Here is a 288,358-nt window from a genome sequence, read left to right on the forward strand (position 1 = left end):
ATAATTTGGAAATAACTAACTAAATAAAAATATAACAAAACATGGGTAACATTACATTTGAAAACTGAATCAGTTTGCTGCAGCAGGAATTCTTATATATGGCTTAGCAGCCCCTGTTTCCATGTGAATTTGACATCACTGATACACAGCAAAGAAAACAGCATCAATGATCTGTTCTACAACTCTATTAAAAAAAAAAATAAAACTTCACAAGTATGTAGAAGAAAGGGAAACAGCAAAAATTTTCTTTTACAAAAGTGTGAGTAAATTTTATTTTGTTTGGTTTCTTAGTTCTCATTTTGTTTAATTATATTTGGTGACAGTTACATTTATCGGAAGTTATCTTAAAACTTCAAAATAATATGAAGAGGGACAGCTAGGTGGCGCAGTGGATCGACCACAGGCTGTGGAGTCAGGAGGACCTGAGTTCAAATTCGGCCTCAGACACTTAACACTTACTAGCTGTGTGACCCTGGGCAAGTCACTTAACCCCAATTGCCTCGCATATATATATATATATATATATGAAGAACTGAAAACCACATGCAGCAAGAAGTGTATGGGAACAGATGCCATTACTGACCAGAAGAGACAGCATTTGAGGCTGCTTTAAATCTTTAGGTGGAAGGGAGCATTCCAGGTGAAAGGAGTAAGGTGGCCAGGGCCTCAGATGCAGGAAAGTATAGGACAAGTATGGAGGACAGCAGGTCATCACCTTTGACTACTACACAGAGTACAAGAGAGAAGCAGTATGACATAAGGCCATATTGATAGAATGGTGACAGGTTTTAGAGATGTTTTCTTACAATTCTCTTTTATCTTCCATATGAGAGTTTTGAACTCAACCAGGAAGACCCAAATTTTATTTCTGAGACAATTACTAGCTGTGTTACCCTGGGCGAGACATCTAACTGCTCTCTGCCTCAGTTTCCTCATCTGTGCAATAAAGGTATTAGAGACAACGTCCTCTAAGAATCTACAGTCTCATGTACTTCTCTGGGCTCTGGTGTAGCGCAGTCATAAGCTATAAAAACAAAGGGTATGGTAATATACTGGGCTGCTCTGAGAAAGGAGCCCAAGCATTCTCACCTTACTAGTCCTGAGCCAATAGACACACACAGCTACTGTTTGGTTATATAACCTTTTAAAGTATACATTTCATGCTAAGGCTTTCATGACCTCACTTGTTCAACTACACTATTATAAACTATTGCTTGTAATGTTATTGATGCATTATGTAGAACTGAGTGGAAAATACAGCCAGAGAAGCATTAGCAATCTCTGTGAGGCTTAACTTACAGCCAGCAGAGAACAAAGGGAAATTCAGAAAAGTCCCTATTGTGTCCTTTGTCCCTTTGGTATTATGACTTAACTGCAGGTGTTTTTAAAAACAGCTTAAGTGTTCCAAGCCAGAGCCTACGTAACTATAGCAGGGCTCTTAATTCTTATCAACTTTAGGGGTGTATTTTTTTTAAACTGCCTGTCTAGATTGAGAGTCTTTTAAAAAATATTTTCTTTAGAAACAAACTTTCAATTGGTCACAGTCTTGCCAGAACTATACTCCAGTATCTTCAGGAGTGAGGGGGGGGGGATTTTAGTTTTGTTTAGTTTAGTTTAGTTTTTTTTTTAATTCTGGTTTTTTCAGTCTATAGAGAACTACTCTCCTGCCCAATAGGAGAAATAGAATATAATTCTGCCCAAGTTAAGATGACAATCTTTAGATACCCTTTATCTTTAGCATTTATCTTTGGCCCTCACTTCAGTAGAGGGTAAAACTATGGGGGTGGGGTACCCTTTAATTTTGATTATTTAAACTTTGGTAAATAAACATAGCTTAAGCTAATTTAATGGCTAGCAGAAAAACTCCATAATTATCTTTGAGCCTATGGCTACATCTGTTATTTGACATGAATTTTTAAGCACGGTGCTTATGTTAGTATATAAAACATTCTGTTTCAAAAATCTACATTTATGTTGAAAGTCTGTTCCAATCTTTAGTACTTTAAGAAATGTTTTGAAGAAATTTATACAATGTGCCTCGGGGCAAAAAGTACAAATTAGACACAAAAGTATGTGGTTAGTCTACGTGTCTAGTTGAGAAGCTATGGGGATGAAGAGGTGGCCTTGCAGCCTGGAAGACCTGAGTTCAAGCCTGCCTACGACATAGATGGCTATTTATTCACTCACATTGTGTGACATGAGTCTTGTGCCATCAAATAAGTTATTCTAAAATAGCAAAAGAATGCAACAGTGTGTAAGAGGGCTGAAAAATATGTTCAGTAGGAGATCTGTAGAGGCAGCTATCTATCACTGGTGGGCAATAACGTCGCCTCTCAGTGCTCTGGTCAACTCGATGGGAATGTAAGTCACTGCGTTGGTAGAAGGAATTTCCCCCCTTCCTATATCTATGGAATCACAGGCCCAATCCCTATTTCTCTAGTTGTCCTGCCTTCAAGGAGCTTACAATCTAATGGTGGATTCACAGCATTTAATAATTACTTCATGATGGATTGATTATGTCATATAGGACTGGCATATGAGGGTCCAGTCCTGTGTGTTTAGTGAGCCTACCTCTGAAATGTCTGGTGACGTGGAATAAAGGGCCTGGTTCCCTATTTCAGAACACGCCCAGTTACCCCAAGACTATTTTCCATCCATTTAACTCTGTGTTTTGGTTGGCTGCTGAGACATAATTGCCTCAAAGGGTTCTAATGACCTATCCTTGACCTTGGTCTTTTTTCTTTCCTGTGTTTGAGTGAGGATGAAAGAACTGCTGTAAACCTCCTTGTGAAGAAAGCGCTTATTTCTCCATTCTGGTCAACATGAAGCCAGGAGCACATGGCTGTACTTTTCCTTCTGTTCCTGTTGCATCTACACTTTACTGTTCTTAGCTAAAGGACTATCATAGACGAAATGGACTAGACCACAGCCTTGGAAGCTTTGAAGATTAGGAGAACCACTGGAAGTCTAGGAGCTGGAGTCTGTGCCAGTGACTGGGCAGCCAAGCACAGTTCAACAGCACAGTCCAAGTCAAGATGCTGGATCTTATAAACAAGGGAACAACTCTGTTCATTTCACTATTCCAGAATTGGAAACGGACTTGATGGAATGAATGCTGGGTAGCAACAGCTTTTAAGGTTGAGACCACTGTCCCTAGGGACTGAGGGTGGTCTGGGTGAGAGTATGTCCCTGGTTTAAGGGGATGTTTTATACTTCTGTTCTTTCTGGATTGGTAAATATCCTTTTGTAAAAGCTATTGACATTAATTAGTTAAATGTTACTAGGGTGTTAATCACTGGAGTATTTCAGTGATGTAAGGGAGATATGAACTGTAACTAGTTATTGATATTGAGGAAAACACACCATGATGGGCACTCAAGAATATAGCATTAAAAAGATATTTCACAATTTGGAATTATGCCCAAAGGGCTATAAAGCTATGCATACCCTTTGACACAGCAATACCCCTTTTGGGTCTTTTTCCCAAGGAGATCATAGAAAAGGGAAAAGGACCCATGTTCAAAAATATTTATAGCTGCTCTTTTTGTGGTGGCAAGGAATTGGAAATTGAGGGGATGCCCATCAATTGCAGAATGGCTGAACAAGTTGTGGTATATGAATGTAATGGAATTCTATTGTGCTGTAAGAAATGATGAGCAGGAGGAGTTCAGAGAAAATTGGAAGGACTTGCATGAATTGATGATGAGTGAGATGAGCAGAACCAGAAGAACATTATACACAGTATCATCAACATTATGTGTTGATCAACTGTGATAGACTGTATTCTTCTCACCAATACAATGGTACAAGAAAGTTCCAGGGGACTCATGATGGAAAAGGCTCTCCAAATCCAGGAAAAAAAAAAAAAAGAACTGTGGAATATGGATGCTGATTGAACCATACTATTTCTTTTGGTTTTGTTGCTGTTGTTTTTCCATTTTGAGGTTTTTCCTTATTGCTCTGATTCTTCTCTTATAGCATGACTGATGCAGAAATATGTTTAATGTTGTTATGTATATGTATATATATATGTGTGTGTGTGTGTGCATATATGTATGTATGTATGTATAAAACCTATATCAGATTGCCTGCTGTCTAGGGGAGGGGGGGAGGGAGGGGAGGGGGAGAGAAAAATTTGAAATTGGAAATCTTATATAAACAAATGCTGAAAACTATCTCTACATGTAACTGGAAAATAATAAAATACTTTTATTAAAAAAAAAAAAAAGATATTCCAGGGGCACCTAGGTAGTGCAGTGGATAAAGCACCAGCCCCGGATTCAGGAGGACCTGAGTTCAAATCTGGCCTCAGACACTTGATGCTAGCTTTGTGACCTTGGGCAAGTCACAACCCTCATTGCTCTCCAAAAAACAAACAAACAGACAAAAAGATATTCCATCTCCTTAGGGTTACCATTAAAAGCCTGAGAAGAGAGAGCTGGTGTAGCTCTAGGGACCCCACTCATCAGTATAAGCAGAATTCAAATAAGGACCCCTCCAGAGTATACATGGGCTACATTTGATTGGAAAGAACATTGGAATTCAAGTTAGGAATGACCAACTCTTGTTAGCTGTGAATACTGGGTTACAATAACCATAGCTGGTGTGTGTGTGTGTAAAACACACATGTATACATATATGTGTGTTTGTATATATACATATACAAACACGTGTATGTCTATGTGTTTAAGACACACTTTTACCTTCATTATTTCATTATCTCACAGCCCTATAAATTAGGTTGGTTGGTTGTTTTTTACTTGATCTGTTTTTCAATCTGTTTTAAGAGCCTCTAGTAAGGAAACAACTCCAGAAGCTGCTCTGTCCTTTATCATCTTAGAAAATCACCTGAGAGGCAGAGAGGTTAAGTGACCTTCCTGGGAATATCACAGATAGGGATCTAAAGTCATCTCTTCCTGTCTCTGAGGCCAGGTCTCTCTCCTTACTATCCTACTCCAGGACTGCTTTGGGTAATGTAGATATTAAAAGTCTTATCCCCATTTTCCAGATGAAGAAACAGGGTGGTCGAAATGAAGAGAAGTAAGTGGCTATTTGGGCCTCTCTCTCCTAATTCTAAGTCAAGTATACTTTCTACTGTACCACAATGTCATTTTATAAAGGAGAAAGGATGTCATACATGTTCTCACTGGTGTTTGTAGACAGCTAGATAGCACACTGGATAGGGTACTGGGTCTGGAGTCGTGAAGACTCATCTTCCTAAGTTCAAATCTGGCCTCAGACACTTGCTAGCTGTGACCTTGAGAAAGTCACTTAACCCTGTTTGCTTCAGTTCTTCATCTGTAAAATGAACTGGAAAAGGAAATGGCAAACCACTCCAGTATGTCTGTCAAGAAATCCCTAAATGGAGTCACAAAGAATCAGACCAAAAACTGATGGGGGCGGGGAGGAGTGGGGAGTGGGGAGAGGGGAGATGGGGAGGGAAGGAACATCTTTTCCTCACGTTTTATCCTCATAACTCCCTCTCATTTCCACTAGCAAGTTTCAGATAGATGTGATACCCACTCCCACCCTTGAATTAGGTTGTAATGTTCCAGAAGCCAGAGGTTATATCTTTTTCATCTCTTTCTTCCCAAAGCTTAGGCTATTTCATAAATATGCAAGGTGGTACTATAATAGAGTATTGGCTTTAGATACAAAAGACAATGTTGTTTATTATGTATAAAATCTAGTGGATTCCCATTCAGGAAGACCTTTGGTATCCTGCTTCAGGCACTTAGCAACTATGCAAAATCACAGTTCAGGTCCACAAAAATCAATATCAGTATCAAAGTGTCAACATTAGCTGCATCAAATGCATAGAAGATAATTTAATTTGTCTAGGCTTACACTACTGAGATGATACCACAGTGAAACACAATAGAATGCCCAAATATTTTGGTAACCTTTAAAATTTCATAACCAAAAGGGCTTCAGTGGGAAGTAGATTCTGAAATCTGTTGAGTCATCTATATTTCATGTCAAGGCTGTAAAATTTTTCTTTGAAAGGCATATTTGGCATCCTTGCACAGAGAAAGCCTGAAACTATTCAATCTCTCTTTTACCACTCTTTCCAAGAGGTTTTTTTTTTTTTGGTTTTTTTTGGTGGTTGTTTTTGTTTTGGGTTCTTTTTTTTTTTTTTTTGCATCTAGTCCAATACCTCCTTAACTTCTATTATTTGTGCCTGACCTGTGGTAGAGCATTCTGAGCTCATATTGACCATAGTCAGACACACAGTACCTTGACCCCAACATATAATGATGTCACTTTGGTCCTCTTCAAGAATGGACACCGGGCAGCTAGATGGCGTAGTGGTTAAAGCACCGGCCCTGGATTCAGGAGGACCTGAGTTCAAATCCAGCCTCAGACACTTAACACTTACTAGCTGTGTGACCCTGGGCAAGTCACTTAACCCTCATTGGCCCGGAAAAAAAAAAAAAGAATGGACACCAACAGGGGCAGCTAGGTGGTGCAGTGGATAAAGCACTGGCCCTGGATTCAGGAGTACCTGAGTTCAAATCCGGCCTCTGACACTTGACACTTACTAGCTGTGTGACCCTAGGCAAGTCACTTAACCCCAATTGCCCGCCAAAAATAAAAAGAAAGAAAGAAAAGAATGGACACCAACCAACTTCTATTAACAGAAGTAATCAAAGAGACTCATTTTTCTCTTAGGTGGTTGTTACCCTAATCCCTTTAAAGCTTGGGGAAAGAGGTTACCACTTTTAGGAATTCAAGAACCCCTTGGTCACTGCCTGAACTACTTCAAGAAAGGGATCCTGCTAGGACTGATCAGAAAGAGGGGAATGGGACATTGTTTCAGAAATAATAGTGAAAGAAATACTGATAAGGGTTTTTCTTTTAGATTAATCCAAAAGACTTCAGACTAAGATAATTTTAAAATGTTTTTAAATATTTCTTAAATGGGGAGGAGGGTACTGTCTTCCACATCCCTAAGATTACAAAGAATAAGCAGGTTATATATAGTTTAGAGCAGTGATATAGAAATGGGGGTAGTGCCATGGATAAAGCATTTGCATTTGGAATCAGGAAGACTATTCTTCATGAGTTCAAATCCATCTTCAGATACTTACTACTTCACATACTGTGACAACTGCCCAAGTCACTTCACCCTGTTTGCCTCAGTTTCCTCATCTGTAAAATGAGCTGGGGGCAGCTAGGTGACATAGTGCCTAAAGCACTGGCCCTGAATTCAGGAGGACCCGAGTTCAAATGCGGCCTCAGACACTTGACAATTACTAGCTGTGTGACCCTGGGCAAGTCATTTAACCCTCATTGCCCCCCCCAAAAGAGCTGGAGAAGGAAAATGGCAAACCACGCCAGTATCTTTGCCAAGAAAACTCCAAATGGGGTCACAAAGAGTTGGACATGGCTGAACAATAAACCATGCATAAAGAGCCCTGGTGGCTCAATATTGACTTAGAAAACCAAATATTAATTAACATTGTGTTATGTTGTATTTTTATTTTGTTAAAATATCTCCCAATTACATTTTGTTTTTTGTTTTTGGGGGGGTTTTTTGCGGGGCAATGCCCAGGGTCACACACCTAGTTAAGTGTCAATTGTTTGAGGTAGGATTTGAACTCAGGTCCTCCTGAATCCAGGGCTGGTGCTCTATCCACTGTACCACCTAGCTGCCCTCCCAATTACATTTTAATCTGGTTTGGGCTGCTAGGGAGTGGGTCTGACACCTCTATTTTAAAGGTTTAAAAATGGAACTTCACCAAAAATTAACTAAAATAAATAGTAAAAAGACAGTTTGATGGTTTTTTAAATCATGAAATAGCATTTTAAAGCATGTTTGTAGAACATGTGTTCAAAGCTATGTTATCTGTTTGTAAATTAGTCCTTCTCTTGCCACTGAAAAACCAGGTTCAGCCAGAAAGTAATCTCTGTAGCTAATGTTTGGCCCACTCCAGATTCAAGCCCTGGGAACATCTGAATTGGGCTTATTTCTGCTTCTGTTCTAGAAAGAGGTAATTGAAATGTAATAGCCCTTGGAATAACAAGGCTTGGGATTGCAGCAAAGACCCAGCGAGTTGTATCTCTTCTCAGTTTAGGAAGAAAAGAAGCTAATGTGATCAGGACTGGAAGGCAGGCCTTTTCCCTTAGGAATGAATTCAGGAATTTTGAGGATCTCTTAGATAAAAGAGGGAGAAGGAAGTGGCCAGGCTTCTTTTTTTTTTTTAATTTTTTGTTTGTTTGTTTGTTTTTGTAGGCAATGGGGGTTAAGTGACTTGCCCAGGGTCACACAGCTAGTAAGTGTCAAGTGTCTGAGGCTGGATTTGAACTCAGGCACTCCTGAATCCAGGGCCGGTGCTTTGACCATTGTGCCATCTAGCTGCCCCTGGCCAGGCTTCTCTTGATGCAAGAGCAGCAACCCAACCATGCAATATCAATATTGCATCAATATCAATATCAATATGCAATATCTGCTATTCCCTTCCTCAAACCTAGGTCTTCATGGGCATTCTCTAAGCAGACAAGTGGAGAACTTTATGATTGTAGGTAAGTTTTCTTTCATTTTATATCATGGGCACTTACTCTGGCAGTTAAAGCTCTGAGAGAGAAAGTGGTAGTCTTTTTAAAAAAAATCTTGTGTACTTTATTTTATGTGTATTTTTTTTAAGTTTTAAAGTTTTTTAAAATTAAACTGTCCTTCCCACTATTGTCATTGAACATTTTTTTCTAAAAGCCCCCAAATAAATCATTCAGTACATATCTACAAATCCAGAAAACAAGTTCCTTCATTAGCCATGCCCTGACATGTATGACTCTTTCTGCATCTAAAATCCATCACCTCTCTGTTAGGCAGTGAGTGGTATGTTTCATTTTCATTCTTTTGGACTCATAGTTTATTGATAAAAGTTCCAAAATTTTTTAAAGTTGTTTTTCTCCATAATGTTATTATTGTATAAATTGTTCTTATTTCTGTTTGCTCTGCATCGATTTATAAAGGTCTTCTCAGTTTTCTCTGAAAATTACATAATTTTTAATTGTATAATAACATTATATTACATTAATATGCCATAATTGTTTAGCAATTCCCCAATGAGGACACCCCCTTAATCTCCAATTTTGGAATTACCACAAAAAGAACATATATATATGTATGTATGTGTGTGTGCATACATACATATATATGTGTGTGTATGTACACACACATATACACACAGAGATTGTTTTCTTCTTTGATTTCTTTGGGGTAGAGGCCTAGTAATGGTATATAGTTAGGTTAATCAGTATACACTTTTCTGGGAAAAGTTCCAAATTGTTTTCCAGAATGATTCTGACTAATTCATAGCTCCATTCATTAGTGTACCTGTTTTTCCATAGCCTCTCCAACACCTGTCATATTTCTCTTTTGTTATCTTTTCCAGAATTGTCAGTATTTACTCCTACCCCTTGCCTTACTTCAGCTCATGAGATAGGTACCCACTTCTAATTCAGTCCTTTTAAAAAATATTATTTTTAAAACTGCATTTGATGTATCTAATCTTATTTCTCACAAAGGTCTGTGGTTGACCATTTCCTTAATATTTCCTGGTGTCCTTTTGTTTGGAACATAACAGTATGGGACAGCTATGGGAATTAGTGGAAAAGGACAAGAAGCAGAAGCACAGGGCTGGATCTCAATTCCCCTCCTTCTTCCCACAATCTAATAGAGAGTTTTTGCTCTCTCACCAGAAGACTAATCATAGTCATTTGATAACTATACCTCCAAGGACAAAATTACCATGATCTTGGGCTATTTAAAAAATCCTTTTCACCCTAACGTAGTGACTTAGGGTTACATAGGCTTGGAACATGCAATTAATACTTAATTAATTAATACTTATACCTGAGCCTATGGACAAGTCAACAAAATTTGACCCTGACCCCCTTCCAATTATAGGATCCCACTTCTTTAGACCTCTAAACAGTCACTTACTACTTATTAGCACCTCCCTAGGGTTGAGGGTCTTCTCCCATTGTCCCTAAATGCAGAAAAAACTCAGGGTCAGCAGACATTCAATGACCATCACCCCTTCTCTGGACCTGCAGTTTACCAGATACCAAAGAAGGGCATTTACATCCTCATGCTGTAGCTCTGCCCCTCACAATTCCAGTCCCTTCTCTGGTATTTGGGTCTGGAGTTCCCTTTTACACTGACCTCTCTGCCTTCTCTGTTGCTCATCAGGTGCTCTGTCTCTGATGCCTCCACTTCCACCTGCTCCACCTGAGAGAGAGTATTGGCAGTCTCACTTTACTACTGCCCTGAAACTGTGTCTATCACTGCTCTTGCTGTTTCCTTCCCCATTTTCAGGAAAGTGTTATAGTGACCACATCTCCAGCTTCTTTATTTAGGTGTACTGGTGATTACACAAAAGACTGCTGGGAAGACTCCTTGACTTGTCCTTCTCACCAGACAATCATCACCCTTCACCCTTGTTGCTGAGTTAGGTTGACTGCAATTCCTTTCATTTCAGTGCTTTCCTTTCTCAGAGGGCAGGCAATGCTTTCCCACAACCCCCAGTGTCAGCTCTAAGTCTTTTAGGGGGCCAGGGGTATGTGTGTGGGGAGGGGGAACATGCCACCTCTTTCTATTAGAAATCAAGAGGAACACCACATAGGGAGGATCAAAATTGTTGGCCATTGCCAGCAGCACAGGCTCACAGTTCCCATTATAGCTACAGATGGAACAAAGAAAAAGCTAGGTAATGCTTTATGAAAACTAAGTGAAATAAATTAATTTTAAGTTATGTTTCAATGTGAGCAAGAAACAGAAAAATCCAAATATCGATATTCAATAAACATTAGAACCTTTCCTAATAGAGTCAGGAGTAATACAAGGAAGCCCTCTTCTCCATTATTATTTGACATACATCCCAAAAAGCTTGAGGTTGAAATAAGATAAGAGAAAGAAACCAAAGGCATAAATATCTGCCAAGAGAAGACAAAATTATCCCTATTTGCAGGTGTCATGATTCTTTACTTACAAAAATCCTGGAATAGCCAAGAAAGTAACTGAAATAATAGCTTCAATAAGTAGCAAGATACAAAACAAGCCCACAGTAGCATTTCAACATAACAGTAACAGACATCCATAGGCATCCAGGCCAGAACAACAATAGAATTAAAATGTGTATTTATTTTGTATCCCTTCTCAACTCTGGCCACAGAGAAAATTATAACATTTCATTACAGGCAAAACTTTTTAAAAAGGAAAAGAATAATCTTGTTGCCTTTTGTATATACACTTCAGATATTTTTCCTCTAAGTCCCTTACCTCCCTACTGAATAAAGGGAGCTGTGTTTCTTTATCAACTGATGAATTTTGATATAGGAGCAAGATTGTTCTTCATAATTCATGAAAGTTTGCCTTTTAATAAGTTATTCTAAAAGAAGCTACTTAGTAAGGAAAAGCATTGATGAAACAAGAGTCCCTCTTCACCCAACACTCACCTCCCCCAAGTTTACACTTTTCACTACTCTCCTTTTTATTGGACACCTTGTGTTAAGAATGCACAAATGACCTTTTCCCTTACCTTTGCATGTATTACCACTAGGTGTTGCTAAAGTGCTGTGTTTTTCAGTCTTCTAGTTGTTTCTGCCATCAACTATCTCTTTAAAACCTTTTATTTTACAAAGTTCCAACTCTATTTTAAAGAATTTTAAATTGATTAAAAGTAAGGACACCAATCTTTCCATCCTTCCCCTTTCCCAACTTCACCCTATCAATATATTACATACATTTCCCAAGATAAATTTTGTTTTCTCTTGGTCTTTCCATTCAGTTCACTAAACATTTATGAAACACCAGTTATGTGGAACACACTCTGTGCTTGATTCTGAGAACATGAAAATAAAATAGGATTCTGTATCTACTGTTAAAGAGCTTATGAGCCGAATTTTTAGGAACATGCTTAGCTGTACCTATCTATGTACAAGGAGCCAAGGAGCCTAGTGGGTAGAGTGCTACACTTGGAAAAAGGAAGTTCAAATTCTGCCTCAGATACTTGCTAGTTGTATAACTATGGGAAAGTGACTGAACCTTTTCCAGCCTCAGTTTCCTCATCTGTAAAGTAGAGATAATAATGGCACAAGTAAAAAAATACATGTGAAAACCTTTGAAATTCTTAAAGTGCTAAACAGTGGCTGTTATTATGTTGTGTTTTGTTCCCTTTTCCAACCTGAGGATCAGCTATTGGGTGATGTTGAGCCAGGTTTTTTGGCCATAGCAACTTATTAAACTTTATACTCAGACACAGAGGAGTCCTGAATTGCACAAAGTATTTGTGATAATGAGAAAGCACGTGACTGAATCAGGCATTTAGACACTATTTTACAAAGGCCAGAAAATTAAATTGAAGTCTCAGTGAGGACCAGAACCAGGAATTAGTGTGTGTGTGTGTGTGTGTGTGTGTGTATATATATATATATATATATATATATATATATATATATATATATATATATATGGTGTGGTCCAACATATATATATAGTGCCTTGTTAAGAGTAAGTATAGGGGGCAGCTAGGTGGTGCAGTGGATAGAACACCGGCCCTGGAGTCAGGAGGACCTGAGTTCAAATCCGGCCTCAGACACTTAACACTTACTAGCTGTGTGACCCTGGGCAAGTCACTTAACCCCAATTGCCTCACTAAAAAAAAAAAAAAAGAGTAAGTATAGACTCTGTAAATAGAGGTGGTTTGCTTGATGGCGTTGATACTCTCTTGGTATATTTCACATTTTCCTTCCCAAGGCTATGGGGCCTTTTGAATCCAGAATCAGTTCTTTAAAAGACCGGTCCATGATGCAAGATAATGAAAGGTGGTTTAGGACTAGCTTTCTATGCTCCCACAGGGAATAAACATTAAGGATTTTAGAATTACTTTAATATTGCTGCAAATCCTCAATGAAACACAAGCTTTATATGCAACCAATCAATCAGTATTAAGTGCCTATGAGGTGTCAGGCACTGGGCTAAGTGCTGGGGAAACAAAAAAAGGCAAAAAGCAGTCGCTGCCCTTGAGGAATTAACAATCTAATGGTGGGGACAACACACAAATAAACACATTCAAACAAGTGCTATACAGGATAAATAGGAACTGATTAAGAGAGAGAAAGCACTAGAATTAAGAGGGGTTGGGAAAGGCTTCCTGCAAAAGATGGGGTATTAGCTGGGACTTAAAGGAAGCCCACAAGGTCAGTCATTGGAGTAGAGGAGAGAGAACACTCCAGGCATGGAAGATAGCCAGAGAAAATGCCAGGAGCCAGGAGGAGTGTCCTGTTTGGTGGAACAGCCGGGAGCCCAGTGTCATTGGATGGAAGAGTAAGCAGCTCAGGTACATAGACTTACAGAATTCATATAACTTGAGATCTGGAAAGGAATTCAGAAACCACATCATCCAACCGCTTTGCTATACAGATGGAGGAGGCAAGTCACATGATATCTCTGGGCCTTGGTTTCCTTGTCCGTCAATAAGAAGTAATAATAATTGGAGGAGAAGCTTTACATAAAGGACAGAGAGCCAGTCTTTTGGTCAGCAAGACCTGGGTTCATGTCTAGCCTGTGACACATCCTGGCTATGACCCCTGTATTAACCTCTCAGTGGCCCCAGGACATTTTCTAAAATTAAAAACTGTAGAGAAAGTGCTGATTTGTATGGGTGGAGGAAGTTGCTGCACTGATGAAATCCCTGGTGAAGTCCACAAAGAAAAATACTTTATAAATATGTTAGAGCAGCTAGATGGTGCAGTGGAGAGAGCACTGGGCCTGGAGTCAGGAAGACTCATCTTCCCAAGTTCAAATCTGGCCTCAGACACTTAGAGCTGTGTGACCCTGGGCAAGTCACTTAACCCTGCTTGCCTCAGTTTCCTCATCTGTAAAATGAGTTGGAGAAGGAAATGGCAAACCACTCCAGTATCTTTGCAAAGAAAACCCCAAATGAGTCAGAAAGATAGGAAACAGCTGAACAACAAACAAACAATAAATGTTAAAAATGCAAATACTTTATAAATAGAAACTATCTACTTCCATATAACCTGTAAATCAGGCACCATAGAACTTGAGCCAGAAAGAATTTCCAAGGCCATCTAGTCTGAACCCCTGATTTTTTTACAGATGAGAAAACAGGCTCTGGAAGGTAAGGATAGATAGTCTCTGCCCTCAAGCTTACACTCTAAAGGAAGAAGACAGCACAGAAAAGGGAACTGAAGTCGGGGTGGGGTAAGAGAAAGTACCAATGGAAAGAGAAGGCTGTAGGGTTGTAGGGATCTTCCAGGGTGAGAAGATAGTTGAGGAACAGTGGTGAAGTCATAAACAGTCATAAACAGAGCTGGAGAAGGTATGAAAGTTTATCAGGAAGTTTTTTCTTATGTCAAAACTGAATTTGCCTCTGTACCTTCCACACGTTGTTCATAGTTTTTGCCCCTTGGGACCAAGCAGAAGACTAACTTTCTTCCCAAGAAGCCTTTCCTGATTCCCCTCAGTTGCTAGGTCTCCCCCCTCCCCGAGTCTCATCCCCACTCCTGGGTGTATGGGATATTCAAGAAGGACTAGCACCTCTGGTGATCTTTTCAGAGCTGTTCATCCACCTTTGGTGTTCACCTGGCACTCAACTGTCACCTGTGGCTCCAAGAAACTGTAGCATGAGCAACAGTCATACCAAGGTAAACCGTCTTGGCAGACAGGCTAAACCAGGTTGGGGGTAACCAACAGGCCTCAAACCCTTTGATGAGTTAGCTGGGTATCTACTCCAAACATGTGAAAACTTCCCCCACCCATCATGGAATGGGAGGATAGGAATAATTTGTTCCAAAGGCCATGAAGGGGTCTGAAGCAGGCTCTGTGGAGTGTTTAGAGCGTCATCAGACATCAGAGACACCAAGCTCATCCACTGCATCCTGGATCTTCACCAATCTTCCTTACTTTTGTCTTGTTACTGAACTTTGATGACTCTGAAAGAGACTGAGGCTGAAGACTTTGCCCAACTCTGCCTCACTTAAATTCAGTTAGAGCATGAGTCAAGACTTCACCCCTTGATGTCATTGGTCCCCTTTGAAAAATGAAGGACAAACAATAGTGTCTCCCTACCCTCCTCCCAAATCTTAGCACAGCTTTTGAGTCAGTGATGCTAGGTTTAAGTCTAACCTCTGATGCTTACTAGGTGTGTGACTGAGCAAATGCAGTGCTAGCCATCCTTCCCTTTCCTCCCAGCTCTGCTCCTGACTCTTTAGACTTTGCCACTATGGTCCCCAGATGGTACTTTCTCTTGTCCCTCCCCATCCCCTGTCCCTTTCAGCTTCCTTTTATTAGAATAATTAGAATTAGAATGTAAATTCTTCCATTAGAGTGTAAGTTCCTTGAGGGCAGGGTGCTGGGGACATAGTATGCCCTTAACAAATCATAGTTGTTGAATTGTTGAATGAGTTATCCCAAAGTGGAATGGACAGTCTCCAGAGATAGTGGATCAACCCCTCCGTGAAGGGATTTAAGCAAAGGCTGGATGATGGCTTATCAGGTATATTGTTAGAGGGGGTCAAGTACAGAATGCCCTTCTGACTCTGAGATTCTCTAAGTCTATGCTTGATTTTTTTTCCCTTTGCCTATCTTCCAAGGTGACCTTGGAATTTTCAGATGCATTGGTGACTTTGGGGGGGGGCGGCAGTGAGAGTTAAGTGACTTGCCCAGGGTCACACAGCTACTAAGTGTCAAGTGTCTGAGGTTGCATTTGAACTCAGGTCCTCCTGAATCCTGGGCCAATGCTTTATCCACTGTACTACCTAGCTGCCCTGCATTGGTCACTTTTTTGTGTGTGAGGCAGTTGGGGTTAAGTGACATGCCCAGGCTCACATAGCTAGTAAGTGTCAAGTGTCTGAGGCTGGATTTGAACTCAGGTCCTCTTAAATCCAGGGCCAGTGCTCTATCCACTGCACCACCTAGCTACCCCAGCATTGGTGACTTTTTAAAGATGCATTTTATAATCCTAAATATCTCAGAATGTGTTGAACCTAAAGCCATTCCCCAGAACCTTAGGATAAAGAACACTGAGGTAAATGTACGTGTAGTTCAAGTCTGGCTTTGGACACTTACTAGTTGAGTGACCTCCATTAAGTCGCTTAACACTTCTTTGCTTCTGTTTCTTCATCTGTAAAAATTTGGATAATAATAACACCTACCTCCCAGGATTGTTTAGAAGATCATATGAGATAACAAATCATCCCTTTGCAAACTCTAAAGTACAATCTGTCTAAATGTTGGCAATTAATATTACCTTCAAAATTTAGTACATATCCAGAGGGCATTAGTTTAATGTGATAGCCATTAGATGTCATATTGCAGGGCAGCTAGGTGGTGCAGGGATATAGCACTGACCCTGATTCAGGAGGACCTGAATTCAAATCTGGCCTCAGATACTTGACATTTACTAGCTGTGTGATCCCGGGCAAGTCACTTAACCCTCATTGCCCTGAAAAAACAAAACAAAAACAAAAGATGTCATATATTGCTTGCTGGAAGTTTTTTCTGTATTGAAATATACCACAGTGGTATACCAATGGCAGATCATTGTACAAGTTTTGGAATATCCCAAAAGGTGATTTTGTAGGTTTGTTTGTTTGTTTTCCTGTGAAAATGTTAGGGGGAAGCTAGGTGGCGCAGTGGATAGAGCACTGGTCCTGGAGTCAGGAGTACCTGAGTTCAAATCCGGCCTCAGACATTTGACACTTACTAGCTGTGTGACCCTGGGCAAGTCGCTTAACCCCAATTACCTCACCAAAAAAAAAGAAAGAGAGAGAGAGAGAGAGAGAGAGAGAGAGAGAGAGGGAAAATGTTAGGAAGCCTGTAAGGGAAGAAAAATCCATCATTTATTAATCACCTACTAAGTGCCAGATACTGTGTGTTAAGCACCGAGGATACAAAAAGAAGAAAAAGACAGTCCCTGTTCCCAAAGAGCTCACAGTCTAAACAAACAGAAGAAACATCATGGACTCATTCTAACCAGTCTATCTTAAGGTCCCACAAGGTCTCCTTGGATCAAAGAATTACTCTCATTCTTCCTAGCCTTGTCTCTAGGATTTTCATGAAAACAAAAATGCCCAGAGGAGCTCCGTAGGCTATGCCAAATTCTTGGCTAGACAAATTGTTGCCTTATGGTTGGCTCTGCCTTTAAATGGATATAATTAATTAATACAGACTTTTAGCACTTTGGGTAATGTTGTTACTCACATACTCTAGGACTGATTGATTACTCACATTCTTCTTACTCCTCTTTCCCACGTCTCTTTTGGATTTGGGATTCTGTCTCTAAAATTTATTGAAGACTGACACAACTCCAAGACTTTCCTTTGGTTGAAAAAAATGTTTTACTGAATGTTCTTTTCTTTTGTTTATTGTCACTTCCCAATGATGCCTCCTCAGCCCCAACTATTAGAACGTTTCCTTCTAATGAAATGTAGTCAAGTAAAGCAAATGAACATATTAGTCATGTCTACAAATGTATGCCTAATTCTACGCCCATAGCCCACCACTTGTTTCTGCCCAGAAGCAGGAGAAAATATTTTACAATCTGTCATCTGAAGCCATGACTGGGACTTGCATGATTCAGCATTGGTTTTTTATGTTATGGTCATTCTGTAAATTTTTTTCTTGGCTCTGCCTACTTTGCTCTCCACAAATTCACACAAGTCTTCCTCAAGTTTCTCTGAATTCTTCCTATTCATTATTTCTTTCATTGCAACAATATTGCCTTTTATTTATTATATACCACAACTTGCTAAGCTATTTTCCAACTGGTGGTTATTCATTTTCCTTCCAGGTCTTTGATATTACAAAAAAATGCTGCCATAAAGGTTTTTTTTTAATATAAATGGAATGTTTTACAGTTTTTGACCTCCTTGAGGGTTAATGTTTAGCAGTGATATCAAATCTGTTCTCAGACGATTATTAGCCGTTTTACCCTGGGCACATCATTTAACTCTGTTTGCCTCAGTATCCTTATCTGTAAAATGAGCTGGAGAAGGAAATGGCAAACAACTCCAGTATCTTTGCCCCCCAAGATCCCCAATATGGGGTCACAAAAAGTCAGACATGACTAAAAAGAAAATGAACAACAACAACAAAGTAATATCACTGGATCAAAGGGTATGTATAGTCTTGTAGCTTTTTTTTTAAAAAGCATAATTCTAAACTGTTTCCCAAAAGAGTTGAACCAATTGATAGCTTTGCCAATGGGGCAGCAATATGCCTGTCTAGCATATAGCACCTCTAGTATTTACCATTTTTCACAAGGCTAACTTTTTCTTTGATAATTTGGTTCAAGTGAATTCCCCAGGGATCCAGCCTTTCTCCTGGGACCCTGTCCCCTATTTTTTCCTGACTCTTGATTATAACCTGTTTCCATATGAAATGACCTCTGGATTCCTAAAAACGTTGGGTTTTTTTTAGTTAGTTTTCTTACCCTGTTCCTAAAATGGAGTTTTTAAAGTAAGTTTTTAGTAGAGAGACATAGCTAGTGTGCCTTGTGGTCTTTTATAAATCCTGATTACCAAAAGTGGGAAGACTTAGCTTTTGTTAAAAGTGAAAAGAAATGGGACAGCTAGGTGGCACAGTGGATAAAGCACCGGCCCCGGAGTCAGGAGGACCTGAGTTCAAATCCAGCCTCAGACACTTGACACTTACTAGCTGTGTGACCCTGGGCAAGTCAATTAACCCCAATTGCCTCACCAAAAAAAAAAAAAGCAAAAAGAAATAACAGGCATAAAATAATAATAATAATAATAATAATAATAATAATAATAATAATAATAATAATGACAGCAATAATAATATAAGTTTAGAAAAAAATAATAAAGAAACCCACTTCTGAACGATAGCTTTGCCCCAGGTGGATCTCAACCTCTGGTCATAACCCAGGTTGGGGTCACTAAGGGTTGTAAAAGATCTACAGAAAAATACAAGTTTTCCAACCTCCTCCCCAAACATGGAGCTTGTGGGGGCTGGGGAGCCCTTTTCTTTTTGTTTGTTAGGCTTAGCTCAGGAAGGATTGCCACAGCAGTGACATGAGGTCATTCCGGTTCCTACAAGCAATAAATGAACTATCCATCAGCTAATTACTGGTTCTGAAGAGGAGTTTACTAATTGATTCCATCTTCACATTCTGCCCATATTCCTGGGGAAGAGTGAAGTGAGCAGTTTCGGACAGACTGTAGTATGTCCTTTAAAGGTGAAATGATGTTTTTAGTGTGTTGGGAGTAGTCACTACTTGATGTGATATGGATTAGATTTGTGATTTCAGAGACAGAGAGAATTCCCAGATGAGAAACCTCCTTTGACCACTGCAGGTTGGCACCTTCTTTGTAACCCAGTCTTAGAGAGTTGCCTAGATGACTGAAAGGTCGAGACTTGTCCAGGGTCACATAGGGATTTATACAGTGTCTGGCTCATAGTAGGTGCTTAATAAAAGCTTGTTCACTTGACTTGAAACAACTAGTATACAGATTAAAATAAAGTAAACCTTTAGAGACAGATATCTCAGATTTTCTAAATTGAGGTTCACAATGCTTTATGGACTGGAAGTTCACCAAGTGTGGGGGCATCAGAGAAGACTATCTTCATTGCCTGTTGGTGTCCGTAGAAGCACTTACTTTGGGAGGGCAGGTAATAATCATCAAAGTTAACTGTACATTGGTTACAAATTAAAAGTCTGTGGGTGTGAGAATGAGGCCTGATACTAACTCCCTTTCAGTTCTCCTCAATGTCATTCGCAACATCATCGTTATAATCCTGATTACATCTTCAGGTAACAGGTCTGGGGACTAATATTCTACTACTAACCTCTATCTCCATTTCTCACAGTCCCTATAGAAGCAACAGGCATAGAAACAGTTCTAGAGTACAAATAGAGAAATCTAATCACCTAAGGGGGGCGGGGCGGGTCTGCACTTAAATAGTTGAGTTGACCCTAGCTGTGCCATCCAGCCAAGTATTAAAGGATTGAAGATTATAATAGCTTTGATTATCTAATGGTGTCACACTTAAATAGAAACACTATTGGGGCACAAAACCATAAAGGATTTGCAGGCTGCATATTGATTTAGAAAACCATATACTGACATTATCTATGTTCTGCATATTTTAATTTATTTTGTTAACTATTTTCCAATTACATTTTTTTTTTAGTGAGGCAATTGGGGTTAAGTGACTTGCCCAGGGTCACACAGCTAGTAAGTGTCAAGTGTCTGAGGCTGGATTTGAACTCAGGTACTCTTGAATCCAGGGCTGGTGCTTTAACCACTTCGTCATCTAGCTGCCCCCCTCCAATTACATTTTAATGTGGTTCAGATGGTAACTCAGGCCACCTATTTGTCACCTCTGTTCTAACATGCTGTGCACCTTGCAAGTAAAGAAATTCCTCAAGTCTTTCAAGTGGCTTAGTATGTACTAGGTAGTGTATCTACCTTGCCTCAGGTACCAAAATTTAGAGAGTACTGTACAGGTGCTCACTCCTTCAGCAGTTAGAAGCAAATGAACTTAGTACCTAAATTAGAAAGAATAATCAAGTAAGGAGGCAGCTAAGGGCCCTGAATTTCCTCTCCCTCTCCCTTGCACCTCACTCAAGACAGCTTCTCACTGGCCCAGCCGCAGCGTGCTCCTTGCCATGGCTCTCCATTTCTTCCCCTTTCCATTTTCCTAAGGTTTGGGGGTTGCTCTATTAGTGCTACAAATGATTTTCAAAAGTCACTAAGCCCTACAAACATTTCCTCTAACTTAAAAAGAAAAATGAATGTTAGTCTAACCCTTATGTAAGACTAATCCTCAATCTTTCCTCTCTTTCAGAGTAATTTTTTAAAAAAATTAGGGCCCCCAAAAGATGTTACTAGAATACAAGCAACTGTATGTAGATCCCCCTGCAGACTTCCATGAAAACCTAAAAAGAAGATACCATAAAGGTGGCTACCAGTTTTTTGTTTGGTTTTTTGTTTGTTCGTTTTTGTTTGTGTATTTTTTTTAAAGACTTACCCTGATTAATTTCAGTCAGTTATTTCTCTCAGGCCTCGAACTTATTTTCCTGGCTGGACCCTGATAATCAGAACTCTGTAATTCTCACTGTTCATAGGGCACCTTAACCAAAACTTGTATCTCATTTGTCAAATCTACCTTTAATGCAAGGGAAGAGTAAAGACACATAAACAATGGAACAATTATGAGAAACAGTACAAGTTTAGCACAGAGAACGGCTTGTGGCTTTGCAATCTGAAACATGTGTTTGTAGTCCTTCACTGGACTGCTGAGATGGCAAAGGATTTGGCTTGATCTCATGGGCTTGGTGGTTTCTGGGTCATATTTAAGTCTACGAATTTTTTTAAGACCTAGTTACAAGTGTGAATCCTTTGTTCTCATTTATGTTCTCATCTTATGATCTATCAACCTAAATCTATTTTCAGGACTTCCTATCCCAGGAGTTCTCAACTTTTTGTGTGTGTGGTGGATGCCTTTGGTAATCTGATGAAACCTATGGACCCCTTCTCAGAATAATGTTTTTGTTTTTTTGTTTTTGTTTTTTAGTGAGGCAATTGGGGTCAAGTGACTTGCCTAAGGTCACACAGCTAGTAAGTGTTAAGTGTCTGAGGCCAGATTTGAACTCAGGTACTCCTGACTCCAGGGCCGGTGCTCTATCCACTGTGCCACCTAGCTGCCCCCAGAATAATGTTTTAAATGAATAAAATGAAATATAAAGGATACAAAGGAAATCAATTATATTGAGAAATTTATCAACATTAAAGAAATTTACAGACCCTAGGTTTAGAACCCCTATTCCATAACCAGTCAATTTAGCAAGTCTGAGTAATCAATCATTTCTTTAAAGAATGACAAACTACAGGCAGCTAGATGGCACAGTGGATAAAGCACCAGACCTGGGTTCAGGAGGACCTGAGTTCAAATTCTGCATCAGACACTTGACACTTACTAGCTGTGTGACCCTGGGCTAGTCACTTAATCCTCATTGCCCCATACCCCCCATTAAAATAAAATAAAAGTAAAAAATGATGAGACTGAGCCTCAGAAAGGTTAAGAGACTTGCTCAAGGTTACACATATAATAAATAACAGAGCTAGGATTTCAGCCCAGGTTCTCTTGAACTAAATCCGGTGTTCTCCATATGCAATACCATGCTTCTGGTGGGGGGGGGAGGGGCATGGATAGTATCCTCCTTCCCTTGGGGGATAGGGGATACTGTATAAATTATATTGGTCAGGAAATTTTGTCAATTATAGATAAAAGATGAAGTGTTAAAAATTGTTTGATTAATCAACATGCATCTATTAAAGAACCTACTTTATTCCAAGCACTGTTCTAGGTACTGGGGATCTAAAGACAAAAATGAAACAGTCCTGACATCCAGGAATCTCTGTTTTGTAGATAGCTAGACCATACGAAAATATTCCCAGCCTGACATTGTTTATTAGTTTTGAATAAGTCATGTGAATACAAGGTTGAAGGGCAGATTGCCACTTTAGGTCTCCAGATCTTTCCCCATCTTCCCCACCAGTTTAATGTTTTCTTAAGATTAAATTAGTCTACTATGGAAAATTCAATTCACTCGAGTTCCTCAAGCATTTATTGAGTGCCTATTATGTGCCAGGTACTCTTCTGGGATTCAAATTTTTTTAATTTTAAATTTAAATTTATTTATAATTTTCTCCAAGTTTCATGTAAAAACAAATTTTCACATTGGTTTTTTAAAACTTTGTGTTCCAAATTCTCTTTCTTCCTCCCTCCCCAGCCCTCCTTAAGAACCCAAGCAATTTAATATAAGTTATACATGTGCAGTTGTGCAAAACAGTTCCACATTAGAACTAACAAAAAATATTATGCTTCAATCTGTATTCAGATACCATTAGTTTTTTCTCAGTAGATGTATTACATTTTTCATAAGCCCTTCTGATAGCATCCTGCTCATCATTTCTTAATAAGGCAAAAGATTTATGCTGCTGTTCATCATTTCTTACAGCACAATAGTGTTCCAGCCTAATCTCATCCCATTTGTTCAGCTATTCCCCAATTGATGGGCATCACCCCAGTTTCAAATTCAGCTTTTTTAAAAAAAATCTCTTTTAGGGTACCAACCTAATAATGGTATTGCTAGATCAAAAAATATGCATGGTTTTATAGTCCTTTGGCCATAGGTCCAAATTGCTCTACCGAATGTTTGAATCATTTTACAACTTTACAAAGAGTGTATTAATGCCTCATTTCCCCCATATCCCCCACAACATTTGTCATTTTCCTCTGCTGTCCTATTATCAAATCTAATAGGCGTGAGGTAATACCTAGAATTGTTTTGACCTGAATCTCTCCAATGATATTCTGCAGAAACATTTGTATTCTGATTTTAATAATGTCCTGACTTCACAAAGGGTCAGAACTATTAGGAATAAGGTCACTTTGAATTTCAGTATCTCTTCCTGTTACAGGGTAGTGTCCCTGGGAGAAGACAACTCCAAGATAGGCAATGCAATTAAACTGAAGTTGGCTCTCTCCTCCTCAACTCCAATTAAAGGTAAGGAATATGTTGAATTTAGCATCAAAAAGAAAATATTAAACCATGGACCACAAAACTGAGATAACTAAACTGGAATCCTGGGGGCATGTAGAATTTAAGTTTCACCAGGACAAAGGCTGCTTCATTTTTTTTTTCTTTGAATCAGCAACCCCTAGCATAATGCCTGACACATAGTAAGGGCTTAATAAATGCTTGGATGATTTGAATGATTTTGCAACTATTCCTCTCCCCTCCTACTAAAATTTACTCTTCCTGTGTCCCTTGCCCTCAAGGTTCCTCTATATTAAGATTATAAAAAGGAAATGGGGGTAGTTCATTCAGATTATAAGCAAAGTATCTGGCACATAGTAGGTACTTAATAAATGCTTCTTAATTGGTTGGTCTATAGCTTAAAAAAGAAATAGTATATGATGTTGTAATATAGCATAGATTAAGAGGGACTTGGATGTGTTCTAATCCACCCCTAGAATTGTTCTAATCTTTAGAAGGGCCTTCAGGTGTGTTCTAATCCACACTTCCCCACCAACATTTTACAGAGGGGGAAACTGAGGCCCAGGGAAGTTAAGGTATTTGCTCAAGGTTACCGAAGTGGTCTTCAGTAGAAATGGAATTCAGACCAAGTTCTCTGATTCCAAAAGCATTCCAGAATGTTATAGGGCCTAGTACCCCAGAAGTTCTCTGGGGTACATCAAAGAACTTTCTCCTTGAGAAACTAAACCAGAGAACAGACACACCTAAAGAGATAAGTGAAACCTGATCGGGACTGAGCTGACTCCGGGACCACCACCCTTCATTTCACTCTCCCTCACCCCTGGGGAGATAAGATTAGGTGTGGCTGCTGCCTTTGTGCAGGGAGGAGGAGAGAGATGGCTTGAGAGATCCGCAGCCACCCCTCACCCAACTCCCCCAGCCACTACCAGTGGGGGATAGTCCTCCCTTACTAAGAGAACTTTCTACAGTCAGATGATCACCCCCATCAGTCCTTTATAAAAGTATCTGTCTGTCTCCTGCTCCAGGAGATTGGTATCCCAGAGCCACACTCTGTGTCATGCCTTCTCCCCATGAGAAGAAGTCCAAGGATTTCTCTCTTGGTTTCCTTTCCCCAGCCCCTAAATAAAATATTTATTATCTTATTCTATCGGTTTTGTCTGCAAGAGGGTGTAATTCTTTAAAGAGGAATTCCTAAGGACCCCAAACCCCTACCCCTATCCCAAACCCCCTACCCTATTTCCCCATAACAAGATGAAGGGAGAGATTGGTGTGTTAGTGTGACATCAAGATTAAATGTGGCTTAGGTATTTATTTATACTCTTCCTGAGGGCCAAAAGTTTCTTGTAGATTAAAAAGGGAAAAAAAATTGGACTTCTGAGCCACTTGGAAATTTCTTTGTCAAGTCTCAGCCACCTTAAGTTCCTTTGCCCTTTTGCACCCCCCCCCTTTTTTTTAATACAACCTGAGGGCAGAAGGGACAGGTTTTTAACTTTCAATCACTCAATTCAGTCGTTTCCAATTTCAGTGGAGTGTCGGAGCAGAAAGAAGAAAGCAATGGGACAGGGAAGGGAGATCTTTAAAAGCCTCGTCCTGGTATTTCGTCCACCAGCTTAGCAGCCTCTCAACCTGCCCAACAAATCCAGCCAAGTCAGGGATTTCTGCCTCCTCCCCGCCCCCCGCCACTACCTTGTCACTCACACCCAAGAGACACGCCCCCCAATCCCCTGCCCGCCTCCTCCTCCATGCAGCCAATGGAGGCTCGCCTCGGTCCATATTAATGAGCTCCAGTCGTCGCCGCGCCTATAGCGCTCGGGGACGAGGGCTCGTTTTGCATGTACCTAAGTGATTTGCATAACTTGGCGGTCGGGGGCTCGGGAGACCGAGCGTGCAACCCTAGAAGGGAAAAGGAGGCCCGCGGCGGCTACAGCGCGCCTCCGAGTGGGGGCTGTTCGTGCGAGAACTGCGAGCAGGGGCTAGGACGGGGGTGGGGCGGCCCGGGCGCGGGCGGAATGGTTGAGCGGCCCGCTCCGCAGCCCTGAGGGGCGGCGGCGCCGAGCGAGGAGGGCCGAGGGAGCCGCCGAGTGCCATGGCCGAGCCCCGGCCGGGCTGCGTGTCGCCACTGCCGGCTCGGCGGGGTCCCTGCTGAGCCGGGGGAGGCAGCGGTGTGGGGCGAGCCGCCTCTGCCCATCCATGGAGCAGCAGCCGCCGCGGGCGGCGAGAGACAGCGCCAGCGCCGCGGGCGCAGCCGCCCGGGGCTAGGAGTGCGTGGAGAGACCCCGGCCGGCCCGGCCCGGCCCGGCCCAACCGCGGAGCGAGCGCAGAGCGGCGCAGCGCGACGCGAAGGCGGAGAAGGCGGACGACGAGCGGGAGCCGCAGCCTCAGCCGGGGCTGCCCCGGCGCCCGCAGCGGGGCCGCAGAGCGGGGCGCTGCGCTCGTGCGCGCCGCGGCGGCGATGCCGTGCCTCGGCTTGCTCTGCTTCTTGGCTCTGGGCTGGGGCGGCTCGGCCGGGCCCAGCGGCGCGTCCCCGCCGCCCTGCCCGGCTCCCTGCCGCTGCGACGGGGACCGGGGAGTGGACTGCACCGGCCGAGGGCTGACGGCCGTGCCCGACGGACTGAGCGCCTTCACCCACTCCTTGTGAGTCCCCCGCCCTGCCCGGGAGGGAGGGGAGGGGAGCCGAGCGGACTGGAGGGGAGGCGGCGAGGGGAGCGCAGCGCAGCGCAGCCCCTGCCCCTGCGCTCCGTGGGGGCCCAGGCGCCCCAAACTTTCCCTCGGCCTGCCAAGGGATTCCCGGGGGAAGAGCTAGGAGCGGATCCGGGGCCAGGAAGGAGGGGAGGAAAGAGGGAAGGGAGGAGAGAGGGAAGAGAGGAAGGGAGAGAGGGCAGGCAGGAAGGAAAGAAGAGCGAAGGAGAAGCAAGGAAGAAGGAAAGGAGAGAAGAGAGGAGAGAAGGAAGGAAGAAAAGAGGGAAGGAAAGAGAGAAGGAAAAGGAAGGAGAGAAGGAAGGAAGAAAAGAGGAAGGAAGAAAGGGGAGAGAAAAGGAAAGAGGAAGGAGGAGGGAAGAAAGGAAGGAGAGAAAAGGAAGGAAGGAAAGAGTGGAGGTATGGAAAGAGGGAATAGAAGGAGGAGGAGGGAAGGAAGGAAAACAGGGAGGGAGGGAGGATGGAAAGAAGGAACAGAAAAGGAAGGAAGGAAGGAGAGAAGAAAGAACAGAAGGAGACAGGAAAGAAAGAAAAACGGAGGAAGAATAGACCAAGGGGGAAAAGATCTAGCTATCCTGGACCTCAGCTTTAAGGGGTTCTCTTAGTGCCACGCCAAGGTATGCTGTGTGTGTGTGTGTGTGTGTGTGTGTGTGTGTGTGTGTGTGTGTGTGTGTGTGAGAGAGAGAGAGAGAGAGAGAGAGAGAGAGAGAGAGAGAGAGAGAGAGAGAGAGAGAGAGAGAGACAGAAAGAGACAGAGACAGAGAGACAGACTTGGATTTTCCTGTGTCTCAGCACGTGGAGGGAGGAAACACCTGTGATATCCGCCCCCCCCCCCCAATAAGTTGGCAGTGTGGTTAGATCCAGGTAGAAGACCGATCCCTCCCCTCCAGGCCTCTTGTAAAACTTAAGAACAAGGAGCTTTCTGAGGAAGGGAAGAGGAAGTGGAAGGTTGCTTTTGCATCAGAAGAAGATTGTCCATCCAAACGTTAGTTAGCCTTTTAAAGAGGGAGGTGCAGATGTCAGAAAAGTGGAACCTAACCAAGCCTACCCTCAACATCAGACTTAGGTGATACATGATAAGATAGATTGTATCTTCTTTTCCCTACCCTACATTTCAGTACTTATTTTGATCTGACTTTGCTGATCCATGGACTTGAGTTACTCACTGGGTCCTAATTGTATATCCTATTATGTGTCTACTGAGTCAGCTGTGGAGTGGTGACTTGAGGTCAGGAAAATCTGGGGTCAGATCATGCCTCTGACCCTACAGCTGTGTGTCTCTGGGGAAGTCACTCTTCTGAACCTCAAGTAACTCCCTAGGACCCATTTACTAAAATGAGTTATAATCTGTTGTAACGTTGATGGAGGGAATTCCCACACGGAAAGAGCTGATTAATCAAACAACAAACTTTTATCAAGTGCTTACTATGAACCAGGTACTCGCTCAATTTAAATCCATCAATGAAGTTGTTGGAGTTTAAATCCCAGATCCTTCTCTTGTCTTCTGTCCATTGTAGTGTGTGTCTAATAAACAATTAAGTGAAGAGCATTAGAAGGTATCATCATGTTTAGGATGCTTCGAAACCCTGATGGGAGGCTCTTGTCTCTAAGAGGGCTGATAGATATTTTGTCAGACAAGTGATGGGATGCTCATATCCTAGTGACAGGACTCCTAAGGAGTAGAATAATCTAGTTATCAGTGTGGTCCACACCATTGGACTCTGCTGTTACTGTTGGTTGTTTTTTTTCCTTACTCTGACAACGTCCACTATCGGTAATTGTGCCTTTGTAGATATTTTAATTTATATTATTGGTGCAGTACAGCTTCTACCATGAACCCAAGGCATGCTGTCTTTGGATCTAGTGTTGACCAGTTTTATTTTCCAATAAAAGACCCCAAGGTAGTAAACTTCAGATCAGAGTGAAGAAATCATAGATTTATAGCTGCAAAGGATTTATTTGGAGGTGATCTAGGTCTCACCTCTCATTTTACAGATGGGGAAACCTAGGCTTGGAGAGGTGAAGGGATTTGCTTAACAAGGTGTATGTAATATAGGTGGATTTGCCCACTGGTCCCAGATGGCTCTGGATGAGAAAATGAGGCTGGTGACTTTGCACAGCCCTCCCTCACTTAAATCCAATTCACTGGAAGCCATTCCAATGTCTAGTCCTCTTCAAGAATGAAGGACAAACAGCAACAACAAATACAGATAGAAAGGGACTGAAATAGGATTTGGACCCAGGTTATCCATCTTTCATTTCAGCCTAGTTTTGACTGTGTCAGGGTGCTGCTTATTATTATTTTTGTTGTTTTTGTTGTTATCCTAACCTTCAAAAGTCTACTGATGGGAAAAAAATGTACTGCTAATATGGGGAAAAGAAGAAAACACTTCACCAGTGGGAGATAATGAGAAAGTACCTTGAATCTGAGCTTTAGCTTTCTCATCTGCAAAATGAAGAGGTTGGAATAAATATTCTCTGAGGTCCCTTTCAGTTCTGTAGCTGGGGTCCTTTGGTTTTTTGTTTATGCATAGACTTCACATTAAGGAGAAAGTAATAGATGTGCCCTGGCAGCTTTTTAGATGAATACAAACAAAGGGCATCTGGTTTGGTTTGCTATTCCTGCTGTACAGATCCAATGGTAGACATTTCTTCTAAAGACAACTCCTCTCATTTCTTACCATGAAAAATAATGATGTTAAAGGGGCAAACCAAGAATAGAAACGTACATTTTAAAGCTGATTCTGAGTATGAACAATTCTGCAGAATTGAGGTTATTTTTACTTAACACATTTGCTTAAAAGACTGAATTTGGGGGTTTTCTTTGGAGAAGGTCTAGACCTCTGATTTTTTTGGTCAGGGGAAGTGGCATTGTGGACAACCCCCTCTATCACTGAAGATAAGATAATTATAATTTGTCGTCTCAAAGCATTGCTTAGGGCCTAAATGATTTCTATATAGTGACACATTTCCCATGGGCTAGAAGCGGGACTTGAACCCAGGTCTTCGGGTTAGCCCTTTATTCACAATTCTACATGAGAGGAACTGATATTGTTTCTGTGTCATACCTTTTAACATGAAGACCTGTCCTTATGATGTTCCTCATAACTGTGTCATACATATTAATCAAGAGTCTTCCCCCTGAGATAAGTGAAGTGGCTGGAAACACCTGTAAAATATTTGCAGATTTTGAAGCATAACTAAAGCCCTCATCAACATTTTCCTTTTCTTTTTTCTCTGTCTTCCCCTCTCCCCAAAATAGTAAGATCAGTTTCAGGCGATAATAACAATAATAAATGGTACTTGAACATTTCTCTAATCTCTTTAAGCCTTAAGTGCTCAAATACATAATTGTAATTTATGGGTTCCATGGGCTCATCTGCTAAATAGATCTTGAAGGAAGAAATAGAACTGGGAAGAAGCTCAGGGTCTGTGTATTCAGTCATAGGATCATGGGTTTATAGCTGGAAGGGCAGTATGGGGCAGCGATAGAGAGCACGACCTGGAATTCAGATCTGGCTGAAGACACTAGATGTGTGACCCTGGGCAAGTTACTTCAGCACTTCACCATTGAGTGCCTCAGTTTCCCCATCTGTAAAATGGGAATAATAATATCACTTATCTCCCTGGGTTGTTGTGAAGATCAAGTGAGATCATGTGTGTAAAGTGCCCTTGGTTTTTAATGTCCGGGTTATGGAAAATTGAGAGGGAGCTAGGGTTTCCATGAAGTGGGGGAAAAAGATTTGAAGAGTGAGTGTTTTTAGCCTGGGGACAGCTCTCGTGCTCAGGGCTCATGGGAAGAAGATGGAACCAGTCCTATTCAGAGCAGGAAATAGGGTGGTTCAACTGGAGCCTAGAGTGTGTGACAGGGCAGGAAGATGAAGTCCATCTCAGTCAGCTTGGTTACCATGTAAAATGTGACCTGACTAGTTGCTTCTGAATGTGGAAGATGCTTTCCTTTTGGTTCAATAATTAGGAAATTTGCCATGGAAAACGTGTCGAAGAGTGTTTGAAGAACCAGCAGGCTATTGCTTCATTTAGATTTGTGTTCTATAGGCATGATTTTATAACTGGAAAATAAAGTTCCTGTTGATTTGTTGGTCCAAATACCATACAGACAATTTTTCTAATTGCCTTCATTTTACAAATCTTAGAAGCAGGTATAACCTGTACCCTAAATCTCTCCTACCACTTTTCTTTCCTTGGCCCCCACACCTCCCAAATGAAATCCTTTAAGAATGTGTTAGTGGCCTTTGCTGATAAAGTCACTTTCTCCCTGTGTGGCCCTGGGCAAATAAAATTGACTTCTTTGGGCTTCTTCTGTAAAATGATGGGTTTGGACCAGATCAGGAGTTTTTGTGGCAGTTCTTGTGAAGACTATGAATCCCTCAGAATAAGATTTCTCAATGCAGAAAATAAAATACAGAGGAATACCAAGGACAGCAATTATATGTGAATGCAGCTATTAAATTATTTTTTTTAAATTTAGGAACTTATTCAGGTTGAGAACCTTTTAATTGGTTGATCTCTAAGGGCCTTTTTGTCCCTAAGTCTGTGATCTTTGATTCCTGTTTCCGATTTCCCTCTCACAATCTTTCTTAAGGTGTGTGTGGGGGTGGGGGTGGGGCATTCAACACCTTTTCTCTTCTGACCGGACCATTTGAAAGTCTTTTGTCTTCCTAGTATCACCTGTTCCCCTGTAGATGGTGATAATTAACTTTATGCTCTGTGCCTTTTTGTTTGTATTGATTTTTATAGCCAATCAATCAACAAGCAAATATTTTAAAGGCTTATTATATGTCAGGCACTGTGCCAAGTTTCCTAGATACAAAGTCAAAAAAGGCAAGTTCCTAAGGAGCACACATTCTAATGGGGTCTCTATGTATAATTTTGGGAATTGCAACATTAACTTAGTACTGTGGCCTCTACTTGTTTCCTTTGTCTTGCTGACAAAATTTACCATTTTCCCTATGCAGATGTACTTTCCTCCAGGCAAACAGATTATGTGAAAATCCAGATTTATGCAAAAAAAAAGTATATGGGGGTGCTCATTCTTTTCCAAAAAGATATATCCTTTAAATAGATGATTGATAAATATTTAGTAAACAGTTCAGTTTACAAAGTTAAAAGTGCCTCTTTTTTCAGGCTCATTTTCTGATTGGTAAAGTGAAGTCCATATAGAAAGTTTTCCGTCCATGCTGTCAACACTTAAATATCAATAAGTGGCTCCCTGTCCATTCAATGTTTTTTGTGGATGTTCTCTCCCATAATGCCTTTCTTATTTGCCTTTTCCCATGTTTGCCTCTAGGGGTCTACCCAAAGGCTTGGTAAACTTTTTCAATTTTGGACCAGGCCATTACAGGGGATATCCTTCATTTTTACCACATGACCAGAGGTAAATGACTTGGCCATGGTCATACAGCTCATATGGGACAAAGACAGGATTAGATCCAAGTCTTCCTGACTATCTATGCCACACTGTCTCTTCTGAGTGCTGCTTTCTTTTATTTTTTAAGCTTTTTATTGGTTATCGAGATGCAGTTTTTTGTTCTTTCCTGAGGATGGACAAGTAATCTCATTGGAAAACCTGGCTTGTCAATGACAGATAAATATTGGTGTGCAAATCATGGACCTTCCTTTCAAGGAGAAGTTTGGAGCCACTGAAGGAACTCAATGGTATTCTAAAGGCTCCTGTATCCAGCCTGATGTCCAAGAAATTTTGAGCTTCGGGTGAGAACAATCTCCCCTCCCAGGAGAACACAAAGATCTGCTTTCACAGACAAGCTGAGTCTAGTGTAGACATTTGATTGGCTTTATTTCTCTGGCTTAATGAGGCAGCATGATGTAATGGGAAAGACACCAGAGATCTGTCTTATAGTTCCCCCCCACCCCCATGTCACTGGGTGACCTTGGTGGAGTCATTTCCCATTGAATGTCTAAAAGAGCCGGTTGAATTCCAGAGACTTCGAAGGTCCTTCCCCAACTCTGAAACCTTATACTTCTGCTAGGATGGAGTAATAAACAAGAGCAGCCCCACATTCTCTGTGGTTAAGAGACTGCCATAGTCACTGAAAACTTTTTCAATGACTTTTGTTTTTTGCAGTGTTTACTATGGGGGAAATGACCTATTTCCTCTCTTCATTTGTCAGCTGTGGAAGTGTGTATTTCAACTAACTACTCATTTGTGTGCCTTAATATCCAGTGACTAACTCTAGTTCGGGAAAGTAGCCTAAAATCTGCTGGTGCGCCTTTGTTAAAGATTAAACTGCCAGATGTGCCCTTGGCTCTGGAATATATATAACTTGCAGCCCTCTTGATAAGAGGGTTTTGTTTTTTTCTAAAGAAGCTGGATTATTTTTTTTTTTTAAACACAGACCTGTAATTTCACAGGGCTTGCTGGGCAGGACTTTCTCAATGCAGATGAGTATCTGGCATTGTATCTTACAGTTTTTGAGAGCTGCCAAGTACTTCAAGAGATCAAGTGACTTGTCCAGGATGGTATTGGAGGAGGGAGCTGGATCTTTAAAAAATGCCTTGGGTTTAGCCACCTTCCAGTCCCCCTCCTCAAATTGAAGAGTGTTGGTGTCTGAGATTCAGTTCTTGGTAGTTCAAAAACCTACTTTTCTGAAATAAAAAGCTAGCCAACCTTATTGCTGCTTTGTCTCACTTTTAAGTTGTTGTTGTTGTTGTTTTGGGATGGACAAGTGTTGTCAATTAAAGAAGAAACAATGGGGAATAACATTTAGCAAATTCGTGCCCATCAGAAAAGCTACTGCGTCAGGTCTGTTCTAACGGCTTTTTGGGCTCTCAACACCTGATTGTCAGACTGTTGGCCATGTGTGAACTGTGTCCCATGCAGAGCGGACTTAGAAAAATGTGGGGTGGGGGAGGGGGAGGAGAGAGATTTTTGTAGCTCTGGTTAAGTGTGGAGAATCCTCAGCTTTCTAGAAACTTTAATAAGATTCATGGTCTATTCAATAAATAACTATTTAAATGGCAAGATGTAATTATATAGTGTGCTTCATTGGTTCTATTCAGGCACAGGAAAAAAAGATTCTCATTGAAACCCTGCTAGAAATTGATGACAAAGCCGAGAATTTTATTTATTAAGATACTTTTGTGGTATGAGGCCAATTGGATTTCTGCTTATGAGTTACTGGCTTTCAGTCTCTAGAAAGAACCCAAATCTTAGGCAGTTGTGAGTGTTCAGTTGTGGTATAACACAGACTAACCAGAGGCATCTAGGTCTTGAAAAGTGGATAAAATTCTGGACCAGGAGTTATGAAGACCTGAGTTCAGATTCTGCCTTGGACACTTAGTAGTTTTGTGACCTGGACAAATTACTTACCTGCCATCTACCTCTGTTTCCCAATTGTAAAATGAGGACAAAAATAGCACCTACCCTGTAGGTTTTTGATAATCAAATGAAATACTGTTTGTTATGTGCTTGGTACTTTTCCCAGCACCTGGTAGGTGCTTAATAAATGATGGTAGGTGTTTAATAAGTGCTTATTTCCTTCCCCTGTCCTCCTTTTTGAGCAGATAACCCTATCAGGTAGGGCTAATATCCTCCACATTTTAGAGATACTAAAACTGAGCCTCACTGAAAAAAAAAAAGAGACTTGAGGGCAGCTAGGTGGCGCAGTAGATAAAGCACCGGCCCTGGATTCAGGAGGACATGCATTCAAATCTGGTCTCAGACACTTGACACTTACTAGCTTTGTGACCCTGGGCAAGTCACTTAACTCTCATTGCCCCACCAAATACACACACACACACACACACACACATACATACAATTTCTTTTTGCAGGGCAATGAGGGTTAAGTGACTTGCCGCCCAGGGTCACAGAGCTAGTGTCAAGTGTTTGAGGCCAGATTTGAACTCAGGTCCTCCTGAATCCAGGGCCGGTGCTTTATCCACTGCACCACCTAGCTGCCTCCTATACCAGTATATTTATATTTGTATCTCCAACACTTAGCACAGTACCTAGCACATAATATGTGCTTAATAGATGTTTACCTGCTGATAGACTGAGAGAAGAAATTAAATATGTCTAACTAGGCTGTCAGTGGGAGTTCTTATTTAAAAAAAAATAAACTGAGCAATTCAGTGTAACTTGAAAAGGAAACTTTTAAAACATTGAATTAAAAAAAAAACTATAACCTTGGTCAAATGTTTGAACTTGATGCACAGAAAATGAGTTAGCTGCTTATGGTTAGCTGCCCCAGACCCTGCTTCCTCATTTAAAACTTTTTCTACTTGGGGAAATTTACTTTAACAAGAGCATCTGAAGAGTGACATAAATTTGGCCAGGAGACAGCTGCTTTACCTTGGAGCGGTATTAGACACTGCTAAAGAATGTGGCCAGCTCTGCTTCAGAACTTCCTTCCCCCTTTCCTCCCCCCTGCTCTGCTGGAACGTTCCAATGGTTAACTTCCAGCATAAACCACTGTGTAATTTAGAACAAGTGACAACATCTATAACCAAACTGGGAAGCCTGCTTAGAATTTCTTTAATGTGTAGCTAGATGGATTTTATAATTCTCATTTTTAATAGTTGGGCGGGCAGGTCCGTGCATTTCCAGATGGCATTTTCTTCTCTGAAGCCTGGAAGATACTTGCTATGCATTGTCATTTTACCCATCTCTCCCTTCTCAAGAGGTGCTTGAAGGAACAACCAGTATAGGTTAAATGTGCATCACATGGAGCCTGGATTACCATGTCATCCTGGATTTTTCTTTTAAAACATTATAAGAATCATAGAATTGAAAGAGACTTTAAGGTTATAGGTTCATAAATCTCAGAGGTTATGTAGTCTAACCCTATCATTTGTTGTTTTTTTCAGGGCAATGAGGGTTAAGTGACTTGCCCAGGGTCACACAGCTAATAAGTGTCAAGTGTCTGAGGCCAAATTTGAACTCAGGTCCTCCTGAATCCAGAGCCAGTGCTTTATCCACTATGCCACCTAGCTGCCCCCTAACCCTATCATTTTTAAAAATCTCCTTCCAGTTGTTGAGGGAGGTCTAATGACTTATTCAAGGTCACATAAGTAGTAAGTAAGAGTCTGGATTTGAACCCAGGACCTTTAACTCTAAAGTCGTTTTTCTTTATACACACTAAGGCCAACCTTACCCCTACATGCAGATATACAATTACTGTAGACCCAGAGGTGAAAGAGATCTTAGAAATCATTTAGAATGCGCACCTGATTTTATAGATAAGGAGATTGAGCCCCAGAAAATTCAAGTGACTTGTCTGCTTAGTAAATGTGTGTTGAATTGAATGGCCCAAGGTCACCTAAGTGTTATAAATACCAGAGCTGGAATTGAACTTGGAGTCCCAGTCTAGCACATCTTAGGAAAGGAATCCACATTTATATAACACCTACTATGTGCTAGGCACTGTGCTCAAAGACTGACAAACATGGTCTCATTTGGTCTTCACAACAACCTCACAAGGTAGGTCATGTTAGTTCTTCCCATTTTGCAATTGAGGAAACCAAGACAAACAGAGCTTAAGTGATTTGCCTGCAGTCCCATAGGTAATCAGTGTCTGAGGCTGTATTGGAACTCAGGCCTTTCCTATCCACTGCACCACCTGGGTGCCTTAGGAAATAACTGCAGAAAATGTGACACTGCTATCTCTTGGTCCTGTGAAATCCTTCCTAATGGATGAGCTTCATTCATAGTGGTTCATTTTAAACCTGTTTCCTCTCCTCCTTGGGGAAAGAGAGCAACTACTATTACAGCATGCTGTAATATCCTTGAATGTACTTGAAGACCGTTACATTGTGCTCCATTGTGCTTTAGTCATCTTCTCTAAACTTTATAATCTGATTTCTGACTTTTTTCTTGCTCTGTGGAGCCTCTCCTCATTCCTATAGCTATTAGTATACCTTTCCTCTCTTTGTTACCTTGCATTTACCTTGTGTATATGTTATGTGCTTGTATGTTTGCATATTTTCTCCTAATAGAATGTAAATTCCTTGAGGGTAAGAATGGTTTCATTTTTGTCTCTGAATCTCATATTGTATGTGCATGCATGCATGTATGTATATGTAGATGGGTGTGTATCCTTCCATATAAGTACCTGATTCATAGCAATCCCTAAATAAGTGTTTATTAATTGTTTTTTAAATTTGCTAATTTTCATTGCTGCCTTTTGGGTCCTCTTCAGATTCTCCATATTCTGTTTTTTAGACAAGACCCCAAACTGAACCTGGTATTATGTAGGAATGTTACTATGCCCTTAAATCAGAGACTACAAGGATGAATCTAGATGAGGGGGGTCAACCTACTTTGTTGTCTCTTTTTGTGTGGCTTGAGAGGCAAGGGTGGGTTTTTTGTTTTGGGTTTTTTTTTTTTTAGTTTTTTTTTAGTGAGGCAATTAGGGTTAAGTGACTTGCCCAGGGTCACACAGCTTGTAAGTGTTAAGTGTCTGAGGCCAGCTTTGAACTCAGGTACTCCTGACTCCAGGGCCGGTGCTCTATCCACTGCGCCACCTAGCTGCCCCGGCAAGGGTGGTTTTTACATGTTTAGATAAAGTTTGTATTTAAACATGTAAAAACTTACTTAGCTTGCAGGTGTTGAAAAGCAAACAGAGGCCAGCAGGCCATGGTTTGCTGACCTAGGTTGTGGAATTTTTTTTTTTTTTGTGGGGCAATGAGGGTTAAGTGACTTGCCCAGGGTCACACAGCTAGTAAGTGTCAAGTGTCTGAGGCCAAATTTGAACTCAGGTCCTCCTGAACCCAGGGCTGGTTCTTTTTCCACTGTGCCACCTAGCTGCTCAGTTATAGAATTTTTATCTGACATTTAGAGGTCTAGTCCAGCCTCCATTTTGATAAATGAGGAAACAGAGGCCAAGAGAAGTTATATATAGCTTGCTAAAGATCAGACTGTTAGTAGTAGAATTGAGATTCAAATCTGTAGCATCTGACCCTATACCTCAGACACTAGCTGTGTGCCCCCTGGGCAAGTCACTTAATCCTGTTTGCCTCAGTTTACTCATCTGTAAAATGGGCATCATAATAGCCCCTACCCCTTAGGTTGGTTGTGAGGATCAAATAAGATAATAATTGTAAAGGATTTTGCCCAGCTCCTTGCCACAGAGTAAGCTCTATATCAATGTTATCTGTTATTTCTATTAGTGTTCTCTTGTGAAGTAGCCATCAAAGAAAGTCATATTTTTCCAGTTGCTATATGAGTGTGTCAGGATCAAAGTGAAGGCCCAATTTGGTCTAACAACTCAGTGAGAAAATTTAGATTAGTCTGACAGCTGTCATTTTGAAAAGCATATGAAGGCCCTTCTTTTAAAACCAGCTGGGAAAGCATGGTTTCTGTATCCCATTTTGTATCCATGGCCTTTGTATTCATTGATGATGTCGTATTATCCACAAAGAGCAAGAATACAAAACCCAGTTCCTGGGGCCAGCGAGGCTGTCTGCAAGGTGTCAGGCCAGGTACACAGGGGCCAATCTGAGCTTTGGCATGTCTCTTTAGCATCATAGTTTCAGGATGATATCTCTATAATCTTTAGATCTGTTTGATTTTTTATTTTCTGGCCCTAACTTTGAGTGTATTTGGTGTTTGAGGACTTAAAGGATGGTTAACTCTTTCTTCTTTTAGGAACCTTTCCCCAGAGTAGTATAATGATGTAGTTCAGTCATTTTCAGGCATGCCTGACTTTTCATGACCCCATTTAGGGTTTCCTTGGCAGACACTGGACTGGTTTGCCATTTCCTTTTCCAGATCATTTCCAGATGAGGAAACTGAGGCAAATGGGATTAAATGATTGACCCAGGGTCCCACACCTAGTAAGTGTCTGAGGCCAGATTTAAATTTAGGAAGATGAGCCTTCCTGACTCCAGGTTCGGTACTCTATCCACTGGAACACCTAATGCTCTGTGTCATTACTTCCAGTTTCTTTTTAGTGATGAAAGGAGGCACTCAGATTTGTAAATTCATTGAAGTTCTTAGATTCCTTCCCACAGCTTTGACTCTAGAAATTTTTATTTGCTAGAGCACTTTTAGTTGCTGCTTTAGCAGTAATAATAAGGGCTCTAAATGTTTTTCTAATACATTTTATTGGGTATTTGATATCTAGATTTCCATTCTGTTTTGAGGCATTATACTTTAAAAAATCACTTTAGAGAAGAAAACTTTACTGGCAAAATCACTTTTAAAACCCCACTCCCCACTCGTCACCCCCAAAATGGTGTGGTATCTTCGGTAGGCACATGAAATGCTTCCCAGAAAGTTGTGAAAGTCTGAGTTTGGATACAGATATGAGTTTAAAATACCCCATAAACTCAGCACAGCCGGTAACAAATGCAGCAGTGTTTAGAACCTGTTTAGACTGGCCGAGTGTTTCAAATACAGTTGTGCATTTTTATGTCCTTGTTCTGTTTTTAAAAAAATGTTTTGAAATTTTTTTCCTCATTACCATCTTGACATCTGCCTGGTTACACATGAATAGCTTGACCCAGTCCCTCAGCGGGGAAACTGCTGTAGCCTTGCTTTCAATGGCTGTGTTGCTGACAAAGAAAACATATGGAATATTTCATTCCTGTCTTTCGCAAACAGAGTGTGAGGCAGTAAGGGCAGACGGCAGAAGGCTCCGTCCATTTGGCATGCTTGATTGGCGAAGTTCGTCTTGCAAAAATCCCATGACATGATGTTGCATGTTTGTGTCCATGCGAGAAACCCTGGATTTTGAACAAATCAATTTCAAATATCAGTTTCAATTGTTTTATAGATCGAAGTTCCTTTCCACGGTCCTGGTTCTTGGTTAATAATAGATTTGACCAAAGGGAATTCTCCCCTTGCAATCTTCCGTGTTTGAAGTTGGTACTTGTCTGGCAGCTGCACAAGATGGGAACACAGATGTTTGGTTCCCAGTGGAACATGCCTAGGGGACTGTACGCCTTTATGTTTATCTTCTCCTTGTCAGTCCACAGAAGGAGACTAATTGATCATCTTCATATCCCAGCAAGGCACCCACGGCTTTGGCCTTCTAAAGTTTCTGTTGGGGGGTGGGGGGGGGTCTATCTATCAGTGTTAAGCTCTGCTTCTCTTCCCATTTACTTAGCAGAATTGCTTATGGATGGGCATTTGGTTTGTGTCCAGGAAAAGTAGACATTGGAGCCAATAGCCTAGGGAGCAGGGAGCAGACATATTGGAAAAGGCAAGACTCTTGTGGGGCATCATAATGGATAGCAAACTGTGTGCTGCTCTCTCTTTGCTTTCTGTCTCTCAGAGGGTTGTTATGAAGAAAAGCATGTTTTAAACTGTGAATTGCCATATTAGCGTATTATTTATTTTCTCTTCTTCCACTGGTTTTTGAATAATTTGGATTTTTGAGCTTTTTTTCATTTTTTCAAGGTAAGTAGCTTTGCCTTCCATTCATCCTTCCATCCCTCTGTCCCTTTTAAAAGGCCACCTTAGCAAAGTAGAACTTGGAGAAACAAAGGAGAGAGACTGAACTTTTAAGAGGAAGCAGCAGTGATGGGAATTTCTCAAGCACCTCTCTTCTCCCTAGGTCATTTTGGCCTAAGCTTCTAGTTGTGTGTATATGAGAGCTGGTGAACCAAGAATCTATGGAAAGAGGCCTAGAATTAGAGTCAAATGACTTAAGTTCAAAATTCAGTTTGTCCATTTAATATAATACTCATGGGACCCAAGACAAGTCTTTTGAGCTCTCTTTCTGGGCCTTGGTTTAAAATGGGGTTAGATAGAATAGTGGATCTCTTAAGGTCCTTTTTAAAAAAGCTTTAAATCTTAAATCCAATAAGTATACTCTGATTTGTATTTCCAGGTATATTTCCATTTCCATACACATCTTGTGTGTATATATCAGATACACACACACACATTTACTTTGTATATAGTTGGCATTGGCTCTTCATAGAAACCTCTTTGTTTAAGATGTAGGTCAAGCAGCATCATTGGAAGGAGGCCTTTTTCCATCCCCCTAACTGCAAGCGGAGTCCATCTCTCCCAAACCACTTTGTATTGAACTCCTGTGTATATATTAGCATTTATTAACTTTATGGTATTTTTTTAAGTAAATATTTGTCTTCTCCATTAAGAGTGTAAGCTCACTGTGAATAGGAATCATTTCTGTTTTCTTATTCTCTATCCAACACCTAGTACAGTAACTGGCACATAAGTAGCACTTTAATAACTATTTGTTCATTGATTGCCTTATCACTGTAGCTGTCCCGGTAGAGCCCAGTAGAATGTAAGTTCCTTAAGGGCAGAGAACTATTTGCAGTGGTAGTGGTTGTTGGGTTTTTGTTGTTGTTTTGTTTTATGGCATTCATGAAATGCCTGTGGATGTATCCTAGACTTACCTAAGGGAATTTATTGTTGACTACTCTTTGTGATTCCACTTGGGGTTTTCTTGGCAAAGATATTGGAGTGGTTTGCCATTTCCTTCTGCTCATTTTACAGATGAGGAAACTGAGGCAAATGGGGTTGAGTGACTCACACAGGACAGCTAGTAAGTGTCTGCGGCTGGATTTCAACTCAGGAAGATGAGTCTTCTTGACTTCAGGCTGGGCACTCTCCATCCACCTAGCTGCCCCATCTAAGGGAATGGGCTGATTTCAAATTTAGGAAAAATGTTCACAGGATTTACAAATTAGAGACTTCCTGTAGACAATTGTAGTTTTGCTTCCCTGTTTGGTTTGATTTATGCTTCATTGATGTGAGATCCTGTATCATGACTTATTTTGTGATTGTATTCCTAACAGGAACTTATACAGGAGCCTTTTGCTTCATTAAATTGGGTTTGTCAGTTGCTGTGGTCATTATACCTCAATATTTCTTAAGGTTGGATCTTTTCTATTTAGAAAGTTGTTATATGCCCTTGTTACACAAAGAATCCCATTTGTGCTATCCCCTTAACTTGCTTTCTTATTTTTTTTCTGAGTCCTAACCCAGCTTTCATATTTGAAATAAAAGTAAGTAGATTTCAAGTCTATTGAATAAATGTTCAGTGTACTAGACTAGGCAGGGTATATAAAGACCAAATGTAAAAGGACTCTTGAATTCCTCAAGAAATTCTATTGGGGGATCCAAAATATACATAGATAAGTATAGAAAATAATTGGGGGAGAGAGAGAATGAATATGAATATGAATATGAACCCACAGTAGTGAAGGTTTCCTGGATTACCTGCATTTCAGTTGAAACCTGGAAAGAACTCAAGGTTTTTAAGAATTGAAAGGGGAGGAGGGTTATAGCATATACAGAGTTTCAACTTTCCTATTCTAGGTCCAGAAGAATCTCCTTTATGTTGAACATTTAAAGGTCTTTAGGTGACCATTAAAAAGAGAAACATCCAGTCATTTCTGGATCTACCTACAGCCCAGTCATCCTGGAAATTGAACTTACCCTTGGAATCCATTAAATAGTTAAGCAAAGACAGTTAAGTGGCTAGATCTGATAGTTACCATCTTTCTGCTGAAAGGAGGCACCTTGAGTCTTATCTATTTCTGGGAACTTACTTATGTGTCGGTTTCTTAGAGTGTGGCTTCCTTTTTAAAATCCATCTTTTCCTTTACATTGTTCTACCTGGTGTGCATATTTTTCTGGCTCTGTTTTTTCACTCTTCACCCATCCATTCCTTCCAGTCTTTTGTTTTTCTGAATTTCTCACATTTTCTTACAACACAAGAATATTCCATTAAATTCACCTACTGCTATTTGTTTAACCATTTCCCAATTAGGGGGTACACACTTTGTTCCCAGTTCTTTGCTACCATAGAAAGTGTAGTTATGGGTAATTATTTATTTTTATTTTTTATCATAAAAATACTTTATTATTTTCTAATTACATGTAGAGATAGTTTTCAACATTTGTTTTTATAAGATTTCTAGTTGCAAATTTTTCTCCCTCCCTCCCCTCCCCAAGACAGCAAGCAATCTGATATAGGTTATATGTGTACAATCACATTAAACATATTTCTGCATTAGTCATACTGTGAAAGAAGAATCAGAACAAAAGGGGAAAACCTCAAAAAAGAAAAACAAAAAATGTAGAAACAGTATGGTTCAATCTGCATCTAGATTCCATAGTTCTTTTTTCTGGATTTGGAGAGCATTTTCCATCATGACTCCTTTGGAATTATCTTGGATCATTGTATTGCTGAGAAGAGTTAAGTCTATCACAGTTGATCATTACACCATCTTGTTGATACTGTGTACAACGTTCTCCTGATTCTGCTCATCTCACTCAGCATCAATTCATGTAAGTCCTTCCAGGTTTCTCTGAAATCCACCTGCTCATTGTTTCTTACAGCACAATAGTATTACATCACATTTATATACCACAACTTGTTTAGCTATTCCCCAATTGATGGACATCCCCTCAATTTCCAATTCTTTGCCACCACAAAAAGAGCAACTATAAATATTTTTGTACATGTAGGTCCTTTTCCCTTTTCTGTGATTTCTTTGGGATCAAGACCTAATAGTGGTATTGCTGAGTTGAAGGGTATGCACAGTTCTATAGCCCTTTGGGCATAGTTCCAAACTGATCTCCAGAATCGTTGGATCAGTTCACAGCTCCACCAACAATGCATCAGTATTCCAATTTTTCCACAGCTTCTCCAACATTTATTATTTTCCTTTTTTGTCATATTAGCCAATCTGGTAGGTGTAAGGTGGTAGTTATGGGAATTTCAACATAAATTGAACCTTTTTTTCCCTGTGTTTGACCTTCTTTGATATATGTCCAGAAGTGTGCTCAGTGGGTCAAAGGGTATGAACAATTTAGTCACTTTTCTCACACAATTCCAAATTGTTTTTCCAAAATAGTTGGGACAATTTACAGCTCTACCAATGGTGGGGGTTTTTTTGGGGGGAGGGGAAGGGGCAATGAGGGTTAAGTGACTTGCCCAGGGTCACACAGCTATTAAGTGTCAAGTATCTGAGGCTGGATTTGAACTCAGGTCCTCCTGAATCCAGGGCTGGTGCTTTATCTACTGTGCCACCTAGCTGCCCCCCCACCAATGCTGTTTTTGTGTGTCTATCTTCCCACAGTCCCTTCAACCAGCACTAACATTCCTTTATTCCCAATTTTTTCTCTAATCTTTGCAGTTTTCAGGTGTGAAACGAAACCTCAAAATGATATGTTTGCATTTCTGTCACTATTGGTGATTTGGTGGAGTAGGTTTTCATCAGGGAACATTGATAATTGGCAGTTCTCTTGACCATTCCTTTTTACTGAATATTTCAGGAAGACCACCACTTTTTTTTAATTTTTTTTTTTTTTTGCGGGGCAATGGGGTTTAAGTGACTTGCCCAGGGTCACACAGCTAGTAAGTGTCAAGTGTCTGAGGTCGGATTTGAACTCAGGTACTCCTGAATGCAGGGCCAGTGCTTTATCCACTGCGCCACCTAGCCGCCCCCAAGACCACCACTTTTGAAGCTCGGATTTTTCCCAGGCTGGAGTTATTTCGAGATCTGGCTTGGCTTCATGGACCTAGAGTCTAGGAACTTCAGAGGTCATCCAGACCTACTTAACCTACACAATCACCTTTCCCAAGCTGTTAGTCCAGTTAGTAGTTCAAACGAGATTTGTCCAAGTGGAATAAGCTTTGGAGTATGGTTGCTTTGTTTTTCCTTTCATATCTTAGGACCCAGCCTGTGCTACTGATCTGTCAGAGATTGGTCCAAAAAAAGGCAAACTTTCAAGTGTAGGACAAAGGAAGTGGGGCTAAATAGGGGCTTTGGTCTACTAGGTCCTAGATATAGAGGGCAGGGAAATGGTGCTGAAATTGGCATCAGAGGACTTGAGTTCAAATCCCAACTCCACTAGTTATTATTGTGTGATCTTGGGCAAGTCACTTCTCTCTGGGTCAGGGTTTCATTACCTGTAAAATGAGAGAGTTGGGCTAGAACAGTGGTGTTAGGCTCAACTAGAATTGGATCCCTGGGGGCCATGGATTTACTTAGAAAACTACAAGGTAACATTACCTAGGTTGTATTGTATTTTTTATTCATTTTTTTTTTGGTAGGGCAATGGGGGTTAAGTGACTTGCCCAGGGTCACACAGCTAGTAAGTGCCAAGTGTCTGAGGCAGGATTTAAACTCAGATACTCCTGAATCCAGGACCCGTGCTTTATCCACTGCACCATCTAGCTGCCCCCGGTTGTATTGTATTTTTATCTATTTTGTTAAATACTTCGTAGTTATGAAGATTTAATCAGGGAGTCGGTCTCTAAGGACATTGCCAGGTCAGTATCTACGGTCTCAGGATAATTCCCTTGAATTTCTTTTCTATGTAAGAAGATGAGTATTGAGGATCAGAGCTGGAAAGAATGGTTATGGTCATCTTATGGTTCTTCCCACCCCCTTATACAGATGAGGAAACTGAGGGCCCAAGAAGCTAAATAGAGGTTTACTTTGACTTGACAAATCACTTAACCTCTCTGGGCCTCAGTTTCTTCATCAGTAAAATGAAAAGCCTGAAGTAGAGAGCCTCTAACATTTCCTCCCCTTCCTCCCTCCCCTAGTTAATAAATTTATAATCCCATTCCCCTGATTCACTTGCATGAGAGGTGAGATATCAGACAGGTGGACTCACCTACCTTCTGTTTGTTAAGAGCTGAGGTTTGAGAAAGTGTTTCTCTTAAGCTAAACCTTTGAACAGGAAAGTGTGTAGTACAGCCATTTCCATATAGCTTCTCCCTTTCCACTCCCTGAAATTTCATGCTGCTCCTTCTGAAGATGTTTTCATAAGGAAGTCAACATAGAAACGAATTGCTAATGAGTGTTCCACATTCCTGTTTAGCTTTCTTAGGTGTTTCATTTAATCAACTTTGTGTTAACTTAGTAGGGCTTTATAGGGAGTTTGAGCACTTGTTTGAGCCCATGGGCTAATGGTAAATAAATTGTTAATATTTTACAGACTCAGTATGGTTCTGTAGCAGGGGGTGGTGGAAGGGTCAGGGTTCTTTCTGTCTGAGCGAACTTTGGGGGAAAGAAAAGTCATGTCCCTCTCAAGGACAAATGTACTGGCTGAATAGTATTGGTGTTAAATATACAAGTAATATCAAACCTCCAGCTTGACAATCATTGACTTGGTGATTTTTTTTTTACTGTCAGTAAATTCCCAGAAGCATTTCAGTTTTTAATTTTCAACCTTGTGAAGCTTTCAATTGTTGTTAACACTGTGGTTAAAGAGACAGCCTGGCCCAGTGGCTAGAATGCCAGACTTGGAGACAAGAAAACCCAGATTCGAATCCAGTCTCCAACACTTTTTAGCCAGCTGTGTGCTCATGGACAAATCACTTGATGTTTCTGAGTCTCTGATTCTTATTATATGAAGTGGCGATATTAATGTTTGGAGTACAGCCCTCACAGGGTGGGTTGTGAGGCTGAAATGAGATACTGTCTCTAAAGCACTTTGCAAATCTCTAAGGACTGTGGAAATGCCAGTTACTATTGTTAAAGGGTCAGAATGGTCCAACTTCTCAGGAAGAGGTTTGTGGATGTGGTGTTAGCATTTTGTGTCAAAAGTAAGTGCCTGGGTTGAGGGGGGTGAGGGGTGGGCGTGGGGGTGGATGGATGGCTGGAAGCTCCTCTTCAGTTGGTGTAATAGAAAAGGAGGCTGAATTTGGAGCTGCAAGGGCTTTCAGCAAGTCCATTGAGCATCTGTAGGCCTCAGCTTCTTTCATTGTCAACTAGGAGGTTGGGGTTAGATCAGATGACCCAAAGCACCTTCAAGTCTAGGATCCTATGGTCCCAGAGCATGCTGAACACATCCTGTGATGGGCATTAAATAAGTACATCTTAGCTGCACCCATCTATCTCCCTTGACCTGTGCAAATCACTTCTAATCACCTCGTTTAATTCTTTCCTTGGGGGGAGAGTAATCTTGATCTATTCGTTCTTGGTATCCAAAGGCGGCAGCAGCAGCAGAGCTAATGATTAGTTATTATTTTAAATTTTGCAAAGTGCTTTACAAATATTCTCTCATTTGAGATTCTCCCCTCAACCATGCGTAGATGCTATTACCACCCCTATTTTGCTGGTGAGAAAACGGAGACAGAGTTTTAAATGACTTGCCCAGAATTACACAGCTAGTAAATGTCTGGAGTCAGATTTGCATTTGGCTTTTCCCGAATATTTACTTATTTCAACCTAGCTGGAGTGGTGGGGGAAGGAATATTTTCAACTAAGCTTCAATACTAACCTTAGAGCTGGGTAACTTTAAAAGTACTCATGTTTATAGCACTTTCTATACCGCACAGCATCCCCATAAAGGAGTGCAAATATTTTCGTCCCCCTTTAAACCCTGCCCCATCTTTCTTTATGCATCAGTGCATTGCCCACCCCTGCCCCAAACAAGCTCTCCCAAGTTACAAAGAAATACATTTAAGCAAAGACGCAAGTTCTCCCTCTTCCTGTATATAACCCCATTCTTGCTGAGAAGAGGAAGGTGCTTGTGGCATCATAGATTTTAAGGTGAAAAGGAATTTTTTAAAAGCCATCTAGTCTCACCCCCTTATTTTATAAGTGAGGAAGCTGAGGCTAAGAGAAATTGAATGACTTTGAAGTAAGTGGCCTTTAAAGATTTGAACTGTTTTTCTGACATAAAGCCCAGTGCTTTCTCTATCATCCTCTGTGACCATTAAGTCTGCTCCACTACACCTGTTTATATTGATAGGGTATGTATCCCCAGGATACAAAAGCACTTTACAAATATGATCTTATTTGATCCTCTCCACAACCATAGGCAGGTGCTTTTATTATCCCTACTTAGCACAGTGCCTGGCACATAGTAGGAATTTACTAAATGCTTGTTTGAGTATTATTATTATTGTTATTTTTTTTTTGCAGGGCAATGAGGGTTAAGTGACTTGCCCAGGGTCACACAGCTAGTAAGTGGCAAGTGTCTGAGGTTGGATTTGAACTCAGGTCCTCCTGAATCCAGGGCCAGTGCTTTATCTACTGCACCACCTAGCTGCCCCCAGATATTATTATTTTTAACAGATTCAGATACTGAGACTCCTGCCACTACCTTCTGTCTGTCAATTATCTCCAGTTTTATCCTGTAGGTTAGTACATACTTGTTTGCAAGTTGTCTCCTAGACTGTGAGCTTCTTGAGAGCAGGGATTGTCTTTTGCCTTTCTTTATACCTCCAGTGCTTAAGTAAATTTCCTGGCTGTGCTAGTTGGTGCTTAATAAATGCTTTTTGATTGAGGCTCCAGCAAAGCTGAGCTTTGCCCACTCTCAGAAGCCAATTAAGTGGCAGAGGTTTCCTGACTCCCATTTTGTGTGCTGTTTGCTGGACCTCACCCCTCTTCTTCTGACAATTCATGTCTTAAAATTGGAGATCTCAATCTAATCCTTTTGGGCTCTCTCCTCTGAAAAGCCAAGGGGGCTTTTTATTTCATCCTTCTACTGGCTCTCCTGAAGTTTGATAGCTCAGGCCGAAATAATAAATACTTCTCAAAAACTCCCAAAGCTTCAGAATGTAAATCCTTTTCGTCTCCGGTTTGGATCTTCACTGAGTACTTTGGAACTTAACTTTGGAAAATTTCCATCTAATTAGAGTCATCGTTTGGATGCTGGGTACTCTCTATGGCTTGGGGAGGCTGAGGAATGTGTGACCTCCTATGAATGTTTAGCCAGCTGACTAGTGTTTCTACCTTTCATGGTTTCAGTATATTTCCCCTAATTACTGTTTTAACCTGTCTCTAGCCTCCTGCCCAAAGTACTCACCTTTGTATGAGGCCTGGGGCTGAGTAAATGAAGTTTTGGGGGTCTCCTTTTTTTCTGGCTTTTGGGCAACAATGCTCTTGATGGCCCACAACCTTAATTTCCTTTCAGGAATCCTATAGATTTAGCCTACCACCATTTACACTCGACTGCTTCCCTGTTAACCTCAGCTGCTGCGATTGAGCATGCACAGACTTTATTATTCCTTTCTGACCTAGTGAGAGATTTCCTTCCAATAATTGCCTTCATAGCCCTTTCCCCTCTTAAAGGTGGAGTTTGTTTGGAGAGACCTCCTCCCCTGCCTAGTAAGAGACTCCCTCCCAACCAGGCAGTGCCTGAAGCTGTCTCCCTGCTGAAACATAATTTGTACCTTTGGACAAAGGGTGCAGGGAAGCCGCTGTGCTGTAAGACCTATTCTTGGATGACCTAGAATTATCTGCAGCTTTCAGGAAGAAAAGTCACTTGGACTAGAGAAAGACTTGGTGAAGAAAGTTATGTTGCATCTGTGTGATCTGTGTGATCGAAGCTGCTTGCGTAGCTTTAGAGCAGGGATTATTCACCAGGGGTCCATGGACCCCTCCAAATTCTATGGATAGACTTCAGGGGCTTATGAGCTTGGATGAGGAAAAATATATCTTTATTTTCACTCACCTCTAAGTGAAATTTAACATTTCCATCAATTATGAATTTTAAAAATTCTTCTAAGAAGGGCTTCATTGTTTTCATCAGACTTGACAAAGGCGTCCACAAAAATGGTGAAGAAGCCCTGCTTTAAAGGCTTGAAGGGAGCAGAGAGGTCACTCAGTCCCATATCCCCTCATTTTACAGATAAGGAATCGGAGGCCCAGGCAGATAACTTGCTCATCGTCACCCTTGGCTAACTCGGTATCCTCAGAGTTCTTAGCTCCTAAAACACTCCTGGGCCTCTGTGATATGGCTTTGAAAACATGTGTTATCCCAAGGAAATCTGACATAAGTTCAATTTCAAGAGTAACCGGTCCCTGCTACGTTAAACAATGTAGTCCTATAAAAAAATTCCTTCCTACAACGAGAGGTTTACCCAGTGTTTGTGGGCCAGGAGAGAGGTTTTGTTGTCCTCTTCTTAACATGGATTTAGTTATGTCTAGGCCCTTCAGAGAATGCCTTTAGAGGCCAGGGCAGGGATAACAAAACCTGGATTTCAAAGAAAAATGCCCACTTTTTTTTTTTAGTATCTGCTTATATTTAGAAAAATTCTGGTCCCAAAGTTCAAGAGTACGGAATTAAGTTTTCTGCAGGAGCCTGGTACTAGTAGAGATTGCCGAAGAGGATTTTGTTTCCGGCTCAGTGACCTACCTGCCTGTGAACTCTGAACAATCTCCTCAAGTATTTGTCACTTGAATCTTTCAGAAGATCTGTGACGTTAAAATGTGGCTCCTCTTTCTGGCCCCCTTCATATCTTATGAGACTGTTCTCTTGAATTGCTTTGCTTCCACAGAAAAGAGTCCAAGCCCAAATCCAACTTCATTCCAGCTGATCAGCCTTCTGGTGCTGCCCCTTTTTGGATTTAACTAGGCTGGTCATTGAATAAAAGGCACACAGTCCAGAGGCATGGTGGGCTTGCCCCTCCTGGAAACCCTTGTAGCATGGTCGGACCCAGCAGCCCTTCTGGCCTCAGCATATAGCCTTGGAGGGCACCGGGTGACCACAAAACCATCATGAAGGCACCAAAGGAAGACTTCAGCTTAAAAAATAGAAGTAAGAAATCCCCGGTGTTTGCCCCTTGTACTTTTGTTACCCTCTAAGATTCAAATAACAGACTCACCCTTACTCTTTTTTTTTTTTTTTTTGCGGGGCAATGGGGGTTAAGTGACTTGGACAGGGTCACACAGCTAGTAAGTGTCAAGTGTCTGAGGCCGGATTTGAACTCAGGTACTCCTGAATCCAGGGCCGGTGCTTAATCCACTGTGCCACCTAGCCGCCCCCCATCACCCTTACTCTTATTGTACGTTGAGTTAGAGGAGGACTTTATGCGAAGGGTGTCAAGAAGATGTAGGCTAAAACCCTCCCTCAGACATGTGATGTCTATGTCTCAGAAGGAAGTTGGATACATTGGCCAAGAAGATCCCTTCCAGATTGATCTACATCTCTGATCCTAAGATTCCCTATTTTAATAAGCATAGGAAATTCTGAGATAAAAATTAACAGGTGCCTCTTTTTTCCCATGGGCCTATGATTGGTCAGGCTGGTCCTCAGAAAACCCATCTGTCACCTGCCAATTCTCCCAACAGGTAAGGAGCATTCAATAAGGGAAAGGATCAACTAATACCATGTTCAGGGTATTGTTCTAGCGCCATATTCTGTGCTGGGCATAGAGAAAAGGAAACCTTCCAACCCCAAACCAAGGAGCTTCCATGCTTTTTTGAAACCATGGTAAAACTTGTCAGTTTCCCAGGACCCCCTCAGATCACCTTTAAGACCCACTGAGGTGTGAGAGAGGAGCACTTTGGGGAGGCTGTTTTTCAATATCCAAGTTTTTTTTTCTAAATTTGGATCGATTATGAATTGAATGGAATTTAATTTCTGCAAAATAATCACTTTTAGGAAATGAATTAAAACAATTAAATTTAGGGCACTACCGCCCCAAAGCTGCTGGTAACAAAACAGTTTCCTTTGTTAAAGGTTTGGCCTTAATAAGCAGCTGAGATACCTGGGCTCTCAAGTGTTACATTCCCTGGTGCATTTTAAGGGACCTAAAATAGTCAAATGGGATTTTCACCATCCTTACCTCAGTCTCAGATGACTTTTACCTTGATGGTGGTCATTTGACAATATGTGTATAGGTTGCCAGGAGTTTCAAGAAACAAGATTTCAGCTAAAATTCAAGTTACTCTGATGCCTCTGCTAAACACAAAAGCCCTGCTTTTTACTACCAATGAGACCTTAAAGATCAGTGGATTTAGGGAAGTACTAATTATTTTATATCCATCCCATAAATATTAGCACTGTCGACATTGAAAGACCATGCTTTCTTTTAAATGAAGGTCATAAAATGTTTCTTTGACGTAGTTTTGATTTATTATTCTATAAGTTTGTAATAGTTAGATTTTATGTTGACTTAAGGGACATTCTTACTTGTAGACATTCGAAAATGCAGAAAACTATGCAGAATGTTAAAAGCAGAGGTGGGTTTTTTTCTGCTTTAGTATCTTTAAAAAATACAAGCATGGTTTTGTTTTTTTTTGTTTGTTTGTTTTTTTTAGTGAGGCAATTGGGGTTAAGTGACTTGCCCAGGGTCACACAACTAGTAAGTGTTAAGTGTCTGAGACCGGATTTGAACCCAGGTACTCCTGACTCCAGGGCCTGTGCTCTATCCACTGTGCCACCTAGCTGCCCCTACAAGCATGTTTTTACCATTACAGAGGGTGCCATTGGGAAATAGAGATACACAAAGGGATAATGTTATCTGTGTGCACTATAGGAAATCACAGGTGATGGTCAACCAACATATCAACGTCTCTGAATTAGTGGTTGCTTTCAGGAGATGATCTGCCTAATACTGCCCAGATCTGGGTTCAAGTTTCTCCTTCACTTCTCTGGAAGCCTTAACTTCCTTACCTGTAAAAGTAGACATAATGATGCAGTGCCCACCTCTCACAGTGAGTAAAGCACTCTGAACTACAGGGAGGCATGAGATGAGGTTCTCGGGCTGATTTCAGAGCTGCATTTACAGGAACTGAAGCAATTTGTAGGTAAAAATGGAACTAATGTAACAAAACATGTTTAACATCAGCCTCCCCTTAACCCCCTCCACAATTTCCTCTTTTGATTTAGTGTCTTGGAACAGAGCCAGACACATCTATGTTAAAACTTTTAAATACTTGGGATTCGAAGCAACTGCAAAGGTCACATTGTCCATTCTTAATGTTTTACAGTTGAGAAAGTTGGAGCCTTTAAAGGAGATGTGAGTTGATGCTGTCTTTTTTTTGTTTGTTTGTTTTTTGTTGTTTTTTTGTTTTTCTGCGGGGCAATTGGGGTTAAGTGACTTGCCCAGGGTCACACAGCTAGTGTTAAGTGTCTGAGGCCGGATTTGAACTCAGGTACTCCTGAATCCAGGGCCAGTGCTCTATCCACTGTTCCATCTAGCTGCCCCCTGATGCTGTCTTTTAGCAGTGACTCAGTGGACAGAGTTCTGGGCTGAGTTCAGATGTGGCTTCAGTTACTAGTTGTGTGACCCTGGACAAGTCATTTAACTTGTTTGCCTCAGTTCCATTTTACAGATGAGGAAATAATAATAGCACCTACCTTGCAGTGTTGTTGTTAGGATCAAATGAGATCAATGTAAAGTGCTTAGCCCAGTTCCTGGCACATAGATGCTATATAAATGTTAGCTAGTAGTAGCAACAGCAACAGTAGTAGTAGAACCTGAGTTCAAGTGGGCCTGAGAGGCCATTTAGTCAAACTGTAGGAAACAGATTTATTCTTTTAAGCAAAGGAGAGACTTTGTCTTATGGTCATATACAAGCAAATACAAAATAAACTATCAAAGCAAATGTAATGATTTTGTGGGAAGAGAGAAAGAGCCCCACAAGTGGGAGTGAAAGATTAGGATGAGACTCCTCCAGGGAGTCTGCCTGGTTATTTTTAGGGATTGACCTATTCAGTTGTGGAAGGGATTCCTGGTCAGTTATAGGGAGGATTCGAACATGGGGTTCCTAACCTTGTTTTATATCATGAACCACTTTGGCAATCTTTGTAGAAAGACTTTAGATAGACCTTACCAAAATGGTGTTTTAGGTGCACAAAATGCATAGGGCTAGAAAGGAAACCAATTCTACTGAAGTACAGATATCAGAAAATTATAGAACAAGCTCATCGATCCCCTGGACTAGCTCAGTCAATTAATGAGCATTTATTAAGCACCCACTATGTGACATACCAAGATACAAAGAAATAGACTCAAGGAACTGACATTCTCTGGGGAAAACAACCTGTACACATATAAGTAAATATATAAATACATACAAAGTAAATACAGTCATTTCTAAGGATAGTTACCAATGGCAAGATGGGCCAGAAAAAGCTTATATAGAAGGTGACCTGTGAGCCAAAAACTTGGAAGGAAGCCGGAGATTTTGAGAGCTGGAAATGAGAAGGGGATGCATTCTAGACATTGGGAATGTAGGTATGAATGATCATTTATTGAATGCTAGGCACTGTGCAAATACAATCAAGCAAGTTAGACCTTGCCCTAAAGCAGCTTACAATCTGACTGGGGAAGGCAGCACTTAAAAGTGGAGGGAGGTGGATAACATTCTAGTATGTCATGAAGTATTAGAAATAGAATTTCCCTCGGATGGGGAACAGCAAGTGGGCCAGTTTGACTCCTAGAGTCCGTGAAGGGAAGTCTAGGAATAAGTTTAGGAAAGTAGTTGGCAGTTCAGACTGGGAGATGGTTTAAATGCCAAACAGCATTTGTAGAAGATCTTTGAGGGCCTTCCAACTTGGAAATTCTGGAATTCCAGGCCCAGGGTCACACAATTATGGGGGAGAGGTCTCGATTCCCTGTCACTGCTGGTTTTTTTTTTCATCAAACCAATGCTTTTTTGGTGCATAATACTCTGTTGGGAGTATCTAATTATATTTTAAAACAAAACAAACAAAAAGAAACCTATTGTGAAAGTCTAACTTTGACAATGATTTTCCCCCCCCTTCAAAACACAGTGTGTCAAATGATTACAAACACCTTGAGGTCAGGGACTGGAGCAGTTCATCTTTGTATTGCAGACAGACCCTTGACATGCAGCTGGATAAATATTTGGTATGTAAGTGACCTGAAGGTTGTCTGGAAATTATGATGGTGGTATTTTGACTGCAGTGTCCTGTCTCTTAGTCCTATGTATAGAGACTGCCCATGTGTCCCCATGCAGAGAATAGGCGCATTTCCAAGAGAATAGAGGACCACATTCTGCTTGATGGATTGGATTGACAGATTGGAAGTAACTCCCCAGAATGATGGCTTTGTTAGATGTGTGTTCTCAGAGCACCCTACCTGACCCTCCTCTTTGGTGGATTGTGGCCACATTAAGCTGTCACTCAGAGTATTTTTGAGAAAGAAGGGGAAGGAGAAGCTTTGTTCAAGTTTAGGTATTTCTAGATGGGCCTGAAGATTATATTTCAGTGCATTTAAAAAAAATAATCAATTGATTTTGATGTACTAATTAGAAATCAAACCTTCAAAAGAAAATAAAGACTGTTTTTTAAGTAGAAAGTCCTCTTCAAAACAAAAACTTCTCTTCTTAAAAGTATAGTAAATGAGAGGCAGAATCTTTTGAGCCAGGGACTGGGGAAAAAAATCCCACAAATACCATGAAATTTATGCAAAATTGCATGTGGGAAATGGTTCAGTCTGTTTGGGTCACAGGGAAGTTTTACCTTTAGACACTAACAATGGGATTGAAACCATATTTTAGAAACGTGTTCTAAGTCAGACTGCCTCATTTCTTTCTCTCTTCATTTAGGATGCGGCCTGACAGCGGATCTATTTTCCATGCCCTTTGCTTCCAGTCTGGCAATGTTAAGATTTACCGAAATTTCGGGATACCCTACTTGTTCTTTTCACTTCGGGGGCTGCAGACATTGTTGTGCAGAGGCAAATGTCTGAAGGGTGCCTCTCCCAGTTGCTGCTGCCTGCATCCCCAGGCCTCCTGCCCTCTCCTCTCCCCTCCTCCACCCCTCCAGCCTCCACTTCTCCTAGGCTGCATTAGAAAGACTCCCCCTCCCCCTTTGTTACTGATGATAATATTTAAGCTCTAAAATTTTAACAGTATTTCAGTGGTAAATAATGGAAATTGTGTATTCTGCTTAATGGGTTTCAGAAAATCCCTGGCTACTTTTTCCCCCTTTAAATACAAGAAAACAGGCGTGTAATGCCCCATTGAGAAAAGCCTGTGGGGGTGCTTTGTACAGGTCTTAATTAAGGGCTTTGAAAGCCCAAACAAAAGGCGAAAGGAAAATGCTACAGCGTTATTGTTATTCCAGCCCATTGGCTCTGCTGAGCTGGTCTGGCCATTGGTGCCCCTCTGGCCATTTTGAAACTGAATGACACTTTTGTTCGTGGTTAACAGAGGTGAAAGAAACCAATTATGGGCCTGTCTCTCTCCAAGGAGCAGCTGCAGTTGGGTTTAACTGCAGGCAAATATGGCCTTTTCTACCCCAAGGATGTTGGGAGGACAGTTTATTTTTGTCCAAGCTATATGTGGAAAACCCAAATCTGCCTGGCTGCAGTTCGGAATGTGGGCTGAGACTTATTGGGCAAAGAAGGGGCTTTAATAACCTGCCTGGACGCCCCACATTTGTGTCTACTGTTTGAAGCCATTTGTACAGATTCTGAAAAGGTTTTCATCAGTCAATTAACAAGCATTTATTAGGCACATCCTGCTTTCCAGGCATTCTGGGAATACAAGTGAAAACAAGCCCTGCTCTTAAGGAGCTTACCAGCTAGTGAGGGACGACCCATAGATATGTTATATAGGAGAACACAAAATAGATACAAGGTGATCGTGTTGGGGTAAGGGAGAGATGCTAGTCCCAGAGAGATCAGAAAAGGGAGACATTTTTTTTCTTTTTACCTAGAATATCCTGTCTTTAAGTCTAGGTATCAAAGACAAGGTATTCTAAAGACTAGCCTTGAAGATGAGGTGGCATAGGTGAAGAGAGAGTGCATTCTGGGCATGCAGGACAGCCAGGGCAAAGGCATGGAGGTAGGACCCAAGAGATGGAGGGTTGTATGTGAGAAACAGTAAGAAAGCCAGTTTAGCTGGACTAGCATCTATGTGTAGGAAAGGTGGAAAGGTAGGTCTGGGCCAGGTTGGGAAGGGCTTTCTATGCTCAACAGAGGAGTTTTTATTTGATCCAGCTGTAAAAGAAAACCATTGGAGCTTATTGAGCTGGACAATGACATAGGTGTACCTGCTTTGTGGAGGGTGAATTGGAGTGGGGTGATTGGGACTTGAGGCAGTTGTCATGTTCCAGGCCAAAGGGGACAAGAGAACCTTGACTAGGGTTAAGAGGAAAGGAGAGAAAGAGACACATTGGTCAAGATTTACCTTTAAAGCTTCACCTTTAAAAAAAAAAAACAAGCCCACAACATTATTTGTTCTGCAAAGCATCTCTCAAGTGCCTGCCATCTCCAGATTTGTTTTCTGTTCATCATTTTCCTTCTGACAACTTTGAAAAGGCCTCCTCTTTCACTTTTTCAGAATTGCTAGAATGATCTTGAATGCCAGCTCCCATTTACATAGTGCTTTACAGCTTACAAAGCACATTGGAATTTATTCTTGGGACTCCAAGTGGTTGAGTGCAGTGGTTCACAAACTTTTACTGGTATGTGAGACTCCCCTCCTCCTGTCAGACCACCTACCCACTTGTTTTCATTTGCCACAGCAAAGAAGGGTTGGGATAATGCTACAACTGAATGAATGGGCCAGTGTCCGAGTCTGAACTGTGACCTGGCTGCCCTTGCTGGTGAGTGATTGAGTATATGCTTGGGGAATAATATAGAGGCCAGGATGCCCACCAGTTTCACCTGGGCAGCTGCCACACTGGGTGCAGTTATTTTATCCCACCCTTGGCTCCTTGTCACTTCATACAGCAAGGAACTGAGGCAAAAGCTGATCTGTCCAGGAAACTTGTGAGAATTAATAACAATAATAATAATAACAGACATTTATTTTATTGTTGTTGGGACTTGTGATTTCATCGCTTGAGGAAACTGATTGTACCAGTAGAGATCAGCTGCTGCGCCAAAATCTAGAGTCTTAGTGAATTCACCTGGAGGTACCAAGAGTTCAAATTGCCTGTGTGGGATTAGAGGCAGTATTTGAACCCAAGACTTGGGGGCCAGCTTTAATCACTAGAATCAGGCCGCTTCTCCAAAGTTTAGGTAGCAGTTTAAATTTTACAAAGCACGGTGTCCATGTAGCATTTGAATCTTATGTCCATTTGGCCAGTTATATAGTGCAGCTGTTGTACCCACTTTACAGATAAGGTGAATGAAACTCAGAGAGGTTGGTTTGGCTGTGGTGAGTCAACTACTAAGTATTTGGAAGTGGGATTTGAGCCTATGTTTTGCAGCACTCTATTAGGACAGGTTGGCTCTGCCTGAGAGAAGAGGAGAGGAGGGAGGGGGGAGGAGGATAAGATAAGAGATGCTTTTCTATTTTTTCTTCCCCTCCTTTACTGGGTGCTGAGTTAGAGTTAGAAAGCAGGGCTAGATACCAAGTTTTAGGATAATGTGCGGTAAGTGTCAAATCTTTTGGGCTACGAATGATGACTTGCCATCATTACTTAATAAAGCTCTTCAGCATTAGAGACCTTGTTTCTGCAGTTCGTGTTATGGGACCTGGGTTTGAATTATGACTTTACATGTAAAATGAGCACATTGGATGGCCTCAGAAACCTCTTTAATTACCAAATCTGTGATGTTGATGAACCCAAATACTATAAATATGCCATAACAACAGGTAGGATTTCTCGGATTAACCCTTTCACATTTCATCCTACTTCCCTCCTCAATTTTCCAACCTCTCATTCAGATTAAATAGAAAAGGTAACTGGGAATGAAAATCTCACATAGTGAGAATTACTGAATAGATTATCAGAAATTTACCAGAGGAATGTGTCAAGGGTGCATGGCTTTTGTGTGCCAAGAGAGATGGCTCAGTCACCTACCTACAACACAGAGGAATTTCTTGGTGACTTAGAGAAATGAGAGCAAATCCAAATTATCCCCTTAAAGATGCCAACAGCTTTGTCTTGAAGCTCTGTACATCGACCCCTTCGTTTCTCCCTCCCTTCTCTAACACATTCTCTTTCCACTTTAAACAATTTCTGCTACAAATTCAAGTGCTCCTCAAATGTCTGCATCGTCCCATGCTCCATTGTTCCCATGCTTTTGTTCCACGTTTTCAGTGGAACTGATAGATTGCAAAAGCAACAAGTCATGGGGTCATGGGACCCCTTTCTCACTCATCTCTAAGAGGTATTCTTCAGTAGAGGCAAGCAAGTGGGCCCTACCCTCCACCCCCTTTCCTTGGAGAGGTGGGTGACCGGCTTCAAATTGTTGTCTGTGCTATAAGAGCTGGCTATTCTGTTGGTTGATTTTCTTTAGCTTTTATTGTCATGAAAGAAGGTTAAATGGCTAGATTGGGGGAGTACATGAGTGTGCATGTGTATATACACACATGTATGTATGTATGTATAACTATATATGTGTGTATACACATATATACATACACATACACATACACATACACACATACCCCCATTGTATCTCCTGTAAAAACCAGAAAATTTGGCACCGATGCAACGTATTATCTGGAAATGACTGATGGAAAAAAAAAAGACATGACACCAATCTAAGTCATGACCAAATGAACCTCATTTATGTGATGGAAAAAGGAGATTATTAGCTGGGGTGGATGTTAAAATTTTAATAGTGTGTTGGAATCTAGAGATGAAATTTGAAGACAGAAACCAAACATCTCTTGTGGTGTCTCTAATTAGCTGTGTGACTTTAACCTCTATGGGTCTCAGTTCCTGCATTCATCTGTAAAATAATTTTATGTAGTGTTTTAAGGCTTGCAAAATGCATTACAAATGTTACCTTATTTTATTAGAGTAACCATGGCAGATAGATATTGTCATTACCCCCATTTTCCAGATGAAGAAATTGAGGCAGACAGAAGTTAAGTGGCTTGCCTGGGAGTAATGCATCTTGTGGGTCAGAGGTTACATTTGAACTCAAATCTTGCTGAATCCCAAGTATAGTCCTCTATCTACTACACCATTTAGCTGCCTCTGTATTTGGTTGATATATTGCAAAGACCCTTGGCTTTGGAGTCAGAAAACATGAATTTAAATTCCTGCTTTTCTCCTTTCTACATGCTGATCTCAGGCAAGTCACTAAAGGAAATTGAGGTCCAGAGAGCTTCACAAAAAGAACTCCTGTTTATATAGCTCTTTTAGGTTTGCAGAGTGCTTTCCCCTGTGAGGTAAGTGGAGAAGTGGGCGGGAGATTATTTTCTGTTATAAAGGTATGATCCTTCTGTAATGGGGGAAATGGGGCATGGGTTTGGGTTAGGGGTTGGGGTTCTTAGGAATTCCTCTTTAAAGAATTACACCCTCTTGCACACAAAAGCAGTTAGAATAAGATGGTAGTTTATTTAGGGGCAAGGGGAGGGAAGGGAAACCATGAAAGAAGTCCTTGGACTTCTCATGGGGAGATAGGCACAAAAGCACGTGGCTCAGAGGTGCCTATCTCCTTGAGCAGGAGACTGGCAGGTACTTTTATGGAAGGGTGACCATTTGACTGTGGAAAGTTCCTTTAGTGAGGGAGGACCATCCCCCACTGGTGGTAGCTAGGGGAATTGGGTGAGGGGTGGCTATGGGTCCCTCTTCAGGACACAAAGGCCACAGCCACACCCAAATTTATCTCCCCAGGGGTAAGGGAGACCGGAATGAAGGGTGGAGGTCTGAAGCTAGCTCAGTCAGATTTGGTTCTGCTTATCTCTGTAGGCATATCTGTCCTCTGGTTTAGCCTCTCAAGGACAAGATTCCTTGAAGTGCCCCAGAGAACTTCTGGGGTGCTCTGCACCCCATGACACATCCATCTCTCTTGAAAATTTTTACAGGACTCAAGTTACCTGTTCTGTTTTTGAGATTGTTTTGTGACAGACTTAAAATTTTCTGTTGGATTTAGTTGATCATACAGAAAATTCTTGTTGAGCAATTTTTGAGCCCATATTAAACTGCTAAGAAAGGAAAATGTTAGTAAATAACCTTCATATCAAGCAATAAGTTATAGAATGGGAAGAAGGCATTGACAATTTTCCCATCAGTTCCCATCATTCATCAGGCTTTCTTCCTACAAGGTATGTGATGACTAATGGTCCCCTCAAGTCTCAAGACTCTCTTCTCCAAGAATCCTAACAGGTGCATGTTAGAGAGTTTGATGATGTGGGATTATTCCTATCCAGTTTCACATAATGGGAGGAGGGAAATTTCAGAAAAGAATTGGAGTGGGGGGGAAAGGCAATTGGCTGTGGCGTACAGGTGTGTTGCATTCATCTCTAAGAAAACACTGTTGGAAGTCTTTGAAAAAGGCCATTCAGAAGCTATTCACATTAAAAAGAGCTCATTCCATCTCATTTAAAAGTGAGTGCACTAGCAAATTAAGAGGTGTTGGTTTAACTAATTGTTTAAAAAAAAAAAAAGGAAGAACTTCAAGCATTAGGTGCAACTTCCAACTGAAGATTGGTCTGAAATAAAAATAAAGTTTCAGGATCTTTGGTCTAGATCTGGAAGGCACCTTAGAGGTCATCTAGTTTAACCTCCTCAATATAGAAAGTTGGTTATATTGAATAATGATCATAACAAAAGAATTGTTCTATTTCATTAGACCTTTAGAAGGTGAGACTGACACTAAGATTTCCAGGTCATACCCCTGGCAATCCTCTCGGGCACCCTCACTTGAACCTTCTATTCCTGATAACTCTTCTGCCTCTTTTAGCTAAACTCCTTGAAGCTACTAATGATCTCTTAGATCCGGTGGCCTTTTCTCTCTCCTCATTCCCTTTGGCCTCTCTGTACCTTTTGACACTGTTGATCACTTTTGCCTCCTTAAGTCTCTTCTCTCTAGGTTTTTAGTTCTCTCCTGGTTCTCCTACCTATCTGATACCTCCTGCTCTGTCTCCTTGGCTGGATCCTCTTCCAAATCACACCTACTAACTGCAGGTGACCCTCAGGGTAATATCCTGCACCCTCTTCTCTTCTATACTGTTATGCTTGGTGGTCTATCAGCTCCCATGGGTTTAATTACTATCTCTATCCTGAGGACCGAATTCTACCTATTTTGCCCCATCTCTCTGCTAACCTCCAATCTTGCATCTCTGACTACCTTTCAGGCATCTCAAACTGGATGTCCACCTGTAGATACCTTAAACTCAACGTATCCCAAACTAAACTCACTATTCCCCTCCCACACACCCTACCTTCCTCCTACTTTCCCTATAACTGTAGAGGACTATAATATCCTCCAGATCCCTTAGGGTCAGAACTCAAGTCATCCTGGACTTGTCACGAGCCATATCCAAGCCATTGCCGAGGCTCCCTGATTTCACTTTTGCAACATCTTTCAAATACGCTGCTTCCTCTCCTTTGACTGCCTGCATCAAGTCTCTCCCTACTCCACTCCATCTTCCATTCAGCCACTAATGTGATTTTCCTAAAGTGAAAATCTAGCAATGTCTCCCCTCACTTAATAAACTCTGGTGGGTCCCTTTTGCCTCCAGGATCAAATACAAAATGCTCTGTTTGGCATTCAAAGCTCTTCATAACCTAGCTTCCTTCTATCTTTCCAGCCCTCTTACACCTTACTCCCCAACACATACTATTCAGTCCAGTGACATTAGCCTGGTCATTTCATGAACAAGATACTCCCATCTCTTCAGTTATATTCTCTGGCTGTCCCCATTCTGGGAATGTTCTCCCTCTTTATCTCCACCTAGTGACCTCCCTAGCTTCCCTAATTCCCAACTAAAAGCCTTCCCTAACCCTTCTTCTTCTTCTTCTTTCTTCTTCTTCTTTCTTCTTCTTCCTTTTTTTTTTTGTAAGGCAATTGGGGTTAAGTGATTTGCCCAGGGTCACACAGCTAGTAAGTGTCCAGTGTCTGAGGTCAGATTTGAACTCAGGTCCTCCTGAATCCAGGGCCAGTGCTCTATCCACTGCACCACCTAGCTGCCCCCTTCCCTAACCCTTCTTAATTCTAGTGTCTTCCTTCTGTTAAAGTATTTATCTATTATATAGCTTACTTTCTGTATGCTTGCTTGCATGTTGTCTCCCCCATTAGATTGTCAGCTCCTTGGGAACGGGGATTGTCTTTTGCCTCTTTTTGTATTCCCAGCACTTAGCCCAGTGCCTCCACATAGTAAGCACTTAATAAATGTTTATTCATCGATTAACATTACCTTGAAATTCTTTCAAATAGTACAAGCTGACACCACTGTTTCTCTCTCCAGTCTAGAAAGGATGGTTGATGGATTCTGCATTTTAAAACTTTTTAGAGGGAGTATTGGAACCTAGTGTTTGTCTATAAAAATAACCCCCTTATCCTAAATTTAACTCAACTTGTTTTTAAAACATTTTTGAAAAAGCACTGTGGAGGAGCACATTATGTGTGTGCGTGCGCGTGTGTGCGCGCGTGCATGCGCACACGAGAGCACATGCACACATGCACATGTGCACATGTGCATACACAATCATTGCCAAGAGTTCCTTTGTAATTTATTTTAACACTGAAATAGTAGTCTGCCTTTGGTTTACCCACCATACATGGATAATTATGATTCTTCTTGAAAATAGGAATTTGTTATTTTAAAAAAATTGCCCCAAAAAGTAGGCTTCTTGGGTATTTTTAAGACAGTGATTACCAAGATACAGAATGGGCTTTCAAATAAAAAGTGACTGGGTATATTTGGGTTGACTGACATGTTTACATTGGCTGTTCTGGTGGAGCTGCATAAAGGACTGTTGGCATTATGGGGCTGGGTTTTTCTGTTTTCTCCTCCCTCCCCTAAATCTCAGGCTGATCCTGATGGGTGATCTCATGTTGCCTTCTAAATATTGGGTGGGGCCAACTAGCAGACTGAAATAAAATGGACGAAAATGATTGAAATGCAAAGTAGCCAGTGAACCCAGCCACGCAAACATGGGAACTGGTTTTTCTATGTATAGCTGAATGCTGGGTGCTCTCACTTCTAAAACTGAGGTCCTTAAAATACACTGAATTTGGAGGCTTGGGCCCCTTACTTTAATGTTATTGGAACTATATCGACACCTTTGAGCAGGTACAGGGCTAAATCACAGTTTTACCATAATCAGGTAGTTAAATTCTTATTATTGAAGTCCTAATGATCTTCAAAAAATGTTTCTCTTATTCACATTTTCCTTATTTTCATTAGATCATAGGTTCAGGGCAAATGGAGGTCATCTAATCCAACCCCATCATTCTACAGATGAGGAAACTGGGTCCCAGAGATGTGCTGAAGGTCATAGTAGCACATTGTGCAGCAGCTGCTCTGAGGTTCAACTTGCATGGATAGGTCTTCCACAGAAAGGGCCTGATTATTCCTCTTCTCGGTGTTGCAGGGGTAATCTGAAGGGGCCAGGGATTTCTAGTACTGCTACTCACAAAGTCCCATCCACTCTGTGCCCTAGAATCAGTTAACCAATTGAGATGAATTCCCTTTTACAAAGGGATCTTTACTGAGAAGGTCCAGCCAAGACCTGGAGTTAGAAACATTCCCCCAAAACAGGGCTCTACTCTCCCCTTCTACATGTAGAACAAGGGCTCTGTGGGGAGTGGGCTCATGTGGCCAAAGGTAAATGATTATTAATAAATGTCTATTAATGCTTATCAATGATGTTCTGCTGTTCCTAAGTTTGTCCTAGTTATTTACTTATATGTCTTATATATGTTAGCACCAGGGTATAATGGAAAGAACATTGAATTTAGACTTGGAGAACCTGGGTTCGAATTCCAGCTCTTTCACTTACTACTTGAGGTGAATTGCTTTCCCTCTTTGGGCCTTGGTTTTCTTTTCCTTTTTTTTTTTTTTTTGGCAAGGCAATGAGGATTAAGTGACTTGTCCAGGGTCACACAGCTAGTAAGTGTCAAGTATCTGAGGCTGAATTTCAACTCAGGTCCTCCTGATTCCAGGGCCAGTGCTCTATCCACTGTGCCACCTAGCTGCCCCCAGGCCTCAGTTTTCTTAACTGTAAAAACCCAAAGATTTTGGACTAGATGGTGCTCTAAGGTCCTGTTTAACTACATCCTGGGAGTCTCCTACAAGAAAAAATTTTCTTCTGAGATTTTCACAACTTCTGATTATTGGAAATACTTTCCTCCCTTTGTGGAGTCTTCAAGAAGTTCTTTTTTAGCTCAGCTCTCTGCTGGGCTCTGAGGATCAGTCTTCTATCTAATCCAATCAACAAATTATTAAATAGCTACTATGTGCCAGGCTTTCCCTGTCTTCCTCCCTCCCTTCCTTCCTTTCCTCTCTCCTCCTGTGATTGACACATGGAACTCCTAGTGATGAAATTAACACTAACAAAGTATATTGGCCCCTGGGCACATTTCTCTCATCTATAACAGGAGAGAATTGGATAAGGCTTTTGAGTGACCTTTCCTGTGATCTGTGAAAAGGTGTGATTTTGCCAAGGTCATTCTGGCTAGTAATTGACAAATCTGGTCTTTGGTCTTCTTTGGTCTTCTGATTGATTCCAAATTCAATGGGAAGGGCAGAATTAGAAGCCATGAGTAGGTTTGGGGTAAGTAAACATTTCTAAAGCTTAAAGCCATCCCAAAGTGGAGTGGACTGCCTCAGGAGGCAGTGGGTTTTTCTTCAAACAGGGACTGGATACCTTGTCAGGAGTGTTGTAGAGGTGATCCTCATGCAGGTTCTGATGGAACTGGATGGTGTCTGCATTCCCTTCCAGCTCTGAGATTTTGTGAGTCTATGAAGTTAGTTAATCAAGTGGGAGGATTTCCTAATGTACTTATTATTCTCCTGCCCTGAAATCTTCATTGAGTCCCCATTGCCTGCTGCATGAAGTACCACCTTCTTGGTCTGACATTCATGGCTCAACCCAATCTAGTTTCCAGGGTCTCTTTCTGCCTCATTTTCCAGCAATCCCTGAATGTTCTCTGGAGCCAGACTACTACACCCTGTGTCTTTTATCTCATACCATCCCCCATGGCTAGAATGGATGGGTTTCTGCCTTCTTATTACCTGCACATTTTTGCTTCCCTTCTCTCAGTTCACCTATTGAAATCTTTCTTTCAGTTTAGGAGCCACTTCTTACCTGAAGCCTTTCTTAATGCCACCAGATGCAACAGCTTGCTTACATTTCTCATATGTCTCTCTCATTTTCTATTTATCGTAATGATAAAAGCTGATATCTTTATTGTGTATTAAGGTTTACAAATCCCATGGTAGGTCTGTGAACTTGGCACTACTGGTATTAGTCTCATTTTATAGAAGAGAAAACTGAGGTAAAGAGAGGTTATATGACTTGTTTGTAGTCACATAGTCATTGAGTGTATCATAAGTTTCAGACAAAATCTTCCTGACACCCAAGTCCAGCATGCTCATCAATGATTTTCTGCTGCCCCTAAATTTGTCCTAGTTATTTGTTTACATGTCTCATATACATGAACACCATAGTATAATGGAAAGAGCATTGAATGTAGACTTGGAGGACCTGGGTTTGAATTCTGGCTCTTTCACTTCCTACTTGAGATAAATTGCTTCCCCTCTCTGGGACTTAGTTTTCTCATCTGTAAAAACCCAAAGATTTCAGACTAGATGGTGCTTTAAGGTCCTATCTAATTAAATGCTGTGAGACACATACAAGATAGCAGTTTCCTCTGAGATTACAATTATTTTATCTCTTTATCTCTATCCCTCCCTTCCCCCGCCCCCCACCTACTGCCTTGCACACAGTAGGCAGTCCCTAAATGTCTGATTTGAATTGTTTTGATTCTTTGGTTCTAAGAAGGAGGCTGCCTAGGCTGAAGCTCCTTTCCCAGGCTTTTTCTTTCATGTCCCTACTCCAGTGTAACTGACCCTTCCTTCTGTTTTTCCTTCTGGAACCCCTGTTCTATTATTCACCTGCCCTTATAATTAGTTCTGTGCTCACCCCTTAGAAATGATTTGGTATTTAGTTTTCAGTGAAGAATGGTTTCATTTTTGTCTTCATATCCCCCTGCACTTAGCATAGTGCCTGTCACATAGTTGGTACTTAATATTTGCTTGATGAATTGGGGGTGAAAAATAGGTCATCGACCATGGATCACAATTGTAGGTTCATAATTAAAAGAAAAGTGAAGTTGTGTTTAATATAGTTTGTCTAAGAAGGCAGGGAAATAGCATATGGTAGAAAGATTTCAGTACAAAACAATTAATATAATCCTCTCAATCTCACCGGGCAACTTTTCTTTCTTCTCATGTGGTCCTTTTTTGGATACATTGTGTGTTGGTTTTGAGGACAAAAACCATCTTGTTAGCCTGTCTTCCCCCACCTATCCTTCACCACCCCTAGGAGAGTACATTGCACACAGCCTACTCTTAGCAAATGTTGATTTCTTCCAATGAATGAATGGACCTTTAGCTATCTAGAAAACTCCACTGGCTGGAATGATTCATTTCTCAAGGGTTCTAGATAGCTGAGGTTTATTATATTCATTCTGACTACAGCCTACCTGTGTGTCATGGCTTAATTGCTGGCATGTTGTGGCCCATGCTAATTTAAAGTAATAGGCTTTACATATAATCATGATATTGTTCTCCTTAGATCTTGGCGATGCTTTGACTAACAGTTGATTATTAATGGTGCATTAGAGTTAATTGCTGTATCTGAAGAAGAGCTAGGAAAACATGTTAGATTAAAAACCAAAATATGTGACACAGAATTGAATCTAGTTGAAAGAGAATTTACAGGGTTATTGGCACTAACTGGCTTACAAACTGTGCCCTGCACTGTCTCAGTGGCTGACTGTGTACTGTTTTCTGCTCCACTCACCTGGAGGGGATTCATCCCTCTCTCCCCATCCCTCTTTCAGCATAAACAGCCAAGGCTGATAGCCCTAACCTGATTGTCTGAGCAGTTTATTAAGCACACTTAATATGTTCCAGGCCCTATGTTAAATGCAGAGGATAGGAAAAAACCCAATCCTGCCCCTCAAGTAGACCCCATTCTAATGGAGAAGACAACATGCAACATGTCCATGCAAGCTATAGGTGATTTGTATATAGATGTCTGTAGAGCTGTATAGTGAATGGAAGGCAATCTCAGAAGAATGGCAGTTATGATGGGAAGACCCCAAAAGGCCTCCTGTAAAAGGCAGGATTTAAGGAAGAAGCTAGGAGGCAGAAGGGAAGAGCGAGTGAGAGCCTAGCTGGGACAGAGGCAGAGTTTCGTGTGTGATGAACAATGAAGTTGGGGGAACGGGATCGTAGGGTGCCCTGAGGGGAGTGAAGGGTAAAAAGACTGAAAAAGTGGGGAGGGGCTGGATGATTTGATATTTGATATGCTGTACCATGCTAGAAAGGAACATAGAGCCGCTAGAGTTTTTTGATTATTTATTGGGTGCGGTAGGTGTGTCAGGTACGGAGATTAGTGGGAGCGCGTATGTGGTCAGGCATTGGCAGCTGAAAGGGGAAAGACTGCAGGAAGCAGAAAGACCGATTTAATTGGCTGCTGCCATAGTTCAGCTGGGAGATGACAAGAGTCTTTCCTAAAGTGGCTATGTGAATGGAGAGAAGGGAATGCAAGAGGGAGGCTGGGAAAGGAGAAATAAGAATTCCAACAGATCAGATACTTTTGGTGAGTGCTATGAGGACTATGACATCAGGTTATAAGAGTGGGGTCAGGGAGAATGGTTTTGCCTTCAGCTAATAGGAAACTGAGAAAGAGAGGGAAGATTTTGGGAGGAAAATAGTGATTTATTTTTTGTCCATGCTGAGTTTGAGATGTCCAAAAGGCAGTTGGTGGAAAGAGTGGTAGGACTTGTAATCCCTAAGACACAGTTAAAATGTGGCCCCAGGGGGCAGCTAGGTGGCCCAGTGGATAAAGCACAGGCCCTGGATTCAGGAGGATCTGAGTTCAAATTTGGCCTCAGACAGTTGACACTAGCTGTGTGACCTTGGGCAAGTCACTTAACCCTCATTACCCCACAAACAAACAAACAAACAAAAATAAATAAATGTGGCCTCAGACACTTTATACATGACCTAGGCAAGTCACTTGACTTCTGTTAGCCTCAGTTTACTTCACCGTAAAATGGAAATCATAATAGTATCTACCTCCCAGGGTTATTGTGAGAATCAGATGAAATAACTTATGTTTGGCACTCTGTTTTTATTTTAGAACTGATAGCAGGGGCAGCTAGGTGGCACAGTGGATAAAGCACCAGCCCTGGAGTCAGGAGTACCTGAGTTCAAATCCGGCCTCAGACACTTAACAGCTGTGTGACCCTGGGCAAGTCACTTAACCCCAATTGCCTTACCGAAAAGAAAAGAAAAGAAAACAAAAAAGAACTGATAGCATCAGAGAATGCTATTCTACTATTAGTAGGAGTAGTCAATCAGTATTTACTTAGTGCTAGCTATGCTTCAGGCAAGACCCCTTTTCCTGTTACAGAGATTTTGTCCACTGTAGATCAGAGTTCATGAATGGGCTTTAGGGATCATCTGGACCAAACCCCTTATTTTCTAGAAGAGTCATAGAGCCAGGGCTATGTTGGAGCCACCTTGAACTGGCTTTGGAGAGCTGATTGCTAAATTTTCAGTGGGGGCATTAGCACCTTGGAAATCAGCAAGCTACAAGTCAGAGCTTGATTTATTATTTTGTTGATTGTTAAAAGTGTGCTCTGGGTACATTTGTTTCCTGTAGAGCCACTTGTTGAACATTTGCAGACACAGAGAGATTGTTACATGCCCAGAGTCACACCGGTAGCAGGTGGCAGAACAATTCGGTCAGAATAGAATGAGCCAGTTGGAATCATTAATTGTCCAAAGGGAGTAGCTTCTTCCATTGATTTTGGTTGTTGTGCTATCCGATCTTCCTGGCCTCACTACCACAATTGGCTGTATGACCTATGTTGCTTTTTTCAAGGGACTAAAGATAATTGTTTTGAGGACTTTTATGTAATAAATTTTCTATAGTCTTTTGAGATAATTGGGGATATTTTGGGTTTCACAAGACTAAGTTTGGGGAAACTCTACTTAAAAAGAGTTAGGTCTGAGTTTTACTGTAACTATATACACACACATATATTGTTCTGATTACTAGCATCTATGGTAACTTGACTTGGGAGAAGCTATGGTGAGTTGGGACTCATTCCAAAAAAGAACACGCTGTTGTGAGTGTTTAAAATGGAACAGAAATGATCTCAAATCCCTGTGTAACGGTTTTGATTTATTATTTGAAGGATACAGAGTGATTTTTAAATCCTCCCAATGGTTTTTGCATATTTGGGGGTTTATTTCATGGAGTGTTTCAAAGTCTGCTGTTAGCCAAAACCTTCGTGCCACATGACCCTTGTAGCACTGAGTGCTTGCAGAAGCCTGCATGGGTGACTGTTTTAAATCCCAGGAAGTACACTTCCCAGAAAGGCATTACCTGCTGGTGTCAGGCCTGGGGGTATATATTGCCTCATTGTCTAGAATTGTCTTCTTTCTCTACCCATGAGAAAGTGCCAGAGCTTTTGTATCTTGTAAATCAAAGTTGCCTTTGCCCACTGATTTATTGAATGTGTAAATAATACTTTACTCTGACATGCGTTTTGGACATTTGGCACTGGAGGAGATTGACTGGAGTTAAGGAAGTTTGTTACTGGGTTGCAATTTTTAAAAAATCATTATACTTCTTGAAAAGGAGTGTTGGTTTTGGCAGGGTTATTTATAGAAAAGAGTGCTTGCTCCTTTGAGTCACACATGTCATGATCTTATCACAAACAGATTTGGAAAAAATTTAGGGCTCACTCAGCAGTCTCACATCCCTAGAGGTGGTTATGGCCAGTGGGAACAATGAGTAGAAGCGGTGATGATGGTCATTTCAGCCTTGTCCATCCCCCAGCAAACTTTCTTAGCCTCCATTTGCCTACACAGACTTGTCATGTGCTTGGTCTTGAAGCACAACCAAGCTATTTCCCAAGTATGAAAGGGCATCACAGAGCTCAGCCTCCTGCCCTTGTTCTTCTACTTGGACCAGGGTTTGGGCTTCTAAAGAAATTACCATTGGTGATTGATCAAGAAGGAGCACAAGGGTTATTATCTCCACTTTACAAAGGAGGAAACCGAAGCTAAGAAAAAAGTTGAAATCATTCAAGCATTTATTGAGTGCTTCCTGTGTGCCAAGCACTATGCTAAATGCTGGGGATAGAGAGGCAAAAGCATTGGTCTTTCCCTCCAGAAGTTCACGTTCCAATGTGGGAGCCAACATGCCAAGAGCTATGTACGTGTAAGATATTAGAGTACAAATTGGAGGTCATCTCAGGCCTGGGGATGTGGGGAGAGTGGACAGAGAGGAGACAAGGACAGACCTTCTGCTGAACATAGAATCTGAGCTGAGTTGTAAAGGAAGCCAGAGAAACTGAAGAGGAGGAGGAGATGAGGAGGGAGACCATCTGGATCTGGAATAGGGATCAGTCAGTATCAAAAGCATGTGCTAGCTAGATATCATGTGCACAGAGGGGAGTAAAATGGAAGAAGACTGAGAAGGTAGGAAGGGGACCGGCTGTGAAGGGCTTTAAAAGCCACCCAGGGGATTTTATATTTGATCCTCACAGTTTATTGAGTGGGTGGGAGGGGATGGGTTACATATATGGTCAGGTCTGCACTTTTGGAAGATGACTCTGGTATCTGAGTGGAGGATGGATTGAAGTAGGGATAGATGAGGTGAAATGACTTGCTCATCATTTCTTAGTCACCAAGCTAAGGAGTAAGAACTGGAAACAGGACTTCTGTGTAACTCCGTCCTTCACACTGATTGGTAAAAGTTGCCGTTGTTCCCTCTGTGTCATATTGGTTGTTCAACAGCCCAAGCAAATATTTCCTGTTATTTGTGCAAGAGGCAAGAAGAGCCTGAAGCATTACTTTTTTACACTCAAAATTGTGGCCACAACAGAACATCAGCCTTTTAGCTCACTGGAGTCAGTTTGCCATGTTAAATGTGTCTGGCTGGATTTCTTTATGAATGCTGTATTTTGTCCATTTGAATGAAGTAGGAGAGTGTTTTGAATCTACAGATGACAGTTCAACAATGCTTGTTGATTTCCAACTGACCGTTGAAAGAGGGCTTCTTCTGGTCCCTTGACTAGAAATGAAGATCCTTTTTGTGCCTCCTTAGGGTGCCACAACAGTGCTTGAGAACATTCCCCATGCAGAAAGAGGGAAACACAGAAATGTTGTGATTTCATCTCTCCCAGTCTATTCTAGATAACATCTGATGCTATTTGATTAGACTGGAAGAGGCCCAGCAAGGCCTCCATTATCTTCTATATGTCCTTTTCTTTGTCCTTTAGCTTTGCTTCAGGAAATCTCAGATGTACCTTTGCTTCTTCACTTTTAGAATATGCATGGATATAGAAGAGTGCTCTGGCAGAGCTGTCCCATTTTTATTTTATCTTTTAGTGATTTATCTCAGAATATAAGCTCCCTGAGGGCAGCAGTTGCTTCCTTTTTGTTTTTGTATCCCCAGTGCCTACCACAGAGTAGCTGTTTGATAAATGCTTTTTGATGGATTGTGAGTTATATCTCCTCCCTTGGTTCATAAATTCCTTCAGTTCAGAGTTCAAGGATTTGGAGTTAGAGGATCTGAGTTCAAGTTCTAACTACTATCTGTGGGACCTTGGACAAATCTGTTCATTTCTGGGACCCAGATTTCCTAATTTCTAAAACAAGAGGATTGGATGGTTTCTGCAGTACCTTCTTGTTCTAAAAAAAAGTGTGTGTGTGTGTGTGTGTGTGTGTGTGTGTGTGAGAGAGAGAGAGAGAGAGAGAATGAGAGCATATATGTATTCATGTGTGTATGTGAGAAAAATCGTCTTAAATAAATGCCTAGCACAATTCTTTAAACAGAATTTAAGGGTTGGCAGGGACTTGACATGGTAGATATTTGAAGTGAATTACCGAAAGGGTCATTTAACATGTTCCTCACCTTATCAGGGAACTTTGTAAAAAGATTTCCATCTCTCTGCAAGGGTTAAATTTGCATTGTTAGAAAATCTTTGGCTTTCCTTTATTTCTAGAAAACGTTGGATTTTCTAAAAATATGCAAGAAGTTGCCATTTTAGAAAGGTGTTGATGTGACATTTTTTTCCCATTTACATCCCCCCCCATTCTGTTAACTTGCTGGTGAAGGGCACACCCTTAAATGTTTTCTAGGCTGGTTTACTTCACCCAGAGCACAGACAATTACAGTGTAAAATACTACCTTTGGAAATGAAGTCATGCATCTTTCTTAATTGGTGAACTCTTGTAATTCTGAAGGTGGTATGTTTAGTCTCTGTGTAGCCATACGCTTATTAAGTCTGGTAAATGTGCCTACACTCACAAGAAAACTGCCAATCTCAGTATGGAATTTCTCAAATAGCTATATAGTATGGGTTGGGAGCTGGATTGCTAACTCCTTGGCTGTTGGGGAAGAATCTACTGCTCTATTTCAGGATAGTTAATTTATCTATGAAAAATATGCATTTTGGTCTTCAGTTTAATTTTGTCTGGCCTACATGGTTATTATTACAAAATCCATGATTTTGAAAACTGGAAATGGCCTATATCCCTATGCCATAGATAGACTAGACCTGTCATTCTAATTGATAAAAGGAACTTCTGCATGAGACCACTTTCTCTTTTCATGTAGATTGCCACCTTTTCTGTAACTTAATCCTAGAGTCCTCTAGGATTGAGAAGTTAAGTGACTAAGTGAATTTGAACTCAGTTCTTCCTTGCTCTGGAGATGAGCTTTTTATCCACTAATCCATAATGTGTTGGCTATTCATACATATGCATGCATGCATGCATCCATCCATGTATGTATATGTGTGTATGCCCAGAAAAGCAAGAAACAGGTTCCTAAAGTAACTTTGTTTGTTTGTTTTTTTAAGTGAGGTAATTGGGGTTAAGTTACTTGCCCAAAGTCACACAGCTAGTAAGTGTCAAGTGTCTGAGGTCGGATTTGAACTCAGGTCCTCCTAACTCCAGGGCCGGTGCTCTATCCACTGTGCCACCTAGCTGCCCCCCTAAGGTAACTTTAAATGGTTCAACTTCATAGAAAAATAAAGACAAGAATGGCCATTCATTCTTGGAAGTAAATGCCCTTTTTTTTTTTGGTCTATAAAATGAGGTACATTTTCCTCTACTCTCTAGAACCTAGCCTCTTAAACTGTGGGTTGCGACCCCATATAGGGTCATTTTACTGAATGGGGAGGGTTGCAAAAAATTTGGCAATAGTAAAGGGTTATGTATACCTATTTTATATACCTACACCAAGAGTCATGTAAAAATTTCTTGGGCGAAAAGGGGTAGTGATTGCAAAGAGTTTAAGAAGCCCTGCTCTATAACAGAAAAAATTGTTTGTTTGCTTTCTCCTCTGTGGAAATGAAGGAGAAAAAAAGGGGGGGGGGATTTCAAGAATGCCTGAGCTTCCAGCATAAAAAAGGAAATCAGACCTTTCCCCCCACAAGCTAGTTCTTTAGGTACTTGGAGAGAGGGTACATCTTCCTCCTTACCCTCTCCCTTCTTCTCCCCCACCCCCTCCAGATTCTGAATTAATTCTTCTCAGGCCTTGTGTGGATGGTCTCCGGGTTATCTATGGTGGCCAGAACCAAAGTGAATACTGCAGATCTGTCAGGGCATAGGAGAATGAGACTATCACTTTTTATCTTCAACTGTTCTTCCCTTAATGTAGCCTAATTCACATTAGGTTTTTTTGGGAGGAGGTGGATGGGGTGCTGGCATATCCCACTGATAACCTCCTTTTGAACCAACAAAACACTGCATCTTCCTTTTCAGACCATTTGCTGTTCAGCCATATTTAGTTTGTATGGCTTAATTTCCTCCCCTCCACCAAAAAAGAAAAAAAAAAAGAACTTAACTGATCTTAAACTTTGCCCCTCAAGACTTTAGGAATTATTGAAGTTGCATGTTCACAATAATAGTTATATACAGTCTGGTGTACCTTGATCTAAGGCTTTTCTCAGTTCTTCAGCAGACCCATAAGATGGAATTTACAGGTTGAGATCGCTGAAAACGATTTCTTAGCTGGTTCTAGTCTATTTTTCATTTTAAAAAAAATCTAAAGTTACTTAATGTCTTTCTTATTTTTCTGGGCATTTTGTTTACTTTAGAAAGGCAGGTTTTGGCTTAAGATCAGGAGCAACTGTGACTGCTTGAAACACAAAGTAATGGTAACCAAGGGGTGTTGCCAGCTAGCATGAGAGTAATTATCTAGTTAAACAGATCCAAAACTTGGACATCAGGGGCATTATTTTTTAAAAATCTTTGCCCAGTTAAAATATGTAGGAAGAAAAATTAATTTTAAATAATTACATACATAGGAACAAAAAATAACTTTAAAAAATTTAAAAAATAATTTTAAATGTTAAAAAGGCAGTCATACTCTTGATAGGAATCAAGTCTTTTAGATTTAAAGTCTTAGTTATTTGAGTCTCAGAGCAGTTAAATGGCTTGTCCACAGTAATATAAGAAATAAATGTTTCAGAGAGAGAATTTGGTCCCAAGTCTTCCTGATTCCAAATCCAACACTGTCACATTGCCATCCAAAATGGGATATTATTGGCTAAATCAATGTTTTTCAAACTTAATGGTGTCAGGACTGCTTTACGACCTTAAAAAATATTGGGGATCTTCCAGAGAACTTTGGTTTATATGGATTTTATCTTATCTATATTTACCGTACTGGGGCAGGTAGGTGGTGCACTGGATAGAGTGCCAGGTCTAAAGTCAGGAACATTCATCTTTCTGAGTTCAAATATGGTCTCAGACCCTTACTGTGTGACCCTGGACAAGTCAATTTCCCAAGTTTGCCTCAGTTTCCTCATCTGTAAAATGAGCTGGAGAAGGAAATGGCAAACCATTTTAGTATCTCTGCCAGGAAAACTCCAAATGGGATCACGAAGAGTCAGACATGACTGAAAAATGACTGAACAACAAAAAAATTTACCATATTGGAAATTAAAATGTCTCTTTGTAATTATGAAAATTGGTTTGGCCCTAAGAGGATCTCTGGCTAAAAGAATAACTTCTTTCCTATTTGGTAGCTGGGATCATCCTATACAGAGCTGAACAAAGGTTGATAGATTATCACTGAGAAGCTGTAAATAAAGGATTTCAAAGTAGACCAGTAGTGGAACATTTCCTATCTTTCTTCATCCTTGCCAAGTGTTAACTTCCTTATTATTTCAATATGTCTTCCAGCCAAATTTACTTTTCCTGAAGGTTGATGGTCTTAGAACTTAGTCTTTCAAAAAGACCCTCTCTTTGAAAGGAAAGGTCCTCACTGAAAAAGTTGTCCACATTCCACAGAGCAAGAATCTTAGGGTTCAGGGGGTCACTTGCCAGAAGACAGGTAATAAAGCCCAACAAAACACCTGATTGAAGTGTTGCTAGAAGTCTGGTGAAAAGTCCTATCACAAAACTAATAAGTGTGAGAAGATAGAACCAAGAAACAGAAGCTTCTCTGACAGTGACTGGATTCTAAGCAACTGGTCCACATGGGATCCTAGATATAAGACTAGAAGGAATCTTATAAGTCTCCTGATCCAGCAGTTCTCAAAATGCAGTCCAGATGCCCCTGGGGATTCCACTGAGACCTTTTTTGTGAGGTCTACAAGATCAAAACTATTCCCATAAAAATAACAAGACATTTTTATTGCAAATATTGATAGCTATAACCCACATAAACAAAAGCCTTTTGGGGTCCTCAGTAATGTTAAGAGTATTCAGGGGTCCTGAAGATTGAAGTTCATTCCCGGTATTGGAAACAGGTGTAAGTGGCTTGCCTCAAACCACATAGGTCTAAGTTAGTCAATAAGCATTGATATTGTAACGATTGGAATAACGCCACCTGCTGGATACTTACTGTAGAAGAGTTCTGCCCATGAAGGGAAGGTCTTTGAGGGCAAGACCAGGAGTCAGGAAGTGACGCGAGCGAGTGGGAGGAGGAAGGAAGAGACTGGCGCTGACTCTGGGGCTCTTTTCCTGGGGACGCTGGCGGAGAAGGGAGCTAGAAATGTGCTCTCCCTTTAATAGATAGGAATCTAGGCCTTTCTCTCTCTCTTTACCAAATTCTTATTCTCCTTAATAAATGCTTAAAAGTCTAACTCTTGCTAAAGCTTATAATTTATTGGCGACCACTCATTAGATATTTTAGACAGACTAGCTAGAATTTTAGCCCTTAACAATATTAAGCTTGTTACAAGTACTGGGTGCTGAGGATACAAAGACAAAACCAAAACCAGAAATGGTCCTGCCCTCAAGGAGCTTATGATTTATCAGCAACAAGTAACTGAACTATCTGGGTCCAAATCCAGTTCCCTTTCTGTTAAATTCAGTCAGTCAACATTTATGTTACAGGCAGTGGTTGGAGCTTTGATCCTTGTCTCTTAGATTGAGTTTTCTTGGCTGCCATATTGTGGACACCAATGTCCGTTGACAACTGGTCTGCACCTGTTGTCGGTTGATTACATTTGGCCCTGGAGAAAGCCTCTAAGACAGTAACAACTCTTGATTCTTATCGATATATCTTTGCTTCAAAACCGGGCAGTTTTGGATATTAGGGCCTGATCCTCATTTTCAGTGCCAATTCTCTAGTGCCTGTATAACTCAATGCCTTTTTTAAAAAAAACAAACCTGCCAAATGATATTAAAGATGTAATCAACAATATGGCTGCAGCAATATTATTTTATCTAATACAATTAGGGGAACTTTATTCAAGTGCAGATAACATGGCCTAAATCACTGTATAGTTAAAATTGAATAATTCCATGGCAGAGGGCCCAGGCCTAGCAAGGGATTGAATGGAGCCCATGGTATTATATGCTATTATCTATCGGCAAACAGGTTAAGCTTGCTTAGGGAGCATTTTACAGGGATTTTTAAAAGGTGCTTTGTTGAAACATGATGTTCTTCTTTACTCTGTAGACATTTTAGCTTTTGTGAAGTTTGTGTGTTGTTTTTTTTAAAGGCAAGCTGGAGAAGAGAATTTTATCCATTGATGGAGTCTTAGCAATTTCAATGAAATCATAGCAGTCTTTCCAATTTGTACTTTTCATTTCATTACTGTGGGTGTTTTAGATGGTGGCATTTTTGTTTGTCTGGTGAGTGAAGAATGCCTTAGGCTTACTGATCTCCCTAACCTTTCAAACTATCTTGAGAATGATTTGGCGACAGTAGGCACTAAGCACATTAAGATAAATTGAGCGTGCTACATGGGACTGATGTGATTTATAGATAAAGATACTTTCCCAGGGAGTACATACAGAAACTCATAATTGGTCCAGATCTGTGTGAGGGACTCCCATTCTTAGTAGGGAAATTCCCTCCACTCCTGCAGATAGCTGTAACTTAGCTGCTTTAGGGCCCTTAGAGGGATAAATAACTAGTCCAGGTCTTCCCACTCTTGATTATCTGCAGTTGGTCTTGTTTGTTGCTTTTGAGAGTAGGTTTTGCTTTTCTTTGTATCCTGAACATCTAGCACAGTGGCTGGCACGTGATGGCTATTCAATAAATGCTTGTTGACTGGCTTGGCCAATGTGTTACTGAGGCAAGAATCAGACTTGAATTTTCCTGACTCTAAGATCCCCATCCACTATCGCCTATGCCAACCTGCCACTTTAAAAATAACTATATATATATATATATATATATGTATATATATATATGTATATATATATATATATATTTTTTTTACAAATCAGTTATGTTTAATGTTAGCTTATATCCCAAAGGCTTATTCAACCAATACAAATGTCCATTTCTTTGTTATAATCATGATGGAAACTTACCAGAGCTATTTCTATTACTTTGATTCTGAATCACTTACTTTCCCTTTGGTGGTGATCTGGTACTAAAAAATAAATAAATAAATCAGAATCTCTCATGTGATCTTGGATAAGTGTATGTAATCTATTTTGGCCTCAAATTCTTCATCTTTGCAATGCAGTCATTGGACTGGATGATGTATATGTAAAGTCCTAAGATCCATATAAATATTTACATAAAATATATAAAGTTCTAAAATTGTTTCTATTTCCAAAGGGCAGTTTTTTTGGAGGAAAAGTTTACAAAATATACTGTTGGCGTTCTGTGGATAAGTCATTTATCTCTGGGCCTCTCTTCTCTTATCTGTAAAATGGGAGGTTAAGCTGAATGACCTCTGAGATCCCTACCAGCCCTGACTTTATATGATTTCAAGATACTAGGGAAGAAAGTGAACAGAGAATATATATGACTACTAGCATCTGGTTTCAACCCAAGTTCTTCTGTAGTGTAAGAAGCAGACTAAGTGTCAGATAGTTGGGAAATAAGGGAGGATCTGGCTTGTAGGTAGGTTTTTGATGTCCATCAGGCTCAGACACTTAAAAGTTCACTAAAAATGGCAAAATTCTGAGTAGTAAAGATCCTAGGTCATACGTGGACCTAGAGATGGAAGAGACCCTAGAAACTACCCAGGCCAACTCTTTCAGGTTATAGATGGGGAAATGAGGCCTCAAGAAGCATAATTGTGGTTTTTACGCAAGTTCTCAACCAGCATCAACCTCATCTGGGAATCAATTGTTCCATGATAGTTATACGGCATATTGTAGGAGGAAGAACACTGGACCTGAAGTTAAGAAGTTCTTGGATTTGAATCTTGCCTTTTACAGCTGCCCTGTTTTATATGTGTATAAATTTAAGTTTTAATTTACTAATTATAGATAAATTTAACGATATATAGAATATGTGAATTTCAGTCACGATACACATACACACATAGATTCAGAAGTATAACTATGCAGCCACAAACACAAATATGAGATATTATTGAATTAATCATATTATCAGATTTAAAAGTTGTATTATAGGATCATCAACAGAGCTAGAAGAGAACTTGGAGGTTGTCCAGCCTAACCTCCACATTTTACAGATGAAGAAGAAACTGGGGCCCAAGGAAGTCAAATGACTTAACTGACATCATATGAGTGTCTGTGTAACTTTTTAATGTCTGTATATTTCATAAGGTGTATGATTTACAAGTTTGACTTCCGTGATATTAGGTTGGAAGGGGTGGGTTGGGGAGGGGGAAAAAGAACAAGCATTTGTACAATACCTACTATGTGCCAGGCACTGTACTTAAGCACATTTTGCAGATATCTCACTGGATTGAGTTAAATTTAGCTCAGTCCCTCTCAAACTCTAGCATTTTATTTTGTGTTTTTGTTGGCCTTTTGTTGTTATTTTTCCAGTTGAAATCCTTCTGCTGATAGTGGGGAAGCTAGGTCTAAAACCCACCCTCTGACACTCAGAGTTCTTATCAGCACATATTATTTGGCCTCATTATCTCAGATGCACACCCACTCACTCTTTCCTCTGTTACTGCATGTTTCTAACACTTTTATGTAGATACAATCTTGTGCTTTGTTTTTCTTTTTTTTGGCCTCATTCTCATATGTTGGCTAATTGAAATTTGGAAATCTTGAGGGGAGAAAGAATTAGCCTTTGTCCTGTCCTAGGTGTATGAATCCTGGGGACTTTCCAGACAAAAACAAACAAAAACACCGTGACTGCTTCTTGTGGAACTGATTCTAAGACCTAATTTTTTTTTTTTAATGCTAGGAGAAAAATAACAGCAACTGCAACATTGTTGCTGTCGTCATTGTGTAGATGCTTTGTCAAGATGAGCTGTTTAGAAAATATCACCTAAGTCTAAATATCCAGAATACAGATTCTGTGACCATATTTCTTATTAGTATCAAACTCTAACCCCCTTCCCCACCCCCACCCCCCAATTGCCTTCACTACATTTTGGTTTATAACTAAGTAATCACACTTATGATATTTACAGCTCATTGGAAAAACAACTTAAGACAAGATAAGGTTTGACACTGTTTCAAAGGAAAAAATGAGAGTGCTATGGTATCTTAACAGAATTTAGAAAAGATGAATGCCAGAGTGAAGTGCTACATAGTATACTAGTTGACAATTGCACCCACTTTCACTGCTCTCTACCTGCCATTGTTTTATTTCCTTATTAATCTGTTAGTGTGGGGCAGCTACATGGCACATCGGATAAAGCACCAATCCTGGATTCAGGAGGACCTGAGTTCAAATTTGGCCTCAGACACTTGACACTTACTAGCTGTGTAACCCTGGGCAAATCACTTAACCCTCATTGCCCCTCAATATATATATATATATATATATATATATATATATCTGTTAGTGTTCTAAGGCAATCAAAGGTTATGGTGTGAGAATTCCTTATAAATTAGTAGAAATGCATAATAATTAATTAGCTCTGAGCCCCCACCTTAGTTTAAAAATTAGCCAGAGAAACCTCTTTCCCCTGAAAACTTTCACTCCTTTCTCACCTGGCCTCATAGGTTTAGACAAACATTAACGGTGTAACAAACAACAATAAAGAAAGACATTTGAGTATTTTAACAAAGTTATCAGCTGTAAGAAATTTCAGTCACTGCTTTTTTAATTTGCATTTTAAAATTCTGAATTTAAACACCAAATAAAATTAATAGAAAGAGTCCGAATCTTTCATGTATAGCTTGCTCCCCCCCACCCCTTCTCTCTCTTTTAAATATACTAAATTCAATAGGTAATTTTCAAAACAGTTTTGTTTGTGATTCTTTCTGGCCTTTCTGCTCTTAAAAATTGCTTCAATGACTCTTTTTCTCCCCTTTTTATTTTGGCCACTTCATCCATAGCCCACCCATCCCAACTGGAAAAAACAACAAAAACAAAACCTTTGTAACAGGTATGCATGAACAAAATTACCATATTTCCCATCCTAAAATTAGTGTCTTTTTGGGGGGGGGCAATGGGGGTTAAGTGACTTGCCCAGGGTCACACAGCTAGTAAGTGTCAAGTGTCTGAGGTCAGATTTGAACTCAGGTCCTCCTGAATCCAAGGCCAGTGCTTTATCCACTGTGCCACCTAATTGCCCCTAAAATTAGTATGTCTTGTTCTACATCTCAAGTAACATCTCCTCTTTCAGCAGGTGGTAGTTCCATCATAGGATTACCCAAAATGTGGTTGCTCATTGTACTAATCAGATTTCTTAAGGCTTTTGAAGTTGTTTTTCTTCACAATGTTGATTTTATTGCATAAATTGTTCTTCTGCTTCTGCTAACTTTAGTATGGATCAATTCACACAAGTGTTCTGAGGTTTAGTCACTGCTAACCAACCATAAACTGCAGCTATTGACTTCTCCATAAATACTGGAGAACCACCATCCCACTGTTCAGTGCTGTGAGAATAGCAGTCAGTGTTTCTCAAGAATTCTTTGGATTATTTCTTCTGCATGAGCTAAGAGTTATATTCCAAAATGTTTCTCTGGTCTTTCTTAAAGATGGTGGTTAACTTATTCAGTCTTTCCAGAAAGAAGTTCTCCTAGTTCTTCCTGTGCTTCATGGAGCCTCACAGTTATAATTTAACTTTCTCTAGATGACAGTTAAATTGTCTCCAAAATTCTCTTTCTTCCCTTTTAACATATAAACTATCCGAAATCTCTTATTAGCTCATTCTCATTCTTCTCATCTTATAATTAATAGGGTTCATGGGACAAAATACCGTCTACTTATTGTTTCTTTTGTGTTTGGTGTTTGGTGTGCTATTGCATATTTGGATAAGATGATCGTGCATTGTAGGTGAATAAAAGCTTTAGGATGCCAGCTTAAAGCATCCTTGGAATAATTCCAGATGCATATAAGATGAAGTAAATGATATGTGTTTCATCCTGTTCCCATATGGTTTTTGAATCTTCATTGTAGCAGCATCTATTAAAAACATAAATTCTTAAATTTTTATGAGTGAATGTCATGTCTGGACTATTGTAAGCAATAGTTTTATCTGTGATGATCTGGATACATTAGAGTTTGTTTCTTAATTTTCAGGAATATTTTGAGATTTAGATTTGTAATTTAGAGATTTATCATGGGTTAGTTTAGGAAAGATAGCAAGCTTCTTGTGTAAAATTGAAGTCATTTCATAGGGTCATATGTTTAAAGAAAAGGGATCTTCATGGCCACTGAGTCCATTTTACATATGAGCAACTGAGGCCAAGAGAGGTTAAATGAGTTGACTGTGACCGAATAGATGGCAAATGTCTGCAGTAGGATCTGATCCTGGGTCTTCCTAACTTCAAATTGATCATTCTCTCCATTCTATAGTGATTGACTCATCTCCACTGTCTTTCTAGGCTAAATAGGGGCTAAATTTTTGAAAACCTGCAACAAAATTATGTCATATAGTTGTAATATTTCTTTGCAAAACGTGTACTCCCACATCAACTCTGGATTTATTAAAGATGTTGTTGCTCAGTCATTTTTTAATTGTATCTGACTCTTTATGACCCCACTTGGCAAAGACACTGGAGTGGCTTGCCGTTTTCTTTCTCTAGCTCATTATACAGATGAGGAAACTGAAGCAAACAGGGTTAAGTTGCTTGCCCAGGGTCACACGGCTAGTAAGTGTCCAAGGTCAGATTTGAACTCAGAAAGACAAGTGCTCCTGATTCCAGGCCTGGTACGCTCTCCAAGACACCTACCTGCCCCCTTTAAGGGTGACTTTTCTGGGACTTAAATGAACGGATGCTGAGTGAGATGAGCAGAACCAGGAGAACATTGTACACAGTAACAGCAACATTGTGTGATAATCAACTGTGGTAGACTTGGCTCTTCCCAGCAGTGGGGGAAGATGATTGAGAAGCAACATGGTGGTCTCAGAACCAGGATGGTAACCAGTCACACATATTGGCTATGTGGCCTTGAGCAGACCATTTAGCCTCAGTTCCCTAATTTAGCCATCTGAGATTATAAACTGTTAGCCTGCAGTGATGGAAGGAGTTTCCTCACCAATAGCTCGATACACCAATAAAGTCACAGATAAAAGAAATGATTATTGCTATTTTCATCATCATGCTTCTTCTTTGGAGTGTCAGGGAACTGGAGTGATATCTGTTCCATCTGTTCAGCCCTTTCTGTTAAAGCAATGAATGAGTAACTTTTCAATAATTTCATGAGATTGTTGTCTAGGATAGATGTAGGAGAAATTCTCTTGGAGGAGGGCAATATTTTTGAAAATAATAATAAATAACAAATTCTGCTTCTTAAGCTTTTATCTGATACTTCCTTACAGTAAGAAGAATATAGAAAGAATATAAATCAGCATATTAATAGTGACTCATGGCCTCAAAATGCACCATTTTGTGAAATAACATAAACAAGAGTTCTCACATGAGATTGTCCCTTTTGCTTCTAATGGGGAATATGTACCTTGGGAGAGAGATTTCATTTAAAGGGTCAGACACTGAATATCCGAGGCATAATTTCCTAGTCCATGCAGTAAGCCCAAAGTGGCAAAAGGTGTAGTATAACTATTTAAGTCTCTTTAATCATATTTTTTTCTTTATAAACTTTGGCTTTTATCAGAAGAAAGTTTCCCTTTACATTTGGTTTCAGAACCTATTAAATTATGAAGTACAGTAAAATAAACAAACAATTGATTAGTACCAAAACCTTGATCTTTGGGAGTAAAGATTGTTTTAAAAATTCTATTTTAAAATTTTTTTCAGGTCAGTGAGGGTTAAGTGACTTGCCTGGGGTCATACAGCTAGTAAGTGTCTGAGGCTGGACTTGAACTCAGGTCCTTCTGAATCTAGGGCCTGTGTTTTATCCACTGTGCCACCTAGTTGCCCTAAATCAGAATTTGCAAAAATTTTTATTTATTTATTATTTTTGGGGGGGCGATAGTTTTTATAAAAGGGAAAGACAGGGAATTTATTAAACTTTTTCTATGGTCCAAGCACCATGCCAAACACTAAGGATAAAAATAAAAGAAAACATAATAGTTGCTGCTATCAAGGAGTTTACAATCAAATGGGAGAATAATACTAGTGTTGGTGATGATGAAGATTCTAAACATTTATATAGTGCTTATTTGGCCGTCACCATGCTAAGCTATTTACAACAACCCTGAGTGGTAGGTATGATATTATCTCCATTTTACACATGAGGAAGCTGAGGTTAAGTGACTTGTCCAGGGTCACACAGCTAATAAGTATCTGAGGATGGATTTGAACTCAAGTATTCCTGGCTCCAGGCCTGGATACCCTGTCTACTAAACCATCTAGCAGCAACATAAAGTAGACAACACGAAAAGGGGAATACTAGGTTTGGAGTCAGGAACCCTAAATTCAAATTTGGACCCAGATACTTATTAGCTGCATGACCCTGGGCAAGTCTCTGTGCCTCAGTTTTCTTTCTTTCTTTCTTTCTTTCTTTCTTTCTTTCTTTCTTTCTTTCTTTCTTTCTTTCTTTCTTTCTTTCTTTCTTTCTTTCTTTCTTCCTTCCTTCCTTCCTTCCTTCCTTCCTTCCTTCCTTCCTTCCTTCCTTCCTTCCTTCCTTCCTTCCTTCCTTCCTTCCTTCCTTCCTTCCTTCCTTCCTTCCTTCCTTCCTTCCTTCCTTTCTTTCTTTCTTTCTTGGTGAGGCAATTGGGGTTAAGTGACTTGCCCAGGGTCACACAGCTACTAAGTTTCAAGTGTCTGAGGTCAAATTTGAACTCAGGTCCTCCTGAATCCAAGGCCAGTTCTCTATCCACTGTGCCACCTAGCTGCCCCTCTGTGCCTCAGTTTTGCCATTTGTAAAAGGGAGAGATGCTGATAATAGCACCTACCTCTCAGGGTTATCATGCAGATCAAATGAGATAATATTTGTAAAATGCTTTGCAAACATTCTAGTGCTACATAAATATCAGCAATTAATGCTTTTGTAATTGTTATGGAATTTTTACTTTTTGGATCGCTTTTTAGTATATTATCACTTGTGAAATGGGGACACGCTTGTATTAAACTGAAGTGCTCCGATGTACTATCTGCTATCTACATGAACTGAATGAAGCATGTTTATAAATGAAAAACTTGTTTTTTAGGTCTTGAGAGAGTTGCCAAAAAGAATGTTGGGAACCAGTGATTAAGAAGATCATTTTTAATAGGCCCCCTGGGATGTTGATTTGGGTGTGTGTTAAGAGGCCAGGCAGTGAATGAAAAGAGTGCTAGATTTGGCCTTGGGGGACTTGGGTTTGAATCCTGGCTCTAACAATTAACTAAAAGAGTATTTTTGTGAAAGTTACATAAGCTCTCGCTGCTGCCTCAGTTTTCTCATCTGTGAATTGAGGGGGTTGGACTAGAGGACCTCTGATCCTAAATTGCTCAAACATTTGAGTTTTCCCCCGGTACCACAAAGTGATGCCTTTCAGGAGTCTCTGTCAGAGGATCCCCTTCCAAGAGAAGTAACACGCTTCTTTTTTTTTTTTTTAAGCCATTTATTTATTTTGTGGGGCAATGAGGGTTAAGTGACTTGCCCAGGGTCACACAGCTAGTAAGTGTCAAGTTGTCTGAGGTCGGATTTGAACTCAGGTCCTCCTGAATCCAGGGCCAGTGCTCTATCCACTGTGCCACCTAGCTGCCCCCAGTGACATGCTTCTTAAGGAATTTATATGAGCTTGGGAGTCCCAGCTGCAGAAGTCATTTCCGAATGCTGCCTTTGTCCTAGAGGCAGACTGGTCACAAGCTGGGGATGTGTTGGGGGGAGGGGGGAGCTGATAATTTTGGTTTAATCTGCTGCATCTGATGGTTTTACCTTGACCAAGCTCAACTGTCTTGTTTGCAACATGGCTGCTGCCAGAGGGAAGAGAAGGTGATTGGGGAGAAAGTTAAAATGAAAGGGCCCAGGGGGCAGCTAGGTGGCACAGTGGATAAAGCACCGGCCCTGGATTCAGGAGTACCTGAGTTCAAATCTGGCCTCAGACACTTGACACTTACTAGCTGTGTGACCATGGGCAAGTCATTTACCCCTCATTGCCCCACAAAAAAACCCTCAAACCAAACCCAATAAAATCAGGGGCAAAGCAAGAATGCCCATTATCCCCCCCCCAAAAAAAAGCTGCCCCCCCTTCCCCCGGCCCATGTTGCTTTACGGCTCTAGTACTGTTGTAGAAGGTCTAGACTGTCCTTAAAGACTTCACCCCCTTTCCCAAGGTTAAAGGGATCTTTTGGGGTGAGGAAAAATGACATGTGACTTTGATAACAGACCTGAATGAAGGGGTACTTTATCCTTGGAACTAGTCATTGTATCTGTGTGCCCAGCTTCTGTAATATCCAGCAGCTTTCCTAGGAAAAGGCAGAAACAAGATGGTGCCTAAGGTCCCTTCAAGCTCTACATTTACAATCCAGTGAGATAGTTCCCTTACCTTGCAAATCATATTCTTCAGAACATGGAGCTTGAGAACATGTTCTTCACAATTGGAAGCTGGGAGTGGGGAAAGGTGGAAAGGCATGAAAGCCAATTTGATTCTGTGATTCAGTCAGTCTGTAGCATTTCTAAAGCACCTACTGTGTGCCCAGCACTGTGCCAAGCTTTGGAGTTACAAAGAAAGGCAAAAACCAAACAAAATCAGCCCTTGCCCTTGAGGAGCTCAAAATATAATGGGGAGACAACATACAAACAAGTATATACAAGCAAGCTCTGTATGAGATAAATAGGAAATAATTAAGAGAAGACACTAGAATTAAGAGGGATTGGGAAAGACTTCCTGTAAAAGGTGGGATTTTGGCTGTGACTTGAAGGAAGCCAGAGAAGCCAAGAGGGTGAGGCAGGGGGAGAAAATGCCCAGAGCTGAGAGATGGAGTATCTTGTTGGCAGAACAGCCAGGAAGCCAGTGTTAGTGGATTGAAAAGTACAGGGGTTGGGGCATGTGTAAGAAGGTTGGAAAGGTAGGGAAGGGTATGTTAGGAAGGGTTTTGATTTTTTGTTTGATCCTGGAGGTAATTGGGAGCCACTGGATTGGGGGGGGGGGAGGTATAATAACATGGTCTGAAAATCCTTTTGGTGGCTAAATGGAGGATAGGCTGGAGTGGGGACAGACTTGGCAGACTTACCGTCCACCACGCTGTTGCAATAGTCCAGAAAGGAGGAGATAGGGGCTTATGCCAAGGTGGTGACAATAACAAGAGAAATTCTGAAAGCAGGTGGTTGGGAGTGAAGAACGGGTTAATAACGTGTTGAATGGCTGCTGGAAACCAGGACTCTTGAGTTGCATCTTTGAGTGGGTTTGTCCCTTTTTGCCGTCTCTACAAAGTAGAGCTTGAATTGGCCTGCATGCCAGTCATGTATACACTTGTTACTTGCCTGTATCTGTTCGGAGGTGAAGATGAAATCCACTTTAAACTTTTACCTGGAGGACTTGTATAGGTTTTGTAGAAAATACGACTGAGGTAGATCTAGTAGGACATGTCCTCCCCACCCTCCCCCTCTCTCTGTCACTGGCTCCAGAAGCCACCCTTACCTGGGGGCCCATGAGTTTATCAAGTCCTTTTGAATTCATAGATTTCTAACACATGAGTGTGTAGTGAGACTGACCTAAGAGTTAGTTGTGGGTAGTCACATTAGATTACGTAGAGCAGATTATTGTTGTTCAGTTCTGACTTTTGGAAACCCTGTGGATCGTAACACAACAGTGCTGTCTATGAGGTTTTCTTCGCAAAGATACTGGAGTGGTTTGCTATTTCCTTCTCCAGTGGATTAAGGTGAACAGAGATTAAGTAACTTGTCTGGGGTCACACAGCTAGTGTCTGAGGTCACATTTGAACTCAGATCTTCCTGACTCCAGGCCCGAGCTCCATCCACTGAGCCATCTAGCTGCTCTGTAAGGGAGATACTTATCTTCAAAAACCAAAACACATACAGCAGCTCCCAAAACTCACTAAAATCTAGGCACAAGAAAACCTGTCAGAAGTATCAGAACATGGTTTGGTTACTACTTTTAATACAAAAAGTTCACCTTGGTTTATATTTTCAGATAATCTGCTTCTGAAATATAACAACCCCCATTGGCATAGTGGATAAAAAGTCAGGGTGACCTGAGTTTGAATACCACTTCTAACACTGAGTAGTTATGTCACCACAGACAAGTCATTGGGTGATTTTTTTTCTTTTCAGTCTTTGTTTCTCCATTGCCTGCCACAGTCCCTGGCACATATGGGACTTTAATAAATCCTTGCTCACTTTATTTGATTAATAGCACCTGCTGAACAATATTGACTCACCTGAACTAATGTATTTAAAGCATGTTAGAATCTTTACACTACTAAGTAAATGTCAGTGGTTGTTATTATGGTGATTACTTGGAAAAATGGTTTACCTGCCGGATTTCATTGGATTCTTACAAAACTCATAAAAAAAAATAGCTGGTTCATGTGTCGTGCTCATTTTACAGATGAGAAAACAACCTCAGGAAGGAGAAGTGGTTTATCCAGAGTCCCCCAAAGTCACAGAAGAGCCATCTATTCCAACCCATATGTGAAAGGTCTTCCCTTCATTGTGTATTTGCCAAATGGTCATACAGCCATTAGATTTAGCCTAAACTCATTGAGGGCAGGAACTGTTTTTGTCCCATCATACCCCTAGCATCTAGCCCTAGGCTCAGCATACTGTAGGTGTCTACTAAGTGTTCATCCAGTTGAAATTGACTAAGTAATAAAGATGGCAGCTCGTGCCCTCTGACTCTCTCTGACACACTAAAGCTGCCTCAATTAATCGATGCTCTTCATGTCATCTGAGCACAAACTTCTGAACTCAGTATAATGCCCTAAACCTGGTGTTTCATAGTTAACCATCAACCTAAATTATAATTTTGTGTTCTCCTTTCCAGGGACATCAGTATGAATAATATCACCCAGTTACCAGAAGATGCCTTTAAGAATTTCCCTTTTCTGGAAGAATTGTAAGTATCCCTCCAAGATTACTTTTACTTTTTGTGGGAAGCTTTCAGGACAGAGACTGACTAATACAAACAGATTAGGAGACAAGTAAATAGCTGAGTTTCAAACCCAGTGTGAGGGGAAAATTCATGCCCTTCCAACAGACGAAACCAACAGACCATGGATTTTAAGCCGTGTCACTGCCTGAGTTATTTTTGAAAGCCCGGTCTTGAAAAATGCTACTTATGTGGACCTTTTTTGCAGTAATTATTTTAACCACGGATATAGAGATGCCCCAAGTTAATTACAGCGTTATCCAGAGATGTTTAGGGAGCTGAGTAATTACCATTGTTTCCAAAGGGGTTACTGTACAGCTACAAGCAGCCTCTAGAATGGGTGCGTTTCCCAATCTCCATGCCACAGACTTGGTCCCTTGCTCTGGATGGCAGCCTTTGGCGGCACCATTGGAGGGAAAATGGAGTGTCATTTGCCCACGATGCCCTTTTAGTCACTGAATGATATTCTACTGGCTGGGCAAAGAGCTCTGAGCATCCTGGTTCTGCTGCCCAGGCTCTCTTGATCTTGTCCTTGGACCTGCATTTGACTTCCCCCTCCTCTGACTGGTAAAACTGGCTAGGGAATATGTTTGGGGAGTGGACAGATAGGGTACAGGAGCATGGAAGGAAGAGGGTGGTGGAAGCTCAGGGGGGGCAACCGGCCAGGGTTAGATCAATGGCAAGAAGTGACTGACAAAGTTAGTGAAACATGTGAGAACAGTGGTTAATTTAGGGAAAGGTATGGGCCAGGGAAAGAAGGTATATGTTGTGAAGGGGGAAACTGAGTTGTTGCTGCTGTTCAGTTGTGTCCGTCTCTCTGTGACCCCATTTGGGGTCTTCTTGGCAGAGATAAGCAGTTTGCCATTTCCTTCTCCAGATCATTTTACAGATGAGGACACTAAGGCAGTGACTTACAAATGAAAAACAAACCAACAGTTAGAATAAAAAAGCAATATTAAAACTCAGGGAAAGTTGATTTGTGTATGCTGCCTCCTACAAGTTACGTTTTTTTTAAAAGTCCTACTTAAACTCAAAAAAAAAAAAAGGTCTAGGATAATGTCTATTGTGCAATACATGGAAGAGGTAGGAAAGTGACATTTTGTTGTTGAGAAACCTCAGTGTCAGGGCCCTGAGGGGGCCTACCTTCATATTACAAAGTATGTCCCCCTGTGTGGAGAAACCTTTCATCCCAATTGAATTGAGGGCTTCCTTTCTGACTCAGCCCCTCTCCTAGAACAGGGCCTTAACTGTGGTGCTCATAGACACCTTGTTCTGAGACCCTACTGCCAAACCCTGAAATCCAAACCAAGAGAGTTAAAAAATGTATTAATGCTGATGATGGCTATGTGTGTGTGTGTGACCAGTAAAACTTTATTCTCTCACAGTTAAAAATAGAACAGCTTTTTAATACCCCCCCCAAAAAAACCCACAAACTTTCTCACATTTCCCATGCAGGTTTTAGACTCCAAACCACCCACTTCTTGTGGACGGTTGGATTATCTTCTTTTTACAGAGGCAATTAAGTGATAAAAACATAACTGAGGACGTGATCGAACATTGTATAACTAGGCTAAGCTGTGGGGTGTGTTACAGCACCAAGGTGTGAGGTGGAGAAACTCTCACGGCCTTGGACGGGGCTACTGTGTAAGAACCACCTTCCATGATGTATTTTATTGCAGATTATACTCTGGGGGTGTTAGGGAGTGAGGCGATATTTGGGGAGTCAGACCTGGTTAATCCTGGCTTTATAGAACTGTACAGCTTGGATTTCTTCAAAATCTCAAATTACCTCGGCCTAATTAGTTTTGCCAAGGGGACCTTTTTTAATTGGAACCAAATTGAATTTGTCTGGTAATCCAATGCGGGCGGTTCTTGTTCTCTCTTTATTTTGTCTTCCTTCACAGTTAGGAGACCATCAAATTCAAGTCACCTTTTTTCAAAGTCTGACTTTAAAAGAAACAGTGAGTCAATATTTATTTAAAAAAAATACTTGGAAGTGTCCTTTTTAAGATTCTCAGAATATATTATCTTGTAAGGTTTTTTTTTTTAACTAGTTTTGCTTGTGTAGATGATTGTTGGCAAAAAAAGCTAGTGGCACAGTGGGAGAGAGTGCTGGGCCTGGAGTCAGGAAAACCTGAGTTCAAATCCTGCCTCAGACACTTACTAGCTGTGTGACCCTGAATAAGGCACTTAATCCTCTTTGCCTCAGTTTCCTCATCTGTAAACTCAGCTGAAGGATGTGGCAAACCATTCCAGTATCCTTGCCAAGAAAACCTCAAAAAGGAGTCACAAAGAATGTCTATCATCACCACCACCACCATCATCATCATTTTAAGATTGTAGAATGTGAGGTAGAATGGAGCTCAGAAGTCCAACCCTTGGGGGCAGCTAGGTGGTACAGTGGATAGAGCACCGGCCCTGGATTCAGGAGTACCTGAGTTCAAATCCGGCCTCAGACACTTGACACTTAACTAGCTGTGTGACCCTGGACAAGTCACTTAACTCCATTGCCTCGCAAAAAAAAAAAAAAAAGAAGTCCAACCCTTTCCCCTCTTTTTCCAAAAAGGAATGTAGACACAGAGTGGTTCCTGGAATCTACCAAGGTCATGCAGGTGTGTTAAGTGGCAAAAGGCTCAGTTCTCCTGACTGGAGGTAGAGTTCTTTCTATTATCACCCAGATAATGGAGAACATATTTTTCATGTCAAGGTAAATATTTAAAATTCAAAAACAAACAAACAAACAAACCCCCTTCTTTATGCATATTTCATGAGATTGCCCCCAAAAGTACCTTTTCTTTTCCTGGAAATTTATACTTTATTTGGTTATTCCCTGATGATGCCTGTGTGACCATTGCAGTATTTATAAATGCCATGAATGTCCTCCATCCCTTGGTAACCAGAAATCATCTGGAAGTCATTTGAAAGTGACTCTGAAACTTCATAGGGAGAGTAGTAACAAGGAAAGAAAAACCCGCTGAGGGTTTGGCTGGCACAACTGAATAGGTGGCCTCCCTCCCTCCCTCCCAAATGGGAATAGGGCTGAGCCAGGGCCCTGAATCCAGTATGCCAGCTGAGTATGCTTGAAACGTGTGCTTAAGGTCATTTTCCAACCACACCTATGAGGTATTTATAGAGGATTTCCAAAGAACCCTAAAGCCAGGGTACCATGCAGTGGAGCCTACTGGAGGAGAAACCCCACTTCTGAACCATTTCTGTGACCCTAACTGGGAATCTTAATGCTGCCAATTGGTTCTGCCTTTGGGGATGTTCCTGGAGATATCAACCACTCTCACTGGTCTGATCTTGTTGTTCACAATATTTAGTGAATGATAGCACTTCCATGTTCCTCCTCCTTTTTTTTTTTTAAAGATGCTCTTTTCCTTAACATTACTATCATTTTCCAGTAATTACAAGAAACATTTATATATCTTAAGGTTTACAAAATGCTTTACATATGTAAGTCAATTCAATTGATCTTCACAATTTCCCAGTGACTCCTTTTCCCCACCCCACCCCTAGCCCCCAAAATGGAACCTTGCCTGGTAATAAAGATGTAGTCAAGAAAGACAAATGGACACATTGCCCATGTTTCAAGTCTGCCTCATTCAGCACTTGTAGTCTACCACTTGTAAGAAAAGGGAGGCATGTATCTTTGGAAGTCTTTGGAAGTCATTGGTTTAGACTTTGTTTATGTTTTATTCATGCCTTTGGTTTTTGTAACACATTCTCTTCCTTTTGTGAACTTGAGTCAAACGAGCACTTTCATCACCATAGTAGAACAGAGAGAATTGCACATGAAACTGTGAATCTCTAGCTTGCTGTTCTAAATAACACAGGAGAGAGGTATTTAATACTTGTAAAGCACATGAACCATTAAGAGGACTTCTATAGGTTGGTAACAAAAGACATATGAAGAACTCCGAAGATAAGAGATAAACATTCAGGAGAAGATGACCATGATTCACTTCTCCTGGGCTGAGTTGCAGTCTATTTTCAAATGAGGTTATTTAGACATCCCATTTCCTAACCGAGAGGGATAACTGCCAGAAAGGAAAGTAGTGTTTCTACCTCCTCACCAAGAAGAGAAGAAGCCCTAGGGCTTCCTACTGCTCCCTCTTTCAGGAGAAGGGAAGAGGCCTGCCAAGAAGGTCCTGCCTTCTACTCCTTTGTCCACCATAGGGGAGAGGGACGAGTACCAAGATAAAATGAAGATTGATGCTTCTCTCCCCCATGAGAGAGATGGACAGAGTGACAGAGACAGAACCCAGATTGTCTGAACTTTCTGCTCCCATGTCTACCAGGAAGAGAGCAAGGTTCCTCAGAAGACCTGCTTCCAGTCTGATCCAGTCGGATCCTCAGAAGTCCTGCTTCTCCTTGCCATGTTCTATAGTTAGAATGTTCCGGTTTTTTTCTTCTTGAGGACTGGAGACAATTGTATAACCTGATAGATCTGAAGATCGTCAGGGGTGTCCCTTTTCCAGAAGGAAAGTCAGTCAAGCATCAAGGGAGTCCTACCCTATTGACAATAGAAAGTGGCCTTAGTATAGTTAACAGGGCTTGTTGGGACTCACTATCCTGGCTGGAGAAGAGTTGGGGAGGGGTTAGTTATTATGTTGCACCGCCCCCATTCTGAATAGCTAGAAGCTAATTTGGTGTCTGTTGTAATTATATTACCACTTAGCAGGCAGGTTCCTAATACAAGCACAACTAGCCTAGCTTTCTACGTGACACACCTTTGAATACCTAAAGATAGCTATTACTATCCCTTACTACTCCCCAAGTCTTCTGTCCAGGATAAATGTCCCAAGTTGCCTTTATGTGTCAAGATTTTAAATAACCCTAAACATCAGTGCATCTCTCTTCTGTATATGTCAGCTTGTTGGTGTTTTTCTTAAAATGTGATACCCCAAATTCAAAATAATTCCCCAAATGTGTGCTGATTAGGGTAGAATACAGTAGAACTATCACTTTCCTTGATCTGTACCCTATGTCCCTTTTATGCCCTAAGATTGAATTAGCATTGTTGGCTGCCGTGTCACTCTGCTGACTCATTGACCTTGAAGTTCACTTCAGTTTAACTGATTTTTATGTTCACTAGAGTGCCCAAGCCTAGTGCAGAGAATACAAAAACAAAATACTGCCAGCAGCCCTCCCCAGATTACATTCTTGTGACAAACTTCACCATGAACAGGAGTAAGTAAACACAGTATTATTGCAAGAGGGAGAAAGCATGAACGACTAGGGAAAACACGTGTGGGGTGAGTGGGAGAGCAAGACAGGGAAGGGCTCTCATTTGAAGTAATATCAAGGGAAGGATTCTTAAGAGGCAGCTAGGCAATACAGTACACAGAACACTGGACCTGGAGGTAGGAAGACCTGAGTTCAAATCCTAGATGTTTGACCCTAGGGAAGTTACTTAACCTCTCTGTTGGTTTCAGTTTCCTCGATTTTAAAATGGGGATGGGGATGATAATGATGATGGCAAACAACAACAATAATGCCTCCCAGCTTTGTTGTGAGGATCAAATGAGATAATATTTGTAAAGTGTGTAGCACACTGCCTGGCATTATATAAATGCTAATTATTATTGTTGTTTATTAATATTATCAGAAATAGGGAAGTTTGGAAGCAGAATAGTGGGAAAAATAATGAGCTCTGTTTCAGACATGATGAATATCAGCTGTTTATAGGACATCCATCAGCAGGCAAATGGTGGTGTGGGAATAATGCTAAGGAGAAATGTTAGTGCTATTTCTACAAATTTGGGAATCAATTGGGTCTAAATGAAAACTGAATCCATAGATCCTTGGCAGGACACCTTAGGGGGTAAGAGATGGATGGCAGTGTGGCAAAGGTGACTGAGAAGAAATGGCCAGGTAGGCTGGAGGTAAACAAGGTGAGCAAAACATCTAAGACCAAATGAAAAGAGAATATCACCGTGGCCGGGTTATTTATGGTCAAGTAGGACAAGGCTGAAGAAAAGGCCATTGATTTGAACAATAAAAATAATTTGTTCATTTGTTTTTCCATAGTGTCTGTCTCTTCATGAGTCCATTTGGAGTATTCTTGGCAAAGATATTGGAGTGGTTTTGCTAATTTCCTTCTCCAGCTCAGGCAAATAGGGTAAAGTGACTTGCCCAGGGTTGTACAGCTAGCATGTGTCCAAGGCCAGAATTGAACTCATGAAGATGAGTTCTCTTGGATTCAGGAGGTCCTGAGTTCAAATCTGTCCTCAGACACTTGACACAAGCTGTGTGACCCTGGGCAAGTCACTTAACCACAATTGGCCCACCCCCCCCCAAAAAAAAGAAGAAGAAGATGAGTTCTGACTTCAGGCCTGGCACTCTAGCCACTGAGCCACCTAGCTGCCCTAATAATAATGATGGCTTGCATTTATATAGAGCTTTATGATTTGTATGACACTTGAAATAAATGACCTTTTTTGATCCTCACAACTCTGGTAAGCCTTGGTAATTTGAGAGAATGCAATTTCAGTCATGTGATGGGATCCACTAAGGCCCTCAAATCTTTTTCATATGCTCTCTTTAGTCTTCCTCCCCTGGCTTCTATTTGTGAAATTAATTTTTTTTAACACTAGTGTAATCCTACCTTTATTATCCCTATTACATTTTGCTTCATTAAATTCACCTAAATGTTCTACCTTGCTGATTTTTTTAAAGCTTTCATTCTCAACATATACCATAGCACTTCATACCTCACTGATGTTCTTAACTGTTTTCTCCTTACCTCCCTTTGAGGCTCAGCTCAAGTGCCTTTTTTTTTTTTTTTTTGGCAAGGCAATGGAGGTTAAGTGACTTGCCCAGGGTCACACAGCTGGTAAGTGTCAAGTGTCTGAGGCCAGATTTGAACTCAGGTCCTCCTGAATCCAGGGCCTGTGCTCTATCCACTGTGCCCCTCAAGTGCTTTCTTGATTCTGCAGTCCCTCCATCCTGAAATTACTTTGTATTTATTTTCTTTTGATTTATCTAGAAATTATGTTTTTTCCAGGAGAATGTAATCCTTCATATCCTCAGCCTCTGGCACATGGTAAGCAAATGATAAACACTTTTGAATTGGTCCGTGTCATGAATATCATTGTTGGTATTATGACACAGAGGAAGAAGGAGAAGGCTGAAATGCCTTAAAAATCAAGGAAGTGTGGGGCGGCTAGGTGGCACAGTGGATAAAGCACCGGCCCTGGATTCAGGAGGACCTGAGTTCAAACCCGGCCTCAGACACTTAACACTTACTAGCTGTGTGACCCTGGGCAAGTCACTTAACCCCAATTGTCTCACCAAAAAAAAAAAAAATCAAGGAAGTGCTCATTTCCTGTTGTGGGTATCAGAAAAGTCTTCATGGAGGAAGCTACTGTTTCTCCAGGACCTAGTGTGGGGCCTCCCAGGTAGCAAGCGCTTGATCAGTCAATGTTGGGATTGTCCTGGTTTTTGAGCCCAGCTTCAAGCAAGATTGAACCCCCTCAGGGATGTCAGAAAGGGGCTTCTTATTCCAGTAGAAGTTGGCTTTGCTCTCCTTGGAGGGCCATTCTAACTCTGAGATTATGTCCCAGCTCATACGGAGATGGGAGAAGGCAGCCCCAGCACAGGCACTTTGGAGAGGTGGGATGTGGCGGAAGTGGTTATTGTATTAAAGTATTGGGGTTCGGGATCATTGATTTACAGCTGGAAAGGACCTCAGAGGTCGTCTCATTGAACTCCCTTTATTTTACAGATGAGGAAACTGAGACCCAGAGAGGTTAAGTGATTTGCTTCAAGTCACAAAAGGAGAAAATGGCAAAGTGAAGGTTAGGACCCAGATCCTCAACCTCCAGATCTCATGTTCTTTCCACTGTATCACACTGAGTCCTGAAGGAGAAATAGGAAAGGCTGATGGTTAATGACAAGCAACATATATATATATATATATATATATATATATATATATATATATATATATATATATATATATTTTTTTTTTTTTTTTTTAATAAAAAGAAAGGAAAAAGAAAAACCACATGGATATTGTACTGGAGAATCATTCCTGTTAATACAAGCAGTGTATACCACTTCATGTACTGGCATAATTAACTGTTCCAGACTCCCGTTTCCCATGATGCTTTGCTGCTTTTGAGGTAGTGTTTTTGAGAAAAGAGATGTGAAATTCTTCGGGATTAGCAGCCAAGCTTGTTCAGTGTTCCCAAGGAGAAGTAGCTCTGTTTATACTACTGTTGCTATGATTAAATCCATTCATTACTGAGCAAACTTTCCAAATCTTTAATGAATCTGCCATCACCAGTTTGGCTGAACTTGTAGGAAGAAGTAATTTTCTAAAGGTGGCCCCATTCCACTTGATATATCATGTCTAATTTTCTGTCCTTTCCTTGGAGATTTCATTGTTGCTCCAAGCCTATGATTTCATTAGTGTGGGGACCTCTTAGTGTTTTTAGAGTCAACGGCCCTTGGATGATCATGACCTTGGCAGCCTTGGGCAAGTCATTCGTCATCTCCAGGCTTCACTGTCTTCTTCTGTAAAGTCGGGGTGTTGGGTTAGATGGCCTCTGATATCCTTTCCTGCCCAATGATAACTCCTTTAGCTGGTTTCTTTCTCTTCTTCTAAAAAGTTGAGGGGGGCGTTGTTTTGTTTGTTTGTTGGTAGTAGTAAAAGAGTAACAGCACCAGTAAATTTTTGGTCTGTTACCTTCATTGACATTCCCAACATTTTTTAAAACTGAGAATTGTTCTCTTTAAGAAAAATCAATATTAGGGGGCAGCTAGGTGGCACAGTGGATAAAGCACTGGCCTTGGATTCAGGAGGACCTGAGTTCAAATCCGGCCTCAGACACTTAACACTTAACTAGCTGTGTGACCCTAACCCTCATTGCCCTGCAAAAAAAAAAAAAAGAAAGAAAAATTAATATTAATGCATTATTTCTTCCTATGTCCTCCATGAAAGTTTTTTTTTATAACACATTAAGCCTGCAGTGATGCATCCAGTCCTCATTTTCTGGCCTATACCTTATAATTTAGAGTATATTTACATTCTTCTGGGGTGTATCATTCCATATGTTAGTCTTCTCTTCCAAACTAGATTGTAAACTCCTGAGAAGAGCTAGCCTGTTTTATACTTCTTCATTTTCCATGGTGTTTACCAGGATTCAGGGAACATGGTGGGTGTGTTCTATAAATACTTTTTGCTTGGTAAACCAGCCTTGAATCCATTTACCTTTTCACCAACAACAATAATAGCAACAGAGCACTGGCCCTGGAGTCAGGAGGACCTGAGTTCAAAGCTGTCCTCAGACAGCTAGTGTAACCCTGGGCAAGTCACTTAACCTGGATTGCCTCCCCAAAGAAACCAACCAATAATAGCAACAGCACCTGCTGACATCTCTAACATATTTTAAGTTTTGCTAAATGTTTTGAACATCTTCTCATTTGATTCCCCAGACAGAATGTATGCTCCTGAAGGGTAAGGAATGTTTCATTTTGTATCATACCTCCACAAACCTGGCATACAGTAGGCATTTCATAAATGCTCATCAGCTGTGTGACTGAAACCTTAGAAGGTGGGTAGAAGCTATTAGTGTCCCATTTTACAGAAGATGAAGTCCAGGCTTGGGTTAAGTGATTTGTCTATGTTAACATGGCTAGTAGTGTTCAGAGTACATCTGTGGTCCCTGTCTTCCTGTATCAAAGCATAATGCTCTATCAACCCTGTCTTTCATTAAAAACACTGAACAAGGGGGCAGCTAGGTGGCGCAGTGGATAAAGCACCAGCCCTGGATTCAGAAGGAGTTAAAATCTGGCCTCAGACACTTGACACTTACTAGCTGGGTGACCTTGGGCAAGTCACTTAATCCTCATTGCCCTGAATAAAACAAACCAAAAAAAAACCTGAACAAATATTAACTTCTATTGATCTTCCAATTTCCCTTTTACACATCATTTTTTAAAAGTTCCAAAGTTTAAACTGCTATTTCCTTTTTCCATTTTTTTGTATAATATTTGTCTAAATAAGTGTTTTAAAACTGATTTTTTTTTTCCCCTGAAGGACCTGTCAAGGTAGATGTGCTAACACTGTTTTGCTTGTTAAAACGCAGCTGCTTCTTCACTGCTTGGGAGAATTTAACCAGACCCATAGATGGGTCTGGGTATACATTGTCTGACAGGTCCTGTCTCCTAAGGGACTGAATATGTACATGGTAAAGTGGATAGAACACAGAACCGGACAGGAAGTCAGGAAGATCTAGGTTTGGGTCCAACCCCAGACACTTGTTACATTCCCCAAGCCTTGGTTCCCTCTTGTGTAAAATGGGGTTAGAGTTATAGTGGCACCCACCTCACAGGGTGTGTTATGAGGATCATATTAGATTAAGACTCTCTGGGGGCAGTGAAGGGGTGGGGTCACTTAGTCTGTCTGAGGTTTCCTAGTTGCCTCATCTCTCAAACAAAAACAAATCCAAAAAACCACAAGGGTGACGCTCACACTAACTCCTCATCTTACCTTTCAGTGCCCTGTGAATGCCAGTTATTATTTTTCTTCTAATTACAATTGTGGGGGAGAAAGTGCCTTGGAAACCACAAAGGGCTGTGGAAAAGCCAGTAAGTTTTAAAATGTAGACCTCTTTCCTTGCCCTGCCCCACCAGATTATTGTAGCACAAGAGCCTCCTGGAGTAAGAATACCTGCTTCTTACTGCTTGTTCAGAGATTATGCCCCTGGCCTTGCCCTCCTGTCGTTGGGGCCGCCCTCTGCTCCGCCTTCCCCCAGCCTCAGGTTTCACAGCAGCTGCTGGCAGCCCCTTTCCCAGGCCCCACCAGTCCATGGCTCTGGTCAGCTTTAACACACATTCCTCCTTCTACTAACTCAGCAATAACTCCAGCCAAATGGCGACAATAAAATTGCCACCACAGGCCAGAAGCAACATAAATCCAGGCATTCCTCAGATAAGAAACGTCATCCTCACTCTTTAAAAGTGACTTCCTGAAGGAAGAATTCCTTTGCCTGAGCTGGGAGGGAGGAGAAAGCCTCTGGCCTGGTCTCTCCCCCTTGCTGGATTCCAGCATCCAGCAATCATTTGTGTCCTTTGTATAAACAACCCTTAATCCTACCTTCTACTGAGAGTGACTTTGGTGAGGTCAGAATATCCCAATGTCAGCATTGGAGTAACCCTCAGAGCCCATGTAGATCAACTGGTACCCAAACAGAAATGCTCAGATTGTAGTCATCGTCCTAGTAGCTAATATTTGATATAGTGCCTACTATGTGCCAGGTACTATGCTAAGCACTTTACAAATATTGACTCATTAGATCCTCACAACAACAACAAGCCTAGAAAGCGGTTGCTGCTGTTATCCCCATTTGACAGTTAAGGAAATTGAGGCAAATATAGGTTAAGTGACTTGACCAAGGTCATACAGCTAGTAAGTGTCTGACTGGATTTGAACCCAGATCTTCTAGACTACAGGCCTAGGATACTATCCTCTGTGCCACCTAGTCTTGAAAGACTTGGGTACAAACCCTGATCCTAATACTTAACAAAGCTGAGTGATCTTGAACAAGTCACCTAACTCCGGAGCCTCCATTACTTCATCTGTAAAATTAGGATAAGAGTGCTTTCCCATGTGGTTGTTAAACAAGCTTTTTGCCATCTTTAAGCTGTTATTAAAAACATGAGTTATTAGTGTTCGAGCTAAAGCAGAGTTTTATAACTTATTTTGATGTCATGGACTTTTCATGGAAGTCTGGGGAAACCTATGGATCCCAAATGTTTTAAAATGCATGTAATAAAATGCATTGGATTGCAAAGGAAATTCATTATATTGGAATGAAAATGTAATTTTCCCCCCATCTAAGTTCACAGACATTCCCCCAGCTCCCTGAGATCTGTCCACAGAACCATGGACATCCCCCTGTGCCGGAATAAGCTGGTAGAAGATAGAAGATAGGGAGGCTATTTGTGTCAGTTTGGGCTTGTACCTTACCTCTGCCTCTGAGAGAGCCTGAGCTGCCTTCTCTAGCTCAGCTCAGGCCTCACCTGGTGCATGAGGCCCTTCCTGATCACCCACTCCCCAGGTTTTGGTTTCCCCTCCAAACTTACTTCATGTATGTTTTATATTGACTTTTGCATACATGCCTTTTCTCCTGCAATAGAACGTGCTTCTTAAGGGAAAGGATGATCTTGTTGATATCTCTGGGACCCACCTATAGGAAGCCTTTAGTAAATGCTGGTTGGCCGGCTTTGGAAGGAGCTATCTCAGGGAATGGCTATTCTGGGGAATGGTGAATAATAAATGCACATTCAGCCGGCAGCTTGGAAAGGCATTCCACAGGCTCAGTTATGTATGCCCCGTTTTCTTGGCTTGGTGCCCTAGGCTGGGGGAAGGAGAGAACTGTCATCGATTTCTGCCCCCTGCCCACGTCCTTGATTGGGTAAATACTGAGGACTTGTCTTGAGCTAGCCTGAGTGTCTCCTGTTTGGTTTTCATCTGGTTACATGGAGCTTTTTTTTTTTGTGCTGAGATTTTTACTTGTTTCCCTCAAGATTTTTTTTTCTTTACCAGACCTTTATTTTTTTTTTCGCCTTTTCTTCCCCAATTGCATAGAACCTTTCTATTACTGGGTCCTGAGGGGTCACATTTGATATCTTCTTTTTAGTTTTTAATAATTTTTAATATCTTTTGTCCTTACATTACCTTAATTTTCCCTGGGCAGCTTGGTGGCTCGGTGGATAGAGTGCCAGACCTAATGTCAGGAGGGCTTATCTTCTCATTCAAACCTAGCCTCAGGGCAGCTAGGTGGCATATCAGATAAAGCACCAGCTCTGGATTCAGGAGGACCTGAGTTCAAATCCAGCCTCAGATACTTGACACTTACTAGCTGTGTGACCCTGGGCAAGTCACTTAACCCTCATTGCCCTGCGAAAAAAACCCAACCAAACAAACCTAGCCTCAGACAGTAGCTGTGAGACCCTAGGCAAATCACTTCAGCCTGTTTGCCTCAATTTCCTCATCTATAAAATAATTTGGAGAAGGAAATGGCCAACCACTCCGTTATCTTTGCCAAGAAAACTCCAAATGGGGCCATGAAGAGTTGAATACAACTGAACAACAACAAAATTTTCTCTACATCATTCTTCCTCCTGCTTCCCAGAAAGCATCTATTATAACAATGCATTTTTTTTAGTTTTTTTTTTTCTGGGCAGGCAGTAGGGGTTAAGTGACTTGCCCAGGGTCACACAGCTAGTAAGTGTCAAGTGTCTGAGGCCAGATTTGAACTCAGTTTCTCCTGAATCCAGGGCTGGTGCTTTAACCACTGTGCCACCTAGCTGCTCCTGCATTTTTTTTTTTAAAGAAAGAAAAGAGGAAGAAGTAAAAAATTAAGCAAAACCAAATATAGATGAACAATAGTAACAGCTAGCATTTACATAGCATTTTTAGGTCAGCAACGCTATATATGTATGTATGTATGTATGTATGCATGTATGTATTCTCATTTGATTACTGCAACAACCCTGTGAGGTTGGTGCTGTTATTATTCCCATCTTACAGATGAGGAAAAAGGCTTCAAGAGGGTCACAAAGCTTTTAGATATGTCTACGGGCAAAATTTTAGCTTTCCTGACTCAACATAGGCACCTGGTGGCACAGTGGATAAAGCAGTGCAACCTGGCATTGGGAAGACCTAACTTCAAATGTGGCCTCAGATAATTATTGGCTGTGTGATCCTGACCCAGTAACTTAACCCCTGCTTGCCTCAGTTCTCTTACTTGTCAAATGGGGATGATAACAGCATCTACCTCGCAGGGTTGTCATGAGGATCATATGAGATATTTTTAAAAGCACTAAGCACAGTAGGTACTATGTAAATGGCACATGGTAGGCACTATATAAACGGCCTGTGTCTGCTACAAGGAGGTCCACTCAGTGGGCCGGGGGCCTTCTTCCTGTTCTCTTGATTATCTTGTGGATACCGGTGGATCAGGAGGGCTGGCCCTTGGTTAGCCCTCCTTGCTCTTTTCCCATCTCTTTTCCCCCGCTTCTGCATTTCTTTGACATTCTCTGCTTCTTGTATACAATTCCTTGTTTTGTAGCATGTAACTTATTTAAGCCCACAATGTTACCTTGTTACCATAAAGTGTTATATACATGTCAGCTTTTAATTTTTTTTTAATCTTTTTCTTTTTTTTTTTTTGGCGGGGCAATGGGGGTTAAGTGACTTGCCCAGGGTCACACAGCTAGTAAGTGTCAAGTGTCTGAGGCCAGATTTGAACTCAGGTACTCCTGAATCCAGGGCCAGTGCTTTATCCACTGCGCCACCTAGCTGCCCCAGCTTTTAATTTTAACAGTCCTTTTTGTTCTGATAATTACTGTGTGACCTTGGACAAATCACTAATTCCCCTGGGCCTTGGTTTTCTCATCTAAAAAGTGAGAGTTGGCCTAGATTTCTAAAACCTGATCCTCCCTCGAACAAAGGCCATGTGATATGCCAACAGCCCTAATTGGAAGACAGAAGAATAATAACCAAATAAACCCCTGGGTGGTTGTACACTCAGGTATGAGGAACATATGCAGAACCTAGGAATCAATTGTTAATCATTTGTTTGACAGCCTTGGTGTGATCAATAGCGTCCTTTGGTGGGGTTCAGATAGACTGTTTGGTGCTGCCATTAAGAAAGGATCAAAAGAAGAACTCAAGTCTTAATCCCATTGTCCATTCCATTTCCATTCTTTACTTGCTCCCATGCATTGGTCAGCTTCATCCACAGAAAGAGCCAATCACCTCTAAACTCCCTTTCAGCTCAGAACCTAACGCGCCATGACTCACTCTCTGAAAGCTCTGCTTTATAGCACAGCTAAATGTCTGAGGTCACCCATCTCTGCCGCCTTGGCTTTGGGTGACAGGCAAGCCCTTAGCTTTATTAAATCCCACTCCTGAAACACGTGGGAGGCTTCTCATCTCCAGCCTCCAGAATCCTCATACCTTCACGCTTTCCTTACAGATGGGACCTTCCAAAATGGTAATCCCATTTGGTGCTGTTTCCAACTTGCCTATTCTAGCCTAGTCTGTCTCTGAGGCTGCTGCATGATTTCCGGAATTAACTTTCAGAGAGACTGGATTACAGACTAAGTGAAAGGGGAGAGAGGCTGGTAAAATGTAGTGATTGACTTCTCCGGGCCCTTGAACAGAGTTCTGTTTGTTCTTGACCAAAGGCTTTATTATGTCTCACGAGTAGCTCTCTGTATAAACGTATAGAATTCAACGATTTAGAAAACACTCTCCATGACAGCCCTGGGTAATAGGGCTGGAGCCTTATCTCCATTTGACAGCCCAGGAGATGGAGTTTCAGAAAGAACACTGAGGTTACAGAGAATTTAAGTGACTTCTCATGAACCAGAGAAGCCTGGAAGTGAAAGGAACCCTGCAGCCATGTAGCTCAATTCCATATCTGAAAAAGAATACCCTCGACAACATACCTGAGAAGTGATTCTTAAGCCATTGTTCGAAGACCTCTGAGGAGCAGGAGGAAAAGGACGGGGAAGAGGAGGAAGAGGAGGAGGAAGCCACCATTACCTCTGAGGCAGTATGCTCCCCTCTGTGACAACTCTACTTGCTCAGAAGTTTTTCTTGATCATCAAGTCTAAATTGGTTCCATGACACCTTCCACCTGCTGCTCTTGGTTCTTTTTTCCTGTTGGTTAAACAACTTCAATCCCTTCAATTAAAAAAAAAAAAGCTAGCATTTATACAGCTCTTTAGAGTTTGGAAAACACCTTACAAATATCATCTCACTTTGTCCTTTTGACAACCTTGGGAGGTAGTTATTAAATCATTTTACAGATAAGGAAACTGAGACAGATAGAAGTTAAGTGATTTGCCCACAGTCACTTAGCTAGTAAATTTCCAAGGCCGGATTTGAACTTGGGTCTTTCAGACCACAGATACAGAGCTATTTTCACTGTACTACCTGGTTTCAGTAGATTTTCATGTCATCTATGAATAGATGGCTGGATGGGTGGATGAACAAATGAAGGAATAGCACTTAAGTATTCATTAAAAGCCAAGAATGAACTCAAGGCTCTTCACCATTTTCATTGCCCTTCTTGGAATGTCTCCAGCTTTTCTATGTTCGTTCGTTCTTTCTCTCTCTCTCTCTCTCTCTCTCTCTCTCTCTCTCTCTCTCTTTCTTTTTTTTTTTTTAGTTTTTTTTCTTTTTTAGTGAGGCAATTGGGGTTAAGTGACTTGCCCAGGGTCACACAGCTAGTAAGTGTGTGTTAAGTGTCTGAGGCCGGATTTGAACTCAGGTCCTCCTGACTCCAGGGCTGGTGCTCTATCCACTGCACCACCTAGCTGCCCCCTCTTTCTTTCTTTCTTGTGGGGCAGTGGGGGTTAAATGACTTGCCCAGGGTCACACAGCTAGTAAGTGTCAAGTATCTGAGGCCAGATTTGAACTCAGGTCCTCCTGAATCCAGGGCCAGTGCTTTATCCACTGTGCCACCTAGCTGCCCCCAGTCTGTGTCATTTCTGAATCATAGGACCCAGATCATGAGGACGTGTCTAATAGGGACTGGGACCTAGGGATCTCCTGACTCAAAGTCTCTACTCTCACTTAGGCCACAGCTTCTCTTGTCAGTTTAGCAGATGGATAAAAGCTGAATAGAATGAATTCTGGTGTCTAGCATGCTGCATTTAGGCATGTGAGAAATGAAAGAATACAGTAACACCCATTGGTTGCCCCTCAGGATCTGTAGATGTGATGTCTTCATAGGAACTTTCCTTTTGTCCTGATTTCAGAGAAAGTCGCATTGGCTTTCCTTAACGATTTTTTGATAATTATGTTACTAATTTATCGGTAGTGGGGAGAATAAGGCTTTCATAGATAGCTTACCTCCTCTTTCCCAATATTTATGAAAAGAACAAAGATCTGGGGGAGAAGCAGCAAATATTTTGCTCTGTGGGGATTATAGACTCTTATCAGTTGACAAGGCAGGACTAGCAGGTGTTCTGCACTTCATCACTTTCCCCTTACTCAGGGAAAAGTTTATTGTCCTGTTTATGGTGTAGCAGAAATGATTGGACCACCCAGTGAAAGCTTACAGAGACATGGACAGATTTGAAGTAGTAATCAGTGGGAGAAAAATTCAGAGTTGATGAAATTTCAAAGCCCCTGAATACTACGTTGTGTGATGTTCTTCTTTGGAAGCTTCAGGCCTTTTCACTACAAGCAGCCTGTATAGAACAGCATGAAAATCCCTAGCTGTGGAATCAGGGGACCTGGGTTCAAATGCTGCCTCTGATACTACCTGTGTGACCTTAGACAGGACACCAAACTTCCTTGGCCTCAGTTTCCTCATCTCTAAAAGAGGGGATTGAACTGAACTTCTAAAGTCCCTTCTAGATTGAAATCCATGTGCCTAGGACACCAAATTATAACCGCACCTGCCTTTTCTTTCTACAGACTCTGACTTCTTAACGGTACACTTTTATTCACAGATAGCTCATTCAGACCAGCCAAGATATTTTGGACCAGGGTGCAAGGTGGCTTCTTGGGTTTCATGGTCCTTATGGATAAAATGTGACTGTGTCTGAATCAAGCTGATGATTTTCTCAATTTTAATAGTGATGAGGAATTCAGAAGACTTTAGGAGAGGATAGGGCAGAAAGCTCTATTGAACTTTGGAGGAGTTCTTGAGTTGGCATTTGAGTAAAAAGGATTTTCCAAGAAGGGATTCTGAAGCTTATCATAGTAGCTACCATTTATACAGACTGGATGGAGGTGAGAAAGGGAAATGGTCATTCATCAGGTAGAGTGGAGGGATCATGTGGACAAGAGCCTAAAGGTGCGACAGAGCCCATGTGTGCTTGGGGATAGGGCTTTCCTTGACTGGAATGGAGAGTTTGTTTTGAGGTGTTTAAATCAAAGGCATTTGAGGTTGGTAGGAATTTGGAGGCTTGACAGGCATCAGTTTTGGATCCCTCAATTTACAGATGAGAAAACTGAGGCCCTTGGAGGGTAAGGGAAGTCACATCAAGTCAGGGGCAGCTCTCTCATCCTAAACAGAACTTTTCAGAATAGGTTAGAAAGTGGAAGAGATTAGAACAGGGGTGATCACACTGAGAAGCTGCTGAAGTAATTTCATAATAAGCAATGAAGTTATGAGGGCCTGTAACAGGATGGAGCAGCTGGTGGTATGGTAGAGAGAGTGCCAGGCCTGGAGTCTGAAAGACCTGGGTTCAAATCTAGCCCCAAATACTTCCTAGCTGGGTAACCTGGGCAAGCCACCGAACTTCTGTTTGGTTCAGTTTCCTTATCTGTAAAATGGGGCTAATAATAATATTTACCTCCCAACGCTGATGTGAAGATCAATTTGTGAAAATGGCCCATGGTAGGCACTATATGAAGGACAATTTCCTTCTCTTCTACCCAACCCACCCTTCAGCATAGGAAGCCATTATTTACCATAATAAATTAGAAAGAATAAAAGAGAGCAGGGGAAGATTAACTTAACATATATGGTGTCATATGAGGGATTCCATCTCCATAGATTTTTACTTCGTGAAAGAATGAAGGGAAGCTCCTTCCCCTATCTCTCCTTCAGTTTCAGTTGTAGTCATTATGATTGTATGCTTATCAGTTTTGTTGTCATCATTTATGTTATCACTGTGTATATGTTTGCTTCCTTCAATTTGCTTCAGTTTATATAAGTTCTATAGGTTTTCCCATGCCTCCCTGTGTTGTGCATATTCAGCATTTTTAATAGCGTAATAATATCCCAGTTTATTCATGTGCCACAATTTGGTTAGAATAGACAACAAACAAACAACCCCAACTCTGTTCCCTGCAGAACTCCTCCTTGTTTTATAGAAATACAGATAAGGAAAATCAGCTGACGTGGTGATTGTGTCTGATGGTGTATATAGCATTTAGTACTACTAGTCCCCCACCTCTTTACCTTGAGGAGGGAAGTGTGCTTCATTATCTGTCCTGGGGAAGGAATATTGCTTAATAACAGTCTCTGGAATTGAGAAACCAGAATAAAGTTCAGATAAAGAAGATAACTGAAGCAGTTTGAGTAAATGTGTTTCTGCTCACCCTGGCACAGCCAGCATATTTGGACCTTTGTTTGCACATAGTTGTTTATATGTTATCTCTCCCACTGGAGTGTGCTCTGTTTTTGTCTTTGTACCCCAGCACCGCTGTGTGGCATATAAAAGGAGCTTAATAAATGCTTCTTGAGTGATTGATTTTTAAAAGCCCAGGAAAATCTCCCCCTCCCCTTTTTTAGCATCCATCTTACATTTTAGGAAGACCTCTCTTCATCAGCTAAGCTTTAAAAATATCTTTGTGGTTCAGTGTTCACTCTAATCATATGTTAGGTGGCCATAAGTATCTTGAATTCTAACAGGTTGAATTATTATCATTGTCACTTTTGTTGTTGTTTTTGTTTTTCCAGACGATTGGCTGGCAATGACCTTTCCTTTATCCATCCAAAGGCCTTGTCTGGATTGAAGGAGCTCAAAGTCCTGTAAGTAACACCATTTTTGGCATTTCACAGCCAGCCCTGCATTTTCTTTTTGAATTTGTTGGTCTTCTTTCTGCTGGTGCCTTTGAAGGGAGTAAGAGAAGGGAGGACAGGCTGGCCATTCGAGCACTTAAGACAAGCGTGCATGCAGATCATCTTTCCTACAGAGGTAGCAAAAGCTAACGTCTTAATTAACCAATGAAAACTCCAGGTTCCAGTTAAATGGTAGTTTAAAAAATAAATAGCATTTAATACCTGGGATCAAAAGCATCGTCAAGGGTTCAGATCTCCTAAACTTTCTTATTCTCTGGGTTTTGATTCATGCTCTTCTACTTGGGAACTTCATTAGTAGCAAAGGGGAGATAGCCTTGAATGGCACCAAATGTGAAAAGTGTTTTTTCTCCTAACTGGGAACCATTTTCTTTCTTTCTACATCCTGTTTACCAAGAGATTTTGGAATTTGGGGTGCTATTCATTGTAGCAGAATATGAACTGTGAAGACGGGAACGTGTGTGTGTGTGTGTGTGTGTGTGTGTGTGTGTGTGTGTGTGTGTGTGTGTACCCAGCAGTTTACATAGCACCTTGCATATTTAGGATGGGGTGGGGTGGGACCTGTGATTTCATGGGTGTCAGGGAAAAGGAAACATGGAAACCTTTATAATCTTAGGGAATTGCCCAGGCTGTTGAGGAGTCAGGGGTCGAATGCACTGGAATTCAGGTCTTCTTGACTCCCCAAACCACCTTCTTCTCCTTTTAGCACACACCCTTTGGTCTTGCATGTAGCAAGCTTTAATAAATGCTTATTGAAATTGAATTTGGGGGGCAGCTAGGTGGCGCAGTGGATAGAGCACGGGCCCTAGAGTCAGGAGTACCCGAGTTCAAATCTGGCCTCAGACACTTGATACTTACTAGCTGTGTGACCCTGGGCAAGTCACTTAACCCCAATTGCCTCACCAAAAGAAAAAAAAAAAAGAAAAAAGAAATTGAATTTGGGCCATTTCTTCCCTTGAGGACTGGTTCCTCTTAGGCTGACTTCTGGTCCCCTCTGTCTTGTACTCTCTCTCTCTGGATCAGTCTCTCATTTTTCTCCTCCTCATCCTTCCCAAACAAAACACATTTTCCTTTTCTGTGTCTGTACCCCCAGCACTGTCTTCTATAAAAAGGGTGTTAATGTGCTAACCCTCCTAGGTAACTGTAGTCAGCTCCCACAGTAATCTATTAGAATGAAATTAACACAGGCTCTTTCCACCTAGTAGATGATAAAATGGCTGTGAGATCGAATTGACTCAGGCTCTGATCTTTCCCATTAAATGTCCTTCCCTTTATTAAACTGAGCACAGATTTTATAACTTTAAATTCCCTTGTGAGGAACAAAGTAGCTTTAGTGACTAAGATAGCCAGACCTGGAGTCAACAAGACTACCTCTCCTAGACACTAGCTGTGTGACCCTGGGCAAGTCACTTAACTTACCTGTACCCTAGACAGTCTTTTAAGAGTGCATCAGGGGGGCCGCTAGGTGGTACAGTGGATAAAGCACTAGTCCTGGATTCAGGAGGACCTTAGTTCAAATCCAGCCTCAGACACTTGACACTTACTAGCTGTGTGACCCTGGACAAGTCACTTAACCCCCATTGCCTAGCAAAAAAAAAAAATAATATATATATATATATATATAGAATAGCCTGTTTGGGGAGGTAGAGGCAGTGGGTGGCTCAGTGTGTAGAGCACTGAACCTACAGTCTAGAGAGACCTGACTTTATATCCAGCCTCAGACACTCAATATCTGTGTGACCCTGGGCAAGTCTCTTAACTGCTGTCTTCCTCAGTTTCCTCAACTAAAAATTGTGGATGATATTAGCAGTTGCTTCCCAGGGTGATTATGAAGATAAGATGAGATAATAGTTGTAAAAATGCTTAGCACATCACCCAGTAAATAATAAGTACTTAATAAATAATGATTTCCTTCCTTTCCCTAGTGGGCTCCCCCTCTTTGAATGTCTTGAATTATTTAAGCAATGATTAAATGCTTATTGCATGCAGGCAAGACATTATGCTTGGTGCTGGGGATAAAAAGACCAAAACAAAATGGTTCCTGTCTTCAAGGAACTTTACATTCTTCTAGATGTATACAACATGTATGCAACTGGATACATACACAATCTTTTTTTATTTTTATTTTTGGCAGGGCAGTGGGGGTTAAGTGACTTGCCCAGGGTCACACAGCTAGTAAGTGTCAAGTGTCTGAGGCTGGATTTGAACTCAGGTACTCCTGAATCCAGGGCTGGTGTTTTATCCACTGTACCACCTAGTTGCCCCACTATCTTAAAGTAGAGGCTGAACAACCGTGGGGGGTGGTGGTGGAAGGGAGGATTCTCACCCAGATCTGGACTAGGCCAGATTCCCTCTGAGAGCCCTGCCAACCCTGAGGTTCCATCTTCTTTCTGTGTGTTTCTGTGGTTCAGGCTGGGAAGGATGTTTCTTACCTAATGAAAGCTTTCCTTACAGGACACTCCAGAACAATCAGCTGAAAACTGTTCCGAGTGAAGCCATCCGAGGACTGAGCTCTCTACAGTCTTTGTAAGTAGGTTTTTGCTTTTGTAATAGGCCAAAGTGATGATTGTGAGCAACTAAAAGTTTTTTGAGGTATTTGGACACAAATAGAGAAATATCAACCCCTTTGTGCCTTTGAGAGCTAATAGTCATGATGGTGAGAGTAGATTGTTAGATTTACATTCTATTGGTCAAGACAGTATATCAATTAATCAATAAACATTTGTTAAGTACCTTCTCTGTGCTAGGTGCTGTGGATACAAAAAGGCAAAAGATAGTCCCTGCCCTCAAGGAGTTTACAATCTAATAGGAGAGTGCACATGCCAATGAATATCTACAAAGCAGGTCATATGCAGGACAAATAGGAAATAATTAACATTAAAAGAAGCCAGGGAGGTCCATAGGCAGAGATGAGGAAAGGAGAGCATCTTGTGCATGGCAGATAGCCAGAACCTATAAGGGACAAACAGGGTAGAGCACTGGTAACCTTTGAGGGGTGGGAGGAGGTGGGGAGCACTAGCAGTGGGGGTGGGGCAGGAAAGGCTTCCTGAAGAAGGTGGCGTGTGTGGTTCCGGCTTACTCAGATCATCTCAGTCTTTGACTTTGGCATGATTCTTGTCCATTGCATCTTCAATCCTCCTAGTACCCATTAATTGTACTAGAGGCACCCAGTGAAGAGAGTACTTGACCTGGGGTAGCTAGACTTGAGTTCAAATGTGACCTCAACACTTCCTACCTGACTGATCCGAGGCAAGGCAGTTAACCTCCATTAACCTCCATTTCTTTCCTTGTCTGTAAAGTGGGATAGTAATAGCGCCTACCTCCCAGGGGTGATTGTGAGACTGATTAAGGAAGATAGTATTTGTAAAGTGCTTTGCAAACATTAAAGCTCTGTATAAAGGCCAGATATTGTTATTATTATTGCTGTTTTTAGAGGCCTCCTCATCTATTATCTCCTTATCTTTTTCCTTTCTTCTAATTTTCCTTATTGATTTTTGCTTTTGCACACATCTGTTATTTACCTGCTGAGGTCCACATTTTACAGATGAGGAAACTGAGCATGAGTGGTTAAGTGATTTCTCCAGGGTCATAAACAGTTAGTAATGGTCTTGGTAGTATTTGAACCCAGGCTCTTCTTGGCTCTGGATTGAGAGTTTGGTCTCCCATGGGCACACTTGGTCTCTCCTCTGCCATTTAATATTATGCTGAGAAATTGTTTTAGGTCCCCCCCGCCTTTGGTTTTTCATGTTAAAATGAAAGATTAATTTAGACACTACCTGAAATTGGTAGAGAAAATAGTTTCTTATTTGTGTTGGGGGTTTTAAACATAGGTATTTGCCTCACTTTATTGTACACAATCTTGAACAGATTTATTTATTTATTTGTTTGTTTGTTTGTTTATTTTAGTGAGGCAATTGGGGTTAAGTGACTTGCCCAGGGTCACACAGCTAGTAAGTGTTAAGTGTCTGAGGCCGAATTTGAACTCAGGTCCTCCTGACTCCAGAGCTGGTGCTCTATCCACTGCACCACCTAGCTGCCCCTTGAACAGTTTTAAAAGTTATAACTACATAAATATTTTTAAGTGTACATTTTTATTCCATATCATGACACAGTAGGTTTGTGCCAATCCCTTTTCCCTTGCTGGTCTTGGTTTTCTCATCTATAAAATGAAGGGGTTGCTTTCCTTCTAGTTTGATATTCTCATTTTAGGGCAGGTGAATAATATGGTCAGACCAAGCCTTTACTCATAAAATCTGACTTATGAAATTACATGGGCTCTTCTTCACTTGTTCGCGTGCCATTTTGAAATAGTATTACTTTCCCCTCCTCATGTTTCTTTAATGACTGTAAGCTCAAGAGTTCATAGCTTTAGAGCTTAAAGATCATCTAATGTGACCCCCACACACACACACCTCCACCCCCTTATTTTATAGAGGAAGAAACCAGGGTGGCTTGTTCAGAAATGATTTCTTCATTTGAAATGAATTAAAGGCGTAGGCAAAAATTCATGCCTTGCTGCACACCACTGACTTATTTAAAACCATCTTGATTCCACAAAAAGGTGGGGGAGCTTTCCAAGGACAAGGCAGCATGTTAACCTTGCAGACAGAATAATGCTTGCCTTGGCCTCAAGGACTTGGTTTGATTTCAGTTCAGTGCTGCCACTCACCAGCTCTAACCTTGAGCAAATCCGTAAATTCCTCTGAGCCTCAGTTGCCTATCTGTAATATAAAAGCCTTGGACCAGATGACCTCCAAGGTCCCTTACAGCTATCAGGTTGTCAGAAATCAAACATTAACTTTTATAGCTCCAAAATAAACACTTCAGGGCTTATGGGAAAATAAATGTATAAAGAGACATTTATTCCTATGGTATTTATGTATAAAACAAAAAGTTTAACATCTCCCACCTGAATTCAGGGCTATTAGAGTTATCTTCCACCACTGCTCCCCCCCACCCCATTCCCCTTACCGATTTTTGTGTTTCAAAACAGAGATAGACTAAATGACTTATTTACCTGGGTTTGACATTAGCTACCACAGCTGGATGGGCCTGTGGGATTTATCCAGATGAGCAGGTTGAATGCATTCTTTCATGGAAAACAGATTTTCCTTGTGCAATCTGGCTTGTATTGTCAACAGTTTAGCTTGAGGTGTCTCCATGCTTCCCTTGGGTCTGAATTGGTTAAACTTTGCTGGTTCTTATTTCCATCTCTTCCTAATTATCTGCTTTACTTCTGCAGCTGCTGAGCAAAGAACCTGTCGGCTCCTAAGTCTTCTGTTGTTCACTCGTTTTCAGTTGTGTCTGACTCTTCCTGACCCCAGTTGGTATTTTTTTGGCAGAGATACTGGAGTGGTTTGCCATTTCCTTTTCCAGGTCATTTTACAGATGAGGAAACTCAAGCAAACAAGGTTAAGTGACTTGTCCAAGGTCACACAGCTAGTAAGTTTCTGACGCCAGATTTTAACTTGGGGAGATGAGTCCTCCTGACTCTAGGCCCAGCACTGCCACTTAGCTGTGCCCAGTAAGTCTTGGCCACCAGAAGAATCTATATGATTATTCTATAACATGATTTTGGCTAATCAAAACAAAAGAAAAGGCTCTACAAGCTTGTTGACCTTTGAGTAGAATCCACTTGGATGTTGGATGGTTGTTTTATTATTTGAATAAAATGGTCAGTAAGTCAGTGAACATAGTGATATTTTAGACTATTAAAAATAACATTTTCCAGAAACCATATATTTTTAAAGAGGGCATGCTATGTTTAGCATTCATTTATTCAGTTTTTAAATGCTTACTTTGACATTTTTCCCCTTAGTTTTAGAGCTGATGTGCCAACTAAAAAAAAAATCTGGAATGTTTTCATCTACATTTGTATGATTCAGTAGCAATGCTGGGAATTGTTCTCTTTGAAGAGGAAAGGGAATGGTTTTGTTAGCCTAGTGGGTGTAGTTGTCAAGTTAGATACAATTGAAATTCTCTCCTGATGTTTAAAAGGCCTTATCAGCACTTGACTGGGTTTTAAAATCTGATGTCTAATCCTGAATTATTGGAGAGATTTCCTTGTGGTTTCCTAGTAGCTCTCTAAAGGACCAAAGTTCATTTATTACCTATTGTAAATGACCAGAAGTGGTTGGATTTAGAAGTACTGGCTTGATGTTACCTTTAAGAAATATCACCCAACCCACTTTCACATTTCATAGTCTATCAGCATTGGGCAAAAGCTGTAAAAAGTTAAAAGTACTAACTGAACAGGATATTAAAACAACATGTCAGAACTGTTCACAATTATATTTTAAATATTTCTTAGTCATAGCTAAAAAACTGACACACAGACACAGACACACACACCCAACTTTGCTTTGAAAAAGGGATTTTTGTTTAACCCTTCTCTTGGTTTTTTTGTTTTTTGGGTGCAATTATCTGAGGATTTCTAGGCATTACAATAGAGAGAGTTTTGGACCTGGAGTGGGGAAGACCTGTGTTCAGATCCAGCCTCAGACATTTAATAACCGGCTGGTTCTAACCAAGGCCCTTAAACTTCTGTCTGCTTCCATTTCCTCATCTGTAAAGTGAGCTAGAGAAGAAAACCGCAAACCGCTGTGTCGAGGGACCCCAGCAAGTCTCCCCAACAACTTCAGTATCTTTGCCAGAAAACCTCAAATGGGGTCCCAAAGACTAGGACATGACTGAAATGACTCAACAACAACAAAAATGGGGACAATAGTGGCACCCCCCTCTTGGGATTGTTGGGAGGGTAAAATGGGATGATATTTATAAAGCGCTTTGCAAACCTTAAAGAACTCCACCAATACTAGGTATTGTCAGCCTCCTCCTCATATGGGCCCAGATAGAATGCCGGATTTGGAGTCTTGGGGCCAAGGTTTGGACACCATCACTGCTACTTATTACTTGTGCAGCTTTGTGGGAAATCCCTTGACTAGGTTCCTAGTTTTCTAAAAGAATGGGTTGGATTCCATAACTTTTTTTTTTTTTTTTTGCGGGGCAATGGGGGTTAAGTGACTTGCCCAGGGTCGCACAGCTAGTAAGTGTCAAGTGGCTGAGGCTGTATTTGAACTCAGGTCCTCCTGAATCCAGGGCCGGTGCTTTATCCACTGTGCCACCTAGCTGCCCCCGGATTCCATAACTTTTAAAGTCCCTTCCAATTAGAAATTGATATGATAATCCTAGAAACATCTGTCACTAAGTGAATTTATAATAAGCATGTGAGGTTTCCATTTTCAGAAGACTATTGGGGAGGAGAAGAAGACTTCAGTCGTAGGCATCAAGATCTTCATGTTGAATTGTTTGGACATATGTCGAACGGTTGCTATCTGCACTAGACTATGATTTTTCTTATCAGTCGGTGATCATTTTTTCTGTATTCCCACTCTGAGCCGAGGGTTGTGTAAAAGTCTTCCAGTAAGTTGTAAAAGGAGGATCAGAGATTGGTAACTGCTTCTGAGAATAAAGAAAAAAAAGACGTGGACATTGAATGGCCAACCTTTTAGCAAGCAAGTTTTATTTCACAAAATAAAAGGATAGATAGTCTTTGCATTTGGGAACTTAAATGTCAAAATTTCTTTAAGATGCAAAAATATCCACCGTTTTGTGAGACATCTGATGTCACATAGCATCTCCTAAAAGGATTAATTGTAGCCTGTCTTCAGCGAAATCTAGTCTTTAGCTAGGAATGAATATTAATAGTGCAGGCCTATGATTGAAAGGCATAGTGTCTTGTCTTGTGGCCAGTCCATAACAGCCTAAACCACTTCCTCACTGTCTTCTTACCGTGGTGGTTCGTAGTTTGTGCTACTTCTTGTGTCTTGGAGCAAATTTCAACCTCCCACCACAGGACAGATTTTAAGAATGAAGTTGACTTTCTGTGCTGCTTTGAGTATTTCTTTAAAAGGCTTCCTAGGATTTAGAACTGAAGGCACTCTGGTTACTGAAGAGGACCCTAAAGGACCTGCCCAGCATCACCTTGTTTATTAGTGCTAGAGCTGGAATAGAAACAAGTGGCTCTTGAATCCTTGATGGAGGCCTAAGAGGGGATTTAGAGATCTTATAGACAATCAGTATGCAAGCATTCATTAAGTGCCCTATAGGCAATAGAGATACATAGATAAAAATGCACACAATTCCAGCCCTCAAGAAGTTTATATTCCTCACCTTATGATAATGATAATGATGATAATAGTTAGACTTTGTATAGCAGTTTACGGTTTACAAAGCACTTTGCATATGTTACCTCATTTGATCCTCACTACCGTCCTGGGAAGTAGGTGCTGCTATTATCCCCATTTCACAGATGAGGAAACAGGCTGGGTGTGGTTAGGTGACTTGACGAAGGTCACAACCAGTAAGTATCTGAGGCAGGATTTAAACCCTACTCTCTCAGATTCCTGGTTCCAGCCCTCTAGCAAGTATAATACCTAGCTGCCCCTACTAGAAGACACAGTGTGTGTGTTTGTATCTATATCTATCTATACATATATCTATATGTTGGTAGATATAGATAGCTATGGCTATAAATAGATCTTGGTAGCCAGGTGGCACAGTGGATAGAGCACTGGGCTTGGGAGTCAGGAAGAATTGAACTCAGATCTGCCCTCTGACACTTACTAGTTGTGTGACCCTAGGCAAGTCACTTAATCCCTGTTTGCCTCAGTTTCCTCATCTGTAAAATGAGCTGGAAAAGGAAATGGCAATCCAGTATCTCTACCAACAAAGTGGGTGGAGTCATGACGAGTTGGACACAGCTGAAATGACTTAGCCACCACAACAAATATAGCTCTAGATAAGAATAGGGACTGGACTTGTGAGATCTATATCCCAGGTGAGGAAACTCTATTATCATTGGTACCATCTCTGTGGCTTAGAATCTCAGAACTGCTCAGAGCACTGACAGTGACCTGCCTGGGGTCTCATAGGTAGTATGTGTCAGACACAGAACTTGAATGTAGGACTTCCAGTGTCAAAGCTGGCTCTCTCTCTACTAGGGAATAAAAAAAGATGAATAAAGTACAGCACATGTTATTCTGCCTTCCTCTTCCATCGGGCCTAAGCATGGTGAGGGTGGTCTAGACAGGCAGGTGTGAGGCAGTTTTACCAGTCAAGAGGCCGTGGGCCAGGAATGCAGTGGTAGGAAGCAGGAACTGAGGGAGGGGTGGGAGCCAAGGGAAAGTTGGAACTGTGGAAGAAGGGAGGAGCTGAGCTAACATCAGGACCTACCTGGAGCTTATGGTGGAAGGGGAGCCTGCAAGTGGCAGTCTTTCCTAGGCTGAGGTGTGGGTGGGAAGCATTTGGCTTTTTTGAAGTTTCCAAGGCTGTTTGTGCTGCCAGTGCTTCGATTAGAGAGCTTGGGCCATTGACAAATGCCTCTCTCTCCTACCCAACTGAAGGCATCCTCATAAGACAGGGATTCTTAAGCCTTGTTTGTGTCATGAACATCTCTGGAAGTCTGGTGAAACCTATAGACCTTTTGTCAGAATACAGTAATTTTGGGGGAGGTGGGGGTAGGGGGACTGGGTGAGTGGGGGTGTAGTACAAGGCAATCAGAATTAAGTGATTTGCCCCAGGTCACACAGCTAGTAAGTGTCAAGTGTCTGAGGCCGGATTTGAACTCAGGTCCTACTGAATCCAGGGCCAGTGCTTTATCTACTGTACTGCTTAGCTGTCCCCTGGAGCTTTATTCTTAATAGATTATCTGGTGTGGAGACAGATGGGGAAATTGAGGTGAAAATGAATTAAGAGTCTTACTTCCCTAAGGAGGTCTGGCTACTTTGTGCCAGAATTAGGAACAAGAATCCAAGCCTCCTGACTTCCATTTCTGTGAAGAACTAATTTTCCAGTGACCCTTCTGAAGCTGGGGTTAACAAAGAGAACTTAGAGTGCGGAATGTAAAAGAACTGATGCTGGTAGGAAGAGGAGCTGAAGAAGACACTTAGGGTTTAGTTTGAGGGACATTGGAATGTGAGGCCAAGCAGGAAAGGGCTTTAGTATATCCCAACCTCTTTTTACAGATAGGTCACCTGAAGTCCAGGAAGGTGGTGAGATCGATTTCCAAGTTCACATAGGTAATAAATAGCAGAGATGGGATTTGAACTCATGTCAACGCTAGACCTGGTATTCTTTCTGCTCTAACACACTGGCTGCCATTTTTTAAAGTTCCATTTATCTAAATAAAACACACACACATATGCATATGTGAGTGTACACACATGTAAACACACATATACAGGCATGTACATATACTTGCAGGCACACACATACATACACATGTGCATGCATGCATATAGGGTACAGCAAATGGTCTGGCCACCTAAGCTCACTGTAAAATTCTACCTGAAGAAGCCTGTCAACAACCAGCAGCTCTGTAATTACTGTGGACCCTCTGTAAGTTTCTCCTGACAAACTGGTTCCACCATCCCCTTACCATCCTTGCAGCATTTAAAAAAATAAAGAACTGAACATGAAGTGAAGAAGGGAGTTAGATGGCAATCCTTTTCATCTTCTGGGAGGTGTGGGAGGAAAAAAAATAAGCAGGCAGTTTCTGGCTGATCTCTGAGGGAGCCCTCAGGCTTTTCTTTAAAAAAAAAAAAAAGGATTTCATTTCTTTGCTGAAATGTTGATCCTCAGTGAAAGCTAAAACTCTTCACAAATCAGGGTGTGCACACCTGTTTCTCAAGGGGCTATGACACCTGCATATCAACTGAGGCCTGTGGATTAACCCTTTGATTCACAGGGGAACCTCTTTCTAGAAGGGGTTTTGTTTTGTTTTTAACTTAAAGGTTACCTTTTCTAACAGGTTTTTTTTTTTATATTTAACTTTAAGTGATGTGTTCTATTGGCCAGAAAGCCAGCCTTGAAGCTAATAAGCCCTGAGTTCAAAACCTGCCTTTGACACATACTGACTGGATTATTCTGAGCAACTCTCTTAAAACAAGATGTTTGGCCAGCTAGGTCATGTTGTGGATAGACTGAAGAACTGGAGTCAGGAGAACCTGAATTCTAATCCTCCCTCAGACACAGACTAACCACATGACCCTCAAGAAGTTATTTAACCTTTTAGGCCTCAATTTCCATATCTGTAAAGGAGGGATGATAATAATAGCACTTCACAAGGTTGTAGCGAGGCTCAAATGAAATAATATATAAAGTGCTAGTAATGTTTTTAAATGCATAAAGTATATTTAAGAATACAAAGGAAACCAATTATACTGAAATACAGTTATCACATTAAAAAAACCACACAGATGGGCAGCTAGGTGGCACAGTGGATAGAGCACCGGCCCTGGAGTCAGGAGGACCTGAGTTCAAATATGGCCTCAGACACTTAACACTTACTAGCTGTGTGACCCTGGGCAAGTCAACCCCAATTGCTTCACTAAAAAAAAAAACACCAAACAAACATACAAACACACACACACACACACACACACACACACACACACACACACAAGCAAGTGTGAGAAAGCATGAGGGAGGCTGACTGAAATGATGCCTTTCTTAGCTCCTCATGCCCCCCATCTGATCCCCACTTAGAGTTGAGTAGCGAATCCCAGGAGTGATTCAGGCAGTCCTTAAATTGAGCAGAGGGGGTAGACTTCCATAGCATGGCTGGCCAAGAGTCTCCTTGGTTGAAGAGAGATGCATGAGGCTTAGAAGCTTCCTCACCAGTGAAGCCCCAGATTCCTGGATTTTTTGGAACCATGCACTGCATGAGAAACTCCCCATCTCTGCATTTCTTTCCTGTGCAGTCATTTGGGTGCTGTAGCTAAGAACTCCCCTGCAGAGTCTTGGAGTAAAAAGCCTTCAGTTGGTCACTCTCAGTGTCGTGGTGTGTAACCTGAAGCTTCATCCATAGTTGGGAAGATTTCCCTCAGCTCTGACGTCCTGGGACTCTAGGCCAGGCAGGCAGGCAGGCACGCAGACTATCATTTCTTCTTTGTGGGTGCTCCCTCTGCCAGCACCCAAGGTCACACAGACAGCAAACCATTGCAGTAGAGAGTTTCTAAAGCCTGCTCCCTGGCCAGCTGTTTTGCACTAGAACTATTCAAGGGCTTGAATTCTGAGCTTCCTTCTGTTTTTCCTCTTCCTGTTTTTTCTTGGGAGAAGGAAGAAGAGCATCAATCATCCTGCTGATTTGCCACCTTGAAGGGAGTTGGTTGGGGGAGGGGGAAGGCCAGCAGCCCCTGGAAAATTGAGTGTTGGCTGAACTTGGTTTATTGACACAGGCATTTCTAATCATAAGCCCAGGGAATGGACTGCAGTTCACCTGTGCATTGTGAAAAGTTTGTTTAAAAAATGGGATCAAACGTTGTGAGTCAAACATGGACTCTGCTCCTAAAATGAGATCTTGTCAAATAGAGGAAAAAATAAATCAAGTCAACAAGCCTTTATTAAGCGCCTACTGTGTGCCAGGGACTGCATGGAGATACAAAGAAAGGGAAAAACAGTCCTTGCCCTCCAAGAAACTCACAGGTGCATTCAGATGTTATAGTAGCCAAATTTGGGGGTAGGGGCAGGGACAATGGGCAGCATACAAACAGTTTCTGAATACCCACAAAACTCTGGAAGCTTCAAGTGGAGAAGACACATGGTCTAATTAAACTCAATCTTCCTTATTCAAGAAGAGCACCTTTAGTAGGTGATGTGCTGTTGGCCAATGGGACACCCATTCCCCTTACAGGGCTAGGGTGAATTCTGGAGCTTATGGGGAAAGAGATGAGTGTGATCCCAGCCCCAAGTGCTCAGGACACCAACAGCTTTCTTGCTCAGACTTTTTCTATGACTTTTTAAAGTCTTTTTTAGTTATATCTGGGACAAAGCATCAATTAGTCATTTCTTGGTGATCTGTTAATAAAAATAAATATTTAAGTGCTTATTGTGGGACAGACACTACAGATAGAAAAACAAAATGAAACCATCCCTGTCCTCGAGGTTACATTCTATCTGAGGAAGAAATAACTGAAGATATACAAACTAGATACAAAGTAAATTGTATGGGGGAGGTGAGGTCCTAGGGGAATTCAAGGAAGACTTTACAGAAGAGGGAGCACTAAGCTTTAAGGACCAAGCCCCTCAGTTTACAGATGAGGAACTGAAGCTCAGAGAAGTTAGAAGACTTGCCCAAGGTCATACATAGCTGGTAGAGTCAGGATTAAAACATAGGTGCTTGGGGGCAGCTAAGTGGCGCAGTGGATAAAGCACTGGTCCTGGATTCAGGAGTACCTGAGTTCAAATCCGGCCTCAGACACTTGACGCTTACTAGCTGTGTGACCCTGGGCAAGTTACTTAACCCCTCATTGCCTTGTAAAAAACAAAACAAAACAAAACAGAACAAAACAAAACAAAAAAACAAACCTAGGTGCTCAGTCTCCTATCCCAATACTCTTTCCCATGTTCCTTGCTGCCTCCATTGCTTAAAAATGATAAACTTTATACATGAATGATGTTGTACTTAATTTTGGTGCCAGAATGACCTAGCCCATTTAGCATTGTATGGAAGTGGGGAATTTTTCTCCCCCTGTTCCCCTCTCCCAAATGTACTTTATTTCTGATTTCCAGGCCACAATAAAAAATATTAATCTTGCTAGGGCTCAGTTTCTATTTCTGTAAAATGAGGGCAATTAGATTCCTAAAGGTTGATTCCAACTTTAATGTTCAACAAACCTACTTAATATTCTGCCACCGTGATTTGTGGTTCTAACAATGCAAGAATATTTTCTCATGAGCTTGGCTGTATCATTTCCCTAATAGAAAAGGAGATCAACAATTCCCTATGACTCCAAACATTCTGCTAGAATGTGGAGTATAAAGAACACAGTAGAGGCTCAAGGGCCAGGTGACCCCTCTGTACTTCAGGCAACTCTTGAAGGAAATACAGCTACCTTGGAACCCAAGGACGGCTCTCACCTTCCTTTGTATTCTCAAAGCCCCGCACGTGCCTGGCACTGAGTTAGTGCTTAATAAAAGTTTGTTGCCTTGACTACTACTACTACTACTACTACTACTAAGACTACTACTACTACTACTACTCTTCTCCTCCTCCTCCTCCTCCTCCTCTATCTCCATCATTGGGGTTAAGTGACTTGCCCAGGATCACACATCTAGTAATCGTTAAGTGTCTGAGGTCGAATTTGAACTCAGGTCCTCCTGAATCCAGGGCCAGTGCCCTATCCACTGCACCACCTAAGCTGCCCCTGCCTTGACTTCTTAACCTTTTTATTTCATGGACTCCTTTGGTCATTTCTGAAGCCTGTGTGCCTCTTCTCATAATGTTTCTAGGTGCATCAAATAAAATCCACTGTATTACAAAGAAAAGCAATCATACTGAAGTAAAGTTAAGTTCCCTGGATGTCAGGTTAAGAAAGCCTTCTGTGAGGCTACAAGTTATAGACTATTTGGTAATCTGCACCAGGGAAGGGAGTTTCCCTACAGAGATGAAACCACTGGTCCATACCCACCCTGCAAAAGGTCACAACTGGAAAGGCCCTTAGAGACTTAATCCCAGTTCCTTATTTTTGAAATCAGGCTATTGAGGCTCCATCAATCCACTTATCAAGGACCTACTGTGTGCCAGGCATTATGCTTAGTTGGCTCTGGCAAGGTCAAGTGATTTATCCAAGGTTAAATGGCAGCAGATTTGAAACTGGTACACAGGCCTCCTAACCCTTTCAGCTCTGACCCTACATGCGTCTGGGAAACATTGAAACACCATCTGAGCCACCTTGCAGTATGTGCATTATCCCATTCGTGCTCTCTATTCCTGTCCCATTTATACCACAATATCAGCTGTATTGGAAAATGTATGTTTGAAGGTTGGAATATGTTTCCAACCTTTAATTATCTTACTGTGCTCATTTCCCCTTCAAATGAACGGTATATGTCATTTTAACTTTCTGTTTGAAAAAACTACCACCAAAGGTTTTAAATGTCTTCAGGACTTAAAAACAAAATTTTTAAAATGCTGGATTAAAATATTGTCTTACAATTATGAAGTATATCTAATTTTAAAAATTGACCTAGCTTTGATTTTTAAAGTAAAACTGTGACATCTGAACTAAAATGTTCCCTTAGTTTGGAAGAAGTTAGAGAATACTCTGATGAAAATTAATTAACATGGGGCTTATTTTAAAAAAGAAATAAATTTCTCTTGAAATAGGTGTTAACTCAAATTATTAGGGCCGTTAACAATTTCCGTTCTCAGTTTCAAATGTTTTGTGTTGTGATACTTGTATGACTAATTGACTCATTCCTTAGCAATTAAAATGTGTTCTTGAACTTGGCTATTGTATTTCTCCTACAGGCGTCTAGATGCCAACCACATTACCTCAGTCCCTGAGGAGAGCTTTGAGGGTCTTGTTCAGTTACGGCATCTGTGGCTTGATGACAACAGTCTGAGTGAGGTGCCTGTCCGGCCACTCAGCAACCTCCCCTCCCTCCAAGCTCTGACCTTGGCTCTCAATAAGATCACAAGCATCCCTGACTTTGCCTTTACCAACCTTTCAAGCCTTGTGGTTCTGTAAGTACCTGCCCCTTCAAATGTCTTATTCAAGTTAGAATGAAGAAGTACTTAGTGTGTGCCAGGCACCATGCTACATAGACCAAAACAAAGCTGTCCTTGCCCTCAGGGAGCTTACATTCTAGTGAGGGTGGGGAACAAAAGGATACAGAGAAGTACAAAACATATACAAGTGTGGGGGCAGCTAGGTGGCCCAGTGGATAAAGCACTGGCCCTGGATTCAGGAGGACCTGAGCTTGAATCCAACCTCAGACACACTTGATACTTACCAGCAAGTCACTTAACCCTTATTGCCCCACAAAAAAGGGGGGGGGCATCTACAGCATAATCTGGAAGTAACCAGAAGAACAATTTATACAGTAACAACATTTTAAAGCCAAACAACTTTGAAAGACTTAAAAACTGATCAGTGAATTGATCAACCATGATTACAAAGGAATGATAATGAAGCATGATACCCAGAGACATGACACACATTTTTCCACATGGACGATCTTGGAATTTGTTTAGCTTGACTTTACATATTTGTTACAAGAATTTCGTTTTTCTTTTCTTCCCCCCACCCCCCAATGGGAGAGAGAGAGAGATGGAAGGGAGAAAAAAATAAATGCTTGTTGATTGAAAAAATACATGATTAAAATATATTCAGAATATTTTGGGGGATGAAGGAACATTAAAAGGCAGGATCATGCGTAAAGGTCATTTATATGTGACCCTTTGCTAAAGGTTATCTGTTATAAAAATGCAGATTTGTATGTATAAATCACTGGGAGATGTGTCTCACTGGACATCACCTGAAAGGTCTATGCAATCCAAAGAATATTCATTAAGTGCCTGCCTAGAATCGTTCTTGTAGAAGATTATGTTAACTCAGGCCTTCTAAGAGCCCTGATTTTTCAGGAAATCAGGTACCAATGTTAATACAAACTTAAGAATGTTTTAGAAATCAGTGAGTTGTTGTGACTTTGATTCTTCCTTAAACAAGTTACTGCTTGTTAGCCGAATTGAGCAAATAAGCCCCAGGAGAGATGGGAGTGTGAGGGAGGGGCATCTCTTGGCATTTCCAACTTTAACTCTATAAAAAGTACTTGGTCTACTGTGGCATGTTACTGGAGAGACAAAGTACATTGCAACTCCCAACGCTAGAGAAATGATTTTTCTGCTGAACTGCCCTGGTCAGGCCACACGTAAAACAATCCCAACAAGCATTTAGTAAGCCTCTGTGGTGTGTGTAATCATATCTTCTTTGGTCTTTGAGATAGCATAAGAGAAGGTGAGTCTTTAAGTGGGCTCCCTTTGGTGAACTTGTGAGGACTGAGCAAGGTTCGATCAATAAACATTTATCAATGTGCTAAACAAAGGACAGGCATAGACAGGGACTCAGTCTGCATTGTTAAAGGGAACAACCAAATTGATTAGATGTGAGCAGGTATGTGGAAGGCATTGGGCATACAAAAATAATGTCTCTGTCCACAGTGATCTCAGAGTCTCCTCAGAGTGGGGGAGGGTGGTATGAGAATGTACTCTTGAGAATGTACACAGTTTGAAGAGGAATCAGCAAGCACTTGCCATGGAGTAGGTACATGAGATGTGCCTTTCATGATGCTTAGGGATTCTGTGAGGTGGGGAGGGAGGCCTGGGGAACAGCAAAGACATGGAGACAGGAGATAAAATTCTGAGTTTAGGGGATAGGAAACATGTCACTTTATCTGGAGGGCATAAAAAGAAGTAATATGGACTAGAGCCACAAAAGTAGACTGGAACCATATTGTGAAAGGGTATGTCATTCAGGGAGGTCTTTTGTGGTAGCTAGATGGTACAGTGGATGGAGTATTGGGCTTGGAGTCAGGAAGGCTCATCTTCCTGAGTTCAAATCTGGCCTCAGACACTTCCTAGGTGTGTGCCCCTGGGCAAGTCACTTAACCCCTTGTGCTTCAATTTCCTCATCTGTAAAATGATCGGAAGAAGGAAATGCAAACCACTCCAGTCTCTCTACTAAGAAAATCCCAAACAGAGCCACAAAGAGTCAGACATGATTGAAAAACAACTGAACAACAAAATTTATCCTCGAAGTAACAAGGAATGACATGGTTGTCAGGTTTGTCCTTTAAAAAGGCAGTTTGGGCATCCATTAGGAAGATGAATAGAAGAGGGGAGGGGCTAAAAGCAGGGAGTTCATTTTAGGAGGCCGGAGCAGAAAGTCCAAGTGAGAGGCCAGGAGGGCTTGAACCAGGAACATCTGCCTGGTTTTATGGCATTATGAGACCTTCTGACCCTGCATCAGATTTACTGTATACAGAGACCCAAGCGGAGCCAAATACTCTATAAAGCATATTTGGTTTGGGTTTTAATGGGGATCATGAGTCTCTTTGGCGCTCTGGCTCAGTAAAATAAAATGATATTTAGATTCATTTGGGGTCAGGGCTCAGCAAATTAGGACATTTTGTTCTGGGTTTGGGGTCAGGTCCCTACTGTCCATGTCAGATGGTAATAGTAATTAAATTCTATTCAAATGCTTCTGTTACAGACCTGTTGTACAGTCAAACTGCTCTTCTCCTCTGTTTGAGGGCAAATGATGAACATTTTATAGCGGTTTACATTTAAGATAAAGTCAATAACGGTTCCCCTTCTATTTTAAATAGGTAAATAGAAAATGAATCCAAGGAAACTGTGCTCCATTCCCATAAGTCCCTAAGTGACTAAATTGCCCTTTGCCCTCTATCTTCATATAGGACTAGACTTAGAACTGGACAGTAAAGGGGTCAGGTGTCCTAAGACCATCATTTTACAGATAAGGGAACCAGGGCTCACAGGTTATTGTCCAAACTCACCTGTTTAGGTGTGGAGAGAAGGTGATGAGGAGGGAATGCAACCTGGCAGAGGCCATGTATAAATGCAGGGGATAAGGGGTTAGGTTTGGGGAACAGCTCGTGGGCTGGTTTGGCTGGAATGTGGAGTTTGTGAAGGGGCGGAGGCTACCAGAAAAGCAGATGTTCCTTATCCTGTTCAGGCACTAGGGAGCCCCTGAGGGCTTTTAAGCAAGCCAGTGATCTGGTCAGACCTGTGCCTTAGGGAAATCATATGTGGAGCATGGATTGGAGAAGGGGATACTCTAGACTGACTTGGGGATGAGTTAGGTTATTTCTCTGAGCCTATTTTCTAACCAGTGAAATGGGGGGAATCACCTTTTGCTGGATTGCTGTGAGCACTGAATATCCAGACTCTTGATTTGGAAGGTGCCCAGGAGGCCAAGTAATTCAGACCTCATGTTCACTGAAAAACCTGAGGCCATGTGCTGCCAGTTCCTCCTTCCCATCTTCTGTATCACCCAGACATCTTCTCCTGCCTTCTCTCCTTCTCTCCAGCCTCTAATGAAGAGACAGAGAGGTGACCCTTTTCCTTGCTCCTACCCCCAATATCTCCATTATCTCCAGCAGATTGCCCCAGCTCTCTCCCCCACTTTCTTTCTTATCTTCAGTCCCTTATCTTTTGGCTCATTCTTTGACACATACAAACTCACCCAAATCTGCTCTCCATTCTTTTAAAAACAAACAAAAAGCTTCACTTAATCCTCCCATTCCTGCTTGCTGTTTCAATATCTGCTCTCCCCTAATCAGCTTAAACCCCTGGCCAAAGTAAGTGGTCTGGCCAAGGTCCCTCAACTTCCTCTCCTTATGTGGGTCTCCTAAAGCCTCTACCCTCTGACTTCCAGCCTTATCATTCAGCTCAAAACTGCCCTTTGCAAAGTTATCAATCATCTCTTAATGGGCAGATCTAATGGCTTTTTCTCAATCCTCTTCCTTCTCAGCATATTTGCAGCCTTTGACACTGTCTGTCACCTATTAGTTTGACAATTATCACCTGCAGCTAGGTGGCCCAGTGAATGGAGTCAGGAAGACTCATCTTCCTGCGTTCAAATCTGGGCTCAAATCCTTACTTACTGTGTTACCCTGGGCAAGTCACTTAACCCTGTATGCATCAATTTCCTCATCTGCAAAATGAGCTGGAGAAGGAAATGGCAAACCACTCCAGTATCTCTGCCAAGAAAACCCCAAGTGGGGTCACGAAGAGTCTGATATGATGGAAACGACGGAACAACAGCTGTTGGTTTAGTACTGAAGCCTATGTGGGAGCTATTCCTTGTCTCTTAAGTACTTTAAAAATCATTGCCTAGAGATGTCTACATAATGTTTTTTTATTCTTGTCTCCTCAGGCACCTTCATAATAATAAAATTAAGACCCTTGGTCAGCACTGTTTTGATGGATTAGACAACTTGGAAACCTTGTAAGTACATCTTGAATAATTCATTACTGAGCATGATGTGCATTTATATGACTTGTAAAAGAGAAACTATATGGTGTTGAATCCATAATTTATTTCTAATTTTTTGGTCATTTTGTGACATTTCAGTTTTTGCAATCTTAAGGCCAGGATCAAGAATAATTCAGATTTGTGGTTAGAAAAGAAACCTCCCTTCTCTTTGAGGTCAGGGTGGCACTGGGGTAGGGTGAGGAATTGAGGATGTTAATTAGTCAGTTTCCTGCTAATTGTGCTTTTATTGCAATATCAATTTCATAAACTAAGAGGAAATGAACTAGGTCTTTATAAAGTTAGAATATTTTAAAAACGCAGACGGTGTATGAAACATTTCTACAAATATTATTCTACAACCATGTCATTCATTCATTATACCTGGGCCCCAGCTTTATGTGTTAAACCTCATTTCAGTCGTTGTTAATCCAGCTGCCCAGGTATAGCATTGCTCCTGTAGAACTGTGCTCTCCTTGAGTATTGTTTAGCCTACTGTGATTTTTGTAGCAAGGCTGACAAGGCTGACATTATGACCCTCAACAGTGTCACTGTTTCTTACAAAGATGATCTCTTTTTCAGAGAGCCTGAACTGAATGAGGACAATAGCTGTGAGGTTCTCCCTTGGCCCCTTCTTGCTCCTTAGGCTTCTCTAGGGAAACAAAGTCTGCAGGGGAAGATTCGGGCCACTCTTTGGTGGTAGCCACCATAGCAAAGAGTACCATGGTCCCAGAATTTCTTGGAAATCATTCTGGATGCTGGACTTAGTCCCCAGTTTCTGGGAAATACTGTTCAGAGGATGTGTTGACTAATAGAATGCTGGCCTTGGAGTTAGGAAAACCTCTGTTTGCCTCAGCCATCTCCCTATGACTTCTTTGCTGAATAGTTGGTCTGTGTTGATGGAAAGGGCTCATACAACTGGAGTTCCCCATGGTGATGAAGTCATAGATCCTTTATGAATTTTTAAACCTTTAAAATTTCCATGTTAAATTCTATACTTCACAAAAACTCCTCTCCCCAAATACTATTTCCTTTATCTGCTTAGAATAGGCATCTACAAAGGATTTTTTTGATTGTGAATTCCTAAGGAGCTAATAATTTTACTCCTATTGTCTACCATGGAATAAATTAATGCAAAGATCAGTATGGGAGACATTTTAAACTTTTTTGGAAGGAAAAAAAAAAGAATGCTGATCTGAAGACCTGTCAATGTGCAATATCTCCTTCCTTGGAGAGGTGGTGGACAGCAGGAGCACAAACAGCTTTTGTTCTCAGACACGGCCAGTGGGTTGATTTATTTTGCTTAATTGTATTTGTTTTTATAAGGGAGGCTTCCATGGGGGCTCAGTTATTGGGTAGTATCAAAAATTTTTTTTTAAAAGAAAAGAGTATCAATGAAATATTTATGAAAGAAAAAATATAAGGAAGCCTGTCATAAATGTTTGGTAATTCCATGAGACTTTTCTTGTTCATGGTTTTGATTTCTATAACATATTTGTTGATAGGTGACATTTCTGAATACTGTCATGTTTTAGAATAGAGTTATAACCACTATAATTCCTTCCAGCGCTGGTGTAAAATTCAAATGGAAATGGATCCCTGCCATCGTGTATTGACTTAGAAAATCATAAATTAACAGGATGCATATTGTATTGTGTTTTTTATTTATTTCGTTAACCATTTCCCATTACATTTTAATCTGGTTCAGGCTTAGGCTGGGAGTTTTAAAGCTCTGTCTTACAAAGATATGGTTATTGTTCAATCTGGTTTCATCTTCATTCCTTCTAGGGACTTGAATTATAATAATTTGGGAGAATTTCCTCAAGCAATTAAAGCACTGCCAAGCCTGAAGGAGCTGTGAGTCTTTCTTTGCTCTCTTTTTAAATTTAATTTAATTTAATTTTTTTGGTGAGGCGATTGGGGTTAAGTGACTTGCCCAGGGTCACACAGCTAGTAAGTGTCTGAGGCCAGATTTGAACTCAGGTACCCCTGAATCCAGGGCCAGTGCTTATCCACTGCGCCATCTAGCTGCCCCCTTTCTTTGCTCTCTTGATGCCTCATTCTTCCATCAGCCCTGCCCCACCCCCAGCCTTCCCACATGACCATGGTAGAGAATCTGAAGTGTCTATAGATAATTGTACATAGTGAATTGTGGTGTTGTCCCATCCAGGAAGCGTTTATTAAGCACCTAACTGTGCCTGTATAACTTTGGGCAAATCATTGACCTTCTTAGGTCCCAGTTTCCTGGTCTATAAAATGAGAGAGGTTGGTCTAGATGGTCTCAGAGGACCCTTCCTAGCTCTAAGAATATACACTCCTTTGTGTAAGACATTGTACTGGGGATGCAAGGACTGAAGAGATGAGACCTACCACTCCCCTGCCCTCAGGACACTTGAATTCTTCTGTGAAGAGAATCATATAAATAGATTATATTCCAGAGACAGAGAGAGAGAGAGAGAAAGAGGTCATTTGATGAAGAATACAGAATGAACAACTGGAGCATCAAGGAAGCAGATTCTCCCTTAGAAGGTGGCACATAAATTTAGCCTCTGTCATCAACAAATCTCACTTGAGTGTCTGTGATATGTGTAGGGCAGCATACTAGATGCTGGGGAGGGGGGTGGGACAAAGACATAGAAGCTGGGGTGCCTGCTCTCCAGGGGAAGCTGGGGACACATGTCACCTATATGGTAGAAAGAGGACTGACCTTGGAACAGAAGAGGCCAGGACTCTGACCCTTGTTAGGGCTATGACCTTACACAGGTCCCTTAATCTCTTTGAGCTTCATTTTCCTTATCTATGAAATAGTGATATTCATAGGTGCAGTACTTACCTGCTGTGATTACTATGAAGAAAGCATTATAGAAATAGGAGTTGTTAGGGCAGCTAGGTGACACAGTAGATAAAGCACTGGCCTTGGATTCAGGAGGACCTGAGTTCAAATCCAGCCTCAGAAACTTGACACTTATTAGCTGAATTACCCTAGGAAAGTCACTTAACCCTCATTGTCCTCCACCCTCCAAAAAAGAATAAGTAGGACTAAAGCAATAGTCAAACTCAAATAAAAATGGAGGCCACTAAATCACACAAACATTTCTGTGGTTCATACATTGAATTAATTCAGTGTGACCCTAGGCAAGTCATTTAACCCTCATTGCCCTGCAAAAAAAAGAAAAGAAAGAAAGAAAGAAAGAAATAGGAGTTGTTATAAACAAAGACATAAAGCAACAAATAACCATGTGAAGCAAGTGTAGACAGTAAGTGGCTTGTACATGGTAGGAACCTAATGTCTATTGAATCAAAGAAATTCTCAGAGAGGCCCCTACTCATTGAGGCTTGGAGCAGGTTCTATGACAGAGACCTTCCTTTAATAACTTTTCTTCTTCTCTTGAACAAATCCATTTGTTTATAATTTCATCACCAAATATATGTGTGTATCTATCATGTGTTTATACACTTGCACATGTGTGAATATATAAATTCTATATGTATAGATACTATGTGTATATATTATATGTATGTCTATATATACTACATCTGTGTGTAAATATACTCTGGGGGGGGGGGTGAGTGTGGCAGGTTGATCATGAAAGGTTTCCTGAAGGAAGTGGCACTTGAGCTAAGCCTTGAAGAAAGAAAAAGATTCCAAGAGCTGGCAAGGAGTATATTCTTTCCAAGGCTTTAGTTTAACATAGGATTGAGGGGCAGTATACACATATATAGACACACACACACATATACACATAAAGAAAAGACAGAGATCCTTTCTCCTAGGTAAAACTGTGGCTTTGGAGTTAGGCACAGTGCTTCTTAGTGGGCTAGTAGTCTCCAAAAGATGAAATTAAATTAGAATTTGCTTTGCTTCTCCCCTTTCCAGGAGTTTATTTTAGAATGTTTGATATTTGTGTTTCTTATTGAGCTGAATAGGAGTATATGCTTATAATTATATTACAGTATATAGTTAATGTATTTAGGTACTTATACTGCAGTAGGAATACAATACAATAATACAATAATACAATACAATACAATAATACAATATTAGTTTCAATATAGTTTTTCTCTTTCTTTAGGGGATTTCGTAGTAATTATATTTCTGTAATCCCTAATGGAGCATTTGGTGGAAATCCACTCTTAAAAACCATGTAAGTATTTTGGAAAGCTTTTAAAAAAAAAAAGTAAAATTATGCTAAGCTGCCTCAATCATGCCAGACATCTGGACAGAGAGGGGAAATATCAGTTAAGTCTTTTGGGTATTTGGCATCTGTATACAGAGAGATTTAGTGCTGAATGATTTTATGAACATGTGGAATATTTACCTCTTCATAATTTTGCAGCCATTTAAATGACAACCCTTTATCTTTCGTGGGGAACTCGGCCTTTCACAATCTGTCGGAGCTGCATTCTTTGTAAGTAGTACATTAATCAAGGGTTTGGGGTTTTTTGTTTTTGTTGGTTGTGCTATTTCCTTTTGTCTCTGATCCCTGGAATGGGATCAGCCTAACTTGTTTACATGAACACTTTTAGTCAAGTTATCAACATTCCAGGCTTAGTTGGAGGGATTTGGGATTGACTTTGTATTTAATACAGAGGTAATTCTGTAATTTGACCTAGGATGAGAATAAAATAGATTGTGAAGTTTAAGTATAAAATAATATCTTCTATAAGAATTTCTTTTATAATTCTCAGTTTCTTTTTCTTTCATTTTTTTAAAAAAGAGTCATTCGGGGTGCAGGCATGGTACAGGGATTTCCTAACCTGACTGGAACCAACAATTTGGAGAGTTTGTAAGTATGGACCTTTTTAAATTGGAGATACATGGATAGTTATGGACAAGGGGATTGGGGGCATCATCATAAGAATAAGCATGGAAACAGATTGCAAGTTGTTACTGATCATATGAAAACATCTTCCAGTGCACTAATAGGAAAAGAAATTCCAGTTAAAACAATGAGCAGATTTTCAGATGCCCATAAACCTGGCAGGGATGCTTAAAACTGTAATGATTAGAATTTCCTACAGTAGCTCTCTAGCCGGTGGACCACTCATTAGATTGTAGATAGTATAGCTAGAATTTTATTTCCCTTATAATACAAAGACAAAAAAATGAGAATCCAAAAGATCTCAACAGGGCTTGACACAGAGTAGGCATTTAATAAATGTATGTTGATTGATTAAATTTTGGGGCAGGATCTAAGATGATGAAGTTTTCTGTTACAGGGATAAATGCAAAGTTTTATGCTTAGTATAAAAAGCAACTTCAAACTATAAGATGGGGGCAGCTAGATGGCGCAGTGAATAGAGCATCAGCCCTGGAGTCAGGAGGACCTAAGTTCAAATCTGGCCTCAAACACTTAACACTTACTAGATGTATGACCCTGGGCAAGTCACTTAACCCCAATTGCCTCACCAAAAAAACAAAAACAAAAAAACCTATAAGATGAAGGGCAGCTAGGTGGCACAGTGGATAAAGCACCTGCCCTGGATTCAGAAGGACCTGAGTTCAAATTTGGCCTCAGACACTTGACACTAACTAGCAGTGTGACTAGTTAAGTCACTTAACCCTCATTGCCCGGGGCGGGGTGGGGGGGTGGGGGGTGGAGCCAAAAATTATAAGATGGGAGAGACTTGGCTAAGCAATGATACCTGTTTTTAAAAAGAAAATCTGAGGGTTTTATTGAATTGCAGGCTCAGCATGAGACAGTATTTCAACATAGGAGCCAGAACACTTCTAGTGTTAGACCAGGTCATATTAGTAACAATGCACTATCCAGACCAAGGGAGGCAATAGTCTCACTGTATTCTGCTCTTGTCAACATCGTGTCCAAAAGGTTGTGTTCAGTTCTGGGTGTCAGAGTGTATTTAAAATGGCAATAAGCCTGAATATGTCCAAAGGAGAATGACCAGTTTGGTGAGAGGACTGGACATGGCCTCACAAGAAATGTTTGAGGGAAGCCCAGAGAAGATTTGATGGTGGGGGAGAGGATTTCTGGTCCAAGTATTGGAAGAGCTGCACTGGAAGAGAGATGAGATTTATTTTGCATGGCCTCAGGGGGCACAGCTGGGAGCAGTGGGTGATCATGTCAGAAAGGCAGGTTTCAGCTCAGTATAACAAGAAACTTCCTAATGATTCAGATTGGCTCACATCAGAATGGGCCATTCAGGGAATTCTTCATCAGTGGGCATCTTTCAAGTAGAGGTTGGAAGACTGTTGTTGGGGGTGTGGTTTAGGAGCTTGGACTAAGTTATGTCTGAGGTCTAACTGTGGGAATCTGAGGTAGCCTACCCCTTCTCTAATACATCTGTCTCACAGCACCAAGTTAATCTTTCAAAAGCTTTCATTGGGTCACTGTTGCCAGAAGGATGTGAGTGATTCCCCTTTATAGTAGGGTAAAGCCCATGTTCCTTAGCATGGCATTCAAGGCCTTCTATAACATGGCTCCAGCATTCCAACAATTCTCCTTCAAACATCACTTCCCTAGAGTCAGACTAGTTTAATCACACTATTATTCCCATATAGCACACTCATTTGTGTAGAGTTCCCTTAGCCAGGAATGTACTCTCTACCAGTCTCTGCCTTTCTATGTTTTTTTTTCCCCCATTTTTACGTCCCACGTCCTTGAAATCTTCTCATAACATATTGGTTTTGGTTTTGGTTTTTTTTTGCGGGGCAATGAGGGTTAAGTGACTTGCCCAGAGTCACACAGCTAGTAAGTGTCAAGTGTCTGAGTCCAGATTTGAACTCAGGTCCTCCTGAATCCAGGGCCGGTGCTTTATCTACTGCGCCACCTTGCTGCCCCCTCATAACATTTTTTTTTTGGTTGGTTGGTTGTTTGTTTTTGTGGGGCAATGTGGGTTAAGTGACTTGCCCAGGGTCACACAGCTAGTAAATGTCAAGTGTCTGAGGCTGGATTTGAACTCAGGTACTCCTGAATCCAGGACCAGTGCTTTATCCACTGCACCATCTAGTTGTCCCCCATAACATATTTTGAACTAAAATTGGAATTGTTGGAATTTTTCACTCCCCTCACTGTTCATGGCAGTTGTTTCTATGGTACAATCCTGTTGAGCTCTTTCTCTATTGTCCTTTGTCTCCTATTGTCAGGAGGACGCTCACTGTGTAACCCTGGGCAAGTCACTTAATTTCTTAGGGCAAAAGTTTCCTGTAAAAGGAGGGAGTAGGACTCAACCTCAGATTTGTCTTTCAGCACTAAATTTGAGATCCTGCGAAATGAAAGGGCATAAATGAAAACGGTAGTCATTGTAATGGGAAAGAGGGGACAGATGGAAAAACATTTTTTTAAAGTAGAATGGACAGATCTGAGAGGATGGTATATTGGAAATACCACTGGATCTGGAATTAAAGAACCTGAGTTCAAATCCTACTTCTGCTTATTAACCATGTGATGAGCTAAATATTTATTTAGACTGCCCTTTTGTACCTGAGTTTTCTCAAATAAGGATTTTGACTAAATGATTCCTTAAGTCATTGCAGCTCAAAATATGTAATTCCTCAGTGATGACATGGGAATTTTCCAAAGAGGGGGCCAAGGGAGATGGAGAAGGGAAAGAGAATTCCACAATGTTGAGTGGGCTGTCTGAATCACTGAATTTCAAAGACAGAAGTATGGAAGAAAGGAGGGAGTGGTCCAAGGTGATGGATGAACTTTTCTTAACTGCTTGTTTTGAAGATGGACTATTTTTCTTGACATTGTTAATAACATGCTTTACACACATTAATGAGTTTGTTTGGCATTGGATTTGGAAAAAGAAGAGTTCATTCATCTCAGCACTTGACTTTAGGTATTGGGATTGACAGAGCCTGTATACAAAGACTGGAGTATTTACTTTTTTATATGAGTGAAATTCTTTTGATCTCTTTCACTTTTACGGGCTCTCAGTACTGCAATGTTTTTTCCACAGAACCTTGACAGGCACCAAGATAAGCAGTATACCCAATAACTTGTGCCGAGATCGAAAGAAGCTTAAGACTTTGTAAGTTGGAGTCTTCTACTCTTACCTCCATTGTCACTGTACGTTTGAAAGAAGACCAAGAACTTGGATTATCTTTCAGTGTGCTTCTAGAGTTAGTGGAGGGTTGTTTTAAGGCAGGCATTGTTTCTTGATTGGCTCTACCAAGGGAGGTGGGCAGAGGAATGGGTAATCCAACTTGGGGGTGATGTGAAAATAACTTGTGTTCAGATTTTGAAATGTGTTGGTATCCTGTTTGGGGAATTGACTTCAAATGAATAGATCTTGGGGGTTCTATGGACATCTAACTCAGTGTGAGTAAACAGGGCACCATGGTAGCCTAGAGCCAATGAAGATCCTGGACTACATTAAGAGAGGCATGGTGTCTGCTATCCATAAAGACACTAAGATATGGTACCTGGAACCAAATAGGAGAAGGTAGTCTGATGAGGGAAGAGTATAGCAGGTCTGTCACCAACCTTTTTCTGATTATCCCAGTAGAGAGGTAACATGGACAAATAGATAGTCAGCCTAGAAATTAGGGCAACTTCTCTCTAAATCCCAGCTCAGGCACATCCTGGGCAACTTTAGGCAAGGCACTTAATTTCACCATTTCCCAGGCAATTCAGCACGTCTATAAGTTGCAGAAAGTTGCCCATCTGCATAGAAAGAGTCTCCCGATCTGAGAATTCCCTCACCAATGAAATCCCAGGTTCAGGCAAAAAAAAAAAAAAAAGGCTTTTTGGGGTCCAGTGTTCTACTGTTGACTCATACAGAGCTGCAGTGCTGCCCTACACTTCTCCAATCAGTCCAGATAGTTTGGGGCCCCACATTTTAGAAGGTCAGTCAGAAAGCATTTACTCAGTGTTTCCTCCATGCCACACGCCATGTCAGGGAACTCCTGTGTTAACAAGGGAGACAGCTTAGGCCTTAGCACTCTCTCTTCCCGTCCATTGACTCTTTGCTCTGCTGCCCAGCCCCCATGCTTATCTGTATTGCATCACCACACTAAACAAAAATCTTTCTTGGCTCAAGATGTGTTAAATGTATGGGCTAACCTGCCGCAGAACCGTGAGCAGAAATAAGGCAGATATGAAGCCTGTGCTGGTGACACTGGCCTCCTTGGTCTTCCTCCAACAAAATGCTCCATGTCCTGACTTTATGCACTCTCACGTACTCCCAACACACACCTGGAATTAATTCTTTTCCACCTTGTCTCTACTCTGTGGCTTCCTTCTAGTCCCAGTTAAAACCCCACCTTCCACAAAGAATCCGCTTTAATTCTAGTGCCTTCCCTCTGTGTATTCTCTTCAGTTTATCCCTGCGATATCTCATTTGTATTTAGTTGTTTCATGTTGTCTTCCCCTATTTGACTTTGAGCTGCTTGAGAGCAGGGACTGTTACTTTTGACTTTTCTTTGTGTCCCTAGCACTTAGCACAGAACTTAGTAAATGCTGATTGATTGACCAGATGGCTCAAGTAATTATTAGAAGATGGTAATAACAAAAGGAGCAGTCCCATGTCTAAGTGGTGTGATACTGATTTTGTGTACAGAGATTGTATTGGGACAAATTACAGTGGAGAATGTTGATATCTGACTCTGTTCTGAAAAGCAGACTTAATTTAAAACCTTGGGGTTTTTTCATATTTAAAATTTTTGTAACATGTTAAATACATGCATATTTGAAGGTACCTATGATGCATATAGTTATGACTATTTTAATATTTGGTAATATATGTTCGTATAACATACTGCAAAGCATATGTGTATATAGAATTCTATCTAGTTAGTATTTCCATTTTAGAAGTTCCTTGCAAATGTTCAGTGATGAAAAATGGTAAGCCTGCTGTGAGTCTCTGTACCATCTCAGGTCTTGGAAACAAACATCCCTGTTTTTCTATGTGCATCAGGAGTTGCTTTGGGGCCTTTTCGTGGGTTTTGTAGACTGCTTTGAATGAGACTCTATAACAATCTTTTTTCTCTGTCTTCAGGGACTTGTCCTACAACAATATACAAGAGCTTCCAAGTTTCAATGGTTGCAGTGCTTTGGAGGAAATGTAAGTTATTGTTTTTGTTTATTCCTTGCAATAATGACGACTCCTATTTCTGCATTGCTTTGACAACATGTTTTCTTAGTGGTGTGAAGCAGTTCCAAATAGAATTTCCTCCATTTTCACATGATAGGAGCTTCCCGAATACTCATTGGATTCTGTTGAAGAAGAAAGTGGCATCATGTTTATAATGCTGCCCCAAGATCATACTTGTTTGTAGGTGCTTACAGAGCACTCCCCATACCCACCACCACCACCCCTTGAGGAGGGGGGGGTGTCAGAGATGGCGCACAGCTCCATTTCCCCAGTAATAGTGTAACAGAACTGGGAGCCACATTCAGAAGCCCCCTCACGAGAAGTTCCCCTTCACATCCAAAGCCCAGAAAAGGGGGCCCCTATTCCTTGTGTATCGATGTTGTTATGTTTAGTGCTCAGCTTTCACCTCCTGTATTGGCCAGGGAATGGGGAGATCTCTATGGTTGGGGAAATTGGAGCCAATTCTTGCAAAGAAGGTGATGATTTTTCTATTCCTAACAGTCAAATACATAGGAGAGAGATTGGACTTGGAATCAGGACTAAGTTTTGACTGCTGCCTCAGGCACTTATTAGCTGTGTGACCCTGGGCAAGTCTCCTCATCTGTAAAATACCTGCCTCCTGTGACTCTCATGAGGACCCAAGCAAAACAATATAAATAAAGTGCTTTGCAGGCCTTTAAAGTGCTATATAAATGCTAGCCATTACCATTCTTTGCATTCTCACCATGTCGTTCTACCACTTATTCTATTTTTACTTATTTTTTTGTGGGGGGGGGCAATGAGGGTTAAGTGACTTGCCTAGGGTCACAGCTAGTAGCTGTCACGTGTCTGAGGGCAGATTTGAACTCAGGTCCTGCTGAATCCAGGGCCGGTGCTTTATCCGCTGCACCACCTAGCCGCCCCTAGTTCTACCACTTATTAACTGTGGGGCCTGGGGCCGTGCACTAAAGCTTGGTGGGTCTAATATTCCTCATCTGTAAAATGGGGAGATTAAACCAATAAGTACTAACCCCCCCTCCAGCTCTAAAGTCAGTGGTGCTAAATCCGTAGCCCTCCACATGTCTTACTTCGAGAAGACTTTGTAAAATGGCATGTGCCGGTGATATAGGGTAGAGACTGCATACACATGGCTATATTCCTCCTTTAAGCTAGATAAGGCGTGTCTGTCCTGAAAGTTCTGTGAGCTCTTGGATTTGGATCCGAATGGACCGTGGCGACCATTTACTACAACCTCTTCATTTTGTAGATGAGGAAACTGAGACCCAGAAAGCTTCAGTGACTTGAAGCCAATCTTTAGACTCTAAATTCAGGACTTTGTACACTCTTCCCCAGTGCCTGTTAGCTCCACATTTGCTTGATACGTATGACTTGAGATGTTGGAGTTTGATTAGAGTGAGTTAAGCCTCTTTAGCTCCCTTCTGTGCTCATTTATCACTGAGGATTGGGATGTGGTGAATCATTTGTGTTAGAAAAAAGGGATGTGTAGAATTGACAGGTGTCTAGTCCGCCTCTTCCTTCCAAACACAAATTCTAGAGAGGGGAAGTTCAGTGACTTGGCCAACGTCATACAACTAGCCTAATGAGATGGTTCCATCTTAGAGTTGAGGGGTTTTGAGGAACAGACAGTCTGATAGTTTTTCCATTATGCCACAGGAAGACTTAGTGCATTCCAGCAGAGCAAGTCAGTAGTTTTATGTAACCTGATCAGTTTGTTAAACTTATTAAATTTAACCTTAGAAAGGAAAATAAATTATTTTTCTTTCCCTGTGATTTCAGTTCATTACAACATAATCAGATCCTTGAAATTAAAGAAAGCACCTTCCAAGGACTAACTTCCCTACGGATCCTGTAAGTCTCTTCGTTCCTATTGAAGCCAATCTTTATGAGCCTGTGAATTTATATACTAATTAAGAGGAATTTAATATTGTCAGATGAATACTATTTATAGACATTGCATTCCATTCTATGTATATATTTTAGCTCAACCATAAAATTATGGGACTTTAGAAATAATTGACTCGGTTTCTAACATTGCCTATTAAATATAAAGAAAGTCTATTTTTTGCAGTTTACCTTTTCTTGTGGTCAAATACTTTCAACAATTGTATAATTTTATTAGCATGTATGAATTCAGCAAAGTGTAGCTTTAAAAACATTCTTGGTTGGGAGGGCTTCTGTATAAACAATGCCCAAAGTTTTATTAGGGAGTGATTGGTGCTGTTTAAATCACTAAAACTAAGTTAGTGTGGTGTATAGCTGGGACAAGACAGGAGTTTGTCACTCAGATAAACATTTTAAAACTAAGGTGATTTTTCTCCCCATGTAGAACATTCCATCTCTTGCCTTGCCTTTGCACAGGCTACCCGTGAGCTCTCTTGGACTGTTCCCCTTCCCACCATTTCTTTATGATCCCTCATTCCTTCAAGTTCCAATTCATACGCCACTTCGTATGGGAATTCCTTTCTTTTTTTTTTAATCATTCCAGTTGCTAGAGCTCAAGTGTTCTTCAAATTACCTTGCATTTATTGGCATGTAATTTTCAAATCCTCCAGCAAAAATGTAAGCTCCTTGAGAGTAGGAATCATTGTTAATTTTGTCTTCATATCCCTGTGGCTTTAATGCTTTTGTGGTGGAGCTGAATAGAAACTAAATCAATGAAAGATGTATCGTGAAATGTAGAACAGATGTCTCTCTGAAAAGTCACCTAAGAAGCAAAACTGGATGTTGTTTCTAAGCTTAGTCCATATGGACTCTCATTGTGAATAAGATAGGTTTTTACAAGAAACATTTTAAGATGATGTTACATCAGTCTCCTGCCCTGGCCTGCTAGGTCTTTGCCTGTGGTTGGCAAACCTGCTGATCCAAGCAGAAAAGCAAGGAAGGGGCTTGACTCACAGCTGCTATTTCCTTCATAGCACTTAGAAATGACAGCAGACGTGCTCTTGTTCCTTCATATTTTAGGATCCAACATGAGGACCTTTCCCCCTTTCCCAGGGGATGAAATAAGGAAGGAACTCTGTTGTCACAGTGACTGAAAATTCTCCTACCCCCAATTTTTCATCTATTAGTGATCGAGTCAGTTCCATGACTAATGAATCCCACAATATCCAAATTCTCTATGTTGCATTTCCATACGCTACATATAAAAAATATGATTGTTGGAGATACGACTCTTATTTCCTGCTTGGAAAAAACCTATCTGAATCCCTCCTGGAATGCCATTGTTTGCATGTATATCAATATAGATGTATTGATTGTCCTCTCTTGAGGCCTTATCAGTCACCTTTGAGCAAGTAAATACTATAAAACCTATTAATATTCTCAACCCTGTTATGAGCCAGACTTTTCCTCACCTAGTTAATAGTACTAAGGGTTATGTTGTTTATATTTTTGAACTCATTCCAGCATGATAAGATTCAGAATATTCCCAACCGATCTAAAATGGGCCAACTAAAGTCTCTGCTGCTTAAACATATTTCTGAGAGAGAGACTGATACAAAGGGTGTGTTCAACAGAATCTTGAAGGATGTTTAACAAGAATCAAGAGTTTTCTTTCTTATTGGGGATGTTATTTGACTACCTCAGTCTCTAAAGCAGAACGAGGGACTTACGCTTTGAGGGCTTATGTGAGAAGATTAACATACTATTCTAATAATTGCAGAGATCTGAGTAGAAACCTGATCCAGGAAGTTCACAGTGGAGCTTTCATTAAGCTTGGATCAATCACTAACCTGTAAGTAGGCAATTTTATACCGTCATAATATAGTATAATACGTTAAAATGCAGGGACTCTGGTGTTGCCGAGCACTGGGGCCTTGTCAAAATATTTCCCCTTGTCTTTGCTCCCCATTGTACTTGGCATGCCTCCAAACCCAGCAAGCTGCTTTGGTTCTGATTTTGACAACACTGTACAATAATTGTTTTTGAGAAAGCAATTGGCTTGCTAGACGTTTATTTGTCAAACACTCGGTTGTTCCAAGTTAAGCCACTGCCATCCTATCTAACATCGAAGGTACTTGCAGAATGTCTTCATGTCACTAACACTAGTATGTTAATCTAAGGTTTAATATTCTTTTTTTTAATTTAATTTTTTAGAGATATCAGTTTCAATGAACTGACTTCATTTCCAACAGAAGGACTGAATGGGTTAAACCAGCTAAAACTGACAGGCAACTTTCATCTGAAAGAAGCATTAGCAGCAAAGGACTTTGTGAATCTCAGGTATTCTCCCCTGCCCCACTACTCCCTGCCATTTTTTCTTTGTTAAAGAACATGGGATTATAGATATAGAGATGGAAGGGAGCTGAGAGTCCTGCCAGTCCAACCCTGTCATTTTACAGATGAGAAAATTGAGGCACAGAAAGGGTGTCCCCCTGGTAGAAAGTAGCTGAGGCAGGATTTGAATTTGGGCCTTTCTGACTCCATGTACCGTCTGCTCTCAATTAAGTAGCATCCTGGTTGAGACTTTTTTCTGAGTATTTCTGGGCAGCTTTTCTCTGCTCTCATTCCCCTTATGGGTGTATAAAGCAATTATTTGGCCCTGTTTTCCAGCACTGGAAGTCATGATAATGAGCATCATCCGCAGGATAGGTTTGTTTGGCTGGTTCTCTGATATGCAGCAGAAATACTTGTTAGTCAGGATGTGGTGGTGGAATAGAAAGCCCTGCAGTGGATGGAGAAAATTATACAAGAATTCTAAGGATGCGTGAAGTAGGTCAGTACAGACACATACAGTGCATGAACATTTGGATTTCTGTCAAAAACAAGCAGGACTCGTGTGGATTATGTATAAGAAGACTTTTGATAACACCCGAAGAATTATAGACATCATTATCATCACTGTCGTAATGGCTAGCGTTTATGTAGTGCTTTAAGGTTTCCAAAAGGCTTAACAGATATTACCTGACTTTACCTAATTCACACCAACCCTTAGAAAACTAAGGCCCAGCGAGTGACTTGCCTGAGCTCACCTAGGTGAGGTTGGGAGGTAGAAGAGCCAGGATTGGGGCCCAGGTCCCAAGCTAGGATTTCAGCCTCAATTCTCTGACACACAGAACCAGGATTTAGGGTTAGAAGAGATCTGAGAGGTCATCAGACTGAAGCCTGGAAACAGAATGATTTATTTGCCCCAGATCCCCCAGGTGGATTTAGACATAGTCTGCTGTGGCTAATCCAGTCTCCTTCCCCTTGTGCCTTGGTGCTTGTCCTGCTGTACCACAAGCTCCTTCAACATGTCTTAAATGTGATTTTTATTTATAAACTATACCTTTAGCTAATTCAGGAAAAAATTCACACACACACACACACACACACACACACACACACACACACACCTCTCTAGAGAACGTTAGTGGTTTAAACTAAAGTTTCAAAGCTCTTGTTTCATTTTTATTTAGGTCTTTATCTGTACCATATGCTTACCAGTGCTGTGCGTTTTGGGGTTGCGATTCGTATACAAACTCAAACACAGATGATGCCAGCCTCCCAGACCACAGCGTTTCATCCAACCAGGAAAAAGGCAAGTGCTTTATAAAACTAGAGGAAAATTCTCTCTTTGAGGAAGCAGTTGTTTCAGTTATTGTCATTGGCAAATGAAAGATGACTTTTTATTTGTGGTGTTTATACTAATACGTGGACGAATGCAAAAAAAAATAATGTAAAAAGTTGCATCATAAAGCAAGGGCAGCTCTTCAAAGGAATTTCATATGAATTCCTATTTAAGAAAACTTTGCATTTATGTCATGTATGAGCTGATGTTATAATTATCAACCTTGGTCAAAAATGTGATTGTATGTTATATTCTCTGGTATAGCTGACCCAGCAGATCTCACAAGCAGGACTGAGAAAGAAGAACACAGTCAGACAATTATCCACTGTACTCCTGCAACAGGTAGGGTCAATGATTTTGCTGATTGCTGTTTTTATTTCAAACTGCTAGGTATACCTCCCCAAAACCTCCTGGGGATTCTGAAATAAGGATCCCTCACTGAAGTAGGTAGGAGGGAGACTGGATGGGACCATACAGGGTGTTCCAAGAATTTATTAAGCACTTATTAACTCCCTTTGTCTATTAAAAAAAGATCAATGTAATCAGTATACCAGAGGGGAAGAGTGTTCCTTTTTCTTTTTTTTTTTTTTTTTAACAAGAACATTAAAAAATTCATAGACTCCAACAGCTGTGTCATCCTAGGATCTTGGAGCTCTAAGTCAATAAATCACCAAGCATTTATTAAAGGCTTACTATATTCTAGACCCTGTGCTAAGCACTTTATAGATATTCTTTCATTTGATCCTCATGATAACCTTGGGAATTAGGTGCTAATATTATCCCCATTTTACAGTTGAGGAAACTGAGTCAGATAGTGGCTAAGTGACTTGCCCAAGGTCAGACAGCTAATAAGTATTTGAGGCCTGATTTGAACTCAAGTCCTCCTGACTCCATGTCTAGTATTCTATCTATTGAGCCACCTAGATACCTTAAGATTTATGGAGCACTGTTAAATAGTTCACATTTCTCTGGCCTTTTTATAATTTACCATTACCTTCTTCATACCCACCCTGTGAAGGTAGGAAGTACAAATATTAATTTTCTCATTTTATTATGGAAGATATATGAGAATTTTCCATCTAGCAGGTGACAAGAGTTGGGATTTGAGTTCTGGTATCCTGGGTCAATCAAACATTTATACAGTTGTCTATGATGTATCTGTGCTAGGTACTAGAGACGAATATGTGAAATGAAACAGTTCCCATCCTCAGAGAACTTGCATTCTGATGGAGACAAAGTCTGTCACTCCAAGGCCAGGGTTCTTGTCTTCTCTGTTGGATTGTGTACTCCTTGAGTACAAGAGATGATATTTTTAGCCTTTCTTTGTATTCAGCACTTAGCACAGTGCCTGACACATAATAACCCCTTAATAAATGCTGGTTGACATACTGTTTCTACTTTTTGATTTTTTCTTTTTTCTTTTTTGAGGTTTTCCCCTTGTGTTCTGATTCTTCTTTCACAACGTGACTAATCCAGAAATACATTTAATGTGATTGTACATATATAACCTATATCAGATTGCTTTCTGTCTTGGGAAGGGGGAAGAGAAGGGAAGGGAGGAAAATTTGGGACTAAAAATCTTATGAAAACAAATGTTGAAAACTATCTTTACATGTAACTAGAAAATAATAAAATGCTTTTATGATAAAAAAAAATAAATGCTGGTTGATAGATAGACTTGGAATCCCTAGATTCTACGATGACATGATTGATGAATCATAAGAATTTTAAATGTTCTTATTAAAAAACAAAGACCACCAGGGCAGCTAGGTGGCACAGTGGATAGAGCATTGGCTCTGGAGTCAGGAGGACCTGAGTTCAAATTTGGCTTCAGACACTTAACACTAACTAGCTGTGTGACCCTGGGCAAGTCACTTAACCCCAATTGACTCACCAAAAAAACAAAAACAAACAAAAAACAAAACCAAAGATCACCTCCCCTCCTTCCTTTACTGATTACATCAATCAAAAAAAAAAATAGAGGAAGTTATTAAGCTAAAAATACACATGTTAATGTCAGGCTTTGATTCCTCAATAGAAAGAACCACTAGTGGAAAGTGATTTGAAATTTTACTTTGAAGGGAAAGATGAAATAAAATGCATCTGATAGAATTTGTTTGATCTATACTGTATCTATTTGATGGTACAGTAGACTAGCCTGGGGCCTTAAGTTCAGGACAGAATCAAAACCACTTTTAGGTTGTTTTTGTTGTTGTTGTTGTTTTTTCCTGCCTCATTAGGACCTGGGGCAGGTAGGGGGGAAAACCATCCTCTGATACCGGAAGAAGGGGTTGTGCTCAAAGTTGAATCCTGGGCCATACCCTAAGATTTGATTTTGGAAATGGAGGGAGAACCTCATTTCGCTGGCAGAATATGGAAGCATCAGCCCCGAGAGAAGCAAGAGTTTGACCTTTTTGCTGCCACCAGCTTCTGTCTGTTCTGCATCTCTTGAGCTTCTGTTGGTTTAATGACCAGATGCTCCTTCTGTACCTGTAGAGCTGGGCATTTCTCCCACCTGCCCCTCCAGCCCAAAAAGGACTCATATGAAGAATGCCTTCATGGTTCCTGGTGGGGAGCCCCACCCCTCTCCCCCCCATCCCTTTCCCTGTTGGTCAGTCACCTGGCTGAGGTTTCCCCTGGCAATTCCAATATACTCCCTCTTACAGGGTGGTCTGGGCTGCAGCTGTAAATGTCCTTTCCTCTTCCCTTGTGGGGTTGTGGCTTTATAGGGTGTGACATAAACATGGGTTATTTCCAATTTCCTCAACTATTAAAAAAAAAAACATGAAGTTAATAAAACTGACCTCCCTCGTAACAAGTCCATGTCATCCTCCTAATGGTAACAATCATGGCTGTCCACACCAGCTATCATAGGGCTTTGTGGCACCCAGCACTGGGCTTGATGTTTAGTCCAGATGCCAAGAATATTTGCTGAATGAATGAGAATACAAAGCATCCTGCAAGTTTCTTGTACCACGTTTCACTTTGTGAATTAGTCTTTGCCAAAGTCTACAAGAAGCAGTCCACAGAGCCATTCCATTTACAGTCACCATAAGCTCAACGGGGTTATTTGTTGATCTATGGAACAAATTTTCCTCATTTTAGCTGAAAATTTATTTTTCCTGTGTCGGTTGGGAACAAGGTTAGAGCTGAATGGTTCCAGTCCTTTAATGTGGAATGGTTAATGGGGCCTATGGAGCTCTGGCCTTGAGCGTGGGTCATTTCTTTGAAGGGGACTTTTCAGACTTGTGGGCTGCACTGTTTGTACAACTTATCAAGGCAGGCTTCCTGACTGTTCACACATGGAAAATGAGAGCACGTCAGAAAATGTCTCAACTCCAACCTCAGGCTTGGTGCTTTCTGTCACATACCCCCCAGTGTGGGGTTTCTCCTCGTGGTTGCTTTATAAGTGACTACAGCATGGCATGTAGTGGGCAGCTAATATACCAGAATTAATTACTGGTGCTTGAACAAAATGAGGCAGGATTGAGCATATTCTTGTATTCTGCAAACGCTTTGAGTGGCACCACATTATATAGTGGGAAGACTGGTGAACTTGGAGTCAGGAGCCTAATTATTCTGGAATCTTGACCAAGTTATTTAACCATCTCAGGTCTTAGTGTCCCCACCTGAAAGGAGAGAGTGATAACTATGGCCCCAGGAAGCTGTTATGAGCCTCAAATGAACGTGAAAGCCCTCACATACAATCTAACAAAACAAAATCTTTATTCTGAACTTAACAAACCTCAAATAGAATGGGCATTTCCGAAACAGAGTAGAATAGAAAAAGAGAATGTTGCATGAAACTGCTTCCTTTTCCTTTCAAGTATATAGCTTTCAAAGCTGTCCTTCTTTCTGGCCTCCCTTCTTTTCTTTCCCAGAATTTTCTATTTTCTTCTTGTTTTTCTTTTCTCCCCCCTACCCTTGTCCTCCCTCCTGCCACCAATGGAAAATAAAAAAGAAAAAGAAAGCCCTTCTAACAATATACATAGTCAAGCAATACACATTCCCACATTTTCTTTGTTCAAAATTGCATGTCTCATTCTGCCCTAGAGTCCATTATATCTCTCATTATATCATTATATCTCAGGAGTGGGAGGGAGCCTGCTTCATCATTAGTCTTGGAATCATGGTTAATCATTGCACTGATCAGAGTTCTCAAGTATTTCAAAGCTGTTTGTCTTTACAATATTGTTATTGCATAAATTGTATTTATTCCTGGTTCTGTTCACTTCACAATGCATCAGTCCATCCAAGTCTTCCCAGGTTTCTCTGAAACCATTTCATCTCTTCTTAAGGCAAAAATTATTCTATTATATTAATGTAGCATAATTTGTTTGGACATTCCCCAGTAGATGGACACCCACTTAGTTTCTTTGCTAGTACCCCCCCCCCAATGCTGCTCTGTGGGGCCTTGTGAAAACACTTTGAAGGACATAAGTGCATTATAGATAAGTAGAATGAGACTTTTAAAATGCCATTGATGAGCTTAGTAATTCTTTGAAATAATACTTAGCAGATACTCCAAGTAATTATTTCAGGTTAGGGTGGTTTGTTTATATTTTTGTTTTTGTTTTGTGGGGCAGTGAGGGTTAAGTGACTTTTTTGTGGGCCACACAGCTAGTAAGTGTCAAGTGTCTGAGGTCGGATTTGAACTCATGTCCTCCTGGCTCCAGGGCTGGTGCTTTCTCCACTGCACCACCTAGCTGCCCCTTTCATTTTCACTTTCAAGTTAATTCACCTGAGCCACATGGGTTCTAAAAGCAGAAAAATGGTCATTACTTTTTATGAAGAAACATGGTCCCTGACACTCCTTCATTTTTAAAAACTGCCCTTATTTTCCCCTTTTAGGTGCCTTTAAGCCCTGTGAATATCTGCTGGGGAGCTGGATGATCCGTCTCACCGTGTGGTTTATTTTCTTGGTTGCACTGTTCTTCAACCTACTTGTCCTTATAACAACATTTGCAGCTCGTGCCCCGTGGCCTTCCTCCAAACTGTTCATAGGCCTGATTTCAGTGTCTAACTTACTCACGGGAGTCTATACTGGCATTTTAACTTTCCTCGATGCTGTCTCTTGGGGAAGATTTGCTGACTTTGGGATCTGGTGGGAGACCGGCAATGGATGCAAAGTCGCTGGCTTCCTTGCTGTATTTTCATCGGAAAGTGCCATATTTTTATTGATGCTAGCAGCTGTTGAACGAAGCTTATCCGCCAAGGAGATCCTGAAAAATGGGAAGAGCAACCATCTCAGACAGTTCCAGGCGGCCGCCGTGTTGGCGTTTCTGTGTGCTGCGGTGGCTGGGTGCTTGCCCCTCTTCCACAGAGGGGAATATTCTGCATCTCCCCTCTGCTTGCCCTTCCCCACTGGTGAGACAGCTTCCTTAGGGTTCACTGTCACCCTTGTGCTCCTCAACTCATTAGCATTTCTCCTTATGGCTATTATCTACACCAAACTTTACTGCAACCTGGAAAAAGAGGACCTCTCGGAGCACTCCCAGGCTAGCATGATCAAGCATGTTGCTTGGCTCATATTCACCAATTGCATCTTCTTCTGCCCTGTTGCATTTTTCTCATTTGCACCATTGATCACTGCGATTTCCGTCAGCCCAGAGATCATGAAGTCTGTCACTTTGATATTTTTTCCATTGCCTGCTTGCCTGAATCCAGTCCTGTATGTCTTCTTCAACCCCAAATTTAAAGAAGACTGGAAGTTACTGCGGCGACACATGACCAGGAAGAATGGGTCTGTTGCTGTTTCCATCAGTAGCCAGGGTGGTTGTGTGACCCAGGATTTCTATTATGACTGTGGCATGTATTCACACTTGCAGGGAAACCTGACCGTGTGTGACTGTTGCGAATCCTTCCTTCTAACCAAGCCAGTGTCATGCAAACACTTAATTAAATCACACAGCTGTCCTGCCTTGGCCGTGGCACCTTGCCAGCGACCAGATGGCTATTGGTCTGACTGTGGAACTCAATCTGCTCACTCTGATTACGCAGATGAGGAAGACTCATTTGTCTCGGACAGTTCAGACCAAGTGCAGGCCTGTGGGCGGGCCTGCTTCTATCAGAGTAGGGGATTCCCTTTGGTCCGCTATGCTTATAATATACCAAGAGTTAAAGACTGAAAAACACTGTTAATAAGTTATTCTATTGTCACCCCCACACACATACCCCCCGCTTTTTTAAGTAAAAAGTCTGATTTTTCTCAAATGTACACTATTCTGAAGTTTCATCGGGGAAGTACTTGTGTAGTTCCTGCCTGGTGTCACTAATAAAAAGAGAAGGTGGCAGGGTATTTCTCATACTGTATGTTTTCAAAGAACCGGGGCCTAAATTGTAATCAATGAAGAGACCGTTTCCAAGCACTGTCCTTCCTTTTATATGGTTTTCTAACTTGAAAAACTTTTTAACATATCCTAATTGTATTTTACTTCATCTGATTTGCAAGAGACAAGTTTGTCACCACTTCCCTGTTAAGCACAAGGGAAAGAACAGCTGTTAATATTAGAAAATTAGTTCGAAATGTGACTTCCTATAAGGAAAAAAATTCCTTGCTAATTTTGTATAGTGTTTTCAGCATTAATCTCAGGACAATATAGTGCAGAGCCAATAAGGGAGTGTCTCCCAGACAAAACTGTGAGGGGGTATAAGCATCAAAACTTGGGTTTGTGCTTCAGTATTTGACTTAGTGGAATAAGACTTTGTTTAAAGAACTGATGAACCCCCAGATTTATAAAGGCTATTAAATTAAAAATATTAACAGCTGTCAGATTTCAGTGGAACTTGAATGGTTATTTTCTTCTATTAAAAATGGTTTTAATGTAATTTTTTCCTCCATATTTTGAGATCATCCAGATCCTTCTACAAGAAGATCATAAAGGACTAAAGAATTTAACAGAATTAATTGGCTTAAATGAGTGAAATGGGATTTTTTTCATCATACCTAAGATATTTCAGAGATATATCTGTTTTTCTAAGACAAAACTCAATTAACATCATGGGCCCTACAGATATTTTCTCATTTGCATGGCATGGTATCTGTTTATATGTTGATTTATACTGAAATCAAAGTAGGCTTTGGGGAATGAATAGATTTAATTCTATTCTAATTTAATTCAGAGTAATTATGATTCAAAGTACTTAAACAGATAATTCCTAGTATACTAGGTTCTCCCAATACCTAAGGTACAATCAGGAACCTGCATTAATTTTTCTTAGCATTCTTCTATTTCCAAAAGTGTGCCTAATTTAGAAGCAGGTAGTAGCTTAGATATTGGGAAAATCTAGTGAGATAAGGTAAGAGGGTAAAGGCATCATTGAGGTTCAAAAACTTCTTTTGTCTTAAGTTAAAAACAACAATTCCTAATTCACCAATTTTAGTTGGTGGGTCTGTAGTTCAAGACAATGCGAAGTCTCATAACCAGTTACAGCTGTCTGATATGTGTTTTGAACCATAGGCTAAAACAGTAGCCAACCCACTGCCATTACCAGTTATTCTGGAAATATGAAAAAAAAACAATTAAGCTAGATTGCAGTTTTAAAGTTTAAACTGTATATACTGTGCATATAATGAATTTTTATCTTTATATGTAAATTATTTGATAGAACATATGATGGGAAATGTGGCTTCAGTTCATTTCGTTAATTAAAGCTACCTCCTAAGGAATAGTGGCTGCCAGTAGCAGAATGTTAAATTGTGGTTTCTATCCTTTTTTTTTTTTTGCATTGTAAATAATCTTGGTTGTACATTGTCAGTGTAATAAAAAAACCAAACAAACCAGAATCTTTGTATATCAAAATCATGTAGTTTGTACAAAAAATATGGGAGGGATTTATTTACTGGTTGCTGTCATTTTGTAAGGGCAACTATTCACAAGTTTTAAAAATTGCTGTTTGTATATTTACACATCTCCTAAATATTAAATATTACATTGGTAAAGAATGCCTTGTTGAAATCATTTTTGCATTTTTTTAAGGCTCAGGTTGCCAAAAACAGTTTTCTTTGCTTTTTTTTAAAAAGAAAGATGAGAACCATAGACACGTCATTGCTTCAAAAGATAAGTCATTTCATCTCTGTAGATGGATACTTCCTCCCTACCCAAATTGCATCAAACACTCCTCACCTTCAGTGGATGGTCTCATGAGTTGGCCAAAGAAATTTACCACCTGGGAGCCAATCTTCTGGTGACAAAATTCTCCAAACTTAGGCTAGTTTCTGTAAGGCAGGAAATACAAGCCATTGGCTCAAAACTTTTCTTTTCAAAAATAAAATTTTCGGGGCAGCTAGGTGGCACAGTGGATAGAGCACTGGCCCTGGAGTCAGGAGTACCTGAGTTCAAATCCGGCCTCAGACACTTAACACTTACTAGCTGTGTGACCCTGGGCAAGTCACTTAACCCCAACTGCCTCACTAAAAATAAAATAAAATAAAATAAAATAAAATAAAATTTTACAGGCAGTTAGGCAGCACTTGGAATCAGGAAAACCTAAGTTAAAATTCTGACCCAGACCCTCACCAGCTGTGACACTGGGCAATGAGGGATTTACTTCTTTCAAGCTAAGTTTCCTCATCTGTAAAATGGGAATAATCGTAGCACCTACTTCATGGGGTTCTTGTGAGTATTAAATGAGACAATATATGGAAAGTGCTTAGTACACCTTAAAGCATAGCCTAAATTCTACCCAAACTATTCAGAACACCTCAAATTCAACCATTCTTTGTAAAAAAGATAGTTAAGCAAAACCAACCAACAAGGAATCCCTTGAAATGGTTGCATTATTCAAGTTCTCACTGTGTGTTTCCAATGGGCTGGAGCCGGTTGCCAAATTTTACATAATTACAACTTCAGATATCGAGGTGATTCATTATTTGCAGTAACGGGAACCCCCCCCACACACACACACGCACACTGAATTTGTTTTGTTTTTAACATTTTATAAATGTTTGTTTCTTTCTTACATCATATCCCTCCCTCCCTTGTCACAAAACATTGCCAGGCAAAACAAACCATTTATCACATCTAATAATGTACCTCATTTCACAGCTGTAATCTACCACCTCTTTCCCAAGGAGGAGGCCTGCTTAACCATCAGTCATCAGGAGTTAAGTCTAGTTACTGTATCAATGAGAGTTCAGATATCTGTAAATGTTTCTATTACTGTGATCATTGTGTAAATTGTGTCCTTGGTTCTGCTTTTTTTTGTTTGTTCTGCAGTAGTTAATACAAGTCTTCCCAAGTTTCTCTGTATTCTTTATAGGTTTTTTTTTTTTAATGGCACTAATAACCCATTACATTTATATGACCCACTTTGTTCAATCATTCCCAGCTTGGGCTAGGGCTTGGTAAGAGCTTGTGCTTGGTCGGCTTAATTTTGAAAAGTGAGGGTCACCTCCTCGGCTCACAGCTTCAAAGAAGGCCTTTACTGGGGGCATGATGTGGATGTGTTTTCACTTTGCTAAGGAATGCTTACAAATTTGGGTTTACTGTATTTCTTTGTAGTTAGGAAAGTTCCCAGACTGAGATCATTTTGCTCTGAGTATTTGATTTATGTATTTTTTGGATTAAGATAATTTCTAATCAGAGCCAGGACAAAGCATTTGAGTGCCAAAGCTTGAAAGTTGGGTTCCCTGGTATTTAAAAGTTATGCCTCCTGAGTGTTATTGTCCACTGTCCAATCTACACTGTACCACATGCAACTTAACTTACTATAAAACAAATACTTATGTGCTGCGGAGAGCTGGATTTTCTGGCATTAGAACATGCATTTTTTTCTATAGTAGGAAAAAAAAATAGAGTTGTAGTTACTTAAGGACTTCAAAAGCTCCATGATTTCATCATTGTGGGTACTCTGCATGGATATGGGTTGAAATCTTTTCACACCAGATTAGAAAAAGTAGTATTGTTGAGTTTCTCTTGTGTATTGTGCCCTCAGCATCTGCCTAACTACCTTAGCCCTAGTTTTGGCTCTGTCTCTTAACTGTCTCTTTGTTTAATCTTTGTCATACATACTAATGGTTGTATATTTCTATTTTTTTTTTGTCTAGATGGCTTTTTTTTTCTTAACATAAAAGCTAAAAATCCAAGTAAAGTGACATTTCAGCCAAACATTTATTAAATGCATTCTATGTGCCAGGCACCATTAAATGAATAAACATATATTAAGCCTTTACTATGGTTTGGTCAAGGTACAAAGGCAAAAAACACAGTCTCTGTCCTCAAAGAAGTCACATCCTTTTTGGGTTTTAATTAAATTTTATTCTTTAAACAAAGCTCAACCTTCTGTTCCTCTTCTTTCCTCTCCCCCCATTAAGAAAGCAAGAAAAACAAAACACTTGTTACATGCTTATAGTATAATCAAACAAAACATGTCTTATTGGGTCTCTTTAAAAAAAAGTCTTAATCTGTGCTCTGAGTGTATCACCTCTCTGTCAGGAGATGGGCAACAGATTTCATCGTGAGAAATTATGGTTGGTTATCATGTTGATCAAAATTCCCAAGTTTTATGTATGTGTATAGTATACACACTTATGTCTATCTATCTATCTATATGTATATGTGTATATACACATATATAGTATTTTTTTAATTGGACAAGATCTGTCTTCTCAACTCAAACCCCTATCCCTATCTCATTAAGAAGGGGAAAAAAACCCAACCCATTACCATGTTATACCATGTATAACAGAACCACTTCCAGGTCTTGTCTAATTGGATACTCTCTATGAAGACTGCTAGTGATAGGGATCAGAGGATACACATGTATCATCTCCCTATATTTGAATGTAAGCAGTTTATCCTTGTTTTGTTCTTTTTCATTGTTCATTCATGTTTACTTTTTATTATATTACTTTTTTTTTTTTTGGCTGGGCAATGAGGGCTAAGTGACTTGCCCAGGGTCACACAGCTAGTAAGTGTCAAGTGTTTGAAGCCAGATTTGAACTCAGGTCCTCCTGAATCCAGGGCCTGGGCTCTATCCACTGTGCCACCTAGCTGCCCTCTACATGTTTACTTTTTAATGTTTCTCTTAACTCCTATGTTTGAACTTCAAAGATTCTTCACAGCTCTGGTCTTCATCTGGAATGCTTGGAAATCTATTTCATTAAAGGTCCATTTCTTTTCCTTTCCCCTTCCCCCAACATTATACTCAGTTTTGCTGAGTACTTTATTCTTGTGTAAAGTCGATATCCTTTGCCTTCTGGAATATCATATTCCAAATTCAGCGTTTAAAATGGTAGTTGTGGGGCAGCTGGGTAGCGCAGTGGATAAAGCACCAGCCCCGGATTCAGGAGGACCCAAGTTCAAAGCCATCCTTAGACACTTAACACTTATTAGCTGTGTGACCCTGGGCAAGTCACTTAACCCTCGTTGCCTCTCAAAAACCAAAACAAAACAAAACAAAAATTACAACATAAAATGATAGTTGCAAAGTCATGTGTGATATTGACTGGCTCCTCAGTACTTGAATTCTTTCTGGCTGCAGTATTTTTTCTTTGATTTGGAAGCTTTAGTGTTTGGCTATGATGTTCTGGGGATTTTCATTTGGGGTTTTCTTTTAGGAAGTTACCAGTGGATTCTATTTCTACCTTGCCCTCTGGTACTAAGAGATTGGGGCAGTTTTCTTTTAAGATTACAATGTTGAGACTCATTTTAGGGTTATAGTGTTCAGATAATTTGATGATTCTTATTTTTTTCTCCTCGGTTTTCCAGGTCACTCATTTTTGTTCTGAGATACCTTAGATTTTATTCTTTCTTTCTTTCTTTCTTTCTTTCTTTCTTTCTTTCTTTCTTTCTTTCTTTCTTTCTTTCTTTCTTTCTTTCTTTCTTTCTTTCTTTCTGTCTTTTGACTTTGTTTTACTATTTCTTGTTGCCTCATGGGGTCCTTGGCTTCTATTTGATCCATTCAGATTTTCAGGGATTTTTTTGCTTAGACAAGGTTTTGTACCTCTTGTGACAAGTTGTTAATTTCCTTTCTCATTTCTTTTCCAATTTTATCCTCAATCACTCTCATTTCATTTATAAAAACATTTTTAAACTTAAGGGGAAAAAACCTCTTGCTTCAATCTTCTAGGAATTCTAGTTGAATTTGTGCTGAGCTTGTGTTTTTCTCTAAGGTTTTGCTTGTTGACATTTTGGTGTTCTCTTCAGTATTAGTGTCTTGAACATCCCTGCCACCATATCACAGGTTTCTGGTGGGGTTCTTTTTTCTCTTGTTTCTCCTTCTAGCATACTTCTTGACATCGGACTTGATGATGTTAGGGCTGGGCACTACCACACTCCTAGGAATTAGATCTGGCTCTGTCCTGTTGTGCTTTTGGGGGGCATCGAGTACTGCGCTATTCCAGGAACTGAGACAGGCTTGTAGACTAAGTTTTCAGTGCTCCCCAGGTGGTGATTCTGGGAAAGATCTGTGGTCCGAGCTCTACAAGTTGCTAACCTGAATTTAGGTCTGACCAACAGTAGACTGCTATTGGACTCAGGACCTGTCAGCCAATTGGAAAACTCTTTTGGCTCAGAGCAGCAGAATTATAGGTTCACCTTTGGTGTGGGATTCCTGCCCTGGTTATTCTTCTGGAGTTTAGACTAGATATTGGAAGTGAATCCCTGCTTTGTTTTTGAGGTCTGAGCCACACCACTGCTGATGCCTCCATTGGCTTCTGAACTTGCTCCTTTTTTGGTTCACCACCCAGAGCCTACCTGCCCAGCAACACCACCGAGTGCAGATCCCCTCCTCACTCTACCCTGGATCTGTGAAGTGGAACAGGACACCTTGTCCCCATTGCATTGTCCCAGTGTGGGTCTGGGAGTACTCTAGCATGTATGTGAAACCTCTCATTCTACTCTACAGCCTCTCCCTGGGTACTGGGGTGCCCCAAGAGCATCATGTTCCTAGCCAAATCCTGTCTTCAGAGTTTGAAAACCTGTCTATCTATCTCCCTGTGAGGAGATAAGCTGGACAAAGGACTTACTGTGACTTTTTTGGATTTCATATCATGAAATCGTATCATATGGTCTGGTACATTTTCTAGATCTGGTCAGAAGAATTTATGGAAAAGAACTCTGTCATCATTCTCTCACTCTGCCATCTTGGTTTTCTTAGGATCTCACATTCTAATTTTGGAGACAAGCAAATAGTGTACATTGTACATTTACAATAAATATCATGTTAATTGTAAATAATCTCAAAGGGAAGGCACTAGCAATTAGGGGAACCAGGAAAGAACTCTTGCAGAAGATGATATTTGAACTGAAACTTCAGGGAAGTTGAGATGTAGGAATGAGGAGAGAGGGCATTCCAGACCTAGGGGACAGCCAGTGTAAATGCAAGGGATTAGGAGATAAAGTGTTGTGGAGAGGAGTAAATTATAAGACTAGAAATGTAGGAAGGGGCCAAATAGGATTTGCTATTTGATCCTGGAGGGTCAAAGTAGGGAGCCACTGGAGTTAGGGGATGGGGGGAGAGAGAGCGAGAGAGAGAGCGAGAGAGAGAGAGAGAGAGAGAGAGAGAGAGAGAGAGAGAGAGAGAGAGAGAGAGAGAGAGAGAGAGAGAGAAACATGATATGGTCAGACTTATGACTTGGGAAGTTACTTTTGAGTGCACATCCAGAGGCCACTTTTCCAGTAAATTTATCAGTATTTATTCATAGCTACTAGGAAGCCAAAATAGCTGCCATTTATGCAGGTTACTCAAAATTGCCTTTCAGGCCCTCACTCAGTCTTCCTACATTTCCTTCCCATAGAATATAACCTCTTGAGAGTAGAAATTATTTTGTTTTTTGTCATTGTCTCCCTAGTGCCTAGCACATAATAGGCACTTAATAGATACTTGTTGATTGTTCCTAAATTATTAGAATTATATCTACTATAGTATATCTGGAGCAGCTAGGTGACACCATAGTGTACAGAGTGCCAGGCCTGAAGTCCAGAAGACTCATCTTTCCAAGTTCAAAGCTGGCCTCAGACACTTACTAGCTGCATGACCCTGGGCAAGTCACTTAACCCTGTTTGCCTCCATTTTCTCATTTGTGAAATGAACTGGAGAAAGAAATGGCAAAACCACTCATCTTTGCCAAGAAAACCCCAAATGGGGTCACAAAGAGTTGGACTCTACTGAAATGACTCAACAATAACAGTATATCTACTTAATCTAGCCCAAGGCATACAAGAAGGATTCAATTAGAAGTGGGGTAATTAGGCTGCTAGAGGCAAATAAGGAACTAAAAAAGGGAGTGGACTGGATAAATAGCTTCTGGGAGCATCACTAGATTATGGCACTGCAGTTGATCCTCTGAAGAGCAGCCTGGATCATCAAAGCCTACATACCTACATTCAATATATTGATGAAAAGGTATGACCTTGGGGTGGCTAGGTGGTGCAGTGGATAAAGCACCAGCCCTGGAGTCAGGAGGACCTGAGTTCAAATCCGGCCTCAGACACTGAACACTTACTAGCTGTGTGACCCTGGGCAAGTCACTTAACCCCAATTGCCTCACTAAAAAAAAAAAAATGAAAATGAAAAGGTAGGACCTTGTTTCCAGGAGAAGTTTGAGGTCACTGGGAAGCTTTACAATTGTCTGAAGATCTCTCTCCTTATCTGTGCCTCCCGGCTTCCTTTCAGTCCCAATTAAAAACCCACCTTCTACAGGAAGCCTTTACAGGAGATGTCTCCATCGGAGTGCATTCCCTCTGTTGATGATTTCCAATTTATCCTGTCTATAGCTTGGTTGTACCTAGCTGTTTGCATGTTGTTTCCACCTTTAGAATGTCATCTCCCTGAGGGCGAGGGCTGCCTTTTGCCTTTCTTTGTATCCCTAGCAGTTAGCATAGTGCCTGACATATAATAGGCATTTAATAAATGTTTATTAACTGACTTTAATTCTAGACCCAACTCATTGTCCATATGTACTACTGCCATGTACATGTGACAGATCAGCTCTTTGTTTCATCCCTCAAATGCCATATCATAAGCTTGGCCACAAACATTGTTCATTCACTTGGTTTTTCCTGGGTGGATGGCTAGACCAAACTTTTAAGTTGTTGTGGATCTCTTCCAGGAGGCTCTTCAGTATTCCAGGAAAAATACTAATGCTTTACTGATGTGTGGCTATGACACATCGAACATGATCTCTAAAGAGCTCAAAATGACTATTACACAGAGGGTAATGAAGAAGTGGATGGTGGATAGAAGCAGCCTATGTATGACCAATGAGGAACTTTGAAGAACAAAAGTGGTTGTAATCAGGGAAATGTTTAATGAGAATGGGATCCACATGTGTCAAGGGGACAACACGGGATCATAGCTGGACACCCCAAGCACACCACCAGTAATTTTGAAATGTTAGAAGGAAAGAGAGGCTGGGCTTTAGAATATTGGGTGGACCCTCTGTGGTGTATCTATGGGGAAGATATGGACAAGAATATAAAGGATAGGCAGGCAAGGATGGGGTGGGATAGACATTGTTGGAAGGAATGTCCAAATGGATAAGGCCAGATCCATGTGAATATTTTAGTAGAATTTTAAATGTCAACAAATAACATTTTTTGAAAGTTTTCTATCCAAAGTAGTTAAAATGAGAATGTTGGCATTTACAGAGTAAATGGCCATTATCGAGCAAATTTACTGATTAAAATACTTCTTCCCAAAAGATACCTCTTAAATGATAGAATCTCAAGAAAGGGGAGCTCAGAGGTCATCTAGTCCAACATGTACTTGAGCAAGACCTCCAACCCAATATCCCTCACAAGTGGTCATCAGCATTAGCTTGAACACCTCCATGCATGGGGTACTCACTACTTCTCTCTTCCTCCCATACTTCTAGATATTGCCAATTTTTAGGAAATGTTTTCCCTACCCCTGAGTTACAACTGTCTCTAAACAGCTTCATCCCATGACCCCTGGTTTTGTCCCCTGGGTTTAAGCAGAACAAGTTTAATCCCTTAACCACAGGACAGCCAATCAAATACTTATAAAGTCATGGGGCTCTGCTGCAGGTGCACACCATGGCTAATTGATCAAACAAGGGCAGTCCCTAAATAAATGATTTTGAATTTTCCTGGCATCTGTACTGTTTTTGTCGAAACGCCAAGCGTAAACAAAGATTGAGGATCAACACATGATAGGAGGGAGTTGATAATCCAATTTTGAAGCAGTTGTTTCTTTCCCACTCCCTTTTACCTTTAGATAGATATATGTAAATCTTAACTTGAAATATGTGCATATTTCTACAGGGTGGGCCAAAAGTCATGAAGTCAAAAAGGGGTTTCAATATTTAATAACTCCTTTATGTTTTGTTTTTAACTTTCAATGCCACAGAATCATATATAGTATATATAGGAAATAAATATGCACATATAGGAAATAAAGAAAAAATAATTTTATTGATACCAGACCCCTTCATAACTTTGGGCCTATCCTATACATGTACAAATATATGCTCAATCGAGTTATACAAGCATTTATCCAGTCTACTTTGCAAAGGCATTACAGTGAGTTTGCTGGAGATACAAAGACCAAGACCAAATAGTTCCTACCGTAAGGAAGCTTACAATTTACTGAAATCCTCAACAAGTAATCATTGAAGTTTGATTATAGTTTTAAGAGTTGATAAACAGAGATGATTATTGTCAACAATTTCTTTCAGGTAAGTGGCAAGACCCACCAGAGATGGGAATGTGATTCTTTGGCTCTGGAACACTTGGGGGGTACATGGAAAAGAGCACTGGAAATTGATGTGGCGAAAGATGGCACAAATGCCATCTTTATTATATGTCTTTGGGCAAATCCCTTGACCCCTTGGGGTCACAGTCTCATCTGTAAAACGAAGGGATTGCATTAGACATTCTCCCAGGTCTTCCTTCCATCTGCAAAATGCAGGAGACACAGAATGCTAAAGCAAAGGGCGCAGGACTTGGAGTTGGAGAAACTAAGTTAAATTCTAGCTGGGCACTTACTTTGTGATCTGAAGCAACTTTTTGCCCCATTTTGGACCAGCAGTTGGATCTCTGAGGTACTTTCCAGTTCTAGAGCTAAGATTTAGAATTTAGAATAGGGGTGAAAAGGAGGGAGGAAAGGAAAAGGGACCAAGCATTTATTAGAAACCTAGTAGGAGCCAGGCACTGTTCTAAGCACTTTACAAATAACCTCATTTGATCCTAACAACAACCCCCGTGAGGTAGAAAGCACTAGACTTAGGAAGGCATGACCTGGGTTCCAGCACTATCTTTGTGTGACCTTGGGCAAGTCACAACCTGTCTGTCTTTCTTTATAAAATAAGGACTGAACTAGTACACAAGGTACCTTCCGACTCTGTAGTCTGTATTCCTATGAATTCTGGCTCATTTCCTCCAGACCGTGGAGTATGTCCTGAGCACTGGACCTTTCTGGACTCAGTTTCCTTAGCTATAATATGTTGCAGGGGATAGAATGTTTATTGAGTTTGGTATCAGGAAGATGAGTTTGAACCCCGCCTAAGCCAACTAAACCCTCAGTTTCCACATTCATAAAATGAAGGGGATGAATTCTATGGTCCCTTCCAGCTCAATCACCAAGTATTAAGTGTCTGTTGTGAGCTCATCACTGGGGATAAAAATACAAAAAATGAAAACACTGCTATTGTCAAGGAGTTTCCTTTAGATCAGAGGGTTCTTAACCTGGGATCTGTAAACTCAGTTTTAAAAAGTAGTTTGATAGGGTCAGCGAGGTGGCGCAGTGGATAGAGCACTGGCCCTGGAGTCAGGAGGACCTAAGTTCAAATCTGGTCTCTGATACTTACTAGCTGTGTGACCCTGTGCAAGTCACTTAACTCCAATTGCCTCACCAAAAAAAAAGTAGTTTGGTAACTGTATTTGAATAGAATTGGTTTCCTTTGTAATCCTGTGTATGTTATTTTATGCATCTATATACATTCTTCTGAGAAGGCTTCCATAGGCTTCACCAGACTGACTATCTGTCTCCTGGCATCCCTGAATTCCTTCAAGTCCCAGCTAGAAGCCTTTTCCCATCTGCCTTAATTCTCGTGCCTGTATATGTAGTGTGTGTATATGTCTATACGTACATACACACACGTGCACACATACACATCACCATATACATGTGTATGCACACATACTTATATGTATGTATACACACATATCTTGTTGTTTCTACTATTAAAAGCTCAAGAGCAGGGATTGTCTCTTGCCTTTGTATTCTCAGTGCTATTAGCACAGAGATAGGCATTTAGTAGGCACTTAATAATTGTTTTGTTTTTTTCTTATCTCCCATGGTTAGCATAGCACCAGGCACATAGTTGGTGCTTAATAGATGTTCACTGACTTTTTCCCCTTTGTGTCCCCAGCACTTAGCACAGTTGGCGGCTAATTCCAAAGGGTCCCATATCACTAAGGCGGCGAAGAATCTCGGCATGTATGTCGTATGGTCTCCCGTATTCCTTCCAGCCCGGAGTGCCCGCGTGGGAAGCCGGAGGGGGTGGGTGGGGGAGCTTGGGGGCGTGGCCCTGCCAGTCATTCATTGCCAAAGGGGCATTGGGGGCGGTGCCAAGTCGAGGTTCCACAGCGCCACCCGCAGGCCGGACTGGCACGCCTCTAAGGGCGGGGAAAAACAAAGCCTGGGGGGAGGCGGGGAGGAGTCGCCGCGCTGCCCTGGCAACGCGTGCCGGCTCCCGGCCCCCGATTGGCCGGGGCGGCGGGAGGCGCGGTGCCTCTTGGGAGCGCGTTCCCGCCGCGGAGGCAGCGCCGGTTTGAACTTGGCGGCGGTGGCGGCCTCGGCCTCCGCGGCGGGTTTCGCTCGACCGCCCCTCCCTCGCCCCGGGCCCGGGCCCGGCGGTGCCGCCGCGGCCATGGAGAGTGAGGAGGGCGCGCAGCAGCCGCCGCGCAGGCGGGGAGAGGCCCCAGGCGGTTCCGGCTCGGACCCGCCGTCGTCTGCGCGGCCCGGCTCGAGCTCGGCGTCCGCCTCGCTGCTGTCCCGGCTGCACAGCCTGCAGAGCGACAGCGACGAGGCCGACGAGCTGCGGCAGCGCCGGGGGCGGCGGCGGCGGCGGCACCAGCACCGGCCCGAGCCCGCCGACCGGGCCCGGGCCGAGGCCGGCGGCGAAGCGCTGCCGGAGCCGGTGAGGCCGCAGACCCGGCCCACCAGGGCCGAGGAGAAGGCGCCGCCGCCTCCCGAGGAGGAAGAGGAGGAGAGCGAGGAGAGGGCAGACCGGAGGGGGAGGGCCTCGTCCCCGGAAGCTGGGGAGACCTCGGGGAGCGCCAGGTAAAGGGGACCCGCCCCCCCGGCCCGGCCCCTGGGAGCGCTGCGCATCTCGGGAGGACTCCGACCACCACCCTCCCTCCCCCAGCCCCACTGGTTCTCAGTTTCCGCAGCTGATCTCGCCCTCAGCCCGGGCCCCTGGACCTGCTGAACTCCCTCCCCTCCTCCCCTCCTCCCCTCCTCCCCTCCTCCCCTCCTCCCCTCCTCCCCTCCTCCCCTCCTCCCCTCCTCCCCTCCTCCCCTCCTCCCCTCCTCCCCTCCTCCCCTCCTCCCCTCCTCCCCTCCTCCCCTCCTCCCCTCCTCCCCTTCCTGCCTTCTTTCCTGCCTTCCTTCTTGCCTTCCTGCCTTCCTGCCTTCTTTCCTGCCTTCCTTCCTGCCTGCCTGCCTTCCTGCCTTCCTTCCTTCCTGCCTTCCTTCCTGCCTGCCTGCCTTCCTGCCTTCCTTCCTTCCTTCCCGCCTTCCTTCCTTCCTTCCCGCCTTCCTTTTTATTTTTCCTACCCACCCACCTACCTACAGTGAGACCTTGGGCAAGGCCTTCCCCATTCTGAGCCTTGGTTCTGTTACCTTGTAATATTTGTATTTCCACATGAGACCTTGGCCAAGTCATTTCCCCTTCCCTAGGGCCTCCCATTTCCTCATCTGTACGATGAGATTAGATGACTTCTAAAGACCGTTTGCTGTTCTGCCTCTTCGATCCAATCCATGTTTGTAAAGCACATTCATCTCCTGGAAAACCTAGGTAGAAAGAGGGCAAGTCGGGAAGACCTGGATTCAAGTTCTGCTTATGACATGTTCTGCCTGCGTACCTTGGACTTGCCACTTATTTCAGTGCCCCAAGAGACTCTTTTAAGATCATAACTTGCAAAAAATTAGAAGGAGAGCAGGGCTGAAGGACCTGCTGATCTGCACTGATAGAAGTTCCTCATTGGGCTCTCCCTATACCAAAGAAATCACTAGATTCCTTCCCCTCCCAGAACCCCCCCCCAACCCCCCAAAAAGAAATTCTAGAACTCCTGAAAAGGAACTCCTGGAATCTTTAGACAGTGAGTTTGTCTTCATTTCCACTGTGAACAGAAGAGAAACTTAGTAAATGCTAATTACATTGAAATGGAATAGGACTATTTCAAGGGGAACTTGGCTTACTGGATAAAAGACCAGCCTTAAGGGTCAAGAACACCTTTGTTCATTCAGGTCTTGCTTCCACCACCTACTGCCTATATTACCATGGCCAGTTAAGTTATTTGACAGGTTAGTGTTCCCAGGCAACACTTCTAGAGTTGTGAAAAGCCAGCTTTGGTGGTAGACTGATGGAGGAGGCAATTTCTATACATTGATGAAATTTCAGGTCTGCACTCTACTAGGCCTCCCCCCTCCCTCCGTGATGTTTTATGAGGTAGATTTAGTGAATCACAATATTCCTCTATTATAGATACTGAGAGGTTTACCAATACACGCAAAGATATGTAGGGAGGCAACATCGGAAGCAAAGAGCTTTGAAAACTAGAAAACTAGAGTTTAAATTGAGCTTTGTCTTTTTTCTCTCTGTGACCTTAGGCAAATCATTTTAAAATGAGCCTTGCTTCCTTCCACTCTAAAATGAAGGGTTTGTACTGGGTGATCTTTGAGTTCCCATCCAGCTTTTAATCCTCTAGGTATAAAATTACTTTGTTGTCAATCTTGCTATCAAGTCACCTCATTTACCTACATATAATGTGATGGAAGTACTAGTTTAGAGTCAGAAAAAATGTCTTGTTTATCCTTCATTTTGAAGATGAGGAAAACTAAGACCCAATGAAAGTTGAGTGTCTTCTTTAAAGTCACAAAGCTAGTTAGTGTAAGTAGGACCAGAACCCAAATCTGTCCACCCAGTGTACTTTAAGCAGTCTTACTTTCAAAAGTCCTTGAGATACCTGTCAGTGATAAGAGCAAATATCACTATCTCCTTTTCTGGGACTGCCCATTTAGTGCAAATCTGTTCTGGGGTGGGCCTGTGGTGGTGTTATAAAAAGTTAATAGAGTCAGAAACTTAGTGTTAGATCTTAGAGCATGTGTGTGTGTATCTCAATGGATGTTAGACATACTTTGTACAATATGATGGAAGTCATAAAATCATATAATTTTAGAACTGAAAGAGACCTTCATTCACCACTTCCTAATGTAGTCCATTCCATTTTTATCACTTTAATCATTAGGGAAGTTTCCCCTACATTCAGCTGAAATCTTCCCAGTGGTTCTAGTTTTACACACTGGAGCCAAACAGAAGTCATATCCTTCCTTACAGTGCTTCTGTGATCAAGAACCCCCTAAATTTTCAAGCTAAATTATTAATCTTATTCCTTCCATAGATCTTAGCTTCCCATGTTTGTCAATCTTCCTTCCTTCCTGCCTTTCTTTCTTTCTTTTCTTTCTTTTCTTTCTTTCTTTCTTTCTTTCTTTCTTTCTTTCTTTCTTTCTTTCTTTCTTTCTTTCTTTCTTTCTTTCTTTCTTTCTTTCTTTCTTTCTTTCTTTCTTTCGGGGCAATGAGGATTAAGTGACTTGCCCAGGGTCACACAGCTAGTAAGTGTCTAGTGTCTGAGACTGGATTTGAACTCAGGTCCTCCTGAATGAAGGGCCAGTACTTTATCCACTATGCCACCTAGCTGCCTCGTCAATCTTTCTTGAAATGTGCCATCTGGAACTGAATATGGTAGTGTTCTGACCAGGACAGGTGATAGTATGACCTTTACCTTCCTCATTCTTGACGCTATTTCTGTTAATGTAGCCTAAGATCTCATTAGCTCTTTCGGCTACCACTTCATGCTAAGTGACTCAGTTGTACTTTTGCAGTCCACTAAATCCTCAGGTATTTTCCACATGAACTATGGCCCAGCCATACCTTCTTCCTCATGTATTTGAACAATTAATTTTTTGAAACTAAGTGTCCAGCTTTATAAACTCTATTAAATAACCCAAGGGCCTCAGTTGCAACAGAAGGCAGGGCCAAGAGGCCAGACAATTCCTAAAGAAAGTGGGGCATACTCTTAACCACCAAACTCAGGATTAATTAGGCCTGCCCCTAGCAGCCAGGAGTATAGGAGCTAAGTTTGACTGACACACAAACTACCACAGACAAGATCACACAGTACTTGGCAGTTACCATAGTAAAAGAAAGGAGAGCTTGGATGACTAAAAATGCAGTTTTGATGAAAAGTCCAGAAGATACTTTGAAATGGAAAAGAGGTCTAATCTCTCTCCCAAGTTCTATAGTCTCCCTGCCAGACATTTTCTAATTAAGCATCCTTTAAGGATTTGAAACTTGACATGCTTGATTTTCCACAAAACTATGTCCTTTGCTAAACTTTCTTGTTCCTTTTTAGTGCATTAGTATTCTTCTGGTCACTCAGTTTCACAATCTTGGTATCATATTTAACTCTTTTCTCTTCTTTACCCATCTAACCAATCATTTGTCAGGTTTTATTGATTCTCCCTCCACTAAAACTCTCCTCTTTACTTTTATCTATTCATATGTCTACCTCCTTAGTTCATGCCTTCATCACCTAGCCTGGATTATTGTAATAGCCTAATTAATGTCTTTTAACTTACCGTCTCTCCCTTCTGTGATGCATCCTCCATACAGCTGCCAAAATAATCTTCCTAAAATACAAGTTGTGCCATATCACTCCTCTGTTCAAAAGCCTTCAATTCTCTACTTCCTCTAGGAGAAAATGTTAATTTCTGATCTTGGTATTTAAAGCAGTTCCCTGTTTGGCATCACCTCATCCTTGATACTTCATTCCAACCAAGCTGACTGACTTGTCATTCCCTGATCTGGAAAGTCTTATTCGTTCCTCCATCTCTTCATGCTTGAAGTTCACCAAACTCCTTCTCCCCCCTCTACTCCTTGTCCCCCCTCCCCCAAAAGAAAAAAGAAAAAAAAGCCCCAAACCTTGATTTCCTTCAAAGCTCAGCTTGTGTTACTTTCTTTTTTTTCTTTATTTTCTTTTACAGGGCAATGAGGGTTAAGTGACTTGCCCAGGGTCACACAGCTAATAAGTGTCAAGTGTCTGAGGCCATGTTTGAACTCAGGTCCTCCTGAATCCAGGGCCAGTGCTCTATCCACTGCGCCCCCTAGCTGCCCCTTTGTGTTATTTTCTAAAAGAAGCCTTTCCTGATCTCCTTAGTTAGCGCTTTCTTCTCAGTACTCAAGACATTGTGCATGTCCCTATCTACTTACAGGTCGTATCTTTTCAATAAAATAGAAGCTCTTTGAAGGCAGGGAAGACTTTTTATTTTGTCCACGTCGCTCCCATGTTTGTCATGGTGCCTTTAGAAATAGTAGCATTTAATAATACTTGTTGGATTAAATAGTTTCCATGAAACCAACTCCACTTATTCTTTTGTTTGCCTCTACAATAAGACCCTGGGTCCATCCTGCCATTTAGCTGAGGCTTCCTGTTATCTTCTGCTTTCATTTATTGTGGGAATAGTGATGTCAGCTTCTTGACCTTGGGATAGTCATTTCATATTCATAGTCCCTCCAACTCAATGTTTATAGAGAGATGGTTGAAATATTGAATGATATTTCATACCTTCTGCTCCCCTTTCTGCTGTTCTACCACTGACATGGCAGAAATAGAAGGATATTGTCAGTGACTGAGGATCATTTATTACTGCTTTTTTTTATATGTTGCTAAGTCAAATAATTCATTACCTAGTGAGCAACCTGTTGGTGATTAGCCTTAGTTTAGTTATTAGATTGGTCCTTAGAAGGCAGACACAGTCTGTCCCTTGAACTATACACAAAGTCTTTCTAACATGGTAGAATCTGCCACATGGTGTTTTGCTAGTGTAACTTTTGAGACCTCCGGTCTATCTCCATACTGTGATTAGGCATTGCACTAGGATTTTATGGAGAATTAAATGACAACTCACATTTCTATTATTTTAAGGTAGATTGTGTGAGTTCCTCATGACAGTCTTTTGAGGTAGATAAGATGGTAAAAATATTATCACCCCCATTTTATCAATGGGGATAAATATGTTAGAGGGATGACTTGCTTATGGCCATGCATCTTACTAAATGTCAGAGCTGAAACTGAAACCCTGGTCTTCTGGTTCTGAAGTCTCATGCCCTTTCCATTTTAACTTAAAGTAAAATTTTGGTTTTTGAAAGGAATTAAAAAAAAAAATTCTAGCTGATTACTATATGTCATGTATATATACAAAGATAGCTTAGTGGTTAGTCCTTAATGACTTGATTTTATTGATGTGGTTTGTCCCCAACAGTGTTAATCATAGCTCCTTAGGAGTTATCTTTTTGAATTATTGTGGCCAAAAACATTCATTACCTTGATCATTGGCCTTCTGGTCAAGCTGGGTTTCATGAACTCCTTTAAAATGTAAGTCTCCTTATTGAATATAACAAAATGTGTATTACATTTCACTTTTACTCTATAAATCCATTTGACTGTTAGATCAACAACTATTAATTAAACAGTTTAGGATATCTTCTTTATCAACAGAATTAAAGAAGGAGAAAATTCAGAAAAAGAACATCAGTGGCTTGTATTAGAGGCGAATCTGACACCATGGGAAGAGTGGTTCGTTTGCAAAGAAAAAGAACAACGTGCTCGTCTACAAAACAGAGCCTTGGAGGTAATGATAAGGCGACTTTCTTTTTTACTTAATAGCCATATATGAGCTTGAAGATGTATTTCTCAGTTTAAGTGAAAATTTCCATGAATCCCCTCAGCATCTAAATAATAAATAAACGAGATCATCAGTGTTGCATGTTCTGTGTCAGCCTTGATACTAAGTGTTTGCTTTCCTTCAGTTTCAAGGGACAGTTACTAAGCATTAATCCCTTGTGCTAGGGGAGAGGCAAAGATCAATAAGACCTGCTTCTTTCTTTTGGGCAAATAAGAAGCTGAGGCTCAGAAGGTTAAATGACTTTCCCAGAGCCACACAGCAAATTTATGCTAGACCTGAGACTGGGATTAAGGTCTCTAGACTCCTAAATCCAGTTCTAATCCTATTGAGTTAGGATGCTGCTTCCCAGAGATAAACAAGGCTGTCTTCATTTTTCTTATCGAGCATATCTTTTATTTTTCACTCATTGCTTTAAGCTGTAGGCATTAAGAAGAGGCATACTTTTGAGTCAAAACCTGTGCAAGTCTTAATATTAGACCTTGACTGCTACTTTAGAATCTATCTGCAGAGCTTTACTATAAAGCGGCAGTCATCAAAACTATCTGGTACTGGCTAAAAAATAGAGTGGTAGATCAATGGAATAGGCTAGGCTCAGGAAATGCAGTAGTAAATGACACCAGTTAATGTAGTGTTTGATAAACCCAAAGACTCCAGCTTCTGGGATAGGAACTCAGTATTTGACAAAAACTGCTGGGAAAACTGGAAGATAGTATGGCAGAAATTAGGCATAGACCAACATCTTACACCTTATACTAAAATAAGGTCAAAATGGATACATGATTTAGACATAAGAGGTGATACCATAGGTAAATTAGGAGAGAAAGGAATAGTCTACCTATCAGGTCTTTGGAAAGGAAAACAGTTTTTGACCAAATGAGAGATAGAGTATATTATAAAATGCAAAATGGATGATTTTGATTATATTAAATTAAAAAATTTCTGTACAAACAGAAGCAATGCATCCAAAATTAGAAGGGAAGCAGAAAGCTGGGGAACAATTTTTGAGGCCAGTACTTCTGATAAAGGTCTCATCTCTAAAATATATAGGGAACTAAATCAAATTTATAAGAATCCAAGTCATTCCCCAATTGAGAAATGGTCAAAGGATATGAACAGTCAGTTTTCTGATGAAGAATCCAAAGCTATCTATTCCCATATGAAAAAATGCTCTAAATCTCTAATGATTAGAGAGATGCAAATTAAAACAACTCTGAGGTACCACCTGACACCTATCAGATTGGCTAAAATGACAAAAAAAGAAGATAATAAATGTTGGAGAAGCTGTGGGAAAATTGGAACACTAATGCATTGTTGGTGGAGCTGTGAACCGATCCAACCATTCTGGAGAGCAATTTGGAATTATGCCCAAAGGGCGATAAAGCTGTGCATACCCTTTGACCCAGCAATCCCACTTTTAGGTCTTTTGCCCAAAGAAATCATGGAAGGGGGAAAGGGACCCACATGTACAAAAATATTTATAGCTGCTCTTTACGTGGTAGCAAGGAATTGGAAGTTGAGGGGGTGCCCATCAATTGGGGAATGGCTGGACAAGTTGTGGTATATGAATACAATGGAATACTATTGTGCTGGAAGAAATGATGAGCAGGAAGAGTTCAGAGAAACCTGGAGGGTCTTACGTGAGCTGATGATGAGTGAGATGAGCAGAACCAGAAGAACATTGTACACAGTATCATCAACATTGAGTGTTGACCTACTGTGATGGACTATATTCTTCTCACCAATGCAATGGTACAGAAGAGTTCCAGGGAACTCATGATAGAAGAGGATCTCCAAATCCAAGAAAAAAAAAAAAAAGAACTGTGGAGTATAGATGCTGATTGAACCATATTATTTCTTTTGTTTTGGGTGCTGTTGTTTTTTTTTTCTATTTTGAGGTTTTGCATTACTGCTCTGATTTTTTCTCTTAAAACAGGATTAATGCAGAAATAGGATTAATGTTATTATGTGTATATATATGTGTGTGTATCTATCTATATGTATATGTACATAGATATATAGATATAACCTATATCAGATTACCTGCTGTCTAGGGGAGGGGGGAGGGAGGGGAGGGAGAAAAATCTGAAATTGTAAAGCTTGTATAAACAAAAGTTGAGAACTATCTTTACATGTAATGGAAAAAATAAAATACCTTATATGTAAAAAAGGAAAAAAAAAAGAATCTATCTGCAATATCAAGTTAAGAACTTCTTGCCCAGCAAAATTACCCACATATATTTCCATACTCAATAATATCAAAAATTTATCATATATTAGGCATTATAATCTTGAAGAAATGGAGTCATTTATTTTAATTTATATTTTTTTGCTTTCAAATTATTTAACTTTTCTGTGTGTTGGCTTTTCCAAGTAGATTGCAGAAAAGTTTCTGGAATGTACTTGTGATAAAAAGGGAAGGATATTTGAGAATTAGGCTTTTCTCAGTTGGAAAGGCTGTTTCAAGGTGAAATGAGGGGAGATCATCATTTCACTCCCCTATTTGATAAACCCCAGTGGCTCCGTATTTTTTTCAGTATTAAATATAAAATCTTCCCATTGTCTGTTAAAGCCCTTCCCTAACCTGACCCTCTCCTACCTTTTCAGAATTCTTACTAAACCAGTGACGCTAGCCTCCTTTGCTATTCATATAATGCAATGATCTTCCAAATCTGGACATTTTCACCGGCTGTCCCCCAGACCCAGAATTCTCTCCCAACTCCTGACTTCCTTGTGTTCCTTCATATTTTGGCTAATAATCTCATATTCTACAATAAGCTTTTCTGATCCTCTTTAATGCAGTGCCTTTCCCTCTAAGAATATCTCCAGTTTATGTGATATATAGCTTGTTTATATCTAGGAGTCTGCATTTTGCCTCCCCCAGTAGACTGTGAGCTCCTTGAGGACAGGGTCTATCTTTTGCCTTTTCTTGCATTCCCAGTACTTAGCATAGTATCTGGCACATATTAAGTGCTTAATAAATACTTGATGAGTGATTGCCTGACTTTGGGGAGGGATACCTTGGGGAGGAGTTCATCTTTTAGGCAGAATCTCTGTCACTACTGGAGGACCCTATTGCTTGGGAACTTGGAATGCTGGGTATTGTTTTTTCTTAAGTAAATAGTTCTTTAGGGAAGTGGTGTCAGACTCAGATAGAAACAGGGTTACTAAACTGCACATTAGGATCCCTGGGGGCACATAATGACTTGGAAAATCACACATTAACATTATTTATGTTTTACTGTATTTTTATTTATTTTGTTAAATATTTTCCAATCACATTTTAATCTGATTCAGGTCACACTCAGGGTGTGTTATGGTCTGTGTGTTTGACACCTCTCCTGTAGGGAATTGAGAAATTGTCTCACTCAGTCCAAGGCTTGTAATAGGAGATGGTAGGAAACTATTTAAGAGCAGCATTCGTGGAGATGAAAGAAAAAGAATCCGTAAATGACTAAGTTTTTAAGCTGTCCAAACTGGACCAGGCTCAGAGTTAATACAGTTACGGTTGCATGCCCTAAGGAATTACAGACTGATGAAATTCTGGATGTAGGTTTATCTCTCTGTGCCATACACATTCTTTCTCTGGAAGAAATGCTCAAACTTGCACAGTCAAGTGACAACAAAGCAGTTAAATAACCAGGGATGGGAACTGTTTCATTTTCTGCCCCAGTTGTTATAACATCACTGAAAAATGTGTAGGATTTCTTTTCTTCTCCAAGAATATTCAGCTTCAGGGATACTTTAATTCTGATCCTTTATCTTTATCAGAAAATTAGAAGCCTTTCTTATTACTACCTTCCCCAATCACAGTAGTTCTTTTGAGCTGTTGGTTGTGTACTATGATACCAAAATTTACATGTTGAAAAACTGTAAAATATAGTGTAGTTCATAGTTATAGTAAGAAATTAGTGTTAATAGTATCAAGTAGATATTTGAATCTCTAAAAAGTTACTTAGGTTTTAAAAAATTTACTTTAAAAAGATTAATAGCAAAAAAAAATTATTTCCCCTCTTGCCATTTTTTGGGGGGGAAAAGGGGAAAGAAAACCCTTGTAACAGATGTATAGTCAAGCAAGACAAATTCCACCATTGGCCACATCCAATAAATATATTTCACTTTTTGCACCCTGACTTCTTTACCTCTGTCAGGAGTTGAGTGGCATTATCATCAGTGTTCTGGAATCATGGTTGGTCATTGTATCAATCAGAGATCTGAAATCTTTCAGCGTGTTTGTCTTTATAATGTAGTTGTTATAAATCATTCTCCTGGTTCTTTTCATTTTGCATATCCATCAGTTTATATACCTCTTCCCAGTTTTCTCTCAAGGCATACTTTTTTCATCATTTCTTACAACACAGTATATTTTCTTATGCTCATGTACCAGCATTTGTTCAGCCATTCCTCAGTTGATGGGTCCTTCCTTAATTTCCATTTCTTTGCCTCTTTTGCCTCTTTGATTATAAGCCTAGAAATAGTATTGCTGGGTCAGAGGGTATACAGTTTGGTGACTTTTGGGGCGTGGTTCCGAATTGCTTTCTAGAATGGATTCATAGCTCTATCAACAGTGCATTATTTAGTACCTATTTCCTTATTTTTTTTTTAATTGAAGATTTTAAATCCTAGCAATCGCTTAAGGTAGTATTACTATTTTTGTTATGTATTTACATAATAGGAAGTCATATTTTTATATAATCTGGTTAGTTTTACATGTGATTTAAGTACATTATTAAATGTTCCTTTTTTTGTATTAAAAAATAGGAACTAAGTCTACAACAAGAAAAAAGAAAAGAAGAGGAAGAGCGTGAAAAAAGAAAAAAATATGCTGAGGAAAAACACAAGGAATGGCTTCAGAAAAAGAATGAACAGGTGAGAATTAGGCCCTGAGGACCAGGCTGGGTCCTCTTGTTGCTGGTAATCCTGGTTCTCCCTTTCTTTGCTGCTTCTTCCTCCTCCTCCCTTTTCAGTGGAGGAATTCCCCAGCTCCTGTCCCTTTCCTCCTGTGCTCTGTAATCCATTACAGAGTCTCCCTGGTGAAGGAGCCTAGCACTACAAGTCTGGGAATATAGGTCTAGTCCAGGGCCAAACATTAACAATGTGACCTTGGATGTGTCGAATAAGCTCTCTAAACCTCCGTTTCCTTAACTATGAAGTGATGGGAATTGGGCAGGATACTGCCATCAGTCGAATCCTATGATTCTATCTTCTACCATAAAACCCCATGCCAGACCCTGGGCCAGGATAGGGCCCCTCCCCATTCTTGGAGTTGTTTTCTTCTGATCGGAAGGCCACTTCCCCATCTCCTTCCATGACTTTAGCACTTTGCTTATAACATTTCTCCTCACTTCATCCCTTGCCATTAAGCTTGGATATGACAATCCCTTTGACTCTCGAACCATATCCTGTTCCAGAAACCCCTTCTACTGTACTCCAACCAGCCAGTCTTGGCATGGTTGCCACCTCTTCAGTCTCTCTCTGGTACAACCTCTTATCTTTCTCCTCTGACTCCTTCACTTCCCCCAGAGCTGCCCTTGGGCCTCCCTGGGGACTCTCTGGTGCCTCGACTCCTTTCTGTCTGTTTCTTCCACTCTGGTTTCACTTGTCTTCATATCCAACCTTGCTTGACCTAATGATCTCCCCTTGGAATCCCTCATTTCTCTGACTGTTCACTATCCTACTTGTAATCACCAACCCTTTATTCTTGTTTCTGGGCTGCTCAGGCTCACTGGAGAAAGTCACAAAATGGAGTTGATGTTACATTATGTTAATGGCGTATCTTCTCTGAAGGTGGTGAAGTGCTTAACATGTTCTTAGAAATTCTTCCTCCCAATAACAAGCCCATGAAGGCCTCCCTTGAGAGGCTTTCAAATTGTTATTAATTTAGGCCATTTAAAATCTGTGCCTCTGCTTCCTCCTCCTAGTAACTTACCAACACATTTCTGGCTTTTATGTCATTTCTTAACATTTTTCTTCTTATTTTCAAAACACCTTCCTAAAGATCAATTAAAAATAACATGGTGAGGGCAGCTAGGTGGCGCAGTGGATAGAGCACCGGCCCTGGAGTCAGGAGAACCTGAATTCAAATCCGGCCTCAGACACTTAATACTTACTAGCTGTGTGACTCTGGGCAAGTCACTTAACCCCAACTGCCTTTAAAAAAAAAAAAGAAAAGAAAAAAAAATAACATGGTAAGTTTGCTATTTGTTAGTCTTTGCATTCTTTCTTTCTTTCTTTTTTTTTTTTTTTTGCGGGGCAATGAGGGTTAAGTGACTTGCCCAGAGTCACACAGCTAGTAAGTGTCAAGCATCTGAGGTCTGATTTGAACTCAGATCCTCCTGAATCCAGGGCCAGTACTTTGTCCACTGCACCACCTAGCTGTCCAATCTTTGCATTCCTAAAGGTAAATAAAAACATTTTTGTACTGCTTTGTTTCGGACTCTGCTCCTCTGTTCTACCCATACAGGGTGCATACCTGGGAGTTCACAGAAAAGGTCATTTTATGTCTATAAGAAGTACTTGAGTGTTAAATCTGTACTGTACCTCATTGCTGTATATGGTAAACAAACAGATTTGAGTACGATCACATGATTTTACCTTGTCCTTAATTAGTAATGAGCCAGTGCCTGCCACCCTGTGACTTCCTCCTCTTGGTCCTCCTTTTCCTCTCTGGGGCCAAGTAAAATAGCTTTCGTATGACAGCCTTTCAGGTAACTGAAGACAGTTTTCATCTCCCACTTCCCCACCCCCCACTCTCAGCCCTTGGCTAGCTAGCTCTGTGACCCAGGGAGGTGTGAACATGGCAAAGACTTTTGGTTCATGCATTTTTGAAATTCATATTTATAAACTACCTTGTGCTATGCTGTTCATTTCTTCCTGAAAGTTTCTTATCTTATCTTCTAATTCCATGAGGCTAATTTTACCATGGTAATCAATTAAACAAGGTTGCTGGATTTCTAAGAATGCAATATAATGGTATGAGGTTTAATTGGTGGCATTACACCTAATCTGGTTATGTGAGATGTGACTCGTCTTTTGGCTGGAAATTGCTGCTGGAATTTAATTAGGAGGACATGACAACCTTTGGGTGTACATGTCCTGTGGATGCAAATTGCCCATCTCTTTATTTTAGAGATTAAGCAAACACTCAGGAAAGAACATGTCTATCGCTGAGCACACATGATCCCTATGCTACCACCAGTCATTTAGGAAGTCAGGTTGGTGTTGGATGAAAGGCATCTTTGGAGTCAGAGAACCTGGATTCAGATGCTGGTTTTCTTGTTGACTCTTTGTATGACTCTGGGTAAGTCATGTGACTTATTTCAGTCTCAGTTTCCTCATCTGTAAAGTGAGGGGTTTAGACTAAAAGGCCTTTAAGTTCCTTTTCATCTCTTGATCTAAGATGCTATGATTTACTTTATTTTCTCCATTCTTAAAGCCCATCAGAATTCTGATTTCCAGCCTTGGCTTTTTTAGCATCCATTTACGAAAGTGGGGCCCCCTGGTTCTTCTCTTCCTGTCTGGCATCTCATTTTTTCCTCCTTCCCTGTTTACATTCACCATGTGTGGTCCTCAGCTGCCTTAGACTGTGTTCATATTTTAGACAGATGAAGGGTGATTTCTTTCTTCAGGTCATTTTCACTTTGTTCTGTCTGACAAACCTACAAGTGGCATTCATGTTATCCTTTACACTGACCTATTTTTTGAAATGTGACTCTAAAAAGAAATGACTTATCTCATTTGGCTACGTTTCTTTCTGTACAGTTTTACTAATTTAAGCTTTTCTTTTTTGGGGGGTGGGTGGGAGGGAAGGGCATTTATTTTTCTTGCCCATACTTCTTATTTTGTATTCAAAGAGAATTATTTTTAAGTGAAAGCCACACCACAATCCCCACAACATGGGATTGATTATTTCATGTGCAGTAGGGTTGATATGGCAATATGTATGCATAGAGTTATAATAATAATGGCAGCCTATCTAGTTAACATCAGCAGTAAACAATAAATTGTTGTTATTTCCACTGCTTTGTTATTTCCTCTTGCTTTGGGGTATACATTTGTTTGCCTAACCAAAAGGAGAAACATAGAAACTAGAAGTGGTGTTGTGAATAGTGGGCAATTACTATTATAGAAAGGCAAGGTAAAGCGGTGCTTGGGTGGGTAGTAATTGGGTCATGTACATTGCTAAGGTTGTCCTCCCATAGCTCCCTTCTTTTAGAGGAATGGCTACAGAAATTAAGGGGAAGAAAGGAAAGAAAGGATCAGAAAGAGCCACAACAACGGTTAGTGAATCTATGCTTACATATTTCATGGGATGAGGAACTGTAGAAGAATGAAAGTCATTTCATCTGGTTCCTTTCTAAGGGACTTGTCTCATATTTACAAATATGACTCAATAACATATGTTGCAAAACCACATACAAAGTAGATGTTTGTGGGTAAGCGCTACCAGTGTCATGAGTGTAATAGTATTTATCAAAATGCCAGATAATTCTAAAACCCAATTAGTCAATATTTAAGACACAATTTTTCAGCAAGAAAAAACCTATAGTTTTAATCTTAAGTAACGGTGTTTGTGGGGTACTTTGCTTTCCTGGAAATAGCACTTTCAGATCTAGTGTAGTGGAAAGAACAATAGATTAAGATGAGTTGGGAGCCAGGACTAACCTAGTTTTTTAATAATTTATGATCTTGAGCAAATCACAGAACACTTTCTTAGTCTTGCTTTCCTCATCTGTAAAATGGGGATAGTGATATTGACTTGTGTACCTCATATACTTGGTGTAAGAGACTTAAATGAGATGCATATAAGGTACTTTGTGACCATAAAACAGGATGTTAAGTGTGGGTTATCTTTGTTGTTATGAGGTTTTCTACAAATAAAATTAACAGGGAAAGCATTCTCTTTGTAGTATAATTAGAAAGTGAATATCTGTAACAGCTAATTGGAAAACAACATTTCTGTATTGTTGCTTTTTCCTCACCAAACAACATAATGTGAACCTCTTTATTCCTTTAACCAATATTAAGAGCATCTTGTATGCCCAACACTTCATGCATATAGAAAATAAGACCTGTCCTTGTGAAGCTCATGTTATGTTTATATCTGTAAGTTTAAACTTTCTATGTTTAAGTTTATAATTCAGGAATCGTCTCTTGCCATTTCTCTCAGTTTCTTTCTGTTGTTGTTCTAAACTTTTTTTCCATCTTAAATACTATAAACATTCATTCTCTTCTTTTACTCCTACTGCCCCTCCTCACCTTATTTTCCTTTCTGTTATCTATTGGTACCTATATCGTCCTTGATGATTATGCTTGATAGAGTGTTGTCTTGGGCTGCATCAGACGTCAGGTCAGTTTAGGATGTTTGATCTTTCAGTACTTCTTAACTCTTTGCACTAGTTTTTCCTTCTTGTTTGGAAACATTATTAAAACATCAGTTGCCTAGTGCTTTCTACAAAAATTAGTTTCTAGTTTTTAATACCTTCTTTTGTCCCAGTGAGGAATTCCTAGATAGAATGCCAATTCCTTTTCCATATTTACTTTGACAGTTTTTCCCTATCCCATTTATATCAGGGAAAATTTTGAGTTGATATAAATAAGATTATTCATTTTCTTGACCATAAATTATTCATATATTTCTATATGAAGTTTTCAGTTTACAAATCAGTTGCATTATGTTCAGTTTTTTTAAATGTTCAGTTCTGAATTCTCTCACCTCCCCCTTACCCATACATTGAAGGAAGAAAAACAAAATCATTACAAATACATATAGTCAGGCAAAACAAATTCCCGGGTTAACACGCACATGCACAAACACACACACACACACACACACACACACACACACAAAATCATGAGTCCCAGATTAGCCGTGTACATGTATGTGTACACACACGTTTGATCATGATTCCCGGATTAGCTGTATACGTGTATACACACACACACACACACACACACGATTATGAGTCCCAGATTAGGTGTGTACATGTATGTGTACACACACACACACACACACACACACTCACTCATGTTTGATCGTGAGTCCTGGAATTATGGTTGTTGGTCTTTCAGAGCTGTCTGTCTTTTTTTTTTTTTTTTTTTTTTTTTTTTTTTTGCGGGGCAATTGTGGTTAAGTGACTTGCCCAGGGTCACACAGCTAGTAAGTGTTAAGTGTCTGAGGCCGGATTTGAACTCAGGTACTCCTGAATCCAGGGCCGGTGCTTTAACCACTGCGCCATCTAGCTGCCCCTCAGAGCTGTCTGTCTTACAGTGTTGTTGTTGTATAAATTGTTCTCCTGGTTAAATTCATAAACTTCCCCAGGATTCTCTGAAACCATCAAACAGGTTGTGTTACGCTAAGAGTTTGTAAGGGGGTTTTTGGAATTTTCATGGCGTTGTCAAAGGACAGATGTTTATAAATGGTGGTCAAACTTTCAAGCTTATCTACTATTATCTACTTCAGCACCGTTGGAGGAGAGGTTCATTTTAGTGACCTTTGGGGTCTCTTTCAGCTCTATGATTCTTTGATTCTTTAACAGAGCTGCTGTATCAGTGGCCTTCTGCTGTCCAACAGGAAGTATTTCTGCCCCCACTCCCTTGTAGCTGTACTAGCCACAGCTTTCCTGTAAATGGTAAAGCCTGTAGGTCGTTTCACTGTTGAGGTCTGGAAGGGCCTTTTCTCTCCATATCCACTTTTGGTAGAGTAGTACCTGGCTGTTTTATAACTTTGGAACATGAATAAAATGGGGTGTTTTTTTTTTATTTTTTTGCGGGGGCGGGGTGAGGATATATATTTTTTCAGATTTTCAAGGAAGGAGTTGATTTCTAGCCTATCTTTCTTCTGCTACATGGAGGTTGGCATTCTGTGATTGCCTAAATTTTCCAGATTTTGAAAATTGTTTCCTAAGTCTTCGTGAGCACTTCTGTAGGTGAATTAGAGTTTATCTTATTCCTCCAAATAAACAAATTTCATTCCATTAGGTGAAAACATCTTTTTTCATTAAAAAAAATTAAGAAGTGTAAGAAATGTACTGATAGAAATTTGGATTGTCTTTAGTTTACTTTGGAATAATGTTTAATGTGTGGTAGCAAAATCATGTATTTGGCAATACTTGGACACTAAGTAGAAAGTGAAATCAGTTGACACAATGTAATAATTTTTGTTTATATACATGTTGAAATACATTCCTTCCTTTCCCCCTCATTAGAATGTGTATTCACAAGATCTGTGTTTTTTTTTTTTTAATCCCCAGGGCCTTGTACATTAGGTGGTTAATAGATATTTGTTGAATTGATGTACAGGTGTTAATATTTACAAACTACATTATCAAGGGAACATATATGTGCATAATTCCTTTCTGGAGTAAGTAGTCTGTCTTTTATAAGAAATCCAGTTTAATGAAATTTTGTTTAAAATTGTTACTTTTCCACCTGTTTTTAGAGGTGTACAGGAGTGAATGTTAGATGTCTCTTGGCTATAACAAAAACATGCAGAATCAGGAGTTTTGTTAAGCACATTTGAAGGATTTTCTTGTGCTTCTTATTTTTAAAGGAAAGAAAAGAAAGGGAACGGAAGCTTAATAAAGAAATGGAAGAAAAAGCAGCAAAGGACATAGAGAAAGAGCATTTGCAAGAAAAAGCTAAAGAAAAATATCAAGAATGGTTAAGGAAAAAAATAGCTGAAGAACATGAGAGAAAAAAAAAGGAAAAGGTATGGATCCATCATGTCACAGAGAGGTGTGTCATGAGACAGGTACCCTCATCCTGGCTTTGCTGGTAGACACAATAATTGTGTGAGCTTTTAACATTCTGGGCCTCAGATTCCCTCATCTTTCAAATAGTTAGGTCAAAGCTTCTTAAACTGTGGGTCAAGACCCCATATGGGATTGCATAACTGAATGTGGAGGTTGTGAAAAATTTGGCAACAGTTAAAGGTTATCTATACCTGTTTTATATACCTGGGGTCGTGTAAAAATTTCTTGGGTGAAAAGGGGTTGTGAATGGAAACAGTTTAAGAAGCCCTGAACTAGGTGATATCTAAATGTTAACATTGTGATTCTTTGACCATTCTGTTGTTATGATCATAACTAAATATTTATCTCTTGGTATCCATATGAGCTTGGTTCATCAGGAAAAGGTATTCAGACATTAGGTAGTTGGCATGAGATAATTTATTCTCTGAAGTTCATTATCTTTGAGTTCTATATTTAAGACATAGAAAACATTCTATTTCTGGGAAACGTTATGCTGCCTGGTGTTTTGTTTTTGCTGGGAGTGGGGCTTAAAGCAAATTATTCTAGGTTATTTTGGAACACTTTTGTAGTATTAGGGAGTTGTGTCATTATAATAGTCAAATCATATTTTGTTTGGTGTTTTTTTTTTTGGTTTTTTTTTTGTGTGTGTGAGGCAATTGGGGTTAAGTGACTTGCTCAGGGTCACACAGCTAGTAAGTGTTAAGTGTCTGAGGCCGAATTTGAACTCAGGTCCTCCTGACTCCAGGGCTGGTGCTCTATCCACTGCGCCACCTAGCTGCCCTCAAAACATATTTTGAAAAAGTAAATGGCAGTTTCTTTCTTGGGCTTGCTGACTTGAGTGTTATTGAGGAAAGACTCTTTCACTATGTCCCATGTGAGAGTCAAATTTCACAGAAATCACCCTCAAATGAGTTACTGTTTGTAGCTAATGAATGATTGAAGCAGATAGCTGATAGTCTCTTAGGTGGAATGACCAAATTTCACGTAGATTTGAATACCCACCTTTAAGATGTCTTTGATTTCACCATTTTAAGGAAAAAGAAAAGCAGCGGCTTGCTGAACAACAGGAAAAAAAAGAAATCTCTGAAAAGAAGTTCAAGGAATGGCTACAAAATGTGAAAAACAAACCTCGTCTCATTCCAAGGAGCTATTGTTATGTCAATGGGAAACTGACAGGTTAGTTCTAGTTCTCTGTGATCTAAATAAAGTCAAGTGAGCTTATGGTTGGGGGGGAAGTTTCATGTTGTTTGTTTCCTCTTAAAAAAAATAGGAGCTTGTGGAAAAAATATCTAAAATTACTATTTCAGTAAGCTAGGTATAAGATCTATATGCAATTACAAACTTAGTGTTTTTCTGAATCAGAATTGGATTTCTTTTAAAAGCAGCTATGAATTTTAAAGCAGTTGTTGTAAAACTATGCTTTTAAATCAGTGAGAATGTTTTATGGTGAAAACATAATATAAAATTTGACATTTCTTCCAGTTGGTCCATGAAGGCTTATTCTGGAGAGGTTTCATGTTTGCTACTTTTCTTAACCCTATCTAAATTAGCACTACAGATAGATCTCCTTGGGAGATTATTCTTGTAACTCCAAACACCAGACAGCACATGAACCAGACAGAAAACCAGTTGCTCTTTATGCTTGGTCTGATTATAGATGGTGGGGCATAGTTTCTTTGTGCTTTCTGTTGGAAGCTCATAACTTGCTGACAGCTGCCTTCACTTGTCTAAGTAATTTATTAAAAATACTCCCATTCTGTTGTGTTCACACAATAGAACATATTCCAGACTTTGTTTTGACCACCCTGGTGAAGTGTGTGTTGAAATATCTTTACCGTTGATGGGGACTGCCATTGTGTGACTGACACATTCCTGCTGTCAGGGCGTAGACCTCTCCTACATGGCGCAGAGGTCATCAGTTACAGAGACTGAACTGAATTTACTTGTTTGGTTTCTACTTGTTTGAAGAAGGGTAATAATTAAACAATACCAGTAAAATCAGAGGAGTGAATGTTAGACTCAAAGCTATGGCTAGGTATCTCCTTACCAATCAGGACTTAATTGTTAAATTAGTTAAATTGCTGGGTGCTTTTTAAATGGATTTTTTTCTTAAAAAAACCCCCCAAACCGCCAACCTTCTATTGATAGCTTTTTTATAATCACCTAATTTTTCCAAGAAATATTCTTGCAAGAATACTGTCATAATGACAGCCACTAAAAATAGTACATTAATGCTTTAATAAAAAAGTACTTTATATACATTATCACAATTGACCCTCATAAAAACCAGTACCAGCTAGAGGTAGGTAAGTACTATAACAATTCTCATTTTTTTTATTGGGATTGACATTTGGAGACTCTCAGGTAACAAGGTGAACATCAGAAATAGAATTCAGACAAGTTTCACTGAACTTTCTGGCCTGTATTCTTTCTACCGTGCTCCTTTGTCTCTTTACTAACTGTCTTAACCTGCTCTGTGGTAGTCTTTGTATCCTAATCATGGTGAATTTTTCCCCCCTATCTTGAGTAAAATATGTGAAAGGAGGGTGATTTGGGGCTTTGCATGATATTTGCCATCTGGTTCTTTTTCACAGTTTAGTATTTTAGCTCTTAGGAGCCATAATTCCATTTAATTGCATATGTTCATCACAGTAGGAACTGTTGATAACAAATTGTATATTATTATTATAGTAATGCAGGGAATCCTTGCTAATTGGAATGACATCAGTATAGACTTTTAAGTAAATTTAGACTAGATATGTGATTCATATTGTGTTAAATGTTGTGTTAGCATTTCTTCTCTGTACATTTTCAGGGCCTTACTTTTGGAACCTTGAGTCTAAAATCAGTAACATTTTTAGAGAAGAGCCTCAAGATAATGAAGGCTCTTTTCCACTTTTAACCTTACTGGTTTGGCTTTTTACTAACTCAACTCATATGATGTCTTAGTTGTAATATTGCTAAAGCTCCAGGGTGTCCCATTGGCACTTAGCACAATGCCTGGGACATAGAGCAGGCACTTAATAAATTGTTTAGGACTGACTGACTTGATTTGGAAAGCTGCATTTCTTTTAAATATACTCAAATCCAAACTTTTCCTAAATCCATACTGGTTTATGGTAAACTATCTCCAGTTATTCCAAATCGGTCAGGCTTTACTTCTGTTCCATTTGAGGTGCTAATTTTAAATTTTTTTCCCATCTGGTTCCTGTATACATTGGAAATGATTTACTATCTTTCTTGGGCTTTTAGACAGTGAGAGCTTTTGGAGAGTAATCAGTCTATTTTTCATTCATAGGTTTCTACAATGGAACTGCCTGCCCACCGCCAAGCTTTTATAATCCAATCCCATGGAAGCCTATTCACATTCCCCCACCCAAGGAATCAAAGACTGTTATTACTGTGAAGAAGAGCAAAAGACCTGTGTCCAGTCAGCCTTACAGGTCCTCATCTTTGGTCTTTCATAAAAACAAGGGCAATCTTTGCCTTGGAACTCTGTGCAGAATACAAAGATAGTATATGTACCAAATAGCCTAAATGCTGAAATACCCACTTTTTAAAAAAAACCTAGAACTATTTTTGTTACTCAGTATTAGCACAATATTTTGTGTGATGATTTACCAGTTATCATTTTTGTATTTGTCAGTAGGAACCTTCAAGTTAATTAAGGGAGATATTTGCACATTTTTATTATTTTTGTAAATGTTTCAAGGTTGTGTGTTTGTAAAATTAGCATCTATGCAATTAAGAAATATATTTGTCATTAACTTGTCTATAACTGTTCTGTAACACCAATAAAATCAAAGATTGTTCCTGTGTTCTTCCACAGTGTATATTCTTAGGATTATGTATAGCAATGTAATTAGAATAATAAATCTTGTAATAAATCATTTTAAACTGATTATTCCAGATAACCCTTAGAAGAATCTTTATAGGATGCCATTTTATGGGAATCAGAAAATAGGATTGGTGATTTTACTATTTCCTGCAAAAATTTTTTTTTTAAAAAGCAGACCACCAACCAGCATTTAGTATAATTATGAAAACAGAAAGATAAGAATCCTGAGTTTTGTGAAAAGAGAGAACTCACAGTAGTGAGGGAAGAGTTATTTAGCTTTAGATCCCAGATACTACTTTGGAAAAAACAGTCAGTTGATGGTAATTTATATTTAAACTCTGCTGAAATAATGTTTGTTTCCTAAAATGATGTTGTTTTAAAAAAATTACTCCCCCAAAATCTGTGTCCCAGAATCATGCATTTTTACTGTTTAAAAGGAAGTAAATACAGATCTTTTTTGCAAAGTCTGATATCACTGATCTTATTGATAAATAAATTGAAACCAATGGTAGTACCAAAGGGTCATTAAAAGAAAACACCCACAGTTTTATTAAAATTTAAAACTTTTAATCCGTCTGAACTTTTTCTTTTAGAAGAAGAGCATGGAATGAAAAATTGTTGTGGCAATTTAAAAATCAGTAAGTTCTCGTCAAAGTGATACCTGCTTAGAAAATTGCTTCACATCTCTGTGCATGTCACACGAGCCCAAACTGGTGCTTTATCTTCCTAGGTACGGCTGTTGGTCACAAAGAACCTCCAACATCTCCGAGAACAAGCAGAGCCTCTCTCGTTGCTGAGCTATGGGGTTCCCACCATCAGTGCACCAGCAGTCAGACAATTTTTGGGGAAGGGTGAATGAGGGATGACGTAACCAACAGATATAGCCTAGTGGACAGAGGTCGTCTGGATTTACTCCAATAATACAGGAGGTGTGGAGGCCTCAGAGCAGCTCAGGACAGTCTGGCTACTCCATAAACTTGCAGCCGATTACAGAAGTAAGTTCACCAGTCTTGAAAATATCAAGTCTTGCAGTATCTCAATAATGTAATTGTAACTTTAAAAAGCATTTAATATTACCAGTCCAAAAATGTGGCACAGCGAGAGTAGCAAGCTAGAGAGGGTAAAGAAAGCAAAATTATGCTATTTGAGAACTTTTAGGTCCAGAGGGTTGACTTAGTCACTCATGATTTTGTGCTATTCTTTAAATTAACACTTAATGTGTTTACCTACTATGTGCTCAAAAAGTGCCTAGTTCTGGAAGTGGCACAGATTGTAGATAAGATGTGATCCCTGCTCTTGTGGTACTCACAGCTGGCACAGATCTACAGCAGCACCATATCACTATTTTATCTCACATATGGCAATGGCAAAACAAAGTTCCCAAGGGAAAGGCGGTTAGTGAGCACAGAGATCAGGGAACCATTCTGAGTTTGCCTTTAAAGATGGTTCTGAATTGGATAGGTCACAGAGTGGGAGGGGACTGTGCCAGCAAAGGGAAGGCTGAGATTTGGAGGGCCTATTAAGGGGATGGTGGCAATTGAGTTTGGCTAGAGGGCAGGGCGTGTGCTGGATATGACCAAAAAGTCAGTGTGATGGCTGGAATTGGCAAGGAGATGAGGCAGAGGAGGTGAGAAAAGGCCCTGAAAGTTGGGATTTGGATTCCAAGGTTCTGCTGTTTCCACCCAGCATGACTGAGCAAGGCATAATTTGAGATTTTCCTACAAGGAACAGCAAGGTGGATGGTTGTGGGATCATAGAGGCAATGTGAAGGGCGGTTGTATGGAAGAAGACTGGAAAGGAAGGAAGAGGCCCGGGTGTGAAAGGTTTTAAAAGCCAAACAGAATTTCCCATGGAAGGGGAAATCCAGGAGTTGAGGATGACACTCAGGTCGTGAGCAGACTTCATAATCTCTCCAAATGATAACGCCTCCAACCAAACTCAGATTTTCACCCTACTGATCTTTCAGCTGCTCCCTCTGATTTCACACTCACTGAATCTTGGCCCTTTTTATGACCTCCAATGCCTGTGACCCCAACCCTGTTCATCTCCCCGACTTTGGCTTCACTTGCTTCCAAAGCCAGTTTGACCTCATGGCCATTCATTTACTTTAATAAGTGCCAGTATTTACTATCCTAGAATTCCTAGCCTTCCATGACCTTTCCCCATCTGGATGAATCCTCATTCTTGAGTAAATCCAACCATCTGGCTTCTCCACTCATGTTCCAGGGCTGCTGTTTATAATTTGGGAGAAAATCATAAAGTCAAACATTTCACAAGGTTGTGATATCTAAGTTCAGCTAGGCCTCATACTTCTCCCTTGCACCCACCCTTTACCTATTTTTTAGCTCATTCTTCCCAGCATGTGATCTGAATCTTTTCTTATTTCTATCTGTACCCTCCAACTTAATCCAGCATAAGCTTCCTCAGCCTACCTGCCATCCGATTTCTTGGCATTATCATCCATTCTCTCCTTTCCTCAGGTCACAGAAGTATCTACTCTGCACTAAGGTCAATGCCTTTATCTTAATTCCTATTAAAAATTAATAACTATCGGAAAAATTATAACTTTAGAAAAATAATAATTGGTATGTGAGTACTGCTATGGTTGCCATTCAAATGTGGAAATATTTTAAACTAATTTAGGCCTAGTTTGGGGGGACTAATCTGACTGAGGGCCTAATCTTACTGGGGGGCTAATCTGGGGACTTTTGACTGGCTGGCTGTCTGACTGCTATTAATTTCCTAAGCCAATCTGTTAGGGCCTTTTAAAAATTTCTCCACTCTGCTCTGCTCCCAAATTGATAAGCAAACGATTAAGAAGCCTCTTAATTAAATAATCAAAGCAGAATTTATAAAAAAAAAAGATGTAAATTATAAGGGTTAAGAAATGCAAATTGTACAACTTATCTGCTTTTAATATAATGAGGGCCATGCCGCCTCTTACCTTAGGGTATGCTGCTTGTACTGGTTGCCTCCTGTCCTTTCCAACTTTCACTCTTTTTCTCCTTCACTCCAGCTTTACTTTGACTTTCACTGCTCAGCTCCTTTCTTCTAACTCCAAGCCCCTTTCACTTTGTCGACACCCCCTTACTGTCTAACTTTCCTCTCTTGTATGCCGCACCGAACCCCTGCCTGTCTCTCTCAAAAGACCTGCCTCTCCTTGCATTCTCTTAGTCCTCTGGCGTCCACCTGCATTCTCCCAGTGTAGCTTTTTTTCCATCTCTGTCAGCCCCCATTTTTGTTTGTTTTTTTAGTGAGGCAATTGGGGTTAAGTGACTTGCCCAGGGTCACACAGCTAGTAAGTGTTTGTTAAGTGTCTGAGGCCGGGTTTGAACTCAGGTACTCCTGACTCCAGGGCCGGTGCTCTATCCACTGTGCCATCTAGCTGCCCCTCAGCCCCCTTTTTATTAATCTTCTCTCCCAGGGGAAACCCGGACTCGCTGCCCCCAGGCTTGCCTGAGCCCCATGCTTTTCAAGCCTGCAGCTGGGGCTGGGCGAAGCAAACCCCAGCATCCCTGAGGGTTTTCGTGGGCCTTTCTGCTGTGTGAACAGGGCAAATGGGGCAAACAGGGGCCACACCGTGCCACACTTGTGGCTCAGGGTTTTCGTCTCAGCAGTTTAACCTGGCTCAGAGGCCTCCCTGCAGCTGAAATGGAGGGGGAGGGGCCCCAGCCCCTCTTACACAGAAAAAAAACAACCCTGAGGGCCTAAGGCTTTTTAATCTCAGCCCAAAGGCAGGGTCCCCAAATCAAAATAAATTTCTACATTCTCTTCTACTTTTTGTAGGTACTCCTTATCTCAGCATATTCTCTTTCTCCTCTCTCTCTTCCCCACCATGCTCCTCTCTCCCCTCCCCTCCCCTCCTCTTCCTCCCCCTCTCTCCCATCTCTCCTCTCTTTCCTTTCTCCCCCCCACCCCCAACGCTTCTCTCTTTTCAGCCCTCCCCACCTTTTTTTGTCTCTTCTCCTTTTTCGTGTTTGTATGAGCGCCTCATCTGCCTACAAAGTCATTTCCTCCTAATCTTAACAAAGCTTTTCCTTAATTCTTCTGCCCCATCCAGCGATCATCCTGTTTCTTTTCCTCTCCATCACAGTATCCAATCTACACTTGATACCTTGATTTGACCACCCACTCTCCTCATCCTTTTACAGTTTAGCTATTCTAAGAACTTTCCTCAATGGTAGTCTTCCTCCTGAGATTACCTGTATGTACGTTACCCTCTCTGGATCTTGTTAGGTCTCTAGTTGTTAGCATGTTCTCCCATTAGATGTTTTTTGTGTTGTTTTTTTTAGTGAGGCAATTGGGGTTAAGTGACTTGCCCAGGGTCACACAGCTAGTAAGTGTTAAGTGTCTGAGGCCGGATTTGAACTCAGGTACTCCTGACTCCAGGGCTGGTGTTTTATCCACTGCACCACCTTGCTTCCCTAAGACTATCATTTTTACCCTCTCTGGATCTAGTGAGGCTGTTAGAGGAGTCACCTTCACGACTAACAGCGAGTTCTAATGTAATTGAGAAAGTTGGAAGAGAGAGTGAGGCACTACACCCATTGGATGTTGGCCCCCTGGAACAGAGCTCTGATCGCTCTACCCTAGTTACAGTTTTGCAGACATGGGATGTCATGATTTTAGTAGCACCAGGGAGAGCTCCCAATGAAATGATTTCATTGGGCAGAGGAGAATTCAGCCTTTTCATCCTCAGCAGTGCAGATTTCTTTAGTTGGCTTTGTCCTTCTGCCCTTGAAAAAGCAAGCCGTCATCACTGGGGAAAGACTGTTGCACCCTTATCCAATAAAAGACTGTCTGAAATGGATGCTAATGCCACATCTTCTAGACACTTTTGGAGTTGAGTTGGGAAGTGAGGTTCATCTTTAAGCTTAACAGACTGGGTCCTTCGGGTACTTTCAAGGAATCTTTATTTTACCATGCCAGTATCTTGTATTTCTTCACTGACTCCTCTTGGGAGTTTCCCCCCATTTGGTTTAATTTCATCCAGTTAAAGTGGACTGTCCTGGGGACCAATATCTATTTTTTTCATGTGGGATGTCTGTGACGTTCTTCCTGCTTGTGGAGAAGGAAGCCTGTGGTCTTTTGTACATCCCAGGGTTTCCTCAGAGGGAACCTCTCTTTGACAAAATCTTTTGACTAGTCCAGTCCCCCATGCTTCAATTTACAAATGAAGAAAATGAGGACCATAAAGATTGTTGAGCAATTTGCCCAAAGAAGGTTCCACAGAGAAAGCAAATGATGACTAGGGGATGGAAGCCAGGTCCTTGGATCACAAATCCAGAACCCCTGTGCTTTATACTGCCCTGTTTAACATTGATCACAAATACCCCCTGGCAGGCCTCTTTTTAAAAGAGGTCTTTACCTTATGTGTAGTGTGCAATGAATAAGGCCAAGGCAAGATAGGTCATGAGTGCATGTTTCACTCAATATAATTCTTTTGCTGAGCAGAGAAGAAAAGTATTTCTTGGATTGTTTTCAACAGAATATCAACCCCAGTGAAAAAACGCTCTGGTCTTAGAGAATAATGTAACTTCAGATTACCCATGAAGAAAGGAGCAATAATTTCTTTTCATATTGCCTGGGGAGAAAATGTTCTTTTTTCTACCATCCTTTCATCAATTTAAAAACAAATAAATATTCAGGTTAAGGCATGTTGAGTATTCTTTGTCATTAACTTACCCTCTATGTTTGTGAGAGCAGCTAGTGTGGTGCAGTGAATAGAGTGCTTGGCCTAGTGTCAGGGATATTCCTCTTCCTGAGTTCAAATCTGGCCTCAGACACTTATTAGCTGTGTGACCCTGGGCAAGTCTGTTAATAACTCTTTTTGCCTCAGTTTCTTTATCCATAACTTGAGCTGGAGAAGGAAATGTCAAACCACTCCATTATCTTTGCCAGGAAAACCCCACATCGAGTCCATGGAGAGATGGACATGACTGAACAAGTACTATGTTGGCAAAATTACCAAATTCTTCAATAAGCTTCTTGAAAAACTAGTAGTGAGCACCCTTAGGTGGTACTGACCTGGGAGTCCCACCCTTCAGTAGAGGAAAGGAGCCTTCTTCCCCTAGGATCCAAAATTCCATAATTCAGGAGGAGTGATCTTAATTAGCTTCCTGCTCCTCCTTGTGTGTCACAAATTCTCCATCTTTGGACAGACAGCTGAGTTTGAAGGGGGTGTTTTAGTTTTCCTCTCACACCTGATCCCTTTGTGTGCATGCCTCTTCTAGCCACTCATTATTATTTTCATGTGTATTTTTTCCCATTAAATCTATTGAATTTTTGGAGAGGGTTTGCTTTGGATACATCAGAAAGCTGCAGTATGGAAAAATGAAAAAACCCGAGGTCTGTGAAAGGGCTGCATAATGTTACACATCTGCCATTCAGCATTGTCTTTTTATGCACATCTGGGTTGAATTATGGTTGGCATTTCTGAGCCATTTGGAGAATTCTGCCTTGCTGAAATGGCACATGCTATCCAAGAGGGTTGGGGGTGAGGGTGGGAGGTAGAGTTGAAGGAGATCCTAATCACTTAGATTTATAATCACTCTCTGTCCTGTTTTACTTCTACCTCAAAGGCCAGCCAAAGCTCCAACGCCTTCTGGAAGGCTTGACCACCGCAGCCCACAGAGTGCCCTTCTGGAATCTTCTTAACTCCTTCCGCAGATAGTGCCTACGCTTCTCATTTGGCACTTAGCATCGTTTCTTGTATGTATGGTTTAACTTTTCATGTGTGTATTCATTCATTCATTCATTCATTCAGCCAGTGTTTATTCATTCCCCTGTGTGAGCAGATCCCTACATGAGATGAAGGGGGATACAAATGACCCTCAAGTAGAAATGACCCTCAAGGAGCTCATGTATGACTAGGAGATACAACCTGAGATAGATTTACAGTTGGAATGACATCTAGAGGTCATTTAGCCCGACTCCCTTATTTTGCAGATGAGGGAATTGTAGAGAGATGAAGCAACTTGCCCAGGGCCACCAATGTCACCAGAGCCAGAATTTGAATCCAGGTCTTCTTTCTTACTCTAGATTTATTGTTTTTTCTATTTTAGCACAAGTATAAAATCAGTTGGTCCATCAACAAACATTTACTAAGTGCCTATCATTTCCAGGCCCAATTTTAGCCACTGGGCATACCAAGAACAGAAAACCAAATACTCTCTGCCCTCAGGAAAGTATATTCGATTAGAGGAAGTAACATGTACACATATAAGTAAATACATTGATAATTTGAGGGGGGCAAAGACCACTAAACACCTGGAGAAGGGAATGAAGTAGCCCTGAGTTGAATCTTGAAAAAAAGATAAGGATTCTGAGAGGTGAGGCTCATGATCCAGAAATTGGGGATAACTATTAGGAAGACATGAAGCCAAGAGATGCAGTATTGAACTTGGCAAGCATATGATAGTCCCGTGTTTCTGGAAAACAGAGTTCTTAAAGGACAATATGGAATAAGACTGGAAAGAAAGGTAGGAACCCAATTGTCTGGGAACCTTAAATGCCTACCTGAGGAAGTTCTTAATTTGTCCTACCTGCTGAAGGTTTTTTGCGCAAATAAGTGATGTGGTCAGACCTTGATTATTTTAATTTTAATTTTATTTTTTTAAAATTAATTTTATTTATTTTTTTTGGTGAGGCAATTGGGGTTAAGTGACTTGCCCAGGGTCACACAGCTAGTAAGTGTCAAGGGTCTGAGGCCAGATTGGAACTCAGGTCCTCCTGAATCCAGGGCCGGTGCCTTATCCACTGCACCACTTAGTTGCCCCAGACCTTGATTATTTTGACAACTATGTAGAGCACAGATTAGACAGGCGATAGTTCGGAGGCAGTGGAGACCTGTAAGGCAGGCTACTGCAATAGGACTGCCTAACAGAAGTGATAATGGTGGCGTGAATGGAGTAAGAGGACAGATCGAAGGGATGTTGGAAGATAGAATCAAACAGATCTGGCAGTTAATTGGACTCTTAGAAGGGAAGGGAAAGGAAATAGTAATGGATTGACTCATGAGGTACACACCTGGGGTTCCTGGGAGGATGCAGATCTAACCGGAAATTGTGACATTTGGAAGGAAGTTTAGGAGTTCCATTCCAGACATGTTGGGTTTGAGACTGTGGTAGATGATCTAGGTTTTGTCCAATGGAGCTGGAGGTGGGGAAATATGGTACAAAAGAGAGCTTAAGGCCAAGAGTCATCTGTGCTGAGATAATAACTGAACCCTAAAGAGTGGATCTTAGAACTAAAGTAGATGCAGAAGGAGAGGAGAAAAAAGTCAACTTGATTAATTCAATGGGCTACCTGTCTAATTGACTATACTATGGAACAAACAATATGTATTTTCATCCACTTTCCCCTGCTAGAGTGAGTTAGTTTTCCCTAGAGTTAGTTCTGCCTTCTTCAGATAACTATGGATTTCACTGAGAGTACTTTGTAGTGTTCTTGATGTCAAAACAATTAAGATGAAGTCATCTGTGAATAGGAGCATCTGAAGAACTTTACTATCTAAAGGAAATCCTTCTGCTTGGACATTCTCCATGAGATTTAGAGATGCATACATCTTCCTGATTTTTGATCTTATTCAAAACTTTATTACTATTGCTAAGCAACTGTCAACAATTCTGGAAATATGTTGAGATAGTATGTTGCTGGAGAAGAGCAAATTGTGTCCTGATGTATCCCCCAGACATGAAGAGAATGGCGAGCTGCATAAGTCAATGAACTTGACTTTGATGCCTTACAAAATTCTAGAATACTCTTTTAAAGAGCATCCTTGGCTAGTGGAAAGGACACAGTGATTACTGATGTCAACCAGAATAGACCCATGTCAGCCTGACCTCTTTTTTTCTTTATATAGAGTTACTAAGACTGGCAGACCAGGGGAAGGCTCTGTGTGCTTTTTAGGTCTAGGCTTTACCTAAACTTTAGCAAAGCTTTTAGTGAAATCTCTCAAATTATTCCTTTGGAAAATATGGAGAGAGAACTGGATGATAATAGAGTGAAGTGAGCTGAAAACTAATTGGAGCTGTGTGACCCTGGTCAAGTCACTTAACCCTCATTGCCCCACCAAAAACCCCCACAAAAAACAAACAAACAGACAAACTACTTGGCAAACCAAATCCAGAGTGGTCATTAATGATTTGACTTCACTTGGGAAGGAACACTGCAGTGGAGGCAAATTTAGGCTTAATATAAGGAGACTCCCTGACAATTAGAAATGTAGTAATGGTTAGGCTCAATAGGTAAAATTCCCAGTTCTCTCACTGCCTTTAAATGAGACTGAATGAGCACTTCATGGGCGCTGGCAAGGGGGTTCTTGTTCAGCTGTCGATTTGGACTAGGTGAGCTCTAAAATTCCTTCCAACTTTAAGACCTGTGGTTCCCAGTTCATCCCTCTTTCCCTTTGGCCTCTCATAATTTCCCAATCAACTGATGAAAAACTTATTTTTTTTAAACAGGGCATTCCTTTTTTATTTTTTGTATTAATAGGCTAGCATACATTTAAAGTATTTGATTTCATTTAAATCAAATGCTTAATTTAAGAGTACAGCATAACTATCTCAACAATTCTTGGTTATGACAGGGTAAGTTCATTGAAATGTATAACTAAACTGCAGTCAGTGGAAATCACAGGCATTGGAGCTAAGGGTATGTTTTCACTTGGGGTAAAAATAATAGCTGAGGGGGCAGCTAGGGGGCGCAGTGGAGAAAGCACAGACCCTGGATTCAGGAGGACCTGAGTTCAAATGCGGCCTCAGACCCTTGACACTTACTAGCTGTGTGACCCTGGGCAAGTCACTTAACCCCCATTGCCCCACCCCCCAAAAAATAATAGCTGACATTTACATAACACTGGAATCTTCGATTCAATTCAATATCTTTCAATACCTACTATGAGTCAGGTACTGTTTATGCTGGGAGTGGGAGAGGGAGAAGGAGGGGAGTATGAAGACAAAAAACCTGAACTGTCTCTGCCCTCAAGGAGCTCACATTTTTGAAAGTTTGAGAAGTACTGTATAGTCATTATTTTATTTGACCACTTTTAAGTTCACGATTCAAAGATCGAGGAACAAAGAAAACCTAAATAACCTGAGAATTATTGAGCTTCAGCATAGAATAAAATCACTGAAAAGTACAATCCTACAAATCCTAAGGTTCTATTAGATAGCTAAAATAGAATTCTTTTTGAAAGACAGAAGTCTCCCATGGAAAATGATTACAACATAACCACCTCCCAATTTAGATGAATGGTTCCTCTAAATGATCCGTCTCTAACAGTGCCCTGCTATTGTGCTTGTCTGATGAAATGTGGTGTTAGGCTTTTCAAGGTATCACGTTCAAATAATGCAGGCTTTTGTGCCCAAGACTTAAATAAACACACCATTAATAAATTATCCAGCAGGATAAGGAAATCATCACACATCAGAAGTGGCCTAGTGCCTTTCTGGCTGGCATCAGATAGCAGGGAAATGGAACTAGGGAGCTCCTTTCAGGAAATCATTCTAGAGTAACAATTGAGGGTCTTGCTGGCAGATCCATCTTAGAAGCAGCAAGCCAGAATGAAAGCAGCATACTCCGGAGTTCTTTCCTAGCTTGGCCGCTAATTTGTGTGGCTTCGAATAAGGTATCTTCCTTGTTTGCTCCATGCTTTCCTCATTTGTAAAGTGAGGAGATAGTAGAGAAAATCTCTGAAGTCTTTTCTAACCCTTGTCGTTTGTTCAGTTGTTTTCTATGGGGTCCAGCTCTTTTTGACCTCATTTGGGGTTTTCTTGGTTTGCCATTTCCTTCTCCAGCTCATTTTATACATGAGGAAATGCAAGCAAATAGGGTGAAGTGACTTTCCCAGTGTCACACAGCTAATAAGTCTCTGAGGCCAGATTTGAACTCTGGAAGAGGAGTCTTTCTGACTCCAGGCCTGGCACTCTTTCCACTGCACCACCTGGCTGCCCTTTCTAACTCTAACATTCTATAATTTCCTCAACTTTTTTTTTTTTTGGGGGGGGGGGCGGTGTCCTGTGATGGTTTATGCTGTTATATTGTCCTTAGTCTTATAACCTTTGCGAGTTTCTCAGCCCTAAGGCATTTTGAGGAATGGCTCTCATGTTTAAATATAAAATAAAAACGTTAGGATCATGAGTCATAGATTGAGAGCTGGAAGGACCTCAGAGGCCATCAGTCTACTAAGGGAGGCTACTGTAGTGTAATGGCAACAATAATGTATTTGGAAGCAGCAAAGTCATGAGTTCAAATCTTGATTGTCATACCAGCTATGTAATTCTGGGAGTGGAGTGGATGGCCATGGCTAGGACTCAAAGAACCACTCTTGTATGGATGAATCTTCTTTTTTCTACTCATATGGTGACAACCAAACTTCAGGTCCTTTTCCCCTCTGTCCTGTCAGTCAAGAAACATCTATTATGCGCTTATTTCCCAGGCACTGTAGATATAAAGAAGGGCTGAAAACAAACAAACAAAATTAAACACACAAAGCAACGCTTGTCCTCAAGAAGCTCACAGTCTAATGAGAGAGACAACTGTAAGTAACTAACTAGAGAAGAGAGAGGCAGTCTGAAAGGAGGAGGCATTAGCAGCTATGGGGGCTTACAAAAGGTGAGATTTGAGCTGGGCCTTAAAAAAGAAGCCCGGGAAACTAGGAGGCAGAGAGAGATGAGGAGCCAGAACCTTCTGGGCCCGGAGGACAACCACTGCAAATGCAGAATCGGCTTAAGTCACTTCCTCATTGATAGCTCTACCTTCAGCCTCTGTCCTGGCTAATCCAGGCTTCAGCCAGGTGCCAAGAGGGATCTCCCAGTGCCTCAGATCTATCGCCTTCATTCATTCCTCCCTTCAAAACTCTGCAGCGATTCATTTTCCTTTGCCTCTGGGATAAAATACAAATTCCTTAGCTTGGAATTTAAATCTCTTCACAATTGCTTCAAAACTGACCCTTTTTCTGTCTAGTTTCATCCTTACTCCCCTCTAGGTACTCCACATTCCCGCAGAACCGGATTACTAGGATTCATCATCTCAGCTTGCCATCTCCCACCTTCATGCCTTTGCCGAGCTGTCCCCCAGGTTGGAATGCATTCTCTTCTCTCCTCATCAGGGCCTTTCAGAATTCTTATCTTTTTTCAAGGCTGAGCCCAGGTGTCATTTCTTCTAGGAAGCCTCCCCTCAATTCCCTAAACTGCTGGTGTCTGCTTTCCCTCTCTCTCCTCTGCTATTCCTAGAGCACTTTTTATTATCTCTCCCTTTGCCTCCTTTTCCTCTCTCCCTATAGTATACCCATCCAAGAATGTGTTTTATGCCCTTGGTAGAAGCTAAGACTATCATTTTTGTGTCTTACCCCCATTTTATGGGAAATTTTATTTTTGGCAGGGCAATGAGGGTTAAGTGACTTGCCCAGGGTCACGCAGCTAGTAAGTGTCAAGTGTCTGAGGCCAGATTTGAACTCAGGTCCTCTGAATCCAGGGCTGGTGCTTTATCCACTGCACCACCTCGCTTCCCTAAGACTATCATTTTTTAAAAAAATTTTTTTAAAAATTAATTTTTTTTTTTGGTGAGGAAATTGGGGTTAAGTGACTTGCCCAGCGTCACAGAGCTAGTAAGTGTCAAGTGTCTGAGGCCGGATTTGAACTCAGGTCCTCCTGACTCCAGGGCCGGTGCTCTATCCACTATCTAGCTGCCCCAAGACTATCATTTTTGTCTTTGCGCTCCTAGTATGCTTCTAGTACAGGACTTTACACACTGGGAGCTTAATAAATGTTTGTTGAATTGTCATCATCACTATAAAATATATGTAAAAAAAAGTCAAGTGAGGGAAAGAGAAAGGAGTTTTGATTAGGCTGATGCTTGGCGTGGGTCCAACAAGTGTTTGAGCATTCTGGTTATCCATACATTAATGGAAAACTTGAGTAGAGAGGCAAAAAGGAGACTACGGCCAACCCTCTCTTTCCTAAGAGAGGAACCTTATACTCTGATTCCATTGTTTGGTAAATATGACGAATTGGGCAGCAGTGTCATACATTGGAAAACCAGAAAGTCCTGAGTTTGAAATTCTGTTTCTACTTCCTACCTTTTCCATCTCAGCAAGTTGCTCTCTCCCCAATTGTAAACCTCAGTTTTCTCTTGGCAAAATGAAGGAAATGAATTTAATAATAATCAAGGTCCCTCCCAGCTCTAAAGCTATAATTCTTATAGTTATGAAACCACGTACATCCAAATTCCAGCGTAGGCCCCCAAACATTCTCAAGTCAAGTATAATTCTTTTGTAGACTCTCTGGGCTATCGCTTTCTTCTCTAAGCCTGGAGAAAGAGTTCTTAACCAAGAATTCATGAATATTTTGATGAATGTATTTTCTTTTATTCGTCTAAAGACACTGTACTAAGAAGGGGTCTGTAAGCTTCACTGGACTGCTAAGGAAGATCCATGACACATAAAACAGATAAGAACCCCTGACCTAGAGCATTGACAACTGAATCAAACACATATGAAAACGTTTACTCGTTTCAAATCTTGGCTTCAAAATTGTGAGCTTAACTCTTCCATGTCAGGAAGATGGCAGGAACTTGGCAAGAAATCCCTTTTCCCAAGGACTCATTTCGTTCAGTGCCCTAGTTTTTAGAATGTCATTCCCATTCCTGGATTTTCAAGGAAAAGAGATAGAAACTATGATTTACAAACCAAATGCAACGGGGATTAACTCCATCAGTAATTCAGACCACACAACACACCGCTGTTAAAATAACAGGAGGGCAGGCACAGACTTGGCTTGCACGAAAGTGTGTCACACAGCGAGTCCCCATTCTCCCCACCACACTTCCCACCCTTTCCCTACTTTTCTCTAACACGTAGCTGTTTAAAAGCAGTTGTCAGTCCATTTGTTCAATTTATGTTTTTGTGCTAACCATATGAACTATTTTTGCTTCTGAATTGGTTGAGTTGGCTCACTTTGAAATGGGTAATCTGTGGAATGGGCTGCCCTCTTTCATGGTAGGCCAGAACTAACACATCTCCTTCAAAACTCCCAAGTTTTGTTATTTCAGGTGGTGGGGGTGTGTTGTTTTTATGTGAATATTGTAGAGTTCCTCCAACAGAACTTCAAAGCGTGATTTTAGAATTAAAATGTTAAACAGATTAAAAGGACATTCAATATTAATGATCATGTCAGTGGTGAAAGATGCAGTTGCCCTCTGTCTTCTTTTCCCTGATTCTCTTACTTTGCTGCCGGATTAGACTTTTCACAGTATTTCCAAAAACTAGAACAGGAACCTGTCATCTTATGGCTAAGTTCTCTCTTTAGGGGGAAATCTCACTATGAAGGTTCTCAGAAACAGAAAGATCTTTTAAATCCTTCAGAATAATCATTAGGCTAAGTTCATCCTCCAATGCTTTGTTCACTTGTTCAGATGTTTTCAGATGTGTCCAACTCTTTGTGACTCCATTTAGGGTTTTCTTTGCAAAGATATAGGAGTGGTGGGGGCAGCTAGGTGGCACAGTGGATAAAGCACTAGCCCTGGATTCAGGAGGACCTGAGTTCAAATTCACCCTCAGACACTTGACACTTACTAGCTGTGTGACCCTTGGCAAGTCACTTAACCTTCATTGCCCTGCCCTCCCCCCCCCAAAAAAAAAGATACAGGACTGGTTTGCCATTTCCTTCTCCAACTCATTTTACAGATAAGTGAACTGAGGCAAACAGGGCTAAGTGATTTGCCCAGGGTCACACAGGAATTGCCAGGCTGGATTTGAACTCAGGTCTTCCTGACTCTAGGCCTGACCCTCTATCCACTGCACCACCTGTCTGCCCTTTGTTCACTACAACTCTGTGAAGCAGGTAGCATATGAATGATTATCTTGACAACTAGGGATACTGAGGCTCAGAGAAGTTAAGTCACTTAATATTGAAGCAGGTAACTGGTATAGTGGATAGAACATTAGACCTGGAGCCAGGGATATGTGTTCAAATCCAGCCTCACATACTTACTAGCTGTGTGACCCTGGGCAAATCCCAAACTCTCTCTGCCTCAATTTCCTTGTCTTTAAGGTTGGAATTATAAGAGCACCTACCTTCCAGGGTAGGCATGAAGGTTAAAATGAGATCATATTTGTAAAGCACTTTGCAAACCTAAAAGCACTATATTGATGCTAGGAGTTATTATTATGCTAGCTATATAAAATCACAGCTGACTTTTACATAATCCTTTAAAGCACGTTATTTCATTTAAACCTCACAATAATTCTATGTTAGATGCTATTTTTTTAATCTCTACTTTATAGACAATAAAACTGAGTCTGAGCATTTAAGTGACCTGTCCAGGGTTATACAGCTAGTAAGGGATAGTTGACAGGATTCGAACCTGGGTCTTATTCAATCCAGCATTCAGTCCCCTACACCACATGGTATCCATTATCACACGTAGGAGGTGAACTAGGTAGCAGCAGGGGTCACAGGCAGGATTCCAGCGAAGGTTCAAAAACTAGGGGCTTTCTTGGTGTTGGTGGGTGGGAAAACTTTTCCAATCTATTCTGTGGGGAAAATGGAAGGATGCTGTACTCTTTCGGGAATGTGTATTAATGCTGTTTCACAGTGGCCTTACTACACATTTCTGTTCAGATGAAATGCTTTACTGTTTCTATGTGATTCCTTGCCTGGGAGTGTTAGCATGGGGAGCAACTGACTACCTTGGTCTGAATGAACTGCAGATGTTTCTAGTTGTTTCCCCGGTTCCCCCAAAGCAGGGGAGGGGAGGGTGGTCAGTAAATAAATCAAGATAGGTAAATTATCATTAAAAGTCCCCTGTAATCAGAACCCCAGTCCAGTGCTTGGAACCTGGCAAGTGGAGCCTGGGGGATCCAGAGGGCAGGACCTTGTGGGCTACATCTGGTACATGTCTTTCCACTCTTAAATCAATATAAATATCAGTTGTCTTATTATTCTAATGACATTGGACTGTGTATTCAGCCTATTTCATGTGAGTCCACTACCTTGTGGCATCTTGATAAATACCTTTTGACATCATCATTGATTTTGAATGTCCAGGAATGTGGGTTTAAAGGTGTTTTTTATGGTATCTTTGGCTAGGGTGTGAAGTCACTGAAGTAACTCAGATTTTTTTTTACCTCTGGAAGGGACTTTGGCAATCATTTCATCCAGTCCTTTCATTTTACAGAGGAGTAGTGTTAAGTACAAATACACTCCCATCTAATGCCACCGACTGACAGCTTGAAAACATGGCTTTAGGGGAAATGGTATTGCTGGGAGAAGGTAGCGCTATAGTGATATTGTTGTAAACCAAAGTCATATTCCGGATTCAACAAGGTTTGAACTAGAAACATTAAAAAATAAGCCCTCACAGAGAAAGCGCATCTGTGATAGTATGACCTAGGCTGAACTGAGCAGGGCTACTTGTTAACACCAATGCTCCAGAGATTTGGAGACCTGGCATTCCATGGCATCAGAAGGAGCCCAGAGGTTTGGATCTGGTATCCTGAAGAAATCAAAAGGGCAGATGGGGCAGCTGACTTGAGGAGAAGCAGCAAAGACCTAGCTAGAAGTGACAACTCTCCTGAATAGTTTTGTTTAGCTCTCTGTTTTGCAGAGTCTCACTCAGTCTAACTTACAGCCAACCAGGAATTCCTGCTACAACATCCTTGACCAGGAGATGATTCTGCCTTTGCTTGAATACTGTCTTCCGAGGCAATCTATTCTACTTTTTAATAACTCTCATTGTTAGGAAGTTCTTTGCATCATAGCGTAGCTCTCCTGGGCCTTTCCAGTCTTTTTACAACTTACTTCCCAAAACATATTCTTCAATCCAGTGACACTGACCTCCCGGCTATCTCCAAAACAAGATAGCCCATCTCTCAGCTCTGGGTATTTTCTCTGGCTGTCCTTCATACTTGGGATTTTCCTGACTTCCTTTAAGTCCCAACTAAAATCCCATCTTCTACAGGAAGCCTTCTCCACCCCCTCAATCCCAATATATAGCTTATTTGTATATATTTATTCGCATGTTGTCTCCTCCATTAGATTGTGAGCTCCTTGAAAGCAGGGACTGCTTTTTTTTTTGATAATAAACATTTTTATTTAAAGTTTTGAGTTCCAAATTCTCTTTCTCCTTCCCTCCCTCCCTTCCCGTCTCTGAAGCAGTAAGCAATCAGATATAGGCTATACATGTGCAATTATGTAAAACATTACCATATTAGTCATTTTGTACAATAAAAATAAAAGGAAAAAAGAAATAAAGTGAAAAATAGCATGCTTGAGTCTGTGTTCAATCAATATCAGTTCTTTATTTGGAGGTGGAGAGTATGCTTCCTCATTAGTCCTTTAGGTTTGAGGGATTGTCTTTTAACCATTTTTATATTGCAAGTACTTGGTATAATGCCAGGTACATAGTAGGTGCTTCATAAATGTTTATTGTTTGATTGATTGTAGGCCAATCTCGTGGTCTTTTTGCAGTTTTCTCTCTACAGTTGCTCCTGTCCACTGGCACCAATTAGAACAAATCTAATCCCTTTTCCACATGACAGCTCACCCCCTTCTTTCCCTCTTCCATCCTCCCCAGGTCTAAACATTTCTAGTTACTTCAACCAAACTTCATAGGACATGGTCTGCAATCTCCCTCTCCTCAGTTGTCAACCTCCCATGGATACACTCCAAGTTTGTCAATATATTTCCTAAAACATATTAACCAGATCTAAATATAACATTCCCCAGGTGGTCTGATCTTGGCAGAGTGCAGCAGGCCTCTAATCTCTCCCACTCTAGATATGATACCTGTTTTCATAAGCAGATAAGATTGTTTTAGTCATTTTGGCTGCTCTCCCACACTGTTGAAGAGTCACGGTACATTTGCTTAAAATCTTATTTCTTTGTTCAAAGGTTTATGTCTATTTTTCTTCTGTCTTAGACTCATGTAGTTGATTTTTTGAACGCAAACATATGACTAAATCTGTCTCATTTCAGTTTCATCTTTTTACATTAAACCCATCATTCTTACCTGTAGATATCATTTTAGATCCTGATGCTGATCGCTAACATGTTAGCAAAGTCCCTTTCAATTTTATGTCTCGTAAATTGATATATGACATTTGTAAATTGATGAACATCCCATCTGTCACTTTATCCAAATTACTGACAAAAATAAAGGGTGAAGGATGTATATCCAGAGACCTCCACTCCAGTTTGGCATCAATCAATCAGGCACTAGATATGGAATCAGAAATACCTGAGTTCAAATCCAGTCTCAGACTCTGCACAAGTCATGAATAAATGGGCAACTCATCTGTAGAATGAGGGTGATAATAACAGCACTTAGCTTACCTGCTTCTTTTGAGGATAAAATGAGAATTTGTGAAAAGCTTTGCAAGCCTTAACACTGGCTATTATTAATCACCACTGTTGGCTTAATTTAATTTAGTCACCAACTGGTTCTGTCCAAAATACAGTCCTTCATCTTGTCCACAAGAAAACCAAAAGATATCTTTAGTGTTTTTCTGAAATACAGGCATTCTATATTGAAGACAGTCCTTTGATCTAATCATCCTGACAAGAAAAAAGAGAGAAATGATGCCAATTTGCCATGACCTGTTTTTGATGAACCTGTGATAGTTCTCAGGAATCACTGCTTTCTTTTCTAAATGCTCAAAAACTTTCACTTTTACAATGTGCACTATGAACTTGCTAGGAATCCAAATCAAGGTGGTCAATCATTATTGCTTGGATGTTTACCCTCTTCACTTTTTTTTTAAATTATAAAAGTATTTTATTATTTTCCAGTTACATGTAGAGATAGTTTTCAACATTTGTTTTCATAAGATTTCTAGTTTCAATTTTTTCCCCTCCCTCTCCTCCCTCCCCCCTCTCCAAGACAGCAAGTAAACCGATATAGGTTATATATTTACAATAGCATTAAATATATTTCTGCATTAGTCATGTTATAAGAGAAGAATCAGAGCAAAAAGGAAAAACTTCCAAAAAGAAAAACAACAGCACCAAAACCAAAAGAAATAGTATGGTTCAATCTGCATCCATATTCCACAGTTCTTTTTTTTTCCTGGATTTGGAGAGCCTTTTCCATCATGAGTCCATCTTGTACCATTGTATTGCTGAGAAGAATCAAGTCTATCACTGCTGATCAACACATAATGTTGATGATACTGTGTACAATGTTCTCCTGCTTCTGCTCATCTCGCTCATCATCAGTTCATGCAAGTTTTTCCAGGTTTCTTTAAAATCTGCCTGCTCATCGTTTCTTACAGCACAATAGAATTCCATTACATTCATATACCACAACTTGTTCAGCCATTCCCCAGTTGATGGGTAGCCCCTCAACTTCCAAATCCTTCCCACCACAAAAAGAGCAGCTATAAATATTTTTGTACATGTGGGTCCTTTTCCCTTTTCTATGATCTCTTTGGGGAAAAGACCCAGTAGTGGTATTGCTGGGTCAAAGGGTATGCACAGCTTTATAGCCCTTTGGGCATAGTTCCAAATTGCTCTCCAGAATGGTTGGATCAGTTCACAGCTCCACCAACAATGTATTAGTGTTCCAATTTTTCCACAGCTTCTCCAACATTTATTATTTTCCTTTTTTCTCATATTAGCCAATCTGATGGGTGTCAGGTGGTACCTCAGGGTTGTTTTAATGTGCATTTCTCTAATCAATAGTGACTTAGAGCATTTTTTCATACGGTAATAGATAACTTTGATTACCCTCTTCACTTTTAAAAAAAAAATCTTTCTTGTTCAGTTGGTTCTGATTCTTTATGACCCCATGTGGGGGTCACCTCATCTCATGGCAAAGATACTGGAGTGGTTTGCCAGTTCCTTCTCTGTCTCATTTTACAGATGAGGAAAGTGAAGCAAACAGGGTTAAGGGATATGTCCAGCTAATAAGTGTCTGAGGCCAGATTTGAACTCAGGAAAATGATTCTTCCTGACTTCAGGGCTGGTGCTCTGTGCACTCTGGCGCCATCTAGCTGCCCTTTACCTATCTTTAGCCATATGGCATCTTTTTCCTTCTCCCTGACTTTTCAGATTCCCTATAGTAACTCAGCAATTTTATTTTTCAAGTTTTTTTGTCCCCCCCCCATATCCTAATATATAGGTATTCCTCATTTGCTAATTTAAACTCAAGGTGCTGTCTTACCCCTTCATTCATTTGGGGTTTTGACTACCTGTTGAAACCATTCTTGTTTGAGTTATCAAGCATTTGTTAAGAGACTGTTAAGTATAAGTCACTGTTGCTCAACAGGGCATCAGATTCAACATAGTTTCTCTCTCTCTCTCTTTTTTTTTTTTTTGGTGGGGCAATGAGGGTTAAGTGACTTGCCCAGGGTCACACAGCTAGTAAGTGTCAAGGGTCTGAGGTCATATTTGAACTCAGTTCCTTCTGAATCCAGGGCCAGTGCTTTATCCACTGCACCACCTAGCTGCCCCCTAACATTGTTTTTCTAAAAGAAAAAAATTCACCACTTGGGAAAAATGAGGGTGCAGTCCCTCTCCTGAGGGCCAGAACAATGGAGAAGTTCTGAGCCCCAGGACAATGTGTTTTAGGACAAGGTCAATTGATTAGAACATGAGTCATTGGACACAGGAGGCAAATTTCCCTGACCAGTTGGTATAATGGGTGAGGCAGCAACAGGTGGTAAGTAAAGAGTGCTAGTCTTAGGGTCAGGAAGCCCTGGGTTTGAATCCCACATTTACTTACTGGGTAGCCTCTCACTTCTCTCATCTGCCAAATGGAAACAATGCTATGGTGCCCACTTTGACAGGGCTTCTGATAGGGTCCAGTGTGAGGATGTGTGGAAAGCACTTAACAAACCTTACAAAGCCATAGAAATACTCACTGCTCCTGATTCTCCTCCTTTTTCAAGAGACCAGAGGAATTGGGAAGTTAATTGGATAATGACTTGAACCTGTAGAAAGTGGACTAAATGTTTTGTAAGCCCTCAGCATGCACACACACACATTTAATATTCTCCTTTCCTTTATATTGTAGAGCTATCACGTTTCAGTTATCGTAAGGATGGATTAACCCCTATACTTTTAGGAGAATGGAGAGGTAGAGACTGACTTGTACAGGTAAAGAAATTGTGACTAAGAGATGATAAATTATTTGCCCAGGGCCATCTGGACAGTAAGCATCTGACTGAGGACACAAGCTTGTGATACATTGCTAATAGGACCACTGTGAAGAAAGAGCTAGAGATGTGTGAGCTAATTCTATTCATTACCTAATTTTAGCAAAATTTATCTTTGGAAGGGAAATCCAAAAGAAATCCTAAAAACAAACTGCATAAAGACAATCAAGGAAAGGGCCGAAGAACCCTATTTGTTCACAAAGAGCCATCTTGACTCCTGCAGGTGTTGCTGGGAATCCTTTTGGTTGCTGTGTTTTGGGCTTTGAGTTCTCTGCTGAAAGTCAGAACATTAGGTTGATGTTGTGTCCCTGGAGGGGTAGCTACACTGTTGTTGCCTGCCAGGGGGGATAGGATTACACAGAGTAGGTTAAGAGGTATGCTTTTGTCTTGTCTTGTTAGCATCAATATGTTCTATGAGTTCAAAGACTCCTAAGGCTTGGAGCTGGAAAGGACCTTAGAAATCATTTAGTACAACTTCTACATTTCATAAATCAGTCTGTTGCATTTAAGAGATTTAATCTTATTTCTCATAAATACCTGCACTTGGACCTTTCCTTTGCATTTCCTTGTTTCTCTTTGTCTTGGGCAAAAGGGATGCCATGGGACAGCTTTAGGAACCCCCCAGGAATGAGAGACCTTTCCTAGCTCAGAGCTAGGATCCCAACCCCCAGCCCATCATTAGAGACTTTTCTCTCGTAACCTGGGGCATTCTCAGGAGCCAATCATGTTTTCTAACAACAACTCCAAGGGCAGAATTACTACAAACTCAAGACTTTAAAAATCTGTCTCATCAGACCACAAACCTAACTTATCAACCCCCAAGCTTATACTACTTACACTTTTCAAATGTTAGGGTGATGATATCAGTGATGGGATCTCTACTGAATCATGGGACTTTGAAAATAAAAATTTCCTATGCTTCATTTCCCCGTTTCTTCATGACTCTGCCTGCTATGTTACCCAGCGAGAACATGAAATGTTAAGTTTGAAAATGTTTCCAAATTACTACCCTTCCCAGAAACATGTTTGTGTTTGCCACTAATCCTAGGCATGTCTGTGGGAAGGATAGAATGCCTTGATGGGAATGTTCGTCTGGGTTTTCCTTATGTTTGACATTCAGATACAAGTGTTAACAAATATATGATCATTTATTTAATCCCTGTAAAGATCCTGAATAATAGGTTGAAAAAGACATAAAGTTTAGCGGGTAACATGAAGAACTGATTTTAGAATGTCAGAAATAGAAAGGGACCTTTGGAAATCATATTGTCCAATCCTTCCATACCCCCTTTTTTGGTGGATGAAAAAAAAAACAACAACAGAGAGGGAAGTAATTTGTCCAAGGTTCTCCAACAGGCGACTTCAAGAGCCAGGGCTATAACATTATATATTATATTATAACAGGCCTTTCTATGACATCACAATTGTAATTAATTACAAAAAATGGAAACAAGTTGATATCCCTTGGGTCCTTAATTTACTTCTGGGCTACCTATAGGAAACAGAAACCAAGTATACCTTTTGGAAGTGAAAAGCTCCTGGTAGGTGGGGGAAAGTAAGCATAGATGAAATTACTGGATTTTTACTTTTATAAAGAGGAATCATGATACAGTAGAAAAAGCACTGAGCTGATGGTAGTCGATGGTCATGAGACCTATGTCTTTGTGATGTGTAAAATTTAATGTGGTTGTTTTTTACTGCCCCAAGTATAGGGAAAATTAGCTGGGGTTTATCATATATTTGTTATTTAGAGGCTATTGTACCAGTTTTGGGGCATTAAGCATTTATTAAAGTATATTAAATATTAGTAAAGAGAGCACACATGGCTCTGAAAGATAGGAAAGCCTAGCTAGGATCTGAGGGAGAGAGAAGAGAAAAAGAGGCGCCTTCACCTATGAGTCTCAGGACAAAAAGACGAAGTTCCTGTGCCTGTGAGAGCAGAAGCTACCTGAGGGTCAGAAGAGAGGCGGTCCCTACACACCCTGCTCTAAGCTAATTGGCTGGTAACATTCAAGTCCATTGATTGACATGACTTGAAGGTGGTCTTAAGTTAGTTAACTTCTTTTAGTTAGTTAGGAAGGTCGATCTACATTTCCTTTGAAATTCTCCTGACTCTGGGCTGGCCCTGTAAAACCAGCCAGAGTTCCTGTGTGTGTGTGTGTGTGTGTGTGTGTGTGTGTGTGTGTGTGTTGGGGTGGTGTCTGAGTCCCCCAAACCCCATTATTTTCTCACATCCTTAACCTCTGACTTTTTTCCTTTTTCTGTCAAATGGAAAATTAAAACATCTGTTGCTGTTTTGTATATAACTACTTATATTCATGCTCTCCCCTCCCCCCCCCATTAGAATATAGGTTTCTTGAGGGCAGGGACTGTTTTTTTTCCTTTGTGTCCCCAGGCTCAATACAGTGTCTAGCACTTTGTTTTGTTTTGTTTTTTAGTGAGGCAGGTGGGGTTAAGTGACTTGCCCAGGGTCACACAGCTAGTAAGTGTTAAGTGTTGTAATGATTGGAATGACGCCACCTGCTGGAGACTTACTGTAGAAGAGTTCTGCCCATGAAGTGAAGGTCTTTGAGGGCAAGACCAGGAGTCTTTTCTTTGGCATCAGGAAGTGACGTTGGGTAGTGGGAGGAAGAAGGAAGAGACTGGCGCTCGGTCTGAGGCTCTTTCCTTTGGACTCTGGTGGAGAGCGGAGCTAGAAATGTGCTCTCCCTTTAATAGATAGGAATCTAGGCCTTTCTCTCTCTTTACCAAACTCTTATTCTCCTTAATAAATGCTTAAAAGTCTAACTCTTGCTAAAGCTTATAATTTATTGGCGACCACTCATTAGATATTTTAGACAGTTTAGCTAGAATTTTAGCCCTTAACAGTGTCTGAGGCCTGATTTGAACTCAGGTACTTCTGACTCCAGGGCTGGTGCTCTATCGACTGCACCACCTAGCTGCCCCCTTGTGTCTAGCACTTTGTAAGCATATCCTAATGTTTGTTGATCAAATGTGAGAATTGGATATGAAAGCATTTTGGAATGCTAATGCACTGTTGCTGTTGGAATTCCCTATACTAATGAAATTATAGATCTAGTCCCCATCCCTATGCTACTAATAATAGTTAGCATTTATATAGTACTTTAAAGTTTTCAAAGCACTTGACAAATATGATCTCATTTTATTCTTACAACAATCCTGGGAGATAAATGCTGTTATTATCCCCATTTTGCAAATGAGGAAACTGAGGCAGAGACAGATGTTAAGTGATTTGCCCAAGGTCACAGAGGTTGTAAGTGTCTGAGGTCAGATATGGACTCAAGTCTTTCTGACTCCAGGTCTAGCAGGGTTTCTTTCCAGGAACTGTAGTATTGTGGATAGAATGCTGAACCTGGAGTCAGGAAACCCTGGGTTCAAACCCTGCTGGTGGCCTTGAAGAAGTCACTTAACTTTTTAAAACTTTTGCTTTTCAGTAACAACCCTTAAGGGCAGGGTTGTGGTATGCGCCAATGAAATAACCCATGTAATAAGAGTCTTTCAAACTTTTAAGACTTCAGGTAAATATGAAATATTGCTACCTACATAATTGCTGAACCATTGTCAGTAACCTTTGAAAAGTCATGGAGTATAGAAGCACTTTGGCTCATTGGCTGTATGACCATGGGACACAATTTTTCTGAGCCTCAGTTTCTTCATCTGTAAAATGTAAGGATGTGATGATATCTGTAGTAACCAACTTACAGGCTTGTTGTGATGACTAAATAAGATGACATATGCCAAACAGTTTGCAAACCCTAAAGCACTATACAGATATTTTCATTATTATTGCTGTCCTCCCCATTATCACTGTTAAATATAAAGCTCAGTGGTGTTTATTCTTAGGTACAAGAGGGAGCCCTAAGATTTTGGGGAAAATCAAAATAGTGAATCTTCTTGAAAGCTGAAGTCTTAAGGATTTCCTCTTTAAATATTTCTAAAGATTCGGTCTGTCTTATTTTCCCATATAAAAATATTTTCCAAGCTTAATAAATGCTTATTTACTTGACTTTTCTTGTTTTTTTTAAACTAAAAGAAAAAAGGGGAGGGGTATGTGCCCACTACTGCCAAGGACATACATTTCCCCCCCTTCATTAGATTTAAGAATTCTTTCTTGTTTGTTATAATCAGTGACAATCTGAGTACTGATGTTTAGTTGATTTGAAGGCAGAAACAATTCAGAAAACACAACTGCTTTTCTAGGAGACCAAAAGAGACTTATTTTTCCATTTGCAGGAACATTTCAATTGGTTATGAAATCTGTCATGCATGGTATGCATTTAGAGATTGTTTTTTTTTTTTCTCCAGGCAACATGTTGTAGTCTTGTTTAGCTTTGGTATGCACTTTTATTAAGACCATCATAATATAAAATGGCAAGTCCAGCTTGCCTAAATAAGTGTCCTTTTAGAATAAAGAGGTAAAAGGCAGTGTTCCCTAGGGGATTCTGTCCTCAGAGGTAAGAAGGAACTGAATTCAAGTACTTTCTCTGACATGTACTGATCGTGTGACCCTGGACAAGTCACTTAGCCACTTAATATTCCAAGAAACTCTGTAAGACTTTGACTTGCAGAGTATGCACTAGTATCAGTCAGTCATTCAGTAAGTATTTATTAGGTTCCTACTATGTGTTAGGCACAATGCTAAGAGTTGCATCTACAAAGAAAGTCAAAGGACAAACCCAAAGGACAAACTCAAGGATCTTACAATCTAATCTTCACTGGTGGATGAAATCACAGACCTCCCTTCCCCTCCTTCCTCAATGATAAAAATATAAGGAAGAGAAATAAAATAGCAAGATCATTGGATTGGGAGTTAGGAGACCGATATTCAGATCCCAGCTCTGCCATTCATGGGTCATCATTTATAATATGGGAATTCTTGTATTATCTACTCCCAAAGAGATGTGGTGAAAATGAGATCAATTCAATTCAGCAAGCATTACGATCCAGTGAAATAACTTGATTAATCATATTGTAATTGTAAAACACCATAAGATACTGAGCTAATATTACTATTCAGAGTCCTGCCACAATTTCTGTTTCTTCTATATCTTAATGGATTGGTGATCTCACTGATGGTGGGGGAAGTACTCCTTCTGGTGGTGCAGATTGTGTCTCATATATGCCTAATAGGAAAAAAGCATTTGAACAAAACAGATGTGTGGTGTATTGCTCATGTCTGAAAATGCATGTCTCATTCTGCACCTCCAGTCCCATTACCTCTCCATTAAAAGGAGGGGACATTTTTCATCATAAGTCTTTTGGAGTCATGACTGGTCATCGCATTGATCTTAGGTTTTTCAAAGTTGTTTTCAATTACAGTGCTGTGATCATTGTATAAATAGTTTTCTGGGGTCTATTTGCTTCACTCAGAGTAAGTTCATACAAAATTTTCAGGTGTTTCTGAAATCTGTCCCTTTCATTATTTCTTGTGGGACAGTAATAATATTCTATTATTTTAATATGCTACAAATCTTTCAGCAATTCCTTAAGTGATGGATACCCACTTTCCTTCTAGTTCTTTGCAATGGCCAAAAGTGCTGTTATACATATTTTTGCAATATGAGTCCTTTCCCTCTGTCTTTTATTTATTTTTATTTTTATTTTTTTGGTGGGCAGGAGGGGTTGGAGGTGGTATATGCCTAGTAGTGATATTAGCAGTTATGCAGAGTATAGTTCCAAATTGCTTCCAGAAAGGTTAGACCAATCCATAACTCCACCCACAGTCTATTGGTTTGCCTGTCCTTTCACATTCTGCTGCAACAATTGGCATTTTCCTTTTTTATCTTTGCCAGTCTAATTGTTGTGAGGTGGAACCCAAGAGTTATTTTAATTTGCATTTCACTATTTTCTTAAGCTTGGCTTTTTATAACTTGGATTTCTTCCCATAAGAACCACCTGTTCATATCCATTGGCTTTATCTATTGATGAGTAACTCTTGTTCTTATATATTTGAACCAGTTTCCTATATAATCTGGATATTGGTCCTTTTTTCAGAGAACTATGGAGCAAAACATTTTCCTAGTTAACTTTCTTTTCTAATTCCAACTAATTGTTTTTGTTTATCCCAAAACTTTTCAACATTGTGTAACCCCAGATTTCCATTTTATCTCCTAAGATCACCTTATCCCTTGTTTGTTCAAGAATTCTGTCCTTGACCATAGTTGTGAATGAGGTTATTTCCTTTCATTCTTCTCTAATTTGTTTATGATGTGATATTTTATATCTAGGTCATGAATCCACGTGGAGTTTGTGGTATGTGGTGTAAAATGTTCATCTAAGTCTAATTTCTCCTAGACTTTTTTTCCAATTTTTTTCCTGCAGTTTTTGTTGAGTAGTAAATCCTTATCCTGATAATTTATGTACGTGGGTTTATCAAAACTATACTGCTACATTAATTTGCTTCTGGATCTTATATATCCAATCTGGTCCATTGATCAACTTTTTAACCAGTACCAAATTGTTATTATAATTATTGCTTTGTAGTGCAGTTTGAGATCTGATACTACTTGACACTCTTCCCAATCTTCCCCCCCCCCATTATTCCCCTTGAGATTCTTGATGATTTATTCCAACAGAAGAATTATTTGTTTATTTTTACAAGTTTGTCTTTTTTGATGATAGAAGTTTAGAGATATAAATGTCCCCTAAGGACTGCTTTGACTTCATCCCAAAAGTTTTGACATGTTGTATGATTCTTGTCATTTTTGACAAGATGAAATTCTCTGTTGTTTTCATGATTTGTTTTTTGCATCAATTCTTGAAGACATGATTTAGTCTCCATTTAAGTTTGAGTAATTTCTTCAAATGTTCTTTACTGATTATACATTTATTGCATTCTAATCAGTAAAAGGGTTTCTTAAAAAACATTTCTAGTTTTATGTATTTATAAGGTTTCTCTATAAATATATGGTTAATTTTTTTCCCATGCTCTGCAATGCTTTTATTTCTTTAGAGCAAGGGTTCTTTTTATCATAAAAGTATTTTTATTATTTTCCAATTACATGTAAAGATAGTTTTCAACATTTGTTTTCATAAGATATTTTTGGGAGGAGGGCAATGAGGGTTAAGTGACTTGCCCAGGGTCACACAACTAGTAATTGTCAATTGTCTGAGGTCAGATTTGAACTTAGGTCCTCCTGAATCCAGGGCTGGTGCTTTATCCACTGCATCACCTAGCTGCCTCTTCATAAGATTTTTTTTTTTTTTTTTTTTAGTGAGGCAATTGGGGTTAAGTGACTTGCCCAGGGTCACACAGCTATTAAGTGTTAAGTGTCTGAGGCCGGATTTGAACTCAGGTACTCCTGACTCCAAGGCCGGTGCTCTATCCACTGCGCCACCTAGCTGCCCCAGATTTTTAGTTACAATTTTTTCTCCCTCCCTGCCTTCCCTCCCCCCTCCCCAGTACAAAAAGCAGTCTGATATAGGTTATATATGTACAATCACATTAAATATATTTCTGCATTAGTCATATTGTGAGAGAAGAATCAGAACACAAGGCAAAAACCTCAAAAAAGAAAAAAAACTGCCAAAAAGTAGAAACAGTATGGTTCAATCTATGTTTAGAACCCACAGTTCTTTTTTCTGGATGTGAAGAACATTTTCTATCATGAATTCTTTGGAATTGTCTTAGATCACTGCACAAGAGCCAAGTCTATCACAGTTGATCATCACCCAATGTTGCTGTCACTGTGTATGTTCTCCTGGTTCAGCTCACTTTACTCCACATGAGTCCACTTAAGTCTTTCCAGGTTTTTCTGAAATCTGGTTGCTCATCATTTCTTACAGTACAATAAGTATTCTATTACATTCATATACCACAACTTGTTCAGCTATTCCCCAATTGATGGGCATCCCCTTGATTTCCAATTCTTTGCCACCACAAAGAGAGCTGCTATGAATATTTTTGTACATGTGGGTCCTTTTTGCTTTTCTATGATCTCTTTGGGATACAGACCTAGTAGTGGTATTATTGGGTCAAAGGATATGCACAGTCCCATAGCCCTTTGGGCATAGTTCCAAATTGCTCTCCAGAATGGTTGGATCAGTTCACAACTCCACCAACAATTCATTAGTGTTCCAATTTTTCCACAGCTTCTCCATGTGGAAATTTATTTTGATTTGGGGACCCTACCTTTAGGCTGAGATTAGAAAACCTTAGGCCCTCAGGGTCTTCCCCCCCCCCCTCAGCTTCAGTTGAGTGAAAAAGCCCCATGGGCTATACAAGACGCCAGGTCAGACAGCTGGGGGGGAAAAAAAAAGCCCCCAGCTCCCTCTGACCTGAGCGGATCCTGGATAGCCTGTGCTGAGGCATGTGAAACTTGGAGCGCACCCCCCCCCCCACCAGCCGCAGCTCTGGCTGGCGGATTAGCTTGGTCTGTGGGGGCGAAGGAAGCCCCGAGATTTGAGTGGAGAGAAGAAAAGGTATATATAGACCTGGGAGACGGACTAGGGGGCGGACTAGAAAAGGCTGACTAGAGCGAGGAAGGAGACTAGAGGGAGACGGACTAGATAGAGAGACAAGATTAAGAGGAGGAAGGCTGACTAGAGCAAGGGAAGCTGACTAGGAGAGACGGACTAGATAAAGGACAGACTAGAGGACGGGCGGAGGACGGACTAGATAGACAAGACTCGGGGGTTCAGGCGGACAAGAAGAGGTCAAGAGGCGGCTGAAGAGACGGCAAAGATTGGAGACTAGAGACGGGTCTGACAAGGTTACAGGCCTTAATACAAACCAGGGAAAGTGTAAGGTGGCCATAGGTGGCTAAGGCCCTTATTGTATTCAAGAAGTTCCAAGCAAAGCAGGTGCAAAAGAGACGCAGTGGAAAGAGACCCAGGAAAGCAGTCAGGTTGTACACTTTATTTCCCTGTATTCCTAATTTGAAATAGTATCTCATAAATAAACTCTGCTTTGATTATTTAGTTAGAGGCTTCTTAATCTTTAGTCTATCAGTTTGGGAGCAGTGTGGTGGAACTTTATAAACGGCCCACATTAAATTAATGAAGTCAGATAGCCAATTAGTCATAAGTCCCCAGTTTAGTCCTCCAGTCAGATTAGCCCCCCAAATTAGGCTAGTCAATTAAAAAATATTTCAACATTTGAATGGCGACCACGAAGGGACTTACGGCCCAATTATAATTTTTCTAAATTTATCATTTTTCATATAATCATAATTTTTCATAAATCCAATTATATATAATTTTTCAGGTTAGTTATAGTTATGAATAATTAAATTTTTTGTACAATATTTAATGGCAAGCCAGGTAGGAGTTAACTAACCTACTACCCTAGTAAATCTTTAAAAATACTACTACTAATAATAAAATTAAAGGGCCACTAGGAAAAAAAATTTTTTAAAGACATTTTTTTCCACCCACTGCCTCATTTAATTTTTTTGAAAGCCTCTTAAGCCTTATAGATTTTTTGCTAGCAGAGAAAAGCCTTAGCATTTATATTGAACCATGATTGAATATTTGTTTCACCTCTTACCTTTTTTCATTGAGTTGTTCTGGGACCGCATAATGTTTTACCCATTGAACCCATGGTTAATATTACTGGGGACATTTTGATTGAATTTGGGCCCCACTATGGTAGCATAATAATAGCTCTAGCGATTGTAATTTTTTCCTCTCCATTACTAATATTCTAGCATGGTATTTTCTTATACAACTCTGGAGAGAGAAAAAGAATTGTACCCATAGTGAGCTATGTATTAAGAGGGATGCCAGAGCTCCCTCTACTAAAAATGACCTGAAGTTAGAAAAAAATGTTGACCAGTCTTTACAAGCAGGTCAGCAGAAGCCTCAAGATGCTGCAAAGCATGCTCACAGAAGCATCCTAGCACCTGCACTTTCAGGCCAAACAGTTAAAAATCAATATAAAACCCCTAAAGTTTGTCAATATTGTGGAAAGCAAGGACACTTGTTGAGAGAGTGTAGAACCAGAAGGTATGAATTGAGACAGGTAATGACTGAAACCCTTAAAGACTTTTTTAGGGGAAATAGAAATAATCAGAGAAATGTTTACCAGAGAGGGAATAACCAAGGCAGTTACAGGCCTTATTACCAGCAAAATCAGAATAACTTTAGAAGATCCTATCAGGAAGGTATAGAAGGACAGAATCAGGGCAGTTATAGGCCTTATTATAAGCAAAATCAAAATAAATATAGGTCCTTATTAAATTTGTATTGTGTTGTGTTAGAATGATCTCTTTCAAAAACCTTAGAGGCCATAAGAGCCCACTCTGTTCTTGATGGCTTCTCCTATAATAGAAGTTCTGGTAGATTCTTTTTTTTTTTTTGCAGGGCAGTGGGGGTTAAGTGACTTGCCCAGGGTCATACATCTAGTAAGTGTCAAGTGTCTGAGGCCAGATTTGAACTCTGGTACTCCTGAATCCAGGGCCGGTGCTTTATCCACTGTGCCACCTAGCTGCCCCTGGTAGATTCTTACCACAGCCTAAAGTTGTATACTCCCAGAATGCTCCTAGCAGCAGACTGTGCTAAGTGTAGAGAAGCTCATAGATGCCCAGAACATTGACCACATCAATACACATGGTACCTCTTTAGGAAGTGTGTATAGCTAGATTACAGATAACTAATTCCAGACCCTAAATCACACTACACAGAGCTTTGGGAGGCATTCACAAATACCAGACTTTCAGACTAATGAGATTTTTCAAACAGAAATGCTATGGGGTGTATTTTTATAAACCCAAACTATCCTGGTTAAATTGGTGTCTTAGTTGGAAAATTCTCCAAGGATTTTGGGTGTCTGTTATTTGTGATAACATGTGTGTCTGTGTGTGTGTGTGCGTGTGTGTGTGTGACATGTAACACTTGGTTCTCCTAATAAGTATGGGCACTAGGACAAAATTTATCTACTTTAGTAAATAATGATAGTCTAAATTCTGTGTATGCTTCTCTATATGGTCAAGAAATAGGCCTCTGGAGGAGAAAAGATGCTAAGCTGCTAATTTCCAGTGTTAAAAATGGGCTAATGAAATTATTTATCTAATTTTATTTATGATCAAGCCTGGGGTTTAGAATCCTATCCAGATCTGCCATTTGTAGCTGCGTGATCTTGGGAAAGTCACTTTTGACCTTTTTGAGGCTCAGTTTCCTCCTTCATAAGATGGGTGTAATAATATGTATGACCCACCTATCTCACAGGAAGGACTGAATGAGAGGAATGTATGAAGGTGTTTTATAATCTCAGAAGTGTAGTATTGATGCCTCATGGTTTCAGAAGTGTGGGAACAGATTGAAACCCATCTATAAGTCAATCTTAAAGTTCAGAGAGGTTAAGTGATTTACCTGCACTCACACAGTAAGTGTTGTGGCAGGGTAAATTTTAAATGGGCCATCCTAGCTCCTGTCCATTGCACCACCCTGCCTCTCTACTGTTAATAACAGTCTTTTTTTTTTTTTTTTTTTTTTTTTAGTGAGGCAACTGGGGTTAAGTGACTTGCCCAGGGTCACACAGCTAGTAAGTGTTAAGTGTCTAAGGCCAGATTTGAACTCAGGTATTCCTGACTCCAAGGCCAGTGCTCTATCCAATGCGCCACCTAGCTGCCCCTGTTAATAACAGTCTTAATGCCTTTCCTCTGAGACTATTCCAAATTTATCCTTTATATAGCTTGTTTATACATTGTTATTTGCATGCTGACTCCCTCTCCCCCAATAAGACTGTGAGCTCCTTGGGATCAGAGACTATCTTTTGTCTTTCTTTGTATTCCCCACATTTAGCACAGTGCTTGACACATAGCAGGCATTTAATACATGTTTATTGTCTTGGCTTGTTGGAAATGACTGCTAAGTGAATGGTGAAAAATCCTCAGCCATATCAGTGTGTGTGACTGCTCATTAAACTGACATCAGTTTCTCCAATTTAGTTTTAGTGTGGGAGACAGGACCAGAGCAGCCGGAAACACAAATAGCTTTGGAAAGCCTCGGTGCTCAGGTATGAGAGGCTGATGGCCTGTTACACTCCTTGGTTATAGTTTATGAGAAACAGATGTCTAGTAACAGCCTCCCATTGTGGAGGGAGGGTGCTCAGGCTTCCCGTTTGAGTTCCATCCTTGAGAAGTTTAATAACAAACTAGGATAAATCAGCTGATTTCGGTCAGAATAAACTGCAGAATCAGCCAACCCACATCAAGCTTGGATGCCTCAAGTCTTTAAAAGGGAGCATTTTCTGAAAAATGTTTAACAGTTCCATCAAAGTGTTCATTAATGGTTACAAGGCTTTTTTTTTTCTTCTTTGCTTTTCAAGGGACCCTTGTGTAGCCCAGCACCTTCAGCAAGGGGGAGGGGGTAGGAGGAGAAGGGAGGGGAATAAAAATGTTGACTCCTGTCTAAATCTGATTTTCATTCCTTTCTTACAACAGATGCATGATATTAACAGAATAAGGCATGCCTTTGGCAATCTTTGCAAAGTCACATACGTTAATGAAGAAAAGTCATATGATTTAAGAGCTGGGAGAGAACTGAGAAATCACTTAGTCCCACCCCATCATTTGACAGACGGGAAAAATGAAGTTTAGGAAAACAGTGTGATCACAGAAATTTATAATTAGGTGGGACTTTAGTGGCTGCCTGGTCTCAACTATACCCCAAAGCAGTCCATCTGACAAATGGTCATAGAGCCTCTGACTTCCAATAAAATAAAGGGGAAGTCACTATCTCCCAAAGTCAATAGGTCAAATCAATATGCATTTATTAAGCACAAGGGCAGGTTCTGTCCTCAAGCAGTTTATATTTTAGTGAAGGATAGACGCAGAAAAAGTAGAGCCCATGGCCTGGACTCTTTCCTTTAAATGGAGGTTCTGGAAGGAAGCTGACAGTTACAGGAAGGGGCCATATGGAAAAAGAGAAGGTCAAGGCCACAGTGGATTTCCAGGGTGAGGGGGCTGCTGTCTTATAGTAGACAAAGTCCAGTGAGTCAGGAGAAGACCCTGGAGAGGGACGAAGCTGCTTGTCCTAATTTTGACATTGTCGGGTCTCCAATTTTCTTAGAAAATATTTTCCTATAAAGTGAAGGTCCTCTTTTCCTCCACCCTTTCATTTCCAAACCTCCTAGAAGGAATAATTTGGACTCACTGGTTGTCCTCCTTGCCACCCACCCAACCTCTTCATTTTAACCCCACTCTGGTCATTTGAGGAACACCAGGGTCTTCTTAACTGCTAGGTCCAGTGCCCTTTCCTCAGTTCTCCCTGCCCTTTCTGTAACTTTTAACACCGCTCACCTACATCTCCCAAATTTTGTTCTCCCTTGACTTGACATGGCTGTCTCGCTGTTCTCCTACCTGACTGACTGTTCCTTCTCTGTCTCCTCTGCTGGATCATCAACCAGCTCCTGTCCCCGAGGGTGGTTGTTCCTAAGACTGATTTAGGCCTTCTTCATTTTCTATGCTTTCTCGCCTGCTCTTTTGGGATCAGTTTTCACCTCTAAGAAAATGATTGCCCAATCTTTATTTTATACCCAGCCCTATTCTCTCCCCTAAGCTCCAGTCTTGCCTCACTACTTGACTGCTAAATAGATCTTCTTGGAAGCTCTACTTGTCAATGAAGCCCAAGGACACATGAGCTTTTTCGGTTGCCATATTGGATTGCCACGACTTGTGGGAAACTTGAAGTCCATTAAAACCACCACATCTTTTTTTTTCTGACCAACCGTTTCCCAAACATGCCTCCATCTTGTAGGAGTGAAATTGATTTTTTGAACCTAAGGTTAAGATTTTGAATTCTATCTCTATTATATTTTGGAACTGTACAAAAATAAAATTGATCGTCTTGGGAGGTAACGGATTCCTCCTGACTGGATGTCTCCAGGCAAAAGCTGGATAACTTCTTATTTTGGTATCCTCTAGAGAGGATTTATTTTTGCTAAAATGATCACTGAAGTCCTGCCTAATAGAAACTGTGATTTTGTGGAATGGAGAGAATGAGTCCCTCATAATTTTACAGCATTTGGAGGGTCCTTGGACTTGGCCTTCTTCAGATTTCATGATCATTTCATTCAGTCCTGCCTCCCAATTCCATGCTGTTACAAATATGTTTGTGGAAGGTCTATGTGACATCACAAAAGGTGAACAAAGATAGGTAGACAGAGATTTGGGAGATCACATGGATTTTCTGCTGTGCTAACAAAAACAGCATCTTATTTGCTAAAAGGTTTGCCACCGTATTGGTCCTACAACATTGACCAGACGATATCCAGCAATTTACTCCCAATCGACTTGTATGAATTGTGTACATTATAGTTATATATTATAGTACAACTTGTATACATTATAATTGTTACTTTTCAGTGTATAGCTATAGTTTTCACTTTCAAACTTATACTTCTCTGTTATTATCGTGCAGAGGAACAAGATGTATTTTAAAATAAAAAACACCATTCCCTTAAGGAAATAAATTTTGCAACATACTCTAATGGAAAGAGCACTGGACCTGAACGCAAGAATCTTGTGTTTGAGTTCTGGTTTGTACATTTAGTAACTCTGTGATCATGAATGGCTCATACCCTATGAGACAAGCTTTCATCATCCATAAAGAAGAATGATACTTATACTCCATACCTCACAGCGTACCATGAAGAAAACCCTTTCATAAGCATGCACTTCAGTGGCTCTATAGATATGAATACTGCCTCCCAGAGGTGCAAAGAGCCACACAAATGTCTTTGAACATGGATTGGATCACCATTCATGGCCATTTCTTCTTTAGACTACAAATATCCGTAGCCTTATCTGTTACATGCTATCTTTGTTTTCCATTTTGTTCTGTTATTTGGGTGGGTGTCTTATCCCTCTTACCTACCTGTCAAACTCCCATTATCCTTGTATCTCTCCCAGCCCCAAGCAGAGTTCTCTGTACATTCCAAGTGTGTATAAAGTACTCATGTGGATCTTTGATCTCATCACTTTTGGTGAGATTCCTCCAACATGCAGATCACAACCTCTCCACCTTGGCCTCCCATGCTACACTTCTCAATGTTCCTCATCGAAATTTTCTGTGGGGTGTGGTTCACTCAATATTCTGGAGTCTTCCTCACTTTCTCCATATATTTTGGGGGTGCCAGTGGCATGGACCACCCCCTACTCTATGTAAATAGCTCCCCCTTTTCAATCATACATTTCTTTGATGAAATCTTTTACTTATATGACTAACATCTTACTAGGGATGCTGTAGATCTCACTACAGTCACCAAAGGATTAAAAATGAGCATTCCTCAGAGTGTAATGGAGGGTGGTCTGAGGGAGGCAGGGGTGGTGGAGTGGATCATGATGTGTGTGAGCCTGGTGCAATACATGAAAAATAAGGAGATACGAAATGAAGAGTAACCTGGGCAAAAGTGCTTAAATATTTATCCAACCGAAGTCATGGAGTATCTATGACCTAGATTTGTGCCACCCCAAGTGTATCATTCCTGTTTCATACAAACCTAAAACCCCCCAAACAAAACAAAGCGAACTTTAAACAGTTTCAAGAGTTATTTTCCTCATCCTAACTGATGCATTCCTTTTCCTCTCCCTGCCCCCCTCCAACTCCCCCATGTCTCTTACCCACCACATGCTAAGAAAAGTCTCTCCTCACTTCTACATACACCAGAATAACAAATATTTATCATTTAATTATAATGAACTATTATGGAATGGAAGGAGGGGTAATAACAAATCCCATCTGGGTCCAATTAAAATGAGCCATGTTTCTAGAGGGTGTGTGTGTATAGATACACACACACACATACACATACATACATATACACACACACACACACATATATATGTATGTGTGTGTGTGTGTGTGTGTGTGTGTGTGTGTGTGTGTACTTTTACTTGCCTTTCTCACAATTTCAGAGCAGAGCATTTCATGGGAGCCTGGCCCTCGATATTATTTCCTTGTGTGGGGGTTGCCTCATTGATTCTTGAAGGATTCTTATCTGGAATCCGCTCCAGGCAGGTAGAACAGTAACTCTCAGGTCTCAACCTTACAATTCTTACAGGAAAACCTCATCCCCAAATGAAACAAACAAACAAATACAACCCCCCTCCCCAAGAACTCTGAGAAGTTTCTTTGGAGATAAGTTTATCCATTTATAAGAATCCACATCCTTCCCCAAGGGTGGCCACCCACTAAGGGAACAGCATCTGGTCCTCATGCTGTTGGCAATGAGGGGGAAAAGTACGTGTGCATGATATCACACAGAACATTCAGAACAACTGGAGAAAAGACATGATTTAGAACAGCTCTGATTTCTAACACCAAAATACCACCCCCCCCCAGTACCCTTGTATAGCACGTTATGCTAACAAAGTGTTTTATTTCCACTCCCTTACTTGGCCCTCACAACAATCATGAAGGAGGGTAAGAAGGGGAGGAAATATGGCAGGGTAGGTATTTCCATTTTATACCTGAGGAAACTGAGGTTAACAAAGTTAAGTGACTTGATCAAGGTCACATGGCTAGTAACTAATGGTGCCAGGAATCAAACCCAGTATTATTTCCACTATGCTAAAGTACTTCTTGTAATCACACATACAATTGGAAAGTTCACACAGCTAGAGACATGGGAACCCTATGATTGGACTAGTTGAGGTAGCTTATTGTAGTGAAAGCAATAATGGAGTGACAACCAGCCTATGACTTTGGCCAAGTCACCTCTCTCTCAGCCACAGCCTCTTCTCTACAAAATGGGGATGATCCTACTGGCATTACCCACCTCACAAGAGGGTTGTGTGTAAAAGTGCTTTGTAAACCTAAGAATGTTGTGTAAATGTGAGCACCGTGGTGCTGTGATATGAATTCTGGATCTGAGTCCTATTATGACCCATGTGACCTTGGGCAAGTCTCTTCTCTGAACCTCACTTTCTCCATAACCTCTAAGGTCCTTTCTAGGTCTAAACACATGGAACAAACTGTGGGTGTAGCCTGAGGTTCCATACTGTTCTCTCTACTCTTCCTTCTCTCACTTGGTGACCTTGTTAAATCATGTGGGTTAACTTATTATCTATACACAGATGGCTCCCAGATCTATATATCCAGCCTGTTTCCTGAGCTCCAGTCCCGCATTGCCACCTGCCTATTAGACACTTTGAACCACATGGCCTGTATGCATCTCAAACTCAACAGGTCCCAAATAGAACTTGTTATCCTTTTCTATGAACTCATCCCTCTTCTGAAGTTCTCTTTTTCTGTCAAGGGCATGACTATTCCTCCAGTCTCCTACGTTCCAAATTTCACTATCTTGCTCAAGTTTTTACTCTTCCTCATCCCATATACACAATCAGTTACCAAATCTTGACTGTTCTCTCTCTCTCTCTCTGGCAATCAGGGTTAAGCGACTTGCTCAGGGTTACACAGCTAGTAAGTGTCAAATGACTAAGGTCAGATTTGAACTTAAGTCCTCCTCAATTCAGGGACGAGTGCTCTATCCCCTGTGCCACCTAGCTGCCCCAACTGTCCTATCTCTGAAACATCTCCCTCATCTGTTTCCTTCTTTCCACTTACGTGACTTCTGCCCCTAGGTAAGACCTTCATTTATTCTTACCTCTATTAGAATATGAGTTGTTTGAGAACAGGGATTTTTTTTTTTCTATTTGTATCCTTAGCTCTCAGCATAGTGTTTTGCACAAAGTAAGGAATTGATAAATGCTTTTCGTTCATTTATTCATTCATTCATTCTTACTCAGACCACTCTCCTTGCCTCAGGTCTCCTCTTGTTTAAATCCACCCTCCATCCAGTCTCCAAAGTGATTTATCTTAAATCAATTAACTCTTAAGATCAAATATAAACTCCTCTGGCATTTAAAACTCTTTGCAGGGGGACAGGTAGGTGGTGCAGTGGATAAAGCACCGGCCCTGGATTCAGGAAGACCTGAGTTCAAATCCGGCCTCAGACACTTGACACTTACTAGCTGTGTGACCCTGAGCAAGTCACTTAACCCCCGTTGCCCCACAACCCCCCCCCCCCAAAAAAAAACCCTTTGCAACCTGACTCATATCTACCTTTCCAGGCTTATCACACACTATTCCCTTTTCTATATTCTGTGGTCCAGCCAAATTGAACTTTTTGCTCTTCTTTACTCATGATACCCAAATGACCATGTCTTTATTTTAGATATACTTATATGTGAACATGTTGTATCATCAGTTGGAATGTAAGGTCCTTGAAGGCAGGGACTTTAATTTTTTTAATCATAAAAATATTTTATTACTTTCCAGTTACAAGTAAAGATAGTTTTCAACATTTGTTTTCATAAGACTTTTAGTTCCAAATTTTTCTCTCTCCCTCCCTTCCCTCCCCCCTCCCCAAGACAGAAAGCAATCTGATATAGGTTACTTATGTACAATCACATTAAACATATTTCTGCATTAGTAATGTTGCAAAAGAACAATCAGAACACAAAGGAAAAACCTCAACAAAGAAAAAACCTCCAACAACCAAAAAGTAGAAACAACATGGTTCAATCTGCATTCAGAATCCACAGTTCTTTTTCTGGATGTGGAGAACATTTTCCATCATGAGTTCTTTGGAATTGTCTTGGATCACTGCACTGCTGAGAAGAGCCAAATCTATCACAGTTGATCATCATCCAATGTTGCTGTTACTGTGTATGATGTTCTGCTGGTTCTGCTTCCTTCACTCAGCATCAGTCCACATAAGTCTTTCCAGGTTTTTCTGAAATCTGCCTGCTCATCATTTCTTATAGCACAATAGCATTCTATTACATTCATATACCACAACTTGTTCAGTCACTCCCCAATTGATGGGCATCCCCTTGATTTCCAATTCTTTGCCACCACAAAGAGAGCTGCTATAAATATTTTTGTACATGTGGGTCTTTTTCCCTTTTCTATAATCTCTTTGGGATACAGATGTAGTAGTGGTATGACTGGGTCAAAGAGCATGCACAGAGGGACTTTAATTTTTGCCTTTGCATCCTCAACATCTAGAATAGTGCCTGAAATCTTTAATAAATGCTTTTTGATTGATTGATACACTTGTTCCCACCCCTTTCCTCCCTATTGCAATTTTCCAGTCTAGTAGGACAATACAGACAGATCTATGCACCATGAAGAGTAATATCTTTTTTTTTCTTTTTTTTTTTAGTGAGGCAATTGGGGTTAAGTGACTTGCCCAGCGTCACACAGCTAGTAAGTGTTAAGTGTCTGAGGCCAGATTTGAACTCAGGTACTCCTGAATCCAGGGCCGGTGCTCTATCCACTGCACCACCTAGCTGCCCCAAGAGTAATATCTTGATATATTCAGGATAGACTAAGGTGGGGAGGAACTGGGAGTACAGATAACAATTTAAAAGCTATTCCTATCTAACAGATTAGCAAACTTGACAGAAGATTAAAAATGGCAAATTGGAATGGTATGGATGGTGAACCCCAACTAGGTTGGTAACAGTGGGGATAGAAAGGAAGGGGAAGATGATACATATTTCAGAGAATGAATACATAGGACATGGAAATTAATTGGATTGGGAAAAATCATTGCCAGAGAGAAATGAAAGAATTGAAGGTGGGCAACTAGGGGAATCCTGGAGGGAAGTAAGAAAGAACAAGTTGAAAGGATGATTTCTACAGTTCTTTCTAGCTCTTATGCTGAGCTCATCCTTATCACAGTTATCCAGTCAGAGATATAACTATTTTCACTTAGGGCACAGGGAATATTTTGATTGTGAATTGGAGTTAGTTGGCCTAGAGTTGGTTGTATTATTTTGAGGATCTTATTAAGAGAGGTGAGAAGTGGGGACAGTAGCTGCTCTGGGGAGGAAGCCCACCCTCCTTGGGTAGAAGTACCCTTCCCTAAATGTGGATGCCTTAAGATAAAGCCCTATTGTTCCATGGCTTTTTATGGCTCTGTGTCCAGTGATATCTAGAATACTGTTCATCCTTCAAAAGCAATGCTCGTGAAATGAAAGCTCCAACAGGACCTACCAAGATGGAAGGACTAACTGGAATCAGCTCAGCTCACTTTAGAGCTGTTCAGTTCTAGAAGACAGGGTGCCAGATGTAAATGGTCCCTGAAAATTTCATCTCATGAAGACAATCTACTAAAGCGTACTCAAGTTAGATCACAAGATCCTGGATCTACAGTTGAAAGGAACCTTACAGGTAATCTGCTTTAATCCTACCATTTTACAGATGAGGAAACTGAGGCCCATGAGATTAAGTGATTTATCAAGGTTACACAGTCAATAACCTTCACAAGTGGGACTTGAACTCATGCCCTCTGACTCCAGAGGCAGTGCTCTCTCTACTGGACCATAATTAGTTATAATTTGCCTGTATGGATGGAAGATATAATCTCACTGATATCACAAGTATTTAGAAGTCTTGAAGCATAATAATAACAATAAATAAAAACAAGTATGATAATAATAAATTTTACCTAATATGATGAAACAATAGGAATTAATGTATAGTCTTACAATTGGGATGAAAAAAATCATCTTCAAAAGTATAAGCTGAGAGAATGCATAAGAGAAGGATTCATCTGAAAAAGATCTGGGGATTTCAGTGGACCACAAGCTTATTAGGAGTCTAAGGGTGTGATCTGGTAGCTAAGAAAACTGAGTCTATTTTAGTCTGATGATGGAGACTGAGGTCGTGTTCAGGTCTAGGGAGGTGACAGTTGCCCTGATGAGATCATTTCTGTATCCCTGTGTTAGGTTGGAAGCAAACATTCTAGGAAAGACTCTGAGATTCTGTGATTTTGTAATAATTTTTCCAAAATAAAAATAAGAACAGCTTTAGTCCTCTGGGTATCATTTATCATGCAATATAACCAAGAAGGGGGCAGACAAATGTACTCTGGGAAACCTTGTGAAAATGAACCCTTACTTCATTCTTGAGTGAACTTAGTAATCATTTAAAAATAGGAATCTCTTTCTTGGGAACAAAGACTTTCATTTTCATGAATTCTGCAGCTAGTGGTCTTTTCCTGGCAATGTTAATTTGAAGCAAATTCCATGTGGTGATTTTTTTATGCTCTGTGACCAGGAATCCCATTGATGGTATCTGACATATCACTGAAATATTGTTGACTAAATTGGTTGAATGATAACATTAGGAATCATGGAATTTCAGCATTGGAAGGGTCCTCAGAAGCCATCTGGTCCAACCCATTCCTGAGCAAGAATCCTTTCTATAACATTCTAAATGAGTGGTCATTTTTACTGGATGGTAAGGGAGAACCTATCACTACTAGAGGCAGACCCTTTGCTTTTGTAGAAAATCACCATCATCCATCAATCCTCATCATCAAGTCTTCCTCATTGATCAGTCCTCATCAATCCATCCTCATCTTCATCCAATCATCATCAATCCGTCAATCAATCAACCATCTTTCTCCTCGTCATCCTTAACATCATCTTACATTACTCTTGCCTCTGCTTCAAAATTTTTTCACAATTACTATTAACTGTTTCCCTCCATCCTATTCCCTCCCCATGATCTTTACTCTATTTTCTATCTTCTTTCACCCTATCCCTCCTCAAAAGTGTTTTGCTTCTGACTGCCCCTTCCCCCACTCTGCCTTCCCTTCTTTAACCACCCCCCTGATCCCCTTCCCCTCCTACCTTCCTGTAGGGTTAGATAGATTACTCCACCCAATTGAGTGCGTATGTTGTTCCCTCAGACCCTTTGCTTTTGGAGAGCTGTAGGTACTGGGAAGTTTTTCCCAACATTAAGCCTAAATTTAGCCCTTTGCAACTTCTTTGAATGGCTTCTAGTTGTGTCCTTTGGGGCCAAGCAGAACGCAGCTAATCCCTCTTCTATGAGACAGGAATTATTTCCTCTTACTTTTCCAGCAGGCTCTTCACCAAGCTTAAACATTTTATTATATTATTTATTCTTATTATATTTATTACTAAGAAGGTAACCAAGAAGCCTCAAACCTGTTGGTGAATTGGGGGATGTCTATCCCAAACATGTGAAGATTTTCAGGTGCAGAATGGGCAGATGAGAATATTTTGTTCCAATGACCGTGAAAGGAGCTAAAGTAGGTGTTGTGGAGTACTTAGAGTTTGGTCACCAACCAAAGATGACAAAGTCATCTACTGCATCCCACACCTCACCATTTGTCTTGAATTTTATCCCGTCCCTGGACTTTGATGACTCTAGAAGAGAGAGTGAAGCTGATGACTTTGTGCAACTCTGACTCACTTAAATCCAATTCAAGCCTCCTAAATCAAGTCATCACCCCATGATGTCATTGGTCCCCTTTAAAATGTAGGACAAATGGGGGCAGCTAGGTGGCGCAGTGGATAAAGCACTGGCCCTAGATTCAGGAGTACCTGAGTTCAAATCCGACCTCAAACATTGGACACTTACTAGCTGTGTGACCCTGGGCAAGTCATTTAACCCTCATTGCCCCGCCCCCCCAAATATGTGACATAAAATGTAGGACAAACAAAAGAAATTATGTCTATTATTGCTTTTAGTTCTGGGTCATCATTTTTTGCTTTCCCGCTGACACCTGCCATAGTTATCTTTTTGGGCTGTTGAAATGATAATGGCTCACATTTACATAGTACTTTCCCTACTGGAGCTCATTTGGTCCTCAGGTTATCCTTTTACTCTTCAACCCTTTGAAGTTGATAGAACAATTGCAGTTATCCCCACCTTGCAGATAAGTTAACTGAAACATGAGGAATGTGACTTACATAGCTGGTCAATAGAAGAGTCAGGATTTGAACCCATGTCTTCTGGTACTGATTTCACAGCTCTTTACACCATGCCATTTCCACATGCACAAATGCATTTAGGTAAACTGTCACTAAGGGGAACTATGGCTCCAGCTTATCCCCCTGAGTGAGGGATTACAGGCTGCTCCATCAACATCACAGAGTCCTCGAATTTCAGAACTGGAAGTATCTTTAGAGATTGTCTCATCCAACCTTTTCATTTTACAGATAAGGAAACTCAGGTTGAGGGAAGGGGCAATGATTTGTTAATAATGGTCACAGAGCATTTCAGTTGTGAGGCTGGAGGAAGAACTTTGGTTTCTGGTTCCCAGTCTACTTGGTCTACCACTGTACCACGATGTTGTTCAGTTGTTTCAGCTGTGACCAGACTTGGGGTTTTCTGGGCAAATATACTGGAGTGGTTTACCATTTCCTCCTCCAACTCATTTTACAGTTGAAGAAACAGAGGCAGACTGGGTTAAGTGACTTGCCCAGGGGCACACAGCTAGTAAGTGTCTGAGGATTTGAACTTCGGTTTTACTGACTTGAGAGGTCCGGCATTCTATCCACTGTGCCACCTAGCTGCCTGCATTGTACCATTCAGCCTTTCAAACCCAATGAATGTGTTGTTGATGAATGGAAGTTGTTGGAAAAGGGGGTAATTCCAGATGATGAAAAGTCTACAGAGAAACAATTTGTGGCCCTGATCATCTAAGAAGCTGGAATCCAGAATTAGATAGGGTGAAAATCTAGGTCCATTCCAATCTGATCCAATCTAATCCAATCCAATCCAATCCAGCTCAACCTAATACCCAACCCAACTGAATCCAGCCCAAATCTATTCCAGTTTAACCCAACAACCCAACCACACAATCCAATCCATTCCAATCCAGTCCAATCCATTCTAATCTAACCAAATTTCTCAAGCATTTACAATATGCAAGGCACTGTTACTTGCTACCAAAAAAAAAAGTACTTTCTTAGAGGAATTTGCATTCTACTGGAGATGGTGGACTATGTGGAAGGATGAATGAATAAAAAAACATTAAGCTAAAAATTTAAGTATAATTAAGATATTTTGCTTATAATTTTAAGGGACATTGTACTAACAACTAGGGGAATCAGGAAAGTTTTCCCTGAGTTCAGCCTGAGCTAAACCTTGAGTGAAGTTAAGGATCTTAGGAGACAGAGATGAATTGAGTGATCCTTCCAGGAATGAGACTGTCACCTGTGAAAGCCATGAAGTCAGGAAGTGGAAAACTAGTCTAGTTTGGGCAAAACATACAGTTTGTTAACAGACCCTACCCGGAGTCTGTTGGTGTGACTTCTTCAAAGAGTCTTTACAGAAGAATTTGATGAGTCCATCAACACTAAAAGGCAATAGATCCTTTTATTTTGTGTATTCAATAGAAGACTTATTTCATGAAAATTGATCCTGAAGCCAGGGAGACTTGGATTCAAGTTTTGCCACTTATTGTCTCCTTGCTCTAGGTATCTCTCAAAGACTTTAAACTTCAGAGAAGATACTGACCTGTATTGGTAGAAGGAATAACCTTATTTGGAGATTTATTTTTTACATCAATGAAATTGGATAGTTCCTATCCTAATGGAAGACTGAACTGGAGGCATTCAAGGAAGCTTAGAGAGGAAGTTAGGGAGAAGGGAAGGATTAAGGCATCCCAGAGGCCCTGAGACTTACATTTCCAGAATAGGGCAACCCCATGCTGGGCCATGATTGACACCACCAGAGCAGGGTTAGGAAAAGATCAGAAATGAGGTGTGTTGCTAAGAAACCTTGCCATAATGATCCTGAGGCCATGGAAGGGGGAAGGAATCTACAGTTGTCTCTCAGGAGTCTTCTCTCAGGAGCTGGTGGGTCATTAAACCATCCTAAGTCCATCTTCACTAAAGCTCAGAGCAGCTCAGATGTTTGATAAGGAGTGTTGATTTCCTGCTCTCAGTTTCCCATCTCTGAGCTAGGAAACTGGGAGTTTTTGACCTAGAAGCTTCCAGGAAGAGAAGAATCAGATACAGGGGTTACAGAGGAGGGTCAGGGCAAAAATAGAAGGCGTTCTAGGCAGAGTAGTGGTCAGAGTTATGGCACAAATAATTTGTTAGATGGATGAACACTAGGCTGGGGCAGGGGCAGGGGGGGATTTTTTCAAGGCTAACAAAGGTGGCCCAGTAGACAAGCTCTGGACCTTGAATCAGGAATACCTGAGTTCAAATCAGGCCTCAGCTGTGTGATCCTAAGTAAGTTGCTTTACTTCTGTCTACCTCAGTTTCCTCATCTGTAAAATGGGGATAATAATAGCACTTGCCTCCCAGGGTTATTTTGAAGATTAAATGAAATAATATTTGTAAATCACTTTGCAAATAATCTATCTATCTATCTATCTCTATCCATTTATCTAGATATAGACATACATGTGTGGTAAAAATTATTTGTGGTAAAGATTAATATCACAAGTTTTAGCTGAATCATTTGTGAGGGCCCACACCTGGCCCACCCTGAGATTATGTATGCTACTGAGGTTAGAAGGAGAATGCTCCATGAGCAGCTTTTGAAGGACCTCCCCTTTTGGGGGAGGAAAGATTGAATGCGACCTGAAGGGAGGTGAGGAACTTCCGGTAGGCTAAACTCTCAGGGCACTTCTGGAATGCAGAAAACTCTCTCTGGCAGTTGATGGAGGTCGTGGTGGCTCGTCAGCAATTTAGACTGGTGGGCTGTTCAGGTTGGTGAGTTACCTACTGAAAACCCTAAATTCCTGTGAACCATCTTAGGCTAAGTTTAGAGTTAAGAGCATCTATCTGTATTTCTATTTTCCCATTTCTTTAGCTTTGATTTTTATTAGTTTCACCTTTGTTGTTTAATCAATTCCCAAGTAATAAAATCTGATCGTTTTGTGAACTAAAGTTTAGAGGCTTCTTTCTTATTGGCCTGGGAGAAATATCTAAAAAGAATAGTTCAGAGGGGAGATTAAACCTAAAAAGATCCCTCATATTTCTGGGACCCCCAATATTAAGGCAAATCACCCAAATAACGCTCAGTTTATCTAATTTTGGCCCTCACACATTTATATATAAACATGTAACATGTGTATACATGTATGTATGCATATATATCCCCATATGTACATCATAAATGCTTGCTAAAAATAAGCCAAAATAGAGATAGGGTGGGGCCAAATTCCAAAGGGTTTTAAATGCCAATGAGAAGAATTTGTATCCATCCTTGTGGCAATAGGGAGCCACAGAGTTTCTTAAACGGGGAATGGTGCAATTAGGCTTGTTCTTTAGAGAGATTGTCTTGGCAGCCTTGGGGAGCATGAACTAGAGAGGGGAGGGGCTGAAAGACAGGAATCCAATCAGGAGTCTATTACTCCACTCCAGGTGAAAAAGTGCTGAAGGCAGTAGCTGAGTAGAGCGAGATGAATGGGTAGGATGGAGATGTCTCCTGCACACATTGAGCAGGTGGCATCCGAGATTGTGTTTGATGATAATAATTTCATTGAAAATGTGAAACAGCTGAAGCTGTTTAATACTCCCAGGAGTGACCCATTGACCATATAAATCAAGTTCAACTGCTACCTTTTAAAAGGTTATTTCTCCAAGTGACGCCATTGCTGGATCCTATTCTAAACCCCTCCAGCTTTAATAGTGGACTCCAATAAACCAGGGGTCCTCAGCCTCACCAGAAAAAAAAACAAAACTATGAACGGGCACCATTCAAGAAACAAACGTTGGCTGTTTTTGCTACGGTCCCTACTGAGGGTTCAGAAGGTCAGACATGACCACAATTTCTCTCCTGTTATTTTAGGGCTCTCTTGTGTTTGGCTTGGCCTCATGTACATGGCATTTGGTTTCACTTATTTTTCCGAGGCTTTGGGCTTTTTAGAGCCAAAGGGACACATTTCCAAAAAAGAAATTCAGCAAACACAACTTCCCGAAAAATCAAGTCTTTTGCTCCATTGGAGCCTGGAGAATCACAGGAGAGAAGAGGCCCCATTTATTTCTGGGACCTGCTGCTCTAACTGGAGAAACATGGAGAGGCTTTATCGCTATGTGGCTGCCCCTGTATATCCAGGCAGCAGTTTAGGCAATGCTAAACGGCCTTTTAGCACATCTGTGGTTTGAACCCTGAAGAATGGCCCCGATTATTGAAATGCAATCCATCAGGCTAGGGAGGCTGGTAAACACAGAGAAGGAAGGTGAAGTTCTTTGCTCCCCTGATTGTTTACCAATGGAGTCTTGCGTAGAGCTCGTTATTTTAAATTGCAAGATGGTGCCTTTTGCCTGTTGCTGTTGCCTTTGGGGGAAGGGAGGAGACTGCTCTGAGTTATATGGAGAATCTGTGATGTAAAACATGATTACAATCAGCATGGTGGGAGTAAAAATAGAAGAGAGCCCCCAGGATCAAGTTTCTTTCTTTTTTGTTTTAAAAGAAATTAATATAGTTAGTCAATCATTCCCCCATAGATGGACACCCCTTTAATTTTCAACCCTGTGCCACTACAAAAAGAGCTGCTATAAAGGATTTTGCATACATGGATCATTTTGCTTTTTTTTTTTTCTCTCTCTCTTGGGAATCTACACCTAGCAGTAGTATCTCTGGATCAGGTTTCCAAATTAATTTTGATATTATTTCATCAAGTTCTGTAAAGAATTCCCTTGCTAATTTGATTGGTATAGCATTAAAAATGGAAATTAATTTTGGTGGTATTGTCACTTTTCATTGGATTGGCACAGCTTATCCATGAGCACTGAATATTCCTTCAGCTATTTAAATTTTTCTTTATTTCTTTAAGGAGTACTTTGTAATTGACTCTATATATTCATTGTGTGTTTCAGGCTGTTGATCCCCAGATATTTTTATGCATTTTGTAGTTATTTAGAATGAGATTTTCCTCTCTCTCTATTATTGCTTCTTGTGCCTTGTTATTGTTCTATAGAAATGCTGTTGAATTTTGAAGATTTATTTTGTAGCCTGCACCTTTTTTTTTTTTTTTTGGTGAGGCAATTGGGGTTAAGTGATTTGCCCAAGGTCACACAGCCAGTAAGTGTAAAGTGTCTGAGGCTGGATTTGAACTCAGGTCCTACTGACTCCAGGGCCGGTGCTCTATCCACTGCGCCACCTAGCTGCCTCATGTAGCCTGCAACTTTGCTGAAGCTATTGTCTTAATTAGTAGCTTTTCTGATTCCCTAGGATTTTCCAAGTAGACCACCACATTATTAGCAATGTTTGTTTTTATCTCCTTTTAAATTATCTTTATCCTCCTTTTTTTCACACCTTTATCCCTTTTCAAAATTTCTTCTAGTTGTTGTTGTTAGCATTTCTAGAACTGTATCAAATAACAATTGGGAGAGTAGGCATTTTTGCTTCACTTACTGTATTTATTGGAAAAGGTTCTAGGGTATCCCCATTGCATATGATGATTATTTTTGGTTTCAGATAGATGCTTCATATAATATTTTAAAAATGGTACCTCAGTGCCTATACTTTTTAGGGCTTTTAGCATAAATAAGTATTATACTTTGTCAAAGGCTTTTTCAGCATCTATTGAGATGATCATGTGGTTTTGTATGTTTTGTTTTCTAATATGATTAAGTATTTTGCACTGGGTCAAGTTTTAATGCTCTGGAAGCTGATTGAAGCTGATGGCTCTTGTGAACCTGAATTGTGTGTCCCAGTGTATAGAGTAGGTAGGTATCCTGAAAATAGGTAAGATTTTGGTGTGTCTATTACTGAGGAGGAAAAGAACACTGAAGGAGGAGTCAGAAGCCCTAGGTTCAAGTCCTGGCTTTGACATTAATTGGCCATATTGCCATGGATAAGTCATTTAACCTTCTTGGGTTTCAGTTTCCTTACGTGGGCAATAGGAATGATATTTATACTGCCTAACTTACGAAGTTTTTGTGAGGAAAAGTATGCATTCTCTCTGTCTCTCTGTCTCTTCCTCTCCTCTCTTTCTCCTTTCCCTTCTCTAATCCCTCTCTCTCCCCTTCTGTTCACCTTCACCTTCTCTCTCTCTCTCTCTCTCTCTCTCTCTCTCTCTCTCTCTCTCTCTCTCTCTCTGTTGATGTTCATTTGTTCAGTCATATCCAACTCTTTGTGACCCCATGAACATGGGGTTTTCTTGGCAAAGAAATAGGAGTGGCTTGCCATTTCCTCCTCCAGCTAATTTTATAGATGAGGAAACTGAGGCAAACACACTTAAATGACTTTCCTAGGGTTATACAGCTCTTAAGTAGTGTCTGAGGCCAGATTTGAACTCATGAAGATGAGTTTCCTGGCTCTAGGCCAGGCACTCTAGTTATAGTATAAGTATAATTATATAACTATAACTACATAATGGGAGAGGGAGAGGGAGAGGGAGAGAGATGGGGCAGCTAGGTGGCACAGTGAGTAGGGCACTGGGCCTAAAGTCAGGAAGACCTGAGGTCAAATCTGGTCTTAGACACTTACTAGCTGTGTGACTCTGGGCAAGTCACTTAACACTGTTTGCCTCAGTTTGTTCATATATAAAATGAGCTGGAGAAGAAAATAACCAAGCACTCCAGTGTCTTTACCAGGAAAACCTCAAATGGGGTCATGAAGAGTTGGACATGAACAACAAGAAGATACAACATGTAAAAAGATAAGGACATACATGATAAATTAAGTAGCGGGGACTGAACTGATATCTGAGCTGATCATGATAGACTCCCTTTCAAGGAAGAGTCTCATAAGCTGAGCCTGGAAGGAAGCTTAGGATTCCAAGACACAGGTTTGGTGCTGGAGGGCACATGGGAGAGAGCCTGCAAAGGCACCAACCTAGGAAACAGAATGATGATTTTGGAATACAGTATAGGCCACTTTGGCTTGAATACTGAGTGAGTGAAGCAGGGATGAAATAAAATAAGACTGGGAAGGTCTAGCCCAGAGGTAAACTGTGAAGAGACCACCCCTCCAGCATATGGTGGTAGGCGGGGGTCAGAATAAATGGAGAGGAGACAATTCTTATGCCCAAGGAGCTTCCTTTTGGCCTAGATAAGACCTACATATTTGCAGTTTTCAGAAGAATGCAAGACTACATTGTGGCAGATGAGTGGGGGAAGGAGAGGCATTGATCCCAAGTATGAAAAAGTTTGGAATCTAAGTGCTTTGTGCATTTTTGTGCATTTCAGGGTGTTGTGGCAGCACGCGGCCTTTTCTTGACCACACTGATTGTAAATTTTGACTAGTGCTTAACCTCCACCATAGAAAAAAATGTCTGGTAGCCAGTACAGTTGTCCAAGAACCTAGATTCCTTAGTTCTAGTCACAGTTGCATCCCTGGCACTTTGGGTGGCCCTTGGGTGAGTGATACAACTTGCCCATGCCTTAGTTTTCCCACCTATAAAATGGGTATAATAATCTCTCGCTTGCAGGCATCCTGAAGAACTTAATTATCATGAAGTCTTTTTAAGGCTCTCATGTAGACTGAAACTCCAAGGGCCACCCAGGTTTCAGCCCTGTGGTAAAGCCTCCTCAGCTTAGCTTGGAGTGAGACAAGAGCATTGCTAAGCCCTTGGTTGGGCTCCAAACCCTTTTGCTGTCTACTCTTTGCTGTGTGCCTTGCCAGATCTCTCGTTAATGTACAGTAACACTGGGAGTCAGTTACCATAAATACCATGTAGTCAACAGGGAAATGATACCATTTATTATAAAGTTAGGTTTTCTTATAAAACATATTCAGCTAATAGAAAACAGCAAAAATCATTTGGTATGCCCATAGTCTAATAACAAGAAGACAGTTTTACCCAGGACACTTTTTACAAAGCGTTGTTGTCCTCTAAGACCAGAGACCATAGCTCATCTTCCCTGAAGCACATCTGTGGGTACTTTCAATAGAAAATAGTTCTGCTTTACAGTAGAGGTAGAGAGGACAGTGTTTAACATTACAGATTATATGCTAAATGGAGTAGAAAACACCTATTATTATCATCTCCTCCTCTTCTTCTTCATCATCCTGCATCTGTGATTTCTCCCTTTATCAGTGTGGATTGTTAACTTTTCCCCAATAAGCATGAGCAATTCTGTAATTTTATATTCCAGGAAAATTATCTGAGCCCCTGAGATGTTAAATGATTTGCCCATGGCCACATAATCTGTATGCATTAGAATCTGGACTTGAACCCAAGACTTTGTGACTCCATAATTGGCTTTTTAAATCATTTTTTGTCATGACTGCTCAACCCACATATTGTTATAACCACTTTTTGTGCAAGGAAACTGAGTCCCAGAGAGATTAAGTAACTCATTCATGCTCACACAGTCAGAGCTAGGACTACATCCCATCTTTTCTGATTCTGTTCCCATGACGCCATGTTGCCTCAAATATTTTCAAATCAAACGTGCTGGTTAGTACATAATTATTGTTTATTTTATACCCAGATTACTAATTTCCAAAGTATGAGGCTATAACATAGCCTGTGGTTTAGAACCCTAAATTCTGGGCTTATGTAGGCCAACTTCAATTTTGGGGGGATACCCCCAAATCATTCTCATTGGATCACTTTTTTCCCTACCCAGGGGGACTTTCCCCTGGCAGACTCAGGAAATGGCTTGTTTCTTGGCCTCTGCACAAATCTTCCTTCTGGGGTAAGTATCATTTTCCCCTTAGGAATGTGAGAAAATAGTTGTAAGTAATGAATTTCTTGAAGAGACCCAGAGATGAGTTTCAGTCCCTTCTCCCTGCCCCTCCCTCCTCTCCCACCCCCCACTCTAGAAAGTCCAGTTCTTGAGGAAGTTCAAATCTTGTCTGGGACAAGCCCAAGGGAACAAAAGAAATGTATACTAATTACATATATATACATATACATACATACATATATGTATATGTATATGTATATATATATATATGTGTGTATGTGTGTGTGTGTATTCTTTTGTCTAGCTCTATGAACTGATGGGATTAAACCACACCTAGACACTGGACTTTCCCTTTGCCCTTCAGCAAGAGTCTCTTCCCCATTAGGTCATCATTATAGTTCATTTTAATCTAGACTACCCTCAAGTCATGTCAACCAATGGAAGTGAATGATGCTAACCAATTAGCTTTGATCAATGTATAATGATGTGCCTCTATCAAAAGAGGATAAAACCCTTGACCATAGGAGGCTTCCTCTCTCTTGGCTTGGAAATGTTGTCTCTTGGTGAACACTCTTCCTCATAGGGCTGTGTAGGTATGAAAGCCTGAGACTATGAGAAGTTAGGGAGACACACGATAAATTCTTTACTGATATATATGATATTAATTAATAATAAATTCTTAGTGCCAAAATGGGTGCAATAACCATTGATATATAAATAGCAATTAATTTATAAAGTATAGTAGTCACAATAATTTTTTTTTTTTTTTAGTGAGGCAATTGGGGTTAAGTGACTTGCCCACGGTCACACAGCTAGTAAGTGTTAAGTGTCTGAAGCCGTATTTGAACTCAGGTACTCCTGAATCCAGGGCCAGTGCTCTATCCACTGTGCCACCTAGCTGCCCCACAATAATTTTTTTTAAAAACAGTTACCTACATAATTCTCTAGACTCAGAGCACTCCCCTAAGGGTTTAGACTCCTGAAAGCATTTAGAAGTCAATCTCTCACCTGTCCAACCTGCATAGTTTGAATAACTCTTGGTAGTGGAATAGGGCATGGTAGGCCCTTGGTAAAGAGATAACTGCTTCATGGCTGTATAACTACAGAATGGCTGAGATAAGATTTGAACCCAGGTCTTTAGATTCTAAGATCAATGCAGTTTCTCCTAAACCAATATTTCCAATCCAATGTTAGTACATAATTACTGCTTACGTTATAGATTACTCATTTTTGAAGAATGCATGTATATAAAATTCATTTAGAGCTAAACATTTTATGAACTTAATTTAATCTTTCTGAGGATTCAGAAAACACTCCATCATCTAGTCATGGCCTAAGGTTTATATTATGGACAACAATTACATGTATAAGTATAAGTATAAAAGTATAAGTATATGTATACGCACATGTTCATGTGTTTATATATGCATATGCCTCTATTGGCATTTATATATATCTATATGTATGTGGAGATATGTATATATGTACATGCATACACATACATACTACAATTATACACACATGTATACATGTATTATGTACACATACACCTATGTACACACATATTCACAGTAGTTGTATGGAAGTGCTAGCTGATTAAAATTTCCATTTGATGCTATAAATATGAATAATTTATCAAGTAAAAGTCATTTTTATAAGATGTTTACAACCAGGAAAACTAATTAGGTGACTGAGAAACCTGGGGTTATCCCTTATCTCCCCTACTTTTACTAACTGTGCAACTTTGAGCAGGGTGGTTTTCCTCTCTTGGCTTTAGTTTCCTGGTCTGTAAAATGAGAAGGTTGGACTGGATGACTTCTAGTATCCCTTCCAGATCCAAATCTAGGATTTGTTGAGTCTATAAATGTTTGCATTCTTGTTCCTGGAAGAAGGCAGTGTGGTACTTCCATACTTGAAATAGTCCTGGAATTGGAGTTGACAGATTTGGGTTTAAACTGCAAGTCTAACACATACTGGTCATGTAACCACAATCCTCTCATCTCCCTGAGCCTCAGTTTCTTCCTCTGTAAAATGGGGACAATTAACAATACCTCCCACCCCCTATCTACTTTAGCAGGTAGGTATGAGGAAAATACAATGCAAGTTGTAAAATGTTACATAAAGGTCAGTTATTGTTTTGAATAGGTTACTGCTTTTTGACTTGATGCCTTACTGTGATTTGTGGTCTCTTTCCAGTCTGGCCAATGTGACTGTTGCAAAGTCAATTTAACTTGAGGACTTGGAAGAAAAGGTGTTGTCCACTAGACATTGGTACTGTGAGGATTTTTATGTCAGTGATCTTGACAATTTTACACTTTGGATCTGGGTCTTCCCCCAATCTCCCCTCTCAACTCGAACATAACCTAATTTGTTTCATGGTTGGTTTGTTGTTGTTGTCATCAATGTTTTCAAGAAAACATACAAGCAATTCAGGAAAGCTCCAACCAAGAGAAGTTATGGCAAAATGTCATATTATAAAATCACAGCTGGAAGGGACTTTTTTGTTGTTGTTCATCTGTTTCAGTTGTGTCTGACTCTTCATGACTCCATTTAGGGTTTTCATGGCAAAGGTACTGGAGAGCTTTCCTTCTCCAGCTCATTTTACAGATGAGGAAACCGAGGCAAGCAGGGTGAAGTGACTTGCCCAGGGTCACATAGCTAGCAAATGTCTGAGGTCAGATTTGAACTCACGAAGGTGAGTCTTCTTTACTTCAGCTTGGAACTCTATCCACTGGGCATCTAGCTGCCCTGCTGTATCTATATCTATATCTATATCTATATCTATATCTATATCTATATCTATATCTATATCTATATCTATATCTATATCTATATCTATATCTATATCTATATCTATATCTATATCTATATCTATATCTATATCTATATCTATATCTATGTGTATATAAATATATATATGTGTGTGTGTGTGTATATGAAGTGCCTACTATGTGCTATTGTGCTAAGGCAAAAGACAGTTCCTTCCCTCAAAGATTTCCAATGTAAAAGGAGGGACCATGGAGGTGAATGAATACCAAAGAAGCTATATACAGGATAAATAGAAAGTAATTAACAGAGAGAAGACAGTGGAATTAAGAAAGGGGGAGGAATGCATCTGATAAGTGGGATTTTAGTTGGGACTTAAAGGAAACCAGGAAGGTCAATAGTCAGAGGGGAGGCAGGAAAGCATTCCAGGCAAGGGACTTCAGAGATTTAAGAGCATCTGCTTCAAAGCCCTCTTCTCACAGAGGAGGAATCTGAGGTTCAGAGAAGAAAAGTGACTTCTCAAAGCCTTAAAAAGTGATACTGCAATGAAGCAGTGAACCTTTCTCTCACTCTGATGTTTCCTAGAGTCAGGATAGAGTCATGGGAAGAGACCAGAGCTGGTCTGCTTTACCCTAAAAGTGACCTTTAGACTATCACTGGAAAGATTAATGGGAAGGAGGAATAGCTATGGAGCTCGCTGAGACCTCTCTGTAGCAGAGCAAAGAAGCAGTGGCTACTGGATCTCTGGGGGATGCTCTCTCTGCGTTTGCATTCCCCTGGGAAAGATTAGTGTGGCAGGCCATGCTGTGAGTACTTGAGGTCTTAAGCACAGGCTACATCAAAGGTGTCGGTCACAAGTTCAGTAGCAGCTGCATTTTATTTTATTTTATTTTGGCGAGGCAATTGGGGATAAGTGACTTGCCCAGGGTCACATAGCTAGTAAGTGTCAAGTGTCTGAGGCTGGATTTGAACTCAGGTCCTCCTGAATCCAGGGCTGGTGCTTTATTCACTGTGCCACCTAGCTGCCCCAGCAGCTGTATTTTAGACAATGCTTTCTGAACCCTTCTTGTAGGCATACCTGTGTCAATGGTCATAGGACCCTGATAGTCAATGGTAATGGGATCCTAATAATACCTTTGGGACTTGCTTTCTTGAATAAATTCTCTTTATGTAGCTCTTTGATTTTTTTTTTTCATTTACTTCTTTCTCATAAAAGTAAAAAGAAGCTCATACAGCTGCATGTACTCTAGATCAGGGGACCTTGCTTGCCTTTCTGAAGAGGTAATGATAGAATCAAAGGCAGAAGTAACTTTGTCCTAAGGTGTTTTCTTGCTTTCAATAAAAAAAATCATTGATGCTGTCTTTTGTGATACTATTAATATTCTAAAAATAAGATTCCAGAATACTATTTTATTTCAGGAATAATAACCCCACAAACTAATTAGCTTCAATCCATTCTCCATTTCATTGGTGTGAATTTCTTAGAAACATAAAATGTTAGCTTTAGAAGACAGAACTCAGGGATCTCATTGATTTCATAGAAATGGAAATTGAGGACCAAAGAGTCAAGATGACTTAAGATCACACAACTAGTTGGTAGCAAAGATGGGACTGGAGCTCAAGTATGACTTTTGCTCCAGAGCTCTTTCCATTGGATTCTGTTCACACATAGACATGAAAACAAAGCATAATTAATAAAGGATGTCAGTAAAGATACGTGACTATAAAGAAGGAAGGCTGATCATATGGAAAGAGTGAGAGATAACCAATGGTCAGACAGTAGGCTCCACTGGTTCCTACACAATGTTAAGAGATCTTGTGGAAAGACCCACCATGTTGGGTGTAGCTCTTGTGGGAGAATTTCTAGGAAGAGATGAACAAAAGTTGCAATGAATAAGAAGGCAGGGATGAGATGTGATCCATACATTTGGAGAAAATACACCCATCAGTGAAGTTACAGAGCTATCAATATCAAAGTTGAAAGACTGGTATCCACTGGAGATAGGAAAGCATATGAGGAAGAGCACTGGACTTGGAATCAGAAGGCACAGGTTCATAAATAGCATTGCAATTTACAACCTGTGTGGTCCTGGGCAAGTCATAACTTCTATAGATCTGTTTCCTTATATGTAAAGTGACTTAGATGAAGACTAGATGAAACCCACCTCATCCTCCCTAGCCAGAGGAACTGGCTGGGGAGGATGGAGTGGGTTTCTAATCTTAGGAGATGAGTCCTTTAGCCTCTGGATTATTAGAATGTTGCTGACAAAGGGTTGGCATAAAACAGTAAAACTAGTCATGGAGACCATTACTTTAGTGCCCTAATGAATGCCAGTCTTGTCCTGTATGGGCGTGTGTTTGTGGGGCGCATAGGTGATTGGGTTTGTGGTTGGGGTGAAGAGTGGAGACACATCCCAGAGTTATTGGACACGTCCCTGTGGATATGTTGGCTTCAGTTTGCTCAGCCAATGACAACATTTTTTATCCTTCCCTAGGAAACCTGGGGAATGAATTAGGAGGGGTCCCCTAATGGGCATGTGTCTTTTTACTAGACATAACCTCATACACAGTAGGAGGAAGTGGTTTGTGGGCCCTGCTCTACGTTCCATAGTGAGAACAAATCTATGGTTCAGAGGGGATCTTGGGTGGCCCATACTCCATGTCCTAGCTTTGCCTTTGATACATCTGGTACCACAGTGGAGAGAGTGCTGAGCCTGGGGTCAGGAGGACCTGAGTTCAAATACAGCCTCAGATACTATTTGTGTGACCCAGGGCAAGTCACTTAGCCTCTGTCTGCTTCTATTTCCTCAATTGTCAAATGAGGATGATAATATGTACTTCCCAAGATTGTTGTAAAGATTAAATGAAGTAATACTTGTCTAGTGCTTAGCACAGTGTCTGCCTGGCACATAGTAGGCATTATGAGTCTACTATGTGCCTAACAATCAATACTTGTTTCTTTCTTTCCTCCCTCCCTCTGTCCCTCTGTTTTCTGACCTTCCCTCCTCCCTCTCTCTATTCCTCTTTTCCCTCACTTACTTCCTTCCTTTCCTTCCTCCATCCCTTCCTCCATTCCTTCCTTCTTTCATCCCTTCTTCCCTGCCTCATTTCCTTCCTTTGATCTGTATAAGACTCTAAGCCAGACCCTAAGGGAAAAGATGCTATTATTATTGTTGGTTCATAGGATTTTAGCATTATAAGGAACTTTAGGGAATCTCAACCCTCTTTATTTTGTGGATGAGTAAACTGAGGTAAAGACAACAACTTTGCCAAGGTTATACAGGTATAAGTGGAAGAGCTAGGATTTGAACCTATGTTTGGAAGGATGTTGATATGTAGGAACTCATCCAGAGGAGACAATGATGACCATTACCATACTGACAAAGATCTGTTGAAGAAAATGGCTATTTAGGCAGGGCAGTAAAACAGTTTTTTTAAAAAATAAAAGTATTTAATTATTTTCCAGTTACATGTATGGATAGTTTTCAATGTTTGTTTTCATAGGATTTTAGTTCCAAATTTTTCTCCCACCCTCCCTTCCCTCCCTCCCTCCTCTCCAAGACAGAAAACAATCTGATATTGTTTATATATGTATGATCACATTAAACATATTTCTGCATTAGTCATATTGTGAAACAAGAATCAGAGCACAAGGGAAAAACTTCAAAAAAAGAAGGGAAAAAACAGCCCAGTAGTAGAAACAGTATGGTTCCATCTGTATTCATAATCCATAGTTCTTTTTTCTGGATGTTGAGAACATTTTCTATCATGAGTTCTTTGAAATTGTTTTGGATCATTGTACTGCTGAGAAGAGCCAAGTCTATCACAGTTGATCATCACACAATGTTGCTGTTACTGCGTACAATATTCTCCTGGTTCTGCTCCTCTCAGTCAGCATCAGTTCATGTAAGTCCTTCCAGGTTTCTCTGAACTCCTCTTGCTCGTCGTTTCTTACAGCACAATAGTATTCCATTACATTCATATCCCACAACTTGTTTAGCCATTCTCCAATTGAAGGGCATTCCCTCAATTTCCAATTCTTTGCCACCACAAAGAGAGCTACTATAAATATTTTTTGTACATGTGGGTCCATTTCATTTTTCTATGATCCCTTTGGGATAGTGACCTAGCAGTGGTACCACTGGGTCAAAGGAGTATAACTGTTTTTAAGTATTTAAAGGCTGCCTTAGAATAGAGGGATCAAACTTGTTTTGCTGGACCCCGGAAGGTAGAAATAGGAGCAACGGGTAGATAATCTCATAGAATGTTGGAGTTGAAGGAACCTGACTTTGGGCAGGTTGATTAGACTACTCCAAGGGGAAGTAGGTTAACCTCTACTCTTTTTTTAATTTTTAATTTTGCAGGGCAATGAGGGTGAAGTGACTTGCCCAGGGTCACACAGCTAGTAAGTATCAAGTGTCTGAGGCCGGATTTGAACTCAGGTCGTCCTTTTTTTTTTTTTTTAAGTGAGGCAATTAGTGTTAAGTGACTTGCCCAGGGTCACACAGCTAGTAAGTGTTAAGTGTCTGAGACCAGATTTGAACTCAGGTACTCCTGACTCCAGGGCCAGTGCTCTATCCACTGCGCCACCTAGCTGCCCCCCAACCTCTACTCTTTAAATAAAGTCTTGTTGACCTTTTACCAAGCAGGCTATAAAATGGATTCTTGTCCAGGTACATGTTGGACTAGCTGGTCTCCAAAACCCCTTCCACATTGGAGAGTGGAGAGAACAGAAGGAGGGAGACTAGTCAGGAGTTATGAAAATAAGTCCAGGACCCAAACTAGAAATTAAGGACATGATTCAAAAATTCAGATCCACTAACGAATAGAGTGCACAAATATCAGAGATGGAAGAGGTCTCAAAGATTATGCAGAACAATTGATAGTTGTTCTATTCTCTGGAATTGTAAATGAGATAGGCCAATAGCTGAGAAAGGATTGTAGTGTGCATATGGGAAAACCTGAATACTATGGTGGAAAGAGCAAAGGCTCAAGGGTCAAAAGATCTAGGTTCTAATTCTAGCTGTATTACTCACTACCTATATAACTGTAGGCAAGTTCATTAACTTTTCTGGGTCTTAGTTTCCACATATATAAAGGGAGAGGCTTGGATTGTATATCTCTAAATTAATTTCCACCTCCCCTATAATCCTACCTTTAAAGAGACCATGCTAATCATTTGCATGGCAAGATCCTAATGATTGCTTTTTGACAACTTGCTCCAAACCTTTAGCGGCTTCTCTATATCTTTGGCTCTTGTGTTTATGTGCTTGACGTGGAGCTTAGAAAAGAAATCCTTTATCTTCTCTAGTCTCACCCTGAAGTGGATGGACCAGCATCTTGGTGGTGTACATGGAAATTATTAGCTGGGCTTTGTTGTCAGGGGGGACAGGTCCTGGCAAAGGATAGGGGAGAGATGTGCAAACAGGTGTGATGTGTTGATGTTTGCACTTGGCGTCTAGAACAAGTTGCTGCCTGAGGGTGTTTTTATTTATCTTTCCAGTCATGCACAGTCCTGTGAGATGTAACACTCCTCTCAAACATCCATGACTCACGACCCCATGAGAGTGAGATTCCACCCCCCTTCCTTCCCTGGCCCACACCCTCCACTTTCCAAAGAGAATTAATAAGCTCTTGCTCTTGAAGAGAACAGGGGGAGAGAACCTAGCAATGACTGATCAACCTCCCAGTAATGTGAAGTCAATGTTAGAGGGGCTGTGGGAAGACAGGCATAGTAATTCACTGTTGATGGAACTATGAATGGGTCCAACCATTATGGAAAATAATCTGGAACCATGTTAGAAAAATGACTGTTGTGCATAAACTTTGCCCTAGCAATACCACTACTAACCACATATTCCAAGGAAGTAAGAGCCTGGATGACATATATGGTAAAATATTGATAGAAGTACATTTTCTGAAAGTAGATACCCCAAAGTGGGCACTCATTGATTGGAGAATGACTGGGCACATTGTGGGATCTGAATGTAATAAAATGTGTTTGGACCATGACAACGATTATGAAGAATTAGAGAAACTTGGAAAGACTTATTTGAACTCATGCAAATTGAAAGTGTTTGTTTGTAGAGACAGCTGGAAGATATAATGGATAGAGCACTGGACCTAGAGTCAGGAAGACCTGAGTTCAAATCTGGCTTCACTTTGCTAGCTGTGTAACACTAGACAAGTCAGTTAACTGCTGTCTGCCTCAGTTTCCTTAACTGTAAAATCAGGATAATAATAGCATCTACCTTCCAGGGTTCATTGTAGGGATCAAATGAGATATTGATAAAGCACTTAGCACATGGTAGGAGCTTAATAAATGCTTGTTTTCTTCCTTCTTGTTTTTGGAGGAAGGTGGTTATCAGAAAGTAAAAGAAAGAATTGGATGGAGTATGGGGGACAGAAGCAAAAATCATCAATAAAACAGTAAATTAAACCTGTCCAGCCATATGAAGTTCTTGACCATCTAGAAAACAACAAGCAAGAATATTGTTTTTAATTGAAATGGCTCTTGATAAAGTTGATTAAAAAAAATTGCCAAGACTTACACTGTCTCATGACCACTGAATACTTAGAACCCATGCATGGACACATTTAGCCTAATCATCCTGCTATTGCGTAAAACAATAGCTCAGGTTCTCTTTGGGAATAACCATCAAAGTCCATTGTGAAGAGGCTGACTAGGATGGTGATGGTTTTCCTTCATGTCATATGAAGACTGTCTGAAGCCTCTTGTCATGGCCAGTGAAGAGGAGAAGAAGACGTAAGGAACACTTATTAGCTGGCTTTGAGTATTTGAAGGGCAGGACTTGGATTATTTTGTTTGGTTGTTTGGTTGATGTCAGAGAGTGGAACTGGTATCAATACTTGGAAGATGCTTCCAAGCAATTGTCATGTACTTAGGAGGAAAAGCTATCTAATAATCGGAACTCTCAAAAGTAGAATTAGGGCAGCTGGGTGGCTCTGTGGATAGAGTGCCAGGCCTGGCATCAGGAAGACTAATTCAGACACTTCCTGGCTGTGTTACCCTGGGCAAGTCACTTAACCCTGTTTGCTTCAGTTTCCTCATCTATAAAATGAGCTGGAGAAGGAAATGGCAAACTACTCTGCCAAGAAAACTCCAAATGGGGTCATGAAGAGTCAGACACAACTGAACAACAACAACTGAAGTAGAATGATTTACCTGAGCAGTTAGTAAATATTGCCTCTTCTTAGCCCTTCAGGTAAAGGCTGCATGATCATATGACTGTAGAATTAGAAGGGACTTTAGAGGTCATCTCATCTAACCGTCTCATTTTTCAGAGGAGGAAACTGAGGCCTGGATAAAGTGATTTGCCACCAGGTCACACAGGGAATAAACAGAAGAGTTGGCATTCATAACGATTGGAATGACGCCACCTGCTGGAGACTTACTGTAGAAGAGTTCCGCCCATGAAGCGAAGGTCTTTGAGGGCAAGACCAGGAGTCTTTTCTTTGGCATCAGGAAGTGACGTTGGCTAGTGAGAGGAAGAAGGAAGGGACTAGCGCTCTGTCTCACGCTCTTTCCTTTGGACTCTGGTGGAGAGTAGAGCTAGAAATGTGCTCTCCCTTTAATAGATAGGAATCTAGGCACACATTTGAACTGCTGCCTTTCAAATTCAAATCCAATGTTCTTTCCATTATATGTGAGAACCTCATTTATAATTCATGTTGCAGAGGAAACTTGTATTTAGGAAAGGGTTAGACTATGTGTTTTTTAATTAATATTTTATCCCCCCCCAATTATATGTGAAAACAGTTTTTAACATTTGCTTTGAAAAATTTTGACTTCCAAATTCTCTCCCTCCCTCCCTTCCCTTATTGAGAAAGCAAACAATCTTATATTGGTTATACGTGAGTATAGACTAGGTGGTTTTTGAGGTTCCTTTCTTCTCTGATGTTCTGTGATTTCTACAATTTCAAAGAACTAGCTTCCAAATCTCATGACTTGAGAGTCACGCCTAGTCTTTGACCCCAAAAAGTATTTCCCTGGCTTGCCTCTCTCACTCTGTTCGCTAGATTTGTCCCTAAATGACTTCTGACTGTTTCTGTAAATCTACCCCACCCTAAAAGGATGAAGATTTTCTGCCTTTGAGGCAATTCCAAAAGATGTGCCCAAACTCTGAAGGTGATTGCCCTAGAAGATGTGAAAACAAGTTCTGAACAGGGGCAGCATCCCTGGAGTCAATTCAATTCAATTCAATTCAATTTCAATTTAGTAAGGCCTACTATGAATTAGACAATGGATATACAAGAGAGAGACAAGCTAGGAATGATGTCTGTTCTCTGGGAGTTTACATTCTACTGAGAGGAACCTCTTTTCCCCAGATAAGGAAATATAGAATGTGGACAAAGAAAAGACAAAATAATGTGAGGGATAGGGGGCAGAATGCTAACAACTTGGGGAATCAGTCTGTGGTTTCTGAAGGGGATGACTTTGAAGAGATCATGCTTGAGGGAGATGGACTATGGAATTGCCCAGTATTAGAGTGGTTCTGCATTTAGTGAAAAAAAATATTAAATTTCAAGTCAGAACATCTGCATTCCAATTCTGCTACCTCTGTGACCTTAGACAAGACCCTTAATAAACTCTCAGGGAATCAGTTTCCTTCCCTGAAAATTGAAGGTGTTAAGACTAAAACTAGAAGTTCTTAACCCGGGGCCTACGAACATTTTATTTAAATAAACATTTTTATTTCAAATTGTGAGTTCCAAATTCTATTCCTCTTTCCCTCTCTCCCCTCCCCTGTTCCTGAGGCAATAAACAATCAGATATGTTATATATGTGCAATTATGTACAACATTACCATATTATTCATTTTGTATAAGAAGACTTGAATAAAAAGAAAAAAGTGAAACAAAGAAAATGAAAAACAGTTCTTTCTTTGAAGGTGGATCATATGCTTCATCATTAGTCCTTTGGGATTGTCTTGGATCATTGTATTGCTGAGAATTGTTAAGTTATTCACGGTTCTTCATCAAACAATATTGCTGTCACTGTGTACAATGTTCTCCTGGTGCTGCTCACTTCACTATGCATCAGTTCACACAAGTTTTTATGAACTTGTTTTTTAAAAAAAATATTTTGATAAATGTATTTCAATATAGTTGTTTCCTTTGTAACCCTATTTTTTATTTTATGTGCCACCTAGCTGCCCCTGCTGAATTGACTTTGTTACTAAAGTCACCACTATCTTGTTGAGTGTTTCATAGTTCTTGAATTCCAGAGCACCCCATGGATTCAATAGTAGCCTGTATTGACAGAATGTAAGCTTTTTGGGGGCAAGGACCTTTTTCTGCTTTTGTATACCTGGCATCCAGGCCAGTGCTTGGTACATAACACACTTCATCCATGCTTGTTTGGTAAGTACTGACTTGGACAAACCTGGACCAAGAGTCCAGCAACATTCAGGACTCTTCTTGCCTACTGCTCTGCCTCTACTAGAAAATAACATTGTAGCTCATAGGAGATGCCAGTGAGGAAAGAATTGGGGCACTGGACATTTTGTTAGCTGCCAAATGATCACATTTTGTTTGGATGGACCTTCCTTAGCAGCCCTGCCCCCTACTCACACACTCACATCCACATCTGTGCAGCAGCTGCAGCCTGGGGATCCCAGGGGCCCCAGCTAATTTGTAGAATTACAGGGATTGTGCCTGGCAACGAAGCGGCCCTATTAGTGCTGCTCATGTTAAAAAATTCTCAACTTGATGCCTTCCACATGCTCCTACTTTATTTTCTTCCTCCTGGGGCTGAGTCCCTAATTAACTCTTTGGAGGAATTTGACCCCACCCAGTATGTCCTTAATGTTACGATTTGGGGGAAGATGAGTGCCTGTGTGTGTGTGTGTGTGTGTGTGTGTGTGTGTGTGTGTGTGAGAGAGAGAGAGAGAGAGAGAGAGAGAGAGAGAGAGAGAGAGAGAGAGAGAGATGCTAACAACAAATGATAAGCAAATCATACTTTCTTGCCATTTTTCTTTAATTGTTACTTTTTAATATAAATGTTTTGTTGATGCTGATCCAGTGCTGTCATTTCCCAATGGTACCCTCCCCCACCCAAACCAAACAACACAAATAAAAATAATCATGCTTTGCAACTATGTATATGTAATATATATATGCAAAAGAAATAATCACATTGACCATATTTGACAATTTTGCATCTATAGTCACCATCACTATTGAGAGGTGGGATTCCTGTTAGTTTGTTTGTTTCAAAGAATCTAAGAATATATAACTGGAAAGAACCTTAGAGGTTCTCTGGCCCAACCCCCTCTTATTTTGCAATAGGAGAAACTGAGAGCCAGAAAAGGGGAATGACTTGACCTAGCATCCACAGACACCTGGCGGCCAAGCTGGACCTGGAACCCAGCTGCCTCACCTTCCACTTTAGGCTCTTTACATTATTCATCTTCACCCATTTCTTAATGAGGGCAACAACTCTTTTGGGGGAGGGGGCAACATATGCATATTATTAACCAAGTTTTGTTGCCAGTGGAAGACAAGTTCTGGAAGAGGTCAGGGTAGGAATCCCCAAATTTGTATGATGTATGGATGTGTGGATGTGGCTACTGGACCATTTTGCTTCTGGGGGGGGGTGGGTTGTATTTATCTTTTGTTCTGAAGGACATCCTGAGAAATGATGATGGTCATCTGTAGGGAATGAAAGAGACCAAAGAGTTGAAACTGATCTTGAAGTTTGGACCCTGGGTGACTGGGAAAAAGATGATGTCCTTGATGCAAATTGAGGCAGCCTGAGACCCTGGCAATAGCATTGAATTTGGAGTCAGGAGACCTGAACTTGAATATTTTGGTACTTATGCCCTAAATCAATCAATTAGTCAATCAGTATACATTTATTAAGAGCCTAAAGAGTGTCAGGCATTGTGCTAAGAACTAGGGTTACAAAGACAAAAATTAAATAATCCCTGCCCTTGAGAAGATGAGATATGCAAAGCACTATTTAAATACCAGTGATTAATATTATTATTATCTCAACTGGAAGGACAAATTTATTCAATAATGTTATGAAGAATTGACCATCTCATTCTTGAACTTCCCTGAGGGAAGATTGTTGGAAAGTGATTTCTTATATTGTGATGTTTTCTTTATTTTTCTTCCTTCTTTCTTCTAAAATCAGATTGAAATTAATTAATGTAAATCAATTAATTGAAGGATAATTTTTGTTTCTGGTTAACTGAAGCCTTGATAGAATTTTCTGTGTCTGTCTCCCCCCTTATCTTTAGTGCCTAGCAGAGTTCATCCAAAACTGGCCCTCCTTGCCTTGTTAAGAGACTGTAAGAGAATACAGTTCTCTGGATCTGATTGGAGTATGGCAGACCACCAGGCCTTCCTACTGCTCGGGCCTCTGTATTTGTACATCTTAGTTGTGTCAATATAGTTACTGCACAAGAAATGAGAATAGAATGAGGCCTGATAGGTTGAAAGCTTGATTTTGCACTGGGGATGGTTTTGGAGAAGAATACTTCGAGAATTTGAGTGGCCGAGCTGGGCAACTAAAAGGGGATTGAGGCAGCACCAGCTGGGGCCCAACCAACCACACAGTCTAAATCCAACATACATGGAAACATAAAACACTCAATTCACACAAACTCCAAAAGCCCCTCAGTGCTTTTCTTGGATGGCCTTTATCTTTGAAGCATGCATTTTTTCACTGTCTCTCTAGCCTCAGATGAAACAGAATCATTCATCTTTGTTGTAGAGGGAATCTTAATCAAGGATGATTTGTGTAAGATGACCTCTGTGGTCTCTTTCAAGAAGGAAATGCAATGATTCCATGATTGTAAGGGACAGGTTTTCCAAAGAGCTCCCTGACAAAAAATGGGATGGGTTAGTGGAAAGAACTCTAGACATATTCAGGATAGACCTGCTTCTAACATTTATCTATGTGACCAGAAACACATTCACTGAACCTTCCTCATCTGCAAAATGGGAGTAAAGATCACTCATTGTAAGAGTACACATATGTGGATGGATGTCATGTTTCTACATTGCATGGAGCCAAAAGCCAGCTTTGTTTATTGGAGTAAACTCATCAGACTATACCCCTCACCTTTGATTGGGCAACTGCTTTAAAAGTAAGTCTACTTTTTAAAAAAAGTGGCCAAAAGTCTTATGTGGGGTGGTGAGATGGGGTAGGGCTGGGAGGCTGTGAGAGTTGATAGACATGAGTATAGCCAGCAGACCAAGGGGGAGAAGGGGAGGAGATTGTGATCACATGAAGACCAAGTTGAAAGTACAGATGAGGCTTGATTAGTTAGGTTATCATGTGATGAATGTAGAGACGGCAGAGATGTGGGGTTAAATATAGGTGAACAAATTCATCCTGGACATTTGGAAGCTCCAGTCTCCAAGTAGACAATACTTTCTAGCCAGTGCTCTGAAAATTAGAAAGAAGTGATTAAGCTGAAGTCATTTATAGATATGATTCTCCAACACCAAGCTAGTTTAGAGGTCTGCAGAGGGTGGGGAAGTAGATGGAGGGGAAGCTAGGTGGCATCTCGAATAGAAAACTGGCCCTGGAGTCATGAGCACTTGAATTTGAATGTGATCTCAGACACTACTAGCCTTGTGACCTTGGGCAAGTCACTTAATCCCAATTACCTCCTCTGCCCCCCCAGAAAGAGAGAGAAGTAGACTGGGATTTGTTTGTTTTTTTATTTTTTCTTTTTAAAATTTTTTTTGTGGGGCAATGAGGGTGATGTGACTTGCCCAGGGTCACACAGCTAGTAAGTGTCAAGTGTCTGAGGACAGATTTGAACTCAGGTCCTCCTGAATCCAGGACCAGTGCTTTATCCACTGCACCACCTAGCTGCCCCAGTAGATGGGGATTTGACTTAACTTGGATGGTATATCCAAGTTATTATCACCAAAACCTCTTATTTACTTGCTATTACCCTGCTTCATTAATCAATCAATCAATCAATCAATATGTATTAAGTACCTACTCTGTGCCAAATACTGATGCAAGAAGAGGCAAAGGAGTTTACAATCTAAATTCTGCAGTTCTGACTTTGTATGTCATCTTGATTTTGTTTTGGGAGAGAATGGAAAGGGAGCACAGAGGTTTTTGGATAGATATTAGAACCAAATAAGGAGCATGAACTTGTCTGTAGCTGAAAATGGAGCTACATTTAGTATTGGCCTTCACCAGCATAGGAAGCTCTCCGGGAGGAGCTTCCTCTGTGCAGATCAGAACTTTCTTGGGGATTTATACTCTTAGAGTTACGTGGAGCATTGATAGGTTGTTTGAGCCTTTCCTGGGGCCACACACACTCAGTATGTGTCAGAGGGGGGGGTCTTTAACCCCAGTCTTCCTGACTCTGAAGCCATCTTGCTCCTCCCTATGCCAGAGTTGTTGTGAGGCTATCGAAGCTTAAAAATGGCACTAAGAATTTTGGGACACCCGGCATGTGTGTATAACACTTTGCAGACCTTAAAAATTGCTATATAAACGGTCAGTTGTAATTACATTCAGGAAAGCCCTTTAGCATTTGGAAGGCAACAAAGTGCAATGGAAAGAATGTTGAATTTGGCGCCAGAGGACTGGGGTTCAAATATTGGCTTTACCTCTTAATTATTCTTGTGACCATAGGCAAATAACTTAATCTCTCTAGTCCTCAGTTTTTCCTCCATAAAATGAGTGGGCTGGACTAGATGACCCATGAGGTCTTGTGCAGATATAAATCTTGGATGCTATGATCCTTTTTTGGAGCAGGTCCAGTTTTGTTTTACATAAAACCTAGACCAAGATTGAGGAAATGTTTATACTGAGTTACATAGTGTCAGACCTAGAACTAGGTCCTAGGTCTACTGATGCCTGATCCAATACTCTTCCCATCAGTGACCAGTGGGATAACTTTAGATAAAAAGATGGTCCAAAAATAATTCATTTGGTCAATAAATATTTATTAAGTACCTAGTATGCATCAGGCACATAGCACCTAGCTCTGGGAGAACAAAAAGAAGCAAAACACAGTCTCTGACCCTCAAGAAGCTTATCCTTTAATGGGGAAGGCAACAAACATACAAATGTGTAAAAAAACCCTACTTACAGGATACATAGGAAATAATTAAGAGAGGGAAGGCACTAGAATCAAGACTGGTTGGGAAAGGCTTCCAGTAGAATATTGGGACTTAAAGGGAGCCAGGGAAGCCAGTAGGTATAGATGAGGAGGGAGAGAAAGCATTTCAGGCCAGGGGGACAGTCAGAGACAGTTCCTAGAGCTGAAAGATGGAGTGTCTTGTTTATGGAAGAGCCAAGAGGTCAGTGTCACTGGATCAAAGAGTATGTGGGAATAAAGTGTAAGAAGACTGGAAAAGTAGGAGGGACTTTGAATGCCAAACAGAGGATTTGTATTTGATTCTAGAGGTGATGGGGAGCCACTGGACTTTACTGAGTTATTCATTCATTTGTAGTTTTCTTGGCAAAGATACTTCTCCAGCTCATTCTATAGATGAGGAAACTGTGGCAAATAGGGTTAAGTGACTTGCCCGGGATCAAATAGCTATTACGTATTAAATATCTGAGACTGGATTTGAGCTCAGGAAGGTGAGTCTTCTTGACCTCCGGCTTGGTACTCTATCCACTTCACCACCTAATTGCCTGTGATGTGGTCAGACTTGGGCTTTAGGAAAATCACTTTAGAGGCTGAATGGAGTTTGGAGTTAATATTATTTGCCCTTTGTTCTCAAAGAGGACCGAGACACTAGGATATGATGTCATGACTTGCAGTGAGTTGGCTTTAAGTGAGGGAGGACTATGCAAAGTCACCAGCCTCACTCTTTCCTCCAGAGCCATCTGGGCCCAGTGACAAGATATACAACAGGACAACTGGAGATGTCCCCAGATGTTTAAGGCAATTGGGGTTAAGTGACTTGTCCAGGGCCACAAAGCTAGTTAGTTTCAAGTGTCTGAGGTCAGATTTGAACTGAGGTCCTCCTGATTCCAGGGCCAGTCCTCTATCCATTGCGCCAACTAGGTGCCCTGATTGGAGTGTGGAGAGACTTGAAGCAGGCAGCACTTTCCAACCCCATCCATCCCAGCAGTTACTGCAATAGTCTTAGTGTGAGGTGATGAGGGTCTGTGCTGGGGGTGGTGGTGTTGGTGGCAAGTGTCAGACATGAGGAGGCCAATACAAGAGATATTAACAAAGGTGAAATCTATAGACCCGGGCAACAGCTTAGGTATGGGGGCTAATACTGAGGGATCCAGGATGATTACTAGATTGTGAGCCTGAGGGACTGGGAGGATGGTGCTACCCCACACCTCAATATAGAAGGCAGAAGAGGAAGGGCTTTCAGGGGAAAGATGAGTTTAGCTTTGGACATGCTGGATTTAAGATATCTACTGGACATCCAGTCTGAGATATTTGAAAGGCAATTGGGGGTGAGAAAGTGGAGGTCATCAGAGAGATTAGGGCAGGATGGATAGATTTGAGAATCAGATTAGAGATGAGGTCACCAAGTGAAGTAGTCTAGAGTGAGAAGAGGACTCTGGATAGAACCTTGTGGGTCACCTATAGTTAGAGGGTGTGTGATCTGGAGGAGGATCCAGCAAAGGAGAGCAGGAAGAGAAGTAGGAGTGAGTGACTTCCCAAAAACCTAGAGAGAGAAGAGAGTATCAAGAAGGAGAGAGTGCAGCACCAGTGTCAAAGGCTGCAGAGAGGTCAAGGGGAATGAGGATAGAGAAAAGGCCCCTGGCTTTGGCACTGAAGAGATCATTAGGAACTTTGGAGAGAGCAGTTTCTGAGTGATAGAAAAGACAACATTCTGCAAATGGGAGAAATTAAAGGGTGGTTGTTTGCTTTGCAAAAGAATGTTTCAGTTTACAAAAGGGCTCCCCACAGGATTCCTTTAAGTTTCAGGCTCCCCTCGTGCATTTCAAATACAATTGATCCACAGCTAACTTTTCAGGAAATACTTTGTTCTTTCTAGGGGCATACATTTGCGGATTTTGAGGTCCCACTTACTTTCAAAAGATTTAATGATCCAAACCACAATCATAATGGAGAAAGCAGTGTGGCGTAATGGAATGTACACTTGACTTAGACTCAGAAGAATTTGGTTCTAGTCAGGGCCCTGCTGCTTACTCAGGGGAAGTCTTCACATGCTTGGAGGAGATGCTACCCTTATTCACCAATGAGTCTGAGGGCTATAGGTAAACCTCCATCTGGGTTATCCCATCTGCCTAGATGGTTTTACTGGAGTGTGGTTGCTACAGATCTGCAGCTTCTTCTTAGCCATAGGTGAGAAATGGATGGCAGGTGGATGGGCCCCCCTGAAAAAGGCTTGGAAGCCCTCACACCAGAGGTACTGGTTGGTCCCCCCTGAACACCCATATATACCAAAGTGGTGGGTAGAGAGGGAAGGTCTGTGGTGGGGGGGAAGGATTTCATTTGTTCTGTTTTGCACCAGAAAGGAGAAACAGGAACAAATGGGTGGATGTTACAAAGAAACAGGGTTTACCCTAATAGGAGAGCACAACTATTATGTTCACCACTAGAATCATCTTTTTTTGGGGGTGGGGTGGGGCAATGAGGGTTTAAGTGACTTCCCCAGGGTCACACAGCTAGTAAGTGTCAAGTGTCTGAGGCCGGATTTGAACTCAGGTCCTCCTGAATCAAGGGCCGATGTTTTATCCACTGTGCCATCTAACTTTATCCACTGTAACACCCGAATCATCTTCTTTATATTGTGATAAAATAATGGGATTTGGCAGAGGCCTAGGGGTCCCACCTGAGGATTGAATTAGTATGGTTTGAATTAGGTGAGACTGAGAAACTAAGTACCTACTTAAGGGTGATTGAATGGAGACCACACCTGGCTGTACCTGAGTAATGTGTTGTTCTCAGAGGTGGTTTACTACTGACATCAGCAAGAGACTACTCTCAACTAAACAGTGGGAAGAACCTCCCCTTTCTGGGAGGGAGAGAGGAACTAGGAATCAGAGGTTAGTGTGCTGCCTCTGTCTCTTTTTTTTTGTTGAGGAACTGGTGTGGGGGGAGATGGAGAATAGGAGGGGCCCTCTTGGTTGTTTGGACATCAGCTTGGTGATGAGAGACTTCACATGGGCTGCTAGGAAAGGAAGTTTGTTTCTTTCTCTCTGGCTACACCAAATAGATCCAAGCTAGGATTATTCCATGCTATAAGGAATCTGTTATCAATCTCTCTCTCCCTTCACTAACTTTTAATATATTTTAATAAATCCTTAAAAGCCTAAACTCTTGGGGTCAGCTAGGTGGCACAGTGGATAGAGCAACAGCCCTGGAGTCAGGAGTACCTGAGTTCAAATCCGGCCTCAGACACTTAACACTTACTAGCTGTATGACCCTGGGCAAGTCACTTAACCCCAATTGTCTCACTAAAAAAGAAAAAAAAAAGAAAAGCCTAAACTCTTGCTGAATTTATCAGTGATTTTAGCCAGCTTCCCCCCAAAACTGGGGGGGGGGGCAGATTAGAACCCACATTTAGATTTTAAACAACACAATATGCAGATTTGGACATGCCATAGTAGCTTTCTATTGCCTACCAAGTAAAATTCTAATTCCCTTGCTAGGCATTCAAGGTCATTAATAGTTGGACACTCCCTTGGCTTTCCAGGATTTAAGTATTTGGCTGGTTTAAAGTTGTTACTCTCTTCCATCCACTGTCTCCTCCCTGAAGGAGTAGATGTTGTGGGACCTGGACCAGTACAACTTCCCTTACCTCCCTTTAAGTAGGAGTGGCTGGTATCTGCCTAGGGTCATTTGAATAATCCCACCCTGTTATCTGAGGAAGATTCTTTGGGATTTATGAGAGACAATGAAAGAAGAACTTAGAGTGTTTTGTTAACTGTGCCCAAGGACAGAGAGAGATTCATCTCCGGTAGAGAGTTTGGACTTGTCTGAGAGCTGGCCTGTGGGAAATGATATGTCTGCAGGAAGAACTGATAGAGAACTGCTGGGGGACTATTTTGGGACAACAGTGTGTAATAACATTTCCTAATGATCCACCTATCAGTTATTGGAAGAAATCAACCTGAAAGTGCCAGCTGGAGGCCCCAAGTGAAGCACCTGCCTGTTTGTACCTGAAACCTTTGGGAGAAAGTTGCTCATTGTAACAGGGTATTCAAAATAACTACCAGTTACATGGTGTTTTAAGGCATACAAAGCTATCTACTAATATTATCTCATCTGATCCTCCCAACAAATCTCTGGGGTGGGCACTATTATTGCCCCCATTTTACAGATGAGAAACTCAGGCCTCACCCTGGGTCACACAGTCAATATGTCTGAGGCAGCATTTGAAAACACTTCTTTCCAACTCTGAACTCAGCCCTCAAAACCTTTATGCTGCCTTTGTTTCAATTTTGTAAGGAAGGACTATTTACTTTTTAATTTTTCTTATTCCTGTTACATAGCATAGTGCCTGGCACATAGTAAGTGCTTAATAAATGCTTCTGTTTGAATTGAATACTTTCTCACTTCCATGCCTTTGCCCAGGCTGTTTCCTATTCCTGGAATACTCTTTGATGAATCCCTATCCATTTTTTGTTTTAGTGGGACAATGAGGGTTAAGTGACTTGTCTAGGGTCACACAGCTAGTAAGTGTCAAGTGTCTGAGACTGAATTTGAACTCAGGTCCTCCTGAATCCAGGGCCGGTGCTTTATCCACTGCTCCACTTAGCTGCCCATCCATCTTTAAATATCCATTCTTTAAAAGCAAACTCAAATGTCCTTTCCATCTCTAATTTTGTGAACTGTACCTGCAGTCAGGGAACTGATCTCAGCACACTGGTCAGAAGCTGGGGAATGAATGAATGGTACCTTATGATTGTGATCTTAGCTTTCCTAGGTGGGAGGTATGAGACTCAAGAAAATGAGAAAACCCCACAAAAGACACACAGGGCCCTGGATGGCTATGAAGCAGCACTTCCAGCAAAGGCTACATCATTTAATACTCTCCTCCATGTAATTTCCCACCCCCCCCAAAATGTTAATTGTAATTAAGACAGGAAATCTTTGATTATCCTACCTGAAAAATGAAGAAAAAGAAAATAAGTGAATGTTTGCAAAGTGTTCAGCCAGACTTCACACTCTATTCGACATGAGTGAATTTACATGGAAGGCAAACTAATGCTTGTAACTCATGGAAATTTCACTTTCAGTCTTATCTCAAAAAAATGGTAACAATTGGGCAGTGCCACCCTCATGGCTATCTGTATAGGGAAATTTTATGGAGAAAGAAATACAGGGAACTTGATTTCCTTATTGTTCAGACCCTCATTGCCTCTCACCTGGAAGACTGCAACAGTCTTTCCCTTGGCCAAAGGGTCCTCTGCATGGCTGTCAAATTGGTATTTCTAAAACATAGCTTTGAACTGGTTTCCCCTTTACTCAAAAATCGTCGGTATCTTTCAACAGCCTCTGTCTTAAAATACAACACCCCAAGATTGACATTTAAAGAATTCCACTTTGGCCCCTACCTACCTTTCTGGTCTTACTTCACATGCAATTCTGTCAAACTGGTCTACTAACTGCTCCCCCATCCACACCATTCCATCTTCCACCTGCTTACAAGTCAAAAGAATGTAGAACCTCCTTGCTTTTAGCTTCTTCAAAGGCTCGATTTAGGGACCTCTTCTCCCCATCAATTGCTAGTCCTCTCACTTCTGAAATTACTTTGTATTTACTTTGCTAATTTTAGTACTCATTTATTTATGAAACTGTTGTCTTCCCCCCCAATAGAATGTAACATTTTGTGAGGCAAGGAATAAATATTTACCTTTTTAATCTTTGTATTCCCATCACATGGCGTGGTGCTTGATACATAGTAAGTGCTTCTTCAGTGTTTCTCTTTGACTTGAATGCTTTCTCACTTCCATACCTTTGCTCAGGCTATTTCCTATACCTGGAGCACCTTTCCTCCTCTTTGTTGGCTGAATTCTCTTCTGTTCTTTAAAAGCCAACTCGGTGTGAAATCTTCTCTGATCTTCTCTGTCATGAACAACCCTCACTCTTGTGTCTCACAAAAAAGTTTGTTTTTGACTTGGCTTCCACCACATGACACTGTCTAGAATGATTTGGGGGACCTCAGTTTGAAGTGGATAGTGCACTGAGCTTGGAATCAAGAAGACATCTTCATTGGTTCAAATCCAACCTCAGATACTTACTAGCTGTATGACCATGGGCAAGTCACTTTACCCTGTTTGCCTCAGTTTCCTCAACTGTAAAGTGAGCTAGAGAAGGAAATGGCAAACCACTCTAGTATCTCTGCCAAGAGAACCCCAAATGGGGTCATGGATAGTTGGACATAACTAAAATGACTGAACAACATTTGCTCGTTTATAATCTATGTGACCTTGGACCAGTCGCTTTGATTCTTGGGCCTCAGTTTCCTCAAGTGTAAAATGAGGGGATAGGATCAGGTGATTTGTTGGACCCCTTCCAGCTTTAATCTGTAATATTACTATTTACTTCAGTTACCTGTGTTTGTATTATGTCCCTCAACTAGACTGTGAGCTCTAAAAGGGCAGAAAAGGTTTTTTCAACCCTGTATCTCTCCCAGCACTTCACAAAAAGCTGGCTCTTAATGAATGTTGAATTGATTAGAACTCCAACTGTATGCTTCTATGATGGAGGTTTGATTTCATGGGCTAAGGATTAGACCTTTCTTGAGGAAACTTTATCTGTGTTTTCTCTAGAATGTTTCACCTACAAAAGGGGAGTCTGTAATTTTTAAAACTTGCTTGTTTGACCACATTCTCCCTACACAAATCTCCTGAACCCACCTGCATTACTACCATTTGACTATGTTTGATTCACTGAGACACTGTCATGCTGAGCTTACTTTAAAAAAAGTAAGGGAATTGATGAATGGTCATTTAATAACCTGCAAACATGACTCTTAGCCCTGGATGTCTTTGGTGTTTAATGTACTTGATATATTGTGCAAGAGAAAGGGGCTGAAGTAATGGGAAGGAGCTCAGATGTGCTATATGTTTGGATGGGAAAATGCATTTTGGTTTAGACAAGTGTCTGTAAAAGTAAGAGACTTATGGGAAACATCAAAAAATATGTCTGTTTAAAAGCTCAAAACAAAGTGAGTATCCCCCATTTTGGTCACGGTTAGTCAAGTTTCCTGGTCCTTCCTGTTAAATACGCTTTCTGGAATACCATTTTCATTGCATGAAACTAAACAGTCTGAAAAATAATATTCATCGTGGTCCTTCCCAGGAAGAGGAGCACATCTGTAACTGATCACAGACCCTTTTAACAGATGAAGGTATATATATATGGCAAACTTCTCAGAGAAGGGATGTCAAAAGATATGGGCCATAAACCACAGATTCAGTGGATAAATAGAAATGTGTTTAGGGCTCAAAGGTGGTTTTGTGCATTCTGGGAATAAAAATGGCGAAGTATCTTCTTACCACCTTGTATTTTGTTAGTTCCTAGAATGAATTGTTCCCTTCCCAAAGAACTGGTCCGTCTGTCTGCAGCCACTGTGAATGCTGCAAACTTCACATCTGCACGGTAGAAAATGTGAAATGAAATTTAGGACTGAATGGTGGTGGTGGTGGGGGGGCCCCCCCGGGAAGCCAAGTCAAGGCTTATCAAAGCCTTATTGATAGCTTATTGAGTTATCAATTGAAGCTTATTGAGTAGAGAAGTTTGCTTTTTCCTTTTCCTTTTCCCTGCCATTGAAAGGCAGGTACTTTATAGGATTATAGGCAGAATAGAAAAGGGGTCTTTGAATTTATTTAAACTTTTATCCATTAATTTAAATTTCCTTATTTTACAGTGGGGGAAGCTGGGGCTCATGGAGGTTATTTGACATGCTCAAGGTCACTGGGAATTGAAACAATTGGAATTAACTCCTTCACAGGCCCTGCCAATTGAACCAGTTATATGGATTATTTAGAAACAGTTTTAAATTAAAAAAAAATGTTCTTAGCGATCTTTTCTTTTTATGTAAAATTTAATGTTTCATGGAATTTATGGACACTTTAATGGGAAATTTATGGAAAATTTTAATGTGGTTTTTTTTTAATATTCCATCAACCAACTCCTTCTTTGTCCTGTGCACTGTGCTAGGTACTAGGGAATATAGATATGAAAGGGAAACCATTCCTGTCTTCAGGAAGCTTACATTTTTCTGGAACTATCCTACAGAATAGGATATAGGATAATCAATAAGTCAAGGACCTGTGATTTTCTTGATGCAGGAACTGTCTTTACCTAGACAGGTTGCAACCTTGTATGTGACTTAGTACTTGCCTGAGGCTCTGAGATGATAAGAGACTTGCCCAGGATTACAAAGAAAATAAATGCCTAGCACAGTTCAGAGAGACAGGATGTGTCAGAGAGACAGTTCTCACTTCCAAGGCCAGTACCCTCTCTATTTTACTACACCCTGCCTCTCCTTAGGTGGGCAGAAAGATGATTTATTTCTTAATACCACGCCAAACTATCAGCTGTGAGCTGAATAAGGTTTTCCCCCTTTCTTCTATTGTATCAGCACTAAGATGATGGAAGCCTATTTTTCCTTTGGCGCCAAGGACATTAACCAGGCAGAAAGCCTTTGTTGCTTTGCTAGGGAGTTCTTAAAGCAGAGTGCCACCATCTTCTTTAAAGAGTGGTGGACAGCTCTGAAGGCCTATGATTAGCTAAGCAGTTCTCAGCATCAATTTTCAGGGAAGAGGCTTTGTGTTGGAGGAGAAATGGAAATAAGTGAACCCTGGAAGGTCTCAGTTTCACTTAAAACCTTCATTAAAAACCTGGCTATTGTGTGAGCCAAGACAAGAACACAATGGGGTGAATCAGGCAGGGGATTTGGCTCAGTCAGTGATGTGGCATCTCCTGAAGCCTGCTTTGGGAAAAAGGAATCCATATTGGCTTGTCCTGGAAGGTGTGGAGGCATTGTCTTTTTAGGTCTGAGAGTGAATGGTGAGGGGCCCCCAAAGAGGGTAGAAAACCCTCGGATTTTTGTAGAGATTAGTAAAGTTTGTCCGATTTTATCCAATAGTCCGCATTGAGAGCTCTGGATCAAAAGGGTGAGAAATAAGACAGCCCATTCTGATATGGGGGCAGAGGTGAAGGGAGAACTATTTAGGTAGCCAGAAGGCCAGAAGGGGCCTGGATGAAATACAGGCAGGAAATGCCTCAATGAGTTGTGAGCTAGAGAAAGGCCAGATGTCCTTGTGAATGACAAACAAAACAAACACCTGGAGTCTAGTTGCTAAAAAGCAGATTGGGTGAGCAAAACAGATCATGGCACAGGTGTGCCTGGTGGAGTCCTGGCCAGAGGTCACAGCTCACGGAGCCTTTCTTCACAAACTCACTGGGCCACTGAACGCCCACCAAAGGGCTATGTCTGGGAAGGAAAGTGATTTGGAAGCCACAAAGCACTACGAAATCATGAGTTATCATTAGCCCAGTGGCCTACACATAGTGTGTACTCAATATGGGGTTTATTGAATTTAATAATGATTCAGCCCCAAACAAACTGAAGCTCAGAGAAAAATCAGTCAAAAATGTAGGCGAGTTGGGGGCAGCTAGGTGGCACAGTGGATAAAGCACCGGCCTTGGATTCAGGAGGACCTGAGTTCAAATTTGACCTCAGACACTTGACACTTACTAGCTGTGTGACCCTGGGCAAGTTACTTAATCCTCATTTCCTTGCAAAAAAACAAACAAACTAACAAAAAAATGTACACGAGTAGAATAGAAAAACCACAAGAAGATGAAGAAGTCGTTCCCTGTGTGAGAACCAGATTCAGGTCCAGGCTTTGCCATTCATTAGATGTAAATTTTAGGTAGAGCTTTAACAAGCAGAGGGTGAATGTACAGGGGTGCTAACACCGCAACAGGCATACTTCCTTTCTAGAAGGGCACAATCCCCACATTGTGTCGAAATGAGGAGGAGGGGATGTATTCTCTCCAGGAAGATGCATTTCTTCCCTGTGGAATTACTTCTTATGGACATTATAAGTCTTTGACTATACATAGTTATTCACATGCATACCCCATCAGAATGTGAACTCCTTGAGGTCAGGCGCCATGCTTTTTTTCCTTTCTTTGTATCTCTTGATGCTTAGCACAATCCCAGGTACTTGGAAAGAAGTTAACAAAAGCTTGTTAACTCACTCACTGATTGTAGCAATTGTAGTTCCCAGGCATGTCTCCCAAGCCTAGGCTAGTTTGTTTCACTGCCCTATAGCTGTTCTCTCCCCTGGTGCAACAATACCTATGGCCTGAGGGTCTTTTGTGCCTGCTCCCCTCCAACCCCAAACTGTTTTTTTTCCCATCCCAATCAATTATAAAACTCTTAGCACCATGTCTGGCATGTGACAGGCACTATATAAATGCATATTCTCTTCCCCCTCCCCCATCTGAAAGAATCCCAATTATTGTGGTTTTAGGCAAGCTACTTCCTATCTCTGAGCCTCAGTTTCCTCATTTCTGAAATGAATATAATAGTACCTATTGTTCCCAGGTGACAAGGATGTTATGGGGGAATCGGCAGAGAGAGTGGATAGAAAGGTTCTTTGTAACTTTAAAACTCTACCTAATGGGAGGGGTTATTATGATCTTTCCCATTAGCTCAGGGACTTCTTCCAGAGCAGAGCAATTTTGCCTACAGTGTAGAATAAAGGGAGAAGGACCAGGTCTTCTATTTGGAACCCTTACCTGGTTAAAGGAGGGAGTTTTGTTTTATCAGCTTGTTTCCAATCAGGGTAACCAGGTCAGTTGAAATTCTTGTTAAACAATCTCATTAAGCAAACCATTACACTTGATAAGACTTCACTCATTTATCAACTGCTTGGTGGGGATCTATCTCAAGAATGCTAAGCCACTGTTGTTCCTTCTTCCTGCTACTCTCCTTCCTATAAAAAAAGCCCAGGTGGGGAGATGCTAGAGCCTTTCATCACTTCCAATAACCCCTTCCCCCATTACCTGGTATCTCTTTTGTATGTGTGAGCGCCCGCGTGCGCACACACACACATACACCCCATATGTAATATATGTTACAAAATAGAATAAAATACCATACATTTATATTCACATACATGTATGTGTTTATGTGGTTATATATGTGTATGTCTAGATCTGCATATATGTAGACACACACATGCGTTTTGTGTTCCAAATAGGTTATAAATTCCTCATTTAATGTTGTGTCTGTATCTTCAGAGGTTAGCACAGAGCCAGACACTGGTAGATTTGCTGATCGATCCATCCCACCTTCCTAGCCCACCATCTGGGATCCAATGATTTCCAGCCCTCCCCACTTTTCCTATGTCTTTGCTCCAGCCAGATTGTCTACTAATGCCTGCCAAGTCAATTTTAAAACCCAACAAACACTTGCTGCAAAACGCAACAAAACACCTATTCTGGGTGAGGCTCTCGGTTAAGGCATTAGCTAGTGAGGCTTTAGGGCAGGGGTTGTGAATTTTAAAAATTATATATTATCATATGTATTTTGATAATTGTCTCTTTTTAAAAATTGTCTCAATAGAATTGGTTTTCCTTGTAATCGTATGTATTTTATGCATCTAAAAAGATTCTGAGAAGGGGTCCCTAGTGTTTCTAGACTGTCAAAAAGGTCACCAACAACAAAAGAAAGGTTAAGAACCCTTGGTTTAAAATTTAATGCCCATCCAATAGTATTTATATTTTAATATGTAACACAGCTAGAAAACAGAACCTTTTAGAGCCTCTTCGATGATAGAATTTCAGGCACTATGACTGGATTGTGGGAGACAGTCTTCAAGTTTAGGCTGGACAACCTCTGACTCAGAATATAAGATATTGGGTGGCCAATTGATTATTGAATATTGGACTCCTTTTGTGTATGGGTTGGATTATGTGGCCTTCTAACACATTCTGTTATTAGGTGATGTTTAGAAATATTGAGCCAGTCGGGTCATGCAATGTAGGTGGCTGTCTCCTCTGGGTAGCTGAGAATGCTCATTTCAGTTGGCAAGAACCTTCTGGTAATGACAGCAAGGTTTGAGGTCAGGCAGCAAGATTGGTCAGAGTTGAATAATGAATTGGGCCTGGAGTTATGACATCTTTACCTCAAGCACTATCTGGGTCACCCTGGGCAAGTTCCTTAACCTGTACCTGCCTCAGTTTCTTCAAATGTAAGATAGGAATCATAATAGCATGTACTTCACAGGGTTATTTTGAGGATCAAATGGGATAATATCTTTAAAGTACTTAGCACAAAGCATGCTGTATAGTAGGTGCTCAATAAAGGTATATTCCCTTTCCCTCCCTATACAAGTCAGGATGTTGTAACATAGCCACAAGGTTAGCCCCTAAGTCCATAATGATGGCTTGTAGGATTGCATGATCAATGACTTAGGGATGGGAGGGGCCCCACAAGTCATTTAGCCTAACCTACTCATTTATCTATCTATCTATCTATCTATCTATCTATCTATCTATCTATCTATCGATCTATCGATCTATCGATCTATCGATCTATCGATCTATCGATCTATCGATCTATCGATCTATCGATCTATCTTTCTAATCTATCTATTTATTTATCTACTTGTCTATTTATCTATCTATTTCTTTATTTATTTATTGAGGCAATTGGGGTTAAGTGACTTGCCCAGGGTCACACAGCTAGTAAGTGTTAAGTGTCTGAGGCTGGATTTGAACCCAGGTACTCCTGACTCCAGGGCTGGTGCTCTATCTACTGTGCCACCTAGCTGCCCCTTAACCTACTCATTTTTACAGATGAAGAAATTGAGGCCAGAGAAGTTGAATGAATTGCTAAGGTTATATGACTAACAAGTGGCAGTAGTTAGTTGCCATTGGCTATAAGGAAGGCTTTGTCAGGAGCCTAGTATTCTGTAGAGCCAATGAGAAAGGGGTAGCACCAGAGTGAGAAAAGTTGCAAGGACAAGCAGTTGCCTGCCTTTCAAAGAGGGTACCTATTGCTTCAGACTAAAGTATCTTTAGGGTTGGTGTTGGTTGATTTGATGTTTGAGAACTATTCTGGAAGCAATGATGGGAAGAGAAAAAGAATGGTCAGTGATTGTGGGGAGAATGTGTGTGTATGCAATGGGTTCAGGAGTAAGGGAAGACAGGGAGAGAGCAGTGTGATGGAGGAATGAAGGGGTTTATATGCTGAATTAACAAGAGGTAAACAGGGTCAGTGAGCAAAGGGCCAAGTGAAGAGCCTGAGAGTCCCAGCAGTGTCCTGGGACTAATGGGAGGATCGCCATCTTTGGGTGTGTCTATATGTGGTAGGGTGATGACTAGGCCTTGGCTTGGTTCTCCCCCAGCAAATACTAGCACAGTCTGAGCAATGATTAATAGGCTATAAAGTCCAAATCTGTCTCGTATGTCATATCTACATGTGGGCGTCTCAACTTCTTGTGGTTGCTGTTTGTGAAGAGATTGCCCAGGGTGTGGAGGTCCAGTGCAAAGTTTTCTCCATAGGGTGTGGGGTGCCAGGACACATTAGAAAAGAGTAGTTAACATTTATTTAGCCTTCAATGGTTTGAAAAACATCCCATATACATTATGTCCTTTGAGCTTCCCACCAAACATGGAAGGTGGATGCTTTGGACATTATCTCCTTTTACCAATAGGGAAACTGAGGCCCACAGAAGTTTAAGTGACTTGCCCACGAATGGAGTTGAATCTAGGTCTTCAATCTGCTAAGTCCCACATTCTATCCACCACACCATGCTAGTACTTGTTGATGGGTCATAGAAACCCATTACTATTCCTGAAAAAAAAAAAGCTCAAAATACCTTCCCTCCAAGTGGCCAGATCTCTTACAGTACATTTTAGTATTGACTATAACATCTATGGTCTAAAGGAAAAAGGTGAGCTGGGTATGAAGGAAAGCCACAATAGTATCATTTTTGAAGCATTTATTAAGAATCTATTTTGTATAGATCATTATGTGAGTCATGGGGAGATCACACAATTTCTCGGCAATCTCGCTGTCTAAGATCCTGGGAGAAAATGAACTTTGAGCAAAAAAAGTTACAAAGATTGCACAACACTGACCGATAAGTAGAGCTTGCTATTTGTTGTTCCACTGGTTGCCTAGGAGGACCTCTGTCCTGCTGCTGCTGGCTCCACATATGATATCCAAGGGGAGGGGAACTGAAGGACAAAATGTTCAGAGAAAGCCTCTTTCTAGTCTGGATATCAGGTGGAGAAGTAGAGTGTCTTTCCTCTTGGGAGTTCACACTCTCTAGCAGCCCTTCTTGGGTTCTAGTTGTGACAACTGGAAGGTTAGACTCAAGGGTCTATGGGCCTAGGACATCCTAACAAAGTGCAGGAGGTCAGAGATGACAAGGGAGGTGGCAGGGAGGAGGCTCTTGAGCCAACACTCCAAGGACCATAGAGATGGGATAGAGTTAAAACAAGCAAGTAGCCTTATTCAGCCCATAATTAGGACCATGTGATGGGTTGGAAGACAGTCATCTGTAGGGAGTAAATGGTACCCTTGAGACTTAGATCTGAGGGACCTTCTATAGGATTTTTCCTGCCATGCATTAATTGGTCATCTCCAGAAAATATATAGCAAAGAAGCAGTGAGGGAGCTGACTGAGGAAGCTGACTGAGCTAGGACCTTGACATGTTAATTAGGCAGCCCTTAAGTGGCATAGATTTTGATTTGAACCATTTTGTCTTTGTCTACTATTCCTGGTACCCCAGCTGAATGAATAGGCCAGAACTCCCTACAAGCCCCTCTGGTACATAGATAAGGTAGCCACCTATGTGACATGACTTGAAATGTACCTGACAGGTGCCCCTAAATGTATCTCTTAATCCTATCACACTACAATTCTACCAGCAGAGGGCCTCACACTCCTGAAAAGGGTGGGGTATCCTGGTAAATGTTTAACAACCAGGTTTTCCCCCATATCACACTTTTAAGTTTAATTTGCATCATTAAGATTTTCTCGATCACTTTCTTAAGTCTAGACAATCAATAGCACAATAAATCAAGCTGTGATTTGTAGCATTAATAATCAGCTCTCCAGAGTTCAACTGGCTCCACCCCTCCCTGATGCCTTTTATCAGTGAATGTCTTAGTACTGGACTTGCCTGTTGTAGAAGCTTAGTAAATATTTCTTAAATTGTTAAAGTGAATTAGCAGGAATTAGCTGATAGTCCATTAAGAGGAGGAATGTCCTGTGATAAAGGGATGTAGGAGGAATGGAGGGTGTTGGGGTGGGGACAAAGGGTGAAGTACCAGAGGGCTTTTACAGGGGGAGATGGCAGGAGGAGAGAGTAGCACTATCTTCTGATCCTTGAAAACCACATCTTGTGAATTGGTATTATGGGAATGTGTAGGATTCATTTTATGGCAGTTTTCCAGTTCAGTTCAATTTTACAAGTATTTATGAAGCACTCACTGTATCACTAGTCACTCTACTAGGCACTGAAGATGCAAAGACAAAAATGCCACAATGCTGTCCTCATAGAGCTTGCATTCTGAGTGGGTAGGTTGGGATTACAACACGTATTTAATTCATTTGTTTTAGTTGTATCTGATTCTCTGTGACCCCATTTGGGGTTTTCTTGGTAAAGATACTAGAGTGATTTATCATTTCCTTCTCCAGCTCATTTTACAGATGAGGAAACTGAGGCAAACAGAGAGGTGACTTGCCCAGGGTGACACATCTAGGAAGTGTCCAAGGCCAGATTTGAACTCAAGTCTTGCTGACTCCAAGCCTGGCTCTCTATCCACTGCACCACCTAGCTGCCCTTATAGGGCATGTATACAGATAAGTAATTTGGGGAAAGGGGACATAAATAATTGGAGAGGACCTCAATTCTCTTCTCTCTTCTCCCAATGAAACTTTCCAAATAATAAAAGGAAAAGATAGTTATGTAAAACTAACTTATCATTGTCCCAGTATCTGACAACATATTTAACATTATGGAACCATATTTCCCTACCTATCTAATGAAAAGAAGGAGAAACATTTCCTCATCTCTTTTCCTTTAGCCAAGATTGGTTATTGTGATTATAGTATACAGGGTGACTTTATTATAACTTCTCATTTTACAGTGCAGGAAACTTTAGACTAGCTTACTCAAAGTCATATAAGAAGTTTGTGGCAAGGTCCCAGGTCTTTGGACTGTAAGTTCAGTGTTCTTTCTATGCTGACTCAAATTACTGAAATATTTAATGCACTCATAATTTTTCCTGCTTTCTGTATGTAGCACCTCTTCTGGTTGGGGTCTCCAGAAGGGTTGTTACTCATTTTTCTCTGTCATTCTCTCTCTCTCTCTCTCTCTCTCTCTCTCTCTCTCTCTCTCTCTCTCTCTCTCTCTCTCTCACTTAGGAACACTCCCAAGGGGCTAGGTTTCTAGTTCTGTCAAATATGAGTTCCCACTACTGGACTTCCCACTAACAATTAGCCAGTAGATTTAGTTGGTTTTTAGAAAAGATATTGACTAAAACGGGAGCACACTAGTGGTACAGTGGGTAGAGTACAGGAGATTGCTCTAACTGAGTTCAAATCTGGCTTCAAAAACTTACTAGCTGTGTGACCCTGGGCAAGTCACTTAACCTGTTTGCCTCAGTTCTTCATCTATACAATGAGCTGAAGAAGGCAATGACAAACCATTCCAGTATCTTAGCCCAGAAAACCTCAAACGGGGCCACAAAAACTGAAACACAACTGAAATGATTGAAAAATAACGTAATTTACTAAAATGGTATAGTAAGAGTAGTTGGTTCAAAACATTCCTCATGCCTCCCTTTCCCAAATCCTGGAGGACTTGATCCTACAAATATACATAAGGTCCATAAGAAGAGTGGACTCAGATATAGTACAATGGTAGTAATGCACACTTGTAGAATGCGCATGACAAAGGGCTAACTTATAACTCCTGGTGCTTTATGGTTTAAAAGTCCTTTATTGAGTCTATAGCCTACATTCTTCAAGTGTACATTCTTCTTATTTGTAATTGTTAAAGCTATATCAGGGGTTCTGGGTCCCACTTATGGTCACTGCTATGGCGATAGGACTTAAGAGATCTGGGACAGAGTTTCAACCCATGTTAATGACCCGAGGTCATCAGTGTTTGGTGTCTGAGCCACATCGTTTCTTGAAGTTTGTTCCTATGTCCATAGGTCCAAGGCCTGGATTCCTGGAACCTGAGTGAACACTCTGGGCATCTGTGCTCCTTATAGAGTATTAGTCACCCTGTAAAAGCTACTTATTAAAGGAAACATTATAATTTATTCCCACTTCATATTCCAGGCATGGAAAGTTTGACATATTTGTGGAGGTTGGAGGGTAAGGATTATAGACTTTCAATCAGCTAAATGTTCCCGTCATGAAGAGCAGGGTGGGGAGGGGAGGTCAGGCTGAGGACACACCATCCCTGGGTGCCTGGGGCCTTTGCTCCTAAGGGAGCCATCATCATACTCATAACATGAAAGGCGCGTTCAGTCAGCCAACATTTCAGATTCTCTCTTCTTGCCTTTTGCCCCCAGCTGGAGATCTGGCATTATCACCTGTTCCCCTCCCTAGAAACCCCACGAAGACACTAATGTCATTGATGCTTCTGGAGGGAAGGAAAAGACACTGCCGCTCTAGGAGTGCGGCCTTATTGGCCATGAGCCCTTGCTCTGACCAGCTGGACTGGGTTTCCTTCCTTAGGACAGAGTGTTTTTAATTATTTCTAAAGAGTGTTTTGGATAGTTTCATGGGCTGGGTTTTCATAACTGAGAGAGGCAGCTTGCCCAGGGCTTAGAAATAAAATAATTTCAACCAATGGACTCTTAACTGAAACAGTCCTTGTGGTAGATGCTACTTTGCTTTTCATTTTAAGAGAGATGGAGGGTCAGGTGCCATGCTGCATCCCCTGGGAGGTCCCATGTCAAATTTTCCCTTGGGGAGATGAATGAGGTTCAGTGTCCAATATCAGTTGGGCAGAATGTGTTAAGGCACCCTGAGATCCAGAGGTCAGGATGGTACTTGACAGATCACTTAGTTTGATGACCACATTTTGCAGGTTGAGGATGCTGAGGCCCAGAGATGAAGAATGAGTTGTCTAAGGTAACACATTTGGTAAATTGTGAGTCAGGACTTGAATCCAAGGATTTAGCTGTCAATTAAGTAAATCTATCAAATTACCCCACTTAAAATCAATGATTAAAACACCTAAGCCCAGACACCTTACTGAAGGACAAACATGTACTAATAAATCAAGTGCATTTTCTACTGTGCCACCAGGAAAAACTGACATAGGACTTTTTTCAGTCATATCTGACTCTCTGTGACCCAATTTGGGAGTTTTTTTGGGCAGAGATACTGGAGTGGTTTGGCATTTCCTTCTCCAGCTCATTTTATCAATGAAGAAACTGAAGCAAAGAAGGTTAAGTGACTTGCTCAGGGTCATAGAGTAAGTGTCTGAGGCTGGATTTGAACTTAAGTCCTTCTGACTCCAGGAGGACTATCCATTCTATCTACTGCACCACCTAGCTGCTTCTTACATACGGTTACCAGATCAGAGATTTAGAGGTGGAAGGGATCCTAGAGGTGATCTAGCTCAACTCATTCATTTTATAGATGAGAAAACATAGTTCTAGACAGGTCAAGAGGCTTATTAATGTAACACAATTGGCAAATTATGGAGCCTGAATTTGAACCCAGAACTTATAACTCTAAATAAAATGCATTTTCTATTACATTATTAGGAAAACTGATGGAGGATTATAGATTTAGAGATGTTAGAGGACTTAGAGGTCATGAAATCCACGCCCTCTCAGATGAAAAATCTGAGGCTCCTCTAGGTTAGGTGACTTGCCCAAGATCACATGGGTAGTAAGTGGCAAAAGCTGATGCAATCTTAGGTTGAAGCATACTGTCTGGGAGTAAGGGAGGTGAGCTGATTGTATTCTGCCTGGGTCAGAAAATACCTGGAATATTGGGTGCAGTTCTAGGTGCTACCTTTTTTTTTTTTTTTTTGGTTTGGTTTTGTGTGTGTGTGTGTGTGTGTGTGTGTGAGTGAGTGAGGCAATTGGGGTTAAGTGACTTGCCCAGGGTCACACAGCCAGTAAGTGTTAAGTGTCTGAGGCCGGATTTGAACTCAGGTCCTCCTGACTCCAGGGCCAGTGCTCTATCCACTGCGCCATCTAGCTGCCCCTAGGTGCTGCCTTTTAAAAAGGATATTGGGGGCAGTTAGGTGGTGCAGTGGATAAAGCACTGGCTCTGGGTTCAGAAGGACCTGAGTTCAAATCCGGCCTCAAACACTTGACACTTACTGGCTGTGTGACCCTGGGAAAGTCACTTAACCCTCATTGTCCCACAAAAACCAAAAAAAACCCCCCAAAACAAACAAAAACCAAACCAAAACAAAAGGATATTGGCAAGCAGAGTGTGTCTAAAGGATAGTGAAGGCCCTTGAGGTCCTGCCACAGTGTGAAGATCTCCTGATAGAATTCGGGATGGTTTAGCCTAGAGAAGAAAAGATATAGGAAGGATATGGTAGCCATCTCTAAGTATTTGGAGGGCTGTTATGTGGAAGAAAGGCTAGAAGTGTTCTTTTTGGACCCAGAAAGCAAAACCAGGGATAATGGGTGGAAGATTTAAATCTGACCTAAGGGAAAAATTATTATTTTTTAATTTAAAATTTAAAAAAAATTGTCAGAAAAAAATTTTTAAGCAATCAATCACAACTACCCTTAAACGAAGAAGGATGCTTTGGGAGGTTGTAGGTTTCCCCTTCCCTGGAAGTCTTCAGGCAAGGGCTAGATGACCCCTTGGTGGGTTTGTTATTAAATAGATTATTTTTCAGTAATAAATAGGCTGGTCTATATGATATTTGAGTTCTCTTTCACGCTGGGATTCTAAAGGGAAAAGTGAAATGGGCGGACTCTGTTCTGTGGAACTCAGTAAAGAAGTGACCTCAGGAAGGCCTTTATGAATTGTCTTAGTTGGATTAAGGAAAGACAGGTTTTGGCCTGGGGAACTGAAAGAATCTGGACTTCCCAGAAACTAAGAAGGGCATGGTAGCAGTGAAGACAGGGCGGGAAAACACCCCAACAGATCTAGGGTATAGGCCTATTAGGGAACAAGGAAAACTTGAAGCAGATGGTGTGCTATGTGTGATGTCTTCCCTCCTACACAGGGTTTCTTCTCTCTTTCCCCTTCGCCTCAATGCTTATGTATTTTTTAATTTAATTTTTAATAATTCTTTTCAGTTGCCAAGTACTTTTTTTTCCTCCCACCTCCTCCTACTCCCAACTGGGAGGAAAAAAGAAATGTAAAACCTTCGTATTGACTAAGCATAATTAAGCAAAACAAATGCTCACATTGGCTATATCCTAGAATATGTTTCTCATTCTGCATTTTAATGCATCACCTCTCTGTCAGGAGGTGGGCAGCATTCTTCATCATCAGTCCTCTGGAATCATGGTTGGTTATTACAAAAATTTGAATTCTTAGGATTTTAGAATTTTATTGTTCTTACGATATTGGTATTATGGTATGAGTTGTTCTGCTTTTGCTCACTTCCTTCTGCATCAGTTCATATAACTCCTCTTAGGTTTCTCTGAAAGGTTTTCTTTCTTATGATACAATACTAATCTATTATATTCATATGACATACTTTGTTCTTCCATTCCATTAATTGAAGGCAATCCCCTTAGTTTCCAGTCCTTTGCCACCAAAAGAAGAGGTGTGAAGGCCTTATCTCCCCTTTTAGCATAGGTTCTTAAGAGCATAAGCCTAGAGCTGGAAGAGACCTTGAAGGCCATTCAGCCCCCCCCCCTTCATTTTGCATCTGAGGAAACTGAGGAACAGGGAGGTTAAGTAGCTCTAGTAGGACCACAGCTCTAGAACTGGAAGGGATGAGGAAACTGTGGTCTTAGAAGAGTAAAAACTATGCCAGGTAAGTATCAGTGGCAGGATTTGAATCCAGGGCCACTAGTCCACCAATTCTAGCATTCTCTCCCAGATCCTTCATATAACTCAGTAGATGCTCAGTTTTTACTTCATTGTGGTAACCTGGGCCTGTCTTTCCCAGTTGACACACAGAAGGCCCTTAGGATCAGTGGTTCACTTCACTTAAGGTATTCTGAACTTCCACAAGGCTCTTGGGGTCCTTGACCTGGAATGGTTCAGTCAACCTGCCTGTGACTCAGAGTCCTTAGAAACCCTGGAACTGGACCATGTGATTGGGGTCAGACCTAGGGTGCCTCACAAGATGACACTCAGCTGCTAAATGTATAATTGTCTTCTCTGGGCTGCTGGTGCCAGTCACACTTTCCCGGTCCTCTACCCGCATGTCTGAAAGCCAGGGCTTTTACCAAAGGTGGTGATATCTGTTCCCTCCCTAAATGGCCAATACCAATCTGGAATATGGTGGAAGAGATTTCTACCATGACATTTCTACCAATATAATCTTAGAAACACAAATCATATGATCATAGATGGAGAGCTGGAAAGGATTTTAGAAGGTCATTTGGTCCAAATCCTCATTTTATAGATGAGCAAACCCAGGCTCAGAGAACTTTGGGAATGACTTGCCCAAGGTCATATAGACACTAAATGGAAGAACTTGAATTAGAACTCAGGTCTTGTGATCCCAAAGCTCAGTACTTTTCCCACTCTAGAACATTGCTCCCAATCATTATCTTTTGAGAACTTGGACGGGGTGAATCTTATCAATAGGCAGGTGTCCAACAAGCATTTATTAAGAGCTTACCCTGTGCCATGTGTTGTGCTAGGGACTGGAGATACACAACCAAAAAATGAAAGAGAGGAGGTCTCTCCTACTAATGAGAGACAAGAAACACATACACAATGCACAAAGTAAATACAAATATATACAAAGTCGATCTTTGCAAGCTAGTTTAGGAAGGAGGGGGCTGGCTCTTGGGGGGATTATGACAAGCTTCATGAAGAAGGTCATCTCTTCCTTTCCCTCCAGTCTGTCAGGCTCAGTTTCCTTAGCTGTAAAAGAAAGGGGTTAGACTCAATAACCTCTAATGTTGTCATTTAGTTGGTTTTTTCCAGTCGTGTCTGACTCTTCATGATCCCGTTTGGGGTTTTCTTGGGCAGAGATACTGGAGTGGTTTGTCATTTCCTTCTCAAGCTCATTTTACAGGTGTGGAAACTGAGGCCAACAGGGTTAAGGGAATTACCTAGCATCACACAGCTCATCTGAGGTTAGATTTGAACTCATGAAGATGAATCTTCCTGACTTCCAGCCTGGCAGTCTATGCACTGTGTCACCAAATGCCCAAATAACTTCTAAGATCTCTTCCACTTCTAAATCAATGCTCCTATAATTGTTAGGAAGTTTTTCCTTAAATGGAGTATAAAGTGATCTCTGCAGTATCCATCCATCCATTGCTCCCTGTCTTGCCACCTGGGGCTAAGCAGAAGATGTCTGGTCTCTCTTCTCCCTTGACAGTCCTCAAATGACCGAGGCCAGCCCTTAGCCTTCACCTTTGGTGACTTTATGGCTGACTTCTCATTCCCTCCCTGACACTTTTTGTTGTACTTCATGTCCCTGCTATTGAGACCCTGTAGAGAACAGGGCATTCCCTGATTCGCAATCAGCATTCTTAGGAGAATTTGGGGGTTGAAGAGATGAGGTCTTGCGGCTAGCTGTAGTTTGGGAATATTGAAAACCTGGCCAAGGTCCCAGATGAGTTCTGACTTGATCTCTTCCTCTGTTTCAACCATGGGCCCAGCTCTGATCCGGATCTGTTGCTGTCCGTGCAGCCCAAGATGGAATCCATAGAGAGCTCCAGTTTTACTGCTTTTGGCTTGTAGATAGGCAGAGAATCTCTGGGCAGACTCAGCCCATTGTCAGCAGGGACTTTGGAGCTGTGGGTTTGTCACAGGGGAGCCCGGAGTCCAGAGTTCACGCGTCTACTTTTAGGGAACAGGCCTCACTCAGGGCTATTTGGATAGAACCGGTCAGTCATTTGTTTGGCACCTCTCAGGCTGGATTTCTGCTTTGCAGGAGTAACCTTGAGGAAGTCTCTCAGTCTCCATTACTATGCTTCATTTTCCTCCTAGGTAAACAGGGGAGAGAGCCTGTCACTCTTGGGTCACAGTTGGAAATAATGAGGTCAAATTGATTTTTGAGGCATTGCTCCAAGGGAATGGGGGCTGATGGTAGAGCTGCAGCAGAGATGAGCTTGTTCAGACTTTTATCCCGATATAGCTAAATCACAGACTCTCAGAGACCACCTAGTCCCGCTCCCTCATTTTATGGATGAGGAAACTGAGGCATAGGGAGAAAGCCCATAAACAGATTCATTCAGGGACAAAGTAAGACAGGGCATTGAATCTGGACTCAGAGGAATGGGATACAAATCCTTTCTCTGACACTGTGTCCTTGGGTAAGTCACTTAAACTATCTAGGCCTCAGTTTTTGCATCTGTAAAATGGGAAGCTTGGACTGGATAACCTCTTAAGTTTTTTCCAGCTCTGGAGCTATGACCCCATGGTCACCATCATCGTTCAGGCTGCTCTGAGGTTCCAGGCTGAAGGGTGGAGGAGGGTTGCTTAGAATGTTTGAGCAGGAGAGCTGGGAGGTGGGCAGCCTGGATGAATTCCTCACACCAGAATCGAGCAGGATGGAGCTGAGGCACCAGAGGGTGACATGAGAAGTCCTACAAGGCAAGTACTTCTTGGCTCTGGTCTTGATTGTGGCCTAGATGTTCTGATGGACCTTGGTGGGGGCTCCTGAAAAAGCTGGGATTATGTGGGTGTGAGAGCCTGAGAGTCTCTTCAAAGAGGGGCCCAAAGTTGTAGAGAGACACAGATGTTTGCAGCTGCCAGTTATTTCCTAGGCTCCTTTAAGATACTTTGGAGTAGGGGCAGCTAGGTTGTGCAGTGGATAAAGCGCCGGCCCTGAATTCAGGAGGACCCTGAGTTCAAATCCAGCCTCAGGCACTTGACACTTACTAGCTGTGTGACCCTGGGCAAGTCACTTAACACCCATTGCCCTGCAAAAAAAAAAAAAAAGATACTTTGGAGTATGTCCTCCATGGTGCCACTAGAGGTATGTTGAGGAGGAGAGGCCTCAGGGAGTGGGGTTGGGGAAACAGAGAGGACTTGTAGGGAGGGGGTGGGGTGAGAGAGAGGGAGAGAAAGAGAAACAGAGAGAAAAGGGAGAGAGAGATACAGAGAGAGAAGAGGGAGAAGAGAGGAAAAGGGAGAAAGAAATAGAGACAGAGACAGAAAGAGAGAAGAGGGAGAAGAGGGAGAGAGACAGAGACAGAGAAAAAAGGGAGAGAGATAGAGACAGAGAGAGACAGACAGAGAGAGAGAGAGACAGACAGAGAGAGAGAGACAGAGAGAGACAGAGAGAGACAGAGAAGAGAGAGAGAGAGAGAGAGAGAGAGAGAGAGAGAGAGAGAGAGAGAGAAGAGAGAGAGAGAAAAGGGAGAGATAGAGAAAGAGGCACAGACAGAAAGAGAGAAGAGGGAGAGAAGGAAGGAGACACACACACACACACACACACACACACACACACACACACACACACACACAGCCAGAGACAGACAGAGAGAAGAGAGAGGGAGGGAGGAAGAAAGAGACAGAGACACACAGAGAGACAGAGAAAGAGACAGAGAGGAGAGAGAGAGGGAGGGAGAAGGAGGCAGAGATACACAGAGAAACACACAAAGAGATGGAGAGAGGAGAGAGAGAGGGAGAGGGAGACAGAGAGACAGAGAAAGAGAGGAGGGAAAGAGAGGGAGGGAGAGAGAAACACACATACAGAGACAGAGACAGAGAGAGACAGAGAAGGGGACGGGGAGGAAAAAGCAACCAGAGCTTGGAGCCTTGGTGCTTTGTAGCCAAGAGCAGGGGTTCGGTGAGAGCATGGGTCTGTGCCTCAGAGGGCTCCTAGCTCCCCATACTCTCTCCAGGTATGGCTATCAGTGCTGGAAAGCCATGATGAGAGAGCCCAGCCAGATCCTGGCAGGGTGGGATGGTGGTGGTGGTGGTGGTGGTGGGCCTCAGCATATCTGAATGACATGGTTCTGAGCTGTCTACCAGGGATCCACCAAGGAAGGGAGGATACTTGGGGCTGGGGAAGAGACAAGCAGACCTTGAAGAGCCCAGTGGTGAGTGACAACAGTATGAACAGAGGCGATAGGTATGTAACATAAAAGTGGTGAAATGACTTGTCATATGAGAAGGAAACTAGGAGAGTGAGAAAGACAAGTCTGATCAACCAGCAGGGGCTGCCCAGGGTTGTATAAGAATGAGTGAAAATATATTTATGAAACACTTATCATGTGCCAGGCTCTGTGCTTATTGCTGGGGATATAAATCCAAAAGAGAGATGGTTTTTCCTTCAAGGATCCTCCCTGTTGGCAGCTCAGTGGTGCAGTAGATTGAGTGCTGGGTTTGAAGTCAGGTAGACCTGAGTTCAAATCCTGCCACAGACATTTACTGGCTTTGTGACCCAGGGCAAAGTCATTTAATCTCTCAGTCTCAGTTTCTTTGTCTATAAAATGGGGATAATGCTAGCACCTACCTCCCAGGATTCTTGTGAGATTATATATGTAAAGAAGTATGCAGACCTTTAAGTACTATATAAATTCAATTGTTGCCAGGGAGGCAATATACACACACAGACTGGTTGGTGGTCAGGAAGGATGAATGTTTTAGTCTTGGGAGTCAGAGGAGGTGAATGGGGCCAAATAGTGCTGACTGAGGTACTGTTTCCAGCAGCAATGGTAACCTTGTTTTGACCAATTCCCAGAACAGTCAGTTTCATTTGGATTTTCATATTTGCCGGAATGGACCACCTAACCAGTTCTTTGGTGGTAAAGAAACAAAGAGCCTGAATAATGGAAACTGACAGATAAATGAAAAAGCTTACTGAAGTCACTATTTTCATCTCTCCCTCCAGCAAATGCCCCAACAAACAAGAACTCAAAGGGTGTCTGAATCTAATCTTGTTTTCCCCTTTATGGCCCTTGACAAAGCTCTTAATTAGGACTGCCTTGGTCAAAAGAGGACTGGAATCTGCTTTCTTTAATTTTTTTTTTTTAGTGAGGCAATTGGGGTTAAGTGACTTGCCCAGGGTCACACAGCTAGTGTTAAGTGTCTGAGGCCGGATTTGAACCCAGGTACTCCTGAATCCAGGGCTAGTGCTCTATCTACTGCACCACCTAGCTGCCCCCTCTTTAATTTTTTAAAAAACTTTTTTTTGTTGTTTTCATTTCCAAATTCTCTCTCTCTCTCTCTCTCTCCCCCCTCTCCACTCATTGAGAAAGCAAGAAATACAATATAGAGCTGCTTTGGAAAGAAATCAAGTTGGGGATGGGGAGGGTCTATGTCTGCATCTGGGCAGTGGGAAAAGCAACTGCTTGTATTAGGTGCTTAGGTTGCATTTCATGGGTCTCTCCTTAAAGGAAAACAGCATGGGAGAATGACCTTGAAGCCAGGGATACCTGGGTTAAAATTGCCCTGGCTTTGTGAATTTAAGCAAGTCATTTAACCTCTCTGGGCTTTAGTCAACTTCCTAAGAATCATCTCCTAAGTCATAGAAGGCTAATGTACAATGAGTTTCCCAGGCTGACCAAACCACTCCTACACAAGGTGGCAAACTGTTCTAAAGCAGAGTTCCTGGCAGGTGCTTGAATGGAGACTTGAGTTAGCTATTGAACAGAACTGGAGAAAGTCCAGAGAAGAGTAAAGGCATGGGGATGGATGGGAAGGGGAGCCCTGTCAGAAGGAGCCACACTTCTAGCTTGATTGGCTACGTCCTGTTAACTGGCCTGGTTAAAATGCAGGGACCCAGGTTTCAAGTTTGTGCCTCATGTGATCTTGCTAGAGTCCCTCTCTTCTGTGGTCACAGACGCTACTGGGAAACCAAGTGTCTGATATGCAAACCAGTGCTGTTGGCTCTTGGCAGTTGGGATGTGTGGCTGGCAGAGCACAGACTAAACCTTTGTCTTATTGGTAGCTCATGGACTTTGCTCATCCCCACACAGAGGGTCCTCTGTATGGGGAAAGCAAATCTGGTATCACTCCCAAGCCTGGGAGTGACTCAGAATCATCACCACCAGCCCCTCTTTTAAAAGGACAGGGGCAGGGAATTGAAATACAACCCACCTGCTCTAACTCACATCTTGGGAGATCATTTTAAAGCCAGGAGAAATGTTTTCTATTGAGTCTTTTCTTTCCTTTCTTTTTCCCACTGAGGAAACCATGTTTGCTTCCCTGGGAAGCACTCTGTGCAAGGAATTTTACACCATCTCATTGAGACCTGGAGATGCTATCAGGATAAGTTGGCAGCGATCCTGAGGCTGAAACCTGGTCCGAGCAGACGGGGCCTCTCTCTGTGTCTCCCTGCCTTCCTTCCCAGGATGGGAATCTGAGCTGTTTGAATGACAAGTTTGTGGTTTACAGAGAGTTAAAAGGGTGTTTGTAACAGAAGGAGAAGTGATTTCATCTGTGGCTAATGTTAAAAAAAATAAAACAAAACAACCCTTTACTTTTAAGGGTGAATCCAGGTATTTATTATTATTCCTAGATTCTCAATTTCTGTGTTGCCTTGCTCATGAGGATACAGACAGGCTTTTCATTAATACAGGGAACTCCCAGGTGAGGAAACTCTTTTTTACCAATGCAGGTTAGCCCTTCTTCTACAATGTATAGACTTAGAGAGCTGCCCAGAGGATTAAGAGGTTAAGTAACTTGTTCAGGATCACACACCCACTAGGAGTCAGGGTCAGGACTTGAACCCAGGTCTTTCTGGCTCCAAGGAAAGCTCTCTGTTCACTGTGCCATGCTGCCTCTCCCTCACGTAAGATAGCCTCAGAGTTAAGGGTTAACAACAGAATTTTTTAAATCACAAAAAATCTGTCATGTGAAATCCCAGATATCATTGACTAATGTTACTTAAGTTTTTCATGATGGACAACTGGACATTCCAGGTGGAACACCTTTGATATCAAGAGATGTTGAAGAAGGCCCCCCTGTGAAGGGTTTATGGGAGGGTATGGACAAGAATCATAGAACTTGAGGCACAGATGGATTGCAATTCTCCTTGCTGGAAAGAGTAGCCACACTAATGAAATCTGAGATCCATCAAAATTATTCACATCACCTCAAGAATGAAAAAAAAGTCTTTACCATCTTTGCTTAAAAATAGAATGCCTCAGGGGTAGCTAGGTGGTGAATTGGATAGAGCACCAGCCCTGGAGTCAGGAGTACCTGAGTTCAAATCCAGCCTCAGACACTTAACACTTACTAGCTGTGTGACCCTGGGCAAGTCACTTAATCCCAATTGCCTCACTAAACAAAACAAAAACCAAAAACCAAAAATAGAATGCCTGAAATCCCAATCCTTCAAGATTCATTTGGATTAACAAGGGTCTTTTAAAAAAATATAAAATATTCCCAGAAGGGTGAAAAGAAGAAAAGGGAGGTCAGTCTTATGCAATATGGTATGAATGATTTGAAATCGATTAGTGGAACAGCAAGGACCTTAGAGATTGGCCAGCTATATAGATGAGAAAACCATGGCTCTGATCCACACAATGTGTAATTTGCTTTCTTCCTAACATTAGAATTCCTTCCTGTTAGACTATCAGGTGCTTGAGGGCAAAGACTGTTTTTCCTTTCTGGTATCCCCAGTATTTGGCATAGTGCCTGGCATATAGTAGGTGCTTAATAAATGCTTGTTAACTAACACCTGCTTCAAATTAGAATATTGGAAGAATGGAACACAAGAAGGAAGGTTAATTCTTTTTTTTTTTTTTTTTTTGGCGGGGCAATGAGGGTTAAGTGACTTGCCAAGGGTTACATAGCTAGTAAGTGTTAAGTGTCTGAGGCTGGATTTGAACTCAGGTCCTCCTGAATCCAGGACTGGTGCTTTATCCTCTGTGCCATCTAGCTGCCCCCAGGAAAGTTAATTCTTAATCTTAGTTTCTGTGACTGAAGGTGGGATAGGGAAGCATGCAATAAAGAACAAAGGACTGGAATTGAAGTCAGGAGACTTGGAGTCTGATCCAGGCTCTGCCACCAACTGTGGAACATTGGGAACATATTTTTACCTCTCTGAATTTCTAAGTTTCTCTAAGTTTCTTTAGGTAAAAAAAAAAGAGAATAAGAATAGGTGTACTGGCAGGGTTATTGATTATCTAAGATTAAAATACAACCTACCCTGCCTATTTTTTTTTTGTGTGAGGCAATTGGGGTTAAGTGACTTGCCTAGGGTCACACAGCTAGTAAGTGTTAAGTGTCTGAGGCTGGATTTGAACTCAGGTCCTCGTGAATCCAGGGCTGGTCCTCTATCCACTGCACCACCTAGCTGCCCCTACCCTGCCTATTTTTTTTTTTGTTGTTGTTTTTTGCAGGGCAATGAGGGTTAAGTGACTTGCCTAGGGTCACACAGCTAGTAAGTGTCAAGTGTCTGAGGCCAGATTTGAACTCAGGTCCTCCTGAATCCAGGGCCAGTGCTTTATCCACCGTGCCACCTAGCTGCCCCTACCCTGCCTATTTTGATATGAAGAAGATCCTGGGTTCTTGATGGCTATGCCAGTAGCTATCAGAATAAGCTCTGAAAGATTCTGCCATCCTGGAAAGGTTTTGGTACTCTTGATGATAGACTGAGTTGGCTGTCTGCTAAGTGATATATTCCATGGCCATCACAATCCCATAAGAAATGAAATGGTGGTATAAAAAAGGAAGAAGCTATTAACCATCATAGCTTTTTAACTAACTAGAAACTTAAAATGACCATAGGTACTTTAAATATAAGATCTTGGTCCATGGCCCAATGGGTTGATGTAATAATGGAAGAATTGGACCACGTTAATCTTGACATTCTTGCAGTAAACGAAATCAGAAAAATAAGAAAGTTGCAAATAAATTGCTGGATGACTCATAGGTTCTTCTTGGAGAAGCAAACAGAAGTTGGTTTTATTATGTGTATCCAAAGAAAAGAAATATATTTCAAGGGACAATTGGGCTTCTTGTCATGAGTCTGTGCTCATGAACAAAAAGAAAAAGACGAGAAATGCTATGTAGCAGGGGACAGTAGCAAGAACATTGGCTTTAGACTCAGAGGGAGCAGCCTTTTCAAAAGGCTGGGGATGGGGAAGGTATGAAATGTGCAGATAGAAATGGCTAGGGTGACTGATGAATATCCATGAGTACTGGCCCTGACTCCAAAGGATTTCTACTATCCCCTGTGTTTAGACTTATCTGACCTACTCACAATTGGAATGTTCAAAGGCAGCTGGAGGGTTTTTATTCCAAGGCTGGTGATTTTATTAAAAGCTCTGGATCTCTTTCCCTCGGCATAAGATCCCAGAGATGCCTAACATCTGTGGGACATTCAGAAACAGCTGGCTGCCTGGATCGAATGAATTTCCTGGGATCCCTCTAATTGCTCTTGCACTTCTGCTTCCCTGTACTGGGAGGTGAGTGGAGAGTGCACATGCCATCTTCCATTAAAAAATAAATGAGTCCCATCGGTGGCATGTATGCTAGTATTTAGTAAAACCCATAGTCAGCCTTAGGTGGGTGTGGCTCTGTTTCTGCTCTGTGAATTCCTTAGTTTAACCACCATGAAGATATTTGTAGTTTATTCATCAACATCTGCTTCAGAAGATGAAAAGCTTGAGAAATTTGACTAAGAACTTGGCACAGTCCTCTAAAGCAAGTCAACATACACTTTGACACTTGGCATCTTCAACACAAAGGTGGACACCAGGAATAATGATGAAAAAATGTTCGAGGATATGGCTTAGGTTTGAGAAATAGGAGGCCAAAGAGTTATACATTACTTGAAAGCCTCAATTATATAGATGATGGATTATTTTTCCCCAGAAGAGAATAAAAGGTGCTACATGTGGTGAGCTTTAAACAACATTCCCCCAAACAAAACTGACCCAATTTTAAAAGACAAGAACTGACCGGTTACTGATGGGAGAGTCAAGCCAGAATTAGACCATCACTTAATTAGAGCAAGGGTCAAAATCAACATCAAGATAGAAGGTAAGATAAAGAAGAGAAGAAGCTCCTTCAACCTGATCAAGTCAAATGAGCTGTTGATTCCTCAAAGTGAGAAATAGGAGAAGGCAAAGACATTCGCTTCCATTATCACCATGTCACCAAAAATGCAGAATTTTTACCTGTTGCCAGACAGAGGAGGCCAAAAGAGCCCAGAAACTTCTGTTGCCAGAAATACTTGGTCACTCTGCCAAATAGAGATATGGCAACCAAAGACAATACTGTGATAACAGAGGGAAAGTGTTGGCATCAGGGGGCTTGGGTTCAACTCTTAACCTTAGACATTTACTATGTGACCCTGGAATAGTCACTTTTCCTCAATGACTTTTAAGATTCTTTCCAGCCCTAAATCTATGATCATATGATGTCTCTAAGACTCAGTTTCCTCTTCTTTAAAATGATAATGCTGGACTAGATTTTTAAGGTCTCTTCTAGGTCTAAACCTAGAATTCTACAAACTCATTTGTAACCAATAAGGAGGGTTAGGATAGACAGTTACACAGAATATCACTCTATAAAATAGCAAAAAAGAGAGAGACAGAGATATAGAAACAAGAGACAGATAGAATCAGACACAGAGGGACAGAGACAGAAATACACAGAGGGACACATAGAAAGTTATACATATTGAGACACTGAGAGATGCATATGGATAAATACACAGTGAGACAGAGACAGAGAGAGACAAAGACACACACAGAAATAGAGAGGGGGAACAATGCAGGGACAGAGACAGACACAGAGGTATAGGGGGTGGGGTGGGAGAAAGATACAGAGACAGAAATACAAAGAGAGCCACACACAGGGAGAAAGATACAGAGACAAAAGTAGACACACAGGGACACAGAGTGATATGTACACAGAAACAGATATGGTCAGACCTGTGTTTAAGCAAGATTTTGGCAGCTGTATGAAGGATGCATTGGAAAAGAGAGAGACTAGAGGCAGGGACACCAATTAGGAGGCTATTAAAATAGTTTGGGTGAGTGGTGACAAGAATTTGAACTAAGCTGGTGACAGTTTGAATGGAGATAAGGCGACAGATGAGAGAGATACTGTGCAGGTATATTTGACAAGGCTTGGCAAGTGACTGGATCGGGGAGGTAAGTAGTAGGGGAAAATCACAGATGGCCCAGAGGTTTGGAACTTGGGTAACTAGGAGTTTGGCTATATTTTTAATAAAAATGGGAAAGTTTAGAAAAGGGGAGTTTTGGAGAAAGTTTTGGATATAAGGAGTTTGAGACATCCAGGTGGAAATGTGGGCCTAGGACTCAGGATACAGTCTAAGATTGGAATCTCAGATACTGAATACTTGGATACGTAGACTTGGAGGGCAGATTCCCCCTGCTGGGATCTTAGACTCTGATAGATGAGCTCCTACTTTATTATGTTTAGAACCAGGCCACCATACCACTTCCTAGCCATGCCGCATGAGTATCCCTAACCAATACTCCATCTTCCAACTCTAGCTTCTCTATAGGTACCATCTTCCTCCATTAGAATGTAAGTTTCCTTGAGGCCAGGGATGTCTTATATCCTCAGGGCCCAGTGTAGAGACTAAAATATGGTAAACATTTAATAAATACATTTTATTCATGGATTGATTCATTGATTTGTTCATTAACCCTATGCTGCCCTTATCCATGTCCTCCAATATGTTTCCAACACATGAGAAGCCTCCCTCAATCTCTCTTGGCATCAGGAAGTTAAATGCTGGCTGTGTACCAGGCATTGTACTAACTCCTGGGAATACAAGGAGAAAAGAAGCTGTGCCTTCCTTTTATTTTGTTTTTTTTTTTTTGGTGAGGCAACTGGGGTTAAGTGACTTGCCCAGGGTCACACAGCTAGTAAGTGTCAAGTGTCTGAGGCCGGATTTGAACTCAGGTCCTCCTGACGCCAGGGCCGGTACTCTATCCACTGCGCCACCTAGCTGCCCCGCCCCCCCTTCCTTTTAAGAAGCTCACATTCTATCAAAGGACAGAACAAGTACATATTTAAGTATATACTAAAGACAAGCAAAGTGGGGGTGGAGAGGATGGCACAAGGAACTGGAAGGACCAGGAAAGGCTTCATGTTGAAAGTGATGCTTGAGCAGAATTTTGAAAGAAACTAGAAATTCTCATGGATGAAGGTGAGGAGGAAGTGCATTCCAGCCATAGGAGCTACTTAGAGCAAAGGCAGGGAGATGAAAGATAGGGTGTCTGCTATAAGTAGACAGCATAAAGGCCAGTTTTACTAGACATTAGAATGAGAGAAGTAATATATAATGTTCCAAGAAAGCTAGGTTGGGACCAGGTTGTGAAGGGCTTTAAAAGTCAATTGGAGGGGCAGCTAGGTGGTGCAGTAGATAAAGCACCGGCCCTGAATTCAGGAGTTCCTGAGTTCAAATCCAGCCTCAGACACTTGACACTTACTAGCTGTGTGACCCTGGGCAAGTCACTTAACCCCCATTGCCCCGCAAAAAAAAAAAAAAAAGTCAATTAGAGGGGTAGTTAGGCGGCACAGTGGATAAAGCACAGGCCCTGGATTCAGGAGGACCTGAGTTTAAATCTGGCCTCAGACACTTGACACTTACTAGCTGTGTGACCCTGGGCAAGTCACTTAACCCTCTTTGCCCTGCAAAATTAAAACAAACAAAAAAAGTTAATTAGAGGAGCAGTTAGGTGTCACAGTGGATAAAACACTGGCTCTGGATTCAGGAGGACATGAGTTCAAATATGGCCTCAGAGATGACATTTACTAGCTGTTTGATCCTGGGCAAGTCACTTAACCCTCATTGTCCCCCCAAAAAAAGTCAATTAGAGAAATTTATACTTGATTCTAGACTCTAGGACCTAAAGGCAATAGGGAGCCATTGGAGTTTTTTGAGTAGGGGAGGGATGTTATTGGACCTGTATTTTAGGAAAACCACTGTAGCAGCTATATGGAAAATTGTTTGGTGTGGGCAAAGACCAGTTAGGAAGCTATTGTAATAGGTCCTGAACTAGGGTGGCAGTTATATGAGAAGAGTGAAGGGGTTAGATGTCAAAGATGTTATTGAGGGAGAGTCGGCAGAATTTGGTCATTGATCGGCTATTTGGGGGTACAGGAGATTGAGGATTAGAGAATAATATCCCAAAATGTGAACCAGTGTGACTGGAAGGAAGGTGTCCTCATGATAGAAACAGGGAAGCTCTCAACAGGTTGTGTTTTTTGCAAATTCCATTTTGGACATGGCAAGTCTGACATACTTATGGGACATATGGTTGGAGATGCATGTCTGGAGCTTAGTAGAGGGACAGTCATACAACATCAGTCATATGTGAGTATTAAAAAAGATGGAACAGGGGCAGCTAGATGGTGCAGTGGATAGAGCACTGGCCCTGGAATCAGAAGGACCGGAGTTCAAATCCGACCTCAGACACTTAACACTTACTAGCTGTGTGACTCTAGGCAAGTCACTTAACCCCAATTGCCTCACTAAAAAAAAAAAAAGATGGAACAGTCTTTGTCTCCAGAAGAAATTTTATTGGAGGAGTTTTGCAACTTTGTCAAGGCATCCTAGCCCTACCTCCTCCTCCTGTTTAATTCTGGGCCTAATTCATTGCCCATTTTATCTCAGTGGGATGGACAAGTCAGTTTCATGTCAATATCTGGGCGATATTCTTCATCCACTTGGTTTTTCTTGCATGGACAGTCAAGCCTTGTTTTTCTCGAGTGATTATGGATTGCTTCCAGGAGGCTCTGCAGTGTTTCAGGGCTTGATGCAACAAGAATGATACCATCCACAAACAGGAGGACCCCATTATCCCCAAGGAATCCCTCTTCAACTGGAACTCTGTGCTAAAGCCGACATAACTAGTTCAAAGCAGTTCGGTAAAGAGGTGGTTTCTTTCTGGCTACTGTCAGGCTGAA

The 288,358-nt window shown here is 40.9% G+C and overlaps 2 protein-coding genes across 2 annotated transcripts; both read left to right on the forward strand.

The window, feature by feature from the left end:
- The first annotated feature begins 25,910 nt into the window (after positions 1-25,910).
- LGR4 (leucine rich repeat containing G protein-coupled receptor 4) lies at positions 25,911-151,584 on the forward strand. Its single transcript, XM_043971139.1, has 18 exons — positions 25,911-26,192; positions 88,535-88,606; positions 108,088-108,159; positions 110,662-110,733; positions 123,521-123,736; positions 127,950-128,021; positions 129,834-129,902; positions 132,119-132,190; positions 132,383-132,454; positions 132,764-132,832; positions 135,969-136,040; positions 138,009-138,074; positions 139,881-139,952; positions 141,766-141,837; positions 142,200-142,325; positions 143,501-143,622; positions 143,917-143,994; positions 148,504-151,584. Exons 1-18 carry the CDS (start codon positions 26,011-26,013, stop codon positions 149,778-149,780), a joined length of 2,853 nt encoding a protein of 950 aa, XP_043827074.1. The 5' UTR covers positions 25,911-26,010; the 3' UTR covers positions 149,781-151,584.
- A 10,815-nt stretch (positions 151,585-162,399) lies between these two features.
- On the forward strand, positions 162,400-184,184 carry CCDC34 (coiled-coil domain containing 34). The gene is made up of 6 exons (XM_043971620.1): positions 162,400-162,903; positions 168,402-168,534; positions 173,347-173,454; positions 180,137-180,295; positions 181,373-181,514; positions 183,637-184,184. Exons 1-6 carry the CDS (start codon positions 162,491-162,493, stop codon positions 183,852-183,854), a joined length of 1,173 nt encoding a protein of 390 aa, XP_043827555.1. The 5' UTR covers positions 162,400-162,490; the 3' UTR covers positions 183,855-184,184.
- Positions 184,185-288,358: the final 104,174 nt, after the last annotated feature.

This window comes from Dromiciops gliroides, chromosome 6, assembly GCF_019393635.1.
Source record: "Dromiciops gliroides isolate mDroGli1 chromosome 6, mDroGli1.pri, whole genome shotgun sequence".
NCBI lineage: Eukaryota > Metazoa > Chordata > Mammalia > Microbiotheria > Microbiotheriidae > Dromiciops > Dromiciops gliroides.

Coding starts and splice junctions, on each gene's coding strand:
- LGR4 (XM_043971139.1), top strand. CDS start 26,011: ATGCCGTGCCTCGGCTTGCTCTGCTTCTTGGCTCTGGGCTGGGGCGGC. Junction 128,022..129,833: donor TTAGACAACTTGGAAACCTT/GTAAGTACATCT, acceptor CATTCCTTCTAG/GGACTTGAATTATAATAATT. Junction 143,623..143,916: donor TTCATCCAACCAGGAAAAAG/GCAAGTGCTTTA, acceptor TCTCTGGTATAG/CTGACCCAGCAGATCTCACA.
- CCDC34 (XM_043971620.1), top strand. CDS start 162,491: ATGGAGAGTGAGGAGGGCGCGCAGCAGCCGCCGCGCAGGCGGGGAGAG. Junction 162,904..168,401: donor GAGACCTCGGGGAGCGCCAG/GTAAAGGGGACC, acceptor CTTTATCAACAG/AATTAAAGAAGGAGAAAATT. Junction 180,296..181,372: donor AGAGAAAAAAAAAGGAAAAG/GTATGGATCCAT, acceptor CACCATTTTAAG/GAAAAAGAAAAGCAGCGGCT.